Below are 232,581 nucleotides of genomic sequence, written 5' to 3'. Positions count from 1 at the left end.
AAGAGGCTTTATCAGTGAAGACTGAGGCAAAAATGTCATTGAGTAACTCAGCCTTCTCTATGTCCCAGGTAACCAGAGCACCAGTATCCTTCCGGAGGGGGCCTACATTCTCCTTGGACTTCCTTTTGTCGCCTACATACCTATAGAAGCTTTTCTTATTGGTTTTTATATCCCTTGCCAAATTCAATTCCTTCAGGGCTTTAGCCTTCCTCACCTGATCCCTAGTCACTCGTACAGCTTCTCTGTATTCCTCCCAGGCTATCTGTCTCTGCTTCCACCCTCTATAGGCTATCCTCTTAATTTTCAGTTGGTCCAGGAGCTCCTTGCTCATCCACGCGGCTTCCTCGTCTTTTTGCCCGACTTGTTCTTCATCGGGATGCACCTCTGCTGAGCTTGGAGGAGGTGCTCCTTGAATGTGGACCAACTTTCCTGGGCCCCTCATCCCTCCAGGGCCGCCTCCCACGGCACTTTGCCCATCAGGTCTTTGAAGAGGCCGAAGTCCGCCTTCCTGAAGTCTAGGGCACAGAGCTTGCTGTGTAGTTTCCTTGCTGCCCCGTGGATCTTGAACTCCACCGTGTCGTGGTCACTGCAGCCAAGGCTGTCCTTAAGTTTCACATCGCCCACCAGTCCCTCCCTGTTGGTGAGCACAAGGTCGAGCATGGCACCCCTCCTTGTCGGCTCCTCTATCACCTGCAGGAGGAAGTTGTCATCCACGCATTCTAGGAACCTCCTGGACTGCCTATGCCCTGCCGTATTGTCTCTCCAACAGATGTCAGGGTGGTTGAAGTCCCCCATGAGGACCAGGGCTTGTGACCGCGAGGCTGCTCCTATCTGGCTATAAAGCGCCTCATCTGCTCTGTCCTCCTGGCCAGGTGGCCTGTAACAGACCCCTACCGTAACATCCCCTGTCTGTCCCCGTCCTCTAATCTTGACCCATAAGCTCTCTGTCAGCTCCTCCTCTGACCCCAGGCGAAGCTCCACGCACTCCAGCCGGTTGCTGACGTAGAGAGCGACACCCCCTCCTCGTCTCCCCTTCCTGTCCTTTCTAAAAAGCTTATACCCCTCCATGTTGACACTCCAGTCACAGGAGTCGTCCCACCATGTCTCCGTGATGCCAATAAGGTCGTAGCCCTGCTCATGTGCACGCATCTCCAGCTCATCCTGCTTATTTCCCATGCTGCGTGCATTGGTGTACATACACTTCAGCTGGGCCTCCGACAAAGCCGACTCGCTGGCTGGAGCGACAGGGGTTCTCTTGGACGGCAGTGTAAGATCGTTTGAACATACCTGCGATCCTTCCTCAGCTTCTGGACCCTTGGTGCTGGCACTGGTGCGGTATGAATCTGACTTCTTGACTTCTTGGCTGGAGCGGAACTTCTTGACTTCTTGGCTGGAGTTTTGAACAGTATCTACCCACCAATCCCCTCAGCAGGTGCTACCCAGAAATTAAGAGTCCCTGAAAGTTTCCAGCCCTTGCATTGTCTGTGCTGCAGAAGGGGATCCACCGTCTGAGTAGCATGTCGGCATTTCAGCATTGCCACATGTGAGCAGAGGCTCTTCCAGGCAAATGTTCAGGTGTCCGCAATACAGTTTTCCATGGGTTCCCCTTTAGCGTGTCCTGGCCATGACTTTTTTTGTTACTGTGTGCAGCCTTAAAAACTCAAAATATTTCTCTGCTGATCCCTCGTTCTTCAGGGTAATTGGAAACAAACTGTGAAGTAAGGACCCTTCTTTCCCTCTGCACTCCAGCAGCAGACTTGCTGGAAGCCAGGGCTCACAGTCTGTTCAGATATTTCCAAAGGGGAGGTGCCACAGTCACAGCTGCTGTGAGACCCGGCTGCTTCCTGGTGCCTTCACCGAGCTGTGCCCATCACCTCCCAAACAGGGAAACTGGTGACCTGAGCCGGTGGCCTTCACTTCCACTGGGACGAAGAGCCCAGCATTTCAACAGTCCCAGCCAGAAATGCATTTGAAATGCCTGTTTCCTTGAGGTGCCCAGCTCCCTGGGGACTTGGCTTTGCTCTTACTGCCTCTCTTTGCTCTTACTCTTTCAAGAATCTCATCGTAGTGACCCCAGGTACTCAGTGCCCTTTCTGCACTTCCTTCACGGGCTCCAGAAAACAGAGTGGCTACCTCCTGGAAGAGGTGGAGCACCTCGCTGCGGTAGCCCCAGCGTAGTCAGCATTGGTCCCCCTTGGGATGGGGAGCAGAACGGGTGTGAGCGTTTTTCTCTTGGACCACAGCAAAGGGATAACTCCTACACGAAGGGATAACTCCTGCACGTACCCATTAAGAGAAAGGGGCTATTGACTTACGAATGACGCGGCTGGTTTGGAGGCCTAAGGCAGTCTCTTGTCACATAGTTTAGGTCAGGCAAGCTTGACTTCTCAGCACAGTTCCTTCACTTCTCTCTGTAAGCACCCAGGCTAAAAATTCAGGTCGCGAAGCTGAAGGCACCTCTTGGTCCTGCCTCCTATTTCAAACCTGTTGCATTTTACGCGGTTGCAAAGCCATGCATTGCTCTTCCTACCTCTGCAGGGAAAGACCTGCAGGATTTTCACTCCTAGAAGATAAATGCTTTTTCAGCACTGCTTTGCATCTCCTGCAGCTTCAGTTGCTGGCTCTGTTCTGGTTAATTGTGATAGGAGGCATCTGTGCCAGTAAATTAAAATGATAGTGAGATGCTAGGAAAAGTGAGACTTTCTGAGGAAAAGCTTTGTATTTTTATAATTGTATTTTGGCTAGCTCTGTCCCACTTTCATAACACCCTCAGTCACACTGTTACATCAACATGCTGTGTTTATGCAGAGGTGGAAGTCAAGTGCAATTCTAAAAGCGTTTTAGGACTGCTTAATTAATTAAACCTCTCAGCCCCTCTTTTTAGATAAGAGGCAGAGGTTAAGTGAATTTCCAAAGGTCAATTAGCAAGCAAGCTGCATAGCTAGGACCTGAACAAAAACTCCTTCTTTTAGCAGGAACCGTTTAGATATTGCAGATGAAATATTGCACAAGTCCCTTCTACCTGTACAGTCTTTTCTTCCTCCAAAGCTTTATTATATCCCGTACGTAGGATCAGTCATGTGAAGATATGAAATTGAGTGTGGTGCCTTGGAGTATAATGGTGTGTGGCCCATCCTCCATTCAGACTGTGGATTGAGTTTGAGAGCTCTTTCAAATTACGCAGGAACTCTTGGCCCTTGTCGCAGGGTGCATTTCCAAAACCAGACAATTTGCAGCACCCGGGGCTGTGCATGGGAGCTCTTTAGGGAGCCAGCCACAGCCGAGGCTTTGGGTAGTTACAGTCAAACTTGTCTGCTTTGAGGTTCTACAGATACTCAACGGCTGGTTCCCAGTCTGTCCTTTCACCCCTCCAACCCCATCCCACCACTCCTCTGTCACACAATAAAACAACAGCACCCAGCCCCTCCCCTTAGTCACCATCCACCAAGACATGGAGCAGAGCACAAGCCAAGCAGCACAACGTGATGCCAACTGTGTCCAGGGACTGGAAATGCTTCAGCTTTCAGTGTTGGTGTTACTAACAGAAGAGCTCTGACTGCTGGCTGGAGAGCCCTCATCAACTTGTTGTTGTATGTGCAATGTCTCCAGGAGGCTGTTACCCCCATGGTGGTCCCACCGGTGGGCTGCACAGAGGGCTTGCCTCGAGCTCAGCAGACCTTCTCAGCAGGGCTTGCTTTGACTGATACGTTAGCATTAGAGAATGACACATATTGACTGATTTCTTGTTAAGAAAACGCGTCCCTAGGCCCATTTGTGGATAGGGAAAACTCATTTGGGTTGTGAGGGGAATCGGGGGAGTGATGGTGACAAAAACAATCGTCTCAGCGGGTAGGACTTGGTCTTTTCTACATCTCTGTAGACTTCATACTGATGGTGTAGCGGAGCAGAAGCTTTCGGACTTGCTAGAATAGCATATTTTCCTGAGTTATTATTTGCCTCTATATACAGGAAAAAACAAGGCAGAAACATCTCTCCTCACAAATGAATACAACATGACGAATTGCATAGACATCCGAAGACTTTTCTCGTGGTTTTGGTCACATCTCACTTGTTTTTTGTCACATCTTGTCTCCTGCCCTGCACACCAAGCATTTGCCTCTCTGCCCATAGAGGTGAGAAGAGGGCATGAGAGGCAGGTCCCCTGCCTCGGTGCTGTTGTCTTCATGCCTCTCCTCCCTCTGGTGAGCCAGTGCAGGTGCTGATGCCACAACTCTTTGGGTTGGATGCACAGATTGTTAAAAAACAGGGAAAAGGCCTCAGGTGCCTGCCAGGTTTCTGCTACAGACGTGTGGGAAGCTAAACAGTGGTTGACACCCCAGAGCCCCCCGCAACCCTCCCACATGGGAGCTGAGGGGTCCATGGTTCCTGCCTGGGGCATGTTGGGTTCCAGCTTCCGGATAGGGACATTAGCCGTAACACCCGGGCAGTCTCCCTGGGAAGATGGGTGCACCATCAGAGCTGCCACGCACTTCAAATTCCTCAGGCACTCAGCACCCGCCAGGGCACGGGCCGTGGAGATGGGGGCAGTAAGTGAGAGCGAGTCTCTGTTCCTGTGCCTGAAGACCCATGGGCAGCAATATGGCCTGGGCTGCCAGGGGTGTGTCAGTGCCAAAACGGAGAAGGCACGGAGGCGGTTTGGCCACCCAATGCACAAGGGACTGATGCCTGTCCGAAAAACAGTCAAAGCAGCTCAGGGCGAGGGGACCTGATACAAGGGGACATGAAGTGATTTGAGAGTGCGGGATACAGGTGGGACCTGTCATGCTGGGGACTGGCCAGATCTGTCCCCGACCCTGTCTCAGGGATGGCAAAGAGCGGAAGGAGGAACAGGAGGAAAAGTGAGGTGAGATGTCTGCCTCGGAGCGAGAGCCCTCCCTGGCCTTGTGGGGCAGCTGCGGGTGCCTGGGCTCAGGAACAAATAATCAAGCGCCACACCTGCCCTCCCCGAGAGTCCTAGCCCTGCCTTTGGACCCCGTCTGCATTTACTTCGACCTCCACAGCACGCCATGAAGATGACTTCCCCAACCTAACACCCAAGGCCAGAAGCACCACATCTCATGGGATGTATGCTGCAGCCACGAACCCTCCCGCCTCCCCCAGTGCGTGCCACATAAGCACCAGTCGGCTTTACAGCAGGGTTCAGCTTTATCACCAGGCATGGTGTGAAGCCACCTTTTATTGAAGACAGCCCTTCCCTCTGCAGGTTGAGCATTTACACCACAGGATCGCGGCCGCAGCAGGCATGGGTGGCCCCGTGGGGCGACTGCATGAGCGGGCACCCACACACCCGCCCCAGGAGATGGTGCTCAGCCGCACTTGCCCAGGCACTCGAGGAGCTCCATGCGGATGGCGATGCGCACGTGCCAGCCTAGCGGGATGAGGCGGATGTAGCGGGCCACGATGGGTGGCCGCAGCAGGTTCTGCACTGAGGACGAGCGGTCTGAGTTACCGTAGAAAACCTGGGGAGAAAGGTGTGGGCAGGTGGTTAAGGGGCTGAAAATCCTGCTCCAAGAGTCTGGGGTGCTTGTGCAGAGCACAGGAGGAGGATGACTCCTCTCCTCCACACCCAAAATAAAAGACTTGAAAAATATCAGGATGCAAACAATTTGTGTCACACTGTCTGGGTTTAATGTGCAAATCACTTTGCCCAAATCGTTCTTTCACTTTTTCTGGTGAGGCTAGACTTAACCTTGCCCCGTTCTCTCTCATTCGCCTTCCTGCAGCAAGGCACCGTGTGTTCAGAGTCAGCGTGGCTGACATCGGCTTTTCGCAGATCACAAGCCAGGCTCCCAGACAACACTGACAGAGACAAAAAAATGTATTTGGTGGCCCTTCCCTGCTGCTTGGCCACACTGTCATGTCTCCCACTGCTATGTCTCCCACTGCCATGACCTGTTTCTTGGAGAGAGCTCAGCATCTCCCCAAGGCTGCAAGAACCAGTGCTTTAGCAAAGCCACCAGAGCCTCTCATGCTGGGATGGGGCCATCCTCATGGATGGGCACTGAGGATGCCTGGGAGGCAAGGAGCCATGGCATCCCACTAGGCCACTTGGGCTGCATGGGGACATCAGGCACCTCTATAGGGTCTCCTGTGCAATTTTTCACTTCAAACCAACTACTAACAAGTGCAGTGTGAGAACAGTTCTGTGAGTTATGACTTTAATAGTTGCGGATTTTGTCTCGGGTTTTTCTGCATTGTTATTGTGCACTAGACTTGGACTTGTGGCAAAAGAAGGAGACGCCATTTTGCAGTGCCCAGGCATGGCTGGTGTAGTGCAGCCCTGGCCAAGAAAGAGGTTTTATCATGGCAGTGCTGCTTCCTCTGCAATGCCAGCTAATGCTTCCATTCCAGAATCACAGAACCATAGAATGGTTTGAGTTGGAAGGGACCTCAAAGACCATCTAGTTCCAACTCCCCTGCCATGGGCAAGGACACCCTCCACGGGCAGGGACACCCTCCACTAGACCAAGTTGCTCAAAGCCTCATCCAACCTGGCCTTGAACACTTCCAGGGATGGGGCATCCACAACTTCTCTGGGCAACCTGTTCCAGTGCCTCACCACCCATCCTGCTGAGTCTAGTCTAGAATCCACCATCATCATTAGCAAAAAACGTATTTTGTCCTTCTGCAGTTTGTCAGCGTGCCACTTACTCCTACCACGGTGAGGGTGCACCCCCCTCCATGCTGTCCCCAGATGTGGGGTGAGCACCAGGCCCCATCCACCCTGCTGCTCTCACAGGAATCCCTCTCAGGGCACCTTCTCACCGAGTCCCGATGCTTTTGTGTCACCAAATATGCCCCTCTGCTCCACCAAAGGGTGAAGCGTAAAGTCCACTGACCCGGTTGTTCCCGGTCTGGTCCTTGTAGTAAACCCAGTTGAGGTTTTCGTCAGTGCGGTACTGCATGCTGTACTTGGTCATCCACTCATCAGCATCGCAGCGCCCTTGTGTGAGGATCCCTGAGATCACCTTCACCTCCTTCAGGTCGATCTGCAGCCACTGCCCATTGTCTTGGTACTTGGAGAGCCACGCACACCTGGGGAGACACCACTGGTCCCACTGCGTCCCATGCGCCTGCCCTCCCAGGTGGACCCTCGTGCCCCCACGCTGCCGGGGGTGCCCTGGCCCCCCACACCCTCCTGCCCACGAAGCCCCTCGGGGAGGCATTTTTGGACTCACCCAAAACCTTGGCCGTTGAGGCGGGCCTTGTTGGCCGTCCAGGAGGAGTACCAGCCTGTGTACTGCTCCGGGTTGGAGCAGCTTATCTGGTCAGGGGTGACGGCACCAGACTCGAACCCCAGGGGCTTGTGGTAGGGGCACTCTGCAGAACAAGGGAAAAATATGCTACTGTGAGGCCATGAGTGGTTTTGTGTCCTGGGTGTGTTTGCACCGTTGTTGGCAACACCCTTGGTGGTTTTGCTGCTCCGTGTCCTGCCTGGCCAGGATGCTGGAGACGCTCTTAAACCCAGACCACAACCCCTGCAGTATTTGCTGCCATGGGGCCATGGGATCTTCATTTCTAACTCCTCTCTTGTACGCATTTCTGACTCTTCTCTCTTAAACTTCCTAAACCTGTGCTGCCTACAGTGTTTCAGGGAGAAGGTTTTATTCAGATGTTGAAGTCTGAATCTCTTTCTTGCAAGCACATGCAAGCAGATCCAGGCTGGATCCATCAACCTGCATCCAGCCTCCAGGCTGTCAGCCTCTGCCTGGTCCTTGAGAAATGTCTGACATGACCTTCCTTGCCAGGTTTTATCTCCTTCTGCTTCTCCATTCACTGTCTTGATTTATGGCTATGCCTCTATGGCAAAATTGCCGAGCCTGCTCTAATCATCCCTCCACAAGCAACCTCAGTTCTTCTGCATTTTCTGCTATGAGGATTATCTTTGTATCTGGAGACAGTCTTGTGGAAAATCTGCAGGTACTTTGGTGCCAGCAAGATGTAATGTGTGGCCCTGCCGAAGGTTCAGTTATTTCCCTGTGAGATTTCGCCTTTGGATCTTCGGGCTGCCAAACCTGACCCCACAGCTGTCTTCTGCGATAGTGAGAGGATCAGCAAGACTCCTGCTGGCTGCCAAAACTGCTAGGGGCAGAAATACTCATTCCTCATTAAAATTTTCTGTGGTGGGTCACCATGCGGTGCTCTGGAAGGCAAGCCTTCGATGACACCACCTTGCAGAGTGTCTGCATGCTCCCTGGACCTTCGTTATGGTCATTTTTTATGATCATTTTAGGTTATCACTACGTATGTCGACACACATAAAGAAGGTGTGATGAGTGTCACGTGGGAATTGCCTGGGCAAACACCTGTATCATGGGCAGCATTTTCTAATTCTGCAGCCTGCGGAGCAGGCGTGGTGCTTGCAGGGGTAACTGTCACGCTTTCTCATTTAGTGTAGTTTGTTTCATGGGTTTTGGCAATAAAAGAGCAAGCAAAGCTCTGTGCAGCTTCACACATGGGTAGGACATTTCCTCACCTTAGCCATGCCTGACCGACCAGCACGATGCCTTGTGTTAAAACTGACCGACACGTGAGGAGCATCAGTGGGTGCCCAGGGCCCGGCATGACCACAGCCTCCCCGGTGCAATGCCCCAGCACCGCAGTGGTGCGGTCAATGTCTCATTAGCAAACTCCACTAGGTCGATATCGTATGCATCAATATCTCATTAACATATCTTGCTCAGTCAGTACCTCATTAACGTGTTTTTCCCCACGAAAAAGCAACGGCGCTGTCCCATCTTCCTCCAGGCACGGAAACATCACGCTTTTGCACCGCGTTAGAACCTTCGCTCCTCTTGTGCAAGAGGGTGGCCGGGCTGGGGTGGCCCCGTGTGTTTACTACTCGGCAGGCTCATCTCGAACACCACGTAGCTTTACTTTTAGCAACACTAATCCGCAGACCACACAACCATAATGCAATTAGCAGGTCACCTTCTGGCATGTCCGGCTGCGCCACACGCAGGGGCCCACGAAACAGATGCCTGGTGCCCGCGTGGCCAAATGGGCCAAGCAATTCAACGCCGTTACTGCCAACCTGGAGAAAACTCGTGCAGCGGTTACGAGGCTGGCTGCTCCCCTCCGGCTGTGCCGGAGACAGCTCTGCGACACCTCAGCATGGCTGCTCTGCAAACTGTCTCCGGGCGGCGGGGACGCCAGGCCACATGGCTGTGGCTAGGCTGGGTGAGGAGAATGCAAAGCCTGGGAGAGAGATAGCTGGGAGATATGGTGACAGAATTTATTATGCAGGAGAACAGCCTTCATTAGTCAAGGAAGATGTCTTCATTACTCAGCTACATAACACTAATGCGTGAGAGCATCCCTCACACCTAGCTGGCCAGGAAACCTTGAGCCAGTCCTCACACACAGGTGTCCCTCAGCCATGGATGGACCAACCAAACCTGCCGTGTCTCCCTTCTCTCCCTTCTCTGGAAGGGAATGGTTTTAAATGGAAAGAGAGTAGGTTTAGATTGGCCATAAGGAACAATTTTTTTAAGATGAGGATGGTGAGCTACTGCAGCGGGTTTCCCAGAGAAGTTGTGGTTGTGGATGCCCCATCATTGGAAGTTTCCAAGGTCAGGTTTCACAGGCCTTTGAACAACCTGGTCTAGTGAAAGAAATCCTTGCCCATGGTAGGGAAATTGGACTAGATGATCTTCAAAGGTCCCTTCCAACTCAAACCCTGCTGCACTTCTATGATTCCTTGGTGCCAGCGACAGCAGGGTGATACCAGCCTGTAGCAAAGCTTCGGATGGAGAATTGTACATAGTTAAGGTTAAACAGCAGGAAAACATGCAGTAGGACCAGGCTGCCATGCCAGGTATAGATGCTGGTAAGGAGTCACTGTGAGAAGAACTTCTCAAGGGGTTGGTTGGGGATCTCTGCTGGGCTGGTATTCAGTATTGCCATAAGGCTCTGCGGTGCTTACGAGCGTTCCAATGCTGCTCCTTGCACATGATGCCAGGGCTGCGGGAAGCGGGGGGATCCTATATGGCAACCTGGAGTGTGCAGTAATCTCCATTCGTCCATAACAGACTTCACTGCAGCTCCATGCAAAGGGATACAGTTACAGGTGGAAGATGCACAGGTACCGGGGGGCACCTTCCGAATGGAGAGGGATGCAGACAAGGATGCAAAGACTTCAGGGACCTGCCCATCACAGGTAGTCTCCATGAGAAAACTCAAAGGAAACACAATTGTGGTCTTTTACTGTTTAAGAATATGCTGCAAAGAAAGAATAAACTGTTTTCCTTGACCCCTGGGGAGAGAAGATGTCACAGGCTAAACTGCAGCAAGGGAGAATCAGCCCATGTGGTACAAAAGTTTTCCTACAGCAAACCCTGCACACGGCGGTAGCTGCCCCAGCCACTTTCTGGAAGCACCAGTGCCGGGTGCTGTAGGGACAGGGCAGGCAAGGGTCTGCTGACACCAGCCAGCCTGGGCCACCCTGGGTGACCTCCCGAGGCCCCGGCATGGCCCCCACTGCCGCTGCCCCTCTGACGGTGTGGGATCACCCCGCATCTCCCACCGCTGCAGCTCCTCCAACCCCACCGGCAACTGGGTTTGGAACAAGCACCACTGTAACATGTCACCTGCGCAATGCAGGGTACAAGGGGGTAAGGTGCTGGTGATCATCAGACAAACACAGCTAAGAGCGCGCTGGCCCATTACCTGGCATGCACTCCAAGCTGTTAGTCCCGCTGGACCACACTGAGTTAGGACCTCCTTGGCAATTGCATTTGCAAGCCTTGCTGTGCCACAGCTCCAGTCTCTCATCCTAAAGAGAAGGTAAAAAACCAATAATAAATCAACATAGTCATCCACAAAAGTGTCACGAGGCTAAATCTGAGTCCTGGGTTGCTGTGCTTTCTCTGAGCCCCTTCCTTCAGGCCAGCCCAGCAAGAAATCTGGGATGACTCCCCCTTGGATTCAGAGGTCAGAGCACATGCCTGGGTTTGGAGGCCCAGGTGCCAACCCATCCTTCTGCCCCGAGGTGCCGGAACCAGGCAGTGCCGGGGCCACCGACGCTTGCCTGTCAGCCAAATGAGCTGGAGAGACTTACCTCTCCTGGGGAGAGGGCCAGCACAGCTGGGGCAGCGGGCATGAAGGGAAAAAGAGAGAGAGAGATTAGAAACAAAGTTGCTGTCTGCAAATGTCAAGAAACAGTGAATATTTACTCCTGAGTTGAGGACAAATACGTTGAGGAAAGACTGACATATCTGCTGCGTTTCCCCAAGCCCATTGCCAGAGGAAAGCAAGAGGACATGGGCAGGAACAGGGCGCTGCGTGTGCCCATGCCGGTGCTACTCCTCCACTGGCTTTTCTTTTTGATGGCTTTGGCATCTCCTCTTTCTGATCAGACACACCTGAAACATCCCAAGGAGAAACCCAAGCTGGCCCCCTCAAGAGCTAATTTTGTCCCTATCCCTTTTTGCCATCTTCCTGCCCCACATTTTCCCTTTCCCATACTGCCCTTAAAACGCGTGAGCTGATGAACCCCAGGGTGAAATCCCAGCCTAGCACCACCGCAAATCACTGGTGCCTTTGGAGGAGATGGGACACCTTGCAAGGTGCCTGGCCTGAGGTCACTATCTCTGGAAGAGATGGAGGAAAATTGAGATGTAAACATCTTCCCAAACCGTCTTACATACGAGACTCTCTTTTTTTTTCTTACTTAGAGAAAACCAGGTTTTGTGGCCATAGAGGAAGAGCCGCTATTTTTATAACATCTGACCTGCTTCATCTCCTGCCTATCCTGGAGCAATGGCTTTTTAATGAGCCCTTTCCTTGCTGAAAGAGCTTTCCCACTTCCCAATGAAGTCCAAAGCAGACTATGTTCATAGCATTTGGACTGACAGAATAGTGCCCAGAAAACCATGAAAATAAAATAATTTTTAAAAAATAGTCCCGTGACTGCTGATAACACATCAACAAAAGTCAAATGTCGAACATCATGTTTCCAGTACCTGTAGGGAATCTGCAAGCCATGAGGGACCAAGCTATTGCACAGGCAATTGTGTGCAGGAGCCAAGAGAAACACGACATCTCCAAACAGAAGTTTTGTGAATAGGAAAAGAGGATCTTTTCACCAAATGAATTAGACTCTGAATTATTCACTGAAATCTAGTTACGATTTGTTCATTCATACGCTGTCATTTTGCTGAGCCTAAGAAGCTCCAGCTAATACTGGGAATTTACATCTCGCATTTCTATAGCAAGTTTCATCAGAAAAGCCTCACAAACACTGTGCAATTATAATCAGCTGAAATATAAACTATATACAAAGTTCTGATTATTACTGAAGTGCAACTGCTCCTTGGGTGTGACACTGAGCCTGACTGTATCAAGAGTCTGAAAGAAACACCCCAGCAAAGAAAAAAATGATAAATAAATTTAAAAAAATATCCTTTCTTTAACATAGAGATGGTTTCCTTTGCTTCAGTGTCCTGAAGCAGCATTTCTGGTCAGGAACTCACTCCATTAACCCAAGGCATCAGCCCTGGCAGAAGAAGTAAACGTCAGTCTACAATAAAAAGATGTGGGCTTTAGTCAGGCCCAAGAGGAAGGCAGTGAGGCACCAAGACCCCACTGAGCTCAGCAGGGATACGTGGGTGCACATCTCTGGACCTGGCCTCTTGGAAAGCCTAGGCTGAGGGCCGTTCACAACACTGCGCTTCACCTTTCCCAGCACAGATGTTCCCCAGCCAAGTCCTGTGACTCCGTTGCACAACCAGAAAACCAAGGCGGAGGTGCAAGCCCAAGGCCACCAGCGCATCGCCACCTCATGCAGTGCCACACAGGGCAAAGCAAGTCAACTTAAAACAGCGCGAGGGTGGTTTAAGTCAACACTGCCTGTTGTCAGATCAATACGATACAAACCAGGACTTCATCACGTCTCAAAACTGCACCATCTTTGCCAACAGAAGCAATGCAGTGCCTCTCCCGCCTGCTGGATGCTCTGCTTGATGCTGATGCTGGAGCGGCACTGGCACTGGAGGCATGGGAGCTGGGCCAGCAGGTGCCTCTCCTGCCCCTCCAGCCCATGGTGCGGTGGCCTTTCCCAGCAGGACGGGCGCTCTGCTCCAGGAGCATCAGCTGCAAGGACTAGCTTCTTTACCTGGGATTTAGGAGCCCGGCTTCCCAGCCAGTACAGCCCGCCACGCATCCCCACCACCCAGGTCTGAGCTCACGGGACTGCAGCCTCAGCTCCTCCGGTCCGCAAGTGTTGGAGTTTCATTTAGAGATGTGCGCTCACTACGTGTTTCTTTACCTCTTTATTTTCCCCTTTAGAAGACTGTTTTTTGTAGAAAATCTTTTGTGGGTCATTTCGTGTTTTCCTCCCAGCAGTTAAATGCACTTTTGCCCGGCAATGACCTGACAAGTAAGTGGAGCCAACGCAGAGGTGAAAGCAAAGGTACCTGCACCTTTCTGCCTAAATGCTTGCCTTGGCTCCCCTGCAGCACCCAAGGGGAGCACCAGTGGGACTTTAGGGGCTACAGAGAAAATCTGGTAAACAAACTAGGAAATGAATATACTTTGTATAGGAATAAAATATTTCTCTTTTCTCTTCCAGCACATCCCAGCAGCCTACTTGCACGTATGTCAGGTATCTTGCCCAGCATGAGCAAGACTGTATTGTGGTCAAGTCTACTCTTGTGCACCGTGTGCCTGTGGTAGGGAAAGGGCATCTGAATTACCAGGCTGATGCAGGGGTATTGCTTTGGATCCATGCTGAGCCCTTCAGCAGGCCTCCTGTGTCCCTGCCTCAGTATTTGAGAGCCAAGATCAAAATTCGACACCTTATTGATAGACACAGCTAGAAACCCAATGGCTCTGAGTGAAACAACAGAAAAAAAAGGAATAGTTTTCAGGTGAGTGGATGTATGGTAGCACCTATGCAACCACCAGCAATTAAGCCTCCTACCCTGGCTGCCCTGGCGTTGCTTGGGTGGCTGCACCTGGCCAGCGATGCCTGCTCCTGAGCTACAAAAGCAGCTTCTAGGGTTTTTAGGTTTGTCAGCCCAGGGACATTACTGCAAATCAAGCAAGGCTGCGAATTTCAAACACAAAAGCCCTTTTCTGAATGCAACGTGGTTTTGGGTCAGCCCTGCAACACACAGTGGTGCAAAGGCACTGCCAGGGCAGTCCCTGCTGAGCTGGGAGCCTCCACCCCTCACCTCATGGCTCACTGGCTTAAACATCTCAAATGGCAGGTTGTTTTTGCCTTTTTGACCTAAAAGAGTTTAACTGCTAAGGGCAGGCCCCTGTGAGCAGCTCGGCCATCTGATCACCGGCAGCCGCAGCCTGCAGCACGGGGGAGCAGCAGGCTTGGCTTGGGGTAAGCACAGCAGCGGATGGGCCAAATGCCCCACCTGGGCAGGGTGGCCTGATAACCCCTGGCATCGGGAGAGGAAAGGAGAGGAAAAGATGCCCTTGCCTGCAGTTGGCCAGAAAAAGTAGTAATTGATATATTGGTGTGTTTACAGCTGTGATGGGCCTTGTCCTACAAAGGAAATGAAGAGTAAAGCTGGCTGCCAATAGTCTAAAAATGTGATGGGCAGCATGCTTTTATAGCGAGCGTGTTTGCCTTCAAGGAAGGTTACAAAGATAATTGGTAATTGTAGGTCAGACAAAACGAATTGCTGCAATTCATGGGAGAGTCATAAGTCCCCCGCAGCCGCCGGGGGCTGTTGTTTCAAAAGTACAGGGCTGAAGAAAAACCCAAAACATTAAAAAGGAAAGAGCCCTATTTACAGCCCCCACAGATGCCCCAGGACATTGAGCAAACCATCAGTTCAGTGAAATAAATTATTATCTGTGCGTGTTTGTGAGAGGCAGGGAGATACGGCACGTGCCTTTCCTGTCCCTCCATCCTGCCCTGCGGTGCAGTGCGTCCAATCCACCACTGTGCACAAATGCCACCTCGTAGTGCAGGATTTGGGGACCAGGGCTCGGGCAAGTGCCAGGGGATGATTTTGTGCCGGAGCACCTATGCTGGTGGGGCTGGGCTGGAGCATGGACCCCAGGGTGATGCTGCTTGGCAGCCATCGCTGGGCAGGATGAAGGGGAGAGAAACCCCCAGGGACTGTCCCATGTTTGAGGGACAAGGAAAATTGCTGACAGAGTCAGTCCTGGGATGCTGGGATGAGGAGGACATGAGTTTCCCGAGGTGGAGGTGGGATAAAGCAGCAGCCACGCTTGGGCTAGCTGGGGAAAGGAAGCAGCAAGCAGTATCAAGGAGGCTCAGCTGCTGGCATTTTAACGTCACGATCAGGTAACCTTATGTCTCAGAAAATTCGCAGTCACTAAGAGCATGGTTAAACAAGAAAAAGGAAGGAGGACGATATGTGTGGGCAGAAGTAACAGCGCCAAAGGCTGGGCACCTTTTGATAAGGTCATCTCTGAGAAATCATATTAAACATCCTGACCTTGGAGCCATGACAGAAAACCATCTTTTTTTAGACTGGCTAGAATTAATGACAGCTGTACAAGCATGAGAAAGCACATTATAAAATAAAACAGAGAAATAAAATATAATGCAGAATAAATGTCAATCACTCAATTTACCGGAATAAGTTCACATAAACCTGATCACTGCAGGCAAAGTATGTGGAAAATGTTAATGACTTTGTTTATTGACTTTACGATTTAGGTGGCCTAGAAGCTTAAGCTGGAAAATAGTTAATTTTGCATCTCATCTCTACAAGCAATATCTCAGTTTAACAGACCTCAGAGAGATAAGTAAAAAATTATTTTCTCTCTGCTTCTCCTAACAGAGAGCATTCCCTCCATGGTGCAGCGCTTTCCTGGTGTGGCGACTCCTGCTGCATAGCTGGTCACCTGCTTCCCTTCTGCACCTGCAGGCCATGGGGCAGGGAAAAGGAAAACGGCTTAAAAAACACAAAAATGTGACTGGAGCCCCAGAAAAGCTGTCACAGAAATGAAAGAGGTGACTGGAATGAACGGCACTGGTTTTATCACGCTTTCTGAAAGGCATGCCATTGCAAGTCCCCATTTTCCTTGAGGGCCACGTCAGAGACCGTCAGGAAGCAGTGTTAGGTAAGGAGGGGTATAAGCAACACGGAGGGTCGAGACGCTGAAAAAAGCATTGCAGTACCTCCGTGCCCATCAGGTGCTAGTTTGTGGGTTGATATATTATTATTAACCCAGGCTATTTTTACGCCTCAGCCCTGGAAATCGTGCCAGGCGAGCGAGGTGACTCACATCGGGCTGCACCAGCCTCACTAGCAAGGTGCATTTGAGGAAGCTGTCGTGTTCCAGGCCACCGTCATACATGGCATTTTCCCCATCTCTCCCTGGACCTGCGCCAGTGGTGATGGCCACAGGGACTCCTGCTGCAGCCGTGGCCTGTCCCCAGGTCTCCCTGGCATGCATAGCCCCCTCATCCAGTCACTTGGTGGTTGCTCTTACTGTTTTTCCCCCAGGGCTTTTTCCATGGCCATGCCTAGGCAGGCTCCACAGGGACCGTGCCATAAAAACGGTGCCTCTATTTCTAAAAAGTGCAGGTTTTAAATGGTCCTCGGGAGCTATGCTGGCAGGCAGAGGCACCCAGGGCACATGCAGATCAGTGTTCACCGTAAAATTTGGGAAGCCAGGCTAGCCTGGTGAAAGCAGGGCGTTCATCCAGGGGCTCTCACCAACGAAAGCCGCGCTGGGCCAAATGCTCAGCCTGTTTCCTCTGTAGATGATATTCTGGCCCTGGCATCCCCCTAAGGAGGGCACCACCATCCTGGCACGCATCATCCTGCCAGGACTCATCTCTCCTGATCGCTGGCAGACAGGGTCAGAGCCAGAGACGGAAGGCAAGAGGACCAGCACCAGCATCAGCCTGCGGAGGGGAGAAGGGCTCATACTTCGTGTTAAGCTCCTCTCTCGCACTTTAACGTGGCTGCTGTTTTCCTCATTTGTTTTGTGGGGATTTTTCATGGTTTTATTATTTTCATTTCCATTTCATTTTCTTTATTTGAATGATTTTTATTTGGTTTCCATTTTCATTCATTTGTACTGTGTCGCATTTAATATTTACAGGTATTTATCTTAAAGTGATAAAAAACATATGTAAATAATGACAATTATACCTATTTAATTCATATTCATTTCTCTTTTATGCCTGCTGTCTCCATAATGTTTCTACAAAATTTTTTAATGCTGTGAAAATACTTGAAAAAAATGTAAACTATTTGAAAAAAATCAGCCTTTTCCCCTTTTCTTCGTAAGACATGTTTAATTATCTATTTCCCCAAAGTGTTCCTTTGAAAACTCTTGGCAATTTCTGATCTTATTGACATGTTTGTTCCTTCCTGCTTAGAGCTATGCAGAACATTGCCTGCATAGTAATTTCATTAGATATATCGATTATGCCAAAGGGCAGCACTAAAGATGTTATTTACTGTGATCTGAAGGCACATTTGGGCCTTTGATTTTGGGTGGGGTTTTTTTTTTTTTTTTCAAAGCTGCAAAAGCAGAGAGGGAAAAAAAGAGAACCACTCTTTTAAACTGCTGAGATGCGCTTATTCCCCGACACGTAGTGAGCACGGATGGAGTAATGTGGTGCAGGCATGTCACATTCAATGTGCTAAAAGCATATTCATGTCAATCCGGGTCCCGAGGTGCTCCCCCTCACCATATGGAGGGGGCCCAGCAGCTGCTGCGGCTCTTGTCGCAGGAGCCTGCCTGCTGCACCATATGCTGCTGCTGCCGCGGTGGTGTCCCCGGCAAACGTGAGCCCAGCCAAGACGCCAGGGATGGGGGTGCTCCTCTAAGCCACTTGCTCTGCCAGGGAAAATAAGCTAAAAGGAGCTTATCACGGCATCAGTGCACGTGGCTCGGAGGGCTGACCTAGCGGCACCTCCTCCATGGTGGGAGAGGGAGGAGTGTGAGGGGCACCTGGGCAAAGGGTCGCTCCTTGCTCTTGATCCAGAAGAGGACACTTGGACCACGAAGCAGAGAAAACCAGTAAGTTAAGAAAATAAATTAAATAACGAAGGAGTGATGCCTGGAAAGTGATCCTGCAAGTAATATTTTGCTGCAGGCTCTCCAAAAATATCCTGATGTGTGGGTGTCTATTAAAAGCAAGCTGCGTCTGGGATTCAGAGCAAGGTATGAACTCATTCCAAGGACTAATTGCAGTTATGCCACCCATTGGGAAAAAAATTTTGGAGTCTGGGTAAAAACAGCCTTCCAAGAAGCTCAGGCACCAGTAACCTTCCCATATGAAACAAAGGAGAGCGAAGAGATAAGGTATGAGGAGAATGCACAAATATTTGCTGGAAGAGTAGAAGGAAGACCTTTTAACTAGACAGAGCAGGGTACAGTCAAACAAAACAGGATGAAATGAAGGAATGGCTAGTTGAGGAACACTTTCATATCCATGAAATTTGGTAGACCAAAATATTCAATGGAAGCAGAGAAGGAGAGAAAAAACTAGACAAAGCAAAACACTGAGAATTCAACACCCATGGGGAAAAAGCTGCACTGCTCGATAAATCTGTCCCACACTCTTGACAGGTCGTACTCTTTTCACACCTTAATATTGGTAGATACTGCCCAGCACTCAACAAGAGGAACCTCAGCCTTGTTTAAGATAATGGCAGCTTTGCCATTGGCTTTGATGAAGCCAGAAGTTCAAATACAACCCAGAAAATTATCTCCTTGTTGCACAGCTGGGTTAATTAAAACGGAAGGAGGCTGTGACCCTGAATTTTCTGGCTGCTTCTAGCTCCTGCTTACCTGCTATCATTCCTACTTTTCTGAAAAGTTAATCTGAGAAAGCCTCAAAACTGCTAAATACTTTTCCTGTTTTCTTGACTTATGATTGCTGTTTGTTCTTTAAGTGCCTTTGGAAGTCTTTTCCAGGCCAAAATACCTGAAAGAGCCTTTAAAAAAAGACAAATCTCCATCAGCAATGTCTTGCTGCTAGAGAAAATAACCAGTTTTTGATTAATCAAGAGTTTTAATTAATGAAGGACCCATCTTTCATGTTATACTGTACCTCATTTTTCAAATCAGCATTATTATTTACTCACTGGCTCAGCTGCACTACAATTTTCTTTGCAAATTCGTATTTTGACAAATTACATGGCAATTTTTTTACACTGCAATTATTTTGTGAAACAGAGTTTTACTACTGAATATTCATAAAGCTGTAAGAACACTGCTCACTCATGTACATAAATTACACATCTCCTCCACAATTTTGCCTTTCCCTGAGTTATTATGCTTCTATGAGGACATAGAAAAGAGCTTGCTCTGTACCCCACAGCCCCTGGCAGAAGAAAGAAGCGTGGATGAAACAAGAAATACAAAGAGGGACATCTGAAAGTGCCTCTCAGGAGGCAAAGTGCGTACCTTTGTACCAGAAAAGAAGAGACAGCAGGACAGTTCCCATCTTGAACCGCATCTTTTCCTTCCTCTTTTGGGAATAGCTCCTTAGCGTGCTGCTTGGCTTGCTGGGAAGGCATGAGATTAACTTAAGCATTGCCTAAGCACCTTACTCTCCTCCATTCTCATGATTTTATCAAGCACCATCAAGCCAATCACACAATTATTGCTGTCAAGCTCCATCCTAAAGGATATGTCATGTGTAACAGTTTTTAAGAGGTAAAAAGAACTGAGGTACTGACACTCTGAGTGTGAATCTGATTGTGTATGTAGACATATGTCCAAATAAACAAGGATATACCTACCAGAAACAACGTATATCCCCTACAGAAATGCAGATGTCTAATGCTTATAAAATATATGCAGTATATATCGTCTGTTGTATGTAGTATGGATTCATTATCTTCCACCCCAATTATTTACTTCTACACTATCAATGCCTCTCCTAATAATAGCTGTGTGTAGAAATCTGCCCTGGCCTTACTGCTCTCTCAGTCACCTAACTGCAAGGGGCTGAAAACTGCAATTAGCAGATCAAACAAGAATGGCACATTTCAGTTGTTTACTTGCTGAGCTGTAAAAAATCTCAAATCAAAGAAGTAAACCTCCCTTTACTAACAGTTCTACCTATAGTAGAACCAGTTTACATCAAAGAGAGTTCCATATTTGGTTTTAAAATGACTGAAAGATTCAAGACAACAGACTGCCAGTGATTCCAGTGGATCTTGAGCCCATTTCTCCAACCTCTGTTAATTATGTGCAATTAGCAGTGAATTTTTAATGGAGGTTTTTGAAAGCAATTGCTTCAGAAGCAGCTTGCTTTGTTTCAAAAGATCTTGGATTGCATGCACAGGGAATAGATTAAAGTGCTGCACAGATCGTGTGAGCTGCTGTTGAATTAAACTAGACCTGTCTCTAGTCCTCTGGTCTACATCCATTCAAAAAATTCTGCGCAAACAAGGATGCTGACTTTTCAGAAACAGTTCCCTGGGGCAGGATTCATCTCACCTGCCTTTGGATACCCACAAATTTTGAATGCCCCGTAAATGGGACGTCAGGTACAGCATCCCTCTGCAGTCGCACCTCCAGCACTGATGCATCCTGGCCTCACCAGGGCATGCGACATGGATGGGATGAGTTTCCTGCCAAGTGGGCTCGCTGCTTTGCTTAGCCTCGAGCAGTTTAACCTCCTCAACCCAGCACCTTCCCCATATTAATTTACCCTCAGAGAGAGGGTGGCTTATCACAGGCAGATCCCTGCATGGATACAGCCATCCTGCTTCATGGACCTGGGCTGGCTCACCCCAAACACTGGGAAGCACCAAAACGCATGGCAGGGTGAGCAAGCAGGGCAGCTCATCACAAGTACCAGGAAGGAGGTCGTTTTCCTAAGGGCAGGAGGTTCCTCCTGATTTTTTTCTCAGAGGCCTCACACTCATATGCACCATCCCTCTTGGGGCAGTGAGACTCACCAGAAGGTCCAGCCAGGGGGTGAACAAATGTGAGCCTCATTGAGGGTACCAGGGAAGCCTCTGGGCATTGGCCATGGTGTGGCATCTCACTTCAGGGTCTACACAGTATCCAGGCAAGGCTCTCTCTCCCTATCTCTGCCATCTGATATAAAATGGGCTGTCACAGAGATAGAGAGTTCCAGAGCTGCTGAAGACATTCGGGTATCTATTTCCTCTCTGCATTGATAAGTAGTTGGTATCTAAATCCCATGGGCTTGAAAATCCCAGCTTAAAAATCCCTAAATACCTTCATCCATGTATCTCTTAAAAAACCAGACCAGCGCTTCAGCCTCTCGCCTTATGGTCTCATAAGCACAGGTTACCGGGAGGCAGAGCTGCCCCCCACCAAGAGAATCCACTTACTATATTCTAAAAAAGCAAAACCAAATTCTCCCCCATCGCCCCAAGCAGTTTAAAATCAGCCTGGTTTATAGTCAACTCCACCCTTCAAATAGGTCTTGATTTTGTGTAAGAAATGCAATAGCTCAGGGATCATGTTCAGAAACAGCACAGCTTTTATCAAAGGACATTTCATCCAAAGGGACATCCTCAGAACTGGTGGCTCCCCAATTATAAAATTCCCTCTCACATAAAAAAGGGCAGCGCTTTTTTAAAAATGTGTCTGTAGCATTCAAAAAATCAAATTGATTCACATGAGGAGTAGAAGAGCCTTAAAATTAAAGTCTCTGTATGAATACTATGCAGATCAGACCCTCTGTGTCTAATGGTGTTGACAGTCCTTCATTTTAACAACTGTAAACAGCAAAACTATGTTGCCACTACAGACAACTTTGCTAAATGAATCATGTAGTTAATTCCTAGCAAGCATAAAAATACTCTCAGGTACAGAAGACAGAAAACATTTTAAAGCCAGTACACAATACAGCAACAGCAAGGGCTAAATTTGCTCTTTATAAAAAATAAAAATATAATTTAAAAAAGGATAAAAATTAGCCTGGCATCAATTATGGAACAAAACTGTGGCTGGTACAAATGATCCGAAGTAGGAGAGTTTAGTGACATCCACACTGCTACGTAAAACAGGGCCAGACACTGCCTGGGTAGGTTCACTCTTTTGACCACACGTCTTCTCCAGGTCCAGCTCGTGTCCCATTGGCCTTAAGACATTCTGGTATGTTTTCATGGCCCTCAAATATCTTGGTGTGTTTTTTCCCCCAGATTGTGGGAAATAACACAAAGGCCACCCTACACCATTAAGATGCTTTCAGCCTGTGAAGTTGAAATACAGCTTGCATTTCCAGGGGTGCAAGGTGAAGGCACAGAGGTAGATAAGGGTGCGAAGCCCCTGGGATGGCAGCAGCAAGAACAAAGTTGAGTGGAGGCTGTTTGACACCCTTCCTGGGGATGCTCCCTCGCATGTGTCCTTCACCTGCTGGGTTAGCTGGCCTGAACCACAACTTTGCCAGGAGTTTGTTAAGAATTAAACAGCACGGATGACTGGAGGCCAGTGCTCCAGTTCATGCCTGAACAGATACAGAATCATAGAATCATAGAATGGTTAGGGCTGGAAGGGACCTTCAAAGGTCATCTAGTTCAACCCCCCTGCAAGGAACAGGGATATCTCCAACTAGATCAGGTTGCTCAGGGCCTCGTCCAACCTGGCCTTGAACGTCTCCAGGGATGGAGCATCCACCACCTCTCTGGGCAACCTGTTCCAGTGTTCTACAACTCTCATGGTAAAAAATTTTTTCCTAATATCCAACCTGAATCTACCTCCCTCTATTTTAAAACCATTACCCCTTGTCCTGTCACAACTGGCCCTCCTGAACAGCCTCTCCCCATCTTTCCTGTAGGCCCCCTTGAGGTACTGGAAGACCGCTATAAGGTCACCCCGGAGCCTCCTCTTCTCCAGGCTGAACAGCCCCAACTCTTTCAGCCTGTCCTCATAGGAAAGGTGCTCCAGCCCTCTTATCATCTTCGTGGCCCTCCTCTGGACCCTCTCCAACTGGTCCATGTCCTTCTTATGTTGGGGGCTCCAGAACTGGACGCAGTACTCCAGGTGAGGTCTCACGAGGGCAGAGTAGAGGGGAAGAATCACCTCCCTCGACCTGCTGGCCACGCTCCTCTTGATGCAGCCCAGGATGCGGTTGGCCTTCTGGGCCGCAAGAGCACATTGCCGGCTCATATTGAGCTTCTCGTCCACCAGTACTCCCAAGTCCTTCTCCTCAGGGCTGCTCTCGATCCATTCACCACCCAGTCTGTATTTGTGCCTGGGATTGCCACGACCCAGATGTAGGACCTCGCATTTGGCCTGGTTGAACTTCATGAGGTTGACATGGGCCCACCTCTCCAGCCTGTCGAGGTCCCTCTGGATGGCATCCCTCCCTTCCAGCGTGTCGACAGCACCACACAGCTTGGTGTCATCGGCGAACTTGCTGAGGGTGCACTCCATGCCACTGTCCACGTCACCGACAAAGATGTTGAAGAGGGCCGGGCCCAACACGGACCCCTGAGGGACGGCACTCGTGACCGGTCTCCACTTGGACATCGAGCCATTGACCACTACTCTCTGAGTGCTATATATAGATATAGCTCAGCACAATTTGAGGATCCCCATGCCAGCATCTTATGCAGACCTAACTCCTTCTGCCCACAGCTTTCTCCTGATGAGAAATCAATTTGCTTCCAAGCACGGCAGAGCTGTGAATGCACGAGTTCTCAAAACACTTGCATGGGCACGGAGCCCTCCCTGGCACTTGACCGACCAGCAGCGTGCATGTGTGCCGTCAGAGGTGAAGCAGGAGGCAAAAGCAATTGCGTGTGAGAGAGAAGTGCAACTCCATATAGTGATTTTACGTTTCTCCCAAAGTCAGAGTGCCAGACAACTAAATCAGAGCAGCACGCACAGATTCATGTGTCTGGGAGCTGAACGCACACGATGTGCAATGTCTCAGCACAAATGTGTGACTGGCGCACTTTGGTTTTAGCAGTTAGGGAACGTAAAATACACATTTATACATGTACGTGTGAACCACAGGCGTCTCTCGGAAGCAGGATACTGACATGCTGAGAGACCAAGATCACCAATGCTTTCAGAGCTTGCGTCAAACCATCGGGAGCTGGATCCCCTTGAAATGGATGGAGCTGTGATGGTCTACACATGCTGAAGATCTGGCTTTTGAAATAAAATGTTCTCTCCACAAGTCTTAAATGTGAGTTTAAGTCCTCTTCTGAAAAGGAGCCTAAGTGAAAAAACCACAATGCAAATAGCTACCCAGTGCTGACCAACAGCATCAGGCCCACTCCCGGCAACACATGCACCTGATGGAGCTGCGGCTGTTGTTGGCAGGGTAGGCACCACGGGATCAACATCCCTATTAGATGAGAAGTACCTACCCTGAAGGCTTGCATACTCTACATTAGGAGAAGGCTAGCTGTAGCTGATTGAGCATTGAGCCTGTATCCTTGAAGCAGTCTGTCTGTGGAAGATAGTTTACCCAAGAGGTGGGATACATTGCTTTGGCTTCACCTCCCATGGGCTGCACACAAGCTGCTAAACAAGCCAAGCAGAGGAAAGCCAGACCTGAGTACATCTGTGCCTTCAGGCTGCAGGATACACAGGCCCTTAGTGTCGTTACAGTGCTTAATGTTATGACCTTATCCTGCTAGGTCTCACTATGTGATATGTGCATGCTTTCTACCCAAAAGGGCTTTTGCAACCTGGCCCAGGTATTCCTGCATTGCACTGCAGTCTCTAACTTGAGCTTGTCCATACCCCAGAGTGTTTCCTTAGTATGAGCAAGCACTGACAAAGGTTAATAGTTTTCTTAAGATGATGATGATGATTAAGGTAAGTTTCTTAATAAGACCTTGATTAAGCTTAGTTAAGCCAATTTTTCTCTTTCATCTTTAAGATAGGTAAATCGCACTCTCCTGCTCTGATCCTGCAAAGAGACTTAAGAGCAAACTCCAGCTCAGTGGAGCTAAGGGACTCTCCTCCTCCTCCTGCAGAGATATCTTGGCCCCAGCTCTCGTCAGGGCACCCACGCACAGACAGATGCCATGGCAGCATCCATGCCCAGAGGTTGTCCTTTTCTGAAGGCTTGCATGTGCAAAATGAGACAACACTTCATAATTCAAAAGTTAAACTGCTCCGAGGCAAGCTGAGATGGCTCTTTCTTTCCCAATTAATAGAAACAACAATACACACACTACAGGGGAAAACAAGGATGGAGTTAATCGTGCCTGCTAGCTGTGTGCTGTGAGAAGTGAAAAGTGCTGGCCTTTCCCCAGCTCTCACACACTTCTCCAAACACAGAGGTGAAAGCAACAGTGCTCCAGCCTGCCCCAGTGAGATGTCTCCTTAGGGATGTACCAGGCTGCAGCCTTCACCACTGCCGTGCGGGTGCTCGCACGCCCACGGTCCTGCGTGGAAGAAGGCACAGGCCACTGCTTCTCTGTGCTGCCGCCATGGCTGCCTCTGTTCTCTGCTTAGTTTCCCAGCTGAGGGGCTATAGTGAGGCAGCGATCCCTCGCCCACGCTGGCAGGGAAGGCTCATCTCGCAGGTGGCATTCAGCCCTGCCAAGCACGAAGCTTGAGGCCCTGTGTGCGCCTCACCACAGCAGCCAGCCTGGGCCCAAGCTGCACCCATAGAAGGGGCCCAGAAGAAGGTGCAAAATGTACCCCTAAAGGCCCGTAGATCAGGTAGACATAAAATGAGGGACGACACTCTTTTATTAGGCTTCCAGCTGCCTGCTCCTCCATCCAGGTGACCTGTGGCTCAGCAAGGCCTCGGCGCAGAGGCCTACAGCCCCTGCGCCATCCTGACCCCCCCCTCTGCACCACCAGAGGCATGGGGGCTACTGGCCGCCATAAAATGGCAACTAGAGAGTAGGCTACAGTGAGCAACCAGATTAAAACCTTGTAAATACTGCCCCACAGAGCCGTGCCAGGCGGGTGGGTGGAGAGAGCGCTGGCTGCTTCAGCACCTCAGGGTGCTGGCTCGAGCCCGATCCCATTGGTCTCTCTCTATTTTGGTTGATGTTCTTGCAGGAAACAGAGCTTTTTAGGGGAAAAAAGGAAGTGCTGCAGCAACATGGTCTAAATTATGCTCATAGTCTTAGAAAAATGTGTTATTGCACAGGGCAGTGGAAAGGATCCTGCTGCGGTTTCCTGCTTGAGGGGTCTTTCTGCTTCCCTCGCCACACACCACTGCTCCCTTACTGCAGGCAGGACCTGCACTTTCTTCACGTGCTTGTGAGGTTCCCCGTCTTGAGGGGAAAAAAAAACAAACAGAGGCTCAGGGCTTTAAAGGAAATGATGAAAAACTAAGCATGAAAAAAAGACAAAAAATACTACGTCAGGCGTTGGTTCCACTGGGGCTCGAACCCAGGACCTTCTGCGTGTAAAGCAGACGTGATAACCACTACACTATGGAACCGCCGATGCAAACCAGCCGCGGCGGCGTTACTCCTATGGACGATGCACCCGCGAGCCTCCATTCCCCCGCTTCGTCCACGCGGGGGCGGCGCGCGGAGGGGGGCGGGGAGCGGTGGACGTGGGCGCGCGCGCGCGCGCAGCCCCCGCGCCCACCCCACGCGCGGCCGTTGGGCGCGCGGCAAGCCGTGGGGGGAACCGCTTCTGAGTGAGGGCGGGACGGCTCTCGGCAGCTGCGGCCGCCGGGCTTCTTTTCTTTTTTTTCTTTTTTTTTTTTTTTAAATTGCTGGTTAATTAAAAATGCGGTAATTAAAAATTATCTTGATGCGTTTCCTGCCCCTCGAGATAGCTACAGAGGAGCAGTGAAAGGGGTAAACCACTCTAATAGCTCTAGCGCTATGGGAAAAGCACAGGTAAGGTTTTCGTGCGAGTGCTGCAGGCGTTCCTCTGCGTGTCGGGGCCTTCCAGCCGGAAGCCTGGGTCCCGGGTCTGCCCCACCACACACGGCCCAGAGCGGCAGGTGGTGGGCCTGGGGGGCGAGGGCCCCGGTACGGGCCTTATGCCGCGTGTAGCGGGCACTGCGGGCACTCCCTTCCCCTGCATGTGCTCGCTACACCTTTGCCTTCAGCCTGTGCGCCCCGAACGTCGTTGCCTCCCGCCCCGCTTTGGAAACGGCTGGGAAGCCTTCCTGCGCATCGTTGCCGCTCCTTTGGTTTGCTTGGCTGCTCTGTTTTCCCAGATAAGCGGGAAGCAGAGGTCTCTGGGTCGGTGCGTTACATCTCGGCACCCAACAGGTTGACCAAAGCATGGGAAAAAGGCAGGCTGAGCTCCGTGAGAGGTGCGGCAACACCCCCGCTGCTTCGGGGGAACCTGGCGGCGTGGATTTCGTGTCAGTCAGTCCCAGGAAAGTTCTCCGCTGCCTACTGTGGGGTCTTTCAGCTCACTTTCCAGTGGGTGAGGAAGGTGTGGATGATTTCCGCGGTACAGGAAACAGCGTTTAAAATAGCGTGCGGGGAGAAAGAAGGCAGAACCTTAAGTTTGTCAGTCTCAGCAAAGCCCTTGAGGGACCTGTCGCGTGGTGCCTAATGGATCTGCGAAAACTGTGATTTATCCCTCAGACACAGCATGGGACACGCTAATGAGGGTTTTTAAAATGAGGTGTGAAAGCGACACCGTTTGCTTTCTGAAACCTGCCCGGACAAAGTGGAGGACTCTCCTTTATTAACGACGGGGCAGAGGCCGCGAGAGCGAACTAGTCCCGCCGCACCTCGCCGTGCGGCGCGTAAAGCCCGTGCGCGCCTGCGCGGCAGGGGCGGCAGCGGCAGCGCGCCCCGGGCGGGGCCCGGATGCTCGGAGAGGAGCGGCGGGGCGGGCAGGACCGGGGCGGCTGGCGCGCTCGGAGCGGCGGGGCCGTGCCGTGCCGTGCCGTGCCGTGCCGTGCCGTGCCGTGCCGTGGTTCCGTGGCTGTGGCTGTGGGTGTGGCTGTGGCCGTGGCCGGTTCCCGGTGCGGTGCCGTGTCGCGCCACGTCCCGCCTCGCCGCCAGCAGGGGGCTCCCCGTGCTCGCGCTCCGCGCCTCGCCGCCCAGGACCCCGGGCGCGGCGTTGCGTAGTGCGTGGCTCGTGGATTTCTTGGGGAAAAAAAAATTAAAAAAAATGTTTTGTTATATGTGGATGTAGAATGAGAAGGCCGAAGTGCTTGTGTGTCTTTGCTAAAGGGAAGCTGATAGAGCTGCTCGTACTGTCTGCTCAGCCCACACTCGCGTCCCGCAGTATCCAAGATTACTTAGGTTGTGGGTTCGTGGTGCATCTGCTGAAGAAGATGGCTCTTTGTGAGGGTACAGAGCAGCGCAGCTGTTTCCGTGCAGTTCTGTGCCCGCCTGCGTTAGGTATTCGTTCATTCAGGGACTTTAGTGTCATCTGTAACACCAGACAAAAATTGCCTTGTTCCATCTATTGCGTTTTACCTGGTGTTTTGCACTACTTGCAGTACCTCGGTCCTCGCCGTGCTAAATCCTCACATCCGAAAGGGAGCAGTTTGTAGAAGTACAAATTTAGGCACCTGTACAGTGTTTACAGGACTGTGGTTAAAAGTTACGAACCAAAACTATTATTTGGAATTTAAAAGATAAGGTTGTTGATTTTGAGAAGCAGGTAGTGCCTGGAAGCAGAACAGTGTATTGTTTGTAGCTAAATATCATAGTTGTCTTGACTCTTAATAATATTCTACTGAAGCAGCAGATGATTTATTGTTACAAGATAGAAAATTTTGTCTTTTTGTCATCAGAAGCAATTTCATAAGGATAAGATGAAAATAGAGGTGAAGAAAATTATTTTCATAGACTTTGCTGACTCCCTACCATGTATAGGGTGGCTGCACTTAGTAGTTGTCAGTTCCTAGTCTTTAAAAAACAATACGAACATTTAAAAATCCTTTTACAAACTGCTCATTAGTGTGTGAATTGAATCTGTGTACCCTCCTGATCTTGAGAACCTGATTAACCCAGAGGCATCTTTTGGGAAGAGACAATCTGGTAGGCTTGAGACTTCAGGATGTAGATTTTGCACTGCCTGGGCATCTTACGGTTCACCAGACCAACAAAATGCAGATCAAGCTGTTGTTAGGCAATTCTTGTGCCCATTTCTTTTTCCTCATGTTGTTGTACTAAGATTTGGCAAAATCTGAGTGCTGTATCTAGCTATCATCTCTATAGGCTCTAAGTGGAGGCTGAAGCTAACTTGTGAGTGAGGTAGAGTTGTGCAAATTAAATCATTAGTCATTGCTTCCCAGAATAACCTGCATTCAGCTGATAATTTGGGAGCATTTCCTTTTTAAATAAATTTGTTCTTATTTTACAGAAGGTATCCTGATGCTTTCTGGTTAGTGTTCTGGTCTAGTTTCTTGGCCTTTAGGAGCCTGGAGGCTCTACAGCTGGCTTTCCTTCACATTTCTGATTTTGTGCTCTGTTTGCCAAGGATACTAGTTTTGGTGTCTTTTATTCATCATCTCATCCAGAACTGTGGGTGGAGGTGACATCTCTTTTCCTGTTTACCCAAATTAACCTACTCCTTCTGATTTGTGAGAACACATTTCTGTCATCTCACTGACAGAAACAGAGTTTAAAATTTTTCTGGACATTTATTTATTTATTCATTTCTTCTGTTCTTTTTATTCTTTCTGCTTGTGACTGGACATCCAGGTCTCTCAGACAGGGACTTGTCCCCTGGCTGACACTTGAAAATACTTTGTTCAGTCACATAAAAATCCATTTTTGAGCTTGGTAGAGTAAGAGGAGGGGAACCACGACCAGGACTCAGAAGGAGCGGTTCACTTTGGCTATGATTATCTTCAGTCTTTCTGAAAAATATCGGTTACAGCACTTTGTAGTGGGTGCTTCTAAGAAATAAGCCTGAAGCAGGATTTGAATTATGTATGTGGAATGCCTATATGGAGGTTTGCTCGGGAGGTTAATGCTTCCAAAGTATTTGGAAAACAGAATCTGTGCTGTTACGTCGAGAAAGACTGCTTGTAAAGGGCTATCCCGATTTCTGCACTAGCAACGTAACTGGGTTTTTTCTTGTCATGCTAAACTGCTCAACAACATGTTGTCATAATTTTTTGGCCTACTTTCTGTTGCAGCTGTTGATGCTTGCTAAAACCCTTTTCAGGATCTTAAGTGTGTGTGTGATTCACGACTGCCGAACAAAAAAGTGGTAGTATGTGTGGCCTCTTGGTGGGACTGGTATGTTCTGTTTGCCCTCCGTACAACAGAGAATGGTCTTGTTTGGTACAGCCTGTGTCCTTGGGCTTGAGCGGGAAAGGTTAATTTGGAAAGCACATTTGTGTTTCCTCAAGTTGCATGTTACTGTGATCCCCATAGGTAACTGGAGAGGTGGCTCAGTCCAGCAAGACTGACTCTTTATCAGGTTGCTTGGTCACCTCAGACCACTGAGACACAGGAAGAGCAACTTCCATGAATAAGAAAAGAAAGCATGCAATGGAGGCTGTATGTCCTACAGAACCTAACAGCTAAGGATTTCATCCCTCTCCCATTCATCTTGGATGGAATGTTTGTGATGGATTTGTTGGCTGTTGGAAGAAACTTTATAGCCTCTTTACGCAGAGATCTTGGTAAATGCCAGTATAGATGAATTTATCAAGTACAGTAAATGTTTTATAAATCATGTGTATCCCCAGAGTGCAGTGGAAAGAGCTTATGATGTATTTTTGCTTGCATGCATTTTGGCAGAACAGTGTGATCATACATAAATGATTAGCTACTGTAACTCTGATCAGGGAAAGTGCATCCTGCCAGGAAAACAAACACCAAAACTCTTCTGGGTCATGCAGAATTATTGTGCCTGGTATGTATTCCATTTACTATCTCATCTCACAGGAGAGGAGTGGAAGCTTGTGTCTGGGACTCCAGAATCTCAAAGGGCTAGCTCAGTCAATCAAATCAGTGCATTCACAAACGTGTCACACCGGTTTGACACGTTAAATATCTTTTGCACATTAATAAATGTGTCTGTTCTGTCACAGTAAGGGAGTCGTCTGTCTGTCCCAAGAGATGATTTGATCACTCTGTCCTTCACAGTGTTGTTTGGTGCGTTAGAGCTGTCACCAGACTGATGGCAAAAATTTCCTGAAAATACCACATTACAGTATTAGACCTTTGGGACAGGGGCAGGCGGGTGAAGATCTTCCTTTGTTTGTCTCTGTTCTCAGAAATCTTCTGCTCCCTATCCAGTCCTGATGGGACTGTGTCACAGGGAGAGGCTGCAGAGCAAGGGGCACAGTGGTTCCCATCTTGTGCCCATCCATGTGGAGTGTCCTCCCACCACAGCATCCTTTATAAGCTGTGGTCCTCTTTGGACGCACAGCTCCCCGCACTGACTCCGCAGAAGTGACTTCTGTGTTCTATTCCATCACTTTGTACAGCAGCAAGCAGCCCCTCCCAGCTTTGGAGAGGGGTGGAAGGACAGACTGGGGGTCAAGGTGGTGTATTGGATGAGTGATGCTGAGGACTAGGCCCAAGACTATACTGGTGACACTACAATATCGTGCTTCTACTGACACCTAATATTTTTGAGTGGTTTGATGATGTGCGTGTTGAAAATTGCGGTGTCCCTGTGCTGTTGGTTTATTGCCTGATGCCGGAAGCGGCAGATTCCTCAGGGGCTGTTGTAGCACCAGTGGACAGTGACAAGTCACTGTGGGTGTGACAGCTCTGCCCTTCCCCAGGCGCCTGAGCAGCGACTGAGAGCCCGTGATCAGCACGGCGAGGAGCTAGGTCAGAGGTGCTGTCAGGGGTCAGCGTTTGATTTCAAAGCACGCAGTGCCGTGCTGCAGTGCTGTCAGCTTGTCCAGTCCCTTTCCAGTAGTCGAACGAGGAGCAGATGAGCCGAAACATGAACTGAGTCCACTAAATTCCAGTCACACGTTTATGGGGAGAACACGTGCATGCACATGAAGAAATTAAATGTGCAGGTGTTAGTGTAGTGCTTCTGAGTGCAAAATTAAGAGTGCTTCCTACTTGTCCCATTATCTGGGTACGAGTGAGTGGTTTGGAGAACACCTGTATCACTAGCATGCAGATACAATGCCTCATGGTTAAGTTCAGTATTTTTTTTCCTTAAGGGCTTTCACATCAGATAACCAAATACCTGGACAGCCCTTATGTTTTTTTCCAGTGTGCTAGATCTGCTAAAATGCAAATCATTGCCTCAATATGGCTCAAAGGCCGTTCCTTTTGAAAGAGATCATGTGACTTCAGATGCGAAGCAGATAACTTCAGCCCATCCCTTTCTCTGCCTGAGATTCAGGAGGCATAGTGACAAAACAGCTCTTCAACAGCACACGTACAGCGCAGCTGAAGAGCTGCAGCCATGAACTTTCACTTCAGACTGGACGATGAAAACGACATTTCCCCCTGACGGTTTCCGAAGAGCAGTGCTCAAGAAATTTCCTCTCAGGAAGCTGTATAAATAGGTGGAGAGCAAGTGCATTGCAGCTCCTGAGCTCCAGAGAGAATTGGAGCACCTGTTCTGCAGAGCCGCACCCCTCATTGTGCAGTTCTGCTTCCAAAAAGGGTCTGCTTTCCCTTAAAAAAAAATCTTCTAAAGGTACTCTTACGGAAAAAAACTCGGTGTTGCTGAAGCAGAAAGAAAAAACAGGTAATATCTTTGGGTGGGGTGTGTAGATGTATATATATATAAAAGCTCACTTTTAAAGAACAAATTGACTTCATCCTAATCTGTGGAGGGAATGAAAGATGTTTGTGGGACTATTTATGATTTTACCCTGAGGAGAATCAGTGTGCTTGAAGCTGTAAAGTTTGACCTGGACTGGATCAGTTATCCAGAACTTCTGAGTAGAGATGAGATCAAATAGCTTTGAGACTACTGTGTTTCATGTACTTTCTGTTTTAGGAGAAAGTATTTTTCTGATGCTAACTTCAAACCTTTTTCTGATGCTTAACTTAAACTTTATGAAAACTAATATGAATTTCAGCTGACGCATGAATTTCAGTTTTAAACTGGCTCAGATTTCAACACGTATTTACTATATTCTGGAGCTTTGCTTTTTCACCACTTTCCCCTTTCAAGTAAGGAGAATTAAATGGGATGTCATTAAGACACTGTTCATTAACTGCAGGACTGTGTGATTCCGACTTTCCTTTTCCTCCAGGATAACAAGCTACAACTGTTGTTGACTTCTACGCTCTAGTTGGTCCAGTTTAGTACAACTAACTTTGCTTCAGGATTTTTAGTTTTCTTCTTGCTTCCTAAAGGAATCTCCCCCTGGAGGTGTTTAATGTTTCCGAAAGTGATATGATGGCTTTGCTTATGCTTCAAGGTGATCTGCACCCCATTTGTGCATTTGTATTTGCTATCTTCTTTTTAAAAAACGTGCTCCCCAAAGTCTTGCTGCACAAAAAATGAGGCTGCTTGCTTTGTTTGTTTATTTTGTGTGCAAAAAAGTGCAAATATTTTTTGCAAATGTATCCTTTATTGATTGTAAGTAACTTGAACTGGCTTTCTTCCTTAATTTTTCTACAGATTGTCTTTGGATTTGCATGCAGTTCCTGAACTCAGTGATTGCTTGAACAATCTCTGAATGTTCACACCTTTGCAGCTCTTGTTTTTATTTCTTTTTGCAGTGCATTTTGGTCTCAGGAATATGAGCCCATCATAATGAGCTGGTCTGTCTTCATCCAGCTCTTTAAGGCTTTCCTGGCTTTGCACTATCTTACTATATCCATTCCCTATTGATTTCTGGCCCAAACACTGAGATCCATCAACACGGCCATTGCTAGGAATGATTCCATCAGTTCTGTGTTAAGCTTAGCTCTGCTTCTCTGAGCAGACTGAAGATATTATCTGTAAATAGAAAAGCTTTCTCATTTCTTACTTTGACATACATAATCACTGAAAGCAACTTAATAGAAATGTCAGTTTGTCTCATGGATGTATAATTGCAGAGATCTAAACATATAGTGCTTTGCCTATGTTTGATGTTCTCATATCAGCCCCTTGGCAGACAAAAATTAGCATTGGTGTCAAAATTACAGCTCTTGTGCCATAGCCAGGTCCTCTTTCATCCTCTTAATTGACTATGGCTGCTTCATCCTACTTTCTGAAGAGTCAGTCTTTTAGCTAATGAAATCTTTAACTCATCTCTAGATTCCCATCCTTGACAATCTCAACTCAAGATTTAGTTTCGAAGAGCTGTCCCTCTGCAGGTGCTAACCTGACTGTTGTTGTGATTTAATGTCCAGATTCTCTTCTATATGGTATTTTGCTCTTTCCTGCTTCATTCCCTCAGAAATGCACAGAAGCAAATCCAGTATAGACCCATGTTACAGCATGTTTCTCAGTTCTCTGCAGACCTCATTTCCAAAGGAAAACAACTCTAAAGGAAGTCTGTGAGTCACAGAAAATGAAAAAATTGATAGCAAGAAGACATCAAAGGACAGCCCCTATCATTGGAAATATCCACCCATCCATCCATCTTATCTTTATGAAGAAAACAGTCTTTATCTCATCACCTTTCCAACCACATGTACCTTCTAAGATATGTTGTGGGAAGCGATCGTAACTACCTGTTCACAAATATGGTTGAGAAAGGGGCGAGCAGGGAAAGGAGGCACGTTGCTGGAAATAACCATTGAAACAACCTGTAGGAGAAGTAGCACAATTGTGGAAATCCCATCCCAGCAAAAATAAAGGGAGGACCCTTTCATTCTTTGTTTATCAAAGGTAAGAAACAAATGGAATGAAGGAAGAATAAGAAGTTAAAGCCTAGTAGCTCTTATTTGTATGGCTTCCATATCCCCAGGCTTGACCTGGCTTACACTTGTCTGCCAGTAGCACAGCTCATCTAATTTTAAAAGATAAGATGTGCTTGCAAGGATGGCTCTCTGCCTAAAGGACCTGCAGCCTCATTTCATTAAAAGTCAGCTATAAATCTTTACAAGATTTCCATTATTCTTGAGGCAGCCTGGTCTTTACGTGACTGACAAACTGAAAGCATGATTGATTTTGGGCAGCACCTATTACATCCGGATCAAATGATGCTGATTCATTGTCTCTGTAAATCAGGCTCTCGACAGCTCAGGTTCTGAAACCCAAATTTCTGAGCACTTGCTGCATCATAACCTTCAGTGACTCCTATCCAGAACAAGAGCAGCATGTGCCACTCTGGCTTAGCTTGGTGCATGTCTGTTGGCATGGTTGGAATGACATTTTATTTTGCTTCAGTGGATGTGTATTCAGTGCCTGTCCATTACAAAATTGCCTTTTTGCTGAACTGAGAGAAATGTAGCAATTTCTTGGAGTTATATCTAAATATGGGACAGATCACCAGCGTGTAGAAATTGAATTGCTGCCTGCTTTTTAATGAACATGACAGATTCTCTTTTAAGGGTAAATCAGTGGTATAGTATCCAGAATGCTAACACAGCATTATGTCTCAAATTCTCATCCAGCTACCTTGTATCTCTGAAGCCTTTTTAAATACCTTGGTCAAAGCCCAGCTTTCTATTTCATCAGCCAACATTTGGGGAAATTTTGGAATGGCAAATGATTCTTCACCAGACGTTGCTACATTGCGTAGTGAATAGCTCATAGAAATTACTCTGATGTTTTAAATGCTTGTTTTTCAACCTCATTCACCATGGAATGCCTTCATGGCCTTTGCCTGGTGTTTTTCTATGCCTTTGCCCAGGGAGGCAGGGTTTGGCATGGAGCTTGAACCAACATAAGGGGGAGGGGGGGAAAGGGGAGGGACTTCTTCCTTTGGAGTGGCTCAGTTAGAAGCAATGAAGAGCCCTGGCGTAGGGGAAGCCCTGGCGTAGGGGAAGCCCTGGCGTAGGGGAAGCCCTGGCTCTTTCCACAGTGGCTTGTTCCCCTTGTTCGTGATTTTTTAGTATGACCAGAAGCACTGGAAGTGAATTTGCTGGGCCTGGGTGGAGACCCTGCTTGCTGGAGAGTCTTCAATAGGTGTGGCTGGTCTGGAGTCTAGACATGCAGGTTTGCTGCCAGGGTGGCTCAGTAGCCACCTGAGAAGCCATCAGGAAGTAGTGTAGTAGTTTGAATGTTTGCTGTATCCACTTTAGGATGCAGACACTTGAGACTGAAGGAAATGAGTTCTCCCCTGGGCTAGCTCTTTGGTGGCCAGATTTGGCCTTTTAAAGAAGTTTAATGATAGGATACATTTGTGCAAGTTTTCCTCCAAGCTTTGAGTGTATGTTTCAGGCTTCATTTACTGTGATCATCCTAAAATTTCTGTCCCTATGTCTCTATCTTTTTTATTTCTTTGCTCAAGAAGGTGCTAGAAGTCCATGAATTTAGAGGTAGGTGAAAGGAGAAAAGCTTAAGTTGTTGAAAGTAGGATGCGATAGTGATTCAGATCCCTGTTTCTTGGGTCAGGCCATTGTTTGCTATGGCTTGAGTGGAGTCCTGAGAGGTGTGATGGTTCTCCTCGGGGTCTCTGTTGCTGGACACATGCTGACCTGCCCTTTGATGAAGACAGTCTCACTGCGATAGGACTTAGAATGTGAGCTCTATTTTGCTCTTGGTCCTAGTCTTCAGATCACAGTTCATGTCGTGGATGGCTGTTTTGAGATGGACTGATGAAGACTTGAGATTCTCTAAGAGGGCAAGTGAGGAGATAGTATTCAGAAGGACAACGATTGTTCGGAGAGAAGACAAATTTGAGCTATTAGCAATATCAGTGCTGCATTTGATGCTGTCAAACAATTGACTGGTTCAAAATTAGTATAACATTACTTCTTTGGATTTCATGATAGCTCATTCTGAGGGATGAAAAACAGTCCATTCAGGGGAAAAAACCCCTAAAATCCTTCTTTCCTGGAATTAATACTGACTCAGAAGCTGGCAGACCCAGCTCAAATATAGGATACCCTTGTGTTGTGGGACCCTGAAGATAGTCACACAACTATAAACAGTTGTGCAATATTAATATAATATAATATAGATGTAAAAACTGTAAATAGTCACACAACAATAAATGTATTCTAACTATTGAAATTGAAAATAGGCTGGTTATGCATTTATCTTTTCCTCTTTCTTCTCCTCCTCCTGTTATTTTTACTTCTACTAGTAAAGCCAATGGAAAAGAAGGGTAGTTAAGCATTCATTTTATGCTGATAAATCTCTTCTTTGTTTTAAAACTCAAAATAAAATATCAGTGAAACAAAACAATAAATGCAATAATTCAAATGTCAGACATGCCAGAGTGAAACATATCTCTGGAGACAAGGAGAGAGAGTGGTCAGTGTGATCGTGTAAGAAATCTTTAGCTAAAACAAAGTTTAGTCTCTCTAAGAGCATCAGTGACTTTCTTGTTAGAAATTAACCCATTTTGTATCTCAGGGGAATTGTGTTCATTTGAACTTGTTGATTAGGAAGTGTATTGCGTTAGTGAGTGGTACCAGTTAGTGAAGAGATGAGCAAGTGCCACGAGAAAAACACAAAAGGCCACACTGCAAAACGTATTTTGTTCATTTATTTAATTAAATCAAATCTTTTATTTAGAATGTTTCAGTAGAAATGCCACATAAAATTAGATTTTATTTAAATGAAATATGATAATGAAGCAATATGCTATGGCACTGTCTCTCCTTGTAAATTTGGTGGTGGTGACACTGAGGGATGAAGTGATAAATGAGGTGGTAGGACACCTTTTCAAATGAAGAGAGTGTTAGGAGGGCTGAGGTTTGGGGATTTTTAACAATGGTATCAGATGTGATTTAAAGTCCTTAAAATTCTGCAGTTCCAGTTTTCAAATCACAAGAATAAAAAGTAAAATACCTCTGTAGTCCCTTGTCCCTAGTAGCAAGGCTTTAAATAACTATGCTTCAGATTAAGAAGTCACTGGTGCACTTTAACATTAAGCTAACATGTAAGAAATAAACTGTATTAATTACTGAGTTCATCTGTCTTGAATGCAAGCTGATAGGAATCAGATGTGAAAAAGAAACTGGCATGGTTCATCAGGTCCAGTTTGTGTAGGACATGCTGTACAGTAATTTTTTTATGAGCTTTAGATACTTTAGCTTCTATGTTGTCAAACACTTATCTTTTTTTTTTTCCCTCTCCCTCCCTCCCAAGCCTCTCTCTGTTAGGAGTGCTAGGAAGAGCACAGGACTCCAGAGGGGTATAATCCTCATCACTGAAGGAACAGCACAGGAAATGCATGTAGTGCTAACGGCTGAGAGAAACATGCTTTGTATCAGCAGCAATTAAAACTGGTGGGCAGCATCATTGGAACCATGGGGTGCAGCAGTTCTGTAGCTGACAGAAGGTCAGAGAAAGGTGAGTGCTGCCTTTGTCTTTAGGGCCAGTGGTTGCTCTCTTTGTAACACCAGTCCTATTGTTAAAAAAAACCTGTTCAGAGAAAATTATTTTCTAATTATCTTCTTTTTAAAAGACTGCATAGCTTTTAGATGCTGGCAACATCTAAGGTCAGAAGGCAACTGTAGACCACTTCTAACATCTACAGATTGGATTGGAAAAGATTCACAGTATCTGGGACAGAAGCTAAATTTCTTGTGTCTGTGCTCACTCTGTCACTGGCAAAGCGTATGGGGTAAGGTATTGAGGGAGACCTTTCATGGCCTTTCCCAACACAGAATTCCTGCACAAACTGCTCCAATTTCCCTGCTGCTGAGTGACCCTGACTATGAAACAAGTGTAATAAAGCAGAGCTATTACAATGACTCTCAGAATCAGTTTTCTGCCATACCGAGTGCCTGGCCTGAAATTCTCCCTGACAGTCGCTGGGGCTGTCAGCTGAAAGTCTCCACAGTAACTGATTAAATATTCAATTAAAAAAACTAATGCATCACCCCCTTGCTTTTCATCATACCACACCCTGGTATGAACACACCAGGCTTTGCACAGGCAGGTGGGTTCCAGGATTGGCTCAGACCTTTGTTCAGACCCTTTGTGTTCTCTTTCAAGGTTTGTCATGAAAGCATAATTCACAAGTCTGCCAAGCGCCATGTTATGTAGCTCTGGGCATAGTCTTAGGAGATTATTATGCTGAGTAGCCATGGTTGAAAAGGAAGGCTCTTTTTGGCTACCAAGCCAGGACAGAAGTCACAGGAAACTGGTGGCTAAGAAGCAGGAGCACTTAGTCATGGCTACAGGGATCCAAGCTGGCAGATCTAAGGGTAGCCCTCAGCTTTGCGTACGCTATTTGGCAGTCACAGCAGCATCAGTGCTGTATCACAGCAGGGGAAGCAGAATGGAAACATCTGGAGTCCCAGACCTACCTGTAACTGGGAAGTGGTCCTTCCTCTTTGGGTTTGCATGTTATGCATATATGTGCCTTGCAAGGCCTTGAAGATGAGTTGGGAATATTTCTGAGGGTGCAGAATCTTGGAGTGGGTATGAGAAGCTGTACTGTTTCTCAGTGTACAACCATCAATACACCTTGGTGGGGAGCCAGGCTTTGCTACTCCAAAGCTGGCTTACATCTTTGTGTGCTTGTTTGACAATGTTTTGTCCTCTCCAGTTGCAGGATGGCAGTCTTTCTGCATTTCAGCAGTAGCCAAATGATGCTGAACTGTCATTCTATCTGCAGCCTGAGGCTGTACATCCCTCTAACGTGTTAATAACATGAATTTAACAGGTACTTGCTGGTGTAGAGACCTTCTGCAACTGATAACAATTCCTTTTACAGATGCAGTTTAGCCTAGCATGAAAATCATGTTCTGATTCAGTCCTGAGAATAACAGTGCTGTAATAAGTACAATTAAAAAAAAAAAAAAGACAGGAAATATTCTGTTAGATTTGCAACATTAACCGTAGTGGTTGATATGTATTTGCCTTGTGTGATACCAGTGGAACTGTGCCATGTTAAGTGCTCAGGACCATTAAGCAACCCAGGGGGGCTTTAATGGGAAGTTTAATGGTTCTGATGCTGGAAAACAGTTTCTGTGCTGGTGGCAGAGCTTTGCCCCTTAGGTGCTCTTCTCAACAGAAAAGCTGATGACAGCCTTGCTGTGATGTGTCAGGCTTTTGGGTCTGCAGTGGTGGTGCATTCCAGAAAGGAGAGAAAATAAGAGAGATCTCAGAGCTTATATAGGGTACGAAGGACGTGCTCAGTCATATAAGAATTACATTTCCTTCAGGCAGGAGGATTTTTCTGTGGTATCTGTAGGATGGGAGGGAGTCTTTACAGATTTTTGCGTTGTCTGGACTAGAAAATTTTACCAATTTAATTATATTGTATTTTACCATGCTTATTAATGGTAAAATAAGCAAACAATGTGTAATTATGACACCTGTAAACATTTTTATGAAAAAGCTTCCATAATGTTACACATTTATTGATAGACTCACTTTTCTGTGAAGGTTTTTCTTTACCCGCATAGCTGTCAGTTAAAAAAAAATCAGTCTTACTCAGGGGGTGTCACTTTTCCTAGTCTCAAAATCCCTGGTATTTTTGATCAGCTAAAATAATTGACTAGTGTAAACCGTTGTCCCTTTAGTACAGAGCTTTTCTTTGCTGTTTTGCAGGGGGTGGGGGGGGAGGGGGTGGGGCGGAGAAGAGGGAAGCATTAGTACAGATTATTGGTTGTTATTTCTTGTTTTGTTTTGGTTTTCAATATCAACTGTTCATTTTGGCAACTGTAAGAAAATATAAGCATATTCGTGTTAAGACATTAGTGTTGGTTTTAGTTTCCTCTTTTTTTCTTTTTCATGAATTTGCAGTGCTGTGCAGTGGTGATTGTGTCAAACTCTGGAATTCAAGAGAACATTTCAGTTTTGTTTCCATGCTCCTGATCATCTGTTCATCTGCTCAGATATGAGCTCTAGTTCTTGGGAGTGTCAGGAGATGAGATTGATGTATTCCTTTGGTCCTTGTGCCTTCGATAGAGTTGCCCTGCAGCTGCTTTGACTTGTTCCCCCAAGATCAGAAGCATAAAGACTTTTTCTTCAGTGTCCTATGCAGAGCTATTCAGGGTTGAGTTCCTTTGGAAACTCCTTGAAGTGAGGCATTAGCTGCAGGGCTGGAGGCAAAGACTTGACATTTCTGGCCCTGTCTACTTATTTACTGGTATCGAGAGTACAGGGAAAAAGAGGTAGGGAAAAAGAGGCAAGGAACCAGTCAAGAAAGAATTATGTTCAACTTTAAGTGAATAAGTGTGACATCTCCGAGAGCAGCCTCCTACCTTACTCTGGTTTTTGTTGCCAGGCAAGAATATGGTGGGGCGATGTGGTTGCACTGGGACAGGTGCAGGTTCCAATACCCCTGTCTTCCTCTCACTGTTACACAGTGATGCGTGTAATGCCTCTTGACTGCTCCTGTTAGTGCTCTGTAGGGCCAAGCATGTTAATACAGCGTCCCCTTCTGACTATAATTTGAGCAAAAGACTAGGTTCAAATTTGCCATTATTTCAGCTGCTAGATCTTCAAGACAGTAGCTGCATTTGGTTCTGGTTTTGTATAGCAAATGGTGTCCTCTTCTGGATGATAAATCATACTTACATATGTCCTTAGATATGAAACGTGCATTTATTCCTCTCTAGCTGATCTTAAAAAAACAGTTAACAAGTGACAGAGGAATGCTTTTCTCAAAGTTGGTTGATCTTTCTGGGTAAGCATCCTTAAAGCGCTAGAAAGTCAGAGCTCTGTGAAACAGCTGAAGTTAATGCTGAGCTCATCTGTTCCTCCTTTGGTAGGCAAAACTGCTCTTCCTTACCTTTCCCAAACCCACATACTGCCCATCAGCGGAACACGGCTGACTTCTTACATGGGTATTGTCTTCAGGACAATGAAATGGGGAAGGTTTCTAATAACATAGGCCTGAGCAAGTCAGCTAGTTTGGGATCTGTCCCCAAGACAGAAACAGTAAATGCATCATGTATTCATTATCAGAAAACACTTTTTAAGTCTCACTTTTACAGAGCTTCATCTTAATATCGACAATGGGCTGAATTTGTCATCTGTCTGCAAAATTCTGCAAAGGTAGCATGTGTGTTTTCATTGCAGATTACACTGCATCCATGTGTAATCCATTGCTTTCTGTTTTGACAGTCATTAGAGCTGCTATCCTTATCCAGAATTGGTACCGCTTTACGATGGCCCGGCTAGAGATGAGGCGCCGCTATTCTCTGAGCATCTTTCAGTCAATTGAATATGCTGATGAGCAAGATCAACTACAGGTTGGTAATCTTCAATTCTTCCTGTACAACAGTTGTATTATTCCCAGAGGACTGAAGTTGCACAGACAAAATGAGTATGTGTTTATTTCTACCTACAAAGCTATGTCCTATATAGCAAAACTGCTTCCCCGCCTCACACATAAACTAATGAAGTTGTGTATATACATATATATAAAACTATGTAAGCAGCAGGACACTGTTCTGCCTGTACAATCACATCTAGGTTAGAGGGTGCTGTAGAACAGCTCTGTTCCCCGAGGATTGCAGATCATCCCACTATGGGTGATCTTAACCATGTTCGTGAGGCAAGATACGTGCAACAGAGATAGCAATGTCTCAGTATGTCAGCCCAGGGTTCCTTTAGGGTCAATACAAGGAATCAGGAACTTCTAGGGCTTTGTGTTCATCCTAGCACCGGTGTCTACAGTCAGTTTGGTGTATTGTAGCAGTTTCTTTCTATTGACTACAAAAGAAGTTTGGATGATGGGCAAGATGAATTACACCCAAAAACGTCAGCAGCATTGATATAGAACTGGAACTTTGTATGTATTCATATAGTGTCAATCTGCTAATTCGTAGCAAAGAGGGAAAGGAGTAAGCCATTTTTGTAGTAGGACACAAGTTGTGTCATTATTGTAGGCCGATGCTATGGGAACATGCAGTAGTGCCTTAGAGCCCCCTAAATGGGAAATTGCTAATTACTGAGTAAGGAAAGAGAATGTTAATGCTTGTTGGATCCCCTGAAATGATCAGTGCGTATTTGTTCTTTTCTTTTCCGTATTCAGCTATCCAACTTTTTTACATTCATGCTGGATCACTGTACTCATCCTGATTCGGGTAAGGATAAAAAATCAAAGTAATATGGAGATTTCATTTGAATAACTTGATGTGAGGAAAGTTAGTTTTCAATGTGATATTTACAGCCTATGGCATGTGCAGGGTCTGAGGTTTGATTTCCCAAATACTGTAATAAGAATTTGATCCTGTTAGTGTTGACTGATCAATACCTACGCACTGAGTCAGAACGTAAGACAGGACAGATACCTGTTGTCCTTGTAGGAATACTCAGAGGTGCTCAGAGTGCTTTCTTATGCATTACTGCCCTTAAGCTGTTCTCACTGCAGTCTTACTGACTCCAATTTTCACAGCTTTCTATGCATGTTTTCTTAAACTCTGAGATGTGATTATCCAGAAGGAATGTGTCTAGTTGGTTTAGGGCAGGTGGGATCAAAGAAGTTGCATTCAAAAAGGTTGCTCTTCTTCTTTTTCTCTCCCCCATCCCCAAAGCAGTTCTGGACCACTTTTTAATATTCTTTGTTCTAGATTTCACTGCAACACATGTATCAGTATGTGAATGATTAAAAATTAAATACATTTAAACTGCTGAAGATAAACCTTCAGAAACAATCTCAATTAAAGCTCAGTTATTCAAATAATAACCTTTAATTTTTAAAATATTTTGGGATCCTTGGACAAAACTTACTTTTGAGGTCAAGCTCAACAGAAGGACAGATTTAAAGTGACTTCCTAAATCCAGAAAACACACGACTTCCCTGAACAAATTGAACAAATTGAGAATGGATCTAATCCCAGTGGAGTTAAAAAGGAGGCTGTCCTCTTCTTATTGCATTAGAAGAGAACGTCCTTTCTCTTTCATCTGATCCAGCCACAGGTTATTCCAATTAAAATTTGCACAAGACACTTTGATAACAGGATAAAACCACCATCAAAGCCATAAATGGTTTAGTGTTCTAATGACAACCATTAGAAATGGCATTTTTTCTCTCCTAAATACTTTAGAAGGCCTAATGCTTTCTGTGCTCTGCAGAAAAGGAAATTATGTTTGAACTTTGCTCCAAAGCCAAGGCAGATGATACAATAGTACTTCCTTTGATTTTTTTCCATTACCACTGTATTCTGAAAAAAAATGTGCTTTAGTCATGTAACTTCTTGGGAAGGAATTGGCAAACTCAAAGAAAATTAGACACTGCTCACTTCATCTACTTCTGCATGCTGATAGTGCACTGCAGTTCAGCTTTTCCACCTGAGTGGGAAAGAAAATAGTAGGGCTAGGTCTGAGATTTGGAAAAATAGTATTAATCTCTATTTTCATTATAATATTAAAAGAGAGATTTACAGCTGCTCATTGTAGATACGATTTGTCTACCTTTGTTAACTAAGTCTGTTGATAGAAGGAACAAAGATGAGTGAGGTGCCTCGGGTGACTTGCTAGGGGTCAGGACGTGGCTGGCTACAGGGCACACTGCTACATGCATAGACTGTTCATGGGTAGGTGGAGATGCAGGCCCACCTGTGCACAGGGAGGGACGGAGGGAGGGTCCTGTGGGCTGTTCCTCATCACCACAGTACGGGTGACCTGATTCATAGTCTTGCAGATATTGGGAATTGTAGATGTGATTAAGGCTGAAACACACAATAAAGTGTTATGTTTATGGTAAAACTCCCCTTTGTCTTGCTTCTTAAAACTTACATCTTTTAGGACTGACGTTTTTAAGGCTTGATAACTGCTGCAAAGCCTTTATTTTTGCCTTGATTTGTTATTTCACCCTTTCTAACACCCTGTGTTACAGATACCAGAACCCAAAAAGAAACAAAGATTCCATAAGATATGTGTTTAATAGAGAGGTGGCCCAGGCCACCTATACGAAGGAATTGACTTAGGGTTTTTTTGAGAAAAATTTGTCTTGTGTGGCTTGTGGTTATGTTGCTATGTGCATTCTTTACTTCAAGCTCTTGTTTACTTGCCCCTCTAATTGACCTTTGTGGCACCCATGCTACATCCACTGATTTAAGCAAAATCAGTGCTGAATAGAGGGATTCTTAATGAACTGCTTCCATTTCTGCCGAATCATGGTCCCAAGATGTGAGACACAGTGAGTCTAAACATAACAAGCAGAGAGGCTTCAAATTGGCTTTGCTATTCCCAAGCATTTTCTAAACCCCACGATTCTCTGGCTTTTTTTCATCAGTGTATGATCACTTAAATTAGAGTGATAGCATATGGTTCAAAAGCCCTCTCCAAGAAGAGAGTATATAATATTCTTGCCAGAGAATAGGTTGCCTGTTCTTCTCAGTATGTGATGAGAAAGCTACCTGAGGATTTTGTGATCTGTGTTTTTCCTTATGTTATAAACCACGGAGTCTCCGTTATTTCTCTTCTCACTTTCCTCTTTTTAATCTGCTGTTTCCCAAAGAAAGAAAGCAGCCACCATCTCATTAACACAGTGGTGCTTTCGGTGTGATTGTTTATCTGTTGTACTCTGAAGCTTTTGTCATCCTCTCATCCTGCTTAAGATGTCAGTGCAGTTTAAATTGTGGTTGGAATATTATATAGCTGTGTGTCTTGTTCTGCTTCTAATCAGAGGCTATTTTCCAAGGATTTGTGGGAGGTAAAAATTAAAATCTTTTCCACCATATACACTTTTCACCTTCCCTCCCTCCAAAGTCTGCATACATACTCAGCTTTTCAATGGAAAGATTTCTGGTCAGAGAAAGCTAGAAGCTGCTTTTCCAGCAAAAGGTGACCCATTTACTCACTCTTTTGTGGACGCATTGAAGGTGAGAAGGCTGCAGACAAGTCCTAGGCAAAGTGGTGGGACTGGGAGTCCAAGTTCCCCCTGGCTGTGCCTCTCAAGGTCACCAAGGCAGGAGTCACACCTCCTGGAGCCTTCCTTGAAAAGAGAACCAAAAAAAAGTGTGGTTTCCTGCAGTTTCACTGCCCCTGATGCCTCCCTTACAGCACTAATGCCCTTCCAAGACTTTTTGCATAGAGTGATTCTTGGAGTGGGACACAAATCACAGCTGCTTGCAGCTTACAGCACCAAGAACAGAGTGAAAAAATAAATGTTTGGAGTGTTATAGAAATCTTCATACTCTGAGTGGGCTCAAGATCCATCTGGCTTTGACTTGATGGCCTGGGGTCAGTGTCTGGCAGATGAAAGAGCACTCCTCAGGAGTCAGAGATGTTTTCAGATTCCCCAGTGGTTACTCTGAAGGTGCACGGATGGTGGCAGAACAGAGAGCTTATTTCAGAGCTGCGGAAGTAGCTGGTTCAATCATGCTGATAGCAAGTACATCCTTGGCAGCGGCATCTTTAACAGATACTGGCAGAGGGTATTTCCTTCTGTCCTAAGATGGGTGTCTGAACTAGGCACATTGAGAGATTTCATCCCTGTCTTTCAATATCGACTGAAAGACCATTGACTGCTTCAACTAGAAGATGACTAAAATAAGAAGGGCGCCGAATCCTTCAGAATTAGTCCTGCAAGGGTCTTGTGGTGAGCTGGGACACTCATCAGCCAGCGTGCTAATCCCCAGGCTGCATTAGGGCATCCATTACTAACTTCTCTGACAGCTGAAAGACTGCCTGAGGAGACACAAGCACACTCTAAGGCTAATGACCATGGCCAGCTTTTGATGACTCATCCAGAAGTGGAAAATGGAGTGTACTTTGCAGAGATATGCCCTACAGGGAAGGAGATTGGGTTTCTCTACCTGGGCATAGGCCAAAAAGGAAGCAAGCCTCTGAGGAAGGTAGGTTCATGTTCAGAGGTAAAGGGAAGGGTAGCCTGCTGTGTGCAGGAAGGGAGGGCTGCAGTAGGAGCAGGGATGGCCACGTGTCTGCCTGGCTTAAAATGCCGAGAAGACGGCTGACTCTGAAGGAGTCACAGAATCACAGAATCACAGAATGTTAGGGATTGGAAGGGACCTCAAAAGATTATCTAGTCCAATCCCTCTGCTGGAGCAGGACCACCTAGATCAGATCACACAAGAACGCATCCAGGCGGGTTTTGAACATCTCCAGAGAAGGAGACTCCACAACCTCTCTGGGAAGCCTGTTCCAGTGTTCTGTTATCCTTACTGGGAAGAAGTTCTTCCTCATGTTTAAGCGGAACCTCCTATGTTCCAGCTTATATCCATTTCCCCTTGTCCTGTCATTGGATGCCACTGAGAAGAGCCTGGCTCCATCCTCATGACAGTCACCCTTTACATATTTATAAACATTAATGAGGTCCCCCCTCAGTCTCTTCTTCTCCAAGCTAAAGAGACCCAGCTCCCTCAGCCTTTCCTCATAAAGGAGATGCTCCACACCCTTAATCATCTTTGTGGCCCTGTGCTGGGCTCTCTCAAGCAGTTCCTTGTCCTTCTTGAACTGAGGGGCCCAGAACTGGACACAATATTCCGGATGCGGCCTCACCAGGGCAGAGTAGAGGAGGAGGAGAACCTCTCTTGACCTACTAACCGCACCCCTTCTAATACACCCCAGGATGCCATTGGCCTTCTTGGCCACAAGGGCACATTGCTGGCTCATGGTCATCCTGCTGTCCACCAGGACCCCCAGGTCCCTTTCCCCTGTGCTGTTCCCCAACAGTTCAGTCCCCAGCTGGTACTGGTACATGGGGTTGTTCTTACCCAAATGCAAGACTCTACACTTGCCCTTGTATTTCATAAATTTCTCCCCGCCCAAATCTCCAGCCTGTCCAGGTCTCTCTGAATGGCAGCACAGCCTTCAGGAGACCCTCTGGCCAGAACCGGCAAGCAATGAGGAATTTAGGTGGTCTGAGGAACTGGCTCCGTGACATGCAGCCACCCACTTCCTGAGAGGTGGGGCATAGAGGGAGATGCTGTACAGAGACCTGTTGCTAGAGCTGGGATGAGACTTGGTGCAGATGTTCTGGGCTGATCAGTATGTGGGAACCAGCAGTTTCAGTCCATGGGTGATGTTCTGGCATCCAGCCAGACAAAGCTGTAACTGTGGTGGAAGACTGCAAATCAGACTGCACTTGGTGGAAATGGTGAACTCTGAGCACCTTGCTGTTACTTGATGCCTTAATCCATTTACATGGCTGTACACTGAATGTGCTAATCAGCTCGCAGAGAAGAACTGATAAAAAAAGGAGGGTTTGTAATCCAGAGCTCATAAAGGGTGTATTTTTATTTACTTATTTCTTTAATATGGATTTTATCCAGATATGAATCGCATAATTTATGAGGCCACATGCTGATTTTGGCTGCTGTGAGTTTTGAGTCACAGGCATGGGTATTCCTCCAGCAATAAATAATACATTTTTATTTCCAGTTGCATCTAATCAAGGTTACAGAAAACTTACCTGTAGCCCAGAAAAAAGTGTTTACAACAATCATCTCACAAGAGCAACTCTGCAACAGCAGCTGCCAGAACACTGTCCTCTAGGGTCTGGTTCTCTCTTTTAGTATATTATATGATGAAGACAATCTGCAAGAAGAAAACGTGTAAACCTAGTGTTCAGTCAGTTACATTTCAAAGGTATGTCAAGAAAATATTGGATTGAAGCAATTAGCAATGTTCTTGCTTTCTCTGTGTACCAGGAAAATTAGAAGCTATGCTCTATTTTTACTGCTGTGTTTTTCTTTATTTCATCCAGTGGTTTTATGGCAGCCAACCAAAAGCTGACATTGTCTCCTAGTTGTATCAAAAAGGAGTGCTTTGCAATCCACAGTGAATAAATAGGATTTTGTTGATGACTTTTTAAATAATCACTGACCTGCTGGCATTTAGCCTAAAAATTTCACATAGAAAATAAAAGCAATAAAAGTGAATCTGTAAAACCTGCATTAAAAGTGTAATATAGGACTTCAAACAGATGATGATCATTGAATGATCAGTCATGACTTTTAATCTTCTTGCTTTGTGGGGGAAAGAGAAGAAGGTGTGTAACAGGTTATGTTTCTCATTACCTGTGAGAGCAGATTGCTCCACAACTTCAGTGCATCCTCACCACAGTTACTGGCTGTTGGGACAGGGGTTTTGCCTGTTTTTTAATTTGGTTGGGGTTTGCTTGTTGGGTTTTTTTTGTTTGTTTGTTTCGTTTTAGTACTGTGAAACAATGTGGGGAGACCTGAAGCTCTTCCACTATACAAGGCAGGAGTTAGCCACTGTAATCCTGCAACGAGTAGAGCATCAGTTACATTCAACTGTTTCTGGTCATGCTGTTGTGGCCCTATGGGGGACTGATGGAGTTTTTACACTGTTGGTTTTCTTCCCTCTTGTTCCAGTTTCTCACATTTTCACCAGCCCTGGTGTTTCTCAGGTGGTGGATGAAGGCGTATGTTTAACAGAATTTGAGAAGAAGATTGATGTTCCAGACTCCTATTATGGACCACGACTCTCATTCCCCCTTACTGTTGAAGATGCCAATGCTCTTCTTCATGCTTTCAGGAATGAACAGGTAGGTTGCAACTAGTTTGATTTCTGTTTACTTATTTTACATCTCTGTCAAGTTGTAGCTCCGCAATCAGTTGAATCCAGTGTAAGGCTAAACTGGTGCCCGAGGAGATATTTCTCCCTTCTTTTTCAACTCATTACCCTTTCCTGCTAGCCCTGTGTGATCATACAGGTGCATGGTGAGCTGTCTTGGGAAACTGATCTGGCTGGAAGCTAACACAACAAAATCCAAAGCAGTCAGTTCTCAGCCAGACTAGTTTCCAGGTTTAATTCACTACTTGGCTGCATGACCACTAGACACAGCACTAGGGAGAGAGCAGGGACTAGTGGGGACCTCTTCTAACATTGAGATTACAGTGATCATGAAATGGGAACTGTTAGCAGCTGCAAGGCAGGAATTATCAGTGAGGGTGCAGGACTGGGGAATGTGTCGTAAACTAACCTAGAAACTAATTATCATCTTTTTCTGGTTTAAAAGTGCTCCTTGTGTGGTCCTCTTTTTTTTTTTTTCTTTTCTTCCCCCTTCACTCCATAGTTTTTAGAGGAATTGAGGTGCAAGGGTTAATCCCCTCTTTCCAATATGCAACACTCCACCATAACAGAAGAGTGAATACAGAGCATTGCTAATGTGGCAGAAGGGGCGATAGCACAAGTCTCAGGAGGTTGCTGCCTGCGGCTGCCAAGGCGCTGAGAAACTGTTGCTGATTCTCTGTCTGTGTTCTTGAGCAAGCCCCTTTGCTGCCATCTTGCAAGATGAGGGTGGGGCAGGGAGGCACTACGCGGCCCGGCTTTGTTTGAACTTGTGATCATTTGTGCTTAACAATATGCTGTATATAAAGGATAAGGGTCTAGCTTGCTTTTCAATTTACTAAATAACAATGTGGTTTTTTTTTTCTGTAGTTTTCTGTGGAGGCTAATCTTAAAAGTAGCAAAATGTAAAGCACATGATAAATAAGCCCACTCAGACTGACCTTACTGTCAGCTCTCTTCTCTTACTATGGTTTTATTAAGAAAATGATTATGTGTAATTGGCCTTTTTTGTTTGCTTTAAAAACATGAATCTTGAAAAGTCAGTCTGTAGCTCATCTATCTTTTCTACTAAACTTCCTCAGAGTTGTGTTTGATTTAAAAGCCTTAAAAATCACTCACTGACAAAATTATCATAAAAAACATTAGCAGAGAAGACCAGAAGCTTCAATGTTGTGTTCTCGTAACATCTTCACAGTGAACAGAAAGGTAACTCTTAACAAGGCATCCCTTGCTGGAGTTTCCCTCTCATTATTTTTGCGATTTGCTGAAATATCATTTATGGCCTTTGGGGTTTTTTTGGTTGGTTTGTGGTTATTAGTTTTTTTTTTACTCACAGCTAGAACTACATCCTTTTTTTTTCCCCAGTTACTTTGAACAGATGACCTTATGCAATGATTCTGAGTGCTGTATTGCTCAGTCTCTTAGCCTTTCTGCAGAAAGTAGTACACTGTTTCTGTAGAAACAGTACACTAGAAATCAAATGGGAAAATATGTAAAGCAAGTTCATTAAGGGCTCTATGTCCATTCACCAGGAAGCAAGTGCAAAGCTATGAGCACTCCTAATTTCCAACACTGAACCATACAGCCTGTAATCATGTCTGGAAGTCTGTAGTATAAATAATCCTGAACCATACAGCCTGTAATCATGTCTGGAAGTCTGTAGTATAAATAATCTTGGTAATACATGTCTGATATTAATAAAGCAGACAGACATACTGCTACTTCTAATAAGTCTCCCTTTTCTCCCTGCATTTTTTTCTCACAGGTGCTTCATGCCCGCTATGTATTGCAGCTACTATGTGAAACCAGGAAGGTTCTCAAAGAGATGCCAAATATCACTCACCTTTCAACTTCCTACTCCAAGGAGATAACTGTCTGTGGTAAGGTGCTTGAGAAGGTAACCACTTTGGGCTACAGGTTGATATTCTAAGTGGTTAGAGAATGATACCAACATTTCTGAATGTTGCCATTGCAAGAAAGTTCTCGATGCTTTTTTTTTCTCCTTCTTCTTTTTCCCCCAAATACATAAATTGAAACAAACAAAAAAATATAAGGTTCCTGAGTCACACTAAGTATATTTTAAGAAAGTCCCTCACCTCCTCTTCCCTTTTCTCATTAAACATTTCTGAATGAGTCAGTATTAATTCAGCTAACACTGCAGTGTAGCTTAAATATTCCTGCACTTCCGTCTCTAAAATGCCACCGAGTATTTTGATCGTGAGCTGCAAGTCTCACCGCTTTCTCCTCTTACTGAGAAAAAGACTTTGCCATCATAATTTACTCAGTAATGATTTTAATGAGGGCTTAATAGGGGTGGCAAGCAAGACCTTTCATTGTATGCTGTGCAGCACACATTGACAGCATGACTATCTAGAATAAATTGAAATTATAATAAAACCTCGTTTCTAAAGAGACCCAAGAGGATGGATCAGTCTTTATACAACCAACAAATTAGTCTCACAGACGGAGGTGATGTGTCAGAAGGTAAAGAACTAAGAGCTCGTTGCCCGTCTATTTTGTTGTGCTTTTGTAAATTATGGATAAAGGGATGCAGTATCCTGACTTGCCACAGAACGCAGCAGCTGCAAAACAGAACAGTAATGGTGACATTAACTCTTGACAGCTGGCAGTGTGTGCTGTTTGTAATAGTAAAGTGGTATGAGGGAGAGTACTATAACGCATGCAAAACAAATAATGTTTTTTAAGATGTGGTTATGCACCTACTTTGACTGCCAGGAAAGGGTTTGTTTAAATGAGGTTTTGTATAACCAAGAATTTATTAATCAAACCAACAAAACCTCTCTCCAAACCAAGAAAGCATGGATTCATACTTGTTTGCTACACAGCATGTTCTTACTAAGCAAAACTTACCTCCTCACATTTGTATTGCATTTGCAGTATGTAAGCAACATCTAAAGGGTTCCCCTTCCTGCCATTGAAACTAATAGCTTTTGTAACCAGCAGGATCCTCTGCAGAAGATGAAAGACCAAGTTTTAGACATAATTGGTCCAAAATGTTGATCTCCTTAAAATAAGGTGTTCCTTTCCCCATTTTATTTTAATTTCAAATTAGTAATGCAGATTAAATATGCACCTGAAATGTTTGCATCCACATATGTGATGAAAATCTATCATAGATTGAGGGACTCCTTAGAATGAGTTCAGCAGGCTCATAATTAATAAAAAGTGGCACAGAAAACACATAGACAGGGTAAAAATGTGACATCTCTCCTTTCCTACTTATTAGTGGTGAAAGCATATTATCACAAGAGAGGTTTTGAAAGCATTCTGTGGCTTTGTGGTAGTGAGTCAGACATGAGAAGTTTTGTTCTCTGTGCATGAAATTCAGTCATATGCAGAGGGGAGCTATGTTGCACTGATCCTTTGTGGTGGGGTGAAATCCTCCTGACTGTTCCAAAATAAGCCTCTTGGAAAGGGCCATATCTGTCACTCCTGTGGCCCTAGCGCTGACGCATACAAGCATGGACAGTTCTTGACACTCTCCATCAAATCCTGCCTGTAGTAGTCAAAACCCTGCCCGAATCAGACAGATGTTCAATTGTGCTGTGTATAGTGGGCTACTTAGTAAATTTAAACCTGTTAGTGTGTGGAAGTCTATCATATTTCTAAATGTCTTTAGTGACATTTTCTGTTTTTCAGGTTCATAATATGTTTATTCATCTTACTCCCATTTCCCTGAGTGAACTTTTGGCTGTGACTGGTCTGATCTTCAGATCCGACTGGAAAGACAAAAACTTTATGCAAGACAATTGTGTACTCCTTTAAGTATTTAATTACCAGATTTTACTGGCAGCTTCAGCATGTACCTTAAAATGAAGCTAATCCTAATACAAGGCAAATTACTAAGGAAAACATGGGGACAAACCTGTTAGGCCTAACTAATTCCAGTTTTATAATTCCAGTTTTTCCCTCCTCTGTCAGAAAATTAAAAAAAAAAAGAAGAAAATAATGTTTTTGGGTTTTTTGTAGGAGATTTGCATGGAAACCTAGATGATCTTCTGCTGATATTCTATAAGGTAAGTAGGCAGTCTGTGATGTAATACTTTCACTTCATGACTTGTTGTTAAGACATATATTCACGTCTGATAGATTTATCACTGTTAGAACTGTACATGCGGTGTGCATGAGCCAGACACACAAATCCTGAAACAGTTTGGATGGTGTCTTTGTGTAGCTTTTCCTTCTCCATATCCTCCTGCTCATTGTGAAGGAGGAGATCCAGGAGATCTTTCTTTTCCTAAATGTTGAACTGGAGCATGAACCAAAACTTGAAAGGGTTCCTCGCAATGTCTCCAAAGTCCTGCTACTGTTTCATATTCCATATTGACTTAAGTCTTCTAAAATCAGGGGATAACTTAGTTCCTGATGTAACAGGATGGATGTTACACCATGGATAATTTTGTCCCTCCAGAATACATGCAGAAGCTTTCATTTAGGCCTTCCATTGATATCTGCAAAGTAGTTTTTATTATTATTTGTTTACAGGAAACAAAAAAGAGTCTATCTGTTTAAAAGCTTTTTAAGTCTTGGAAGCTATCACGTAGTCTGCACAAAATGGAAGTACCTTGGCCACCCTTTATATATCCTTGAACAACTGCTCACTTTTTAATGTTAAGAAAGCATAGCTCTGTTTTATTGATGTGAAAAAAAATTAAGCTCCAGACTATCTTTCCCACAATTGTATATTTAACTGAAGATGCAAGAAATTTCCTATATTTAGTTTCACATTTATCTTTAGCATGAATCACCACCTTTCATTTAGCAGATACTCTCTTTGATTTGAACTTTCTGGGGGAAAGAGTTTGTGTCTGATCCTTACACATTCATCTGCACTGAATGGAGGCTGAAGTGATCTAAACCAGGTGTTTAAATGACCTAATTCCCTCCTGCTTCCAACTTTGTTACACTTTATCTGACACTTGTTGAATGGAAACTTGGTTGTTTTGCCCAAGTGCATACCTGATGCCTGTTGAAGTATAATCAGACCTTTTTACAGAGTTCTGCTTTTATTAATCAGTCAATTATGTTTAGCTGATCCTTGGCTTGCCGTCTTTTAGCTGTTATTTTAATTAGACAGTCCTCCTTTTTGAAACTGAAATAAGGGTATGATACAATTGGTTTCATACACAGGACCTAGAATAGGGAAAAAGAACTGTTTTCAAGATAAACGCTTAGATATAGTTTTATTTACAATTGCAATCAGCCTGAATTTTACTCGTTTAGAGTAAACAGATGATGATTCTTATCCCCTCTCTGATGGATGTTACAAAGAGAAAAACAAAAAACTAAGCAAGAACTAAATCGTGACTTCAGTAATTTCAGAGCCAAAACTCCCACTGACTTCAGGCACTAGAGTTTACCCTGAGTCATTCTCTGTTAAGCTTATAGGGGAGTCCTTCCACCAAATCAAGTGAAGTGGGCAAATACTTTGTTATTTCAAAGTGGTCGAGAAAATAGAGAGCACATGATAGAGCTGCTTAGTTATTTAGAAGCAAATTAAATGACGCAGTGTTTTCTGTCCCCTCTGAGCAGTTTATTCAGCTGAGCAGCGAACCCAGTCAGCCGCTGGGATCCATTTTTTTTTCTGCCTCTGTTTGGGAAGGGATTTCTTCATCCAAGTTGGTATGAACCACCCATAACCTTAAACAAGAGGGTACAATCCTAAACAATGCCATGAAGCGTGTAGTGATGTCAGGTCTGCGCAGCGCTGTGCAGAGCTGAAGTGGCTGCTGAAGCACTTAGGAGGCCTGCATGCAGACCGGGTGCCTTGAGCACAGAGCTTTGTCCAGGGAACTTTCATCACATCACTTCTACAAACTGCCAGCAGCAAACACACAGGAGCTGGTAATCTACAGCTTATCAATACAGTGCTGGTTGTAATAGTGCGTCTAGTTCTTAAAGCTGGTTTGGGTGAGGCTAAGATAATTACTTCTTTCTCAATAGCTAGTTTGTAAAGTTCATTCAGTCCCTGCATTAATCTCCGTTAAATTACAGCATTTCCTGAAATTCCTTGAAACCCTTGAATTTTAAATTATGTATTGCTAGGTTAGATTGTTAAATGAATGCTATGGATAGAAATAGCCTGAAGCTGTAGAAAATGCAAACAACAAACGGAAGTTAATTAATCACTAACCCAGCAGATACAGTAATGATGCCTAGCAGCGAGTTGCTAATTATTAGAGGGCCTCGTTCGCCTCTTTGACGTGTCGGAGGCTGCAACAACCTTTAATTTAGTTTTGCTCTTGCTGTTGGTCGAAATGACAGAAAAGGAAATAAAAACTTCTGCATGAGTGTGGAACAAAACTAAAACGTCATTGAAGTTGGAAGTCCAAAACAAACTCTCATTTAAAACTAAGAGTTGTGGGTAAGCATTTCCAAAAGAAGAATGGTGGAGTTTGGAGAGTGCTTCAGTAGATCTGTCTTTCCATGAGGACTGCAGTTACAGAACAGCTGTGTGTATACTGACAGTCTGCTGGTGATTCACATGCTGATCAGTTTTAAGGCAAAGCTTCTATTAATTCATCTTTCCAGGAGCTGCTGCTGAGTCTCTCCTGTCTGTTCCACTCCTGAAATCCATCCTTCTTTTTTAAAACCACTACAACCCACTGCATTAGCAAAGTCTCATAAATTACCACTCTGGTGAGCATAGAGCAACCACATGCCTCTTCTAAGTTAATTTGGAGAGAGCTGGGGAGAGGCTATGGCAAAAATCAAGCAAGCTGTATTTACATCAGTCAGGAATCGAGAGACGAGGATTCACTACTGCATCCTGACATAACAGCATGAAACACTGATTGGGACAAAAAGGAGATTTCCTAATGCATTCAGATTAAATGTTTAATTGAGTCTTTGTCCAAATCGTGCATCCTGCAAAAAACCTACTAAGGCAGTACACCAGGGAATGCCATAGGAACATAGGAAGTGCGGGGGACTGATGCAATAGCTATATTTGGGAAGTTGGGTATCTTGCAGTGCTGCCAAACCTGTTAAGAGTGAGTTCCACAGTCGTAGTGTGATTATTATTTCGTAATTCCTGTGCATGCTGATTGTGAAAACAGAGGTTTCCTTTTTCTGGCAAGTCAAAATTGAAATGATATTGCTTATGATTGGAAATGATGAAGCTACACATAATTGCTGCTGTAGTTTCTGTAAGCTGATGATACCCATTAACATGTTGATAACTAATCTAATGAAACACACCATCAGTTCACAATACTAGCTTTTGGTAAGTCGCCATTCATAATAAAGCATTGCTCTATATCTTCGGAAAAAATAAGGTAAGAAATACCTGTATGTATAGGCTCTCAGGTTTGTGAGCATTCAAGTATATCTTTGCCCTGGGCAGGGGCAAAGTGCAATGTGAGTAAAATTCAGGTAGTGCTTTCAGGATTAAAGCAACTGGAATTTAGGTTCTTCAGAGTTCTGTATTAAGATTTGATGTCCTCAGAACTGCAGTCTTTCTCAGAAGTTTTAGAAGCATTCACTGCAAAAAATGTAAGTACAGGAAATCCATTTTCTTACTGTGTAAGGAAACCTAAGAATTTTCAGACTTGTGTCAGAAGATCATTTTTCATGGATTTCTTGTCTTCCATTCAAAATGAATGACTCCTTCTTATTTGCAAGTGCATAACTTTCTGGCAGCAGTTGCATTAACGGAAAAGTATATTTTATTAGAAGAATAATGTTCCTATCAGTCCCTTTCAATTTAATTTAATAGGTAGAGGAAAGGATTAGTGGTGGCATCATAAGAACAGCCAGAGAGGTCATCTTTTCTCTGATGGCTCATACTGGTTGTCTGATACAGCGATTTTTGCTCTAAGTGGTGGAAATAAAGAAATGCTGCATTTTAGATCTCTATATTGTGCAGGGTTTTTTTCACATTTTCTAGCAATGTGTTCTCATTTGAAATGCTGTTTCCTTTATTACAGTAGCATAAAAGAGTCTCTAAATGTCCTTGGCTTTGCTTCCTTCTGCAGAATGGTCTGCCTTCAGAACAAAACCGTTACGTCTTTAACGGTGATTTTGTTGACAGAGGGAAAAATTCTATGGAAATACTTATAATCCTGTTTGCATTTCTTCTTATCTACCCCAATGATTTACACTTGAATAGAGGAAACCATGAAGACTACATCATGAACCTGAGGTAGGTTTTAGGAGGGTGGGGGGAGGGACTATCTGGCCTTTCACTAGAAATGTTGGAGCTTTTGAATGCTACTTTAGCCGCTGTCACACTCTAAAACAGAAATAATGTTTTATTAGGTATTCAGGTGGGGCTCTGCATCTTCCAGCTGTGTGACGGGGGAAAAGAACATCCACATTGCACACAGGCACTTGAATGGGAGTCATGTCTTGTCTCTGACCTAATCACAACCCGTTGAGGTCAATGGGCTTAGTGCGGCTAACAGAGTACTAAATTTGAGGAAAGGGAACAGATGGAAGGATTATATTTTAGTTAAAACATTGGCTTTTTCCACAGTATAGTGAAAGATGTAATAGTATGCAATATAATGGAACCAGTAAACCAGGAGCTGGTATTTCGCTTAACTTCAAACTAAGATGTCACTTCCCAAACACAAAGGGTGGGTAAATATGCCGGTTTCTGCACCATGGAGGTCCCAGTCTACCCCATTGCACAAGCAGCTGAGACCTTGTTCTCTAATACATATATTTGTACTCAGCTGTCCAGCACTGCCAAGAGAATGAGTGCAGCCAGTGTCTCTGGCTGTAGTGAAAGTGTGACTTGTAGGAAAAAACATCTCACAAACATGAGAACTCCTCAGTCCTGGTCCCTGCGGTTCTCAGCCACCCCAGTAAGTCTTTTGGTGACTGACTGGTGGGTAACCTGTTGTACCCCTGCTATCATTTGATGTGTGCACACAGAATATATTAATCTTTAGCCCAGGCATGAACCTGGGTTAGAGGCCCAGGTTCAAATCCTATTAATGATCCGTGTAAGAGATCAGTGTCACACGATACTTGCTTTTCCAGCCCTTCATTAAAAAAAAAAAAAAAAAGGCATAAAACAAGATAGGTTACTTTATCAACAAGGTAGGAAAATTCCCACCCAAAATAGTGGAAAATATTAGCTGTCTGTGATGGTACAGAGTGCAAAGATGCATTCCTGTGTACGGCTCTTCGCAGGGCGTTTTGATTAGCAATGCTGCACATCGGCAAATTTGGAGGCTGAGAGTTAGTGTGTTGTGAAAATGCCGCTTGCACCAAGGATATCTTGGTGTTTAAAGAATGAGGTATCAAAATCCTTGTGCCTTGTCAGGGAAAAGACATGATAGACCACACTGTCTAATAAAATTGAATGATTTAGAACTCAGAAAAACTCTGTGGAGGTTTTGCGGGAATTTTAGGTTAGTTAGGTTCCTTTGAAATGTCTTTCCGTTATCTAAGAGGTAAAACTGTTAAGCTGTTTCATTTAGATGGGAAAAAGTCTATTTAGTAATTATTGGTCTAGATTCTGTTCCTGATGTCTTGTATGTACAAGAAATCAGTTTAACTCAATTCTTGAGACAGAGCAGAAGAAAGCACATTTAATTGGAGGTGAGACAGAATGGCAGGAGAAAAAGAGGGATAGAAAACTTCTGGCAAACACTATATAAAATCATATAGAGGGCGCATTCTGAAAACCATGATGTTGTCCTATTTTCAGATACGGCTTCACAAAAGAAGTTTCAAAGAAGTACAGGGTAAGATTCCTCCTTCTTCCCCTATAATTTCTTTGTAGTCTTGCAAATGTGAAATGAAACCTGTGTAAACAAAGAAACTTCCAACCAGTTTATTTAGGTGTAGTACAGAATGACTTTAGTAATGTAATTTAAATTATTTTGGTTTTTCAGTGGATAACTGGCAAAACAATTTTAAGTGTTAGCCTTTTATGTTCAGAGATCTATGGGATGAAATAAGTAATGTTCATCAGGCCATTCAAGAGTAAAAAAAGAGGTGAGCATGAAAGAAAAACAAAATGCTATAGGGACAATGAAATGGCTCTAAAGTAAATGTCAGAACATGTTTGTCAGTGTTGCAGTTCACGGTGTCACCTGGATGGAGCTGTTCGTACAAACTGTGGCAGACACCAGCAAAATCGCAAACTTAGAAGCAACGGAATGTCCCGGCAATAGGATCTAATGTAGAGTATGTTTTACAGGACCATGGGAAACAGATTTTGTGTCTTCTGCGAGATGTCTTTAGCTGGCTTCCCCTCGCCACTATAATTGATAGCAAAGTTCTTATCCTACACGGAGGGATTTCAGACACCACAGATTTGGATTTCCTGAATGCACTTGAGAGAAATAAGGTAAGAGATCATGTTCGTGTGGGGGTGATTTTGTTTTCTTTAAAAATTTAGCAGTAGAAATGCTAACATCAAGTTGTTTGTATTAAGAAAGGAAATGGCTGCTGTTTAAGGCACATAAGGAAAAAAAGAGACTTGTTTTTCTTCTGAATCAGTGTTTAGGAAGGAAGGTTTCAGTAGGTGTTGGGAGCCAATTGTTGGCTGCTGTAAAATAACATGGGTCTTTTGACCTTAAAATAGCTAAAAACACTTCAGATACCTCCTTTCCCCACAGTGATGACGCATTAGCCAGAAAGTATGAAAAGTACTTAATTCTCAGGCATTTCTAAACACTTTGGAAATCAATCTAGCCACGTCTTTTTAGCTCTGCGTTTTGTCCTGGGGCTGTAGTTCTGCCATCTGTTGTGTGGGGGAAGTTCACCTGTGAGGCACTCCTTTGGCAGCAGCTGAGCTTTGCGCATGTGGGAGAGCCTTTCCAGCAGGATCAAACTTCAGCACCTGGTCTTGAGAAGACAGAAACTACTACTTTTCACGGATTTAAACTATAGAAACATCTTTTTTTGAATTTATTTTATGGAATGGTGAGCAAACACAGCTCTTTCAAATCACTGGAAAATGGTGTGGGATTTGGACAATTAAATTGAGATGTCTACTTGTGAGCAGGGTGCTTAGATTCCTTATAATCAATGAAGATCCAGCAGATCTTGTGGAGATCCAGATCTTGTAATTGCTCAGACATAGGCCTCCAGTGCTGTTTGTGGAAGCATCCTGTAGCGGAGGGATGTCCCCTCTGGCATCTGCGAAAGTCTTCTTTGCAGGTCTCCTTTACATCTGGTTCATATCTGCCCACCTCACACTAATGCACAGACATGGTAGAACATCCCAGATGGCACAAGATACCTGTGTTTAAGCAACCTTGTGTAGCTTCTCATCAATGTCTGTGGAATTTCTCTCATACTCATGTTTTCTAATACAGAAATAAATGCTTTACCAGACAGTTAGGTGTATCTCTGTTCCTTAAAGATAAGAAAAAGGGCAATGAATGCTTCTGGTCATCGGAGTCTAGGCTCTGTTGGCTGTCCCACTGTACACCAAAACTGAGTGCCTAACTACAGATGTAGGTGTCCTAACTGTGAGCTGAGTTCTGCCCACGCTGTCACCAAGGCTGGGCTCAGCGTGCTACTGATGCAACATCTGTGAAATGCAGAATTAACAGGTCAAAGTTGCTGCCCCAGGAGAGCGTTGCTAATGAGACGTGTGGGCCACAACTCGGGGCAATATCGCTCAAGGCCAACTGATGTATTTTAATTGGTACAGCTGGCAACTGACATGTCTCAATTACTGGTCAGTGCACTGGCGAATAACCCAGTGGTGTGCATTTTGTTTTGCATCGGTCCTTTTCTTTGTTAAAGAATTGAATTTAGGCGGTGGCGGTGGGGTGGGTGCTGTTGGTTTTTGGTGGTATTTTTTTGTTGTTTCCTTTTTTTTCAAAAAATGAGCTAGTATGAGAAAAATTCAAATGAAAAGAAAAGATACTCCCTGGAGAAGAGTCTGTATTAATGGGCATTCGTGGAGCCATAGCACACAGCTCCAAAAAAGCAAATGCCTATGTATATTGGAGGAGGCTGATTTAACAATAAAAGGGCTTGATGTAATACTTCAAAAATTTCACTGTTATCCTCCTGATATTCCATTTATTTTAGAGAAATTAACCTAGCAGCATGCTACTCTATCAGAGCAGTACGAAATGCTGTTTCATCTTCAATACAGTATACACGTATATTTCCAGTCTCCAGTGAAGCTGGGCACTTAAATGCCAAGCCCAGACCAACCTTGCTGTATAGTGAGAGCTTGTGGTTGACTGTGGCTTGGAATCACTTTGTGTGTCTTGATAAGAATACGAGAGCAGCTCTGAAGAGGCTGGCCACTGATAGATACAAAGCAAAATTTCTGCAAGTGCCCAACACCTGCAGCTTCTACCAAACCAGTGAGTTCAGGACATTATGGGAGTTCAGTACTGAGTACCGGAAATGGAACTGATGTGCCTTTCAGCTGACATCTCTGTATCATCTTTATGTTCTGGTAACTCTTTCAATTTTATTTTTTTCTCAAGTTGAAATCTTTGATGCGGCCACCGACGTCAGTGAGAGACAGACAGGACCAAGTGAAGGAGAGAGTTCCCACAACCAGACCCAGTAAACACAGTGCCAACCAGAATGTTGCAGGGAAAACACAACACATCGCTTCATCGGGTTCCACTGAGCCTTCAGGCTCAAATTTGCCTCCAGACCCCGCCCTGAAGGAATGGAAACAAGTAGGTGAAACCAAAGACAGGCTGATACCGAGCCCCCCCTGCACAACGCCGGTGGTCGCTCTGTTCAGGCAGTATGTTTGGGTCTGAGGGGACTGTCTCTTAGTAAGAAACCCATCATTCTTGGGAGTATACTAGCCAGCCATTAGTTATTTGGGTCCTTTTTGGTAATAATAAAGACTTGTGATTTTATACCGCACAATTTACCTGGTGTTTTGGTTTTTGAGCCGTTAGGAGGAGGAAGCCGCTCGGTATGAGATGTGTTTGCGTGCCCTCGTGTGGTCGGAGCTGTTGGCACATACGTGGTTGTCAGTTTAAATAGGTCAGACTTTGCTGTCGTCGGCGATAGTGAACACCTTTTTTTGGCTGTGATTTTGGCAGCTGAATGCTGATACTGTCCAAAAACATCCAGCTCCTGAGACCTACAGGCTGATTACTCAAGAGTGGGAATTTTTTGTCCTCTGGCTGTTCATTTCTTCTTGAATATTAGAGGCAATGTGGAGCTCTTGTCATGCTGTAATTTAATGAATTGTGACAATTTGAAAAGGTTTAATTTACACAGCAATTTAGAAGCTTAAAATTGAGATGTGTATAAGTTTATTTTTCTGAGCTTCTCTTCAGACAGCTGCTTCAAGGGGCACACACTTTTGTTTTGCTTCTTGAGAAGCAAATCTGTCTCTGAAAATGTGATTTCCCAAGAGACACCTGACCTACAAACTAATGTAACGGGTACAAGCAGCCCCTCAAATCTGACACTCCCCCAGCTAACCAAGCCTCCGCTGAGCCACACTTACAAACATGACGTGGAATGTGTTCGTGGGAACCTTGTCCAGTGAGGTTTAAACAAACACATTTTGCCTAATGATTGCTACTGACTAGAGTTATTAGGTTAGGTGACTTTAATCCATGATAATTCATCCTCATGTCTGTAGTATCTTGTTTTGAAACACGAGCTAGCCCAAGACAATACAGTCGAAGGCAACTCTTGTCGTGTTTAGAGCAGGCACTCCCAAGCTTAGCTCAGGTAAAACCACCAGCCCGTGTGGTTATCTGTCAGGTCTGTGCTGGGAAACAGAAACCACCACTCACGCCTACAGCCAAAGGCAGCAGCTATTGCTCTCTTTGAAATAGCCCAGGTGCCATTCCTAACGCACCTACCCGAGTCTGGAAACTTCAGCTGTAAAAGGAGGTACATTTCTGAAACAGTATTTCATCTGAAAAAGTTCATCCAATATTTAGATCATGTTTCTTAAGAAAAGTAGAAAAGCTTCAGCCCAAAAGAATGCCCAGCTAGAAGGAAGGAAGAAAACACAAGACCTACTTGTTAGCTCAGGTGTGTTTTCTCCCTGTACTGTGGAGCTTTTGCCATGGCCAGTACTTTAGACAGCCACAGCCTGTCAGTCCTCACCTACTACCAGTCCTCACTTGCTTGAGTTTGCTGTTTACAGATCCTTGACATTCTCTGGAGTGATCCAAGAAGCCAAAATGGGTGTACACCAAACAAGCGTCGCGGAGGAGGTTGTTGCTTTGGCCCAGATGTCACAGCCAAGCTGTTTGAAAGGTATAATCTGAAGATGCTCATCAGGTCTCATGAATTTAAGCGGGAAGGTTATGAGATCAGTCATGATGGGAAGGTAAGACGCTTCCATGTAAAGCAGAATTCTTTTGGGAATTTCACAGGCACATGCAAAGTAGCTTTGTCTGCAAAGCTAATTTTAAAAAAAGAGTGACTTCTTTAAAGTGGGTTTGAGGGAACTGTGTGCTAGATAGATGTCAGAATGAATTACGGAGTTCTGACAAACAAAATTCTTTACAGCTTCAGGGAGTGGGGACTGGCTTATTACTCATGTGAAAACAAATAAATATCAATATATCCCTGAGGAGAGTTACGTGTAAATACAGTGCAAGAGATGCTCTAAGGCTCTAGAAGCCTTTTAACTTCATCATTTCTCTTCCGGCCCTGCTGTATCAGAAGGCCAGAGAGAGTCCTGAAAACCAGGTCTGTCTTAGCAGGGGGTTCCTGTTTAGCAGTATGTTCTATCACACTGCCCTCTGAAGTCTTCCTGTGACAGACCAAAAATACAGGCCTGGAGCTCTGCCTCGAGAAGTGCAAGCGATTTGGTGAACAACACAGCTGTTGACCTCTGGTTTTATGAGCAGACACTTCATTTCATAACCTGCATGTTTTCCTCAGACCAGTTTCAGAAATCAGTCTCAAGAAGAGTTGTTCGGCCAATCCAGTTTCTTTGTTCCCTGTGTTCAGGTTATAACTATATTTTCTGCCTCTAACTATTACGAAGAGGGGAGCAACCGGGGAGCATACATCAAACTGAATCCTGAACTGATTCCTCGGTTTGTACAGTATCGCGTCAGCAAGGACACACGCAGGCAGAATCTTCGGGAGAGGTAAAGCTGTGTTGTATGCGGTGAGCGTGTACTCGCTCGCCATGTGAGTACCTACCACAGATCTATAGTTTGATTGAATAATTGAACAGGCACCTGTTTTCCTTAGTCTTCCTTGTTTTCCTGTTTTACAATTTAAAAATGAATACAGTGCACAAAACATGTTCTAAGTACTGTAACTTGGTTTCCTGAGAAACTCCCAAAGGTAATTAGATGTGGTAAGCGGTTGGAACAGACAATTGCCAGGGACTCCTAAAGGGCCTGTGCCTGTCTTGTCAGGTCTGCTTTAAGGCTGGAGCATTAATCTGGACAAATCCTGTTACGAATTGAGTCCAAAAAGTTTATCATGACAGCTTCGCCATGTCTGGCACTGTGGTCAGATTTACTAAAGCAAAGCGGCTTAGAATTACCTGCATAAACTCGATTATCTCATAAATTCAGATTCTTCTTACGGGGCTTTGTTTTGTTGGTTTTTGTTTCCCCCCGCCCCAGTGTTGTCTTTAGGTGACCCTAAACATACAACTTGTTAAAGGATATAAGAATTTGATAATGAATGTTGAAAACCATAAAGTGCTAAAGGATGTAAATCTTGTTATGATCTGCTCTGCATTTTTTTCCTCCTAGGGTGGGTACGATTGAATCATCTGCCTTGAAGTCTTTACGAGAGAAGATTTATGCTCACAGGTCTGAACTCACTAGTGCTTTTGCACAGTATGACCTCAACGGCACAGGTAACACTACCTCTCTGTCCAGTTGCCACTATGGGGAAAACACCTTCTGTGTGTGTGTGGCGGGGGAGGGTGGAGGGGAAAAACTCCACAGAGAGGAGTCCTGCCTGCCAGTGTAAGGCCGGAGGACAGCAGAGGCTGGTTGATCTTATGTTCTTCCTGACCAGAGAGGAGGATAAGTGTTAGCAAGCGCTTAGCCCCAGAAAACAACTTGAGAGGATGAAGCTTTAAGTAGGTAGAAGAAAACAATTGAAACACATGGTCAGATAAGGAGGTGTTTGTTGTTGGGCAGAGAGTTTGGGCAGGCAAATCCAGCTCCAGAAGCCCAAGGTCACCACCTTCACTTAGGAGTGTCTTTAGCTGTCAGACAGGGAATTGTGGTCTCAGGTGAGGGCGAACTGGTCTCCTCCTGAGTCTGGGAGATACATGAGTAACATTGACTGGCTACGCCACTAGGAGACACACGCTCAGTCATCAGCTGAAGAAGTCAGTGGTAAGTTGACACATGAACCTTTTATGCAAGAGCAAGGAGTTAGTGATTTCTAGCACAAATACAATTTCTCCTCATGATGGCTTCTCACTTCACTGGGTTATCATTGGTGCCCCTAAAAGGGCAATCAATAAGGGATCATACTGTTACTTTGGCCACTGAACAACTGTTTAACATATTTCTGTCTTGTTGGGTTTTAGTGACATAGGTCTCTCTAGTTGCAGCTCAGCTCAAATCTGAAGTACTCTTCATTGCATAATCTGGTTTTCTCAAAATGCATTAAAAGGTGCTGAACATCATCCTAGCACCAGGAAGTTGTTAAGGTTGGAAGGGACCTGTGGAAATGTCTAGTCCAACCCCACTGCATATTGTTATGAGGGTTTTCATCCCAGGGTTAGGAGAAAATGTTTATGTTTTGCAACTGTTCTTAAAAACAGCAGAAGGCACGCTGGTGACCAATGTGTGCTGTGTCATGTACCGCTTGTAACCATGAACTGACCCCTTCCGGCAGGCACGATTTCTGTCAACGACTGGGCTGCAGCAATGGAGTCGGTCCTACAGCTGGAGCTGCCCTGGAGGATGCTGCGGTCTCAGTTAGCACAGATGAACCCAGATGGAGAAGTTGACTTCATGTCGTGTTTTTATGATCTGAAAATAGGTCAACCTATAAAAGAGGTAAGGAGGAAAACGCCTCCTTGCAAATCTTGGAGGAACAGCTTTTGGTGCAACTTGAGGCATAAGACAGTGGTTTGGCCAATGAGGTAGACATCTACAGCTGAACTAGTTGCTGAGCTTCCTTTTATAGTCACGGGAGGAAAATGAGCGCTGCTAGGGCACGAATCATCACTCCCTGCTAAGGTAGGTGCTTAAAATAGGTTGGATGAATCACATGCTAGAACTGCTTCTTACTTTCTGTTGACTGTCAAGGGCGTTTAGATAACGTAGCTGAGGAGATGCGGCAAATCCTACCCAGAGCACTCAACCCTCGCTCTTTGAGATGAGCTTTTCAAATGTGCTCCAGAGCCAATTCAGGCACCTGTAGGAGCGGCTCATTTGTAGATGGACTTTCAGATGTTTAATGGTAGCCGAGGTCTCTTCTACAGGGTCCAGTTGTTAGCGAGTGGCTGCACAGGACTTCGGTACTTAGCTGCCTCCATCACTTTTCTAAGCAGAAGGAGCCATGCACATATGTAAAGTGAAAGTTTTGTACGAGCGCATGGCATACAGCCTCTTCCCTAGATTATCTGTATTTCCACAAATAATTACTGAAGGTAGGAGGTGTGAAGGGCTCCTTCCCTCCCTGCCCCACCATCTGAAAGTGACAGGTTTTAGCTGATCATTCCTCAGGACAACGCAAAAAGTATCATTCCAGGGAACCTGCCTAAGGATTTAATTTTTTTTTTAAACATTTGAGAAGTTAAACTGGGAACATAGATTTGGATAGTATGTATTTTGCTGGTTAGACTAACTCAAACCAAGGTCTGACTGGTTTCCTGTATGGGATTTCAAACTCAGGTTCAGCCAGCTTTGGCAGAAACACTGTGCAGATACAGAAAGGATCTGGAGATCATCTTTAACATCATTGACAAAGATCACTCAGGTAAGTCCAGGTAACTTCACTGTACCAGCTCTAGGAAGCCTACACTAGTTACCTCCCCTCACTCTGTTTCCTCTTTAAGGATTTTAAATAGAGAGGAACCAGAGGTGATGTCATTTTCCAGTTTAGTGAAGACTAATTTTAGCAGTCGGGCTGCAACCATATATAAGGGACAGTGCACAGAGCCTAACTTGAGGAAAAATTCTCACACAGCCCATCTCCAGTGCTGGCTTCACTCTTTTGGGGGGCTTTTTCTCCCTTCCACTCTCGCCGTTTTACTGCTTTCTCAATTCCACCGTTGATGCCATTAGATCATCACCTGAAGTAAAAATGTGCTTCAGTTGCAAAATCCCAAAACACACTCAAGCCACAGCAGGCAGGTAACTTCCTTGCAGCGAAGGGGTGTGCATGCACTGTGCATGTGTGTGTACGCAGGAAGGGGCAACAGCACTGAAAAAAGCGCTCTGCTGCCTGTCTCCTTTAGGTCTGATTTCCCTCGAGGAGTTTGGCCAGATGTGGAAACTCTTCACTTCTCACCTGGGCATTGATGTACCTGATGAATCCTTTGACAAGTTGGTCCTCAGCATAGACTACAACAGAGATGGCCATATTGACTTCAATGAATTTTTAGAGGCCTTTCACGTGGTTCGTAGGCTAGAGAAAAAGACAAACTCATGAAAAGGCAGAAGTTCTTGTGGGCTGTCTTGGAAGCTGACCTTCCTGGCATTAGTCACAAGCAGTCTGGGAAACCAACTTCTAGACTGACAAACAGCAAATGGGCTGCTTGATATGGTAAGCATTGCGTCAGCATTGCGTCACTGCGTAAGCCTTTATTTAGTCCCGTCTGGATGATACGTACCTGCTAGCACTGAGGCAGAAGAGATGAAACCCCACTGCTTATAGCACGACTGCGTCACTGCTGCATCAGTACCTTACCATGGTGGCATCCCCCCCATCAATCTAATCTGTGTGTGAACACTGCCAAGGTGGCACCTACAACCCTGGGGGAGGAGAAACTTGGGTACGTTTCTTTCAGCAGGTCTTAGCGACAGCTGAGACGTACCACTGAGGGCCACGAGGAACATATCAGACCCTCCCTGGGGCTAGAACAGGCAGGACAGAGGCCTGCTGGGGACTGCCCAACCCGGGAGAGAAAATAGAGAAGAACAACCATCTAGTTAAAAGAGGTACTTCTGCATTTAAGCTTACTCTTTGCACGATGCAATGGAATTAAAACATTCCAGGTCGCCATCTATCCTCTGTGAAGTTTACAGACACAGCTTAAAGGATTGCAACTGAAAGGCATTTACACTTGCACTAGATTTTCTCTTTGCCACTGGTTACTTTTCCCGACATTTGTTGGGGTTTGGAGCTAATGAACAGTCGTAACTCATCACCTTCATGCTAAAGCCATGGCATGTGAATGTAACATACGAGAGATCACAAAATAAAGCTTTAGCTTTCACAGTCATGTGTAAGTGTGGCATCTTTTTGCCTGTATTTTGGTATCCTACACATAGAGTACAACATGCTTTTCCTGAAGATTAACTGGACGACTTTAGCAACCCTAAGTATTCTTGCATATAGTTAAGCATGAATTCTTTAGCAACTGAGAAATTTTGAAACCGAGTTTTTGGAAGACAGCAAGATGGAAGAGTCCAGTGCCTCCCTGCCAAACCCCAAACTGCAAGCCAACATTCCCACTCCTGCAAGTACCGCCTCACCCGCTCCTGTGGGGGCAAGCAGGGAGAGCTGGACCTAATTCTCTTGCACGTTACACTCTGAAAGCAACACACTGACATAAAGCGAAGCGCTCAGCCACGTCAGGAGCTTTTTGAAAACGGTATTGCCTAATTCAGCCTTAGTAAATACAGTGTGCACAAAGTGCTTTTTGGGTAGGAAAAGGTTCCAGCCCAGCCTGTCTTTAAATTTTAATAGTGAAAGATAAGCTAAGTAAAGTAGCTCATTTTTATTTAATAACAGCGTTGAAAGTACCAAAACAACAACAACAACAAAAAATCATTCCCAGTTTATCATCACAGAATGTAACAGCAGCCCAAGCTTAAGGTGCTGTGGTATTTCTTACATCTTATTTTCTACAATTAAATACAAACCCCTTTTTCAGAAGTATTTTGTGATTTGACAGATTTATGAATAAACATGCACACACTTATCTGTATTGCCTAGGGGAAGGGGAAAGAAAATCTTTCATAGTGCAAACAAAATTTACAGCAAAATTTTAATGGCGTTGGTAATAGCCAATGTCTGTGTTTAGCATGCACTGACTGATCTATGGACTGTGAGGATCAGTCCCACCTCATTCCGGTGGGGTGACAAAAAGGTTCCACCTAAGATGGATGAACATCACTGTGTATGTGGGGATCTCGCTTCCTCCTGCCGTTTTACGTGCTGTGGGCGTGAAGCGACAAGATAGAATGGGACAGTGCGGTTCTGAAGTCCTCTTCTGCCACCACCACCCCTCCAGAAGAGGGAACAAAACTAGGGTGTGCAGCAAGACGTGGGAGCTCAGAAACATGGCTGACAGCCTCCAGCTTCAGTGTCCCCCTCTACTGCCATGCTCCTGAAGCTACCCTAGCACGAAGCTGAAGGATGCTCACCTTGAGGGATCACTTCCTGAGCAGAGGTGTAAAGGTAAAGGTGCAATGCAGTGCCTCCCTCAGCAGGCGGCGAGAAGAGGCTCTCAGGGATGCAGTGCAGAAGTGTGAGAGGACTGAGTCATCGAGCCGAAAAAGAAGAACGCCTGCCCGTCAGCTGCTAGCGGCACACAAGAGCCCCTTACCCCCAACAGAAGAAACGGGGGTGGCAGGGGGGAGTAACTGTGAAACGTCTAATGCCAGGAATAAAAGTCACTCCAGACTAAAACTGGGACTGAGAAAGAGCCTGGCTACTTGTACTTAAATCCAAACTGTTCGAGCTGATCCTCTTCTTCCATAACTCCCATCCCCAAACTTATTTTTATTCCACAATTTTGTGCAGTGGCTACTCTAATATTACAGCTGTGAGTGGTCCTTTGAGCAGGGACTGAATCAGCCTGCAGCCGAGCACCCAAGCTCTTGCCCTCCAAGTACAGATGGCACCGCTGGCAGCACCTCTCTTTCTCCCACTTTCTGATGACTCTGCTCCGACCTCCGGCTCACATCAGAAAGTGCCCAACGTTGGGCCTGGCCTGACCCATGCTCCCATGTCACTCACACCCTTGGCTGCTGCTGGAGGGGTGACACAGTCCTGCAGTGCCCCGTGCCCACAGGGTGCAGCCCAGGTGCTTCCCAACCCGCCATGGAAAGTAAGCACCCCTCTTTAGGGCTGCTAGGGACTGCACAGCTCACCTTTGTCTCCCAGGAACAAGCAGGGCTCTTTCCCTGAGCAAGGAGACCACAACTAGCATGACAGAAGCCAGACAAATTCTGCATCCCAACAATTAAGTTTTCCCATCCACTTGTAGGAGCAGAAGCCGAGGGCGATTAATGCCGCTTTTGATCTGTCTAGTTCGACAACTCGTGTCCCTTGCACGGCAGCAGGGAGAAGGAAAGAGCCATGCAGCTGTGAGCAGGGAGGGCGCTGGCCTGGGGGAGCCGGAATGGGTCCAGCACGCGGTATGTGCTCTGAGCTGGACACAGCTGATTATTCCGGCCAGTGCCTGTGACCAGCCCCGTTTCCGTCCGCAGGGATGCCTGGCTCCCCCCACAGCTGCGCAGGTGCTTCTCCCCACAGCTGCAAAGTGCTTAGGGCAGCAGTGCCCGTCAGACTGGAAGGACCAGGTCTCAAGTCAGTCTATTTTATTCATTAATGCCTTTATTTCTGAGGCACAGGATGTGCCTGTTCGCCTTTGCCTTCTTTCCATAAATGAGTTTCCAGGGACTTGGCGTTGGCCGTGTCACCCTCTGCTGTCTCCCCTGGGAAGGCTGACAGCCAAGGTGAGCCTCTGCCAACAGCTCAGCCCCGCACGAACTGCAAAGTTGTCACGTACTTTAACTGGCAGCACACCCTCACCATGGCCCATGCTGGCTCTGCTTTGCGACAGCTTAGCACACACGCAGGTGGGTCCTCAGCAAAGCAGGGCGGTCTCTATAAAACCTAATTTGCTTAATCAGGTTTGCACTACAATGCAGCTCACCAGTGAGAACGGTTCTTCGGTCTGAGCAGTAACGCAGGGGCAAGCTGCAGCCGTGCCCAGCCTGGAGGTAACATGAGTTTCCTTTCCATCGGCCTTGCCTTTCAGAATCCCACCCTTCACCACCAGCTACCCAAACTCTTCGAATTACCACAAAAATACTTTCCAAGTGCCTGCATTCCATGTGATAATTGATCATGACATCAGGCATACACCAGAATCTAGGTCAGACTATGAATTTCAAATCAAAGATACAAGTGATACCCCCATTAAAAAAGAGCGTTAAGGGGTCTTGAGGTGTGTTTGGCCATGGGCTCAATTGCTTTAGACTTCAATGCAGCTGCAGGTAAAACCAACTACACCACCCTTCTTCTTTCTGAAAACAAGCTCACACTGCAGGTAAAAAAAATAATTAAATAAATTAAGAGCCTGAGGGAAAATCATCTTGCACCTCTCACAACCTATGCTTCAACAACAAAAGCAAAAGTAACTGCTACTAACGACTTTTCGGATGAAGCTGGATGGAACAAGAAACCATCACACAGGCTCTTGTTTGCTCACACTCGGCACTGTCACATCTGTCAGCTTAAACTAGACAAAGGATTTTACTCTCATTTACCAGGAAACAAGCTAAGTGATCTCTCACAATATGTATGAAAAGGAAAAAAAACACACACAACCACCACCATAATGAAGGCAGAACTCTGCAAAACAGGCACCAGGCCAATAAAATGACTTCTACATCAAAGCGCTAATTGCACCTGAACTGTACCTTTATACTAGCCCCACAACAGGCCCACAGTTTTCACGGTGGTTAATACTGTACGTGCCTCTCTCAGAGCATCCAGTCTGAGGAGCCCTTGGACCACCAAACTCTCCTGGTCTTTGCAAAAACATGAAATCGCCTCCCACAGCTTCGGTCTCGAGCCAGCATCCAGACGTTACAGCAGCAGCAGCAGCCCTGTAGAGGGACGGCAGGTGGAGTGGCACTGCCATCGGGAGCTTAGCCTCCCCGCGACCACGGGTGCTGGTGACTGGCAAGTGGGACAGGGCTTTACTTCCCTCCTTTCATCAAGATATTTCAGGCATCTGTATACAACTGGAACAAAAAACCTCATTCTCAAAAGCACCACGTACTATTGTTACCAAAAAAACCCACACCTGAATTTTCAAATACTGTAAAAATGGCATAGTTATGTTTCGAAAGAGTGGAGGGGGGTCTCACAGAAATATGCTTATCAGGCTTACTAGCACAGAAAATTCCTACTTTTTACAGGCCATACCTGCTCTTTTCCCCTCTACCTGGGCAAGGCAGTACTGCTCTGATCCTCTCCGCTCCCACGGCGGCAGTGCTGGCACATCCCCGTGCTGCTGAGGGAGCTGCCTGTGGCTGCAGGAGAGGCTGACACTACAGCCACCTTCTTGAGCCGTCAGCCAGATTTGTGCTGGCTGGTGGCAAAACCAGCAGTGCTGGCACAAGGAAAACTGCAGCGGACACCTGGGGTAAAGCGGGATTTTCCCCACGCCAGAGGCAGCCTACCTCTGTATTCGGTTTAAATAGCCACGGAGCCATCTCCCTGCAGGACACAGCTATTCTCCCTACAGCAGTGTGGAGCCGCCGCAGAAACTGGTTTCCAGTGGAGACATTTAAGGCACAGGCACTGACCTGGGTGAAGGCAGACTTCCAGGCAGCCCACCCCTAACTACACGTGACAAGTGCAATTAAAAAAAAAAAAAAAAAAAAATCAAAGCCTTCCGTAAACTCACCTGCGCTAGAAGGGTGGCAATTATGCCATTCTTACCTCTGAGGCTATTTGCAAGGGAAAGGATTGGGAGACTTGGAAAGGGTGCTGGAGTGGAAGAGGTTTATCTTGCTCCATTCAGAGGAAGAGATCACAGGCATAAAACTGCCTGCCACCTTGGAGAAGCTGGAGTCTTGAGATTTTGCCTCCAAAGCCTCGGGGATACAGGGAAAGAAGCTATTTTGTTCGGATTAAGGAGAGATGCAGCTTCCTGAGAGAGGCTATCATCTCAAATTAGTGGATATTGCAAAACATTTCTCTCTAGTGGTGTTAGCCCTGCACTGACTAGGTGCAAATGAGATGAACATCAGGATAAAGGTGCGTTAGAAATATCACCTGGTTATTTCAAGTTATTCCTATTCCTTTAATTTACATTTCCCTGGATGTTTCACACTGCGCATTAGTGATTCACAATGATTTACGTTTACACACAGCAGGAGAAAAACTGATGAATTCCATCATGTCCCTTATTTGGGAGACTTTATGCCTGAGATACAACTCCCTCGTTTTATTATGCCTTCTGATCTCCAGAGAGTAATCCGTTTTCCCCTTGGCAGAACTGTATCATTCTTGCCAATTTAATACAAATTACATTTATGCACTTTGGGCAGAATAAGCCTCGTTATTTGTTATTTCTCACACGCTCCCTTAAAACCTGGCCAAATCCCACCTACCTGTCCCCCACAGGTAGCCGTGCACGTGGCATGACAACTAGTGTGAAAGGCTGAGGTAGCGCACGGCACACACGCATGCAGCAGCTACACGAGAGGTTCATGAAAGGAAAACAGGGAGAAGGAGCCTCTGAGCCTTCCCTCCCGCATGAGGCCATTTGCTTATTGCATGGCACAGCCTGTGCTAGGCAGGAAATCATGTAAATAAATAATTATGGCTTTTGTTAGGTAGGTCATGGTGCCATAGGCCCCACTTGGAGCACTGTCATAAAAAAAGTGGCAAATTCCTGTGGCTACGTCCTTCTCCAAGATACTACCGGTAGCTCCGAACGCTTTCTGGAAAGACACAAGCAAAGAAGTAGGACAAGTTAGGGATGCATGCTTATTTATCGGAAAAAACCTGCCACATGATGATTTTGCATTTGTGTGAAATACTGAAAGCTCATGAAATTACAGGATTATTACAGGACCCACATTAATTAGTTGGATCACTGTAAGTAAATGAGGAACACGAAACTTCCCAGATTTTGCTCTTTGTGGGGAGTGCAGGTGGGGTTACTCAAATATGGTAATTCTAACGCTTTAGTGAAGCAAAACTTCAGCCTACCCACTTGTTTCAGAGCTTGTTAGATACTATAATTTTATCCCCTTTAAATCTCCCACAACTCTTAAATTCATTTTCCAAATATATCTGCAGAGGACACTTAAGAGATTTGGTCTGCCTTTGCAGGGGAATGCATAAGGAGAAAAAAAACAAAAACAAGCTCATCACACATATTAAAAAAGGAGCAGGGGACAATTTTCAAATGCAGAGGCTTCCCACCACTACCCTCTGAGCTCACCAGTTCCTGCAGAAACAGGTCATTGGCCATGTGCACGATTCGATCCACGTGGACGATGCCCCCGATGCTGTTCACCTCGACATCAGAGAGGAACGTGAGAACGAGAATAGCTTCCACCAAGAGCTGCCTGTACTCCGGCTGGGGTACGTGGTTCAGCACTGACTCCACGTGCACAGCAAACTTGATTTCACACGGGGTCATCTGGCAAGTTTGAGTGGAAATCAGAAAGAAAAACTGACATATCCGAAAGACTAGTTGCCCACATCCTCCAGGCACTTAAACATATGCTCTGCTCTGCACACGGGGGTAGACTGACTGACGTGAACAAAATGTTTGTGCAGCTTTAGCACTTACAGAAACTTTTTGTGTTGCTAGGCCCTGATCCTGCAAACAGTTATGCAACTTCCAGAAGACTGCTCCAGCCCTGCAACCCATCACACACTCTTTTTAGTTCCACACAGGACTGCTGATGCTGAGCTGGCAAATTAACTCTTTGGTCCTCATGCCGAGGTCTCACGCACTCTGCCTTGCATCTTTCTGGCACCACAGGTTAGTTGCAAAGCCAAAATTACTGTTGAGTTTTAAAAATAACCACCTGCTTAGAGTGAATGCTTTTCCACCCAGAGATACAGCTATATTGTTTGCAGAGCAGCTTAATTTGCGCTGGCGTAGCTGGATGGATGTCATGTGAAAGGCTGCTGCCTTAGGAGGTTTGTGCTTATTTCGTTTGATTCCTTTAAACAGCAAAATTAGATACTGTCTAGGTCTGACAGGCTAAAAATATAAGCCTATTTATCTACACAATAGGAATAAATAAAGCTCTCCATTCTGAAAAAAAAAAAAAAGGTTTAAATTTGGCAGGAAATTCCAGCTCCTCTCTTCAGCTGTTACCATCGTCCCTCAGAAGAAAAGGAAACCAGAGACAAATATGAGGGATCCGGACAGGAAAACAGTCTCAGGCACACAAGCACCTCTCTTGCGCTGATGGATTACTGTTCACAAGAGTTGGTTTTATAGATGTGAATTCAAAAGTTGCCAGAATACCTAAAGACAGACCGGCAATCCAACTAAGGAAAAAAAAAATTATGGAAAAGTTATGGATTTAAAGAGTCAAAGCTTTGGTTAGAAACAATCATCCTTAATTGGTATTTACTTTTGAGACTGTGATGCCAAAATACACTGGCTGCTGCTGTAGCATATTAAAAAAATCAAGTGGCAAGCAATGTGTCTGCTTTATTCCAACAAGGCTGCACCTTCTTCTCACCCTGCCCAAAGGACTGCCATCAGCCACCCTCTTTCAGGCACTGCTCTGTGGGCGCACAGGGTCAGTGAAGGCATGCGGAGGGCAGATTTGGCAAAGGGAAAACCTGTCACAAGCCTGCTCCCAGGAACTCATCCGCACAGCCCCAGGGATGCTGGCAGAAGTGCTGGAGAGAAGGTCCAGACCATCTAACCTTCTTAAAACCAAGGATCTGCAACAACAGCCCTGCTGCATCTTACACCATCAAACCAAACATTCAGTCATGGGGCTCGAAAATCTTCCGCGTTTTACTGTACCTCTCTGGTGGTTGAAGAAGGAAGGACATACCCATCAATGGACAGACCATGGCACTGAAACAACAACATTGTGGCAGTGAACAGAAATTACAGTTCTTGCAAGCAAATCAGAGTTCTCTGATACCAGCCAACGTGTATCAATCCTCAGTTAAAAAACACCCAAAAACCAACAAACACAAACCCAAACACAAAAACCCACAAAACCCCCCAAAACAATAACGAAACTTGTTAAAAATACTATCTCATCTTTGCTGCAGAAGTTATTATGTAACCTAGCAAACATTAGAAATAGCCTGACATGACACATAGAGAGCGTGCTGTGTTCCAGTCCAGCTACTGAAGGGGAGGAAAGTACTCAGAGAGCCACTACAGCAAGAGGAACACAAAGGAGGAAAACAAATCAGTAGGAACATTCTGTGGGAAAGAATGTAGAAATAAAAGATAATGTAAAAGCATGAGAACAGACTACTAAAGCGAGGACTTCTATTTTTCATTTTTGCTAAAACAACATTTAGTTAAGTGTTTCAGATCCAGGGCACCACAACTCAAGGGTGTCAAGATGTGGTGCTTGGACATGGGCCCCCAACACTGGGGGAGAGAGAGGTGGTGTTAGAAACACCAAGTGGTATACAACAGAAGAGTGACAAAACCTAAACGGTGAGAAGAACAGCAAAGGAACGATGCACCTGGGTGCCTGGCATACAAAAAAGCACCAAGACGACAGCTTTTACAAACAGTCCAAAGAGAGTTTAAGAATGAAATATTGAACAGACAACTTAAATAAGCACAATTGATTTTAATAGCCAGAAAAACATTCCAATACTCCCAGTTATTACGTTAGGTCAGGACAGAATTGATGCTCGCTCTACTGAAAGAGGCCATTAGTGAATAGCTACGAGGTCATATATGACTCATCTTGGCTGACATCAACGCTAACGGCTTCAGCGTAAGTGATTTTAGAAGGACAACCAAAATCAACCCGAGCTGGTGACGCACATTCTTCCCCAACTGTGTAGGCACGAACAGCTCGGTACCTCAAGGTGTCGAACGCTGGCGCTCGCCCAGCCAAGTGGAAGAACAGGTGCATGATCACTTTGAAATTAATAAGAACTCATAATTCCCCACGCCTTGCTGGAGAGCTGCTTCAACACATGTCCATACCCCTGATCTCCAACTTTTCACTTACTTTTATCCCTTAACCTTAATCTCTTACTTTTCACTTAAAAAAAACAAAGAAACACTAAGAATGCCGTAGATCTCAGAAGAGTCAGCAAGACATCTCAAGACATTTTGGAAGAGTCAGTGCAGTTCCCTACTTCACTCCTCGCAGCCTTTCTGAACTGGAGCCCACGAACTGCGCTGCGTTGCAGTGCCCCGAAGCGGCACTGACGGCATCCTGCACTACCCCATGGGCGATGAAGAACAGACCATGGTGGAGCAGAACTGTGCGGCTGAAATTCAGCGCACAATTCATCAGTTTCATAGAAATTCAACTGAAATTCATCAGTTTCATAGACAAATACACTTTCAGCCAAACACATCAGCTTGTGTTACTGGAGCCCTTTCATGTTCAAGGGAGACGCTCCTACGAAAGGCTCTTGCTTCCTGCCCTCCACAGCTGTCATCTTACCTTCTGAAGGATTTTCCACACTTTCTCATAAAAGCCAACAGGAACTCTGTTAATAGCACCGTCAAGCCTCCTTCTGCGCAGCCACTGCCCTTTTCGGTCACCCCAGCTCGTCTCTCCACTGGAGCCAGTAGGAGAAGTACTAGTGGGAGACGATGGAGTACTGCCCCGCTGTAAGAAACATTAAAGCCTTGGTTAGTTGCTTTCTAGCACCCCAAGTGCTGCTCCTGGTGAATACCTCATTCTGTTACAATGCTACCTCAGAAACAGGGAAAAAAATACAGGCCATGAAGTCACACAAGATGATGGAGCACGACTGATCCCTTTCTCTTCCCTTCGCAAGAAGCTTCCCTTATTCAGTACTTCAATCATTTCTCAACAAAACAGGCAAGCAGTTCAACAAGGGGTAACCCAGTAAACTTCACTGCTTGGTTCAACACAAGGCCTGACTATTCTGACAAGCATGAGCTGGCTGCCAGGGCAGTGTCACTGGTGTGCAAGATGGTGGGATTTGCAGGTAGGTCTGACTCACTCGGGCTTCGGGCTCAGTGTTGTAAGAGAACCAAAGGGTCCATGAGTCCTGCAAGAGAGGTCCTCCATGCAAAAAGCTCTATTAATGTAAGTAGATTAAAAATTGATGTCCAGTGGTCATGCCTGTCTCTTTAAGTATCAGTCTTGCTTCCTTTATAGTCACTATTGCTCTATTATTTTACTCTACAGACTTGAAGACTAAATTAGGCAGCAAATAATTTTCAAGTTGTGGCACTACCACCAATTCTTGTTCCCATTTGCACACATGCAGCCTGCCTACTCTTTGCACTCTCAGAGACTCAGAATGTTTTCTCATTCTTTTTTGCACAATGTTACTTTCAGCCCAGAAAGGACATCACTGACAGCCCCATCTCAAATCCCATCATCTCTGAGTGAGAAACTGCCTGAGGAAAGTACTGGGGAAGGAGGAAAACAAGACTAAAAACTGTATGTTTGCAAAGGGTAGGCTCATTGATTCTACATAGCCAAGCCCTGCAAAAGGACCAGCAAATGACAGCAGTCCATTTCCACTACTGCTGGTGTCAGTGAGGCATAGGTGGTGTTCCCTTGATCTTTTGATGCTTGCTGTTCCTCTCTGCTGCATACTGACAGAGACAGAACTTCCTCCACCCTGTTGAGCAGAGCTAGAAGATGCAGGAGATCAGCAGACGGTCAGTGCCAACGTAGAGAAATCCATCCGCATACAGTAACTCATCTGGCTACTCAGGTGGTTCAGCGAAGCAAAGAGCTCCTGGAACAATTCTGTGCACTTGAATTAAACACACAGTCGAAGCCTGCCTCTCTGCACTGGTACGCGGGAAGAGAGAGGCAACAGCAATGTGGCAGCTGTCAGACCAGGCCACAGGGCTAGTGGCGCTCTGCAGCTGTGCGTTTAGGACACTGAGAGGTGTGCCATCAACAGCAGGTCTGCAGATGCCAAGAACCAGGAATCACAACCTCCAGTTCAAAGTGCACATGTAGTTGCAAGCTTTGTGTCTTCATGATGGATTTGGAGCCTCAGACTTACTTTAAATTGTTGAGGTCTCTGTCGATAAAATACTTAAACAATTATTTTCCTTCTTAACAGCGAGAGCTTAAGAAGAGCCATCGTTCTCTGCCTTGAAACAAGATGATACCCATGCCCACAAAACCCCTGTCTCAGCAACCTGAAGCTATTCTGGGTTCATTAGTGTCCAGAGACTGCCAGCATTTGTCAATGCTACATTACTTTTAAATACCGATGACACCTGTAACATAATCCACCATCAAGTAGCTAAATCTGCTGTAGTGCTTTATCTGCTACAACTGCTTAAGCTTCAGAAGAACTAAGTGGATCTAAATGTGAGACTCAACTTCTATTAAAAGATTATTAATGAGAATTGGTTCCCAATGAAGATGAGTAAGACAAGGAGGTAGGGTTTGAAAGCAAGTTTTTACACAGGAGCAGTCACAGGAGGTGTCTAGAGCTAGGACCCTTGCACACACAGACACAGGGTGAATGAAGGGCAGGTGCAGGGCTGCAGACGGGTGTTTTAACCGTGGAAGTGACATGCTGCTGGACATGGAGTGGCTCTCATGAAAGAACTACAAAACAAAAACAGACACCAACACGTCAGACAGACAGCCATGACAGAACAGGTTAAAGCAAACTGTCCACGTAAAGACAAGAAACATGGAATAAGGTCAGGTACTCATGGGAAAACTGCGACAGTGCCTGGCTTCTTGCAGTGCTGCACTTCAGCTGACTTGGGGCAGCTGCTGCCGATTCCCAAGGTCACCACGAGGCAGACCCCGCCATGCCGGGAGCCTGCTTGGCTGCGGTGCAGCCACAACCTGCCCACGCCATCCACTGAGCTCCAAGCACGGCCAACACAAACCTCCACGGTTTAAGATGCATGCAAAAGCTTCCCTGTGACACAGGGCTGGGAAAAAACCCCAAGCTCCCCACTTCCATTCCGCATTTGTTGCAACGTCATCAGCTTCTCTTTGCAGAAGAAGGTCATCTTGCTGCAGAAAGTCTGTGGGCTGCCAACTGGGTGGGCAGCGCTAAACAAAGAGCTGCAAGGCAAATTTTTTGCTGAAATGTGGATGCAGCACCCCAGACTTACAGCACTTTTCTGTAAGTGTCCACCCCAAGCCACACCTCCTAATTAAGTGTTAACAGCTCAGACCCAAAGGCTTGATGTTCAAACTTAAGAAACAACAGCAGCAAACAAGGCAGCTGCAGTCGCTCAGGACCTGACCTCAGGTGCAAAGAGATGTTAATGCAAGTACCTGAAACATTCTTATAACAGGATGTTGATTCCCCTCCCTCAACTGACATTAAAACAGTATCTAGTGAACTATTCAGAAAATGCAGTGAGGCATGGCAGGAAGCAGCATGAGTGGGGAAAATGGAGAGAACAAAAATATAAACAGCCAACTCCTCCTCTGTGCCAAATACCAGGTTTTTAACGAAAGCAAAAGCAATGCAGGAAACACCTTTCCACCTCAAAGTGTTTGAGCTCAAGCCCACCTGCGTTTAAAACAAAATAACTGCTGCCACCTAGTGCCTGGTCCCCTCTTCCTTCCTGGAAAGGCCCTGAAATCGGGCACCCGCCTTAGGACTGCAAGCCCTGCTCAGACTGAACCCCAAAGTCACTTCAGAGCTGGTGGAAAGCAGCTTGCACACCTTCACAGCCCCAGCCGTACCACGAGGCTTGCCACGACTGTGAGCACCATGGCTCAAACATGGCAACCAGGTTTTGTGAGACAGACAGCGCACATTTCACAGGTGCCTTTGCTTCTCTGCCTTGTTGTGTCCCACGGAGGGTCATTAACGGATCTTCATTGTCACCATCAAACGCTCCATATCAAGACCATGCAGACATGCCACCCCTTTCTGAAGGCTTATCGGGCAAATCTGTTTCTACAATCTTCCTCAGGAACTTATAGAAATGGCCTCAGATTAAATGAATCAGGTTTGATGAGATTTCAGAAAAGGGTCTTTTTAAAATACGCTTCTAATAGAGAATCACAGCATGGTTTGTGTTGAAAGGGATATTTACAGATCATCTAGTCCAAACCCCTGCCATGGACAGGGACATCTTTCACTAGACCAGGCTGCTCAAAGCCCAGTCCAGCCACACCTTGAACAATTCCAGGGATGGGGCATCCACAACTTCTCTGAGTAACCTGTTCCAGTGGCTCACCACCCTCATCGTAAAAAATGTCTTCCTTATGTCCAATCCAAGCCTATCCTTCTTCACTTTAAATCCACTGCCCCTTGTCTTGTCATGGCAGGCCTTGGCAAAAAGTCTCTCTCCACCTTACCTGTAGGCCCCCTTTGTATACTGAAAGGCCACAATAAGGTCTCCCTGGAGCCTTCTCTCTTCCAGGTTGAACAACCCACACTGAACAATATGAAGCTATTAATTCTTATAAATATATCTTACTTCATCATTACCTTCCTATTTATCTAGAGCAAAAGAAAATTACTAATAGAAACAATAAAAAAGAGAAATTAAAAACACTCATAATAAAATCATCAGTCACATTTATTCAGAATATTTTGGAGGTATTTGCTCTGATATCTCTCCATATGCTCAGTTTCTGTGTACTTTAATATATTAAACTTAAATATATCTATATCCTAGGAGTAATCATCCTCCATTCCTGAAGAAACAAAACAGGAAAAAAAAACAAACTAAGATTTCTTTCCAAAAGGCATGTTGATCACATTAGCAACTGTGCTGAGTATAATACCAACATTGTTTGTGTGAAAACTTCACTTTGTACATCTGACCTTTCCTTAGCTAAAGATGATTAAAGAGCTGTTTTAAAGTTGATGCCATGAATGCATTAGAGTTTGTTCAAGTTATTCTATATTCAGCATGTGAAACAAGAATAAAAAAGGAAGTATATTTTTGGAGGAAACACCCCTTTACTGCTGTTTAGTGATCAGCTTTAAATCAATGATCTTTGGAAACTTCTATCATTTACCAAGAACCTATGTGGCATTAGAAATGGTCTCCTAAAATCAACACACAAAAATCTAACATAACACAGTACCAGAATAGCTGCATTTTCTATGAGCATTGACAGAAAACCCTCACCTGCTTCATCTCACTCTTCAATTTAGTAATACCACTTCTTTCTGTTTTGGTTGCTCCAGAATTCCCCATTTCATGAATAGAAATTGCAGGGCTAGATGAAGAGGAATCTACAGGTCGTACTAAAAGAAGCAAATGGACATTTTTAAAATTCTAGGGGGTAGAAAAACAGATGAAATTCTATCTGCAAGTTAAAGATACAATTATATCCTTTCACAAGCGTACAATGCTCTTGGCGACAGCATACTTTCAAATCACGTCAATAGCTCAAACCTGAATGGATCAAGTCAGGGGCCTAGATCCATACTTGGATATTGAGACCACATTTCCAAAACACTGAGCAATCATAGCTTCAAAAGACATCAGAGTTGCAATGTGCCTCAGTCTAATTTTGTATTTACAGTCCTCACTTACTTACAAGTACCCAAGTGGACAACTTACAGCTTCTTTCCACACCAAACTCTTTTCCACTGAGAATATGGTGTAGGAGATTTTTCATATCAAAGGGACTTAGATTCATCAAACTCTCTGAAGCTTCTTCACCTAGTTAAAACAAAACAAAAACAAAGACAAAGACAAAAATCACTATAGGTTGCTTTATGGTTGTTTTCCTAAGTGAACTGCTGACTGACTGAAGCTCAGTCACATTCCCTGGAGGCTAGCACTTCCTTTAAAAAAAATTAACATGTAGAGTCATATTTCAAAGAAAATACATTTCAAGACTTAACAATAAACATGCCAAGAACACTGCATGGAAATAACGCTACTTGCATTAGTAAATAGTATGCTGCACCTTGTGTGAAATCTCACTGAAGCTGATGATGAGAAAGCAGTTGCTTTCTCCTTTGTAGAGCAAGATCGCTTGGAAAGGTGTTACAGTCATCTCCCAACAGCAGATGACATGCAGATCTAAATTACAGAGCCAGAGTTACTCCACAAAGAAATGCATGCATGTGGAAGGCTCGTGTTTTATTCAATTAAAGGATCATACTTGTAAGTGAGAGAGAGAGAAAGCACGTACATACACATGAGCACGTGTGTGTCCTCAGACAAATCTCCCATAGGAAAACATGGAAAAGGCAGCCATGAAGCTGAGGGCAGAGTACAAAGCAGCTTGTGTTTAAGACTAAGGAATAACAAAAGGGACCTCAGGAAAGAGAGGCTTTGCACTGTGAATAAAGCAGCTTCCACTATTCAGCTACAGCTTTGGGGGAAACTGGGCTTTCTCTGCACTCTTCATACAGAAACAGAATTGTCCCAGAAAATTGTCTTCTTTTGTCAGCTTCTCCTGAGGTAGAAACCTGCCACTCCCAGTGGCAGCCACTCATGTCAGTCAGAGAGCACCAGCATCCAAGGTGGGCTCCATCTAACCAACTACCAGGGACTCCCACTTCACTCCAGGAGGTAGAAAACCCGGGGGACCAGAAAATACACTTCCACAAAGTTATCCCATTTAGGGTGTGCTAGAGCATTAGAAACGGCAACAAGAGCAAAGCCGCAAAAACATGGCCCAGATCATGCACCTAAGTGTCAGCATTTGACTATATATTTGTGACATTAACTTCACTACTTTTCATGATTGCTCCTTCTTAGATTTCTGACCCCTTTAAATTACACTGATGTGGAAAATTCTTCAATGATTTTTCAGATCTCTCTTCAGTCATGATTCCTCTCTGGTTTCACTTTTCTGTTCCAAAACGAAGTTTTAAAATATTTTCACCTTGCACCACTTGTTTGCTAATTAATTCTTGTTTTATTGTATGTATTTTATTTATATGTAACATATTTCTCCTGGCAAAACAACATACTACAGCTGAAAGCTAAACAGCAAATATTTTTCAACTAAGCACATTCCAGGGGAGAAGGTTTATGCATAAAAGGAAGAATTATTCACTTTGAATAAAAACTACCAGAACTGTGAATTAAGGTTCAAATATTCAGAAGATACATAGGGCCCTAATTCTCATTGACATTGGGTCCCTAAAAACACACACATGTGGAATTTGATGACTTGGACTTCAAACACTTACTGAGAGTCAGGGGACTTAAATATTTAATATCCACTTCAGTTTGAATAACTAGGAAACAGAGGCGAGAGGGCAGGAATCTTTCATTAAGTTGAAAAGAGAAGCTATTTTCAAAGTTTGTAACTGTGCATGACGAATTAAGAAGTTAATAAAAGAATTTAACACATGAGAACAATGAAAAGAATCAACGACTGAGGCGAAGCAGAAATAACGCCTTATGACAGAATTGCTCTTACCTGAGCATTTCAGACTCCGAGCCAGCTCAGTGGCCATCACCTGAATGATCAGACCAATACGGAGCCTGAGCATCTCCACAAAAAGACTAGGCTGTGACCGGACATACATCGCCAAGTACATAATTATTTCCTGTAAGGACAAATCCATAAGGGCACCCTTTCAGAGTGTGTCATCGTGGCTCCCTCAGTCACAGAGCAGGCACTGGTGCCACACTGGGCACAGCTGGAAGAACTCTTTGTACACATGCTGCATACCTGTGTCAGGACTGCAATACTGATGTCTTGGCCGCTCGCTTCATAAATAAGATCTGCGAGCTCCTCAGGTGGCAGTGGGCTGCAAGAAGGCAAACCAAAGTCAGCAGTGACTCGGGCACCTGCTATTAACCTTTTGAACAAGCACTGGAACCAAGTCACCCAGAAACATCTTTGCACTGCAAAGATGCCTATGGTTCTGCCTGGGTGGCTGCAATTCCTTCTGAAGGTGAAGAATAAGTTTTAAAACCAGATGATAGCAGCAGAACGGTACCAGCAGGAAGCTGAAGGGCAGGCTGCTTCTGTAACTGAGGCAGAGCTTCAACTTACGTGGTAATGATTTTCCTCGCGGGGGTTCTGGTGGCAGGCCCACTGTAAGTTGCTTGTGATGCGACAGAAGGTCTGTACATGCCTATCATAATGTGACAGAAAGCAGGAGACCTTTCTCTGAGTCGTGTGGAAGTGATACAGCTTTTAATTCCCCAAACCAAACCATTTCTTTAGCAATTTTTAAGTGCATTTCTATGAATTACCAGACACAGATTCAGCAGAACACTGTTAACTATTTGCCAAAGATCCCCTGAGGTCAACAGGGCTACGAGAGTCTGCCCAGGCCAAAAGCCTGCTTCCCTGTTCTGTGACATCAGCAACATAACGATTAGGGACTCCAGTAAGGCAGACAGATCAATAAAGGACTTTAACATAAGATAAACGTTTGTTCTTTATTCAAGACAAAAACCATTTTGAATCAATTAAAAACTTGGTGTACTAATATATCTCTAAAAAAATACATCTTAAATAAATATAGCTCTTTAAACAAAAAACAACACAGAACATATTGCATCACATTCCTGAATTAGCCACTCTGACACGTTCTGAAATTGGTGCTTCCTCCAGTGTTTTACTCATTTATATTGACCTTATTCAAAAGTGGGTATTACTGTATTAGCATCCTGAATCAAACACCTCACAGAGCAATGCTCCTCTGATTTTGAAGAATCTACTTTCCCTCCCTTAATGTGGAACAAAACCAGATCATTTCTACTCTTTTCCTCCCAAATTCGTTGTCAGTGTCTATACTGCAATTTAAAATAGCTTTCTGTGAGCATGTCTGTACTGCTTGTCCATCATGTCTTGAGGATGGAAAAGGCTGGGCTGAATAAAGTACCGTGCAGGGCAGTTATTACAAATTGCTCTCCACACATATGACTGCCGTTAAAATAGGGCATCCATGGAGTGACAGTCAAAGCTTTGAAAATGGCCAGGAATTAGAGAAAGGGCTCTACAAAAATATGCAGGCATAAGTAGGAAATTAAACAAATACTTTACAGTATTTGAAAGGAAAGTTTTTTGTGATGTTCAAAATCAAATCTGTACCCTCACAGTGGATCCTTCATATTACCATTTAATAGTCTCAGATACAATAATCATAGAATCATAGAATCATAGAATGGTTAGGGCTGGAAGGGACCTTCAAAGGTCATCTAGTCCAACCCCCCTGCAACAAACAGGGATATCTACAACTAGATCAGGTTGCTCAGGGCCTCATAATGCTCAGGGTTGCTCATAATGCCTCTGCACATCCACATATGCTCACATGGCAGACTGTGCCCAATGGGACGGGCATCGCCAGGTCATGTTTTAGTGTCATTTCTAGCACCATGACATACTGGTGTTCCAAAAGCGTTCCTGCTATCGCAATAGCAATAGACAATTAGCAGTGACAACTACAGCTTTCAAAGCACATAATTAAGCTTCTCTGATTAACAGAGATAAGTGAAGTCTTTGCAATCATTCACAGTGTGACATTCTCAGTCCATGCAAACATTAGCAGAGTGTGCTAATGAAAGGTAAAGATGGTCATAATAAGATTTTAGATCAGAAAAGCAACCAATGTTTACACGTGAAGCAAAACCAGGAGGCGGGAAGCACAAGTCCCACTGGCAAACTGGTAGTTTTATCTCTTACTTCCAGGCAGGAAAGTGAACTAGCATTATTTATATTTCATACCTCAGCCAGGACTTCCACTCTCTTTCTGAGTATACCAGAAATATAACGGATCAAGCCCCACTCTTGATTGAGGCCTGCCTTTCTGTAGAGCTCATTGAGTAGGCAATGAACGGTGACACCGTGCTGTCCATCCAGCTTTGTGTCCCAGTCAGCACCTCTGCCAGAAAAGAGACAGAAGGTAATTTTCACCAGATAAAACACTACGCTGCTTAACCTCACCACACAACGAGCAGCCTGATTTGGATCAAATTGCTCATTCTGGATAGGTAGGCTTTCACCAGAGACTGGTTATATGCAGACAAAACCTCTCTATACCGGGAACTTTCGTGTTAACTTGAGCACTCACTTAGCCATGAGCCTGTGACTTCAAAGCAACTACCCAAGGGATTTCCCACTAGGCTTTAAATTGAACGTGCACGCAGATAGTTTGCTAGAGGAACGCTCCCTGTGGTGATCTTCAGAGTAGAATTCAGCAATGTCTTCAGATCTGCTGAAAACTGCACCCATTTTTCAGAAGCCTCAGGGCTTTTGCCCTGCCTCTTTCTTAGCCTCTTTCTTAGCCTCAGTTTTTTGCCCTTTCTTAGCTATTAACTAAGCTTCCATGCTGCTTATGCCATTACTGTAAAAGCAAATGAGATTTCTATTCCTGTCCTGGTTTTGAAACTCACTGCATTATGGCTTCTTGACAATGTTTTGAAGTGTCACAGAACGACCTTTCAACTCCTGCTAGAGGAATAGAGTCCATCAGAAGCCCATCTGCCTGTCCAACAGAAACTCCCCAGTGAAACAAGTCCAGAACAGGAAGTTATGGGTGTTACATGCAGCTAAACAACAATGGTATTTTTTCAGGATTTCCTTTGCTCTTTAAGAGAGGCTTTCCCATGTTCTGCTTGGGAAAACAAGAAGATCAAAGAAGAGGTCCTCACAGGTGAAAGACTAAAATAAAAAAAATTACAATCTCTCTAGCAGTAAGGAAGACCATCTGTGATTAACACATGCTTGTCTTTGCACCCAAAGCAAATGTCCTACCAGATTCCAGCAGTATTCTCCTGCACAGGAAAAAAAAGCCCAATAAATGCATTTGAGAAGATGACTCAATTTTGGTCCCATCAAATCTATCTAATAGGCAGTTGTTTACTAATCCCAGCAGCTCAGGTTAAGACTGTTTCCAAGAATGTTTTGAAAAGCACTGAGTTTTAGCCAGTGATGCACTTAGGCATGCAGAGGGATGAGAAGGAAAATTAGTGACTACTCAATAGAACTTCATTTTCCTTATAGTTAGAAAATGAAAAGATTAATTTCATCTCCACTTCCTTCTTGTGTTTAAAAAAACATACCAAATCTTTGCGAGCTTAATGGAGTGCCACGAATATAGCAAGGTACATTCATTCCTGTAAAGGATTTGTGCACTTCACTTGTGAACTTTGGAGCCTGTATGTACTTGCAGTTGTGTGCCAATCAACTCTGAAATCTGCACAAGCGTTTTTTATATCCAAATTATTTAGGTAATCAAGCAAATTGAAAATATTTCTGTTAAAGCAAAAAAATATTTTAACCTCTCAAACACAACCCTGACAGTGGAAAGCTTTGGCACGGCAATAATCAGATAGTTGTGACCAACTATAACATGTTGAAGTTTATACTCAGATAACTCACTTTAGTATATGTAAGATATATAAATATCTGCTTGATCATGCAGCGTTGGGCATTCCTTCAGCTGCTCAACAAGTTTCCTGCAATCCAAATCACCTTGAGCATCTTTAGGTAAGTGCAAAACATTTTCACAGTCCTGTTAACAGAGACAGATGAAATATCAAAGAAATTATCTTGAAAAAGTAGCAGATCAAATTTAAACTGTAACCTCCCATTAAAGAACACAACAGAAACTCTGCACTTGAAATACAGACACGTCATATAGACTACTGCAGACATAAAAAGCAGGCTTGTCTCAGGAAACACAACACCCAGAATGGAACTTTGTCTCAGTTTCATTTCATTCAACAAAGAAAACTATTTTTTTGACAAAAAAAAATTAAAAGAAGGAAATCAAATTATTTGCAAACTTTTCCTATTATATACTGTTATCTGGAAAGAGAAAAGCAGGATGCTGCCTTTTTTAGTTGAAATCATTTACCGCTTTTTTGAGTTCCTCCTCAAAACAGAATGTACGTGGTGCTGCATGAGTGCAGATGTTGCCACCGTAAATTTTCCAAGCTTATGAAACCAACATGTTAATTAATCAGATTATGCAATCCTCTGATGAGTTCTTGGATGAAGAGAAGTTTCCTTTAATAAGCTATTCGGCTATTTATATGGTCCTAAAATACTATTTCCACAAACAGGGCCTGTTGAGCAGACTCCTTCAGGAGGCTGGATGCAACCTCCTGTAGCCATCTGCAGCTGGTCACATACACTAAGGCAAAACAAGTGCCCAGCAAAACCCCATCTTCATGCCTTGTAGTGGGATTTGGCTGGTGCCTTAAGTACAGCTGTCCTTTTGCACATTCCCCTCCTGCCTAGACATTACTGTAAGGAGCATTTCTTGGAGAACATTTCTGAAGGCTGTGAACATCCTGTCCTTTCCTTTGTGTACTCAGTTAGAACTAAAGATGATGCCTTAACCTTTGCTGTTTAAAAATAAGCACCTATGATATTATTTTCTGTTTGGCACACACAATTAAAATTTTTTCCACTTCATAATGTCTATTTAACCAAAAAATCTTCATCTAGCCAAAAAATAAATTCCAAAACAACGGAGTAGCTACATGGTGCCTCAGGCAAAACAGCTTGCTTGTGAAGGAAAATAAGAACTAGCACAGGGTTTGGCTGGGAAACACAGAAAAGACCACACAGAAATGTTTTAAACATTTCAACATGAAGTATGTGGAGAAAATGGTCTAACTGGTAAGATATAATAATTAAAGTGATAACGGTAAATGCAGACTAATGTTCTGTTAACTTCACGTGTTGAATTTACTATAAGATCAGATTATCTGGCATATGAAAGATGAAAGAAAAGACTTAACAAAAGATGAAAGAAAAGACCCAAAAGTATTGGGTCCTAAAAACACAAACAGCATAAAAATTCTCATAGCTTACCTTTGCCTCAAGGAAATGGGGATTATCAACAAGATTCAGAGACTTCCGATGTGTGTTCAGAACTTTAGTGGGAAGAGACATAGACACAGCTGGAAAGCAAAGTCACCAGAAAAGAAGCCCATTTCAGTAGCATGAAAATTGAAAACATCTGCATCAAGCAGCTATACTAGGTAAAAACAACAGAAATATCTCTAAAAGTCAAAATATAGAGGCAACAATTCTGAGATGCTGTGCGTGGAACTTGGAGATGAGCTAACACTCTGAACCTTATCTCCTTGCAGGCTTCCTCCAAGAGCTTCTGTGGTCAGCATGTCAAAGGCTCAGGTGCTGCATGCTTGACAGCCCATGCCTCAGAAATCCTACAGCCCAATGACCAGACCCTGCTAAGTGTTTTAAACATTTCAACATGAAGTATGTGGAGAAAATGGTCTAACTGGTAAGATATAATAATTAAAGTGATAACGGTAAATGCAGACTAATGTTCTGTTAACTTCACGTGTTGAATTTACTATAAGATCAGATTATCTGGCATATGAAAGATGAAAGAAAAGACTTAACAAAAAAGCCTGAAAGCTATTACTATACACTGAAGTAAAGGGAAACCTTTGCTTAACCAGGGCATTGAATATTACGTACCTACATATCAAACACTGCATATGTTGGAATCTATTTACAAATTCAGTCCAAGCATTATTTTGGTGTAAATCCTTCTACCAGTCTATTAGAAATACAGCATAATTAGGAATACTGTTCTGCCTCTCTACTCCATTGTTTTCACAAATTTATACAGTACATGTGCATACTTATGTTTTTCTGGCATCAAAACACTTCATTTCACCATAACTTTATTAAAATAAGAAAGTACATTTTGTCTGCCTTGTTTACACAAAGACAAAAAAAAAAATGAACTCACTGATTCAGGTTCTAAAATTCTATCCAACTGAGACACTGCATCAGTTTCCATAACATTAATTTCCATTAAATGTTACATTTCATAGCAGGTTATCTATGTATACACCAAGATACAGGATATTGTGGGAACACTACAGGAACAACTTTGGACTTATTCTCATTGATAACTACAACATACTTGTGCCACTAGTTCTTTTGAAATACTTGAACTTACTCCTTTTAGCACCCAAAAGAGGTTTTCTACTATTATCACTAAATAAATAATAGGGAGAAATACCTGGAACCTCCAAGCCCTTTGTCTTGGCCATTATTGACAGTATCTCGTTTGTGGAATGGTTTGCACTGAACACAGGTATTTGATTCGCAGTCTTTGAAGTTGGAGGCAGGTATGGCTTCAGTGCCGTACTCTGCAGGATGTCATTTATATACTGATCCAGCTCATCCTGGCTTTCTAGTGTCACATACATAAAAGAAAAGGTTTATTAAAGGTAAAAACATAGTTTATCAGTTCCTTCTTTTTCAAACACACTCTGTTTTTGCCCATACCGAAAGGCACACAAAAATGCAAGAATATCATAAGCATGACATTTTTAAGCTGAAGAAATTAGAAAAAAAATGTAATCAGTTTTTGACACTTTGAAAACAGCTACATTAAGACATTGCTTCCCCCTTTGACAGGAAGCAAAAGGGTTTTTATCTTGCTGGTAGCCCACAGATCAGCCCTTCCACACAAACTCTTGTCTACAGTTCCTCACAGTCTCTTCCCCTTTCTAACCTCTTCCACAAGCCCCTGCCCCTCCCCATCAGCTGACTCTTTAGACTCAGCTTTACTGCAGCAGTTACTGGTCAGCACCATACTATGAGCGTGGGAAGAATATGCACAAACTCCTTCTCCAAATTAAGTCATGCATGTACTGTTCTCAGACTGACGCCTGAGAAACAGGAATGACTATAAACTGTGCAGAAAATAGATTCTGCATCAAACGTAAACCCAGGCTCTGCTGGCAGAGCTTGACAGAAAAAATTGTGAAGTGAAAAAGCACTACCTTTTTCACAGAAGTCTACCGGATAGCCTCCATATTCACTGTCAGGACTATTATAGCCTTCACTAGGGTCGTCCAACAGTTTTACATCACAGTCTGGATCCAGGAAGCTCAGATATGTATGAAAAGAGGTGGTAAGAAATTCCGATAGCTTGCCTATCTTCACCCTGCAAATAGGAAAGCATGCCAAAGAGCATTAACATCCACCATTTTGATACTGATTAATGCTCACTGAGCTTTCAACAGCTCCTCCAAAATTTATGACACCTACTGTCAAATTCACCTTTGGTAACTACAAAGCAACAGATAACAGATACTGAGAAAAACAAATGCAATACAATAGCTGCAGATCCAGCTGGATACTTACTGCTCTGGATACTAACTCAACTGTTATGGTAACACCTACAGATTTAAGTCGAAGCTTAACTACGGAGGGTGTTTTGAAGAGAGACCCTGAACAAATACCTAAACTCCAAGGATAATGCAACAGAAACAAGGGCTGAAAAGTTCCCATGAACAGCAGCATCTTTTCAAAGAACTGCAGTGCTGCTAAAGACCTGAAAACACATTTGATTGTCAGAGGAAGACACTGCCTGAGGGAGAGGCAGCAGAAAAGAGAACAGGGAGGTACTGTAAGCATCATACTAAATTGCTCTTATATGCAGGTGAATGGAACACATAAGCTTCCAAGTACAATTGTAATTCATGTTTAAAACATGTCCGAGAACTGTGAAAGATAATTGCTTCTTAAAAACAAAAGCCCAGTCAAGACTAAGTTTTTGTATTTCCAAAGGTTTGAAATTAGTTTTTCCTTATCCATTAATGGCAGTCAGAGATGGTACACCTCTTTGGAGACAAATCCTTCCCATTGCATCTGAAGTCCAGCTACCATCTGATCGTCACATAATAATTAAAGCTGAAACTTCTCTCTCTGCAAAGTTCCAGTACAAGGTCTATGCGCTATTACAAGTTCAAATCTGAGGCTTGTATAGGATTTAATTAAAAAAATCATGGAGAGACTCATCTGGGAGTTCTGACATTACCTTGCACCTCCAAAATAACCATCTTCTAATTTTCTTATGGTGGCAAGAACTGCTGGATGAATGTCAGTACCATCATCAACTAAAAAAGAATAATGGAAGAGTTTAAGAATGTGTTGGTAAACTTCAAATTATCATGTCCAAACAAAGTGGACTACTGGGTGTTCTCTACAAAGTAAATCAGAAAAATTTAAAACAGAACTCATAACTGCTATCAATAATTCAAAAAAAAACCCCAAACAAACAAGCAACCAAAAAACAAATCTAAGATAAGTTCCAAAGGGATTTCTCAAGACAAAAATCAACCCACTCAAGACAAATTCCAAAGGGATGTCTATCAAATTTCTTTGGACAGAATAGCATGGAGATGATGGGGAGATGCAAAAATACAAAGGAGGAGTAAAACTAAAATGAAATATTACAAAGTCATACAAATTCAGTATATACTTCAGAAAGTACTTTTGAAACTGTACTTTTGTGTTAAAACTCAGATGTTGAAACAGTCGTGCCACCCATCTCCTCTCAAGCCAGCTCGCATCCTACTCCCCTGCAGTAATCTACTCTGCTTGAAACAGAGAAAAATGAAGTTTACCAAGCATTGTGTGGGTGATGGGAAACGTCAGGATTGGTCTCCCTGTCATCCTCCAACAAGAAGTGAGGTAAGCCAGCTCTGTTTTGAGCATCTCCACAATCATCTGATTGTCTAGAGCCAGATAGAAGTGATGCTGGTCAGTAAACTAGAGAACAGAGAAATATGGCATATAAGTAGTTGTCAGTGCTCTCTTTTTTTGTTTGTTTGTTTTTTTTTTTTAAATTTCCTCCCTTAAATCATTCACAAAAGCTATCTGAACTATTCTTGACCACAACACAGACTGCATGAATTAACCTAACAAGGCCTGTGACTGTGAAAAATAAATCCACGCTTGTGCAGAGTCCGTTTTCTTACACTTGTAGGCTGACCATGAAAGAGTAAGGCATACAAATAAAAAGTAGGTAATCACACCAATGAAGTAAAATCTTCCCATGATAAGTTACAGTAACCTATGATCTGGAAGACAGAAGTACCCTAAATGTGGAAGAAAAACTAACTATACCAACAAAAACAATGAATAGGCATAAGTGCATGCTGGGGACTAGGAAGCTAGTAACTGTCAATCCCCTTGGGAACAATCTGAAAGCCAAACAGAATACATAAAAGCTGGCAATTACTGTAGAAAAAGGTACATTAAATGTACAATGGTAACGTTTGCTGTTCCCACTACAGAGGAAAGCCAAGAACCACAGTAAGAGACTATTACAGCTACTTCAGGAGCTGGAAACCAAGCGAGCTAGACAAACAACTGGAAGTGTGTCACATCAGCCACAACAAAAGTTAAGGAAGCACATAGCCTTGGGAAGGGTGGAAAAAGGAGGTTGGGATGTAAAATAAACATAAATTAGTAAGACATATAACGGTCAAGGAGAAAACACCCTGTAAACGCAGTAGAAGCAATAGGAAAACATAGAATCTCTGGGTCTGTTAATAAAGAAAGGAAGGAGGTAGGAAGAGAAGATACTGACAAGCTGAAGCATTCAGTGCTGGTTTTACTGACAGAAGGAAAAGTAGCGAATTATGACCTTTAATACTACTTTTAACGAAGCAACAGGAGTCCAGCCTGAGTATGGGAAGAAAAGGTTAAAGAGCACGTAAATTGAAGCTGGCAAAGTCCAGAGAAGTTACTTCACAGAACTTAAGGAACTAGCCAAAACAATCCCTGACCCACTTGCAATTAATTTTGATAATTCAGGAAGAACAAGTCCCAGAAATCCAGAGAGAGGCAAAAACACTGCTTGTCTTTCAAAAGGAAGAGCCAGGCTAAGATAGGCCAGTCAAGTCAATTTCAGTGCCTGAAAGCACAGGAAAACAAAGCCAATTTGAGACTGCCAAGATAATTACAAAATGATAAAGCAATATGACCAAATAGTCCTATCAAACACCAATCTCGGAAAAAAAGCCAAATTTTCTTCTTTGGGAGGAACTAGATAGTAGGTACAAGAAAGCCTCTGACATCTCTCAACTTTTGCAAATTTTCACGCTAGTGAGCTGAAGAAAAAACATCTGAGGCAGCAGAACTGCTTGAAAACTGTTCTCAAAAGTTAGTTATTAACCACTTTTTCAGAATAAGAGGGTATCTAAACGGGGTCAGCCTTTGCCCCACACCTAATCAATGTTTTCATTAGAGAACAGGATGAAATACAAACTAAAAAACCACAAAATTTGTGGACATTACTCAAGATCAACACAGATGAGTTAACTGCTAACCTTAGGAAGGTGAAATTAAACAACAATTCCACCCTCTCAAAAAAAAGTCAGGGGGAAATGTCTGGCTACAAGTACAACAGAAAATACTATGGAGCTTTTAGTCAAACATGGAATAAGCAGGAACTGAATAAGCAGTGTGCTGTTGAGGCAAAGATAATTGCCATTTTGGAATATATTAATAAGCATGCCTGTACTTGATACATGGCAAGATTTCAGCTGGAAAATTGGGTCCTACTTACATAGTAAAATATGGACAAAGAGATATTTTGGAAAAAAACTTTAAGGAATTTTTCTGTAATTTGCAAGAGTGAAAATTGGTGGGAGGGAACAACACAACAAACAATCTGTTAAAAAGCTGGTTGTGATCAACTGACACGGGAAAGAACGGGAAGGGAGCCACATTATTTGCAGTAAATCTGATGCTGTCTGGACATCATGAAGCACTGCAGAGGCCATCTATGGAGCACACTGTATGTCTTCCACTGGAATTTAAAGACTACATTAGTCAAACGTCTACCTAGGAGGGTGTGAGCATTCTTTATCGTGCTCCAGTTGCACACGTTTCAGTAGGTGATTGATTCCTTGGCCTTCTAGTACCAACTGCTAGAATAAGTCTACAGGAGCGTGTCATATTTCATTAAACATATAAATAAGAGCCATTAATTCTGGGAGAATCTAAACTTCCAGTTACATTGAAAAAGGCAATAAACAGAAAACAACAACAGAACAACCCTTCCTCAGTGCTACTGACCTTTTCAACAATATAATGAAAAGATTACATCTTAGTCTCTTGGGGGTTATACTACTTGGCACGCTTAGGTGAAACTAAATTTTGCATCAAAGCAATCAGTAGGAAGATAATATTAAGTGACCTACTTTCTAGAGAAACTATTTCATTAGCTGGAATGTCAGTTTGGGCAGAGATCAGTAACAACTTTGTACTATTGATTTGCTGCGTTCTCCTAAGCCAGAAGCCGAAGAAGCCAGACTCTGTATGACAGAAGACACATTTATCAGCACTCCTACCATGCTGATCATCCAACACTCTTAAAAACCCCACAAAGCAAAGCACATCTGCTTTATCAGCCCTGCTCTACCTAAAGTAGAGTAACTGCACAGTGCTTCACTAATGACGAGTCATTAAGTAAGCAGTGATTTTCCTGCCACCTTTACATGCTCACCTGAGGGGTAAAAGCAAATATTTGATTTCTTATCACATACAGCTTGGAGGTGCCTAACACACCAATGTGTCGGTGTGGCCGTCCGCTTAATTTCATGCTCTTGTTTCGGCCTGTAAATAAAAGAGAAAGAAAATAAAGTCTCACCCAACATTTCCTCTGTGGTTTTCCATAACAATAATTTTAGACAAGGAGATCTACGTTCATATCAGCAAGGCAAGATATCTGTTATCAGAAGACAGTTAACCGAGTAAGATGCTACAGACTGGTCCGTTTTGTAGCAACCACTAATATAATAGCTAGAGTTCTTTAAAGGCCTGATTACAAATAAAAATTTTGGCTCCACTGATCATGAGATTGGGTTTTTTAACTACAGTCATTGCTCAGCACCCGAAGCTTCCCCACCAAGAAGGCGAGGAGGTATGTATGACCTTTCAAAAACAAAGCCATCAAATACAACAGAAATTGCAGTGCTTTCACTGTAGAACCTTAAAAATTCTTGCTTGCAGAAAGCTAAATCCATATACAAAGTACATCCAAACACAAAGACAGATGTTCATTCTTTTCATCAGGCTAATAAGCTTCACTTTTCTCAGTAGAGCTTATTAGCAAATGATCCACACTGCATCCTTTGCTCCAGCAGCCAGGAGATAACTTGAATCTGTCTGACAAGGAATATGAGCCAAACAACCATGTGCCTGAAAAGATACCACTGTGAACATTCCCAAAGAAGTCACTGTTAAAAACAATACACCAATGTGTCAAATCATCCTACTCACCTCCACTACTGAAAGAAAGCTATTATGAATTATTATGAAATAAATGTAAGCTTCAGAAAAGTCCCAAAAGTGTTTCATTTGTTAAAAGTTCTTTGTGATAAAAAGACAAATTCTTTCCCAAAAGCAGCAGACGCAATTTTCTTTCTCCATGTAAAGGGCATGCTTTCTAAGACTTATTTGAAGGCTCCATTACTTTGGATGCTTCCAAAAAGCTTGCTATTAAAACAAAAAAACAACAAAACCCACCACCATAACAACAAAAAAACCTCTTTACTAAAGCCAGTTTCTCTGTGGAAGTAGTTCCTGCAGAATAAAAAGCGTCAGTTCTCTTGCCTAAATCCAAGGGTACAGGGAAACCTGTATTTGATCACCTTTTCTAATGAGGTAATGTTTTTTTTCCTGTTGGAGTTCCTCATTTAAGACTGAAGTTCTAATTTCCTTAAGCCTCTTTGCACAAGTGCATTTTTTTTTAAATCAAAGAAATTAAATTGAAGAAATTGAGACAGTGTTGTCATGGTTTAGGATAGGGTGAAGCAAGAAAAACAAAAAAAACCAAACATCACTCTTAAAAACCTTGCACAGCAGTAGAGAAGGGCTTCCATGTTCAAATACCTACCCAGCATGGTGTAGAGGTTACTCAGGATGCGAGCTGGCTGCACTCTGAGCGGATGGATATCAGCAATGCTCTGAACATTGATTCCATGGCCTCGCAAGAGATTCTTAATTTGATTAGATTCTGCCAAAACAGTCACTGCATACCAGAAAACAAAAACACTAGTAAGAACTAAAGTTCTCTTTTTAACTGACTGTCTCTGCTGCCACCTCTCAACTACTGCAGAGTTGACTAAAAATGCACAAAGGCCTTGCTTTCTTAATTTATGAGTCTGTGAGACAAAAGGGGTTGTAAGTGGGTGTCAGACAGCTTTTGGCTCTCTGCTTCTCAAAACACCTTGCTGTTCCTGCCCACTTTGGTCCACAGGGTAATTCAAGGTGGAAGAGTCCTCATAAGGTCTCTACTCCAACCTCCTGCTCAAAGCAGGGTCAGGTCTGAGGTGAGAACAGGTTCTTTGAGGCTTTACCAGTTTCTTCAGATTTCTTTCAGTACCACTAGTTTGGATCATGCAGTCTCTTTCAGCAGATGGTGCTTTTCCCCCATAATACAAGGGGAAACCCAACTTGAAAACCTTCACTGTTTTAATACAGCACACTATAACAACATAGCCAAATCAATGGGGAACAGATGCTGTTACTTGTATAGCAATAAACGTTACAGAGGCCATAAAATGGCAGAGGTAGGAAAAAAAAAAGGTCTCAAAATCAGAGAAATTCACAGTCTAGGCCTTAATCAAACCTGCTTGAAGTTTTGTCCATGTTAGCTGACTTACTGGTTTGGAACTAATAATTCAGTATTCTTCTTCACATTATAAATACTTGTCAAAGAATGCTAAAAATAAACAAGCATTTATATTTCTACTAGAAATTAAGCACTTCAGAATAGCAAAATACCATCCCTGTGAGACACCAAAAGGGGGTAAACAAGCACCTGCTCACATCACAGTATCATTAACAAAGGCTGCTCCTGATAAATGAGCTGGTTGCATTTCCAGAGTGGTACAGGCCCTTGAAAAGCCTTTAAGTTCTGATCAGCTGGTGTTTGCCCTCTGCTTAATATTCTGGTTTTGGCTGTTCCTGCACTGACAAAGGAAGCCACTCTCCTGCAGCAGCCAAAAAGATACCTGTAAGTCTGGATGCCTCACCTCTGTATACAGAGATCCTCCCCACTCATTGCTCTCTGGTTCCTCTGAAAAGGGGCTGAACAGAAACCTAACTAAACTGAGTGGTCTCCTGCCCTTTCTTGCTAGAATCCACCAAGATTTTCATTTTCACTAGAAGATTAAATTTGCCACTCTCTGGTCTCTGACCAGTCTTAAAATTTTTACAAGTATTTTTTAAAAGTTTGTTAAATCTGATCTTCCCTCTGGGAAAATGGCAGCAGCTAGGCAAACAACCCTATTCTCCTTCTCACAGTAACACCAAAGCATCTATGTCCCATGAAAAAAATTCATATTATTTTTAAACATGTCTGTCTTCTCTCCCGAACATAGGGACTTTGCCATCACATGATCCAGTTCACCAAGAATGTTCAAAAAGCTCCCTCACCTTGTACCACAACATCAGGTTTAAATCCAGTGGAAAATCTCCTGTTTAAGGGATCAATTTCACCCGCAGCAAGAAATCCCTAGATGCAAAAGAAAGAAAAAAGGAAGGAAACAAAAATTAAGTAAAAGGCTTCTGATGACATCTAACAGAAATCTTAACCAATTTTAGTATTTTATCAGGACAGTAGGACTAAAAGCCTGGTTTCTTTAACCCATCAACTAAGTAGTGCATGCCATAAAAACAGTGGCTGTGCTATTTTTCAGAACGACAAGAAAACGGTTATGACTGACACAATCTGCATGTCCATATTTCCTATTTTAGAGTTGCAGCAAATGACATAATTTTGCCAGGCTAGTGACTTTTTTTGTACCTCCACAGAGTTATTCAGTGGTTCCTTTAACAAGTCCATGGCTAATACAGGACAACTCCACAGGCATCTTATGCCACAGAGTGAGGCATAGCCCAGTGGAGTTGAAACAGTGCAAAGTCCTAGCTCTGGGACAGCCGAGTCAGTCTGGGCATATTCCTTTAGCCTAACCATATATCCAGTCCATCTGACAACTTATTCAGCTTGATTAGAAACAGGTAATTGCACATCTACAAAAAAAAAAAAAAAGCTCCTGAAAGCTCAGATTCACTCCTCCATCGTTTATGTATATATATCTACTGGAAAACACATTGCCCGCTACTCATCAACGAAATTTTTTTTAAAGCCAAAGCCATCTCAAACCAAAATGAAACACAAGCTCATCTACTATATAAGCAACAATTACCTCTGCTAACAGGCAGCTAAGGATATACAATGATTGTCCCCAAAGATGAGGCAACTTTCCCACTGGGACACGATCCACTGAGTGAGGATTTTCATACTCCTCATCGACCTGAAAACAAATGCATAAGCAAGAAAAATCACCCTAAAGCTGTGAAGAACAATCAATAACATGGAAGTATTTGAAAAAAATATGGTCTATCATCTACCCTTTCTAACCTGTCACTATTACTGAAATTCAGATCTCTTGGTTTTACTTTTAAGGCTGCATGTTTTCTGGGACAAGAACTATGCTTCCTTTTTGTACACCGCCCCACCCTTCGAAGCTCGAGGTTGAATGGGGACTCTGCATGCAGTTATAGCTTTGGTGTTAGCACTTCCCCTTTCTTCTCACCATGCCTTTGCTACCTTCCCTCTGGGCAGCTTGTAGGTAATCGCTTTCCAACCCCTTGCAACATGACACTTGAACTTCACTGATGTCTGCCTAGCTTCCTGCAATAAAGGTGATTTCCAATAATGAAGACTAGTCGATCTTTCCTGTGTTAATAAGAATGGCCAATGGAAAAATGAAGAGTAAACTGCCTCGGTTTTGCAGTATACAGATATCAGAGTTGGGGAAAAACCCTCCTAGATAACATCTTTACTGTGGACATTTTAAAATTTATAAATGACACGCAAAATCTACCCTCTGTATTTGGCATATTCATCAAACCATCATCATCATCATATCAAAATTCACAAGAAGGCTCTGAACTCTTACACACTTCTTCCCACTAGGCTTCCCACTAAGAAGGCAATTCAGAGTTTCCACCTCAGATGCAAGAGCAAGACATAAGCTGTCGACACTCCCTGCCCAAACTCAGATCAGCCATGGAGGCTCCACACCCTTAGTGAGTGAGGGCTGACAAGTCTGCAATGGGATAAGCAGCTGGCAGGGAGGAATACAAAGGCAAATAGCATGAAAGACCACAAAAGCTCATTTGAATTTCTGTTACAATGGAAGAATCAGGTAAACAGTAACAGCAAAGATGAGGGGAAAAGAAAAAAACCCAAACAAAAGAAACAAAAAACCAAGCCCAAGCTCTATTCCATCTGAAACCTGTTTCTCACATACAAGCTCTGGAAAAGAGAGCACAATCAATCAACCGAGCAGACAGACAGGCCAGTCTGTGCTTTATGTCTTCTTCAAGCTTCAGCTCCTAAGTTGGCATCAACACTTCTTAAATATATATCTTGCTATGAGGATTTAAAACTTTAGTCCTGCTCTAATGTTTCTGTAAAGTTTCTCAAGTAAAAAATGTGACCATTTAGAATCCTAAAGTTTAGAATTTCTCAGCAGGTGTTCTGAGAAGTCTCTTAGTTTTTAAATAATGTGCAGTAATATTTTTTTATTGCTGGTTTAGATTTATCAGCTACAGGAAAACTATAGAGCTGACATTCATCTTCATATCTATACTTTGCATACTGAAGTGGATGTTGTATTTTCACAATACCTTCTCTGGAGGGACTGCGTACAGTTCAGGCATTAGCACTATTCCGTTCTTCTCTCTAATAAGTATTCCTTCCAGAGCCTCTCTATACTCTTGTACCTGGAAATATTTTTAAAAGAGAGTGAGAATTCACATTAGAGTCAGCAAAACTGAAACAGTAAAGTTAAAGCTTTAGTACTTTCCAACAGTACTTTTCTTCTGAAAGTTCATTTAAAAAAAATCACAAAAAAAAAAAGGGAGGGGGAATCATGACTTGCTGACGGAAGATGAGGGTTCAAATTCTCAGAGACTGTTCCAGCATCTCAACATTATCAGTCTCAGAAACATGAACACACGTCTTTAATCTATAACATACTATTGCAGTACAAAAATTCTAACATATTCCTATCAAGAAGTCACTGGAATAAATCCTACATGAAATTTTCAACAGATGATGATGCAGTGAAATGGATGTCAGGACTGCCAATGTCCACAAAAGTATAAGGTGTATATACATTGTTAGCATTCTACTATGCACATTTGTCTGATTTTCTGAGTTCTACTTTGCAGGACTGGGAAATCAGTTTCTCTTAACTAATTCGCTCAAAAATTTGCCCCATGGAAAACTTAAAATAGATTTAAACGGTTTACCTAAGTTAACTGAACAGAAAATCCTCTTGTTCTTGTGTTGTTAGATAACATTTATGAACAGGATTACCAGACTGACACAAAACAAAGAACACTGAATATTCTTTTTACCAAATCACTTATTTTGTTTCATTTCTTAACTATCCCATTCCAAGTTTTTACTTATAGGGAAGCTGTTTTCAAGCATTACCAGCACTTGCCTCTGAAATCCTATTTCTGCTGTCTGTTTCTGAGTACAGTGGAACACGCAAGGTAAGGTACCCACAGGTTCATATTATGGTACACTGATATTTTCAGTCTCCTGAAATATCACTGATCAGACTCGTTTTGAGTCGTCAAGGTGCTTATTTTTCTAACAACTGCTGCCATTGCAACCACTTGTTTGCAGCACTAACTGGGGAAGACTAGACACTCACCTGAGTGTCTCAAGTGACTCACGTCTCCAGTGGCTGTGTTTAAACAACAGGAACCGAGAGCAATTGCCCGGTCTGACCATGCCCTAGCACAGCCCGTCTGCACACCATGAAGGCAATCAGGCACATACTGTCCCAGATAATCCAACTAAGTTCTAGAGACTGCTTTGGGAAGTGGTATTTTATCAACATGACTGAAGTTTCAGTAACCTTTCTGATTTCTCCCCTCATGAAATAATGCCATTTTTCTCTCCACCACGCTGTTTTTACTGCGTTCAGGAAAGCAACTTCCATTTCTAGTGTCAGTAAGTATTTAACTTGATTTACAACATCTGGTACAGGAAGAGAGCTTTTTGGTCTGACATTCTCTGTTTTGTTTCTGATGCCATTTTAATTTTTAAGGGATTATGTTTAGGAATCTTCTGTCCCTCTGCATACTAGGTGACTTTAAATCACACGTATTTTTTATTCCTTCAAGCCACCAATCTACAGAAGTCTTCGCATGAACACATTAGTCCTGGCTACTTGTCACTCTTTAATTCGGACTGGACTCTTTAATTCGGTTGGACTGGATGATCTCTGAGGTCTTTTCCAACCTAGAAAATCTATGAAATCTATGAAATCCACCAGTACACTCCAAGTGCTACTATAACCTTTGGAGGGCTACAATCAATTTAGCTCCCCTGACCACTGCATGCTTGACACAATAAGGCATGAAGTAACTTAAGAAATTAGTGAAAATTAAATGACTCCTCATAATCCAACCCCAAATCTCCCTGAATGCATGAAAGGACTTAAAGTACTACGAATCTCATTCCCAGCAGCCAAACCTCAGAGGTCGGGAGAAACAGAAGATGGTCCTGAAGTAATTGGGAAAGGGGCATCAAGGCTAGCAATAAGACAGAACCAGGTAAATAAGCCCTGTTCAGTCCAGTTTGACCACACCAGCTAACAGAGCCACTCAACCTGATAGAGAGAGGGCAGTGAGGTCCCAGTGCACACAACACCACAGCCTCTATCATGTCATGAACTCCCCAGGAAAGTGAGATTGGCTGAAGACTACTCCAATCCTGCTGATGGGATATCTAACTGATATCCAGAATAAACAAGGAACAAAGCTACAAAACACAATGGCTTTGCATTTCCATTGAAAGTAATTTTTTCTTTCCTCACCTGAATTTTGTCCTCATTAAATACTCCATCAATTAGGAAGTACGTCCAGAATACCGGCCACTCACATTCAATATTCTCAAAGAGCTTGAGCTCAGCAGGATCATAGTGCAGCCTGCTTGGATCCTAGAAATTCAATCATGTTCGTTTAGTCACAGCACTAAATCAGTCACTTATATTCCAAACATAATAGAAGCCTATTTTATACAAGTAATTAAACCCAGAAAACCAATAAAAACACTGGAAATAGTTTCCTTGCAGTCTTTTGACTTCTTTTTCACACTCAGTCTCAAACTCTCTTGATTGTTCCCCTGACAAATCAACCCTCCTCAGTCTCAGAATCTAGGTGACAGCCAAATACTCTTGCCTCTGCCTAAGTTCAAAGATATTTTGGGATGCTTAAGAGACACTGCTTCCCCTTAGGCAGCATAAGCATACCTAAAGGTTCATTCCTTAAAGAATTATAAATTAAGTTCTGCCCTTAATAATTGGTTTACAAACAGTCTTATTCAGAGATGTGTCATTTCTAGGGCGGATACCTGGATTACCTCCAAATCCACTAGGATGTCTTAACAGCGACACAGAACTTTACTTCTTCATGCAAACGAGACAAAAAACGTCTATAAACAAGAGATAAAATTCTTCCTAATGTCTACTGAAAATATACATCAGAAGTACCTCTCTGGGTGTCTTGTAACCATCTCGGAGAAAGCGACAGCAGCCATAGCGGCCCTGTAAAAACAGAAAATTATAGAAAACTTCACATACTGTTCTTCCTCACAGACTAGCATCAGCATAAAAGTACGTGCAGAGTTTTAAAAGTCACTGAGGGATTTTCCTCTCTCTCTTCTATGCACGGATGCACCAAGTCTGGTAACCCTTGTTTAATTAAGATTTTTGGTTAAGAAAGGGAGGTTCTGCTTCTCTTTTCCTTTGGAAAACAAAAATTAAAAAAAAGAAAATCCTTACCTGCAATTTGGATATGATTTCACTCTTGGTCACATTAACAAGGTTTATATCCTCCACTGCAAAAGCTGGGTAAGAAATTATAGAGAGAAGGCCAGCATCGATTTCCTTTGACGTGGATGCCCTTGGCAACATGGAGTATAGAATAGACTGAGCAAAACAGGAACAGAAGAGAGAGATGTAAACAATTTACCTACTTCAAAAGACTATGTGAAGTGTAAATGGAATAGACTATACTATTTGCAAACTGACAGAACTCACTGCACAATTATTTTTAACAGAGTTATTACAAGAGTGCTTAACACCACTCACTTTCGCATGATCTACTAGAAACAGGGTGAACAGCATTGAGGCCATCCTTATTAAGTTCTTGGTTCAGTTAATCAACATTTCATTTAAAAACAAAAGGGAGAGGGTGTTGGGTTTTCCCCTAGCAAAGGAAACAGAAGACTAGGTTTTACCTGACAATGTTCTACTTCATCCGGAAGAACATGAATCACTGATTTATGTCCTCCATGAGCACCAAAAAGATCTAGTTCATCAATTGCTTCCAAAGCAGCCTTCAACAAAAAACACCGAAAACCATTAAATACCTTTTAAGCCAAGTATATACCCTAGCACCCATGGTTATCCTCTGAAGGAAATTACATAAGACAGAAGTTTGCTTCACAGACATTTTTCATCTTTAAAGGAAAGCATGGCAATATTTTAGAAAAGGTAAGTATATCTGTCCTTCCCCTAGTAGGATACAGGTCTGATGTGCTGGTGACTCGTCTTACAGTTTAAAGGCAATTCAAAGCAACGGGGAGCAGGGCTTCCACTGAGATAATATCTGAAGTATTTAGTAATACATATTTCTCCTGTCCTATACTCCAAAATAATAACTCCCACATTCAGGGGCCTTTCACTCATCCTGCCTGAAGGGCTTATTCAAAGACAAAGGCTTGTCCAATGAGGCGCCCCAGAACTAGCAGAGGCAGTGTCCAGAAAAGAGAGTATCACCATCTGTATGATACTATCACTACTTGAGGGAAAGAAAAATGAGACAGCTGCTCTCTGCACAGTCAACCAAGGCACAGCATGTTCTGTGTCAACAGGTGGATCCCCACATCTCACACCCCTTGGCCACAACGCGTTGGTCTAGTGAAGACACTAGCAGCCCAACCATTTGACTCCATTTGGGCACCCCTACTTGAACCCAGCAAGCTACAAAACCTGGCTTTGCAGAAGCAGGGTGCGCAGTGCCATGCAGGTAACGTAGCAGAAAGACAGCAAGGACCGGATGGCCAGAGCAGAGCTTTCCTCTTAAATGCATGTTGTGGTGGCACTGAATGTTGCTCCGTGCCCATTTTCGTCCTGCAGGTTCACAGTAATGTCAATCTATGACAAGGGAAGGGTTGCACAACACAGCTTGCCTTATTCTCTCTCTGGAGAGTTAAGAGTATTTTTCTTCTTCCAACACAAACATGGGTTTACTGGATCTGCTGAGCCCCTTTCTCTAGCCAAGTGCTAGAGCAGCAGATGTTCCTGATAGCAGCAGAAAGCCCCGTTGAGGAATCGACAGCCAGGACCATGGGCAGTCTTAATGGCAAAAAATGCACTGAGATCAACTCAAAGGCACACGCTCTGTGCTGTATTGCTGTCACATGTAGCCACACAAAGCAGATATGGGACAGAAATGTTAAGAGGCAGAATTCCTAAAACAGATTAAAAAAAAAAAAAACAACCCAAAAAAAACGCATCTACCTCACCCTCTGCACCAGGGCCTCCAGTGTGCTTCCTGGTCCCCACCCCGAATAGCACTTTTATTGAACTCAGAGCCACGGAGAAGCAAAGCTGTGCAGCAAGTCCCACAGATAGCCCTGACATCAGTGCACTCAGAAGTAGTGCAGAGACCACAGCATCCCGTGTCAGGCTGTCCAGTGCAAAAAAACTCATACTGGACAGCTAATAATCTACCCCCCAGGCATTGCCCCATCGCTGTTTGACTGAACTCTGGCCAAGACCAGCAGTTTCTCCCTCTTGCAGCCACACAAGATCTTGGTAACTCATAAATCCTACTGAAATGCAACTACACCTTTGACCTTAATGATATTTGGTTTCTGTCAGTTCCTCAGACACTATTCAAAAAAGTAGTTGTCAATTACACATTTACATTTATGGTCTTCTGAGCTTCATTAAGTATCTCCGTGACCTTGTGCTATAGGGGAACTAGAAATATCCACTTTCTTTTAAGCACATCTTTACTCATTTTTCTCTCTAAATTACTTGTGAATAATTTCTTAGATTAATATTCTGCTGTTTTCCAGCATTTACGTCTGAATTAACCTTACCATGAAAACATTACATATAGTCCTGGGGCTGGACAATTAAGAAAAAAGGACAGAAAACCACAGGCCACTTTGTGAGACTGCATCCCACTGAATTTATCAGATTTATGCCTCAACGAATCTGGTACCCTTCCTGCAATCCCCAGAACAACTGTGCTGAGGTCCTTCAATGAAAGCCAGTATCACAAGGATTTTACATTGAAAAATGCTCACTCACACTTCAAACAAAAATTCTTATACAAACAGTTAGCTATCATAGTGGCCAAGAAGCCTATGCAAAGGAAGCCATCAGGTTTGTCAGAGCCCTTCAGCATGACCGAACACCCACAAAGGAGGTATCAGGAAGACATTCTCACTTTGGCCATCCCTACGGAGCTTGCGTTCAGTTCAGGGATGCCTTGGTTTGTCTTATCACCACGTTCCCAAATTCCATAATCCTGCAACAACATCATCAAGAAAAAACTGGCATGATTATATACAAAAACAATGTTTCCCCACTTGCCCATAACAAAATCAGACCTCTGAATGAGGTATTTGCCTTAGAAAAAAAAAAAAAGAAAGAAAAAAAAAAGCTCCAAATCTCTGAAGATCTCCTCCTCATGTTTAAAGAGCAGCACATAAAAATACACCCCAGCAGGATCAGGTCTACAGTCATGAATCACTGTCTTCAGAGAACACACAAAGCCTTTTACTCTTCCTCCTGCGCATGCTTCTCTCCCTGTGCCCCTTCAACTTGTCACTTTGCAAAGTTTGTTAACACTTTGCTCTTTTTAGAAAGGCCTATAAGATTTTAATGAGATACCAGGAAATATCATTAATTATCAATAAACTATTATTATGATAGAACAAGTATACCTCACCCAGGCAGCAGTAAATCCTCCACAGTCCTCCCACCGTCTCCAAAGACGCTGCTCACAATCTACAGTACTGACAAGTTCTGATATCTTCTCATGGAAAAAGAAGTCCTTTTTTTCTTTCTCCATCAATAAATAACTTTCCACCCACATCTGAGCAGTGTACAGGTGATTTACATACAAATAACCACTTACAGCAACTTTGTAGGCAGCTTCTATGTAAAAAACAAGATTCTGAATAAAGGTAACTTCATCTAGGGTGAAGATAATTCGTAACCCTGATTAAAAGAAGGGAAGAGAGTGATTATACTGTGTCAGACTGAAATATTTACTCTTCAGTGAGTTTCATGCTTTTGTTTATTTGCTACCAACTACTGCCCTCTGAAATCACTGGAAAAACTCATGTCTATTTCAAAAGATCAGGCAGGAAGCCTCAATGTTTGCTGCTGATAAAATACTTGAAATGCCACCAATACATACTGTTTCAAAGACCAATCAAAAACCACCCCTGGGAGGGTGGCATTCAGACACGGTGGGTACAAAGCAGAGGCATCTGAGCCAGCTCTGGCTCTCAAGAGCAATGCATCCCAATTCCTGCAGCTGCCCACTTAGTGCTCTATCAAGGGATCACCAGGTCCCGGCTCAGCAGGGGTCAATTGCAAGGGGCTCTGAAAAACAGTGCCAGCAAGAAGAGGAACACAGACAGGACTAGTGGCACCTGACTCGATGTCGCCACTCTCTGAAGAAACCTGACTGTCCATCAGGAAGCCCCACGTAGTCTTCAAACACAAAACTCTTCTCTGACATGACTCGGACTAGCTTATGTATTTGTGAACCAAGAAACATTAAGGGGATGGACACTGTCGGGGCAGTTACTATAAACATGAAACCCTAACTAAGCCACATCTGTTTTCCAGAGAAATGTTACTTTCCTCTGAGTAATAACTATGTAAAAGTTTTTTAAAACATTTTCCTTTTAAAATAAAAGCTAGACTAGAAAAAGACTGCAACAAGAGTCAAGGCTAAAGTATCTTCTGCTTACCTGATGCAGTCATCTGTGCCAAGAAGAGCAGGTAAAGAGAAGTTGCATCCACTTGTAAATGCCCCCACTGGTCGTCCCCAACCACCGTGGCACAAGTAGCAGAGTTGTACTTTGCATGTAGGCAGTCTTTGGTACTCTGTGTGCATTTGAACTTCTCTACCTTATCTACCTAAAAAACACCACAAATTTCAAATCTGAAACACTTCGGAAGATATTCTCCAGATTACTTCAAGACAAACAACTTTTCTTAGGTGAGGAGAAACTTGAGGTCCTAATTTTTGTTACCACACTTCAGTGTTTTTTGATTGACCAGAGTGCTTAAACACAACTCTAACTTCAGGCTCCAGCTAAATCTACATCTCTTCAGGAAACAATAAGATGAGATTACCTTGTTGAGTTCAGATTTTAGTTACAGGTATGTACCTTGGTGAAAATCAGTTTGCAAAGGCAAAACTTCTTGTAGCAATTTGCTACAAGCACAACCTCAAAGAGGGGCAAGTAAGATCAGAGTTTTGCTCAAGATTTTTAAAAAGACTCCCCACATCACCGTCTACGCACATGCAAAAAGCTCACTCTACAGAAAAGATACAAGGAGTAATACATGCTTCAGACGAAATACTTTGCAAATACAACACATACTAATTCAGCTCACACCTGTGACCTTACCTGTCGCATCATGCACTGTAAGAGTCCCCGCATCAGCTTCACAACGTTCTGCAGAAACAAAACAGACCAGTGACACCCTCAGAAGATCAGTTACCATCAGCTGTTACCAACAACATTCAAAAGTGACAAAGTTCACATCCCCTACTAACGTCCTGTCAACGGTAAAAAATGTGTATTTCCCTGAAACACTTTACATTACTTTTTTTTTTTTTGATATACTGGCTGATTTTTATTTCCACATCTCTATCCAGAAGAACAAATTTTTTCCATAAGGCCCTCTCTAAACAGTGGAGCAACCCTCTGTGGTCCTTCTATCCAGTTAAGGAAGTAAGAGGAAAGCTATGTCTTGTAAGATTAATAATAATAATGATGACGATGACGATTTTTAGAGTGACAGATGCAGAGAATGCTGCTAGATGTCTGCAAGGCATTGAAATGATTGGAAAACCTGTAGAGCTTCTTCCTCTCTTTATATAGTACAACAGAAAGCAGATGACTAAAGTAAAGAAAGGGCCTTTATGAGTACAAAGAGAAGTGCAAGGTTTTGTCTTAAACGAAGAGATCAACCCCATCTTTCATCCAAAAATTATTATAGCCTCAAAAATGATCATGCAAACTGTGGTTATTCTATCACCACAGATCTCCCTGGTTTGAGCAGTAAATGTCAGCATGAAAATTACTCAGTGCCTTCGAAGCTACTGCAGGACACTGACATTAACACTCCCTCACTTCCCATTTAACAACCTCTACACTCTCACTTTCGATACTTGCTTTCCCAGCTGCCGATTATAGAAATTAACTGGGTGATTTACCTCCTCTTCTAATTCCCCAGCACATGACTCTTACCAGTTTACAGATCTGATTTGATCGAGTATGTCTATACACCAGGTACGACTTCCGTGAGATGACACAAGCGCACGTTTCCAAGACTGCTATTTTAAATGGCATGCTTCTCCTTACGAGGAAGAATGGTCTAGTAGATAAATTGCTACCCTTGGATCCAAGCCACCCAGGCTTGACTTTCTGCTCCGTAATACACTTCATGAGAGATCTCAAAGTTTGATCAGAGACTTGTAAATATGGCCATAAAATCTCTCAGAAGCCTAATTTTTCAACAATCGGCCAACTGATGGAAGTTTGATTCCTCTATGTATTTGTTTTGTTTTTATTTTAATTTAGATGTTAGCCTCTCTGCCACAGTTCTCCAAATCTTGCTTGTCAGAAGGCTGCTGGGAACACTGCACACCACACGCTGCGTCCCGAATACTGACATGACAGGAACAAGACACATACTCCAAGGTGGGAAAACCCTGCTAGATCCTAGACACAGCAGCAATGCAAACGCACCGTTCAAAACCGCTACCATATGGAAAAAACAAAGAGCGTAACTGTTTGACACTGAACTTGGACGTACCTGCTCAAGCTCGTAGGCTTTGGCCTTATCCTCATCCCGGTCCGCGTTCTTCCGATAAGCCATCCCCAGCCCCCACACAGCCAGGATGCTGTAGATGTTGTCCCGTACCCAAGCATCCTTATGGTCCGTACCAGCTGCAAGCAGCCCTGTAACTGGATTCTAACCACAGTAGAAGGCATAAAGAACAAATATTACTACCCGAAATCCCATTTATTAAGACGCCCCGGTTCTTTCCGTATCAAAGGGTAACAAAACAAAAGAGAGAGCCAAAAATGATTGCACACTGTGGCTGCTCACAATTTTGCAACAGAAGAAAAGTCTCATCTTTCTTTCCCAAACTCACACAAGTGAAATGCAAAATTTCTTTGAATGCTTCAGGACAAAGTTCATGGCATCCAGCTGGGCATGCTTATCCACACAGGATTATTAGCTAAGTCACTGAGTGAAATTTAAAATACACTGAGGAAATTGGAATTTAAATTTTATATATTTGTAAGGAAAAGGAGGTACTGAGCTAACATTAGAAACTGAATCCGAGATCTGTTCTTCTGTATGCAACTGGTCTGTGGCATAATCTTGAGGAAGTGAAAAAAACACTGCTTGCCTTTTAGGAAATTAAAAAAGTATTTCTATTAATTTACCTGCTTGGTTTATGACAGCTGAAGCATAAATGCACACAAAGACTTTTTATCTCCTCCTTTGGAAAATGTACTGAAAGACAAATTCTGACGGTGTTGAAAAGCAGCACTGTCTGAAAACCAACATACTGGGTAGTCTCCTGCATCCCAAATACTCCACTAAATTTTTCATTGTATCATTAATTGACACCAGCTCATTGTCATTAATTTTTAAGACCGTCTTTCTCAGCTGTACGTTCTTCACAAACAAAAAAATAACGTAGAGAGGCAAAAGGTCGATACAGCTTTCAATCAAATCAAGCCTTTATTGCAAATTTCAGTGAACAAAGACCAGCTGCCAGGATTAGTGTGACAAGAGGACATAAAGATAAGTAAAACTAAAAAGAACACATACACTATTTTTTCATTTCTGCCACAGACTGGTTCACTCAACTCCTTCCATAGTTATTTTTTGAGAGGGAGGAGCTTCAAGCACAATTTCCTGGGCTTTGCATGTGACAACTGAACAAGACGTGGGTGACAACCTGACGCACATGACTGGGCACAGTCAGTGCTATTGTTAGGCTATAAATACAGCCATGTCTAGTGGCTCGCTGTGAGTAGAAATGTGTCATTCTGCTCAGAGTCCCTCAGCACCACCTTCACAAACCAGGTAACAACAGCAGGAACACCTACTCATCTATTTGTTGAGGAAAGGAGCACGTACGATCCCAAACAGCTTAAAAATTTTCTCTCTTTTCCTTCAAAAGTCAAAACAAGGAGTAACAGAAGAACAACACGTGAGCAAGCAAAGAAAGGAGAACCCACTCCCAGTTCAGTGCTGCACCTGCATGGTGAAAACCAGGATCTCAAAAGGCAGACTGCATATTCCCAGTATTTTTAGAGGGCACTTTGTTTCCTTCCTCCCATGCAGCACAACAAACTCTATGTACCTGCAGCTCGGATTGACAGAGATCATCCTGCTACCTGAGAAACGATCATTTTGGTTTAGTTTTCCCCATCCTCTATGCTGGGCTGGCAGCCAGCTGCAAAATAAAAACACCTCCAGGTACCCAGATGGAAATCCTGGAAAAACAGCCTATGCAAGACTTTAAAAGACTATTCAGCCCTCAGAGAGGGACCGACCTACTTTGAGAAGGTCGCGTTAAACAAATCCAAGGGCAGCTATCACCACTTCAGCGCCTTTGGTTCCTCTACAAGAAGGTCCCAGCTCTTGAGGTGCACTGAGACTGGCTCTCATGGAGTGACAACACATTAATGTCTTTCCTCATGCACATTCAGAATGTTAGCACAACACCACAGTAAGTTAATATTTTAAGTGGATGATGGTGTTTTTTTTCAGAAAGCGCTTACTCTTAAAAGCTACATTTTATTTTCTTCTGTTACCTGCCGACAACATAAAAAGCACAACTCTTACAAGGTCCTAAAGAACCTGAAGAAACGAGTGCGCTTAACTCCAAAGATGTCAAAGGGGCTTTATCTCAGCAAGTACTTCAAAGCATTACAACTATGCAGTGATCTCTAATTGGACTAGCAGGTCTCATCCTGCAAATCACACTGTACGTGCAGCAAAGAATTCTACCAGCACCCACAGGCTCCACAAGCTGAGAGCACCACAACGGAAAGCTGATTGCTGGACTAAGACTTTAAACTGTTGTATCATGCCCAATGCTATTTTTAAGTCTATCTGTTAGTCTGGGGACAAAAAAAAACCCCAACAAAACACACCAGTTTCTACAGGGGACCAGACACTAATAAGAACTTCAGCAACACAGGCACAAAAATAGTGGGGTTCTAACCAGAGCAGCAATACAAATAAGCCCACATTTAGCATCTGGCAGAAAATCTATCTAATTTGCATCTGTCTCATTGATGGTCAGATGAAAACTGATGTAAGCTCTAGCGAAATCTGCAGATAGATTGTTTGCATGAAACCAGACATAACGCAATTGTGGTTACCCATAAATGTATGCTAGATGTGCTTGCCTTATCAGCTGCATATGCTTTTCTCTTACAGTACCCTAGCAATATTTAAAATGTATATAGACATTAAGTTTTGCTATTTTATGGATGAGACATTAAGTTTTGCTATTTTATGGACGTATCTTAAGATTCACATTTTTTCTTATCTCATTCAAATTAACAAGTGTAATAAGCAGCTGAGAACAAGCCTTCTGGTGATGCTCTTTAGCGCTTGCTTGGCTACATTATCAAAGCATCCCTCTGGCCCCCATCCCCAGGGGCACATGCAATAGCTGGCAGATCCCACAACAGAGCAGGTTGGTACAAGCGATGCAAGGGCATGAGACAGGAGCCCGCAGTTTGGTCTTAGCCTCCTTGTACAACCTTTAACAGGATCGTACCGATCACCGTGCATGCTGCAGGGACTGATCAGCAGAATGCAACACTTTGAAAACTAGAAAAAGTTTGCTACAGATCCAATCCTGCAAGGCGTCGCATACAGAAAACTGTCAACCCTGGCGAGGGGTCTGGACCGATGCTTTGAGTGCACGTCTGTCTGGTAGCACGTATATTCTGAATTAAAATTTGCCTCTAAAATGATGTTGATTTAGAGTGAGTGGAATGAACGCAAGATCAATTTCTGCTACTGAGAAACCTGACCTCCGGTGTATGAAACACCTTCTTACCAAAGCAAAATGTTCCCGAGCACACTATGTGCTCTCCTCACTGCATCCTTATTAGCATGAGCTCATCAGTGCCCTACGTCAGAGCACACCAGCTGACATGCCAAGTCTGCACACCTGGCACACTTGTGGATCCAAGGTACAAGGTCACAACCACACATCACCCCTGCACTGAGCTGCAGCACCTCAGAGGCATCTTAAATGCCTCCTGGCTCTTCTGCCAGGCTGGGCAAACTGATGGCTTAAATCCTCCTCCCTGGCTTCATCCTGAAAGGTGCCAGGAAGGCATCGTCAGTGAAGGAGCAGCCTAATCCATTCCATCACAGGCTATTCAGCTTCCAAGCAAGACGAGGCTGCACGTGGCCCAAGCGAGCACGTGGCCCACGTCCTAACTTGCCCAAGCAAGCACTGCATCTCTTCACCTAGCTGAGCAGGACGTTTTCAATCTATTGCAGTGGAAAATCACAAAGAGTATAGATATAGAGTACAAATCTAGAAGCCTGTCTTGCAGCATCTCTCTGGGCCCTCTTATGATATCTTTGTCCCTCTGCCTTGCTGCTAGCCTGTGACTTGCTTTCCACGCACAGAAGAAAACTTATCTCCTTCTCCCATCTATGAACTCTTCCCAGCATTGAGCATGTAGTGGAGAAGGCAGCACTGAGTCATGAACATGCATCCAAGCACCATAAATAGAGATCACAAAATTCTGTGTCACTGGTATAAACTTCCATACTGCCATTAAGTTACCCTTTTTATTACTGTTAACCATAAACATCATTAAGGGACAGCTTTAACGAGGCATGTTTGATCTCTGGATCCCAGAGGCTCCATCTCTGCTCTAATGGAGGCTGTTATCAGCATCCTCATCCTATAAACATGGAAATCAAGGTAGGCATTGGAAGCCAAGTGACTTGCCCAAGGTCATCCTGCAGACAAAACGCAGAGACAGGAGCACAACTCAAAGCATCTCCTGCATCCCAGTGGAGAGAGACAGCAAAATTATCTTCTCACACCACCTATACCATGGCCTTGCGATTGTTTCTAATGAGTTTATGATAATCAGTACACAAACATTAATTCACAGGAGACTGGACCCCGTGCCCACAACAGTCAGTGACAAAAATCTTACTGACCTAAGTAGATTTGAGTCTTCAGTTATTCTTTCACTGCTTTCCAGTTTCTTGTAACTCTCATCAACTAAGTATATTTGGGAATTGATTTGTGCAAAAAAAAAACCACAACAAAGTCGTGTTGCTCTCACCTTTATGTACTGGACTGTTTTAACGGAAGCATGACACTGCAGAGACTGCTGTGAGTGCCCATCCTCGGAGCCCGGGTGAAGCGAGCACATTAAGCAGAGAGCACTATGCTACACGCTTATGCACACGCACTGGCCAGAAAAAAAAAAAAACCACAGAGCAGGTAACGGTTTTTCCCTAGCAGCCCTGACATCTTCATTCTTTTACTGCCACTTACGGAGGCAGCACCGCCCGAGAAGCCGGAGCCCACGCAACCTTAACACCGGGAGAAGCTGCCCCGCTGAAACCAAGACTGCACAAGCCGCACCAGCAGCAGGTGGGGGACGGGAATCATCTCTGGGACGTGCACCCCGGCACACAGGCGTACTGCACAAAGCTGGCAGGCCGGCTGCTGCGAGCCCTGCTCTGTCCTGGGTTCACACCGAGCCGATGCTGACAGGCACGTTTCAAAGGCCCTGCTAGAGACCTCTGTGTCACTGGGACTTCACAGGGTCACGGGCATGCATATATATAGATAGATAGATAGACAGACAGATAGATAGATAGATGTATAGTGTTACAACGGGTGGGTGTGTATCATATGACCACGGACACATGCTACACACAGAATTATTGTTTGCAAGCGTGCTATTTTTTCCACGCATCTTCCAACATGCACTTATGTCAGCGGCTAGCGAGCACACCCGGGGATCCGCACCGCCTCAGCTTTCCCCGCGCTCCACCTCAGGCGGAGAAAGGAGGAGATGCGGAGAAAGGAGGAGATACGGGAAGGAGGCCGTGCGCCGGGGAGAGGAGATGTCTTCTTCCACACCGGCCCCGTCGTGCGCCTTGTGCAGCCAGGCTGCGGTCACCGGCCCCGGCAGCTCCAGCCGCTCCGCCGGAGGCCCCCCCGAAGCACCCGCCGCGGCGCCCCGGGCGCCCCCAGCCCCAGCCAGGCGTCCCGCGGCGGCGGCGGCGGCCGCCCTCACCTGGTGACAGAGGATGGTCCGCTGGACCAGGCGGGCGTAGCCGTCCAGGCGCACCCCCGAGTTGCTGCGGCTCCTCATCGCCTCACGACCCGGCTGCCGGCCGGCCCGCCCGCCGCTCCGCGCTTGCCCGCCTCAGCCGGCCCAGCTGCCGGGCCCGCCCTCTCCCCTCCGGTCCCGATCGGCGCCGCCACCAGCGCCGCGATCGGCGGGGCGGCACCCGTAGATGGCCGCCGCTGCCTCCTCCCCTCCTCCCTGACGGCCTGCGCGGCGGGCGGAGCGCCAGACCGCCCTCTCTCCGGCGAGGCGAGGCGAGGCGAGGCGGGGCGGGGCGGGGCTCGGCTCGGCTCGCGGCCTGCTCCCGCCGGCCAGGGGGGTCGGTGGCGTGTGCCCGGGGGCGGCGGGAGCGTGTGAGGGGAAGCGCGCCCTGTTCCAGCGGGAGGAGGCGCGCGAGCCTGCAGACCCCCAGAGAGCAGGTGCGCTTCGGTGCAGGCGGGACACTTGAAATCCCCAAATTCAGCTTTTCTGAACAACCAGGAGACTTTCCCTGCGGTGTTCGCAGCCTCTGCACGCTGCCCTGGGAAGCAGCAGGAGAAGGGCGAGCTGAGGGACGGCAGGCACCAAAAGTCAGGCGGAATTGTCAAAGATAAAGGCGACTTTATACGTCCTCATTGTGAGCTCGTAAGATAAAATGCAAAAGGACAGAACATTGTTGGAAGCCTTTTTTTTTTTTTAGCCGTTTTGAGATCCGATAGAATGAAAGACAGAACATGTAAGACTTGCACTGTTGACCGGACTTGACATTGACTGGACCGACTTATGTCGGGGTTTTCTCTGCTAAAAGCCAGATCTGCCGGAACCATAAAAGGTAAAATATGTAGAAGACAATAAATGTAAGGGCTAGGTCAGCATTCTTCCCAAGAGGTTACATACTGCAGCTCGTGTAATCTGACGAATTGTAACACAGCCCAGTATAACAACACATTTATCTAAAAGGCAAAGTTTATATGTTTTACATGTTTTACTTCCTGTAAATTTATTACTTTTTTTTTACAGTTGAAAATATAAATACAAGAACATTAAATAAATTTACAAGAAACAGTGCAAAGGCAGTGAGCCAAATAGTTAAAGCATTCACAGAAATGCATTCTAGCTACTAGCATTCCAGCACAATCTTCTATTAACATGCAGTTAAAACCTTGTAGATAAACACAACAAATACTTTAAATTCTCACTTTAAAAGCATATTCAGAGTAGTCTTGGACATACGTGACCAGCAGAACCCATGCGTTGCCTACAGAACCACAAGAGGGTTTGAGTACTGAAGAGCTCCGATTGCCAAGCTACAACAGAGCCCCCAGACAAGGCGGCATTTAACTGATGCTTTTTGTTGAGAAGAGCGTTTCCAGGGCTCCCTACTGAGTCCTTTGGGAATGCGAAGCCCTTGCTCCCCTCCAGCGTGCATCTGCCTCAAGAAATCCCCTTTACAGGGTCTGGCACTCCACAGTGCAGTGCCAGTTTGTTCTAGCTCTTGCTCCAGGAGCATCCAACCTTTGCCCAAGAGCACAAGGGGTAAAAGTAACGGCCACAGCTGTGCACCTGTGTGAGGAAGAAGTGGCACAACCAGGGCTCAGGCTAATTTCTGTTCAGGAAGAATTTTCACAATGTTCTACGGGTTATCAGCTGTTGTGCACAAAGAGCCAAAATCCAGCTTTTTCCAGACAAACATCACAAAGGGAATGCAATTTTGCTTCAGGAATAACTGAGCTAGGGCCTCAGGATTTGGCTTGCCAACCAAGGGCCAAAGTACAAGCAGACATACTGATTAGAACAGCTCAAGAGTGGCCCCTTAAAATACAGCCACACAATGTAACAATTTCTCGACTACTGAATATAGCAGCTAGAATTTATTCTCTGTATTTTTTCTTCAAAAAATAACACTTCTTCTGTATCATTGCAAATGAGAAATGGCAGTGTGTTAAATACCTAGAAACACCACTCAAGATAAGATACTGACCCTGCTGAAATCCATGGCAAAAGCTCCCATTGACTTACTCAAGCTAACGTAACTTAGTTGTATTTAATAACGTACTGACCACGTTATTTATCGTTCCCTCGTTCATGGCACTCTACTTTGATGATACCCAGTTTCTGTTCCTCTGTGGTGTGCTAAGCTGTCGCTAAAGTTCAAGACTGAGAAGTGTTTGTATTTACAGTTCTGTATCTTGTGAATAAGTTTAAACCACTCCAAGTGATTTCACTTTCTGAACAAATTACCTTCTGTATCATTCTATGTTGAAGTTAATTATTCTCAATTAAAGAAAAATGCAAACTTACAATAAAAGTTAAAACAAAATACCAATTATTTTTCTATACATAGGAATATTTAAATTTATATTACAAGAAATAAATATAAAAGTATCATTAAGATGCTTAAAAGCTGATATTTTTCTGCTTATGTACATCACTACAGTCTGCTACTACAACATACGAAAATTGAAGACAGTGAGCTAACATTTTTAAAGATAACACCATTCGTATGCACAAGTTGTAACTTCCTACATTTATACTATGTATTATATCCAGATAAACTTAGTTGCAATAAAAAAAGTCTAAACAAAACTTTCCTTTAAATGTAAAAAACCTCAAAAAAACCTCTAATGAAGAATCAAAATGGAAATGTGCCAGTTCTAATTTGACATCCAAGATACTTTGTCAAAATAGTAGCTTCCTTTTTCTTTTTTTTTTTTTTTTTGTTTTAATAATTGTCCATATCAATCCATTGCATGGCTGCCTTGAAGTTCCAGTACCATATATTAAATAAAATCAGTTCTTGGTCTGCTCACATTATGTAAAACTGTTAAAGTAAATAACTACTTCACACTGTAAAACAATGTGCCGTTTGAAAGGAAATCACATTTGCTCAATAAAATTTAGGCTTCCCCTCTTTGAAGTCCTTCTGAGCGAGATATGGCTTTTTTGGCTGCCTGTATCATCCTTTTCTTGAAATACAAGTTGTTTGCCTGAGAAGTCATGGAGACACACATCGCCGTTCTGGGCACTGAAAGAAACACCATTCTTCTCACTGGAAAGATGGCCTGTTGAAACAAAAAAAGTGCATCCCCTGTCAGAAAGGTTCAGAATCAAGTCTCCCATGCTTTTTCAGTCACTGTACGGAGTTCATGCACTCTCGTTTTATCCCTGCAACAATTTCAGAATGTTGATTTTTCTGTACATATTCTGTATATATTTATTTTCCTGTGTGAAATCAAGTAAGAGATTTGAGAGATGTTAATGTATTTATGCACAATAGAATTCCATATTTCAAGCAGTGAAGGTCACAATTCTCAGAATGTAGACTTTGACTTGGAGTAAATATCACTAGATAAGATGCAAAATACTTCTCATTCTGGTTTTGTTTTAACAAGTTAAGTTTAAAAGGTTTCTCAGCTTTGCCATGCATGTGAAACAAGAAGGTGTTTGAGAAAACAAGGATATTTTTTTTCCTTTGAAAGGCACTCAACTTGCAGCATTTATTTCTGGAGGGCAATCAGAATATGGCCTAGGTTCAATCATGGGTCTAAGCCATATTTAAACTGAGAATCTTACACTTTTAGGTGAATCTACAAGGAACACGTGTAATACCACTGCTGATTGCAGCCTGTTAATGAAATGCTCCACAAATGCTCAGTTGACTGGACAGAATCTCCTACCTCTATGCATCACGTTCTAGACAATTTTGATGAGAACTAGGATTTTTTTCTTTTAAGTATTTGTGCAAATGTTTCTGCTTGTATTTTTTTTTCTTTCTTTTCTTTTGCAAAGCAGTCAAGTTTAAAAGATCTGCCAGGATCCTGATATCATATGAAACATATCAGTAGGAGTAAATTGTAAGGAATACCACAACAGAGAAACCAAAAACAAAACTGGTATTTCTTTAAGGAGGGGATCATTTTGTTAAATGCTGAGAAATTAGTTCACAAACACAGATGCAGAGCTGTCATTTATCATTTATACCAGAAACAGAATTAATAAAAAACATAAACCATCCAAGTTTGCTATTTGTGTTAATACGCACAACACTTCACATACAAACATCATCATGATTCAGTAGATTTGAGTAAATCTACTGAAAAGACACAACAGTGAAGGTAGAAACTGCTTGTGGTTTATGGTTTGAGGAGGAGGAAGAACACTGGTGAGAAATCTCTAGGCAGTGAAAGATGATTCTGTTCTGTGGATCAAAATCGGATCCTCTCTAGTATGCCTGGATTCAGTCCATCAATTACCTCAAATATCCTGGAACAGAATCTTGCTTCTACTCTGTCCTCTCCCTTCCACTCTCACTACCTCAAGTTTCTGAACCCCTTGAGAAGGGGCAGGGCTGCATTACAGGATGCTCTTCAAGTATTTCTTGTTGGTGTCCCCAGAGGGAGAAGTATTTGGTGACATCCCTCCCTGCACTTAATCCCTCCAGAAAGGTCTGCTGCTTGAGTGACTGGGCTGAACTGCTCTTCTCTATTCTTCTTGGGCCAGGGCTCCCAACACACAGGTTTAGTATCGGTCTACCCAAACGCTTCCTCTAGAAACTAATCCTCGACTTTAGGCAGACTGCATACCTGTCAGCAGTTACCCTACTGATTCAAGCGTATGTCAGCGTATCAGTTGTATCAAAGTCTAATTGGGAAACTTTTCTTTGGAATGAGAGACGGTATTTTTTTAAATATGATGTGAACATGTTTTTCTAGCTGGTAAAGCTTACTACCAGTTTGAAAATGTAAATAGTATACCTTAATTTAAACATCTCAGGATGGGAGTTTAAGGGAGTGGGTTTGTGGTGATGGCTGTCAGGCAAAGATTACAAATTCCATGCCAAACTACTGAGCTGCCACTGGACCCACAAAACGGAAGCAATGGCCCAAAAGATTATGCAAAACCTCTTAAATACAAAGTCTAATATTTAATTATTAATCTAAAAGGCCATCAAGCACTTCAACAGGCACAAATGTAGACAGGGTAAGATGAGCAGAAGATTGACACTGTAATTGTGCATGTATAACTGTTTAATCCCCTGCCTGACTACAACTGTTTTATTTTAGAAGAAGCATTTGAAATAGCTGTGCCTTAATGTCAGGGCAAAATCTGAGAAAAAAATAATGCTATTCTGTGAAGAAATTCAGAAAGGTTTTTTTTGTTTGTCAGTAAGGAAATCTGCAGATTCAGCCCTGTGGTACTTAATGGTAGTTTCCCAAACACACAAACCTGTAAGAGAAAAATTGAAAACAAGGAAGTATAAGTATGCCACAAAAAGATGAAGTTACACAGCCCAGTAGGCAAGCAAAGACACAAGCTGTATAGACACCTCAAACTTACCATGGCAAATCATTCAATCCTGCATCTGGAATAGCATCTCAGTGGAAGTAGTGAGGCCAAAACCGTTAAGTGTTTACAGCTCAGTACATTTATGACATAGGTCTTAACTTCTCACTTTTTAAAGCTCACTTTTTAAAATGAAGCATTGCAATGTTATTTTGAAGTTCTAGCTGTAAGAGCAGGGAAATCAGGTACCACAAATTAGAAGGTCCCATGTTCCTGTCTAACATCAGTCAACTTCCTTTTGGAGGCATTTGCCCAGCTCTTCTGAGACACAACTGCCCCATGTTTGGATGATTAAGTGTAAGGAATTGCCTCAAAGAGCTTTGCTCGGAGGACCAACTCTATCCAAGCGTAAGTTTAGCCTCTTCTTGTGGAAGTCCTAAGGACCCAGAAGAATTATTTAGTCGAAACTATGCAGGCAAGGTATAATACAACTCTTTTGATATGAATGGAAGATGTGGCACGGTGTTCACAGCATTCAAAACATACAGTGGAATACAAGAGGAGATGAGGTGGGTCATCTGAGACATCTGTGTTCATGAGTGAATAGGAGCAAAGTTCTAAGAAAGTTATTTCAGTTGCTTTGTTTGAGAAGCTGTTGGCACAGGACATAGAGACTCTCACACTGGAATGATCTAATTATGTGAATAAACTAGGACAGAACTGGAGCATGTCACACGGAATTGGCATCGCTCAATGGTTTAGACCATCAATTTTGCATCTCATTCTAAAATACTACCCAAATCAACAAAAACTTGTTCCAGAAAGCCACAACAGGATCATTCACTCAGTTGCTACAACGAACAAGTTGCTATCTTTCTTTCTGTTGAGAAGAGTAGCCAGAATGCTTTTGTAGCTGTGTATAAGCATGTCAAATGTTGCAGGGAGAAGTGGCATCTTTCATCAGAGTAACTAACATAGCTGGTAAAAAAACCCTACAAAACATGCAGGCTTTTGTGCCTGAAAATTTCTGTCTCTTCAAAAGGTATTACTTCTACCTAAAAATATTGCCTTGCTTTGTATTTGATGACAGTGAGAGTTACTGGATTCTGTTTCTCTACTGACTTGTTAGATACAAAGTATGTTAATTGTTGCATTATGTGGTATCTAAACAGAGAGGTTTTATGTAAAGGAATGACAAGAGAAAAAAGAACTAATTTTACAAGCTGAATTTGGAAAGTTGTTCAGGCCATGTCCGAATGCCATTTCCTGAAGTGTTGTGATTTCTGTACAATATGCAGCTAGTACATCCAAATGGACAGTAATCTATTAAGGGAGCAGCACATAACAAGTTCCACAGCTTTTATTCCGTGCCATCTGAGAGATTATCTGCTGAGATTCTCTCATTGATTATCTGCTGTTTTCTGAGAGCATATGCCAGGAAACAAGGACAACACAGCCTCTGTGAGCATGTTCTACAACTTCACACTAAACAATCTAGCTGATGTCATGACTTCTTAGCCTCAGCTCTTGATCAGCTGGGAAAAATACCTCAGGCACACAGGAGTAATGTCCTGTAAGTTTTGCTCAACTTAAGCTTTCATACATTATAGATTTATAAGTTATTTTTCTCTTTGAAAAATTGATTGTCTTTACCGAGAGCTCAAATCATGACGTGTGTCCAGTAGAAGTGTGAAAAACTACATTATGTCTGTTGAAAAAAGATAATTTTTAAGAAGTACATTCAGTGGAAATTCATATCTAGTCTTCTCAATAGATAAACAAGCCACACCAATTTGCAAGTGAAATTGATTGGAGTGCTACATCCACCTGCATTTCAACTTTTCAGGAACAGCGCAGAGGATAACAGTTCAGAGGACAGTACTGGGTTAGTACAGGAAGGAGAGAGAATTTTACTTCTGAAGAATTGTTTCCAGCAACAAAGATGTATTTCTGTTAGGCAAAAACATTCCTAAAAACCCCACATGGGAAACAAAGAGCTACAGAGAAATTCGGTTTCAATACTTTCTCTGCAGCGAACAGTGAGGCAAGCTCTCTCAGCGGTGGTCTCTTCACTGAGGTGATTTTATAAGTTACAGTCTCCATTTTCTCTTACTTCTTCTCTCATAAGCAGCTTCCATGTGAGTATGCCATTAATGTTCTTCCTCATATTACCTCCTACATGATTTCTTTCGTACTTTCAAGCTGTGTTATTACCCTATATTTCTTTATTCTTCAGGCAATGTTTGTTTTAATAAAGTTTAAAACATGCACTGTTTTAAAACATGCTTGAAGCTTATCGTCATATATTCAGGTGACAAGAAAAGTGTTAACAGCAGTTTCTAGTAAGTAATTGCTCTAATAATGAATATTACCTACTATTTAATATATAAATCAAGAGTTCCCACTGAGAAGGAGAAATGGGTATTTTAAAACTTTGTCTATAATTCCCTAAAACGGATGTTTAGTATTATTTGTTAGGACATCCTGAAATATTCTGACCCTATACTTATGAGTAATATTTTGTCAGCACTTCAGTTTATATTAGCATGGAAAAAGCATAGCACTTCTGGTTTAAGACAAGAAAAAAACCTAACTTGACAAGTACTATTTTGCATTATACATACCGTTTCCATTTGCATGCACTGAATAATCATTATTCATTAGCAGTGTTGTAGAATTAGTGGAGTTACTGTTTGATTGTAAGGAATTTGAAGAACTGGATACTCCTTGATTTACAGTCTGCTTCTTTAAACCATTAGTAGCAGTTCTACTCCAGTCTACAATAGATACAAGTAACAGAAAATAGCACAACTCATACAAGCAGTATATAAAAATATAGTTAATAATGCAACTGAATTAAAATCAAAACAAGGCTGTACCCACTCTCCTCACAGTATTCTAGACAGAATGATATCCTCCTAAGAATTTCATGATTCTTGATGTCTAAAATTATTTAAATCTAGTTCATTTTTCTCTTGTCCCTTTTTTAATATAAGCAGACAACTGTCACAGTTTTAGGACTGCAGATCAGATCAGAAAAATAACTGAAGTACAGCTGATCATCTAAGTTAAAAGTGTATAAAAAGTACATAGCTTTATAAGCAGTCAACTACTGAATAACAATATAACATAGAATCATTTACAGTTTTCTTGCTTTAAACTGTGCTTCACCTTGTTTTCGTGGAAGTCACTGGTAAAACTAGAGTTGACTCCGAAGCTGGAACAAATCTTACAGTTTCTAACTGATCAAAAGTCTTCTGCAAAAACATGCCTTTATACTGCAGTGAAAGAGGTCAGCCGCAGTTAACAGCTTAATGCTACAGCATGTAAGGACTACATCATCAACTACCGCCTTTAAAGACTGTAATTTTGGAGGTTTATTATACATTGGATAATAAATTAGAACTGCAACTGCAGCAACATGATTTATTGATTTTTTTTTTTTAAAGTATTACAAACTACTAGGAACTTAACATTGAATATAAGTATTCAGAAGTTAAAAAAAAATAAATTCATATTTACCAGAGTTTTCAGCCAGCCTGAATTTCCCACAACAGAGATATCTTCTCCACTGTTTACGGACATTCTCCTTTGTCACACAATAGAAGATAAAAATGAAGAACCCTGAAAAGCAGTAACATTAGAGAATGTTGCAAAATTGACATTTACTACAATGTTTTGGTTTTCTTTCATTTCTTTTAAATTTCTAATCAAAAGTAATGACGCCATTCTTTGGTGGAAAAGTTTACAATTCTGAACATTGAAGAGTATATTTCTGTTACATAGATGAGAGGAATCATACACACAAATGCAAGAACAATAAATATAACCAAATCCACAAAATTCATAAAGTTTACTTCTATCAAATGAGAGGGAAAGAATTCTGTGGATCCTGAAATTTACTTAATGCTTTTGGAAAAGAATTCAAAGCACTGTCAAACAGAGGGTACGAGATGACACTGTCAGGCTATGCAGCTGTTGGCGCACAGTGTGACACTGTCCCATCTTTTATTAGCAGCTAACCTGTTACCACCAACTGTAATAGCATCGGTAGTGCTACAAAATTATGAGCATTCATACAAAGAAAATAACTTGTATCTAAAATAATAATAGAAGTTACCCCTTTACCACAAAGACAAATTAGAAGGGATGGAACTCATCTCTATTTCTTGCCAGTGCCACATTACAGACTCATTATCTGTTTCTTATTGACTTCTAACTGACACAGGGTGGGACCTCACTTTCCCTGCTTAAAAGTCCATTGCCATTGTCCCCCTTTAAGGAAAAGTGGCACTCAGTCTTTGCACAATTATCCAGCTACAATGTGTCCCTGAGAACACCTGTTAGGTTTATAATGAATAGAAATGAACAGCAAGAAAAACTAAATGATCAGACTGGTGCAGATGTGCATGTATGTTATGTTTACACTGCTCTTAAAGCCAGTAAAGCACGTAAAATCCCACTAGAAGAGATTACTCACATCTGTTTTTGCTGAAGTATCTTTCTTAACTTTGGCTTTCAGGATGAATTATTTAATGTAACTAAGTGTTGCTCTACACAGATAGTTCTATACCATTTTTAAATACAGTTTTGAAACACTGGCATAAGCTTCATTAAAGTCAATACAATTTATGCACCTTTATTATTTCTAATATCAAAATTTGCCGCGCACCTGACTTAAAATTGGGTAAAAGGTAAATTTAGCTTCACATAACGGATTACTCTGACTTGTGTTAGTTTAACACAATCCCATGCAAGACCTGGGTTCAACCTCTCAAGCTACCAAAAAGTAAGGTTCTAAAAATCAACATAGCAAATAGAGGAGGGGTACATACACTGAACTGCAGTTTCCATTGCTTTAGTCTCTCTGGGAAATCATCCAGCCAGTCATCTGAAGTGCCATTTAAGCAGAAGTTTGGATCCAAACTTCAGTAGGGCAATTCAGGTATACTTAGATAACTGTAGGCACCTACAGTACCTCCTATTTATATGAAAGCTTTTGCAGCCTCTGAAACTCTGCTTTTGGATACGTCCAGCAGCATCCTGGCCTTTGCAAAGCTGCATGCTTTCATATCTGCTTCCTGTATGTTCTTAAGTACTAAAGGCCAAGCTTAATCTGAAAGTCAGACCACTAATTTTCAGATGTTGCAGCCTTGCCTGTCTCAACGGCCCTCTGTTGAATGTCACATCTCACCCCTAAGCCTTAGGCGTAAATGGAGAACTGATACAGTTTTTCACTACATTAATTGCATTATTATGTGAATACTTACAGTAACTATTTACAGTTGATCTGTTGACTAGAGAAATAGTCACTTCCAGTAGTGTTTGGTTTGCATACATTTTAAAAATTATAATATTTATAGACAGAAATATACTATACCTATGAAAAGTAGCTAGCTTTTCTGTACCTTACTGTAACATAACGGTAACTTAAGATTACAGTAAAGCAGTATCATCTCTAATGTAATTAACATGTTAAAGCCCATATCAAAATTACACATTCATTGCTAAATCAAGAAAATGCCTTTTCCAAATCTTTTGTTCATTATATGGTATGCAATGGGCTGTCACATGGAAGACAAACTTACCTTGCAAAGTGTTGAAAATGGTAAAGAGGAAAGTAAACACCTCATTTACTGTGAAGAAAGCAAATCCCCAAGTAATTCCCAACAAGAATGTGAGGCCAGCAACACTCCTAAGGTCTTGAATACTGGTTTTTCTTTGAGCACCAAGTTGTTTTTTCTTTTTGATACGACAGAGCTGGATCAGCACAACAATGAACATGCTGATATTGATCAGGAATATCAGGCAAAAGTATCCCACAGCAGTAATATAGAAGACAATTCTATTCTTAATCCAGCAGCTAGAACACAAGAACAGTCTGTCAACCATTACTGGAAACAGAAATTAAGTAAAATAAAAATGAGATAAAGGTGTAGTTTGTTGCATATGCAAACGATTTTTGCCTCTTTAGTAAAAAGTATTTTTTTGGCCAAAGGATAAGAGCTTTCAGATAGGCAATAACCACAAAACACATGGCATACTGTAGAGCTATACCATTTCAAAGGTCTTCCATTGCTGCCTTCCCTTCCTCAACTTTACTTTAAAGAAAAGCAATTTCATAGGACCTCCCTCCCACCCACCCCCAAAAAAGCACCTCCCTTTAACTCACAATTCATCAGGTCTGTTTATTGAAACCTTTCCAGTGGTTATAAGTCCATAATTATCTGGTGATACTGCCAACACAATGGACACAACTATTGCTGGTAACCCTAAAAAATCATGAGCAAACACGTAAGTGAAAATCATGACAAAGACAATATTATGAGGACTTAAAATTATTATATTTTTCTGTGAAATCTACAACTTGTTTCTGAAATTTGTCTGCTGAATTCTGTTGACTGATAGCTGTCTGAAAGAATCTACAAACTGGAGCATCCAAACTGCTCAGGAGCATAACTTGCAAAGAAACAAGAGTTCTTCTCCATAGCTAGCTTCAAACCTTTCTGAGTAAGGCAACAAATACCATCACTCATCAACCTGATTTAAAACATCAAATACAGAATACTTGATTTTCTTTCTTACATCTGTTTTAAGAAGACAATTCTATTGATTTTAGTGCCTTCACTCATGTTTACTCAAGTGGCCAGAGAGGATAATCAGGTCCAGAATCTCTTCATCCTTTATCCAGTTAGATCTGTTTTGCTGCTTTTTGTTAGCAACAGTGCTAACCCAGAAATGGAATATATATACTTAATTGGCATCTCTTTTCAAAATACACCTGATCTAGCAAATGGAAACGGACATATGCACATTCAAAATCAGTTCTATCGTACTTGTGCAAGGAAAATACATTATCAATTTGCATTGCAGCAGCCTCAGTTCTACTGTCAGAGGGGAGATCCCTACTTCAGAAAGGTGGAATATATAGGATCAGGTTTACTGATAATGAATACCTGGTCACTGCAAGGTCATAACATTTAATGACTGCTTCATTTTCATTTCTGAACTGTGTCATATTCACCGAAATACTTGATAAGAGGATTTTTCTATTTAGCATCCAAAATGGAAAAAAAACCCACAACAATATAAAATACATACCCCAACCAACAACACAAAATTTAAGGATGTATTTCCGTACATAGGTATTAAAGACTTTCACAAGGGCCAGATACATGTGGAAAGCTTCTAGGCCCATCCAGGTGAAGGAAACCAAGAGGAAATAGTGAAGAAATACTGCAACTGCAATGCAGAGGCCTCGTGTATCATATAGTGCAATCCACGAGTCAAGGAGGAAAACTAAGTTGAGTAGAAGTAATGCAGCACACAGCTGAATAAGGATTTTGGAGGGGTAGTCTCTCCGGATTTTCCTAAAAAAAGCAAATTAGTGAAATGACATCAATTGTCCATAGATCTCTGACTTACTTCCTCTCTTGTAGTCCTTAGTGCACAAGTGCCAAGAAAAAAAATTATTTACATATTTTCATTCATATATAATGCTTCATATATTGCATTTATACATGGGCAGTGTAATTTACAAAACATTTCCAAATTAGCTGTCTTGTATGAATATAGTTTGTTATAATAAGGTTACATAAATACAGCAATAACTTGGATTCTTAGAGTTTAGTACCACAATTATTTTTTTTTTACATTGTATGTTGAGCTTCTCCTTGTTACAGTACTTCCAAAAAACAAAACGTGACTGTTCTTTATTGCTAAGCTAGATTAGACTTTTGACTGGGCTTCTAAAGCTTTGATAGAGACAAGTAAGTCCTTGATGACAGGATAATGAGAGAATAAACATGTGCTGAAAAACTTCGACGAGGATTTCCAAAACAAAGTATGGAGGATTCAATAGTTCCAACAAACAACAAAAAATATAAATGCACTTAAAAATGCTATCAGTCTGCACTGCTCTATATATGTTGTGTCTTAAACACATTCCTTCACACTTCTATTATGACAATCCATTGTAAAATATTTGAGTGCTACTTCATCACTGCTTACTGCATAAAGCCTCATGATTAATTCACTTGTTCACAAGATTGACATTCCTGAAGACTGAATCAACACCCTCCTGGCAAACTGGACAAATTTGTGCATTATTAATGGAGACAGAATCCATAACTATTGGAAAGGACTTTGCAGTGAAGACTACAAGCAATCATAATTGAAGAATAATGGGAGCTTAGTTAAACAGGTACTTACTCAAAGGCTATGTAGGTCACAAGAGTAATAGAAAGAAAAATTGCAGAGAGGCCACAGCCTATATAGGATATAAATGTCAGTATCAGTTCTTGTGTAGGATTCAAAGGAGTATTTCCATATAAGTTCTAAAAGGGAAACAGAAGGTAATTTCAGAGAACACGTTTATCAAATGGAAAAAGACAAGAAAAAAAAAAAAAACAAAATGCCCCTTTCCCTCTGCAATTAAAAAAAAAAAAAAAAGTTCATCATGGATCTTATGAAAGGTTAAATGAAAAACAGAAAGGCCAATCTAGTCCTGCAAGGAGCAGGGAGTTTGACTTATGATTCTCATGGGTCCCTTCCAACTTGAGATATTCTATGATTCTAATTATTAAATCCCATTTAATTAAAAACCTAATTTTTAAAACTGATTTATCCTAATATTTATTTCCCACAAAATAAACAAGTGTATATAGCCTAAGTGTAAAAGCTGCAGTCTAATAAGCACTTAAGGAATTTTTTACTCCAACGGAACTCATGGGTCCCCATTCAACATGCTTAAGCACATGACTAGTTGTATGGCTATAAGTACTAACACTGAAGTGAACAGAACTTGAAGGAGTATTTCATGGGTGGTGTGTGCTTTCTAAATACTCATTTGCTTAAGATAACACATGCTTAAATGTGTTCTTGAATTAGGGTAAGATCGCATAATTTTTTAAATAATTACCATCAAAACTGCAAAGCTTGTGAGGTGGTTGCATGAACAGACTGTTTCATTTACTCTACTTTCTTTAACTATGCAACCTTCATACGACCAGCCTCCATGTCCACCTGTTAAAGAAAACAGCTTTTTTATTCATAAAAGTCTTAATTTATATTAACATGAGTTAACATAGCTAAAACATCATGATATCTTGGGTGATATCAAGTACTTACCATTTTTATTAAAGTCCCAAAAAACACATCTAACTGTTGAATTATCCTGTTTAGGATAAAAAAAAAAAGGTTTACTCAACTGTGTTTATGATCAAGTAATTTATGAATTATCTACAAAATGCAAGCAATAACAACTACTGTATACAGCAAATACACCTGTTTTACATGGATGCAAAACTAATTTAGATGCATAGAATGGATTAATATTGCAATATGCATGTGAAAATATGCTGAACAAATTTGAAGTCATTATTTAGGAGCTAGCTGTCATGCTTACACTAAGATTCTGTTCATGGTCGAACATTATGAATGCTCTTTCACTGTCTTCCTACACTGTAAAAATTCTTGGCATTTCTCATCCTTACTGATTTTGTAAGTATCAAGAACATGACCACACAGAAAAGGAAAAACTCTGTTTCATTTGCAAACATTTGATCACTTTATGTTTCCATGATGTTAAAGGTTTACACACAGATTTCACACGCACGTGCAGAAATCCTAAAACCAGAAGCAGTAATACACTACACTGCAATGAATACTAATAAATCCAGTTGTATCTCAAAACTCAGTATTGTATCAATACAAGTAAAGACTACACTAAGTCAGCTCTTGAAAAAAGCTTCAGGTACATTTGTGGAATTCCTAAATTGCTCAGTTTATAATATTTCAGTATTTTAAACTCTTCTAAGAGATGAGATAGAAGATTTTAACCCTTGATGGTCATTTAGGAAAGAGATGCTGTATATGAGCCCTAATACTTCCAGATGACTCAATTCCGTGTTCCAGTTTAAGGAACATTTCCCCTAAGAAAAAAAGACTTATTTGCTTTCTGGCCATGCAGCACCTACAAATGTCATGATTGCAGCATCTCCGTAGCAGACGCCACTGTCAGGCTTTCATGTGAGTTTTTATTCTTTGAAGAATAAAACAGAAGGGTAGGTAGGAAAGATAAAAACTGGATGGATAAGTGATAGAGCAAAATTACCTGAAACCATCTGAGAACAAAAATTTATACCAATGATAAATAAGCAAACATGAGTGAACTTGAAAGTCCAGATGGAGATGAAACATCCGCACTAGTAAAGCAGAACCAACTGATCTGTGTTCTTAGTACAGTATTTCTTCTACAACAATTCCAATGGAAGCAACAAAATTGTACTTTTGGCAAGTCTGCCAAAAGGTAAATCATACCTGATTAGGTTTGATATTCTGTAAAGTGACAGTAACATTTGCCTTCAAGTTGCTAATTGTGAGGTTAGCAACACTTGAAGATATAACATTGCTGATTAAAGATGCATTCTTCAAGGACAGATCCTGGAATGACAAAAAAGAATCAGATCATAAAATCTTAAAGGAGACCATAGAAGAGTACAGCACCCACAAGCTCAGTTATTATGGCAAGTGAGCACTGAATGAAAACAATTACTTCTTAAATCAGGAAGATTTGAAACTTGTTTTGTGGGCAAAAAGTCCATTCATATTTTATTTTGCTCTAGGCTTGAGCTTAAAACCCTTATGAACAGAGGATCAGAAAGATACCTGGAACACAGTGGTCTTTTTAAAGAAGTTGAATATAATTCTAGAAGCCAAGTCAAGCTCTTGAGGGGGTAAATTCATCAGCAATGATGTAGGAAGTGTAATTGATCCGAGATTATTTAAATCATGAATTGCATTAATGCCTAAAGAGATCTGAAAAATAAATGCAAGGATTATCCTTCATTTCACTCACTAAAGAAAAGTTAAATTATAACTTATTCTCAGTTTAGAACTTTAAAACACATCTCTCTGTAATCACTATTAGGAACTCATTGCTGCTCTCTCATTCCTCTCCTGCTCCAATGAATAGATAGCATCTGCAGGCCTGAAAAGGATGCAACTAATTTCAAGTCTGCCTACCATTGAAAATATGCTGGGCTTTACCCTTTTGCTTACAGGACAGAACACACCACTGTGGTGGATCTGAAAAAAGTCATGAGCAACAACCTAGGTAGGTCTGTGTAACTGTGTAGGGAGATTAACATTTCACAGCATGGAAGCCTGCAAAGGCAAATAATTTTTATATCCCATACAAAGTATGTCAGAATTCAGAAAAAAGGTAAAAAGCCATTATTTGTCAATAGATTTTAAAATACAGCAGGTTAAGCATACTCTAAAAACATAAACCCTAACTTTACGATCTGGCAAAAATGACAAAAATAAACTGGATAAGCTACAATTCAGATATCTCAAGAGCTTAGTGATCTAACATTATTAAAAAAAGATCTGAACTTTCACCCAGTTTTCTGTGCTGTACTTATAGGACAGAGAGCTTTGTTTAGTACAAAATCTCAAACATTTTCTTGTTACACATTAGGCACTTTACATACAAATATCATAATCTAAGAATTCCTAAGAGATGTAAAATATCAGCAGAACTGAAGACAGAAATTATCTGTGTATTTAAAGATATATCTGTCTGTAATAGGAATAACAGTGTGAGTTCCCCACAGTGCCCTAACAATATGATTTAACTCTTCTGTTTAGACCAGTGGTCTCCAAACATTTTTGATCATGCACCCCCTAAAATTTTTTTGAGTGTGCACCCCAAAATATATCTATTTATAACTTATATGCATGTACTGTGGTACTAATGTATTATGCATGTTATAAAACACACAGAAGAATAGAAATTTTAAACAGATGAGATAAACATTAAACATTTTTTTAAAAAATATATTATTTATTTATTAATCATATAAAAAATATTTTCTTCCCACACCCCAGTGGACTGCCGGGTGCATGCCCTGGGGTAATCAGATCCCACTTTGGAGACCACTGGCTTAGACAGCCACCAAAGAAACACCAAATCAATTCCACAAAAGCATTCCTGTTGCTCTGGTTTGAACTTGATGATACTTGTTGAAAATTTTCTGAATTTCATTGCTGGTACCATGAGATTTCCAGAAGATTGTTACTTAGCAAATATCTGGTTTTTCAGCACTACCACCTCCTAGTCACCTCACATTCATGTACCACATATTGCTAAGAAAATACAAAAGAACTCAAATGTTAACATTTCATATCATTTTCAGTATCACAGAACAGTTCCAGTACTACTTATGGCTCATGCTACATTAAACTATTTCCTTCTCTGAGAGGACAGAATGTGCCAAAATTTATCTAGAACTTTCCATCTCTCCTTGCTTAAGCCTCCAAGGCTGGTATTGTCCAAATTATTATTTTCTTAATCAGGAGGAAGGTTTTGAGTGAGACAAAGTGGATCCAAACTTTCTAAGCACTTCTTTCTTGGCGAGACCAACTAGACACGAGTGACAAAATGTATGAATGTCACTATTCAAGCAACATAACAGTTCTTTCCTGGAATCCTCTCCAGTTAATCTCCTTCTAATAGATGAAGCCATCTGACAACACTCCTTGACAAATTTCAGCACTGTCTGGGTGGGTAATTAAGTGACTCACGATTCAGGGTTTTTAAGGCAAAGTTACTCCACCAAGCACTCTGTCCATTATGGTGTTCTGGCTGCACCCTCTCTAGCAACTTACTAGTTGAATGCCAGCTTCTGCTAAGCCTGTTGCTTATTTACACTTATTTACACAATAGAAAATGAAAGGAAACCTATGGAGGGCTTCAAAACCAAAGTATTTTCTATCTGAAGCTAACACGAACAAAAGATCCTGAAACTGTGACATAAAAACAGAACAAACTCATGTTACATATAAATATAAAAATGTAAATACTTAAAAATAAATGTTTGAGAATTTTTAAGTATTTAGAACCATCAGTGTTTAACCTGGAGATCAGCCGAGTCCTGGACAGCAAAAGACATTTGGTTGGAGCGGATGCTATTGGTTTTGACAACTGCCAGAGCCAAGGAAGGGGAGGCAAAATCAGCAGACATGGCTGAAAAGTTCAGTTTTAAGCCAATATAATCCACCAGCTTTATAATTCTGTTAAGAAAAAGAGAAACTTAGTATTACCAAGCACAGACACCCAAAATTCTCAGGCAAGTTGTGGTTATGTAGCAGCAATCCAAGTGTAGTGTAAAATACAGCTGACTCTGCTTACTTACTGTGGTGTCAAGACAAAAATATACACTGTTTTTCATGGCATTAGATTATGGTAGAGCTGGTAACACTAGAGTGATAGTCCTTTGGTTTTGTGTAAGTACATTAAAGAACAAGAAATACTCTTTTGGATTATGATTATGAAAAAATGAAACTTGTTGAAGCCTATTTATCAAGACAGTCAATACAACACACCTTTAATCTATTGTCAGAATGACCTACCTGTTGGAAATTTGGGGTGGTAATGGTGGAGAAGCAGTCAGGACTTTGCTAACCTCACTAACCATCCTTTCTACATCTTTTGGCTCTACTTTTCCAGCTGCTAAATCATTTTCTATTTTGGACACAATTTGCTCAGCTGTGGTGATATTAATGGTAGTGTATACAGAAGTTGTGTATGTGGTAGATGATAGGATCTTTCCTGTGACAAAAGAAAAGTTGTGCGTTTATTTAACCACTGTGTTCAACAAATGAAGCAAGCTTTGAGAAGCAGAAAAATTAAGCAGTTTTCTTGATCAACAAACCTTATCACAACTTGTAAGGTCTCTCAACATGTTATGTGAGACAGAATTCCTTTTTCTCCCTATCAGCTACTTTGCAGATAGCAATACTTTAAATCTTATGAAAACACAAAGCAAGGCTTCAGATGGCCAGCATTTATTCCACTTTTTATTGATTAGAAAATTCCTCACACCAGACCATTAGTGATGTTAAATAATCTATTATTTTTGATTTTTAGCCACTGGATGCCTGAAAGTAGAATAAAATCAAGATAAGCTCAGCAATTTGAAAAGAAGCTTGTACAGATGCATACAATTTTCATAGGAAAATACATAGCCACTAAGAATATTCCTAATCAATAACAATATTTTAAGGAAGATCCAACATTGATTTGCAATATTTTGAATACTAGCTTAGTTATAAAAAAAAAAAGCTACCTGGCTCTGTGACTTAATTTTTTCTGCAAAAGGTGCCTGTTAGGAACTTAACATCATACCTATCTATCACAGTTACCAACCAGTTTGTAGGGTGAGGTATCACTCATCCTGGCCAAAGGAATCAGAATGTATTTTAAAATAAGTATACACCTCGTGACAGTTCTCAGATTTTTCACAGTAATTGAAAAGTCACACGTAAAATCTTGTTTAATAAAGTTTAAAAGCAAATTCAGTATATGACATTCAAGATTGAAAAAAAAAAAAATACTCATTTTACTTGTCATATTTACCTGTGCTCCCATTAGGCAGGCTACCATGGCCACCAGCAGTAGCATGAGGATGAGGAGCTGAGACAGAATGGTTGATAGGACTAACAGTGGGGGTCAAAGTTATTGAGAAAGGAGTACGGGGAGGAATAGGTGGTGCAGTAATGTTTTTGTTACCAGAAATAGGTTGGGTCGAATTTGTAGCAGGAGGAATTTGTGCAGCAGATTTGGTGGTAGTCTCAAAGCGGGGAATTGCTGTTGGAGGTTTGAGGGAAAGCTCAGAAAAGGAAACTGCAGAATGTTTAGTGAAACCTACAGAAGGAGAAGTTATTGTAACAGGCTTGGTAAGATATGCAGCATCAGATTTAACTGAGAAAGCAGCATTAGTGACAGACTTTGCTGCAGATGTGGAAATAGTGACAGATTTATTAGAAGCTCTGGAAGGAAAAGTTGGCATGGTGGGTTGAGCAAGAGACTCAGAAGAGGAAAATGTAGTGGTAACACTGGTGGAAGACACAGATGTTTCAGTAGTAGGTATGGGAGAAGTTTCAGAGAGAGGATTTGTAGTGGGAGATGTGGAGTGTGATTCTGTGATTCTGTGATTCTGTGAGGGAGTTCTAGAAAAAGGTTTTTCTGTGAATGGTGTGATCAGTGGTCTGATTGTGGGGCTTTGTTTGGTAGAAAGCATAGTGGGAGAAATAAAAGTATTAGATTTGGGGGAAGTCTTTTTAGGGAGAGAAGGAAAACGAGGAAAAGGAATCCATATAGAATGCGGTGGCACTTCTATAGTACTGTAAAAGAAAAAAAAAGGCAGACATATGCATGTTAAATTTAACATTCTTTATATTTTAAAGAACAAGTTATAACAGAGGAATATATCTGAATGATATGGACATATTACGAATAATGTATATTTTAAAATCCATCAGATTGGATGTTTCATGCTGTAGTAACAAATATGAATTCTATAACATTTTGAATGTTCTTACATTCTATCTTGCTCTAGTTGTTAACTAGGAAGTCCATAAATACTACTACTGCCTTTGCTGCCTATTCTGGAGGTGACCTGATGACACAAAAGCTACCTGCATCAGGGGGAACAAAAAGGGGAAAAAAGGACACAAAAAAGGAAAGAAAAAAAACAAAGAGAGGAGAGGAGAGGGAGAGGAGAGGGAGGGAGGGAGAGGGAGAGGGAGAGGAGAGGGAGAGGAGAGGGAGAGGAGAGGGAGAGGAGAGGGAGAGGAGAGGGAGAGGAGAGGAGAGGAGAGGAGAGGAGAGGGAGAGGAGAGGGAGAGGAGAGGGAGAGGAGAGGGAGAGGAGAGGGAGAGGAGAGGGAGAGGAGAGGAGAGGGAGAGGAGAGGAGAGGAGAGGAGAGGAGAGGGAGAGGAGAGGAGAGGAGAGGAGAGGAGAGGAGAGGAGAGGAGAAGGAGAGGAGAGAGGAGAGGAGAGGAAGAGGGAGGAATAGGGAGGGAGCTCGATAGGAAAATGCCTGTCAGGTTGTTCTCGTGGAGTCCTTCCTGGCTATTACACTGCAATGTGGAAGTTGACTCTGTTAATGCATTAAAAGTTTTAGGAAATAAGCAAGTCAAATTTTGTATTTGTACTTACTACATTTGTAATTCTTCAGCAGTCAAGGAACAATACTCCAGTGATGAACAGCAGCATCGTTCTGAGATGGCAAAGCAGCATTAACCTTGTTAATCTCGGAGCATAAAAATTACTAATACTGTTAAGTAGGATATTCAAATAATGATGTGGTTTATGTTCTTTAAACAATAGTGTAAATTGCAAAATTGATTTTGAAGGGGGAGGCAGGGTTTGATGATATTTGCAAAACAGATCTTGACCAGTCAGAATACTTCAATACCCCCAGATATTTGCTCAATGGCTGACAAGTGCAGATTGCTCTTTCTGTTATCGTAAATAAAGCAAAATGCAAAGCTACATCTTTTGAAGCAAAGAGCCAAATGGTATGAGTCACCACTCACACCACCACTATCACAATACCACAAAGAAAGCTTGGCTATTTAATAAACATTTCAATTCAGATTGCAATTTCAGTAACACGTTTATGTTCTCAAGTAATCTTAGACCTAATTCTTTCAAAGTCTGCTTTATTAATGTAGTCAGCAATTTTATATCAAAATTTTTCTAAATGTATTTCTAATTTCTCCTTCTCCACCCAAAAATCAGAAGGGTATATTTCTGATGTATTTATATTGTTAAAAAAATTATCAAAAATAAATAATCTTTTCTTTTAGCTACTTTGAGATTTTGTGTAAAGATATGAAATTTAATTTGAAACGGTAACTGTGATGAGACTGTGTTTAAAGTATAACTTACCAAGTTGGCTTATTTCTGCTTTGTCTGTTAAACTGCTTACATTCTCACTCTCAGCCAGCTTCATTATGAAACTGCATTGTATACTATAATGAGAAGAAAAAGCTTTAGACTCAAGAAACAGATCTGCTTCATCTTTACAACACATGAAACTAACACCAAATGCTAAGTGTGAAAGCATATTTTTCCTAGGCTCTTTCAGATTTGAGTATATTTTTAATGCCCATAAACCATGATGCTAGGCTAAATAGAGGAGAAATATGTCAGTTTGTGGCAGCTTATTTTCTCTTTCCTCTACAGACACTGTTGATTCTTAAATGGGGTCTTCCCTAGTTAATGTTAGTCACTAAAGTGTTGATAATTTTGTAAAGATAGTAATGTAATCTCCACTGTTACTGGAAAGAAACTCCAGAGAGGAACTAGCAAAGTGTCCTAGCTAGCTATGTCAGTGTATACGAAATCTCCATCACCTGGGGAAAGACAGTGTTCTCTCTCTTGACTTTAGAGAGAATTTAAATGATCCACTCAAGCATGTAACTACACATTTACAATTACGGTTCGATGACTTGAAACCCTGCCTAAACTAGCAAACCTACAGTAAGAATTCTTCAGGTTCAGCAAACTCAAACACACAGGTAAACGAAAAAGTAACACACAAAAGATGAAGTGAAGCTTCTTTCCAGCTAACAAGAATGAGAACAGTACACTAACTACTGCTGCTGGTATATCACATAAAGGTGGGATCTGACCTTCTGTCTGTTACTATTGGAGAGTTTTGGACCCTTTCTTCCTAACTCAGGAAGATAAACTCCAATTTCAAGTATTTGGGGAAATGAAGTTCCACGTTTTGTTTTAGAATATAGTGTTTCCAAGCTCATCACTTTAGAGGACCAGCAATTTAGTGGTGAGTAGCAATTAAATTGACAGACATTATCTACATTTCAGGGTTTCCAGCATCACCTCTGTGGAGCAGCCTTGCCATTCTAATACCTCATATCTTCCAAATCCTGAACTAGTTACCTTCTCAGGCTTCCCCTACCCTGAGGATGGCTGGTTTCCCAAGCCAAAGAACAAAAACTTATGATGTCTGAAGCAATTCCCTCACAAAGACTGCATTGTATTCACAAGATCTGGAAGTTTGGTGGTTGCAAATCCCATGCCCTTAGTGGCTAAGTTGCTATGTGACTCAGCTAATACAAAGATGCAGAAGAAATATGGCAGGCAAGCTTGTGCTTCACCAGAAGATTAATGAGAAGCAATATAGTTTGATTAAAACAAACAAACAAACAAACAAAAACAACAAACCCTTAAAAAAAAAGAAATCATTAATGCTAGGAGAATAATGGAATCAGAATTTCTTTGTCAGCCTACATATATTTCTCCGGCCTGTTTCTCAAACTTAACTTCCTAGAAAGTTTGTTTTTTCTTCTGTTACATAGCCATTCACACTTGATATATCACAAAACAATATATGAGCTTTTAAATATATGAGTATTTAAAAAGTTAACAACAAACCTCTGGTTTTCTGCCCTGCATTCCATAACAGAGGACTGTAACGACAAGCGAAAACAGAAAAAAATTGTTTTGTCAGGGAAAACAGGACTGATACTGACATTATCAAAAATAAGTTGGAAGAAAGTTTTCCAAACGGTAACAACAATTAGTAATCTTACCTCACTTACTGCTTGCAAGGTTTTGTTGAATTCTGAAAGCCTTTAAAATAAAAAGTTACCATTACGGAGGATTTCTAGTTGTGTTTCTAAAGACAATTACAACAATATAATGAAAAGAACAAGCAATTACTGAGAAAAAAATTCCTTTTTCCAGTTGATCAATGATTTTTAAAAATCATGCCAGTTCTAATATTATAAAACTGCTTTTCAAAGGATTTAACATTTTAAAAGTTGCCTTTTATTAGTCACTCCACAAACTAAGTTTAGATCTCTGTCATCTAAGTCTTCATGTTGCCTTTTGGCAAGCAAGCATTTGGAACAGAATTCTACATTTAATCTCAAAGCCACAGAAACAGAATGGGTAAGAAATACAAATTTCTTCTACAAACAAGGCCAGTTGGTCAATTACATCTGTTCAATTTTCAGGGTAAGTTTTGTGAATAACAATAAATATTCACTTATTCAAACCTCTCCCTATAAAAACTGTGAAAGAAAAAACTACACCTAAATAAAAATACAGCTATGACTCCAAGAATACGTATTAAAAAACATGCAACTATGAAAGTATTCTTAGTAATTTCTTATGAGACAGACCAAATCTCTGAAATTATAAAAAACATTTATTCATGAAGAGCAGAATCCAGACTGGCATTCTCAACAATTCACAGCTCATGTCCTTAGGTGGTATTATTATTATTATTATTATTATTATTATTATTATTATTATTATTATTATTATTATTATTATTATTATTATTATTATTATTATTATTATTATATCATCAGCATATCAACAACGAGGTCTTTGGGCTCTTTGTAGAGCTCCAGGAAGTGTAGTGTTTCTTAAAACAAACTCCAGTGGCACCTAAAACAAAACTAAGACTATTCTAATCAATATGAACTTTATGTTAAAGAACAATAGCTTAGAACTCCAGAAATTTTTAATTTATCAAGTGCAGGAATAATGCAAAGTTAAGAGTCTCCTAACTACATGGAAGTTGTCACATCATCTTCGTCAAATTTAATAAAGATTTCAATCTTTATTTAAAATTACTTACCTCAATTCTGGTGAGGTAGGCGCTGGAATTGCAATTAATTTTGTAACTTTGTTGATGGTTGTGTTATTAATCTGTTAGAAACAAAGAGTTCACAGCTAAGTAAAACCAGTAATTTTTAGCTTTAAAAGAAACCCTTTTATTTCACATGCTTTAACAGTCTGAAATTCCAAAGATAAGAAGCACATTTTCTCATGAATACACTTCAACAAATATTGACCCTGACATTGTTGTCACAACTTATGGAAGGAATTGGCTCATCTAATATAGGCCGAATAACAGAAAGAGGAACTTGGCTTAGTTTGCAACAAAGACAGCTTAGACCAGACACTGAACAAACTTTCTATCTGTAAGCGCTGCAAGCTCCACAACAGACATAAAGAACAGACAACATAGAATCCTGGGAGTAAGAAGTCAAGAACTGAGGTGAAAGACATGGTAGGAATGATCTAAATATATATGATCTAGCCTTAGGGCCAGGGGATACACTATGGTTTATCTAAAGGCACTTTATCGATCTGCATTCTTAAGTTCTTCTGGTTGCCACCATTACCAGTTATTTTCACATTTCATGCAAGCAGCGAGCACCATGATGAAAACATCATCTAATGTATATGGTATTGATATTACCTAAGAAATATTCTGCTAGAAAGTAAAAGAGTTTCAAGAGACAGGAAACCTGGTTTGCTAATAGCTGTAGGCATAACGTTAATACACTTAGGACTGTTTCAGTAGACATTATCATCACTGAAACACAATGTGGAGGTGGCGCTTGCCAGGGGCCTACCCCTGCCCAAACTCAATGCTCAATGTGCACCTGGGCAGTAGCTCTCTGTGGTGGTTTTGCTGATCACTCTCACGCTTGCAGAGACTGGCATGTGAAATCTTAGACTGAGTGCAGACAGGGATGTGTAGGAGAAAGATAAAAGGCCTTTTACAAGCTGATGTCCTTATTTTTTTCCCTCCCTTCTGTTTTCCATCTATAAGGACTGAACATTCTCGTCCTCATAATATTATCTTGATACTGAATAATCTATATGGTACTTGCTTTGCATGATATCTTTCTCTGAAACCTCTGTTGTGTGGTGACACTCACGTCACATAGGTCTATTGCAAAATTAATAACTGATTAACCACATGCCAAGAAGCACAGAAAGAAGCATAGAACTACACCCTATTTATGAGAGTCTCAATATGAATTATTCCCAGGATGCAATCCGACTTAATTTATGCCCTGTTGTCATCTAATGATGCTCACTGTCTGAAGTTAAGTGCCTAAATTAATTTGCAAAGGAAGGTCCTGTATGCCTAAACGTAGATTCTTAATCAGGCAGTTCCTCTCTTCAGACTTCCAAGGGCTTGCCCCTCCTCTCAGTAGCTACATAGAGAATACAGGCCCTTACTGCAGGAAGTTTACTTAGCTGGAATTCTAAAATTTAGTTGCAAAGCAGCTGTTTGAGAGAGAGAGAGAGAGAGGGAGGGAGGGAGGGAGGGAGGGAGGGAGGGAGGAAGGGAGGGAGGGAGGGAGAGTAGATCTGTCCACTGCAAATAGTAATTTGTACTGCAAATTGTATTTGAAACAAAATAAAACTATACAAAACGTAAGCAGAATCGTGTCAGGGTATCAGTATTTTAAGTGTAGACAAAGAAACTCCTTTCAACCTTCCATACAATAAAGTTTCCAAAGAGAGAACACTTACTATTTCTACATTTAGTGAGGTGTTGCTTTCTTCACTTGACTGAAGTTTTACCTTGCCCACATAGAACACTAAAACCAAAAGGCAGAAAAGTTAAGAAAACCAACAGTAAACCACATGATGTAAAATTATTTGAGAATTTAAAAGCTCGCTGTCTTGTGTTACAATAGAAGAGAAATAAGAACACTTACACTAGCTTTCTCTGATCATTCACTATTTTTGCAATTGTTCTTCCATCTCTTCACTTACTGTTTCCATAAATGAACCAGTCCAATAGCTTCATTATTTTCTGTGTATTTATTTTTGTTGACTGTCTCTAAATTCTAGTTCTTTTTTTTTTCTTTCCCAAAATAGAAAAACTGCACTGCACGTTACTATTAATACAACTCCAACTCCCGCAATGAGAATAAAATCATAGAATCATAGAATGGTTAGGGCTGGAAGGGACCTTCAAAGGTCATCTAGTCCAACCCCCCTGCAAGGAACAGGGATATCTCCAACTAGATCAGGTTGCTCAGGGCCTCGTCCAACCTGGCCTTGAACGTCTCCAGGGATGGAGCATCCACCACCTCTCTGGGCAACCTGTTCCAGTGTTCTACAACTCTCATGGTAAAAAATTTTTTCCTAATATCCAACCTGAATCTACCTCCCTCTATTTTAAAACCATTACCCCTTGTCCTATCACAACAGGCCCTCCTGAACAGCCTCTCCCCATCTTTCCTGTAGGCCCCCTTGAGGTACTGGAAGACCGCTATAAGGTCACCCCGGAGCCTCCTCTTCTCCAGGCTGAACAGCCCCAACTCTTTCAGCCTGTCCTCATAGGAAAGGTGCTCCAGCCCTCTTATCATCTTCGTGGCCCTCCTCTGGACCCTCTCCAACTGGTCCATGTCCTTCTTATGTTGGGGGCTCCAGAACTGGACGCAGTACTCCAGGTGAGGTCTCACGAGGGCAGAGTAGAGGGGAAGAATCACCTCTCTCGACCTGCTGGCCACGCTCCTCTTGATGCAGCCCAGGATGCGGTTGGCCTTCTGGGCCGCAAGAGCACATTGCCGGCTCATATTGAGCTTCTCGTCCACCAGTACTCCCAAGTCCTTCTCCTCAGGGCTGCTCTCGATCCATTCACCGCTCAGTCTGTATTTGTGCCTGGGATTGCCACGACCCAGATATAGGACCTTGCATTTGGCCTGGTTGAACTTCATGAGGTTGACACGGGCCCACCTCTCCAGCCTGTCGAGGTCCCTCTGGATGGCATCCCTCCCTTCCAGCGTGTCGACAGCACCACACAGCTTGGTGTCATCAGCGAACTTGCTGAGGGTGCACCCCATGCCACTGTCCACGTCACCAACAAAGATGCTGAAGAGGGCCGGGCCCAACACGGACCTCTGAGGGACACCACTCGTGACCAGTCTCCACGAGTGAGTAAAAGCAAAGTGTGAGTAAAAGCAAAGTGATAATCTGAAAATTATTCCCTTGGGGTTTAAAGAACTTTCGGGATACTGTAATTCAGAGCATCATTCAACAGAGCTGGTAGGCCCATTTTGAAGACAAAAAGGAACTTCTGCAACACTTCTCTTCCTGCAGCCACACATTTAGTGCACGCTATAAAGAAAGACCCATACAGGAATGCATGCATGACATCACCCAAATCATCTAGCAGTTTACTGTGTCAAGCAGTAGGGAAACTTTCCAGAGGAGGGGCTGATAGTTATTCTGCCTCTTTCTAATCTATGAAGTACTCAGCACACAGCTACTTGGCATAAGTGACTTCATATTTCTCACAAAAGCTCTTTATCAAAGTGTTTTCGAAGGCAGCAACATCTATCAACAAAATCTTCTTTTACTATATTTTTGTTAACATACAAAAACGGAAAATCACTGCCCTTTCCATTTTCCTTTGTTTGACTGTTCTGTCACATGACTTTTAAAATGCGCGCAGGCTTTTACAACAATTCTCCTGAACACTATATCAACTTCTATTCCTGATACAGAGTTAGACTCAACATGGCAGACATTAGCACCTGCCACAGCATACTAGTTTCTGGTTTTCTCAGGTTTGTAAGTCTTATCTGCAACTGCGTAGCCTTTGATAAGAAACCAAAGATCAAAAATACAATAGACTAAACATTGCTTTTAAATAAAACCCCCACATTTTGTATTATTTTTTTCAAAGTTATACAAAATCTCTCTAAATTCACAAGAAAATTTATTACAGAGCTAGCTTTTACATAGCAACTAACAGTTGCCTCATTACTCAGAACAGAAAATAGTTGGACATGTTTTTTGTAAGAAAAAAAAGAAAAAGAAAACCACTCACCTGAAAAATTACAGACAGATGTTACGTTGCATAAAATGGTTTCTCCTGCTATAGGGTTTTTTTTTGGGAAAAAAATCTAGTAAGTAAAAAAGTTGAACTTAAACCCAGTACTGACAAACATACATATTTACAATCATTTCAATGTTTTAAATGTAAAGGTCTTTACCTTTTAGAAATATTTCACATACTGCCTAGGCTTTACTTCTCTAGGGCACTTACCGTGGCATTTTCTAAGACTTAATATTCAGAGTGAAACACGCAGGTTTTGATTAATTAATTTCAAATAATTTTCTGTAACAGTTTCCACAGAACACCTACATGCAAGTGGTCTCTATTTTTTTTTTTTTTAAATCCAAATAAAATAGAAGTCAGCATATTATAAATAAGCTCTTCAGATATCACAGTATCCAACCACTAGGTAGCATATTATCTGCTTCTGAGGATCCTACTACGGCTACTTACGATAGCATGAAACTACAACTGTTCTACCTGATAGAATTCAAACTATGATGACAGCAAACATACATACTCTCATCTAGTAGAACAAGTCTTTCATTAGCAAGCTTTTGATTGCTACCATATTTTAAATATTACCTACACTGCAACAAAATAACACTGATCCCAAATTAAGGGTACTGAAAACAGATGGCTCTGTTGTATAAAATCAAAAGAAAGGACCGGAAAGAGATTTGCATCCAAGATAAAACTCCTACATTTGTTCATAAAAGCAATGTGGGAGCACAACTTTCCTTATATTACTTTGGCAGATTCCTCAGTTATGCTGAAGAACAGCAAAACAGTTTAAAATAAACACTATATTTTGGTATATGAATATAGACTGGCCTCCGTTAACGGAAAAACAAATGCTGTTTTCTCTGCTGTCATCATTAGCTAGTATCAAATAAGATGGATTTTTTTTTTTTTTGCTTATCGGTGGTACAAACATTTGCCTGTTATAGCTTGATGCTTCATCAATTTTGTCACCAGCAATAAACAGCCATCAGAGGGTACAGACTGTGAGCTGGTGGAAATATTAAAACTATTAGAAAAAAATCATTTGATCAGTGGTGAAATATGAATCCTACCTGGTGTTATGGTGGAGTAATAATCAGTGATGTTAAGAACTTCTGTTAAAAAAAAGTTTTAAAATTAAGTTTTCCCATTTTAACTTTAAAAGACTACGAAATATATGTCACAAAAATAAGTTTCCTAATGTCTACTTTAGACTTTGTCTTCCCAAGAGAAATGTAAACACATCACCATTATAACGGAAATAAGCAGCACTCGGAGTGAGATCCATCCAATCAAATGTTTATGCCCTCATGTGCATAAACATGCACTTGCTCTAGGCTCCCTATTATTCAGTGAAAAAAATGATGCTTTTAAGGTGTGATTCCCATTTGATCTATTCTACATGGACACTTCATGTGATTCATAAGATGAATCATGTTCTAAAAATGTCTTTCTCTTCATCAACTATGAAGAACAGCAAGATGTCTAGCTCATATACAGACATGTAGGAATCTGTACTATTATGATGAACCTACTCCTTGTTTTCAAATGCAAACATCAGGAAAAAAGGGGTAGGAATTTATTCTGATTGAGCCTTTACTGATCCTATTTGGCAGCGCATTGCAAGAACACATATCATGTAAGTGTCTTTAAGGAATGATGTGTACATTTTAGTTCTGTAAAATATTTTAAATAGTATCTGAAAGTATAGAAAATATTCAATCTACAAATATACCAAAAAACTCCATACTTGCTAAAAAAAAATATGCCCAGTTTGAGCTTTGGTAACAACGTCATGTTTTGCATAAAAAAGAAAGGTTAACAGCTCAGTGTCAAGTTAATGTCTTCAAAACCCCACCCATACAGACTTAAAATACTGACTGGAGATAAATACAAATTTTAAGATCATGTAAGAAAATAATTTGGACTAAACAAATTCCAGTTATAAAATAAAAAGAGTAAACTTTCATGACTGTAGCAAACATCTCCCTTCAGACCTTACTCAATTCACGCTAATTCTCACCTGTAGTTTGTGTAGTCTCCTCTGAAGTCATATCTGAAGAAGAAAAATCAGTAACAGTAAAAAAAAAAAAAATAAAAAAAATCTAAAAAAATCTAAAAAACCTAAGAATTTCTAAATCTAACTACATCTAAATAAGAGAAACATGAATAAAATCTTGCCTGAAGGATTAACGGGATAAGTGATAAAAGTAAAAATAGAAGATTCTGGGGGAAAAAAAAAGAAAAGAAGTAGAAACTATATTAACATTTTATTTCTACGAATTTTGGAGAAAAAAGATCAAACATGCAAAACTTTGAAAAGGAACTGAATTTTAATTATCTAAGTTTCATTTTAAGAACAATGCAGTGCTTGTTAGGAATGTTCACATTATTTCAATATAAATATTTGAAATAATGTTCACATTATTTCAAAAATCTGCGTATCTGAATACAAACAGCTGGTAATCGAGTTCCTTCCTTTTATTGGTTTCATTCTTTTAGAAGATGCAGATGAATTTGGCATATCCAATAGCAATAACTGCTTAGCCCCAAGGACCTTTTTTTCCTGCACCAACTCCTCACACACAGGAGCAGAGATGACACACTGGATTTGGCAAACTATCTCTCAAAAAAAGCTGGTTTTGCCAGTAACCATACCTAAATAAAACAGTGATGATGCAAGGTTTTTTTCAGCTACATCAAAAGAAAATTACACTAAGACAATAGAAGAAAATTTAAACATTGTTCAGGAAGGATGTGCTTAGTAAGCATATTTTAGGTGTTAGTGCAGGCATACAAAGTGGTTAGAGGATCACTTTGTATCACTCCGATATGACAACTTAGTGCCTTTTTTAAAATGGGCCAGAGTAGCTTCATAACAGAGGAACGTTATGCTTTCCAAACTTCTTTACTAAAGGCATCACTGTCATTTGTAGAAGCAATATCTCCAGTATAATAAAGAAAAGTTGGTGGCTCTGCATATAGTTGCATATCAAGAAAAAAAAGCAATCTGCTTCATTACATGAAAAGGGAAAGGGAGCTTTTCTTTCCAATATATTTATTTCAACCAGGCTAGCTATTTTGAGCCTTTTCAAAAGTGCCATCTTAATTCCATACTCAGAGTAAAACCTAAGCATATTTGGTTCTTAAGCAACAATCCTGAAGACAACTGATTTTCTAAGGTAACTAACGAGCAGCCAAAATATGAGGAATCACAGCGAAAACTAAGTGCTGACTTCATCTGTATTATTTGGCTTGGTATAAACTACAACAAATATTGAATTGGCTGCAGTTGTCAAAGATGAGCCATTCCCAGAGAAAAATTATATCTGTAAAAGAACCAAAGCATGTGTGTTTCTGTCTGTATTCTTTCTTTTCTCCAGAGCATGACATGCTAGTATACCTTAAGCAAGAAAGAAACTGGCTTTCACACAGCTATTTCTGTGTGTCTCTATTCCTAATTTTTAAAAAAATGCTTTCATAAATGGTGTTCATCATCTCCGGTCCCAGAAGTTATTGGGGGGGGGGGTGGTGACCACACAGCATCAAACGACATATGCACATCTGCTAGGGTAGGTTACTGGACAAAAGACTCCTGACCTGGACCTACTTCACCCTCTAGCATCACTGCCACAAACTATGAGTGATTCTATAAAGTAATCTATTTCACTACAAAGTAAAACCAAGAAATTAGCTTTCTCTTCAAAAAATAAACAATGAAAACATTAAAAGCTGGAACTTCTTTACATTGCAACTTTTCTGCATTACCTCAGATAAAAGCAGATTTATCTAACAGGAAAGAACAAACATTGCAGTAATCAGTAAAGTCATGATTTTCTTACCAGAACTGGTTGTTGCAACTGATTCTCCTGAATTTTCAGCTTTTTTTTCAGACAGAAAAAAAAAAAAGAGGCGAAAAAAAGGACCATAATGAAATTTCAGGCACATATATAACCACCCTCAGCAGCCTTTCCCTGTATTATCAAAAGTTTACTGCATTCACCAGAAGAGGGCAACACCTGCTTATGCGAAGAACATCTCCGGGTTGTCAAAAAAAAGGTAGATGTAACAATCTCTGGTAAATAGATTTCAATTTTTATAAATCAAATAGTACTCAACAGAAGATGATTTATTTTCAACAAATACCGGACAGCTTGCATTGTATAATGCTAAGAAAACAAAAATCATTCACCCTAGATTATGTGCCACACTAGCCTGGAAGCCAAATGGCTACCCTGAGTATCTTGCTAATTCTGGGAATGGGAACCAAGTGTACATAATCAGATGGCTGTAATTGAGTATGAACAACTCTTCTCAGACTTTGTATAACAACACTGAGACTTGCCCTCTAAAATTTATCCCATACATATCTGTCCTCTTTTCTATCCTGCAAAAAGCAGCACTACAAAAAGCTAATTCAAGTTTGAACCTCTGATCTTGATAGGAGCCAGCCAATAATTTATACAGCAAACACCAGTCACTAAACCTTTGATGTTGTTACAGTCAGTATTTTGATCAAAAAGAAATTAGGAAATTTGATATCTGGTTGACATAGCAACTTCAAAGTTAACCCTTTTGTTCAACAAGTGGTTTTTGACTGTGCCACAGACAAATAAAGTCACAGTTACCACAGAAATACAATCTAAAGAAAAGCTGACTGCAAATATGAAACACGATTTAAAAATATATACTTAAAGTATTTCAACATCTTTTCTCAAAAGGCAAACGTCATCCTATAATGTTACTTACAATACACTAATTATACTGTAAATCCTTTCCTACTGTTGCAGAAGAGTTAAGTCAGAGATACCAAAAGTCTCTGTGGAAACCTAGATTCTTCTGGTTAAACACAGTACACAAGGAGTTTCTGAAATGCTAATCACTTACATGACTCCTTGCTCAAACTATTTTGCTTGCCTTACTGAAAATTAAGCTTCTTTCCAAAGGATAAGCATAAATATAATTTTTACAATGAAAGGAGAATCAGAGTCATCTCAGTGAGCTTATTTTCTTTTTGTCTGAAAAATTACTGATGCTATTTGCGCCATAAAATATGCTAACAAGTCACAAGGATGATATGGATAGTTAATTCGCAAATATTCACGTATTCTTAACTATCTCCATGAATTAATTACAATGATGAAAAAATGACACAGAACCCCCATATACCTGTTATCTGTTTTCTGCCAGGCAACGTAGAAGCAGTTTCAACTGCAAAAGAAGAAGATTTTTTTAGGAGCAGGAGTTTTTATATATATTTGCACACACGCATATATATACACATTTTTTTAAACACAACCATTTTAGATGTGCTACTCACCTCAATTCAAGCTAGTTTGCAAAACTACTTTGCAACCATTGAGAAATGTGTCAAGTGTTTTTGAGAGCTGGAAGTTAAACTCTTTTGAGTTCAAGTTTTCACTCAGTTTCTCTCTTTTGTACTTATGGAAGACACAGATTAGGCTGTGAGCTTTCCCACTGGCCTTCCACTGCCAACGTCTTCAGAAACCCTTTCAGCACATTTGCTTGAGTGAAGATGAAGTACACTAAATAGCAGAAACTAAAAATGTAACAGATACAACTGTGCTTTCACACCTCTGTTTTTGCAAAAATGTGGAAAAGAAATGCTGATTAATTATTCGAGAAGTGAAATTTTATTAATATAAAGAGAAACAGAGAAATTTTAAAAAAAGCAGGGAGCAGAAGAGTTGGGTAAGACAGGGATGCTTTATTCCATACATATTTACAAATTATATGATATGTACTTTGAGAATACATCTACATGATGATGTGCATATACACCATGTAGATGCTCACATGCCCAAGTGCTGCACCACCAAAGAACATTTAAACAATGAGCAGATAGATCAGGGCGCCAGAAATGAAGCAGCTCAGGTGGACCTGGACTGGGACTAAACATGAGCTATTTCTAGCTCAACAAACCCTTGAAACATGTCCCTAGGGGCACTTAAGGAGAGATGCAACACAGATGGGCTCTTAATCAAGGTGTGGATCTGACAACTGAAGTTATTGCACAGGCTACCCATGAATGTGAAACGCCCCGGAATCAAGTGAGCCAAGTAACTAAAGTCTCCCCGGAATAGCAGATGGTGGCTGGGGTATCAATATGAGGAGGCCTAGCAGATCGATTACATCAGATCACCGCTGTGAACCTGCCACCAAGACAAGTGCTATGTGTGTCCCATGGTGAAGACAACTAACAGGTGGCTAGAAACGTATCCTGAAGCCTATGCCACCACCCAAAACATCATCCTGGGCCTTGAAAAACAAGTAGTGGCACAGCACGACATACAGTTAGGGCACTGTCAGCTACATCAGCACCCTTGATAGCTGAGACCTTGGCTGTTGGGGCAAGGAGGAAGAGATATTTTCTTCAAGTCACTGGACCCGGTGGGATACTCTAGCCACAGCCAAGACGCAGGCCCACAGGGCTGTGGAGGAAGAGAAATTCTCTTTGAAATGCCAGAGCTGGTAGGACAGTCTCTCCACAGTTAGTGCCTTGACACCCATCTTGTCCATCATCACCAAGGTGCTGGTATATTTTACTGGTGTGTACTGTACTAACCTCTGCCACATGGCCCATGTGCACTGGACGTCATCCAGATCTCTGGAGACCTGGCTGTTGTCTAGGTTGTTACAGACCAGCTCCACTACTGCTAATTCCCTCAGATACTTACTGGACACGTTCCTTCTTCCATCGTGGTGGTCCACTTGCATTAGTAGTCTTACAAGACCATCTTCGGACTCTGAATCCAGTGATCAAAATTCAAATCTCTGTGGGACCTCCAGTAATCAACCAGTTGGGGATGGCACACAGGAAAGCGCTCTGCTCTGACGCAGCAAATTCCTGGGTAGCAAGGTATGTGGGAGAATTTGGGCAGGTGCCTAGAGAAGTTTTCACCTCTGACAGCATGGGAGCCTACACCTGAACAGGCACGGAATCCTGCTGAAATGGAGGATCACTTGAAGGAAGGTTGTCTTGCTTACACCAAAGAAAGAGAAATTTGGTGCTGTGTTGGGGCCTGGCCTATGCCTATCAGGCCTGTGCGCAGCACTTTGAAAGGAGCAAGAGGGTCTCTGGATCTAAAGGCATGCAACAAATGGATGCTGTAGCTAAACCAGAGGCACAACCCCAACCATAACAGTCACTCCTGCAGTCAAGAGGAAACAACGGAGGAGGAGGTTGACTTTGTTAGTGAAGGAGGAAGAAGCTGCTCTTGAGGGGATGCAGGAATAAGACTCAGAAGAAGCAGCCTGCTCTGCAGCAGGACAACCACCGGAACAGGAGGGGGAAGTGACAGAAACAATCTAGTCCCTATTCCTGAGTGAGCTGTGGGATATGCGCAAAGATTACAGCTGCCAGTCAGTTAAGCAAATTGCTGCCTGGTTGCTCCAACGCTGGGATACTGGGGGCAACAATCGGGAGCAAGAGAGTACATGAAAGCTTGACAAGATGTAAAGAAATGTCAGTTCATTTTGGTTGAATGTCATATGCTGCATGAAGCTAAAAGCAGCAACACTGAAATATGGCAGGATGAATACATGGAAATAAGAACAATTGCATTATGTTTCATTTTTTAGGAGTTTTCCTTGAAATTAACTGTTAGTTTTAGTTGATTTGCATCCTGGGTAGAAATTTTCTCATGTAAAAGAAAAGAGAGAGATAGAACCATTATTCTAAGTAAAATAATAGACATCCATTAAGTAAAAAGTATAAGTAAAAAATTACACCTTCACATGTATCAGCCTACTGAATTTAATCTATTTCAGTAAAGACAAAACCAAGTTACATCAAACATCTCATTTGAGACAACCAGGATTCTGCCTACAGAGAAACAGAATTGGTCTGTTTAACATCCAGCACTGTATGAACTTCACAGATCATGAAAATTTGGCTATAACCTTAATTTTTACAGTCAATTTTCAGAAAAATTAGGACTTCTCACTATATGGTGAGTCTGGTTAAAATTAAGGATCCTGTAAGGTTTGTGTTCTAGAGCTCTTAATGTAGAAGTGTTGTTACTTTAACATTGTACAGTGATTACGTATTATGACAGCTATATAATTATTTTCTTAACACCTAGTGTGGGTTTAGGGAAGACCCTTAAGATACAATATCGACTTTAATACACAGAATTGAAGCAGCAGTCAGATAAAACTGTTCTGCATTGTTTAAACATTAAATAGTTTTTTTAAGGTAGAATAAGGTGAAAAAAATTGAGTCAACTCTACATAAAGTAGACTTTCGGTTAAAGAAGAAAGTATCTTTCCACATATGGGCAAACTGGCTTTCCTACCACAGGAAGTGAATTCCATCTCCAAAAATTTACCTGCCACTGGTCCTGTCTTACTAAGTGGTTAGCACCTTGTGCAAAAGGCTTTATCTCCAACCAAAGGGCCCTGGAGGAAACTAAATTCTCAAAAGGAACTCATCTCATCTCATCTCTCTGGGCCCCTCGCTTTAGGAGAGATATTGAGCTCCTAGAGCGAGTCCAAAGAAGGGCGACTAAACTGGTCAAGGGGCTGGAAAATAAAACTTATGAGGAGCGGCTGAGGGAGTTGGGGCTGTTTAGCCTGGAGAAGAGGAGGCTGAGGGGAGACCTGATTACAGCCTACAAATACTTGAGAAAAGGTGGTGGGGAGGTAGGGGAAGGGCTCTTTACATTAGTGATGGGTGATAGAACAAGAGGAAATGGGTATAAGCTTAGTCAGGGGAGATTCAGGTCGGATGTTAGGAAATATTTCTTCTCTGAAAGGGTTGTCAGCCACTGGAATAGGCTGTCCAGGGAGGTGGTTGAGTCCCCATCCCTGGATGTGTTTAAGAATAGGGTGGATGATCTACTTAGCGATATGGTTTAATGGGGATTAGGGACGGTTGGACTCGATGATCTCTAAGGTCTTTTCCAACCTAGAAATCTATGAATCTTCAAGCATGCAGCATCTCACAGAAAAGACCATCACACTGCTTCTTCTGCCTACTAAAAAAAATTTAAAAAAAAATCTGCCTAGGGAATCTGACCTTAAGGTCTTTCTCACATACTCTTTAGGGGTCAGTGTAGACATAGTCATTGTAGACAAAATGCATTTCCCATCCTCCAAATCCCTTCAACCTGCTTTGTGAATTTTTGAGAATACAAGTAGTATCCTGAGGTAGGTAAGAAAATTATCCACTAACATGTTTTGTACTGTAGGTTAGTAAGAAGACAGTGAACTCTAAAAATGCCAAATGCTTTTAATAACAAATGCAACAGTACAAGGAGCAAAATAAGGTAAACACAAGCCATGAGTATGGAGGTGGCAAATGCAGCAAGTGATGATGGCATGCATAATCTGAGACACAAATCTAACCATGAATTCTCTAACAGCACAATATTCACACGCCTACAGTTGCTAGAAATTACCCATAAGAATGAGACTTGTCAATGATCAAGGTGCAGCATTAAGTCCACTAACCAAGTCCTTTGTCAGAATCACCTTTGCATACAGAAAGGTGGAATATCATACATTATTTAATTTCACTTACATTTGTCAACCCTCCTCCTTTGTTGTGTTTGAGAACTAGAAAAGACAGCGAATAGGATTTATTTGAAGAAGGATTAAAGTCCCATCTAAAACATCCCTGAAGCTGACATGTAAAAAGGAAAGTAAAATAACTCAAGGTATGCTAGTTACAAGCTAACAGCAAATTTATTTTCCTTGAATTGTTTACTATCAATAAGAGCAAGAAAATCCTTACGTATATGAAACCTCATTTTATTTGGTCCGTGCATTTTTATTTGCAACACTGTTATTTTAGGATCATCAAATCAACATACCTAACATCCTATTCCAAAACAAGACATTATATATTGTGGCATTACTTTTCTACATTTTGTCTAATAGAGAACATTCCTGAGGATCCAAACAGCAAATAAACAGACAAACAACATTATTCACGAATATTATTTGCTTTTGCTGCAAGGGAGACAGAATACATCCTGTTCTTTCCTGAAGGAAAAGGCAACTCCATTAAATGAGATAAGCACCATTTTCTCTTGCTAACACGCATCATTAGAACAAAAGCAGCAAGTCCCTTACTGTCTTCATATCACTTCGTACTGTTCCGACACAAATAGCTAGCCAAGCCAAGACTTGAGAATCCCATCTGTGTAGGCAGAGGAAACTGTTCCACTGGTATGAAACCTGTTTAGCAACTCTTGCCATCGCTCCACACCACCGCTGCAAAAAGCTTACCTGGGAACCCATATTTGCATTGCGACAACCTTCATTTCCCATAATGACTTTGTAGGACAATGGGAACCAGTTTAACTTTAGCAGCATTGGTCTGGTAGGAGACTAAATCCATTAATAACAGTACTTAAGGCTAGGTCCACAAACTGATGTAGCTCTGAGAGAGATCAGTGCCTGGCCCTGTCTACAAAATAGCCTTGTGCTTCCAGCATTCCTTGGCTATCAGTCTACTGTCTCATTTAGGATGGCATGGTCTCCACATGTCCTGCTGAAGCTGTTCCACAAAGCAAAGCAGAATTCGGAAATCAATTCAGCCACAGGGAAACAAAAGGAGAAGGAGGTTTTGTAACATAGTGGTCAAGATGGGATGGATGGTTCTGGTCTCTGCATCAAGGGCATTGTCACTCATAGCATGCCCTTTGTTCGGTAACTTAGGATACAGAAAAAGCTCTTAAAGCACAAACAGCGTACAATGTTCTATCTCCAACTGGAAGAATGAAAAACACCCTTTCTTCTCCCTACCTTCAATCTAATTTACGATCAGTACACTCTTTGTTAAATTTTTTGGAAAGGCAACACCCTTTCTGATTCACCTGTCTTCAGGCAATTCGCTTTGCCAGAAGCAGTTGAGTTTTTCCAGGGTGGAGGAATGAGAAGCATCTAGGACCTGGCTGCAGATAACAACATCGTGCAAGAAGTAAGTACTGGCAGCTGCTTCTGGCTCCCCTATCTCAGGGGAACAGGGTTGCTGCTGACTGTTTTACCTAATGTGTCATGATGGCCTTTAAAGTTTCGCAGAAAGCCTCCTTTGAGCAAGCCTGAGACAGCAACTAGAATGCTTTCTTAGGAGGAGAAAAAGTCTGAACTGTAGTCAACTAGAGCCTCCACATGGACACTCACCCTGCCAGTGTCTGTGCAGTGTGGAGGGGCAGGGGATGGCACAGCGAGGAGGGGCCATGCCTCCTGACCTCTGTCTCTCAGGAAACACAGTGAGAGAATGCAAGGGCAGTTGCTTTGCAGTCATGTCCAGAAACAAAATAGGCACTGAATACGTAAGGAGCAGCAACAGCCCTGGAAATCTGTTGAAGCACAGACAACATTACTGGCAGAAAAACATACATTTATGGACTTACATGTTCTTGTGTCTAGATGACAGGTTTATGAAATGAAATGCCTAAAATTTTACTTACATTAATTGAAGAACATGCCAAAATGAAAACAGTTTGTATTGTCACCCACAACTATTCTTTCAAATTAAAGGTACCCTCAACCGTGTCAGCTCTCACAAATAGATCAACAGCAGAATCCAAATGGAAGAATCCTAAGGGACACCTCGGTGGCTATGTAATATGGTCTCCCCATGCTGCAATACTTGGCTGACACCACAGAATGGCATTAGACAACCACAACTGTGTATTGCTGATAAAATCAGTTTTTACTTTACAAATACACACAAAAATACCAGGAAGTCAATACAAATTAAGATGTGATAGCGAACTTAGTGCTGAAAGTTTTTTCACCAAAAATTCAACTGATTCAGGCAGGGGAACTGATTTGCATTAAAAATTCCCATCAGAAATGCCAGAGTGCAATTTTTCATTCCAAACAGATACATAATATCACCTTCTGGCTTAAAAAAAATAATTAAAACCATTTTACATCAAAAAGTCGATTTCACATTCCATTTTTAAGTTTATACAAATTCTCTTCTAAACATTCTCTCAGGCAACAGTTATCAGCACGTGTTACATCAGTCACCAGTACTGTGCAGCAACTATTGTCCGTTTGTATACCGAGATACAACCATATGAAAATGCCTGGCATTAAGACATTTCAGAAGACTTGCTCATGAACAAAACTGAGTAGCCCAAACAGCAAAATTTCAAAACGGTGTTGTTCTAAAATCCACCTATTTACAGAAATAGGCACCAAAAACACAACATTCAATTCTCATATTCAAATTAAATCCATATTTTCTATTAAAGAGATTGGGTCCCTTTAACATTTGATAAACCTTTACACCAGATAAACATTCTGCCAAAATGAACCATCCTGTCACACACGGCATTAATAACAGTAAGATGTAAAAATCCTCCTCAGTTGTTCCACTGTTGACATTAGTCCATATCAACTTTTTACATAAATTAGATTTTGAGGTACCTCGTATAAGCTTATAGGATAAAACTAAGTGCAATCTTACTTTTATGTTTTAGTGTCTCTCATGACACCTCATTTCTGCTCTGACTCTTAGTGGTGGCACCACAGAAGACAGGATGAATTATCACTGGCTATAAGACAGACACAAATGTTAAGAAAACAATGAAGGTGCTTGTTCACATCAGGCTCTGATACTTTGGCCAGTTCATTTTAGTATCCTTACCAGAAAATTCAGGCACAATATTTTTAACTCAGCTTTGATGTTATACAGCTTTTTAGGAAATTAGGTTATAAATACAGTTTTTATCTGTTTGTATAAAGTTCTATTTGTATAAAGCTGTACATTAGATACTAAGGTGAATCAAATCACCTCTTCTCTGGCAGGCTGATTTACAAAAAGCTACTTCCTTTGATATCACAAAAGAGGGAGGCAACGAAAGCAAAGAAAGGGAAGGACAAACATGCATTCTGTTAATAGGTACAAAGTAGAGTGGTACATGACTCATCAAATAGGCACTCCAGAGTTAGGTGTTTTTTCCCCAGTCATGTTTACTTCCTTTAAGATCTTCTAAAGGTTTCTGTAGTATTCTGTCCTTACAGTTTAAGAAAGAAAATGGTATTGGGGCAAATTATTTTTTCATTTCCAGCTTTCACGATCTGCTCAGTAAACTTAACAATACAGCCAAAGTTTGGTACCCAACAGGCTGGGATGAAGACTGGATGAGTAGCAGCTACATTTCCGCCTGAGGAGGTAAAGCCTTGGGAGTCCACTCTCCTTTCCAGGAAAGCCCATCCTGTCATCAGAAGTACACACAGCTCAGGAAACCTTTAAAAGGGATTACATGAGCCTGAATCATACCTCTTATTGCCCACACCTGCAAACTAGAATAACAGCCCAATCTGAAGTTTTCCTCTTCCTTGAGCATGCAAAGGCAAAATTGTTCACACAGGGCACCGGTCACTTCCCATTTCTACTGTCAGCATTAAAGTGCTTTGTACTCCCACAAGCCTGGAAACCTCCTTCAGCAACACAGTAGCAGGCTCAGCAATGTTGGGAGTGAAATAGATACATGGAAAAGAGCGGGCAACACCTTAATCTTGAAGGTTGGACAGGACAATTCAGAAAAAGATAAAATATCACAATAAAAACACTGAATTGTATTTATGCAAAACAACGCAATCAAAAGCAATAGGTACTGGACTCTTGCTAAAAGTTAGGCCACCAACACCACAAATGAGATGACAGTGCTTTACTGTCAGTGATACTATTTTTAGTTATGCCATAAATAATCCATTTTATATATTCATTGAAATATCCTGTCATCTCTGTGCTGCTTGCATAAATGCACAGTGCAACAGTTTGGATATTTATATTTGGATTAAGAATGTTACTGTTTAACTGAAATGATTAATGTTTAAACAGTACATTTCTTCCAGTTGTCAAGTTATTACTAAAGGCAACTTGCAAGTATCCCATGTAAAAATGACAACTGAAAAGAGCTGGTGCTCGCAGATGACTAAAGTTTCTTTTCAAGTATTTAGCATTTCAAACTCACCTATTTTCTTGTGGTTTGTTTTTCTCTGGATTCTTTTAAATCATCCAGAGCTTTATATTACTTAGTGTACTATTTTCTTGGATTATGCAGAGACAATAGTGATATCATTCATATGGTCTACATTAAAGTATGTAGCTAAATAGGAATCATTCCTCAAGAAACAAGATAAAGAAACTTTCCAAAGTTGTCGTTTGGTACAGTAAGCACATCTTTCTTCACTTACATATTTTTAAATACCAGGAGATGATCTTTAAAGTGAGATACATTCAACCTGTGGCACTCTTTCTCCATATCACAGCTGTTGCATTACTTCTCATTCTCAGCAAAAGGAGAATTATCAAAGGAACCTGAGCAATGTGAATGTAAGGTTAGTGATGCAGAATGTGTGAGGCCTCCTGCCCTCTTTGGCCCCACCTGTAATATTTACACCTGCTCAGCATGCAATGGCTACACCAAGCAGAGGAGAACCAGAAGACTGTGTGACTGGAAGAAGCAAGAATCGCATCCTTAACTCAGATCTAAAAGTTTGTTATTGCTAAGTCCCATGAGTCCAAGAAATGTGATCAGCCCTCATCACAAACTGGGAAGCAGTCAGATATGTCCTTTGTTGCAAATCTTCAGATGTGTAAGATACATAGCTACTGCAAAGGTAATCCCACCCACTTCTGGGGAGCGAGCTACTTGGTTAAAGTTGAACATAAGCTAATAATGTGATGTTAAGTAAATCTAGATTTATTAATGGAGTGCATCACTGCCTGTGAGACACCAATTAGATAACGGCGTACGCTGCACAAAGGTTCTGAGTGGTTAAGCAAAGGAGAAATAACAGAAATCATGGTAACCTTTGACTGAACATTTTAAAAATTGTTGGTTTATGTAGGCACAAAATACCAACCAGGTCATAAAAAAAACCCTGAAACTTGTCCTCCGGCACAATTATGACTGTAATGAACCACTTCCTTTTCACCTTTTGTGCCTACACAGGAGGCATAGCCCTTTCCCAAGTTTTAGCCCTTTGCCAATTATGTTCTTTGCAGATGCAAAATCAGATCCTTCTGAAGACTTACTACTCAAAGTTTTTCTGTTTTAACAATATGAGACAAGTCCCCAAATCAGACAACTTACACAGGTGTACAGAGGAATTTGTAGAAAGAAATCAAGATTGTAAGAATAGTAGCACCATCAATTAAAATTGCCTGGTACGGACTACTATATGCTCTTACTGTCAATGCTTTGTTTTTGTTTAATCATTGGACTGATATTTGCTAAATACATGCCTTTCACAGGCTGACTGGCAGGGGGGAGGCAATCAGCCTAAAATGCATCTATTCCTGAAAACAGGCAAATAAACTGTTTAAAAAAAAAATCCAGTGAACTTTTCTTCTAAAAGCTGTTATTCTTCCAAGTCATCTAGAGGACATAACTGATACTTGGCAGTAAAGATGGCCTCTGTACTGAAACAAATCTCTGTCAGCATAATTAAAGTTCAATTTGGCTAAGTAACAGGGCTTTGGAAACCATACATCTTACACACTCACTAGAGAGCTCTTGCAGTTAGACAAAGGATTCCACAAACCTCTTAATCACTAATTCTAAAATCCTTAATCAGTTGAAGCTGGAGTTAAGCATTGCCTAATCAAGCTGCCCTGTGATGCTCAAGGATGCTCTATATTCAGGGCAGAGAGTGCTGGAACTGAAAACAAGATTGTCCTTTCTGTGTCTCAGTGAAAGATAATCAGATGCTCTACCCTGACCAGGATTTATCCCCCTATCCAGACAGATCTCTCTCAGACTTTCTTGGTACCAAACTTTTGTCTGGTAACCAGAACGTTCCCCCTCTTCAGCCCTAGGACTGTGTTGCTTCAAACACAGTCACAATGGCCAAAGAAAGATATCCTTTCTTCAGCTCCTCTCCCAAATCACACAACCCAACAGAGACGATGCGCTCTCAACTACAGCATCAGGCCAGCAGAAGCTTTCCATTCATTATGACACAGTGTTAGAGGCATTTTCCATGAGTCCTGGTTTGTTCAACAGATTTCTTTTTCTGGGAGAGAAAGAGTCACCTTATTTTAATGCCTTTACTAAAACACTTTTAATCTACCCATTCAGGCAGTGATTACATTACACAGCTAAAAGATATTTTTTAGTCTGCACAAAATATATAGGTACAGTTTTCAAGGGTAAAGGTGACGAAGACTAAGATTGGTGCCACAGTTTAACTGAAGCACCTGTGATACGTAAGAATTGAGCTAGTCACCTTAAAATCTCTGGTCTTAGGGGGTAATACCATTTACTACAGTTGATAAATTGGATCCCACTCAAGGTTGATTCAGGTTTGTCGTTCTTGTCCACAGATATGATAGCAAAAGCTAGAAAGATTATTCTCTTGCTTTAACTCAATTTCTCTGAAAACAAACTCTTGTTTTAAAGATTTTTATGGTTCTTTTTCAGGGCAGAGAGGAATTTTGAGAAACATGTGAGAAACCATTTGGCCATTTTAATAAAGACAGACATTACTGATACAGAAACAAAAAAAAATCAGAGCCTCCAGTAATCTTTACAGATGTAAACAATACCAGCTAAAGATGGTATAATGTGCCACTGAAGCAGAGAAAAGTTACACTCGAAGTTCTGGCCCCGCAAATGTACAGAATGAGGACTAGCAATCCTTTCTTCTACGTTCATTCCCTAAATAGAAGGTGTGCAAATTAATTATTTTAAGATGACATTGATAGAAAGCCCTAATACTCCAAGGAGTTTTGGTTGGATGCGTTCTGCTCTCATTGCCATTACATGGACAGTACACAGATACAAAAGTTGAAGCAAGTTAGAAGTCTTTAAAGAACTGCTGCTGTGCTTTTTTACATTTGGACAAAAGCTGGCAAAAGCCACAGATCCTCACATGATCTCATCACACATTTAGCTAGAAATGACTAATAGACAAAGATTTTGTAAAACCTTTAAATGTCAGATATGTTCAGATCAACTTTTGACAAAAATACTATTTTAAGAACAGAGGTACAATGGCACTTACCACATGGCAAAGAGTTATCCTCTTCTACTGTCTTATTATAGACCCAGTCCTCCTTTCTCCAACGTATAACACCGCTGTCTTCGCAGTCCCGAGATTGCTTTATATTTGCTTTATCCCACATTCTGAACATGTACAGCTCCCCAGTCATACCCAGGTTAGGTGACGTAGCTGTACCTGGCAGCTTTGAACAGCCAAGTATGAACTGCCCTTTTCCAGGGAAATTAACTTTCCCAGTTAGTTTTCTGTTTAATTCTTTTGTTTCATTTATGAATAACTTCATCTCATCATCTTCACTTTTCCACTGGATACATACTTGGTTCCAAGTGTTTTCATAAAGTCTTGCTGTTGTATTTATTTGATTTCCAAACAACCATATCCTCAATTTACCATGATCTCCTGTTAGTCCAAGATGATAATTATCCGCAGAGAGATTGGTGTGAAGTGTTTCGTGACTGTATACAAATGCTGCCCAGGGACTGTTTGAAGAATATAGCTTGAGGTGCACACAGACAATGAATTCTTTCAAGGGATGCAGAGAAATTCTTGATGACATAATCCAAGGATCTTCACATGCAGTCTTAAAGACAGCTTTATATTTTCCTAGGAAATTCTCCTGATCTAAATAAAGAAAAAGGCGGTTTGTAAAATTATTTCATTTTTAAAAGGATCTTCTATATGAATGTTATTCTTCCATATAGTACTGTTCCTAGGCATTTACCTAGGAGTTTTCAAAACAACACATTAAGAAACAACCTCATATCCTTCTCTTTTGCTTTTTTTGTGATGGGGAAGCAGCAAATTTGGAGGCAGTCAATAAATCCTAGCTGCTCATGAAAGCTTTGAAGTAAAACTCATGCATAAGACAAAGGATGACCATGCGGCTCTCTAAGGCAGCACTCAAATGACAAGTAGTAGGCAAAAAGAGAATCACAGATCCTGATTCTTATTCCCAGGACTGTACAGGTATTTTGCATTTAATAAGTATTGGATAAAACACAGAAACAGAGTTAGGAGACTATAGTCCTTATTGCCTTTTCATATTCCAGCCTTGCATCCTTCTCCTCTGAACATGATCATGCTTCTCCATGCCTTTTTTTCCAACCCTGAGATTCTTAAATCCTCTGCTGCATACTGGCAGAGTTTCAGCGAGAACAATATGTTGTGGTTTAACCATAGCCAGCAACTAAGGGCCACAAAGCCATTCGCTCACTTGCTCGTGACCCCCCAGTGGGATGGGGAAGAGAATCACAAAAGTAAGAAAACTCATGGGTTGAGATAAAAGCAGTTTAACAGGTAAAGCAAAAGTCCCTCGTGCAAGCAAAGCAAAAGAAGGAATTCATTCACCACTTCTCATCAGCAGGCAGGTGTTCAGCCACCTCCAGGAAAGCAGGGCTCCATCACGTGTAACAGTTACTTGGGAAGACAAAACACCGTAACTCCAAAAATCCCCCCCCTTCCTTCTTCTTCCCCAGCCTTATATGCTGAGCATGGCATGATATGACATGGGATATCCCCTTAGTCAGTTGGGATCAGTTGTCCCAGCTGTGTCCTCTCCCACCTTCTTGGGCACCTCCAGCCTGCTCGCTGATGGGGTGGTAAGAGAAGCAGAAAAGGCCTTGGCTCTGCGTAAGCACTGCTCAGCAATAACAAAAAACATCCCTGTATTATCAACAGTGTTTCCAGCACAAATAGAAAACATAGCCCCGTACCAGCTACTGTGAAGAAAATTAACTCTACTGTGGCCAAAACCAGCACAAGGTAGAAAATAACCATAGTCTAGAAGAGAGTGAGTTTAAGTACTTCCAGGACATGTGTTTTAAAGCCACTGTTATTTTAAATTTAATCCCATCCAGTCCCCATTCCCTGTTCTCTAACCAGGCATTTACTCGCAGAGACATCTGGTCTGTGAATGTCAAATCTAATGAGATGGTGGCAACTCATTGTCAGGCTCTCTCAATCCTGGTAAAACAAGTAGTGCCAGGGAATACCCCAAACACTGGCACTTGATCATAACTGTTAAGATTTTATACATGTCTCATTTCCTCCATTGTCTCGCTAAGGAAAGTGCAGGCTTTTGTGGCTGTAGATATAAGTTCTTTGGAGGTGACTTTCGTTTTGTGGAAAAATCCGCATTCCAATCACACAATCACTATCATGATTGCTTGCTTTACAGTGCACCTATTGGCAACAAAATAAATCCAAACTAAGAAAAACTCCTATGGGACATGAAATAGAACTACAGAAAAAATTAAATAGCCTGGTAGATCCTCAGCCAGTGCAAGAGAACATACTACTGACACCCTTAAGTAGGTATTTATTTATCCATGTATGCAGAGCTTTTATGTACCCTCCAGAGGAGGTATGTGATTAATCATCGATTGGTCAGGGTTGGATAGAAGGAAAAGATCAGTCAATATAGGAAGAAAGCTTTTCCGTCAGCTCCCCTGTGAAAAGACAAATTTGCAGGCAACTTGGATCAGGTCTTTTTTTCCAAGGTAGGCTACGTTCATAGTCCTAGTTGTCAAGATCACAGCCAGCTCTTCTGTGACATTCTCAACCAACCAGAGCACCCGTTTTCATCAGGCCAATTCTGAACCAGGAATGTGTTCAACTTTTCTGTCTCTTGACAACAGAACTCTAAAACTTCTTTTTCAATAGCAACAAATGAAAAACAGGAGGAAGTTCCTAACTTCCAGGTGCAGCTTCAAAGGTACAAGTTACCAGAAAAAGTTTGAAACACAAAATATATCAATCCAGTTTCATGGAACGTCATTGATAACTGTTGTTGTTGCATACTATAGCTTTGAGACTTCCTTTATGATGCTCATTAGCAGAAACCTATAGGCATCTTTCACAACCTTGAATCACTCCTGAAGTTCAACATACATCATGATAGTGCCATACAAAGCTGTAGACCAAACAAAAAACTCTCAGGGTACAGGCTGAATTAAGGGAAAATCCTGATTTTATAAAGGAAACAGCTAGCTAGAGATACAGTTATTTGCCAACACCTGTGACACAGTCTCTCCAAATAAAAGTAACTGCTCAAGTCTTTCATTATGAAAGCAGGAATTATGCCGAAGGTCTTGAAAGACTTGAAGCAGCTGCTGTTCCTTGGAGAGAATATGTCAGAAGTATACTTGCATGATTCATATACCCTCTGAAACTCCTGTAAGCAATCTTGACCATGCAGAGATGGCCAAAGTGACCAGTTAAGGAAGTCTCCTGACGTAGCTTCAAAACTTGAAGTCACTGTTAACTACGCAGATTGGAAGACTGGAAGTCCATTCCTGAGCAAAAATGTTAATCAAAACTTGATGTACCATCAGAAGACTTGATTTTGGAAGTGAACAAATTCTGAAAGACGCTTGGTTTCATATTAAGCATTAAATCAGTGTTTATGTGACAACAGGGAATTATTTAAAGGGCTGCAAAATCCTATTAAGTTCTTTAGCGGAGTTGGCACTGTAACATTGTCAAGGCAGTCAGAGTGGAGATAACCTTGCAGGTGAAAACCGTCTTACCACACGTTATCAACAGAAATGATGCAAAATGAGATCAATTCTGCTGATGATTCTTCTAGTCTGCTTTGTGTCATTCAAAAAGACTGCTGTTAATCAGTATGCAAGGCCTGACGAATTAATTTAAACTAACAAAAGAGTTTACTTAGAGGGGTCTACCCTTCTGGAAACTGGAAAGTCAGGTTCACTTTGCCTTAAAGAGTTTTAAAAAAAAAGTTTTAAAAAAGAGGTGCCAAAGTTAAGAGAATAGACATCAATACAATCTGAATTATTACAAGAAAGGCTTGGAAAAATTCATAAGGTTTGTCTACCCAAAGAATGATGAAAAAGCACAAAGGAAATCATAACCATGGTCAGAAAATGCACTTCACTGTTCCAAGTGGCACACACGCAGTACAATGTTAAATTAGTTAGAAATTAACTACCAACATCATATTGGCTAAGTCTGTTTGACATGTGGGTGGATGCAACATAAGTAGGAGATTACATTCCTCTAAAACTTTTGGAAGTTCTATTAATCATCACTTATTTTCTCTAGTAATGGTACTCGTGGGCTGCAGCCCACCCTTGACTATAGAATCAAGGAGCTGGAACTGGCTGCGCACTGACAGTGTCATCCTGGGCTTACAAGTAGCTCCCTTGGGTCCAGACAATACAAACCACTTTCAGAAGCCTAGCCATAAACACACCTTTATCACCACTGCACAGAAACAGTAGCACAGTACAAAGAATGCTCAAAATACCTCCAGAGTAAGAAAAATAAGCAAAAAATCACAATTTGGAATCAAGGAAACTCCATGCAATAGAAATTGTGGGCTGACTTTTCAATGTCGTTTGCTATATTTGGGCACATAACCTCTTTCAGAAAAGCAAATTATTCCTTCTTAATATATTTATCTCTAATACATGCAAAAGCTGGGGGTTTTGCTCTCACTAAAACTAAGAGCATCCTCTTAATAAGTGTGTTCTCTTAAGCCCTAAAAGAAATCCTGAAACGTACACACATACTTCCATTTAAAACAAACTTTGTAAGAATGACAAGGTAATGCAAATGTAAAACAAAAATGTAATCTCTCTTTTTTCAAACATTTTCAGATAGTAATAATTGATATCTTACCAAGAGATAGCAAACTAGAAGTAGACTTACAGGAGCAAATCCTCTGAGTATAGAAGCACCAGTGTTATTTTCTTACCTTACTAATAGCTACTGTATCAATATAATTGAGCATTAATACAGTTGAGTATTCTCTTAAATAAAAATAGTCACAAGTTTATGCGTCTGCACAATCTGCCTTTTAACCAGAAACAACCATAGTTATTAATTTCTATGCAAGCGTTTGACACCTGAAACACATTTGGCTTGCTACAGTCCAATAAAATGACATCATAAGAATCTTGTATCTTAATGTGTTCCGCCTAGAGCTCATAACTGTTCTTCATAAAAAGATTAAAATTCTAAAGTTTCTACATGTGTGTCACTTGATTCTGCTGAATGTTTTGGAAATCTGAAGCTAAGAACGGTGTCCCCAAAATGAACCTCATCCCTCCTTTTCATTCACAGTTTTATGTGGATGTCTGGGGATAAACTACACCACATTATCCAGAGTGTCCTAGATATCAGAAAGAACATAGGCAGTTCTCTCTTCTTATTTCCTGAAGAACACAAACACGTTTTGGTACTTTAGATGAGAACTGAGTAGAGATGTTACTGACAGTGCTAACAGCCTAAAAAACAAACGAAAATATAGGGTGGAACCATAAATAAACCCTTTCATCACCTTAGCTTTTCTTGAACGATTACTGAAACTTGCAAGTGGTATGTAGGGGAAAGACGAAATCCCTCTTTGATTCCTTCCTCAGAACTCCAGATGCAGTTGAATTTTCCCTGGCAAAATTCTTGAAGGACATCTGCCCATCTGCTCAGCAGCCCTGTCCTTTTTATTATTCAAAGTACACGAGGTTAAAACCTGACCATCTTAGTAACAGTTTTATCACCAGAATCTCAAATTCTGTCTCAATAAAAGCTTCGTTTCATGAAAATCACTACACTTGGAAAATTAGAATCAGAATTAGCCTAGTCTGCAATTTTATGAATGAAATTTATAATGAAATTTTGTTGCTAGTGCAATGTCATTAAGCAAGCACACCTACCAAGTACATTTGAACTGCAAGACACTCTGATCTTCTAGAGTAAAATAATATGCCATGACAAAGGAAGTTGTTTCTAAAACTAGCCATTAGGTACATGCCAAAAAAACAGTTCTAATTTTTTAATGCTCCATGCACATTAATAACATGATAAATGTATTACACACTATTGATATAAGGAAGTTTTACAAATGACAGTTATCCATGTGCTGTTCAACATCTTTGTCAGTGACATGGATGACGGCATTGATTGTACCCTCAGTAAGTTTGCCGATGACACCAAGCTGTGTGGTGCCATGGACTCACTTGAGGGAAGAGATGCCATCCAGAGGGACCTTGATACGCTTGAGAAATGGGCCAGTGCTAACTGCATGAGCTTCAACAAGTCAAAATGCAAGGTCCTTCACCTGGATCAGGCCAATTCTAGGCACAAATACAAACTGGGCACAGAGTGGATTGAGAGTAGCCCTGAAGAGAAGGAGTTGGGCGTGTTTATAGATGAGAAGCTCAACATGAGCCGGCAGTGTGCTCATGCAGCCCAGAAGGCCAACCGTATCCTGGGATGTATCAAGAGAAGCGTGGTCAGCAGGTCAAGAGAGGTGATTCTCCCCCTCTACTCTGCTCTTGTGAGACCCCACCTCAAATACTGCGTCCAGTTCTGGTGTCCACACCATAAGAGAGACATAGATTTGCTGGAGCATGTTCAGAGGAGGGCCACAAAGATGATCCAGGGGCTGGAGCACCTCTGCTACGAGGACAGGTTGCGGGAGCTGGGATTGTTCAGCCTTGAAAAGAGAAGACTTCGGGGGGACCTAATAGCTGCCTTCCAATACCTGAAGGGAACCTACAGGAAGGCTGGGGAGGGGCTTTTTACAAGAGTGTCCATTGATAGGACAAGGGGAAATGGGTTTAAATTGAAAGAGAACAGATTTAGATTAGATCTTAGGAAGAAATTCTTCAGTACGAGGGTGGTAAGACTTTGGAATAAATTGCCCAGAGAAGTTGTGGATGCCCCCTCTCTGGAGATGTTCAAGGCCAGGTTGGACGGAGCCTTGAGTAGCCTGGTCTAGTTGAGAGGCGTCCCTGCCCATGACAGGGAGGTTGGATTAGATGATCTCTGAGGTCCCTTCCAGCCTATGCTATTCTATGATTCGTATCTATAGAAGGCTTGCTGGCACCAGGGGGGATTCACCTTTCTCAAAGGGGAAAGAAGGTCTTTGCTCATGAGCTAGTGGGGCTCGTTGACAAGACTTTTAACTAGACTTGAAGGGAGAGGGGGATAACATCAGGCTTTATCAAGACAAGCTGAGAGCACCTGAAGAGCAGCATAAAGGAATTCCAGCCACTCCAGCCGGTAAGGCAGCTTCACTGGGTGTTCAGCTTAAATGCCTCTGTGCAAACGCACACCGCATGGGGAATAAACCTGAGGAGTTAGAGATGTGCGCACCCCTGCAGGGCTATGACGTTATTGGCATCATGGAGACATGGTGGGATGGCTTCTATGACTGGAGTGTTGGCATGGAAGGATACAGGCTCTTTAAGGAGAGGGAGGGAAGATGAGGAGGAGGTGTTGCCCTCTGTGTCAATGACCAGCTGGAGTGCATGGAGCTCCACCTGGGGATGGATGAGGAGCTCACTGAGAGCTTATGTGTCAGGATTAAAGAGAGGGCAGGGACAGGTGACATTATAGTGGGGGTCTGCTACAGGCCACCTGACCAGGAAGACCAAGCAGATGAGTTCTTCAATAGATAGGTGCAGTCTCACATTCACTAGCCCTGTTCCTCATGCGGGACTTCAACCACCCTGATATCTCTTGGAAGGACAACACAGCAGGGCATAAGCAATCCAGGAGATTCCAGAAATGTGTTGAAGATAACATCCTTCTCCAAGTGACACAGGAACTAACGAGGAGAGGTGCTATTCTCACCAACAGGAGGGGCTGGTGGGGAACATGAAGCTCAAGGACAGCCTTGTCTGCAGTGACCACGAAATGATGGAGTTCAAGATACTTAGGGTGGCAAAGAGGGAATACAGCAAGCTCACTGCCCTGGCCTTCAGGAGAGCAGACTTTGGCCTCTTCAGGGATCTGCTTGGTAGAGTACAATGGGATAAAGCCATTGGAGGGAAGAGGGGCCCAACAAAGTTGGTTAGTAGTCAAGGATCACCTCCTCCAAGCTCAGGAGCAATGCATCCCAACAAAGAGGAAGTCAGGCAGAAACACCAGGAGGCCTGCATGGACGAACAAGGAGCTCCTGGACCAACTCAAGCACAGAAAGGAAGCCTAGAGAGAGAGTGGAAGCAAGGACAGGTAGCCTGGGAGGAATACAGAGAAATCATCTGAGCAGCCAGGGATCAGGTTAGGAAAGCTAAAGCCCTGATAGAACTAAATCTGGCCAGGGATGTCAAGGGCAACAAGAAAATCTACTATAGGTATGTCAGTGATAAAAGGAGGCCTAAGGAAAATGTGGGCACTCTCCAGAAGGAGATGGGAGACGTGGCTACCCAGGATATGGAGAAGGCTGAGGTACTCAATGGCTTCTTTGCCTCAGTCTTCACTGGCAAGTGCTCCAGCCACACTGCCCAAATCACAGAAGGCAAAGGCAGGGACTGGGAGAACTACAAACCGCCCACAGGAGGAGATGAGGTTCAAGACCATCTAAGAAACATGAAGGTGCTCAAGTCCATAGGACCTGATGAGATGCACCTGCAGGTCCTGAGGGAACTGGCGGATGAAGTTGCTAAGCCACTATCCATCAAATGTGAGACATCATGGCAGTCCGGTGAAGTTCGTACCGACTGGGAAAAGGGAAACATAACATAACATAACCCCTATTTTTAAAGAAAAAGGAAGATCTAGGAAACTACAGGTCACTAAGTCTCAACTCTGTGCCCAGCAAGATCATGGAGCAGTTCCTCCTGGAAACGATGCTAAGGCACATGGAAAAAAACGCAGTGATTGGTGACAGTGAACATGGCTTCACTAAGGGCAAATCATAGAATCATAGAATGGCATAGGCTGGAAGGGACCTCAGAGATCATCTAATCCAACCTCCCTGTCATAGGCAGGGACGCCTCTCAACTAGACCAGGCTACTCAAGGCTCCGTCCAACCTGGCCTTGAACATCTCCAGAGAGGGGGCATCCACAACTTCTCTGGGCAATTTATTCCAAAGTCTTACCACCCCCGTACTGAAGAATTTCTTCCTAAAATCTAATCTAAATCTGTTCTCTTTCAACTTAAACCCATTTCCCCTTGTCCTATCAGTGGACACTCTTGTAAAAAGCCCCTCCCCAGCCTTCCTGTAGGTTCCCTTCAGGTATTGGAAGGCAGCTATTAGGTCCCCCCGAAGTCTTCTCTTTTCAAGGCTGAACAATCCCAGCTCCCGCAACCTGTCCTCGTAGCAGAGGTGCTCCAGCCCCTGGATCATCTTTGTGGCCCTCCTCTGAACACGCTCCAACAGATCTGTGTCTCTCTTATGGTGCGAACACCAGAACTGGACGCAGTATTTGAGGTGGGGTCTCACAAGAGCAGAGTAGAGGGGGAGAATCACCTCTCTTGACCTGCTGACCACGCTTCTCTTGATACATCCCAGGATACGGTTGGCCTTCTGGGCTGCATGAGCACACTGCCGGCTCATGTTGAGCTTCTCATCTATAAACACGCCCAACTCCTTCTCTTCAGGGCTACTCTCAATCCACTCTGTGCCCAGTTTGTATTTGTGCCTAGAATTGGCCTGATCCAGGTGAAGGACCTTGCATTTTGACTTGTTGAAGCTCATGCAGTTAGCACTAGCCCATTTCTCAAGCGTATCAAGGTCCCTCTGGATAGCATCTCTTCCCTCAAGTGAGTCCATGGCACCACACAGCTTGGTGTCATCAGCAAACTTGGTGGCCTTCTAGGACAGGGTTACAGCGTTAGTGGATAAGGGAAGAATAACTGACATCATCTACCTGGACTCGTACATAGTGTTTGATACTGTTCCACATCACATCCCTGTCTCTAAATAAGAGAGACATGGATTTGATGGATGGACCACTTGGCGAATAAGGAATTGGCTGGATGGATGCACTCAAAAGAGTTGTGGTCAACAGCTCAATGCCCAAGTGGAGACTAGTGATCAGTGGCATTCCTCAGGGGTCAGTATTGGGGCCAGTGCTGTTTAGCATCTTTGCCTGCAAAATGGACAGTGGGATTGAGTGCACCCTCAGCAAGTTTGCAGATGACACCAAGCTGTGTGGTGTGGTTAACACATTGGAAGGAAAGGATGCCATCCAGAGGGACCTTGACAGGCCTGAGAGGTTGGCCTGTGCGAACCTCAAGAAGTTCAGCAAGGCCAAGTGCAAGGTCCTGCACATGAGTCGGGGCAATCCCAAGCACAAATATAGGCTGGGCAGAGAACGGATCGAGAACAGCCCTGAGGAGGACTTGGAGGTGTTGGCTGATGAGAAGCTCAACATGAGCCGGCAATGTGTGCCGGCAGCCCAGAAAGCCAACCGTGTCCTGGGCTGCAGCAACAGAAGTGTGGTCTGCAAGTCAAGGGAGGTGATTCTCCCCCTCTACTCTGCCCTCCTGAGACCCCACCTGGAATATTGCATTGAGCTCTGCGGCCCCCAACATAAGAAGGACCTGGAGCTGTTGGAGCAAGTCCAGCACAGGGCCACAAAGATGATCCGAGGGCTGGAGCACCTCTCTTATGAAGACAGGCTGAGAGAGTTGGAGTTGTTCAGCCTGGAGGAGAGAAGGCTCTGGGGAGACCTTCTAGCAGCCTTCCAGTACCTAAAGTGGGCCTACAAGAAACCTGCAGAGGGACTTTTTACAAGGGTGTGTAGTGATAGGGCAAGGGGCAATGGCTTTAAACTGAAAGAGGGTAGATTTAGATTAGATCTAAGGAAGAAATTCTTCACTCAGAGGGTGGTGAGGCACTGGAATAGGTTGCCCAGAGAAGTTGTGGATACCTCATCCCTGGAAAGTGTTCAAGGCCAGATTGGACGAGGCTTTGAGCAACCTGATCTAGTGGAAGATGTCCCTGTCCATGGCAGTGGAGTTGGAACTAGATGATCTTTGAGGTCCCTTTCAACCCAAACCATTCTATGATTCTATATCAGTTGAGGTCCAGAGTAGTGACGGATTGGTATCTGCCAGCTTACAAAACAGCCATGAATAAAACACAAATTGCTGATTCTGTACCTCACACAAAAGCATCACCATGTCAGTTACTCAATTTGTACAAGAACCTTATGAATTTATTTTTCATTTATTTTTACATGAGCATAGACTGTCAAATTCAAATATATAATTTGTTACATGTTTTGGACCTTATTACCTTTTCCCTAGCCATATTCAGATTCACAGCCAAGAGCAATGCAAGAGATGTTCTATGCTCATACATGCACTAAGTAGAGTGAAGCTCAAAGGATCTTGCGGTGTTTGTGTAAGAGCAGTGTAAAAGATCTAACAATACATTCTGAAAATAGTAACACTTCCAGGTCAAAAAAAATAGGAAGAAAGTAATATGTCTTGTTATTACATATTGTGTTTATGTTCTCTCCTCATCCATAGGCAAAAAGAAGTTACTACTGATGATATTTTTATGAAAACAAATACTGTAAACATAGGGTTTGTATATCCAAAGTGCTAGGCAATGACTGTTTCATTTCTTGTTAAAGGCAGTTTTTCCTTCAGAACTTGTCTGTTCTGAATATATTCAAAAGTTCTATTCATAAATACTAATGCTATTTATTTGGGATACCAACACTAGACAAATCAGGAAAAAATTGTCTTACCTTTGCCTGCTGTAGCCAGGAACAAATGAAGTAAAAGGACGGCTAAAACAATCCTGAATCTCAAGAAAATGTCCTGTATTCTGCCAACACAGCAGTGCTGTTTTCCCCAGGCAACCATTCTACGAGAAAAAATAAATAAATAAACCACGGGGACTAAAAAATGTGCAGGTGTGCAGATATTACGACAAATTGTCTTTCCAACCCAAGAGTGTAAATCTTTTCAATCCTGTTACACTATTGGGTATACATCATACAGAAATGCACAAACACTCTGTAGGATATTGCCAAGTCACCAAGAAATAAAGAGCTGTTTGTTGAAAGGAAAAGAACAAAACAAAAACAACCCCAGTAAAACTCTAACTCTCCAAAGACTCACAAATACATCAGAGCATGGCCATGAGTCCTTGCACAAATAAAGCTTTCAACATTTGAAAAACAAACAAACAACAACAACAAAAGACACACACACAAAAAAAAAAACACAACCAAAACCAGCCAGAGCAAGCTTGGAGAGCTTATCTAAAAGCTTTGTTAATCTCAGTAAGCATACAGAAAGCATCTCTTTGGTCTCCTACCCACAAGTTCTATCATTTGACATTTTAATAGCAACACCGTGAACTCCTAAGGAAGAGTAAGAGTTTGATCTTCAATCCTCATCTCATTCTCAAAGCAAGAAGCTACTGAAAAAAAAAAAAAAAAAGATAAATGCCACAAGTTACTGTAGGCAGCAAGTTCACCGAAAGTATCATCAAAACCTGGCCTGTCCATATTTCTTCCTAGTGATGGTTGCCTAATATAAGCAATAGGACATGATGGTGGACAAAGAATATGCCTCCTGCTGTAAGAGACAATGTTCTATGAAATGATACACTTTTTAAAGACCTCTTTTCTTAAAAGGTACATCTGAATATTTTGCATGCTGAAAGAATCGTTAAGTGAAACACTCCTGTGCTTTTTGCATGCTTTACTTCTTAAATAAAAATGTTTAGAGATACATAGCTACAAGTGATTCTATACTTGATTCTTGAAACAAATGCAAAGCAATAAACTTTACATATTGTTTATCTTTAATGTATCAGCTTTTTGGTAGACTAGAACATTCTGCATGACAACAGAAGTTTAACTTTGCCATCACAAGTTTGATGTATGTGTGAGTGTATTAGTTAGCACTCGTACTGCTCACAAACTTTACTGTATTTTTGTACATGCTGTATCAGGCTGCAATAGGTTCCTTTTTTTTTTTCCAGGAACTGTAAATTGCAAAGTCTTTCAGGAGTTGTAAATTCATGTTAAGGTTAGGACTAAAATGCATTTTTGCAAGCATTCACATTAATGTAAATATTTATTAGCATAAAATGGTTACTCTGGGCTGAACTCTCAAAGAGAAGTGCTAGAGGAATAAACTGAGAAACAGTGAAGTTGCTAGGTAATTGACATTTTGGAAATTGATTAAATGTACATGCAAATAAATTATACACATATCATAACGTAACAGAAAACAAAAAGCAAAGGCTTTTAAAAATTAGAGCACTGCAACATTGTTGCCAGCCAAAGTTCTCAATCATTATACAGTATGTGATATTTCTAGCACAAAAATATCATCACAGTGATTGCACTGAAGCAGACCAATCTGGTTGATGACACATACTGCTTCCACTTCGCAGATTCTGGATGCTACACTTAAATCGAAATACACTAAAGGAGTAACAGTTAAATTGTGGCAACATCATGAATGGCATCAGCATGGGTGCTGCAGATGTTAACCAGTGGGAAGAAAGGCTACTGATAAAAGGAATTAAAAATCAAGCATAGTAAAGCCGAGAGAAAATAAATGGTATAATTTAAATGGTAAAATACTGAAACAATGGACAGAGCTAACACACACAATCCTATGCAGGTACAGACCAAAACCAAACAAAAACAAGTCGTCGTGAGTTAGGCTGCTCCGGCAACCAAACCCTACACAGTCGCTCACTCACCCTCCCCCAGTCCCAGGGATGAGGGAGAGAATTAAAGGATAAATGGGAAATCTGTGGGTTGAGATAAGAACAATTTAATACAGATGAGTAATACACAGTGTAGATGCTCACCACCCCCTCTTATCCAAAGCCTGTCTCGTCCTGAAGCTGCAATCCCGGACGATTGTGAGGCCCCGAAATAGAGAGGAGGAGAGAGAGAGATAGTACTCCAAGAGTGGGAGTACTGGAATAGGGAGGGAAAAAAAGGCAATAGAGCAAAAGCGCAGAGGCGCAAAGGAGCAAAAGCAAAGCGCAAAAAGCCCTTCTGTCCGGCTGTCCCTCACTTTTATACTGGGCATGACGCTGCATGATATGGAATACTAATTGGCCAGTTTGGCCCTCAGTCTTAAGTTCCACCACAAATCACAAGGGGAATCGTGGCCCCCTTGTCCCAGCTATGCTCCCCCCTTATCCCACCGTGCCTCTGCACTCCGGCCAGAACACGGCACACTGAAAAGTCCTTGGAGTCTCACTTGAACCACAAACATCAACTTGCTATTGACATTCTTCTCAGAGCGAGCCTCTGAGTAAAACCAAAACACGGAGCTCTTCTAGCTGCTAAAAAGAAGAGCTAACTCTGTCCCAGCTAAAACCAGGACACAAGTAAAAAACGCAAGAAATGTCAAAGGTGGGCTAGCTTTCTAGCTTTTCTTTTTTTATTGTTCATTAAAATAGATGAATACAGCATGACTCAGAGTCCAGCACAAATCTGTACAGTTTTTCCAGTAGGATGAAAAATTTTCATTTGTAAATCAAGCTAATCTAATCAAGCAAAACAGCCACTGGGCACAACTACTGGGCCACCCAAGTGCAGGAAAGAATTCTATGCACAGACCACAGGTAAACATGTAATTGACTGTCTTTACTTTCTCACTGGTGAATTGTTATTCGTAAATAACAATTAAGCCACTTTTATTTATGAAGAGCTAACTGTCTTAAGTAGAAGATAATATAATCAACTACTTTTCTTGTCAGTGGATAAAACAGAAATTCAGGAAATAGAAAGTAAGGGCTCAGGCATAAGCTTGTTACCTCTTCCTCCAGGAAGAGTGCTCTATTTTGATCAGTGAAAATCTTGCAGCACTGGTACCCAGGTTTCAAAACCAATCATGTAATTAATTTGAAAGTGAAACTAGAATTGATAGAACTTTTCTTAAAACCAAATAACAAACACACTTTGAAAAAATAGACGGTTTTCTGTGTTGCGTTATACATGTTGCAATTCTGCATTAGTATCACGTTCTCTTGAAAGAGGTTACTGGAAACAACAGGAAGATGGTATAAAGAGGAGTGTTTTTTTATCATTAGTACTAATTATCTTATGTCATGCTAATTTACTAGTTTTTTGATGGAATTGTCCTTCGACAAAATGGGCGTTTTACTTGTCTAAAGAGCACAGAGCTTCGGCAGGAAAAGTTTCTGGAATCTAACAGGTTCACCAACACAAACACTGGACAGGAAGCCTGCTGCAGAAGGACAGGCAGAATAGAGGGATGAAGGTCAGGAAGCTGAGAGCAATTTACAAGAGCAGGCAAAGAAAACTGTTAAAACTAAGGCCTGCAAGGCTTTTACTGTGTTCACTCTGCTGTATCCAGCTTCGTATCTCTGAAAGATGAGTAACATTGTTTGAAGTTGAGTTTTTTAAAGCCCTTAAGCTACCTAGTCAGTCACACGTATCCACAGTAAAAGGACTTTGAGGTGCCCCAGAAAACTGGGCTTGTGTTACAAACGCAACAGGAAGGCCGAGGAGATGGAGTCTGTGCCTCTGTAACCAGCCTCAAGCGGTGCAGCTCCACTTAAAAGTGCAGTGTGAGAAATCTGGGCTGCTTCCCAAGTGTGCACCCACAGGTGACACATCAAGAGATGTAAGGCTTACCTTAAGCCAGTGCTTGCCTCAGATTATAGCAGAAATATTTTCAATAGGCTTAAAGTCAAAGAAAAGTGCAAAACGTAAATACAGCTGTTTTGTGCGGTACTGTACTTTGTTAAATCAAATATATTCAAATTCTTTTTTCAAAATCTGAAAATACATTCAAATTTTGAAAAATACCTTCAAATTTTACAGCTCCTATTGAATATATTTATTTATTGGCAGGCTTTTAAATTTAATAAACTATGAGTTCTTTTATGCCAAGTTTTAGCCAGAGCAGGTTCTCACTGCCAATGAATAAACTGTTGGTAACAGAAACTTATGTTGGAAATCATGATCCAAAGCAATCAGTCATTTACTTCTAACCATGCTGTCTACTGTTGCACTTCAAGCTGTTTTGTTCAAGTCACACTTATTTCATTTCATAGTCTTTGGGGCCCATTCTGTCTACTTTTGTAGATATCCTCAATTAAAATCTTGGATTTTAACAAAAAATATTTCTCAATTTTATAGAATTCACTACTAAGGAAGATGCTAATAACAAATGGTAAGTTCTGGGTGTTGTTTTGTGACAGTCTGCATCACTCAAATCTATACCAGCTGATAAAAGGCAGAAGAGAACAAGAGAAACATCATACTGCCCAGGTACATGAACTCCTTGACGGCTTTAATTACTTTCAAAAATACAAGACTGTAGACTTCTTCCATCAAACCCTTATATTTTCCAGACTGGAACCAAAATGTAGTAAAATTTTTATGTTATTTTTAAATTTTGGCTGAAGCAAGTTAGATGTAATAGGGAGGAAGCTTATGCTGGAAAGTCTTATGTCACCGTGAATTTTGGCACATACAGTATCCACTGACTTACCAGCAGAAGTAGCATCATTGATTTAAAATTGTTGTTCCACGGGATTTTTTTAATGCCTTTTTCCAGAAGACAGTAATAAGATAATTACTGTCTGATAATAGCTTGGTCTTCATTAATTTTCTCCAGGCATACTGTGTTCTACATATAGTCACCTTATCTAAGACTGTGATGGTAATGCATGGAGCCAGTTAAAGGACCTTCCAAACACGTCCTCCTGACATAAATCTTCACTGTTTTCAAAGATATTAAATATTTCATTTTTTAATAAGTTGCCTTACAGAGAGCAACAAGGCACTTAGTTACAAACACCAGTCTTCTGGAAAAATCATAGCTCAATGGTTCAGTCCTTAACAGAAATAAACAGGAGGAAAAACTCTCTGAGAAACACATTCTTTTGTTTAGTCTTTCAACTGCTGCAGGATACTGGTATCAGAAAGCTTATTTTATTTTACTTTACAAATACCAAGCTGGGTAAGCCAAGGTCTGCCCTCGGTTCAACTCACAGATCTCCCCTTAGATTCATGTAAAAGCGTAAGCTTAAACATTAAGGTTTGTACAAGTGGATTCATGAGTGTCATATGCTATTGGGTGGCTTTTCTCTAACAGACCTCAGTGCCAAAAAGCACTTTCGGTACTTTCTCTTACAGTAACTTCTGTCATTGTATATAGTGCAAAAATGGTACAGGGGACAATTCCAAGCAAGTTCTTGTTCCCCCTTAGCCAGTTTGGCAATGTTTCACCTCCTCATATCCAGCTGTCACCTGGGAGATGAGCAAGAGGCCTCTTTCTAATACTTTCTAATACTTTGGGGTACAGAGGTATATGATTTACAGGGAGGAAATAACGAAGTGTTCTGCAGAGTAGAAGACTGAAAGTACAACGAAGACTGCATTTAAGTTGGCACATAGAAAAAGACTAAAGGAATGCTAGACAATAGAAGTATTTCTTCTCTGAAAGGGTTGTCAGCCACTGGAATAGGCTGCCCAGGGAGGTGGTTGAGTCCCCATCCCTGGATGTGTTTAAGAAAAGGGTGGACGAACTACTTAGGGATATGGTTTAATGGGGGATTAGGGACGGTTGGACTGGATGATCTCTAAGGTCTTTTCCAACCTAGAAATCTATGGAATCTATGAAAGACTTTTCTAAAGCTGGAATATTCAAACCGGTGAACCATGTAAGCAGGCAATAAGGAATTGAGTGAGGGTCAGGCATGCCAGAAAGAAGACTGTTCAGCTGATGATTTCAATTTTCCTACTTTTCAAAAATGAGACCTGAAAGTTTATTTCATCTTATTTTAAGTTGAGGGGAAAAAAAAAAAGGAAACAGTTGTTTCTGCTCAGTTTACACTTTCCTTCCGCACTCTCCTTTCCACGCTCTCTTGGCTTGAACAGCAGCAGCCTAAAAAAGAAATTATATTGTGATTTCATCCTAAGCTTCACTTTATGGACTTAACAGGTTTCTTGGATCTTGCACTTGGGGCTGTTAAAATTTCTCTGGAAGCTAAGATGCACAATACTTGGTGGAGGTTTTCTGTTTGTTTTGGTGTTTTTTCCTTTTAAATAATCTCTCAGACTGTTTCAATCAACAGCCCAATGACAAAAACTAAAAGTTTGTACCAAAGAAATAAAGCTTGTAAGTTTTGAAAGACAGATGCACTGAAGCAAGTATCTTCCAGAGCCCCGCTACAACTCTGATTAGGAACATGGCATCACCACCCGACACAGTCTAAGGAAATACAGTCACTTTCGCACCTCAGTCTTCACATGGGGTGAGTATTTAGGGGTCCTCTATTAAGACATTCTAGGAAATGGAGTTATGCCAGAACAGCGTTCTGGGCCTCTTTTAGTACTGCTTCTCCTTACGGTACAATGTAAGTCTATAGAGCACAGAGGAAAGGAGATGGTACCATGGTCAGGACAAGCCCCATGATCAGTTGTTAGGGAAAGAAGGGCACGCAAAGCTCTGACTGGAGCCTACATCAGACTAATACAACTGAAACAAGTTAGTCAATAGAAATAATTCTTAAATACCTGAAAGACGTCACACAAGAAAGCAGATGACTTCAAAGCAACTTCAGATTCATTTATTTAAATCAACACCATTTCTGTGTGCAGCCCCCATGAATGTATCAGCTCAGAAAATTTACTTTGTAAAACTACACTCCACATGGCTTCTTTCACCATCATCACCTCTATAAGAAAAGCGCTTCGCCTTCTTACAAATTCAGCACCCTAACCACAATGCTAAATGACTGAAACATAGAAAAGGGTGAAAAAAAAGAAAACATTTTTTCATTCAAGTTATGCGAATATATGGACTATGTTATGAATAAGTAATCACAGAATCACAGAATGGTTTGGGTTGAAAGGGACCTCAAAGATGATCTAGTTCCAACCCCCTGCCACAGGCAGGGATACCCTCCACTACACCAGGTTGCCCAAAGCCTCATCCAATCTGGCCTTGAACACTTCCAGGGATGGGGCATCTACAACTTCTCCGGGCAACCTATTCCAGTGCCTCACCACCCTCAGAGTAAAAAATGTCTTCCTTAGATCTAATCTAAATCTACCCTCTTTCAGTTTAAAGCCATTGCCCCTTGTCCTATCACTACACACCCTTGTAAAAAGTCCTTCTGCAGGTTTCTTGTAGGTCCACTTTAGGTACTGGAAGGCTGCTAGAAGGTCTCCCCAGAGCCTTCTCTCCTCCAGGCTGAACAACTCCAACTCTCTCAGCCTGTCTTCATAAGAGAGGTGCTCCAGCCCTCGGATCATCTTTGTGGCCCTGTGCTGGCCTTGCTTCAACAGCTCCAGGTCCTTCTTATGTTGGGGGCCGCAGAGCTCAATGCAATATTCCAGGTGGGGTCTCAGGAGGGCAGAGTAGAGGGGGAGAATCACCTCCCTTGACTTGCAGACCACACTTCTGTTGCTGCAGCCCAGGACACGGTTGGCTTTCTGGGCTGCCGGCACACATTGCCGGCTCATGTTGAGCTTCTCATCAGCCAACACCTCCAAGTCCTCCTCAGGGCTGTTCTCGATCCGTTCTCTGCCCAGCCTATATTTGTGTTTGGGATTGCCCCGACTCATGTGCAGGACCTTGCACTTGGCCTTGTTGAACTTCATGAGGTTTGCACAGGCCCACCTCTCAAGCCTGTCAAGGTCCCTCTGGATGGCATCCCTTCCCTCCAGAGTGTTGATCACACCACACAGCTTGTTGTCGTCGGCAAACTTGCTGAGGGTGCACTCAATCCCACTGTCCATTTTGCAGGCAAAGATGTCAAACAGCTCTGGACCCAATACCAAGCCCTGAGGAATGCCACTCATTGCTGGTCTCCACTTGGACACTGAGCCGTTGACTGCAACTCTTTGAGTGCATCCATCCAGCCAATTTCTTATCCACCCAGTGGTCCACCCATCAAATCCATGTCTCTCTTATTTAGAGACAAGGATATTGTGTGGGACAGCATTAAATGATGGTTCAAAGTCCCCCAGACTTCAAAACATGAAGTGACAAGTATTATCAAAAACCCATCCCATCAGCTTACCTCCATAATTAATTTGGTGCAAAAGAAACAAAGATATTCAAAGTCTGGTTAGGAACTCAAAAATTAAATGTAGAGTTTGGCAACGTTCACATTTGGGCATGCTCAGATGTCTAATAAATCCAGGTAGAGAGCCACAGTAATTCTTTCTCTAAAGAATATAAAAGGGATTTTTAACAGAATATTTAAAACACTAAAAGCATCAGCAAAAAGATGTTGGGTTTTGTTACGTGTGCACAATAACATTTCCATAATCAGCATTCTCACATTACTCATTTTCTTGCTAGTTCTATCATTTCCAAATGTGTCACATCTTGTCAAACATGACAGCTTCTGGCAAACCTACTTATGGATCTCTTCAGTCTTAATTCTTCCTTTAAGGAGCATCACAAATGAGAACATACACAGTGCTTAATGTGGTAGTGGTTGTTCTTTTTTGGCAACTAAGGCATCACCTGAGGTACCCATCTCATGCAAATTTCAGAAAAACAGAAACAATTTTGCAATTTCTAGTAAGATCCTCTAAATTCTATGGAGTGAAAAAGTATTTTAAGTAGACTGGAGAACTTTATAAGCTTTTTCTTTTCCATACACTGCCTCATCTTGCATAACTGACAGTCTACAGTTTTCTTTCAAAGCAAATAAAAATAAGTAAATCATGTTACAAACTATACTATTTCTCTGAGATGTTAAAAACACTATTTCAGCAGCCAGCAGAAGAGGACCTAGAATGGAAGAACAAAATCACTGTTTGAATAAGGCACTAGCTGAAAAGCAGCTGTTGTGTCAAACAATAACTAGATTTCTGGGCTGCAGCGCTCATCAATAAAAGAAAAACAGCAAATGCTGAGGCTGGGACTCTAGTGCCAAATACACTTCTAAAATCTTGTGTCAGTTCCACTATATATAGCCTGAAATAAAACTGTCCTGAAGCTGATGTAAGTAACACTCACAGGTTGAGCACCTGTGGTATATAACATGTCCAGCGCCGCACAGTTGGAGACAAATCCATGTGACTCATGCAGGGAGGAGTCTGAGATTCATTTTTTTGTCTTTGACTTAATGTCAACTACAAAGGATCCTTTGTCTACCCTGAACAACAATAAATTTCAAAGATATTTTGGCACAAAAGGAATGCAAGACTCCAAATAATTGAGTCCTACTAATTACCGTGCAGTTACACAGCCTATCTTTTCATAGACCAAGTATAGGTATTTTCCAAATTGTAATTCCACCAGGAATTTAGGACTGGAAAGAATAAAACCCTCATAATCATGAGCACCTATCTAAGAAACATTTAATGACTCACTCTGCTCCTTTCTTGTTCACAAACCAAGTAGTGCCTACCAGTGTCCTGCAACAAATTAATATTCTCTAAATCCATGTATCTGAAAAAAGGGTAAAGCTTTTAATTGAACCTAGATATAATAATACTACTAAACATAAACTATACATTTATCAGAAAGCTAATATTTCAGGCCAAACAGCATGCCTTATTCATGCCACTTCTTCTGTTGAAGTCAACGAGATTAATTTTATGAGCTACCCTGATTTTGGCCTTCCAATAATCTACTATTCCACTGAAAGCATAGAATTCCAAACTGAAGTGTAGACATCAGTTTTAAAGTTATACTGTGTTTGCCAAGGCCATTGATCATGTTACACATTAAGAACTAAAAATCGTCCAAATTTAACAACAGTTATTCTCTCATGAAGTCCAAAACTTTCTCAATCTGCCAACATTCTAACAGTTATTAGTGGAAGACCTAACTAAAGCACTCACAGCCCAAAAAATGTATAAATTGGGCAATTAACTTGAGAATAAGAATTTAGTTCTTTATCTCTCTCCGGCTGGCTCTAATTTGAGCCAATTTCTGTTGATGTATTAGAAACAGAAGTATAACATTAAATTTGGAAGGCACATGCTCACAAATTCCTTCTGATCTATACAATCACCTTAAGATACTAAAGTAATATTAATAAAGATACTAATAACATTAGTTCACTTGGTGTCTGACTGCCATAGCAGAAATAAAACAACACTACCTTGCAGTATAAGCAGATGATTTTGTGGTTCAAATTCGTACCTAGTACACTTTGTTTACATGCAATTTCTTTTCAGGATCTTCTTTCAAAGCATTCCGCTTTGGAGACTGTCTTCATCAGGAAGTTATAAGCGTGCTTCCTCAGTGAAGACAAGTACTTGGAGACCCTCCTAAGCAAAGACATGTTTTCTGTTCTTTAGTTTAACTCAACAAACATATTTCCAGTCACCTGCAGAGGACCAAGTCCTGCTTGTTCTCCCCGGTGCAAACAGCTAGGGAAGTATACTTTCCAGCTTAGGAAGGAAGGGCTAAAGCCATAAGCTTAAAGCTTAAGAACAGGAGTATCAACTTGTGCAGCTCTCTTTTAATGATGATGTATACTGTTAGCCTAAGCAAGCAAAAGGAAGAAACATATTTTGAGTAGAGACACACAACGCCAGCTTTACCTTTTCAGAACAAGTGACAGAACTAAACACCCAAGTAGTTTGCTTTGGGACCAAATAACACTTAGGTCTGCATGCCTGAGGTTGTAAACTCTATCTTGGCTCATGTTGAAGCTCATTCTACCACATCTTTCACATTACTATAACTGACTTCATGTAAGTCAAAACCAGCCTGGGCTTGTATGATTACACATTTAATTTGCTGGATAGGCATGCCTTTAGAAGGTTAGTGAATTAGTTTACAAACATTTCTTCAACATTTCCGCATAAATCAATGCAAGACAATCACACAGTAAAAGCAACAGAGTTCAGTACTGTTAGAAATACTACCCATCAACGACAAAACCTACACATTTGCAAAACAAAATAAACACAGCCAGGAAAGGATGCGCCCAGTACACTGACTTTTCCTCACTTAGCCAGTGTAAAGGGAGCGGATAAAAAATAGAAAAAAAACCCCTTCAAAACAATTATTGTGGACAACAGGTGACTCTGAAGACATTTTACTTTCAGTCATACAGGTTACCTTGCAGAATATACGAGAAACAAGCAGCAAAAACTTTTGAGCTGAATATATTCCCAAAGAAAAACGTGGTGAGAGCAAAACCTGACCCAGCCTAGAAACGCCGTCCCAAGGGGAAGCTGCCCCAGCTCTTCCCCGTAAACCGCGTTCAAACTCTACTGACTCGCCAGTCAAAATCACTCACTTTTAAACCGATTTAAATACGTTACTGATATTTTTTTTTGTTTTTATCTCCCCTGACTAAGCGCTTAAAATAAGGCTGGAAACCAGAAGGAATCGTTTCCACTAGCAGCACCACCGAGAACTGTACCTGGTGAAGAAGCGCAGTCCCCCTCAAGGCGAACTCGGAAACGGGTCCCCCGCAGCCCCTCACCGTGGCCTCACACCCCGCACCGGCCCGGCCGCCAGTCCCAACGGCCACCAACGGCCCCGGCAGCGCGCGGCCGCCGCCCCGGTCCCACCGCGCGCTTCGCGCCCGCAGGCGGGATCTCCCCTCAGCCGCCCCGAACTGCGCTTCCCTTGACCAGGCGAATCCCACAAGCGCCATTCAAGGGGACGGATCGCTGAGGGGGACGCGACTAAGCGGCAGCCGCGGGGCTTGGCTGCGGAGAGCGAAGCTCCCCGACCTGCCCCTCCGTCTCCAGCCACTGCCAGCCTTGCAGGCAGCTTCCCGCTAGACCTTTGTGCCCTCACCCCGGGTGGGCGGGAAAGCTCATCCCCAGAGAGCCGCGCACCTCTGCCGCCCAGCCGGGAGAGTCGCTCACCTCAGCCCGGCAGCGCAGGGCGACTCCCACCTTCGCAGCCCGCCGCGTTGCTGGTCTCTCCTCGCCCTCGAGAGCCCGCCGCCTCCAGCCGCCTCTGCCCCCGCAAGCCCAGCAGCCGCTCACCTGGCCCCGGGGGACCGCCCGCCCGTCCCGTTCCGTCCCGTCCCACGCTGCCCACCCTGCGCCGCCTTGGCCGCTCGGCACTTCGCGCAGGAGACGCGGCTCCCGGCTCCGGCAGCTGGGGCAGCCGCTGGACGCGGCCGGGGGGCGGAGGCAGGCGAGGGAGGTGCTGCGAGGAGCCGAGGGGAAACCCGGCGCAGCGGCGGAGGCCGGCGGGACCGCCTGGGAGAGGCACCCGCGCCCCCTCGGCAAGGCGGGCCCGGCGGCGGCGGCGGGCGTCTCCCCGCCCGGCGGCCCCGCGGGTGCGGGCGTCGTCCCGGGCCGCTGTGGGGAGCGCGGGCCTGGCGGGGCAGCGCCTGAGGCGTGCGGCTGGCCGGGGGCAGGTCGAAGCAGGTTTCAAGGCAGCAGGCAGTACCGGCTAGGTTGGGAGAAAACGTGGGGACCCTTTGTAGCTGGATACGACAAACTCAGGGGACGGGAGTTACCGCTCTGATTAAACCGTTTTTAAATTCCCTGGTGGACAACGTGTTGGGTGTTAAAACGGCGTTGTGTAGCTTACTTCACTTTTAGAACAAACTACGTTAAGCCCTAATATAAACGTAGTTCTCCAGAATTAGATTTCGTTTGAGATTCACACATTCAGTCAGTTCAGCTTATTGACAGTGTAAATTAACTTCGCTTGGCCGTCATAAGGACAGCAATAAACTGCAGCTGTGGCCCTTCTCTTATCTCTTTTTAATTACTTGGGATTAAGCATATTCTGAAAACGTAGCATTTTCAATTACTTTTTTTATTAATTGCTTAATATACCAAAACGTTTAGGAAGTGCTCTCTGCATATGAACCGGAGATTCGGTTACCAGCCTCTTCTCAGAAGAACCTGGCTCCAGGACACAGCTGGGAAAAGCAGTTCACACTGCACATCCTGAGGGAAAGGCTGGAGCTTCAGGCAATAACTCTTTTCAGTGTCACTGAAGAGAAGACAGGGACAAATTCTACAAACTCCACAGATGGCAGGTCTTCCTGAGGATGCAGGGTGTGATAAGTCGATGTGATGAGCAGGATTTCATAGAGAAATATTTGTAAAGAAGAGTTGGGGTTAGATGAGGCATGTTTCATTTTGCTTAGATTGGTGGTGTCTTTAGAAGCTTTGAAGCCAGTATTTAGTGGAACACAAGGACAGTGCTTTTGCAGTTCGTCACACAGGAAAAAACAGGAGACATTTATCTTTCTCTGCTTTGGTTAGTGAGATATCTTTATCTTCCTCAAATATTTAAGTACCACAAATGGTGTTCCCTTACTAGCTTATACCGCTTGTGAGAATTATGTCTCCTTCTCCTTTACTTCTGATCTGGATGTCTGAGGTAATAAGGAAGACAAGAAAAATTGTCCTGAAGTTAATGCTAGGGGTGTGATATACGAGAATGTTGTTTGTCTATGAAAAGGCTTGCCAAGTGGTTCTACATCAACGCTCTTTTGACACTTCCACAAACAGTGTGCTTACCAATGTGGCTTAGCGATGTCTCAACAGAAAGGCTGAAAACGTGAACGAGGTTGGAAACTGAAGCCGTTTACCCCTGGACACATTACATGTTGGCAGTGCAGGGTTAGTAAGCTTACAGTGTTGCTTGTGTGAATAGTTACCTGTGTACAGATAAATGGAAGTTTGCCTCTGTCCACCCAACACCTGTGACAAATGGCACATTCTTTTGGATAAAAGTCAGCCAATTGCTGAATTTTCAAGCACTGAAATGTAACTGCAGGCAGGGGAATTACCTCAAAATACCTATTCCCTTTCCACTCAGGCCAAGTTCATTTATTAACAGAAAATACTGTGTAATTTACAAAAGGAAAACATTCTACTTAATTTATATCTGTAATTATTCATTTAAACTGTGCATTACATACATCTGGGTAATGTCCAGTATCATACAGAGAAACTAAACAGAATTGATTGATAATGACCTAGGAGCCAGGGCTAAGTATAGAACTTAAGTGCCAAAGTGCATTTTTTATAGCTGTGTTTAGCTGAAAAAGTGCCTGAAGACTTCATATATTCACTCAGGTATCAGTACACCTGGTACATAGTTCTAGGACTACACTGGATTTGGCCAGTGTCACATGCAAGCCAAAGGCAAACTCCTATGCACTTATCACGAAAACATAGACTATAGCAGCTCTGAGGAACAAGCGTAGATAACTGAAAGATAAAGAACTTTTCAGTCCCATTAGTTTTGTCATGTTTTTAAGAAAATGCCAAAAGAAAAAAGGGTTGTCTTAATTCCGACTGCTCAATGCCTCCCTTATTGTGTGCTTCTGCAATATTGAACACCAGCTTAGTAGGAATGGCAGGTGACATTCACAGGTTTAAGAGAATGACACTCCCTTGGAAAGGAGGCAAATCTCTCGCCAGGCAAAATGGTCATATTAATAACATCTTGAATAAAGCTAAGAGTTCCTGGAGTTGGAAGGCTCTTCAGAAATTTGCTGATCAAAAGGCGACTAAATTGAAAATGGGAGCACAGATACCATAAACTGATGTTGATACAAGTTTGGCCATGCATCGTCCTAGTAGAGAAATACTGAATTTCAAGGGTTTGACAATTCAAGTATTTTATTTTCACCTGTGTTCCACTAGACTGAACATAGAAACCCCAACACTGATACCAATAAAATCAGTGCCTAAATTCCTGTTAACTTCATCTTAACCAGAATTTCATGTTATGCTTTCTAATTGGTTTGAGATTTATTATTTTTTCTTTAAACTCTTTCTCTCTTTATTTATGTGTGTGTGTATACATGTTTCCTTAGGAGATAAGACATTACTGTGACATATTGCAGCATTCATTTTGTGTTTATAATTTATGTATCGAAATGGGACTTGTTCTAATGATGTAATTCATGTCTCAGTAGGAAAAAATGCAAGTAATTGACAAGAGAAAGGGGAGAGGAGAGGTGGTGGGAAAAGTGAGATCTGTTTGACTTTTCATTTCTGCTCTGAAGGTAGGGTGCTGTTGTGTAGGACACTGTTGTTTCACAAAGGTTCTTAACAGGACAGACTTGTCCTATGTGGGCTTCTCACTACTCCCTATTCCTAGTGTGCAGGATTGGCGGTTGCTTTGCCCTGTGGTATGTATATGGTCAATCCCAGGGAGTTTAAGTAGATTATTCTTTTAAAAAGAACTAAGCATAAAGTTAAAGGAATGACTTTTTCAATGAATCACATTAACATAACACCATTTATGTGAAATCTACTCAATTTAAAAACAAAGCAAAAATATCTGATAATTTCCATGGGTCTGGATTTTGTGGGGTTTTGTCTTCTTCTTTGCCATATTACAAGTTTCTCTGAACACCAGAAACTGACTGGAGGTACAAAGAAGTGATTAAAATGGTTACACTTCTCTGTTTAATATATAAATATAGTGCCCCCCCCCAATCACTCATGTTCTGTTCTGTGATCTCATGTACTCATTATGAATCATGTAAATTACAGATTATTAGGTAAAAAATAGGTTAGATGTTTTTTAAAACTGATGGTTACACTGAAGATTAAGTAAAATTGTCTATGAGTCTTTTGGTCTATTTTCTGCTTTCAGCATTGCAAAGATGTAAATGACGAATGAGAAATTTTAGGATAAGGAAATGATATAAACTAGCAGTGATGCTGAAATGAGTTAAACGTATCAAGAGAGGAGGATCTGAAGTCTAATCTTAAAACTGCAGCTATTTAGCACACAGTTGAGAGCTCGGCTTGTGAAAAAGAGGCTGTCTGTTCAAAATTTGTGCCTGACCAACAAATCCGTATCTTACAAAAGAGTCCTTGGAGTAGATATACCTATCTAACATTCCAATAGAATAACTACTTATTAATATTCTTTTGTCAAAAAGCAGCATATAGGTGTGGATACCATAAGCGCAGTGTTTGCTGAATGTTAACTGAACCAATATGTAAAAGGAATCTCTTAGATATGTAATCATTAAATAAGGAGGTTTAGTCTGTCTGGCTGTGATTTTACACGTCGTCAAATGCTAAGTGCGATACTCGGTAAGATTTTCTTTTGACTGTTTCAGTTTCTTCATAAAAAAAAAGAAATATGTAATCTCTGCTCTACTGAAGGTCCAGGAGAACTCCTATGTGAGGAGGTCCAGGAAGAATATTAAAATAATAATAATAACAACACCTGTATCTCTGTGATTAACTTCTAAGCCTCAACTCACTAAAGAAATATACGCTTCACTAGTTTTTAAAAGAAAACATGTTCCAAGAGTTGTATCTTGTATCATTATTGATGACAAGTGATATTTATGTTTAACATACCATTGGGCCTTACTGAATTCTGTGTTGCAAGTCCTCCTGCTTACAGACACGCAGCCATGTCACATTGGACTGTATTCCAACTCAATGTCTCTATTGTATTTACCTTCCAAAATGGGATAAAGGTGGGAAGCAATTTGTTGGGTACCCAGGCCAAAAGAAAGGAGAGATCTTTGATGCTGTTTTGTTTAGCAAAATCTCATGCTATTTATATGCTGAGTGAGAGGTTAGATGTAGCAGCAGGGTGAGCATCCTGCTCTGTTGGGTGATCAGTCCTTCAACACTTCACACTCTGCCTATGTTTTTGTGCAACGCTCCATTTTGTGGAGCTGAGAGCCTTCATTATTTCCTTTTGGAGTTAGAAGTGAGTGGCACACAAACTGAAATGCAAGAAATTCCATTTAAACATAAGAAAAAACCTTTTTTGTGGTGATGGTGATCGAACACTGGAGCAGGTTGCCCAGAGAGGTTGTGGAGTCTCCACCCTTGGAGATATTCAAAAGCCTCCTGGATGTGGTCCTGGGCAACCTGCTGCAGCAGCCCCTGCTCTGAACAGGAGGTTGGACTAGGCCATCAGAGATGCCCTCCAGCCTCAGCTGGTCTGTGATGCTTTGAGAAAAGCTGCTGCTAACACTCTGCTTTCTCTCAATATAAAAATACACTTTTGACCAAGCAAGGGACAATGATCCTCAAACTGTAAAAAACTTGAAGGTGACGAAAGGCTCACATACCCAAAAGCCCAGACCAAGGTGCTAATTAACATTATGGGAAACTACAAAGAAGAGTTGCCAAAGAAAGCAATTCTGAAGAGAACACCTGGAAAGGACTATAAAACCTTTCAATTCTCTATTTATGGCACTACTCTCTTTAAATTGTAGCAGCATTCGTATTTCCATTAAACAAACATTTTAAAGGAGTTGTAACTTGTCCATAAAGAATGAGTCTGTGTGGATCTTGGCAGGCAAATTCTCATTCTGGGAACATTTCACATTTGTGCTTTTCTTTTTTTAAAACTTAGTTTACAAAAAAAAAACCACCAGCTGTGTTAACCTCTGAAAGTTTACACTGACTCTAGTGATTCCACATTAAATGTTCTTGTGTAGCAAGACCTTGGTCATAGCACGAACTGCTAAAATAAAGCCAAGGAGGTTATTATACCCCTGTTGATTCCCAGGTCTATGTAACTTGCAAAGGAACAGAGAAGGATCTTTTTTTTTTTTTTTTTTAATCAGGGAACGCTTTTCCAATGTATGATCTGCAATGTGTATCTTTCACATATTAGGGAAAGGATTTTAGCTTTCATGCCAAGTCCTTTCTTCCCTGACAACACTCTTTTTTCTTCTTTTCTTGAAGGAAAACTCGCATTCATAGTTGTCCTGTCTGAACTCTGTTCTTGGCTTTGCTGTATTTTTTAAATGAAATGTGTGTGTCTCAGCTGTAAAATAAGAGGTAGATGATGGCAGGCAGAGTAAAATGTGAGATGCCATCATGTTTTGAGGATCAGCGAGGAAGGCAACCTGCTTTTGATGTATCAGAGGAGAGGAGATTTCCTTCCCCCAGTTTAACTCTGTAATTTATTCTCCCGTTTTGCAGTGTTGAACTCTGCCCAAATTTTACAGCAAGTGATCTAATCGAGGAGTGGGATGAGACCTTGGACAACTGCTGCAGTGCTTCTGGAGGACTCTTCTGCTGAAGTTTCCACTCCTACCATTTTAATGCCACTGACCATATTCCTTTTCAACCTCGTCCATTTTTCAGTCTTTTACTGGTTTGGAAGGGAGTAAAGTGGTTCCTAAAATGTCAGCTAATCCATGTTGCCTCTAATTTTACACCAGCATAAATCTGTTTCACAGAGTTTCTTTTTAATCATATTAGAATATTTGAGAGGAAAACCGGAGTTTGAAGCTCAGAAGAGCCCTTTCTCCATGGCTCTGTCTGGGGTGCAGGAGTGTATGCATACGGAAGTCACAAAATCAACTGGTAGTGTTGGTATTCTGTAGCAGGATTAAGTCAAAGGAGATACCTAGTTTTCCAAAGAGATCAGCGTTTGTAGACTTTATAATAAATGATTCCTCAGGTGAAGACTGGAATTTCAAGTGCTATTCAAGTGGTAGCTTCTGGATGTGCAACTAAACAACCTACTACAGGTCAACTATATTTTAAGCATCCTTACCTCTGTTTGGAAGCAGATACTGCACATGGAAAGAGCCATCACGTAAGATATGACTGTTATCTTCATCTGGGATGCATTGAAATCACTAGTGGCATGTCTCATGTCTAATGGAAAGAGATAGTAAAATGATAGACAGCAATTTGGTTGTTCATCTACAGACCAGAGATAATATTTAAGCTTTTTCTGTATACATTGGTTCTTTTATACTAAACATATTTTTATTTAATCTTTTAAAATGTTAATGGCGATGGTAATTTGTCATTCTTGGTGGTGCCAGAAAGCTCTTTGTCTAAGTGAACCACAGGAGTTTTAATAAACCTCAGCACTGCCATTAGTTGTAATTTGATGGACATTCTGAATGCTCTGTGCAGAAAATCCACTTCTTGTTTCTACCTAGGTCAAATAATTTGCCATATTAAATATTAAACAACCTATAATACTGGATGATTGAAATAAAAAAAGAAGCACATAAAGCCTCAAGTGCCAGGAAATTAATGTTTTCTTTTACCCTCGTGTGCCCATCTCCTCAAATAGTTTGGAATGTCTTCTTAAAAGTTCTAGAACTTGATTTTATTTAAAAAAAAAAAATTCCCACTGAAACGACTCAATTGAGTAAAACGTTTTTGTAATAGCATAGAAGCTATTACATTTTGTGTCATGGTGGGAGGGAAAACCTTTTTTAATTTCAAAAATTTGAACTTTTTGACTGTAGAGCTTTTCTGTATTGAATATCTTACAATTATTTTTGGTCTTGACTTTCCTTCTTCCAGGCTTCTTTGCTATTTGCCCTATTTTTCAGATATTTTATGCATTTGTCTAGATGAAAGCCTCCATTGAGATAAGCACGGTGAATGTCTGTGGAGCTTAAGGGAGTAAAACCTTTGAAAGAAAACTGTCAGCCTGATTCTAGACCATTGTATCGTTCCTACAAATGTTTTGCTACTCCTGAAGTCTTGCTTTCTCCTATTGCTTGCTTACATTACTTATTCTATGGTATACTTAAGCACTTTTTATACCTCCAGTTCACCGTTATATTCCCTCTTCCTACCCACCCCTCCTTGAGGCAAGCAGTCATATACCTATACATCCTATTACAAAAAAAAGATGATATTGCTATATTTCTTCATACTAAAGAGCAACTTTAAGCCTTCAGTTTAGGTTAGCTTTATTTTAAGAGCAAAGAAAATAATAAGACACTCAGGAGAAAGTAATGTTTGTGTCTTACAGTCCACCTTGCCACAGTGGCAGACAAACTCATGGACAAACTAATACTGTCTCTTCATGTAAAGTTATTGAAATGTACAGATTTGGAGAAAATTAAGTCCGAATTTTTCATAACTTTATGCAACTCTAAATTTTGCTCTGAAGCTCTCAAATTTTGTTTGTTCATTTTTTTCAAAGCTCTGCTTACATTTCTGTGCTTTATATCAAGTTCTTGTTCAGTCTGCTGGCTTTGAGACCAGGCAACTGAAACATGGAGAAGAGTAGTGGCACCAGACTTGCAGTGCAGAAAATTAAAATTGAAACCACCATAACTGATATGACAATACGATATGTTAACTATCTCCTATAACTTTTGTTTGCCAAGGTTCCCTTTTTGTAGTTCCTAAACTTGTTTGGGAGTTTTGAGCAGGGTGGTGGTGGCATTTTGTTTTATTTTCTGGTTTTGGTTCTGTTTTGTTTTTTTTTTTCCTGTGAATTATCTTTTATCACCTTAAGACTTAGCCTGGCTCTGACACAAGTTTGGATGTCACATAATTTTCTGAAATATATTACCTCCAACATTAAATTAAAATTTATCAAGGTCCTGAATCTTTATGTTATTCTGAATAAACAGATCCCAAATAATAGTATATATTTCAAGTATAATTCTTTCCTGTTCAAAAGGCCAGAAGAAAGCCTACACATAGTTTGTAAAGTTAAATGGCTGGTTTGAGGGTTTAGGTATTATTTAAGTGATCACTAGGTCTTGTGCAAATCTTCTGAACATAGGTGAAATACATTCTTTGTATTTGCATTTTGGATATAAAATTGGACTAGTACCGTCTTTTGGAAAGGAGGTACACATTGCTCAGGATAGTGTTTGATGACTACCTTGGGTACTTTTCATGTTCAATGACGTCTGCGTATGACTTCTAATCCGTGATACACAGCAAAACTGAAGAACTGTATGATTCTTCTTCATGAACAAACACGAGATTTCCACAGAAAATGAACTTACACATGACTTTATTTTGGAGATCTTTTCCATATGATACATTATTTTCTCTAAATTACCTCATTCTGTGGTTACTGCAGTGATTATAGATTGATTTTTTGCAAAGATGCAAAATACCCTTCACTTATGTTGACAGAACCTTGTTCTGCCTTTCTGGAAAGGCCCGATGGTGGTCCCTTGTACCTCCAGCAAAGTATTGAGCAGAGTATTTTTATTTTTTTATTTATGCCACTGTTTATATTTTATTTATGCCACTTTTATTAGTCTCTTTGGTTTGCCAAAGAATCACTGAAGTCTTAAGAGGAGTTTTATTTAGTTCCCTTTATTCAGAAAGATCCATTCAAATGAAATGAGTCTGGAAAGGCGGTTGATTATACTAGCTTTCTGGGTCAGCAAAATGCTCATGGCTGTGGCCACAGAATCACAGAATCACAGAATGTTAGGGATTGGCAGGGAGCTCAAAGGATCATCTAGTCCAATCCCCCTGCCAGAGCAGGACCACCTAGATCAGATCACACAAGAACGCGTCCAGGCGGGTTTTGAACATCTCCAGAGAAGGAGACTCCACAACCTCTCTGGGCAGCCTGTTCCAGTGTTCTGTTACCCTTACTGGGAGGAAGTTCTTCCTCATGTTTAAGCGGAACCTCCTATGTTCCAACTTATATCCATTTCCCCTTGTCCTATCATTGGATGCCACTGAGAAGAGCTTGGCTCCATCCTCATGACAGTCACCCTTTACATATTTATAAACACTAATGAGGTCCCCCCTCAGTCTCTTCTCCAAGCTAAAGAGACCCAGCTCCCTCAGCCTTTCCTCATAAGGGAGATGCTCCACTCCCTCAATCATCTTTGTGGCCCTGCGCTGGACTCTCTCAAGCAGTTCCTTGTCCTTCTTGAACTGAGGGGCCCAGAACTGGACACAATATTCCAGATGCAGCCTCACCAGGGCAGAGTAGAGGGGGAGGAGAACCTCTCTCGACCTACTAATCACACCCCTTCTAATACACCCCAGGATGCCATTTGGCTTCTTGGCCACAAGGGCACATTGCTGGCTCATGGTCATCCTGCTGTCCACCAGGACCCCCAGGTCCCTTTCCCCTGTGCTCCCCAACAGTTCAGTCGCCAACTTGTACTGGTACATGGGGTTGTTCTTACCCAGATGCAAGACTCTACACTTGCCCTTGTTGTATTTCATTAAATTTCTCCCCACCCAACTCTCCAGCCTGTCCAGGTCTCTCTGAATGGCAGCACAGCCTTCAGGTGTGTCAGCCACTCCTCCTAGTTTAGTGTCATCAGCAAACTTGCTGACCATGCACTTTATCCCCTCATCCAAGTCATCGATGAATATGTTAAACAATACAGGTCCCAGTACCGACCCTTGAGGGACTCCACTGGATACAGGCCTCCAGCTGGACTCTGTCCCATTGACAACTACTCTCTGGCTTCTATCCTTCAGCCAGTTCACAATCCACCTCACTATCCGATCATCCAGACCACACTTCCTCAGTTTAGCTGTGAGGATGCCGTGGGAGACTCTGTCAAATGCTTTACTGAAGTCAAGATAGACCACATCCACTGCTCTACCATCATCCACCTGCTGGGTGATGTCCTCATAAAAGGCTATCAGGTTTGTCAAGCACGACTTCCCCTTAGTGAAGCCATGTTGACTGCCCCTAATGACCCTTTTATCCTTGATATGCCAGAGACAGCACCAAGGATAAGTTGTTCCATTATCTTTCCAGGGATGGAGGTGAGGCTAACCGGTCTATAGTTACCTGGGTCTTCCTTCTTGCCCTTTTTGAAGACCGGAGTGACATTTGCTTTCCTCCAGTCCTCAGGCACCTCTCCCGGTCCCCACGATTTAGCAAAGATGATGGTGAGTGGCCTGGCAATGACATCCGCCAGCTCCCTCAGCACCCGCGGGTGCATCCCATCAGGACCCCTGGACTTATGGATGGCCAGGTTGCTTAACTGGTCCCTAACCAAGTCCTCATCAAACAGGGTAGACTCCTCCTCTATCCTGACTTCCTCAGGAGCCTCAGAGTTCTAGGGCTCATCAGGATAGCCTCCAGCAGTATAGACTGAGGCAAAGAAGGCATTCAGTAACTCTGCCTTCTTCTCATCCTCTGTCACCAGGGCACCCTCCTCATTCACCAGTGGGCCTACATTGCCTCTAGTGTTAGTTTTATCTGCAATGTATTTAAAGAAGCCCTTTCTGTTGTCCTTGACCTTTCTTGCAAGGTTTAATTCCAAGGAGGTCTTAGCTTTCCTAGTTGCCTCCCTACATCCTCTGACAGCAGACCTATATTCCTCCCAAGTGGCCTGCCCTTCCTTCCATGATTTATTTAAATAAATAAAAGGGACAAAATACAATTGCATTACATGTCTGAAAAGAATATTGCCAAAAAAAGTTAATGACCAGCTGAGATTGTCATGTCAGCTGACACCTGGAACATGCTTCAGTAAGATACAGTTTTGCTGAGCTTGATATAAGGATAGTTGCTTGGAGCAGACCAGAATGGATATAACAATGGTCTTCAGTTTTCCGAGAATACTGTGGAATAAAAAATATGGATATTTTTACTCAGACAGTACAATATATTTTTTTTTCTCAGTAGTTGTGTTTGGCTTTACATTTCTAATTATTCTGAAATTTATTGCACGCTGAGATTCATATATGATCTTTAGGGACCGTATATGACATTTCATGATATCTGGTCTTGGCAGAAGTTTTTCCACCAGTAATATAAGGGCTAACATTGTACCTTCTAATAACTTCAGGAAAATCATATTTCCAAAGTCTTCTGGCAATGCAGTCTTGGGTACCTCTCATCTTTTTTATCTGCTAAGTTTTTACGTAGCCACACATTAGTTGTGGTTTCTTTTTTGCTGTTAAGTAGATTTTCCTTTTATTCAATGGTTTAGTACATTAAAATATTGCCCCACAGAAATATTTCCATTTTAAAATAATTAATCATATTAAATTAATGATTTGCTCTTTAAAAGATTAACTTAGCTTTATGATATCTTTAAAGAATTGTGTTCAAAGTTTGTGTTTCATGATGTTAAAATATTTGAAGCTGAATAATTTGATTTCCGATGTGTGACATTTGTGACATAATTTCTGGGGTCTCTTGGTTCTGGAGACTATATTGAGCATAATAAGTGTAAGAATGACTAGTGTCAATAAAGGCAAGATAAGTCAGAAATCATAGTGAGCACGTGGCATGTGTTTCTCTCTGCCATACCTGCACAGTTCTTGAGTTCCATATTTTGCAGCACTGTGAAGTGTTTTAGTGCAGCTCAGAACATGATCTGAGCTGCAGTAAAACACTTAAGAAGTGGCAGTATATTGTAAAAGAAAACAGATATTGCTGCTTATAAAAGGTAACAGAAGCTATCATAGAGCATGTGGTGGGCTGGCCTTCTCCAGCTGCCAGGCACCCACTCAGCTGCTCTCTCATTCCATTCTCAGGGCAAATAGCAAAGAAGCCTGGAAAAAGCTCACAGTTGAGATAAAGGCAAGGACATCAGTTACCAATTATCGTTACAAGCAAAACAAACTTGACTCAACTTGGGGAAAATTAGTTTATTGCCAAGTGACATAGAGTTGGATGGTCAGAAACAAAGGAAAAAACTAGAACACCTTCCTCTCATCCTGTTTTTCCCAGGCTCAAATTCGCTTCTTCATTCCCAGCTCCTCTCCCTCCTCCCTCCAAGTGGTTCGGGAGGATGGGGCATGGGGCTTGCAGTCAATTCAGGACAGTTCTTCTCTGCTGCTCCTTCGTCCTCACACTTTTCCTTGCTCCAGCATGGGTCATGCTCCAGCATGGGCTACAGTCCTTCAGGATAAAATTGCTCCAGCACAGGTTCACCCCAGGATGGAGTTCCTGTCAGAAGAACCCGCTCTAGTGTGGGCTCTCCGTGGGCTGCCATGCCTTCAGGAAGTATCGACCTTCGCAGGCGGCAGTGTGGATTTCTGCTCTACCATCACCCTGCCGCCAACACCGAAGGCATTCCATTAAAGTTCAATATTGCTTTTCAGACAACAATAAATCAGAGTTCCTTTTCTAAGATCCATGGAGTTAAGGTACATCAGTTTAAGAATAGCTCTCTGAATGGGAAGAGGATGGACGCCCAGACATCCTCTAGTGAGAGACTGACACTTTGGAGTACAGACTGTTGCCCTAGTGCCACAAGATATTGCTGAAACAACAGATTTATTATGGTTTATGTGGCAGCTGCACACTGCTGTGGCAATAAAATTTTACCATAAACTAATGAAGCATTTTCACAAATTACCTAAGTTGAAAAGCATGATTTGCATATCCTCACTTGATCATTTTGCCAAGAAAACATTTCAAAGTCCAATGATTATATTTTGCTTGAAAAAATGGCTCTTTGTTTTTCATGAAGCCTGAAAAAATGGCTGGTTTTCTGCAAAGCTGGTAGAAATGTATTTCTCTCAATTTAATTGACTATCTCTAATTCCATTTAATTTAAATTTGCTGACACTTCAGATTTCTGTTATGTGTACTGGCTGTCCAGCGTTCCATTAAAAATATAATTGTAGTTTAAAAGATGCAGCTATTGAAACATAAAACGTTATCTGATTAAAGATAATGTAGATTCTTTAGACCCTGGTAGCTCATCTAATCCCAGTAGCAGATGTTTCAGCTCTGTCTTCAAGCTATTGTGATGTAACCAGGGGGACAAAAAGAGACTTCAAGCATTCCTCCAGGATTGGAATTTATTTTCACAGTTGATAGCTGGAAACCAAAAATCTTGAAAGTGTTTAAGATACAAGAAACCTAGCAACAGAAAAGTAATTTACTGGGAAAAATGGAACTTGATGCCTGGATTCTTATTCTGACCTGTTTTGTGGTATTGTAGCTCCTGACTTGTAAATATCCCTCCACATGTCATTTATAATTTATATAATATATAGGATACAATGCGTAATTAATATGTGATAGTATGATAATACAATAGTATGTCTCTAGTAGCCTGCAGTATACACTCTTAATGCCTGATTCTCCTTTCAGTTTGTTTTTGTAAAACTGTAAATTTAGCCCGAATTACAACGATGAAACATGTATCACTCCTTGTGTGAGGTATATACAGTATTTAATATCTATGCGAATTTATGCTTATCTTTTAGGTATGTGTATCTGTGAATTATAGAGAATAATCATCAACATGGTTAAAAGATCTGATTTGGCTTTAATTATTTAGCATCATAAAACCAGAAATTCATCAACTTTTTCAGAAATGTAAAAACAAAGTGAGTTCGATTGTCTATGTATGTGACTGTGTATTCACCAGGCTTGAACTGAGAAATACCTTTGAGTGACTGTTCTCAGCAAGTAATTTATCTGAAAACATTTACTTTTATCTGAAAATCACTGTTTAATTTGCTTTTGAATTACTTTCAATTATTAGATCACTATTAATCACGAGTAAAAGAGAGTGTATGATTATCGAGTAATGGTATTCAGTTTGTTTGGACAAATCTGTTTCCCTGCAGCAATCTGAAGTACTGCTGGTGAAAGAAAGAAGCAAGTTCATCTGCATGTTACCATCATGTGGGCTAAGCACTCAAGTCTTCACTGGCTTAGATCCATTGAACTGGTGTATCTCCACTGACTTCATTGTCAGTGTAAACCAGATTATCATTCTAAATACTTGCATGTATTGGTAGCTTCAGGTACAATATTTACAGGCAATTTAATGGCCAGAGTGGGGAATTGAAAATTGAAGCATGACTTGGTGGCCTCAGGAGAGTATTTAACTGCTCATGGTTCATTTTGCTTGCAGGTAAAAGAGGTATATAACGCTCAGGTCTTTGGTGAGCAAACCAGGGCCACATTCTTTCCAAATACTGAAGCAAATCTGGCATGACACTTGCGTAGATGTTATGCTCGACCCTCTTCATCTTTTTCCACTGAAAAACAAGCTAAAGGTTTGGAATTTGCTATCAGACATGACTGCTTGAGTGAAAGCTTTTTCACAGCCTGGTTTCTCCCAGGCTCCATTATTTTCCCAGTAGTGTTTTCCTGAAGGAAAAGGTGATGGTTACTGTAGGCTATCTATAACACAGATTATAGCACAGACAGAGTAAGTCATTTTATGAGCATTAGCAGGAACTAGCCTGCTAGAACAATTTTCATCTGAAAGATGCTCACACTTCCTTACAACTTACATATCCAGGGTATTTACTGTTGTCATGGTTCAACCTCAGCCAGCAACTAAGCCCCACCCAGCTGCTCACTCACTTCCCCAAGTGGCATGGGGGAAAATATTAGAAGAGTAAAAGAGAGGAAACTCATGGGTAGAGATAAAAGCAGCTTAATGGGTAAAGCAAAAGCCGCACACGCAAGTAAAGCAAAAGATGGAATTCATTCACCACTTCCTATCGGCAGGCAGATGTTCTGCCATCTCCAGGAAAGCAAGGCTACTTCACACGTAACAGTTACTTGGGAACATAAACCACCATAACTTCAAACATCCCCCTCATCCTTCTTCTTCCCCAGCCTTATATGCTGAGCATGATGTCATATGACATGGGATATCCCTTTGGTCAGTTGGGGTCAGCTGTCCCAGCTGTGTCCCCTCTCAACTTCTTGTGGACCCCCAGGCTACTCGCTGGTGAGGTGGTGTGAGAAACAGAAAAGGCCTTGGCTCTATATAAGGACTGCTCCACAATAATGAAAGCATCCCTATGTTATCAACGCTGTTTTCAGCACAAAGTGAAAACACAGCCCATACTAGCTACTGTGGAGAAAACTTATTCTACCATGACTGAAACCAGCACAACTGTGTCCTTGAAACAAGAAAAATATTCCTTTGCTTTTCACAGACACATGGATAACCCACTATCATTTGAGCTTCATCTGCTCTGCACCTTAGTCAGGAGCTACGATTTTTGACTGACTCTTTGTGTTGGGTTTATGTGACAGAGTTTCGGCAGCAAGGGAGGAGCTGCAGAGATGGCTCCTGAAAGGAGCTGCGAGAAGCTTCCTCAGCTCCAAAACCAGTCAGACCAGGTTCTGGCCAAAGCTGAGTCAATCAGTGCCTCTGCAAATGTTGTTGTTAAGAAGAGGACAAAAGAACCCATGCCAGATGGGACTTGCAGTGAAGAGGGGGGCCACTCAGCCTTCTGCATAGGCCACTGCCCACGCTGGGCTGCCACCACTCGACTGGTGATGGTGCGGTGGCACAGCCTGGAAAACTCTGAAGTACCCCGCTCCCAGGGCACCTGCTGGACAGAGTTCGTCCTGCTGGGACCACCGAGGTGTGTTGGGCCGGTCAGGCCAGCGGGGCTGCAGTGGAGAGAGGACTGAGACCTGAGAGAAATGGCTATGCCGACACCGGGTCAGTGAAGATGAAGTGGGAGGAGGTGTGCTGGAGCTGAGATCCCCCTGCAGCCCGTGGTGAGATGGCAGGCGGCCCGCCTGCCACCCATGGAGATTAACAGGGGAGCAGAGATCCACCTGCAGCCCACGGGAAAGGACCCCACGCTAGGGCAGAGATGCCTGCGCCCAAAAGAGTTTGTAGAGGACTGTCTCCTGTGGGAAGGACCCCCATGCTGCTGAAGGCTGATGATGAATCAGAGATGCATCTGCAGTCCATAGGAATGGACTCCACACCAGAGCAGGTGGCTGCACCCTAAAAACTGTAACTCCATGGGAAAAGCCTGTGCTGGTGCAACCCGATGGGTGAAGATTGCAACCTGCAGGAAGGATTCACATTGGAGAAATTTGTGGGGGACTGTCTTCCATGAGGAGAGGCCCCACGTTGGAGCAGGGGAAGAGCGTGAGGAGTCCCCCCACTTAAGGAAAGAGAGGCAGAAATAGCGTGTCATGAACCCATTGCCTGTCCTCCCTGTGCTTCTGTGGGGGGGAGTTGGAGCAGGTAAGAAAGGAGGGGTGGGGGAAAGTGTTTTTTAAGATCTGGCTTTGTTTCTCGTTATCCTCTCTGAATGAACTGATAATGAATTAAATCAATTTGTTCCTAAGCCAAGTTTGTTTTATCCAGGGAACATTGTTGGTGGGTGATCCCTCCCTATTCTTATCTTGACCCTCAGGCCTTTTGTTACATTTTTTAACCCCTCTCCACCCCACCCCACCCAGCGAGGAGGAGTGAGGGAGCTGCCGCGTGGTAGCTTAGCTGCTGTCTGGGCTAAACCACGAGGCTTCTGTTCGGAGAAGAGGAGGAAACATTTCCTGGAGATGCATATGGTTTGACACATCTGGTTTCCAAAAATTTTGTCAGACACAGAAGAACGACAGTGTAATTGCAAGTAAGTGGGTGGAGCTGGGACAGGAATGATTATGACCTGGTTTCTTTCTAGTGACCTAACAGCAGTAGATTAATGTTTCTTGGCATCGTTTGAAGAGCAGGAGAGAAAATCTCTTTCTGGTTCTGGCAGGTTCAACAAGATCTTGTAACAGAGGCATGAGAGAGTGAAAAACTGAATGAGAAGTTACCCGAGCTACCGTGTGAGTGTGCACTGAAAATATGTAGGCAACTCACTATCTACAGGTGTTGTTTTGACTTGGTAACAACAAACTGTGAGCTCATTTCAGTTTGGGAGGAGAGAAGGAAATAAAATGTGTCCGAATATCAAATCATTAGAGCAAACAGGGGAAGGATGATTCTCACTCTGCAGACAATGAGCCACAAGGAAGCATGATTTACAGGAAATGCATGGGGAAAGCAAAGGGGTTGTTTGTCTCTTCTGACTCCCAGCCCTGTATTTGGGTGCAAGAGCATTCTTCTCCATTCATAATGCATATTTCAGAGTGAATCAACTGTATTTTCTCAAAAAAAAAAAAAAAAAGAAAAGAAGATACTTATTTGCTTTTTGTTGATTAAAAATCCACCACTACTCTATGCCAAAATACTGAATCAGAAGCTTGGCAGCCTTCACTGATCTGTCCCCTGAATATTCCCCCCATCATTGAATTATTTGAGCAGTAATGAAATAGAGAGCTGGGAGCTAATACTGATACTTTCAACTGCTAGTTTGATCAAGAATGACAGACAATGAAATTTTTACAGGTGAATGAATGAAGATTAAGAGAGAGATAGCTGTGCGGATTAAATAATCTAGAGTTTCAGCTGAATGGAGAAAACTCTTATGAAATGTGCTGGGAAAATGTAATATGCATTTTAAAGAATGATTGTCAAAGATAAAGTATGTTTTCAACTACAAAGCCTGGAAACTCCTCCAGATATCTCTTATTACTAAGTTTGATGTTTCACTTCAGAAATAGTAAAAATTAGTATAAGTTATTCCATATACGCAACTTAGATAGTTCTGTCTCCCACAGAAGCAGTCAGTAAGCATAAAGGGTGAGGAAATCCTCACATTTTCTACAGGGAAAAGTAAGCAATGAGAGGGCATTACAATTGAGGACTGTATAGAAAGCTTCTGAGGGTGAATTCATTAAGAAGGGCAAGTGTAAATTCCCCAGCTATACCCACTCCCTATTCCTGGGTTTTCAGACTGGTCATACTAGATGCAGAGTGCAGGATCAAGAGATCTACTGATACCCCTTAGATCATTATACTTTGTGAAAGGATGCTCACCACAATCCACAATATTTTCAGATGTGAAATTGCATTTTGAATTGTGCTAATGTGATTTTTTCATAATAAATAACTGTGAAATTGCCAAATAAACCTGAGCTTCCTCAGCAACAGATTGAGATATCCAATTATAAAGAAATTCAGTCCCTGCGCATGCGTCAAGTCAATATTTGCTGCTGCAGTTTCACGCAACGTCTAAGGCAGGCTAAGCCAGTGCACCACATCTTCTGTTTTTCTCCAGTTGCCCATCTCCGTGGTTCCTTCTCCCTTTTTCACATCATGCCCTGCTTTGTACCAGCACAGCTACTCATGTGCCCACTAAGTGAACTGAGGTTGCTTGCAAGAGCAGCTTTCACCTGGGTTTATGCCTCTGCCCAGGGCCTGAGGGGACCGCACAAGATGCTTTCACATGAAGAGAGAAGGATGGCTCTGTGTTGCTCACTGGCCTGGGCTGCAGCTCCAAGGATGTCATTGCATCTTCCACAGCCAGGACGAAATGGCCCACCTTTTGTAGGCAGGGTCTAAACCTCAGTTAATTAGTTAATTACATTCAATTCAAGCCAGCTGGGTAATAATAATTGGATGCCATAATTCCCCCTTTTTGTTTTACAGTTTTTTGTTTTCAAGAAAGCTTTACAGTGAGCAGAGACCCAGTTCATTCATTCCAACTACAGCTCACTTCCCTCTTTTGGGGTTGCAGCTTTACTTTCTTTACTGAAGGACTCTCGCTCCAGCTCTGGCTCTTTTGGCTCTTGCAAGGGAGTCGGGGTCACAGTCTTCAGGATCTCTCGTGCTTGTATCACATCAGGGTCACCAGTCGTTGCTCACCAACCCAGGCCACAGCTCCAAGGATGTCATTGCATCTTCCACAGCCAGGAGGAAGTAGCCCACCTTTTGTAGGCAGGGTCTAAACCTTAGTTAATTAGTTAATTACATTCAATTCAATTCAAGCCAGCTGGGTAATAATAATTGGATGCCATAGCTCTGGGGCAGGAGCAGGGAGCAGCGAGCAGCAGGGGTGGTGGTGAGGCAGGGCCACTCCTTTCAGTGGCAGTCTCGGCCTGAAGTGCTCATGGGACTGCTGTGTCAGTTAATGCAATCATTTCCTGTTCTAAATTTAGTGGAAGTGGTAATGCCAGATATCGCTGTGTGGTAACCGCTAGCAAATTCCTCCCTTTTGAAATAATGAGCACCAAATGTGCAGCCAGTTAGACGTTTGTTGTTATGTATTCAAATTATGTTGAGGGCTCAGTCGCAGAAGCAGACATGTTCTTAACAAGCCCATGGCATTTATTTTCATTTTGGTTTTGGTGATGAAACTGTGTTACGTCTTTCTCAGGACATGGTGGTTTTGTCCCAATATTTAGCATACAGGCTTTTTGTATGGAGATTCTCTTTAGAAGGCACAAGAAATCCCTTCAAAACAGGTGTACGAATAAAACTGCATTCAGTTAATGTATGCACGAGTGATCGGAAGGTGTCTAAATTTCCAGTCTCATCTGTATGCCGCATATATGCATCCCAAAGAAACAGTGTCTAAATTGCAAACCCTGTAAAACACTCTTGGATACTGAGAAACTTTGTGGTTTGCATGGGAGGAGAAGTCAGGCAGGACCTGATGCCTGAATAGAACAAGTTTACTAATTTCTGGACATCCAGAAAAACAGAACAAAAGTATATTTTTTTCTATAAGATGCTGTGGTCTAGTTCACAGGTGATATAAAAAAAATGCTTATAATATCATTGTTCTTACCACATCTCTTTCCACTTAACATATTTTTTTAATGTGAAAGGATGGGATTTGAGATTATTTTCATTCATTTGACTTCAGTAAAACAAAAGTGGAAGGAGAAAATGCATGTTGTTCCAGGCTTCCTGTCTGAAGACATCTGGGCCTTTATTTCATTGCTTAAGTCAGTGGTTCTCAAAGTGAGGTTACAAATCAGTGAAGGCTTGCCAGGCCATAATAAGAGTTTGGAAAATATATATTGCTAGGTTAACACGTAGAATAGATTTTCAAACTAAAATGTTTGTGATAAAGGCATGTGAAGATTAATGATAATCTGGTCCTGTCTTTCAGTTTGTGCACACAGACACAAGAAAAATGCTCATAGGAAACAGTAGTTTCTCAGGGAGCTATTGAAAATGTTTTAATCACCTCACTGTATAGAGACTATACATTTCAGAGTTTCTCTTCTCTTCTTTAAGCATCAGAATGCCTGAGCAATGACTAAGACATTTTTAATCCTTTACCGGACCAGAGACTTCTTTCCAGGAGCTCATCGTGTGTGGTGATGACTCAAGTCCTGGTGATTCTGGTCTATACCCCAGGAACTCTACTCCACTGTATTTGGGTAGATTGCAAATCTATGTGGACCTGCTTCTTGCTAAAGTAAGAAGTAATTGTTTGGGAAACTTCTGTAAAGTCTATTTTTATATATTTGATTCATCACATGCTCCTAGGAAGGTAAAGAGCAGCGTTAGTAATGTATGTTCTCATGCACAGCCCTGCCCATGCAGTATGTACACAAGAAATGAAAAGCAGAAGGATTAAAGACAAAGAGCCATTGGGATAAGAAAAACAGGCTAGGGCAAATCAGAGGCAAGGAGGCTACCTGAGATAAGAAGGTTTGGGAGGAAACTTCCACTTTACTCCCATGTTTGTACTCCACAAAGTACTGAATGTTGTGTGGGGAAAGAAGCTGCTGCAACCTGCTGGGTTTTCCACAGATATCTATTGGCTGTTCAAGTAGAAACATAGTACTGGGAAGCCAGTCAGCTCCTAGTGAGAAGAGGTATGCTTCCCAGATGAGGTAGTCAGCGTACAGATTGATGCCAAACACCAGAAGACAGTAAAGTCCTACTTCTGCAGACAGATGAAATGATGTATGCTGAGGCTCATGAAGTTCAAGACCATGGTCTGGTGTGGCAGATCTCGACACAGTATTCCAATGGGTACCCAGTAAGGGAAGCTTTACAGTAGGACTGGAACAGCTACCAAAGTTTTATAAAACTCATGTCAAACTTCACCATATGGCTGTGTAAATATCTAGAATTTCTACATAGAAGATCTACAGTCAGTATAAACTGGCCTAGTTCTTTCTTAAATAATGAGATCTTTATGTTTTGATGACCTCCTTGTCTCCAATATTAGAGTTTTTAACAAGTGGATTTTTCAAGTTTTCTTCTCAATAACTGATGACAATTCCAAGGGGTATTGTGAAACTAACTTGGGATCTGCACAAGATACAAGTTAGTTTATTTCCAATATATTCCAGTTATGACATCTTTTTGGCTTAGTGATATCTAATGGTGCCAGATAACTTCTAACATTTTTTGAATAATTGGATAATTTCACAATAGTACCTAAAGTATCTGATTTTTCTTGGACGACTGCCCAAGATTTTTCAAATGACATAATAATGACCTAATGGCAGATGTAATGTAGGTTGCTTGCTTAGAAATTGTATTCAAATCCTTGTTACAACAAACTATCTTGAATCAGTTATGGAGTTTCTAGGAGACCAGGGAAATTGTGTTACATAGAGGATAAGTTGCCCCCCTTAGCAGAATTCATTTCTCCAGCAACGATAGGCCCCCAGGTATTTCTATGATCACTTGTGCGTATTAGTCAAGGGAAAGGACCGTCAACCTGATCCAGAAATTAAGCAGAACTGATTTTCAGTGTAAGAGTCACAAGAACGTTAAACGAGTCAAGTTCTTTTGACATTTGCACCTGGTGAATTACTCACTTTCTCTTCTAAAATAAAATGTGCAAGGTAACTGCCAAGGCAATTTTTGTAGAGGCAACTAACATGCTCTGCTGTATACTGATCTGACTTTTCAGCTCTGCATGCCTGATGTTAGGCAACTAAATAAAGGTGGATCTCTGAAATGACAAATGCCCACTCTTGTCACTGAACTTCTCCCACGCAAAAAAAGAGGTTGTTTGGCTTAGACATCTAAATCCAGATGTGCACGCCAATTTCTATTCTGTTATAGGAAGATGACTTTGAAAATTCTGTCCACAGCCTACAAAGCACTTTAGGATTTCTCTGTATTTTAGGATTTTCAGGATTTTAGGGCTGAGAGGGGTTAAACTATCCAGCCCAGAGAAGGACATTTCAGTTCCACTGCCTCATCAGGTACACCTAAAAGAGAGATAACGAATCACTTAAGCTAGCTGAACATTATTTAAAGGCGACGATAAATAATGGTGGTGAAACCACTAGATATCTTTTAAAGCCTCTAATTAATGTGAGCAATGTAAAGAAAGCCTTAGGAAAAAAAAAAAAGAAACTTTTTTTTTCCACTTTTAATAAATTAAAAAGTAAAGGATGGTGAGATTGGACCTACTGTTTCTGTAAGATGTGGTGCTCTGAAATACTTGTATCAGCTACCTAACTACACATACATATTGTTTAGTAAATCGATTGTCTTAAAATTCAAAGCATATTTTCATAATCTTACTTTTAATTTGGTTTGCTATTTCAAAAAATTCACCTAATTATCAAAATGTTTAAGATTCTTTTTAGGCATGTTAATTGTATTTAAATTTTTATCTAAATGCACCTTGATATAATTCAACATTAACAAAAATGCCAACTAGCTCAGAAGAAACGTGTCATAGGATATTTGCAGTATTTTCTCTTCCATGCACTACCATCAGTTCTGACTGCAGAAGGGGCTACTAAGGGTGGGAGCAGTTCAGAACAGGGGATTATTTTACAGAGCTTTAAATGATTTCTTTGCTTCCTCTAATCTAGAGATAATTATCATCATTTTCTGTCATTCACATTTTAGTCAACTGAGAAGATTGTATAATTCCTTTTAGAAGCATTACATGTACAGCTTCTTTGTTGATCTCTACCAAAGTTCCCAAGAATGTCCAATGGCTGTATTAGGGAAAGTGATTGTCTGATTTGGAAATTCAGAAATCCATTTGATTTAACTTAGGGCTTGGCACACCAGAATGCTGGAATTCTAAGGGCTAGAGCTTTCTACTAAATAAAAGAGTAGCTGCTAAAATGCTCTTCATTTTCAACAATCTCTCTCTAGCTGTTTGTTTCCTAGCAAGTTACCAGCAGCATCCATTATGTACAGTAAAATGTTTATTAAAAGAATTTTCAATTTCTAAAACTAAACACATTAATTTTGCAATATGTTTAGGTTAAAGAAGCAAAGCATCCCATAATTACTGAAGGAAAATATTATCAGAGATTTTGTAGTGTTTTCTAGTTACATCAGAATACGTAAATAAAAGCTGTGAGCCAACATAAAAATATTGAAACAAAAATGTTTCAATACGAAGGACAAACTATTACATGAGATCACAGACACTGTAATTATCAAATAGTATTTACAATTTCAGTGTGCCAACTTCAGTTCTTGTTTCTCTAAAGCTATTAAAATTTCTACGTCACAGGCACAGCTGCAGAAATCCAGCCCTTTATTGATTTCAAGAGAGTGAGATTTCAGCTGCTCCGTTAAACTGGATATTTTACTGCAGAATTTTTGAAATTAAATATATAGTCACTGTTCAACTTTAATAATCGTGACGAGTCTATTTGTTTTGGAATGATATGCTCAAGAGAAGTAGTATAAGAGTGGAACCTCTGACATTTTTAGTGTTGGTGTGTCAGTCTTTCCATTCTAAATCCTTGCTTTGAGGTGCTTTTTAGTAAACTGTAACATTTGGCAGAGAAGCTTTTAGCACTGGGGAGATTTTTTTTTAAATAAATAAATATAAAACTTATATGACTGTTCTATGTTAAAGGACACAGAAAAAGAAATGAAGTTTGTGATTCCTACTTAGCCCAAGCTGATTGCCTTAAAAAGAGCCCTGCTTTTAAAATGTTATAAATCTCTCTGGCCTCTCATGTGGACTAGATATTTAAGAGTTGGAGAAAACAGAAAAAAAATAAACGACAAGACTAAAAGCAAATTGCTTTTGCAATAAGCGATGATTTAATTTATTTATAGTGAATAAATGAATAAATTCATTCAACATGTATCCATGATTCGAAGTGAATCAACATTTGATAAAGGCCCAGAGTCGGTGTATCATATCTGGGTTAGGAACATGTTTTGGAAAACCTCAGGAGCTGCAACGGCCTCTGGGATGCATTAGGGAGTGGCAGAGCAGAGCTCGCCGCTGGACCCAGCAGCTGCGTCTCATTCCGTTTTCCTTGGACCGCGCAGCTGCTGCCTTCGCAAAAGCGAGCCTGAGGGTGTGGTGTCCCAGACCTTGGAAATTTTGGCCAGCCCACACGCTCCTCAACCAAACGAGGCCTTTTCATCACCTACTTAGCGTCAGCTGGAGCCTTCCCTGGTGGCCTCGTGGCCAGGATCCCACGCGCTCACCTCTGGGTCTGGGCTTGAATTCTGACCAGGGACAGCTTGAAAGGATGCCATAACTGGCGTCCAGCCACACGGCGAGGTGGACCGGCTCATGAACAGAGCTGAGAACGAGCCCATAGACAAGTACATATCTGCCAGAGGAGTGACTTGATCCAGTCGACCATGCACTGCCTGATTGCTGCTGCCAACACCGGCGTTATGGTAGAAATAGCCGGGGCGAAGGGGAAGGAAGGAACCGTCCCCACCAGTCGTAGCATGACTGCAGATCAGCTGGCTGAATGAGGACACTCAGCCTGAGGGGTTCTGATCCGAGCTTTCCTAGCCTCACGCAGACAATCTCAGGGAGGAACCTCAGTGTACTTTTCTCTACATTAACTGCAAATAATTTTTTAAAAGTCCCCTCAAATGAGCATGTAAAAAAACATCAACATTATTTGTCTGGTTGAAGAAATCCAAAGACTACATTTTTTGCTTTTAAACCTTTTTAATTGTTATGGCCAAGCCATTATATGACATAACATGGTTAGCAGCTTGGCATAAACATATAAATAATGAGATATCCTGTAGCTAAATAGACAGCGACAATAAATTACTGTAATAAAAAAAGTAATAAAAAAATCAACAATAAGGCCCAAGCTCGTCACTGTCAAAGGAGTTTCAAATGCATTATGGATCAGAAGCTGAGTGCTGGGAAAACTGTTAAAACGTAAACAGTTTGTGCCAAGGCAACTGAGGGAAAGTCCTTTTTACAGATTTCTTTTTTTCTCTCTGCATGATCAGCCAAACATGGAACAGGATGGTCCACAAAAATGTTGTACAAACAATTTCTTTTAGTGTTTCTTCAAGAACGTACATAAATGTGACAGTTCAGGAAGAGACATTGTGGGGAGCTCAATCCTCCAGCCTAAAAATGTCCCAAGCCTGCAACACCTTTATTCCATTAAGACATACATTGAACTGACAATTTGAAAGAAAACAATTATCTCTTCTCTATGTTTTCACGCCAACACAAGGAAACAAAAAGCTAACACGCTGTAATGCACTTGCGGATATGTGAAATTAGATATCGGTCTGGTTCCAGGAGAACCCAAACAGCATTCAGGCTTATGTACTCTTTAGGACTGGCAGATTTATTTTCAAAATCTCTCGGGAAAGGGAATGTGAAATCTTTTCTTCGGCAGGCCACCCAGTAACATATATATAGCTTTCTGCCATCATTGGTCTTATCATATGATCTTAGCCTGTATCTGTTCTAGTCTTTCTTCACCAGTTTTGCCTACCTTTAATGCTTTCTTATCTGAAGTTATAGCAGAAGTGTTCCCCTGGGGCGGTTCTCATTCACTGGACAGTATCACTAACTCTTTTTAAGCAGTGCTTGAACTGAAGGTAGGTGGCCATCAGATGACACTTGAGCTGATGCTTGAACTGGGGATGCTGCTTAGCCCAGCAGATTTTTAGGCAGGTCACCTGCACCCCTGATCACATCAGGATGCAGCTCTCTCCCCAGCTGAGATTGCTCACACTCCCACTAAGCTAATTCAAGTGAATTGAGATAACTGCTGAACACCCAGGATACTGCCCTTACTGTCAGTTTCAGCCATGAGGTTATTGTGCTTATGAGGCTGGGTTTGTTGAAGAAAGATCCTCCTACCTGTGAATAATTCGCAGTTTCACCACGATCACTGTAAACAAATTTTGCTCTCTTTAAGCTTGTGCCAAAGAACTTACTTAAAAGCTAAATTTCAGTTCTGGTTTGGTTTGTGTTTTTTTTTCCTCTAGGAGTATTTCATTTGACTATTGGCTCGTCACTATTAATGGCATGTGATTAGTCACATGTCTAACAACATTCGCTCAGATGCCCAAGAGATTTAAAACAGGAGAAAAAAGAAGCATGATTATCAAATACTGAATAATCAACAAAAGCAGTGTTCTTGAAAGAGTTTCTTATTTCTATATATTAAAGTATTTTGTATACTCTGTAAAGCAAGACACTGCTTGTGCACCAGAATGTATCTAAAGTTACATTCGACTGTAAAAGAAGTTGAAGTTAGCTGCAGTTCCTTAAATTAATATGTTCATCATTTTACTCTAGGTAAAAATTAGATTGTATATGTTTTATAACACACCAACGCTCATGCTCTTTGTCTTTCCGTCTGAGCGTGCACAGCCAATTTGGGTGTTCCCAATTGCAACTCAATGGCTTGCTCATGTTGATTACATAATGACACATATTTCCAAGGCTGTGGTTGTGTCCAGGTGCTAAGATCAAGTTCTTGGTGTTTTGATTCTCAGGAGGATGTTCAGAAAATGAAGCATCTGTGGTTACATTTATGCTTAAAAATCATGCAATGAGATCATTGTAAGTCTCTTTATTTTCATAATAACAGCATGTAACATTTTAAAGCACATAGATTGTATACTGGAAAAAACATTTAACAGGAAACATCACAAGGTAAACTGCCCTCAGCACTTCTGAAGCACTAAGTTTTATATATTTGGAGGTAGTTTTAAAGTCGTCTGATGTCTTTTTTTATGGTAACTCCTTCACAGATCGTTTCCAACACTTTTCAAAGAAAGTATACACACTGTACTGCAAACAAAGGCACTAATGGAAAAATCTTTGTTTAGTAAGTGAAGTTAAAGCATGAAAAATCTATAACCACTTTACTATTCTGTAATAAAAATCACCTTTTATTGGTGTTACTACCTTTTTTTTTTCTTATTAAGGAAGTGGCAGTTTGTACACAGTACTGTTTGCTCTACATGATACAAATGAAAATAATAAGGTAGTGGCCAAATATTTACTTATTACATTCTTCCCCTATATGCTATTCACCAAGTCATGTGATTTGCAGTTTTACATAGGAAGATGATCAATGATTAACCACAGGTTACATCAAATTCCCAGGACATTCCCATAGAGATTTCAGAAAAAAGGCTAATATTTATTAGAGGTGGGTACATGCACAAAGATTATGTCCTCTGTTTTGGGTGAATTCCTTCTGTGTCCAACATACTGTTTTCATCCATATTTTTTCTGTTCTACAGTACTTGGTAGATACTGGAAGAGAAAATGTGTAGTCCATGTGTCAGAACATCAAAAATGTTCGCAAAATCTTTTTAAAAGTAGAAATACTTTATCACAAACCCCAAATATTTTCCATCAAAATAATTCATTGTTTAGTATCCTGGAAAATTTCTGGTTTTCTTAAGGACGGCAAACATTTTCCACAAGATGCTTTGCTCATTCACACTATTTTCTGTGAAAAACAAACCAAAACCTAACAGCTTAATGAAAATTTTATGCCCTAGAGGGTAAGAACAGGTGATATGGGGAAAGGTGTGCCTCTGTGGCATGACTCACCGTTCAGGGACTCCTGTGTGGCATGCAATGGTCACCAATTGAGTTTCTGTACGCACGGACTGTTCTGCTGTGAGCTGTGCCACTGGGAGGCACGGTGGTGGCGAGGCCAAAGGGGAAACAACAGAAACATGTCTTAGGGTAACTTGGAGACAAATGGGAGTCCAGTGCAGGCAGGTGAGAGTGTTATGCAGAACCGAGGAGGGATCTATGTCATCATACGCCAGCTGACTCTGCTGTGCCTCTCGGCTGGGTGGAAAAACTGAATGTGCTCCACGTTACAAGGCAGTGAAAAAGCCTCTGCTGAGCCGGAAGGGACTACACATAATAAGTTTCATCAAAAAATGTCAGCCCAGCAGAGCTTCTCGAGGAGCTTGGCACATGCTCCCTTGAGCACATCCTCTCAGGGTCTTCATTTGCCATTAAGGATGTGCAGGCTAAAAAGTTGTCACTGTGCATCCATCAGTTACTTGGGCACTGTGCCGGCCACTTCATGATCTGTTGACCACTTTCCCATTGTGAATCTAGGAGCAAATTATCGTCATATTCTTTTCGATGGAGTGATCTGTGAGAAAGCTGAAACTTCCATTTGCTTCATCTCCTGGTCTAGGTGCCTGCTTCACCCACTGATGCATGTGTAACTATACAGCTACACCCTACCATGTACTCCACAAAACATTTCTTCTGAAAACCAATATGCTGGGTTTGGCTGGTGTAGAGTTCTCCACCCCTTATTCCATACCATTTACGTTATGCTTGGGTCCCGCACTATCCAATATATCCTCATTAACCATCACTCCCCCTTGTCATCCTTTGATACAATACACAGATACCATTCCCTTAGTCTATGGAACACCCCTGTAAAATGTCTGTAAAATGTCCACAGAATGTCCACTGAGTTAATTTAGTCCATGACTTCGGGCTCCATCTGTTATGGTGGTCACTCAGGACTGGAGAAGTGGTATGTTGCATGGAGTTACTGGGCATCAAAGCCAGCTCAGGTGGGGTCGCTGCTGCACTTGCACTGCTCCTTGTAAGGTTTCTCCATTGCTTCAGGTGGTTCCTGCTGTAGTAATTCCCTTAACGACCAACTCAAATCCCAGGTTACAACAATTTAAAGGTATTTCCATCACAGTCTCCACTCTGGACCATACTGTAGGGTTTAACATTGCAATGAACTCCTCCCCTTTCCCTTGCTCCAGCTTGGACTTATCCACAGACTGCAGCCTCTTAGGAGTGTACTTGCTCCAGGTGGCACCTCATCTAGGAGCCACAGTCTCTTCATGGGTATACCTGCCATGTCATGGACTTATCCACAGCCACAGTTACTTTGAGATGCATCTGTTCCAGCGTGGCCTAATCTATGGGCCACGATGCCTTAGGAGATATACCTGCTCCAGTGTGGCCTTACCCACAGCCACAGTCCCTTCAGGAGTGGATCTGCTCCATCTTGGCCCTATCCATGGCTGCAGTCCTGCCAGGGGTGCACCTGCTCTGTCGTGGGCTTAGCCATGGCAACACACTTTGAGGCATTCCAGCATGACCTCTTGCACAGCCTCATGTACCTGCTGCAGCATGAATTTATCCTTGGGCCATGATCCCTCCAGATGTATACCTGCTGCGGCGCAGGCATAACCACGGCCACAGACACTTCTAGTTGTCCTGCTCCCATGTGGACTCATCCCACTGGTCACAGTGCTTTTGACTTGAGTTCACACTGGAATTCCAGCCTGTCCAGTACAGCAGCACAGAAACGGCAGCGATGCCCTGGCCATCTGCCAGCCCAGGCACATCGCCATCACTGCTATCAAAATGTTCCCAGGCACAGCAGTGGAAGATGATCAGCAGTACGGCAGTAGAGCAAGCAGCCAAAGCAAAAAGCAGGCACTAACGAGCACTGGACTCTAATATGCAGTAAGGCAGGCAAGCCCCATGGCAAGCACAGGAGCCTGCCAATTAGTAGCTAAACAGCAATAACAGCTATAAATTCAATCTAGCACATTCCAGTCAAATCTCTCGTTATCTCGAACCCTTTGAGCCCCACGTTAGGTGCCAAAAAGGATTGTCATGGTTAACTCCAGCCAGCAACTAAGATCCACCCAGCCGCTCACTCACTCTATCCCCCTAGAGGAATGGGGGAAAGAATCAGAAGGGTAAAAGTGAGAAAACTCATGGGCTGGGATAAAGACAGTTTAATAGGTGAAGCAAAAGCCGTGCCTGCAAGCAAAGTAAAACAAGGAATTCATTCACCACTTCCTATTGGCAGGTAGGTGTTCAGCCATCTCCAGGAAAGCAGGGCTTCATCATGCGTACTTGAGAAGACAAATACCATCACTCCAAACATCCCTCCTTTTCTTCTTCTTCCCCAGCTTTATACGCTGAGCATGATGTCATATGACACTGGATATCCCTCTGGTCAGTCAGAGTCAGCTGTCCCAGCTGTGTCCCCTCCCAATTTCTTGGGCACCCTCAGCCTACTCACTCGTGGGGTGAGGCAAGGAGCAGAAAATGCCTTGACTCTGTATAAGCACTGCTCAGTGATAACGAGAACATCCCAGTATTATCAACACTGTTTTCAGCACAGATCCAAAACTTAGCCCCATACTAGCTGCTGTGAAGAAACTTAACTACCCCAGCCAAAACCAGCACATCTAACTAACCCCTTTTTCTCTTAACTTTGGCCTCATTTAAAAGGCAAGGCAAAATGTACAGTGGCAGGAACATGTTTACAGATGTTTACAGACTTTTACATATGAAAATAAAACACCTTTCATATACTTCTGTACATGCACACATTTCAATATAACACACTAAACCACCTCAAATCTTATTCCTAAAGAGACTGCTCCACATCTACTTTCATCACAGCAGTCTCTGTGCCACATTTGCCAGCTGTAAATGAACTAGTGGATGGCAAAGGTGAGGCTGAAGTGAGAATATTGCCTCCTCAGTGATTTCTACATTATATATTCTGTCACATCACTTCCAGGAGAGAAAGAATGCTAAAAATATCTGGAGGTAAAAATAATAAGTGACAAATATAAATTCAAATTGTTTTAGAGGCTGCAGGAAGAAAGCAGGAAATCACAGGTCATGGTGTAGAGTTCTAATATTTATCTGAGAGATTCACTGAGTCACAGAGTTAATGGACTCAGAAAATAGCTCGTCGCTTCCGTGCCACTGCTAGTGTGGAATTGTTTTTTATACTAATTTCTCCAGTGCTTTAATCCCCTCCTATATTAATATTTTCTATTTATACTTATTTTTGTTAAGTGCATTGCATTGATTTCACATTTCAGCACTCCGTAAAGGCTCCTATCATTGTTAGAGTATAAACTAAGCATGCAAAAAAAAAACCATAGTCCCAAGTTGAGAGGTTACAAAGGAAAGCCGCAAAATGCCATGTAGAATTCTAGATATTCATCTGAGAAATTCACTGAATCACAGTTATTAATGCATTAACGCACCTGTTAACTTTATGTGTGTGAGTAGTCCCCCTGAATATGAGAATGCTCATTTTGGTTCTTGAAAGTAGTAGTGTTTAAAACACTGCTTTATGTTCTTTGTCATATGTCTAATCTCTCCTGTTCAGCAGCATCCTGAAATGGGAAATATATACACGTAAACAGTCAAGACATGATGTGTTGAGAGCTTCAATGTTGCATTATAAATGTTAAAAAAAAAAAACAAACAAAACCAAACACCAAAAACCAGAAAGAAATTTCTCTCTCCCATATAGGAACAAATACATCTTGAGAGGAAAGCTAGCACAAAATTTGTACGCTCATTGAATTCAATTTACATAGTTGGGTTCATTACTTAAATGGAGTATAATATTCGGGGATTTCATTTCTAAGGCAAACAACATGCAGGTTTCTCTATTCTTTCATGTAACAGTATAGATCGTCTCATCACATTGGATTCTGAAATCACACAAAACATCCACCTTCCTGTCAATCAGTGTCTGTGGCCTCCTGTGAAATATCTGCATTTTCATATTATGAAGCTGCTGCTGTGAATTTACTAGTAAACACCAACAGTAACAACTGAGTTTCTGTTACCAGTAGCATTCTTCCATGATATTTCTAGTTTAATTATCAAGAAAAATAAGGATAGGTACTCTGTGTGATGTTTTTAATATTTATGTTGGGTGATTCTTGAAACAGTTTACAGATTACTCAGCACCAACATAAATGTTAGGCTCAAAAGATGACCAATTTTGTAGCCACAACTGATTAGTAAGATACCAGAGAGATAGACTATCACAGGAAAATACCTAATTGTCCATCCTGAAATTTTCCATTCAGAACGTCTTGGATTTTAAGTGTTTTGCAGAATTGAGGGTAAGGCTCCTAAAGCTTCCTGTTGACAGCTCCAGTCCTCACAGAGGTGTGTTGAACTTTTGTTATGCTATTCTAAATAGAAACTACCATAGTTTGGAAAGACTGAAATTTTCTATTTAGTTCACATTAAATCTATATCTCTTTTTTTTGGCTAAAAGCGTGAGGTTCATAACCTTATGGCAACTAGTTGAATATCTGAGCTGGTTTCCTGCAACACCTAACTTAATATAATTATACAACCTGTTTGAAGCTGATGTATAGTACACCAGATCAGCCAATGAAAAGTAGGATTGGCATTTTGCCGGAGCTTGGTTAGTCTATAATTTCCACTGGTATTTCAGCTTCCTCAAGCATAAAATTAGATTTTCCTTAATTCCTCCATATCTGTGCAAAGAATTCAGACCCACAGAAATCACTGAAGTAATTCATGACTTCCCATAAAGAACAAGAGGCTCAGTCTATAAGAAAGGTGACTTTCACTTCGTCATTCTTTTTCTAACTACCCGGAGAAGAGGCACGAGACTGAACAACAAGCATGCAGTGTGCTTATCCAGGGAATAAGTGCACCTTTGAATGACTTATTCTCTAGGTAAAACTTCTGCTTGGAAAGATTATGCCATCTTCTTGTGATGTGCAAGTGTCCCTGGCGTGTGCATCTGTTGTACGAGCTGGCAGTAAAGTCTCGAAGGTGTGCATTTCTGCTGAAAACATGTAAGTTATCTGGGAATGTCTTAGTGGAGGCCAGTGATGAATGGTGTTCCTCAGGGGTCAGTATTGGGGCCGGTGCTATTTAACATCTTTTTTGGCGACATGGACAGTGGGATCGAGTGCACCTCAGCAGGTTTGCTGATGACACCAACTGTGTGGTGTTGAGGACACGCTGGAGGGAAGGGATGCCATCCAGAGAGACCTTGACAGGCTGGAGAGGTGGGCCTGTGAGAACTTAATGAAGTTCAACAAGGCCAAGTGCAAGGTCCTGCACATGGGTCGGGGCAATCCCGAGCACAAGTACAGGCTGGGCGGAAAATGGATTGAGAGCAGCCCTGAGGAAAAAGACTTGGGGGTGTGGGTTGATGAGAAGCTCAACATGAGTCGGCAATGTGCCCTTGCAGCCCAGAAAGCCTGCATCCAAAGAAGTGTGGCCAGCAGGTCGAGGGAAGTGATTCTGCCCCTCTTTCTGCTCTTGTGAGACCTCACCTGGAATACTGCATTCAGCTCTGGAGTCCCCAACACAAGGACATGGAGCTGCTGGAGTGAGTCCAGAGGAGGGCCATGAAGATGATCTGAGGTCTGGAGCACCTCTGCCATGAAGACAGGCTGAGAGAGTTGGGGCTGTTCAGTCTGGAGAAGAGAAGGCTCCAGGGTGATCTTATTGCAGCCTTCCAGTACTTAAAGGGGACCTACAGGAAAGCTGGAGAGGGACTTTCTACAAGGGTATATAGTGATATGACAAGGGGCAATGGCTTTAAACTGGAAGAGGGTAGATTTAGATTAGATATTAGGAAGAAATTCTTCGCTATGAAGGTGGTGAAACACTGGAACAGGTTGCCCAGAGAAGTTGTAGATGCCCCATCTGTGAAAGTGTTCAAGGCCAAGTTAGATGAGGCTTTGAGCAACCTGGTGTAGTGGAGGGTTTCCCTGCCCATGGCAGTGGAGTTGGAACTAGATAATCTTTGAGGTCCCTTCCAATCCTAACCATTCTATGATTCTATGATTCTATGAATGGTACAGAGGAAGACAGTAAAAAGATAAGCTTAGGGTCTTCTCCTCTTTACTTTCTGCAGTCCAAGCCCCTATGAGTAACGGAAGGGATATCCTGTCTTCCCAGAAGGTCTTCCCATTTCCTGTGGCTTGTCTTCCTGGAGAAATCTCCAATGTTTGGCAAAAGTATTTTGTATCTGCAGCTCACAGAAGCACATCCTTGCACCTAGGATACATTTACACACTGATGCCTCTTCTTGGGATCTGGAGTATAAAAAAAGGTGTCCTTAGAATAATGTGTATTATTTGCTCCCATTTCTACATATTCCTAAATAGAGAAACATCGTGTGTGTAACGATTTATGAAAATGTCGGAATGTTCATTCTCTCATTTTAATCTGTTTTTAAAAACTAGATTAAAAAACCAATGTGAAACACAGCAGAGTAAGTACCATTTACAAGACAACTGGGAAAATTTGATAAATACTAGTAGGTTGGTGGACACATTGTCAGAAACATACAGTCTATCATGTGGTCAATAGCTACTGCTACTTAGTTTTAGCAATTGCACCTTTAAATCAATAGCTCCTTTTTAATATTTAATGTCCTCATACCATTAGCCTATTCTCGTGTCCCTTTTTTATTGCTAATCAAAGCTATTGGCAATGACCTTGACATTTTTCTAGGTTTTTAGTGGCTCAGGTTTCACTTAAATTAGCAAGCACAGGAAGAGCTTATTGTTGATTTAAAATTTACCTACATTTTAAGAACTTTGGTTGCACGTTGTTATTTCACTAGAAAGTAATTATCGTTTCTATATGAAATGTAAAGCTTACATTAAAATGCTTTGGACTTTTCTGTTTTCATTGTATATAGTAGCCAAATACAATCAAAGTGACTTCTTAAATATATCTAATTATGTGTTATGACTGTAGGATAACAAAAGGAATTTCAATCTTCCGTTGCAATTATCCAGAGAAGCCATTGTCAGTTTGAGTTCCCAGTTTGGGTTTGCAGTTTGTTCGAAAGGATATGTGGGACATTTTCTTATTTCAGGGTTATTATGTAGCTGTGGTGGAAGGTATTTGAATTCAGTGTTGAGTTTTTCTGTGTTTTGTTAAGTGTGTAACACACTTTTAGCTTAAAAATTCTTATTTTTAGTAATAGAGTTAATGTGTAGTTAACTGCATCTCAAGCACTTCCTTGTATATTGAGGACAGCATACAGCAGTGTTCTCTGTGACAAAGTACACAGCATCTCATTATTTAAATTAGGCAGGTAAGAATAAGGAACAAGTTTCCAGAACAGAAATCACGCAGCAATTAAATAAGCATCGATCCACCACTGCTTTTTCATGCAGACTGCTTTCCTGTTAATGGTGTTTTAGCAATTATCTTATCAGTTGCTACTAGCCGAACAGTGATTTACATAATTCTACCCATGTAGTTAGACTGGTGTTAAATTATATCCATTGAAATGAACATAGCAGTTGCATTAAATAGCTCATTTACTTTTCAATGAGTCACAGGAAATACTTGAACCAGTTTACCTTGTACTAGCAAAAGCTTTGTACTAAAAGTTATGAAAAAAAAATAGGATCTGATCAAAAGCTTCTTGAAGTCATTAAAATCTTTCCACTAACTGCAACCACCCTCTTATATTCGTGCATAATATTTAAAAACCAGTGTTGGTCTCTCTTTCTGTAACTTCTGTCTACAATAACTCCTGCAGTTTTTTAGCTCGTCTCTCTCACTGAAGTTAATCAGCTCCCTACACAGAGCTAGGCTGAGACCTCAGGTAAGTGTGTTGCTAATTTTCCTCTACGCTCAGGGCTGCATGTGTGCAAGTGAAGTCCAGAGGGCTCTTTCAAAGAACGTTTGGCTGGAGGCAAACTTGGCAGCTTTCCCAATGTCGTGCAGTGCTTCAGCAAGACACTGAACAGATCAGAGGGAACTGTGGGTGCTGTTTGCTCAGAGCAGAGTTGCACGTGTTCTGTGGGAAGGCGTCTGAGAAGCATGGAAGTTGAACGCCAAGGTCATGACTTTGTCCTGCAAACTGCTGTTCACGTGAGCCAGCCTTACATACGTGACTTCACCGAGAGAGGTGTATTCGTTGCCCAAAGACATACAGAAATGTTGTTAGCAACGCTTCTTGCAGACCACAGCCAAAGACAAAGCCTCCCACAAAAGTTAATGAAAATTTTGATAAGGAAGCAATTGCGAAACAAATTCCATCGTATATACTGGAGTAAAAATTATATGTGTCTGAACAATCCTTTTCACACAGAGATCTCAAGACACTTCACACACATAGATAAACACTTTCTTTCCTGTGGGCAGGTGCAAAAATAAACTGCAAAGTAGTGGGTTCACACAAGTGACCGAGTGTGTGACCTAAACAAAATTATGTTGAACTACCTTTTAAGAAATCCTTACTGCAAACTGAATGCCATTTATTTATGTTATTTCTTCTATTATTGCTTGTTTTTCAGAAATATGCATACCTTCTTTCCACACTGATCAACACTAACAAGCATAGCTTCACTGAAGTTACTTATGAAAGAAAATACCAGCAAGAGACCTATATAACACTGCCTTTTAACAGGAAGATTATTTCTGTGTCCACAAGAGTCTACATTTTTATCGCCTTCTGCAAAAGGAAGCTTCTTCTAGTATGAAGCTTATGCTATAAGTGAATTTCTGGAAAACTTGTCAGTTTTAGAGGTACATTCTAAAATCAGTGACACCCTACAAATGCTGTATGATGAATCCTGTGAGTTAACCTTAAACAAGTAAAAAAATCAATATTTTTGCAGCATGGATCATGCTCTGTACCACCACAATCTGGTAATTAACATCACTATCATAATATTAAAAGTGCTAAGAAATTTCAGGGGTTTATTATATTACTCAAATGCCCAATGCAAGAAATGTCAGAAGGGCCTGATTATTGTGTGCTCAGCATTTCTTGGACATTGGGCTTTGTTTAGATGTCTCACTCTCAAAATAAAGTGTTAAAATTGTAACTCAGCCTTGAAAATATTGGCTGATCTTTGTAGATGTACCCATCAATGGCTTAGTTAGGTGCAAAGTTTTTTAAGGCGAAGTTTCTTTTCTGTTGAAATGTGCAAAAGGTATGCTGAATGCTCAATTTCTGCTGGCTATTTTCATGCTGATGATGTACAAAGGAGCAAATGTATTTGTAAGGCCTATTGCTGGTGTTGCAGTTTCTTAGTAATTTTCAAAAAAACAGAATATAGAGACAATGGTGATGCTGGGCCAGGTCTGAAAAAACGAAGCTGTTCTCATATATGTAAATTCATTTATCTACTCAGAGCCAATATACATTATTCTCTTCTGGAATGAGATATTCACCTCTTGAGTACGTTTTTAATCTAGGACTTCCATATTCGAGTGATGAGATTTTGGTTATATTTTATGTTAATATTCATTTTATAGCAAAGACAGAATAAGTAATACAGATTCAGTAGTCATATGTTCTAGATTGTTACAATCTCCATACCAGAGGATATATAAACCAGAGTGTTATCTACCATGAAAATAAACAACATGATTATCTGTTGAATACTTAACAATAAGTGGTCATAAATCTCAAATTTTTTCAGCCATTAATTAGTTTTATATACACAAACCTTTATAGAGAGTGGCACTGTATTCACACTGAAGGAATGTTACTAACACAGCAAATGTGCTTCTGAAATATTCGTGTTCTTCTCATGCCTCATCGTCTTCAGAAACTGTCACGAGACATCCATATCAGAGTCATTCTTAGAAGTGCACAAGCACAGCAATTCCCCTGTATCCCATGGTATGGTATGAACAAGGGACTGGAACAGGGCAGAGCACTCAGTCAGACATCACTACAGTCATCTGTGGAGCTAGGGGACAGGATAAAAAGCAGCTTTCAAGGGCTCCCAGAACTCCAGCTGGGAATCACAGTAAAAACCAGGCTAACATATCCAAATGGCCACTCAGCTTCTCAGTGTGTTGCTGAAAAGCCTAGGTCGATAGGCTCATCTTCTCAGAACGCAACTCAGTTTCCAAGAAATGGCCCAGCGAGGAGCAGAAAGGACATGCTATTTCTATTACAGAATTTCCTCATGCTCCTGGGACGCTGTGTTCTAAGTATGGGCCAGTCCTAAGAAAGAGGCCAAAGACAGAAACGTTAATTAAAAGATGGCAGCGGAATCGAATTTATACCTTTAGCTCTTCTGCTGAATTTCAGCACTAGCATGCACTCTCTGATCGTGCCAGTGGAGTTTTATTTTGACTCTTGAAGTCGTCTTTCACATCAGATATCCTGGGGGAGAGAAACACAGTATTTCTGACAATTCTAATTTAGAAGTCATGCGTCTGAGCTACCTCAGATTTCAACTACATTTGAATCCAGATCAGGATCATGTAACTTGGATTCATCTCTGTTATTAATTAAGTCCTCAGAGGAACACTGAAAAAGCAAGTATTAAGGTTGCAGTGAGTACAACAGGTTATGGTACTCTGTATAACCTTTGCCCAGCTTTCTTGTGGGAAGGCATTGCGATAATGTATTTATCTACATGCTCTTAGCTTTCTAAAAGTGGGTCTTGCGTGTAAAAATGTGTAGCATTTATCACTGTGAGTGCTTCACAAACGTTAATTTGTTTTTAAAGTGTCCCTTTATGGTAAACAGGTACTATTATAGTCACCTGAGGTTTATATAGAAGAGTAAAAAAACCCGTTTGTCTATATACTGAAGGCTGACTGAAGTTGAGCTGCCCCGGTACTTCATAGAACAGCAGTTTAGGAGTCCTGATATTTCTTGGTGTAATAACTGACAAGTATTGGTATGTGATGTATTCATCCTGCAGCCATACCAGAAAAATGATGATACACGCTTTTTTAGGTGCCAGAATGATGTCATGGGCCAACAGCTATATGCAGGCATATATACCCAGATACATTCTGCCCATTGTAGCATCCGAAGGGCTTGAGTCACTGGCTTTTTCAGTATCACACAGAAACTCCACGTAGGTGCATGAAGTTTCTGTGGGTTCAGGAGGGACAGACCAAGTACCTGGAAGAGAGATCCACCCTGGGAGTTACTAAGCAAGGTACAAAGGAAGTAATTTGATTTCAAGTGATTTCGAGGCTCAGGAAATCTTTTGAGATGTAAGTGAAGTCTAGGAGAGTACTGGGACAGGAGAGAAAAGGGAATTTGCTTTGAGTTATTCTTCAAAGAGGTCTACTTCTGGCTCTTGAGGGAGATAGAAAACTGCCACATGGCCCAGGGACTGAACTAGAATTTCCACTCTTACGGAAGCTGCCATATGGCTGCTACCTTCAGCATGAAACATACTTTCTCCTCTGCAATTCCCTGCCTCAAAGCATAGCTTCTTTCATGTCAAAGTTCATCAGTTTCACTTCCATTTGGAAATGAGTGGAAGGATAAATAGGTCTAGGTGGTGCCTGATCAGGTGCAGCTATTGTAACCCGAGAGATATGAGAAGGGTTACAAGAGTGAGAGAAGTGCCTGGGCACTAATGTGGAGACCTAGTTGCTTCCAAGGGCAGTAGCATCATGAGAAAGCAATTCCTTGCCTGCTTGTGGTCTCCTGCATGTCAGGCTGAGGAGATCCTGAATAAAAAGATGATGAAGAAGTCTTCTGTATCTTTGGCGACTAGAACACAGACGTGCAATATCTGGTCTGTAACTTAATAGTCAGACTGGTGGCAACCCAGAAACGTTCCCACTGAGCGTGGTCAGATGGCCTACGCAATGCTCTATCTCATCATGGGTGCTGAGGCAGGCGTGGGCTGCTGGGCTCATTCAGCCATCCTGTACTTCAAAGAGATGAAGTGCACTCTTTCTCTCTTTTCTTGGCCTTTGTCTTTTGTGAGCCTTTTAAGCTGCACGACCTGCTTGGATTCGGTGAATGAAGGCTTTTATTTGAATCTTTGGTTAACTCAGTGTGCATTAAGAGTGATTTCAAGATGACTGAATAACAACAAAGCATTCCTCACCCAAATACACCGTGAAAATAAAAACCACAGCACCTTAAGAGCACTGTGATGTGCACCTCCTGTGTATCAAAGAATAACAGGGTGTTCTTCACAGAGGCCAGGACAGGAAGAAACACCTAGTAATCGTTAGGTGACCGGGAAGGCTCTTTGCCAGGCAGCAGGACACTGGGACCCATAGCTGATTCTAGAGAGCAATCAAGCAATCTCTTTCTGTGGCACTGCTGAGACAGGATTCGTGCATCTTTCTAATTAATGGAAACCAGAATTTGTCCTTGACATGAACAATAAGAGTTATCGTGTTATAGACACTTTGTTTCATGGAGGGCAGGGAGTGAGGGGTGGTTTTTGTTTGTTTGGATTTTTATTTAACTTGAGTATTACAAATCAGGGAATGAGGAACAGGACATTTCAAGCAAAAGTGGGTTTGGAGGCTGAGCTGCAATTTCATACTGACTAGAAAAAAAATTGGTGTAAAAACCACTGATTGTAGGGGGGAAAAAAGCGCTTTTCTCTGGTCAATTTTTCTGAAATTGACCTACTTCTATTTGCATTTGAAGTTCAATGTATATATGGGCATTTAGGACTTCCAGAGAAAGCTTCAAGAAATGCAAAACTATGTTAATTCAGCATTCCTAGAATCAGACAGGTACACCAAGGTTACTCCCAGAAGATCAGCCCTGTTCTGGGAAAATCAGGGGTGCTCTTGAAGCCTAAGTACAACTACCCTGTTCTGAGACAACTGGAAAAGATACTGGACAGAAGGGAACTAGAAGAAAGGAAAAGGCAGCCTGAAGGGCTGCAGAGAACTGAGGGAAGAGAGACGTCATGGCCATGATATGAAAGTTCAGTGACCTGGGGATCCAGGGAGTCATTTGGCTTTGAAAGATTGCCTCCAGGCCTCTATAAGGAAGGTTTGTGTTAAGGCATGACTTGCAGTGTTTGAAAGTTTATCAAAGAGTCTAAAGACCTGCAGTAAGAGATGTTATACTGCTATATCCCACTGTTCTCTGTGAAAAACAGAATAACACTTAGTTGCTTAATGTGAAAGCTGAGATGGCGAAGTTGAGCAGTCTGAGACCCTTAAAAGAAGGACATCACAACAGCTCTATTGTATTGGTAACATTATTGTTAATGTTGAAAATTTGCTTGGATACTACAGCAACAGGCTTTATAGAACACGCTCCAGAAAAAGAAAGAAACTAAATATTTGCACATGCTGGAGAGTGAGTCAGCGGTTGAGTAGGAACATTAATTAAAGCTTAACAATGAGCAACATTGTGATGGGCCTTTTTTCAACCATGGGATTCACCAGAACTTTCTCCTAAAATAAAGTTTTAATGAATGGGCTTGGCTGAAAATTCTTTTACACAAAGAAGTGCAAAAAGAGGTGGTGTAAAATTATTATTATTTTAAACCGGAAGCATGTTCAATGAACTAGAAAGAAACAACTTCTCATTCACTCTTGAGACCTCATTTGGCTGCATATAGGCTATGGAGAGAAGTTAATTGGCTAAAATAACACTTGGGGCATGTAATAACTCCTGCCTGGAAAACCGCTGCTGACCAAACTAAAGGAAAGAAGGCAGTGAATGGAATGAGGGAGGGACAAGCCAGGAGAAATATTTTTTAAACCATTCTCAGAGTTTAGAATAGTCAAACAACTCAGTTTTCCTATTTGTCTAGGTTATCCAGACAGTCATTTTGATACCTTGCCACATCACACGTGCAAGATAGTAAAATGAATACAACCTGTTCATAAAATAAAGCCATCAGTCACACAGTTCTGTCTCTACAAAACAGATAAACAGCATCGTTCAAAAATTAGCCAGTGTCAGAAATTATGCAGCCTTCTGTATAAACAGTATTCTGGATGAAGTCCAGACCTGTCAACAATGGAACATGCAATACGATTCATTAACTAGAGTGAAGAAGTTTGGGTCCAACCCATCCTTAACGAAGACAGAAAATCATTCGTGTTCCCACACAGAATATAGCATATTCCGTCTGTATGTGATTTTATCCTGAAAATGTTAATTGTTATTGCAAAATCCATTAGTTAATGTTTGCTAAAGAGGGAGAACCTTGTTAAAGCTTTTTACTGTGTTTTCACTGAAAATTTCTGGGCCATGATTTCAAAATAGACATGCCATACCTGAAATACTTGATAAAAGCACCAGAACTGAATCATGGAATGCTTTTATAGGCTACATAATTATTTAGCTAACAACCTATGAAAGACTTGAGTGCCAAATCTACTATCCAATGGTGTATCCCAGAACAGGTCTTCGCATATTCCAGATAGAGGAAGAAATCAAAGTGTTCAAAGAGGTTTCTCAGAATTTTAGAAAGTTGAATAACATCCCTATTTACATCTGAAATGTGGTAAGCATCACCATCTAGCTTGAATTGTCCTGGCTTGTATTAGAAACCAGAATGACTGCAAGCCAGCTCCAAAATCTGGAAGACCCCAAAGGGAAGGTCCACACAACTCAGCCCTTGGTTCCCTTACTTAAGCTGAACTGCATTGAGGCTATAATTGTGCACTTCCACAGACTCAAATCTTGGAGTTATTTTTATTTTGGGGAGAGAGTTTATTAGTTATGGGGTCTGTGTGCCTATTTGATATATAGTCTTTAGTGTTATTATTTTAATGTTCCAACACACTTGAAAGTATCTTCTTTCTCTCCTTCCCAATATATAGTGAAGTGATTATGTGACTGAACACTCAAATCATAGATCAGATAAAGCAAGAAAATACTCAAGTTCACACAATCAAGAGCAACAAGTATAAATCTTCCTATTTTAATTATTCTCACTAGCTTTTCAGAAGTCTTACATGCCTCTCTATAACATGCCTCTGTGGCTAGTACGAAATTTCCGAAAGTTTCTTAATGCAAACAGATGGCTCTGCTGTAAGTTGTGGCACTGTGCTTGTTCTAAACATTGAAGACGAACAGTTTTCAGTCAAATTTTAAAAATAAAATACTTTTTTTATGCTTTAAAATTCAATAATGTATGTTAGTAGGCATAAAAGAACATAAAAAGAGACTTAGGATGGGCCTCTTATTACTTAGCTAGAAGTGTTGCTGTTGATGGTCCATCATATAGACCAAATATAATGGTTCAGGCAGCCATCAGTTTCTTCCCAGGGCTGCTGCATGTGGAAAACAGGCCTGGTCAGAATATTTTTTATGAAATTTTGTTTTAACATATTGTTTTGCTAGAAAGGAAATGTTTCACAGAGACATACCTGGTTTTGACGTAATCCTCAAAGTCATCATAGGAAGTCTGCTCCAAAGCAAGCAGAACACTGCTTTTCAAGTAAGATTCCCAGCAGTCACCTCTGCAGAAATCTCTCTGCTCATCATTTCAAAACTGACATTTTCATGCTGTTGTATTTTCTCATTAATTTTTGAAAGTCTTTGGTTTTATTTCAATTCACACACATGCATACAAAAACCACTCACATTTTGAAACATCACTGTGAAATGTGATTGTTTTCCTCCAGGCAGATCCTCCCCACAGCAACTAGAGAGGTGTCCCGTTAAGCAATTGCTCTGCAGAGAAAGGTGAAGTCTGGAAGTGTCTGGAACACCTGGCTGAAATTTATAAGTTCATTTAACACAGCGTTTTAAATGTGGCAGTATAAATGTGGAAGGGGCCGGGGGGGGCAGGGGGGAAAGAGCTTGAAGTTTTATCATCATAGGGAGCCATGCAGGCCACCAAACTGCATTACTGGTAAGACTCGTACCTTCATCAGAGACTTATTTCCAGAACAAACGAAGTAGTAGGTAACAGTAAAATGCTATTATCCTCCTTGTGGGACAATCACTGGAAAGAGATGGGAGACCAGCATGTACTGCCAGCAGATTGCAGAGCAGAGGACTGAGGAGGATTAGGCTTGACATGTCTTTGGCCTCGTCCTGTTTATTCCACTTGCCCCTATGCAATAATCTCACTGCTTTTACTTCCATACTATCAGTTCTCCAGCCAAGAGATCACTGAGACAATTTTCCCTCTTTCAATCTGCAAATATGGTGCCACAGTAGCCCTTGCTGATAGAGAAGCACTCTTCCATCCTAAGATCTGCTTGATCATCCTGTTAGGATGATACATTTGAAGCTCCATTACACACATATTAAGTATGTGGATGGTGTATGTTCAGTGCAGATGATATTCTTAAAGAACACACCTATCACACGCCTACATTTCCATTGAAGATCCATGAACTGTTGCCACGGTGTCAGTTCAGTGAATTGCCCTGTGGGAAATAAAAGATACATTCTTGAAACAGTAACCTTGTTTTTACTATTCTCACATCCTTGAAACAAAGCACAAAAATATTTAAACTCTTCTGGTTGTTGAGAAGCTCACTGTTAGAAAATAAGGTACTCTTTGAATATCAATTCTCAGGTTTCACCTGAAAATTCAACCTGAAAAATTCTCCACAAAGTTCAACTTGACGAAAAGACCTACCATTAAAAACTCCATTTCAACTTCTTAAAGAAAAAAGTTGTGTAAGAAACTGAAAATAGAAATATAAAAACTAAAACATTGACAAATACCAAGTCACCTTAGCTACAATCCCACATATGTCTTCTTCTAAAGTACGTGATCAGAAGCTTGCTTTTCCTTATGTCTTCCCTTTCTTTATTCAAAATAAATTAATTGCTTGTTGTGCTTAAATTGTGTCTCTTTAGTCAAACTATATAACACGCTTGGGACAGGTTCTTTCCATGGCTTAAAAATTCATGCTTTACATTTGAGAAAATTCAGTTTCTTCCTGTAGAGCAGGCAATTGTTTTTGTAGCTTGTTGATAAATATAGCACCACTCACAAAATCAAGTCTAAAAGAGAAATACTTTATTATATTAAGGAGATTTTTGCCCTAGTACCTCTCTTTCACACACATTTCTAAATATAAGAAACGTGTGTAAGTTTACGTCTAAAGAGAGTAACTTAAAAGTTTCCAAAGGATTATTAGCTGTATATTTTATACGTTTCTAGGACATGGTATTATTCATCATTTCTTCCACAGCAAAAAGACTAGGAGTGAAATGAAATTGAAGAGCGCAAAATTAAACTCATGTATAAATGCTTGCTGTGCACAAGTCCAAGATTGTGGCCAGCCTTTGTGCAAGGCAGAAGGTACGGGAAGTAGGTACTTTGTATCCATATTAATGAAAGCACAGCCAAGCCAAAATTAAAATCTCAGATTAACTGGACAGGAAGACAGGGTTAAGACAGTGAATACAATACTGGAATTAAAATATTTCAAAGCTCTGAGACCCCAATCTTTACAAATAAAGTCACTGTTTTTTTTCATTTCATCTTGCTATTTTATTGCACATCTTTGCATTTTTGTGTGTCAAATATGTGGCAACACTTTGTGTTGAGACAGCTGAAACTTCCATGAAAATGCACCCTTGACTTGCTGATGAAAATAGAAATGTTTTGAGGCAAGTTTTAGAATCATAGAATCATAGAATCATAGAATGGTTAGGGTAGGAAGGGACCTCAAAGATCATTTAGTTCCAACCTCCCTGCCATGGGCAGGGACACCCTCCACTACACCAGGTTGCCCAAAACCTTGTCCAACCTGGCCTTGAACATATCCAGGGATGAGGCATCTACAACTTCTCTGGGCAACCTGTTCCAGTGCCTCACTACCCTCAGAGTGAAAAATTTCTTCCTTAGATTTAATCTAAATCTCCCCTCTTTCAGTTTAAAGCCATTGCCCCTTGTCCTATCACTACATGCCCTTGTAAAAAGTCCCTCTCCAGCTTTTCTGTAGGCCCCCTTTAAGTACTGGAAGGCTGCAATAAGATCACCCCAGAGCCTTCTCTTCTCTAGACTGAACAGCCCCAACTCTCTCAGCCTGTCTTCATAACAGAGGTGTTCCAGCCCTCGGATCATCTTTGTGGCCCTCCCCTGGACTCGCTCCAGCAGCTCCATGTCCTTGTATTGAGGACTCCAGAGCTGAATGCAGTATTCCAGGTGGGGTCTCACGAGAGCAGAGTAGAGGGGCGGAATCACCTCCCTCGACCTGCTGGCCACAGCCTGCTGGCCTCCCTCTTTTGGAGGGAGAAATCATATTTTTCGTGAAACTAACACAGATGCTTGGGGGAAAGATGCCTGCTTTTGGCCACACCAGCCTTTCTTACACCCTGAAAAAGCAAGTACCTTCAAGGTTTAGTGCAAGCTTGACTTGTTTAAGAAGGTGGCTGGTACTTCTGGAGCTAAAGAGGAATGTGAACAGTAAAAAAGGATGTTGTGGTCTTTAGCCACAGCAGTACCACTCAAATTATCCATCCCGGAGAATACACGTCTCAATTGGTCTCCTCTGATATATATATCCTGGGATTTCTCTGTG

At 41.9% G+C, this 232,581-nt stretch overlaps 4 protein-coding genes and 1 non-coding gene across 8 annotated transcripts; 1 reads left to right on the top strand and 4 right to left on the bottom strand.

The window, feature by feature from the left end:
* Nucleotides 1-5,327: 5,327 nt before the first annotated feature.
* On the bottom strand, nucleotides 5,328-19,516 carry RS1 (retinoschisin 1). 2 transcript variants are annotated; one of them, XM_009977325.2, is made up of 6 exons: nucleotides 19,387-19,516; nucleotides 11,081-11,106; nucleotides 10,690-10,795; nucleotides 7,200-7,341; nucleotides 6,861-7,056; nucleotides 5,328-5,480 (listed from the first exon to the last, which is right to left on the bottom strand). In XM_009977325.2, exons 1-6 carry the CDS (start codon nucleotides 19,514-19,516, stop codon nucleotides 5,328-5,330), a joined length of 753 nt encoding a protein of 250 aa, XP_009975627.2. The 2 variants fall into 2 exon arrangements, with proteins under 2 accessions (XP_009975627.2, XP_086465247.1); XM_086609121.1 differs by having other exon boundaries at nucleotides 11,081-11,116; nucleotides 19,388-19,516.
* Nucleotides 19,517-26,259: 6,743 nt separating this feature from the next.
* TRNAV-UAC (transfer RNA valine (anticodon UAC)) lies at nucleotides 26,260-26,332 on the bottom strand. The gene has a single exon. It is a non-coding gene; the product is annotated as a tRNA-Val (tRNA).
* An 11,776-nt stretch (nucleotides 26,333-38,108) lies between these two features.
* Nucleotides 38,109-67,812, top strand: PPEF1 (protein phosphatase with EF-hand domain 1). The gene is made up of 16 exons (XM_009980537.2): nucleotides 38,109-38,166; nucleotides 41,899-42,026; nucleotides 42,812-42,863; nucleotides 49,083-49,255; nucleotides 51,047-51,161; nucleotides 53,272-53,318; nucleotides 57,279-57,445; nucleotides 58,964-59,000; nucleotides 59,459-59,608; nucleotides 61,719-61,919; nucleotides 63,365-63,550; nucleotides 64,180-64,322; nucleotides 64,944-65,050; nucleotides 66,049-66,212; nucleotides 67,053-67,137; nucleotides 67,619-67,812. Exons 1-16 carry the CDS (start codon nucleotides 38,124-38,126, stop codon nucleotides 67,810-67,812), a joined length of 1,992 nt encoding a protein of 663 aa, XP_009978839.1. The 5' UTR covers nucleotides 38,109-38,123.
* Nucleotides 67,813-73,901: 6,089 nt separating this feature from the next.
* On the bottom strand, nucleotides 73,902-116,754 carry PHKA2 (phosphorylase kinase regulatory subunit alpha 2). Its single transcript, XM_086609098.1, is given in 33 exon segments — nucleotides 73,902-74,075; nucleotides 74,582-74,782; nucleotides 76,139-76,192; nucleotides 77,769-77,936; nucleotides 82,391-82,509; nucleotides 82,829-82,930; nucleotides 84,651-84,780; nucleotides 84,906-84,984; nucleotides 85,233-85,255; nucleotides 85,258-85,314; nucleotides 86,913-87,069; nucleotides 88,569-88,593; nucleotides 88,596-88,701; nucleotides 90,012-90,100; nucleotides 91,201-91,374; nucleotides 91,970-92,133; nucleotides 93,010-93,088; nucleotides 93,599-93,743; nucleotides 96,490-96,599; nucleotides 97,882-98,016; nucleotides 99,426-99,504; nucleotides 100,199-100,306; nucleotides 101,688-101,783; nucleotides 103,898-104,020; nucleotides 104,573-104,626; nucleotides 104,864-105,010; nucleotides 105,322-105,420; nucleotides 107,547-107,627; nucleotides 108,240-108,322; nucleotides 109,087-109,255; nucleotides 109,753-109,800; nucleotides 111,167-111,325; nucleotides 116,677-116,754. Coding segments are annotated over 33 exon segments (3,615 nt in total).
* A 2,832-nt stretch (nucleotides 116,755-119,586) lies between these two features.
* On the bottom strand, nucleotides 119,587-174,052 carry ADGRG2 (adhesion G protein-coupled receptor G2). Of its 3 annotated transcripts, XM_086609087.1 has the most exons (28): nucleotides 173,935-174,052; nucleotides 162,483-163,100; nucleotides 150,651-150,692; nucleotides 149,716-149,724; nucleotides 149,324-149,347; nucleotides 147,505-147,537; nucleotides 146,555-146,596; nucleotides 145,470-145,517; nucleotides 143,159-143,226; nucleotides 141,462-141,532; nucleotides 140,404-140,443; nucleotides 140,246-140,280; nucleotides 138,734-138,816; nucleotides 137,999-138,059; nucleotides 136,433-137,181; nucleotides 135,409-135,610; nucleotides 134,913-135,069; nucleotides 132,661-132,810; nucleotides 132,313-132,435; nucleotides 131,122-131,167; nucleotides 130,913-131,016; nucleotides 130,204-130,328; nucleotides 129,094-129,362; nucleotides 128,165-128,264; nucleotides 127,581-127,855; nucleotides 125,515-125,616; nucleotides 124,617-124,769; nucleotides 119,587-119,771 (listed from the first exon to the last, which is right to left on the bottom strand). In XM_086609087.1, exons 1-28 carry the CDS (start codon nucleotides 174,050-174,052, stop codon nucleotides 119,587-119,589), a joined length of 4,032 nt encoding a protein of 1,343 aa, XP_086465213.1. The 3 variants fall into 3 exon arrangements, with proteins under 3 accessions (XP_086465213.1, XP_086465195.1, XP_086465204.1); XM_086609069.1 differs by lacking the exon at nucleotides 149,716-149,724 and having other exon boundaries at nucleotides 135,409-135,607; nucleotides 136,415-137,181; nucleotides 149,324-149,362; XM_086609078.1 differs by lacking the exon at nucleotides 149,716-149,724 and having other exon boundaries at nucleotides 135,409-135,607; nucleotides 136,415-137,181.
* Between the last annotated feature and the right edge of the window lie 58,529 nt (nucleotides 174,053-232,581).

This window comes from Tauraco erythrolophus, chromosome 1 (genome assembly GCF_009769465.1).
Source record: "Tauraco erythrolophus isolate bTauEry1 chromosome 1, bTauEry1.pri, whole genome shotgun sequence".
NCBI lineage: Eukaryota > Metazoa > Chordata > Aves > Musophagiformes > Musophagidae > Tauraco > Tauraco erythrolophus.
Note: the sequence above shows the minus strand (reverse complement) of the source record. Positions and strands in the feature narration are given on the sequence as shown.

Coding starts and splice junctions, on each gene's coding strand:
- RS1 (XM_086609121.1), bottom strand. CDS start 19,516: ATGCTTAAGTTAATCTCATGCCTTCCCAGCAAGCCAAGCAGCACGCTA. Junction 11,117..19,387: donor CTCTTCTTTTCTGGTACAAA/GGTACGCACTTT, acceptor CCCTTCATGCCC/GCTGCCCCAGCTGTGCTGGC. Junction 10,796..11,080: donor TGGCCCTCTCCCCAGGAGAG/GTAAGTCTCTCC, acceptor CCTTCTCTTTAG/GATGAGAGACTGGAGCTGTG.
- PPEF1 (XM_009980537.2), top strand. CDS start 38,124: ATGGGGTGCAGCAGTTCTGTAGCTGACAGAAGGTCAGAGAAAG. Junction 42,027..42,811: donor ATGAGCAAGATCAACTACAG/GTTGGTAATCTT, acceptor TTCCGTATTCAG/CTATCCAACTTTTTTACATT. Junction 59,609..61,718: donor ATGCACTTGAGAGAAATAAG/GTAAGAGATCAT, acceptor TTTTTTCTCAAG/TTGAAATCTTTGATGCGGCC.
- ADGRG2 (XM_086609069.1), bottom strand. CDS start 174,052: ATGGTTGCCTGGGGAAAACAGCACTGCTGTGTTGGCAGAATACAGGAC. Junction 135,070..135,408: donor CCACCCCAAATTTCCAACAG/GTAGGTCATTCT, acceptor TTTTCTTAACAG/AATTATAAAGCTGGTGGATT. Junction 125,617..127,580: donor CATTTTCAACACTTTGCAAG/GTAAGTTTGTCT, acceptor ACTGCTTTTCAG/GGTTCTTCATTTTTATCTTC.